This window comes from Podarcis filfolensis (genome assembly GCF_964270895.1).
Source record: "Podarcis filfolensis genome assembly, chromosome: 10".
Lineage (NCBI taxonomy): Eukaryota > Metazoa > Chordata > Lepidosauria > Squamata > Lacertidae > Podarcis > Podarcis filfolensis.
This window is the reverse complement of record NC_139612.1, coordinates 29,460,932-29,675,154: the sequence shown is the minus strand read 5'-3', so window position 1 is coordinate 29,675,154 and position 214,223 is coordinate 29,460,932. Positions and strand designations below refer to the sequence as shown.

General features: G+C 42.2%; 2 protein-coding genes and 4 long non-coding RNA genes across 7 annotated transcripts; 4 read left to right on the top strand and 2 right to left on the bottom strand.

Moving 5' to 3' along the window:
* The first annotated feature begins 29,787 nt into the window (after positions 1-29,787).
* AVPR1A (arginine vasopressin receptor 1A) lies at positions 29,788-46,843 on the top strand. Its single transcript, XM_083574645.1, has 2 exons — positions 29,788-35,940; positions 42,106-46,843. Exons 1-2 carry the CDS (start codon positions 34,947-34,949, stop codon positions 42,390-42,392), a joined length of 1,281 nt encoding a protein of 426 aa, XP_083430771.1. The 5' UTR covers positions 29,788-34,946; the 3' UTR covers positions 42,393-46,843.
* Positions 46,844-48,896: 2,053 nt separating this feature from the next.
* LOC310744031 lies at positions 48,897-105,173 on the top strand. The gene is made up of 3 exons (XR_014539363.1): positions 48,897-48,973; positions 53,635-53,728; positions 104,209-105,173. It is a non-coding gene; the product is annotated as an uncharacterized lncRNA (long non-coding RNA).
* A 2,516-nt stretch (positions 105,174-107,689) lies between these two features.
* On the top strand, positions 107,690-200,112 carry PPM1H (protein phosphatase, Mg2+/Mn2+ dependent 1H). Of its 2 annotated transcripts, none has more exons than XM_083574555.1 (10): positions 107,690-108,623; positions 145,540-145,708; positions 150,023-150,367; positions 158,210-158,322; positions 169,026-169,110; positions 174,263-174,381; positions 184,873-184,936; positions 186,997-187,104; positions 192,594-192,745; positions 195,299-200,112. In XM_083574555.1, the coding sequence occupies exons 1-10, from the start codon at positions 108,349-108,351 to the stop codon at positions 195,444-195,446; spliced, it is 1,578 nt and encodes a 525-aa protein (XP_083430681.1). In that variant the 5' UTR covers positions 107,690-108,348; the 3' UTR covers positions 195,447-200,112. The 2 variants fall into 2 exon arrangements, with proteins under 2 accessions (XP_083430681.1, XP_083430682.1); XM_083574556.1 differs by lacking the exon at positions 107,690-108,623 and adding an exon at positions 144,856-144,971.
* Positions 151,898-157,618, top strand: LOC310744019. Its single transcript, XR_014539350.1, has 3 exons — positions 151,898-153,020; positions 153,374-154,257; positions 154,363-157,618. It is a non-coding gene; the product is annotated as an uncharacterized lncRNA (long non-coding RNA).
* Positions 188,850-192,587, bottom strand: LOC310744007. Its single transcript, XR_014539331.1, has 2 exons — positions 191,291-192,587; positions 188,850-189,295 (listed from the first exon to the last, which is right to left on the bottom strand). It is a non-coding gene; the product is annotated as an uncharacterized lncRNA (long non-coding RNA).
* Positions 194,464-210,879, bottom strand: LOC310743985. The gene is made up of 2 exons (XR_014539297.1): positions 210,798-210,879; positions 194,464-195,157 (listed from the first exon to the last, which is right to left on the bottom strand). It is a non-coding gene; the product is annotated as an uncharacterized lncRNA (long non-coding RNA).
* Between the last annotated feature and the right edge of the window lie 3,344 nt (positions 210,880-214,223).

Here is a 214,223-nt window from a genome sequence, read left to right as displayed (position 1 = left end):
GCTATTGGTGATAAAGCTGGAAATTAGTCTACAGAGAGAGTAAAGGACCAACACTATTACACACACAAAATCCCGCCAAATGTCTATGGAGTTCCCACAACTATTCCATTTGATGAGACCAGAGGGTTTGGAGCCCACAGCGCTTGCTCAAAAATCTAAACGTTCCTATGGGCCTAAAAAGGCTGGTGACTTGGGATAAGTCGATATGGTGTACAGTGGCACCTCGGGTTAAGTACTTAATTCGTTCCGGAGGTCCGTTCTTAACCTGAAACTGTTCTTAACCTGAAGCACCACTTTAGCTATTGGGGCCTCCTGCTGCTGCCGCGCCGCCGGAGCACAATTTCTGTTCTCATCCTGAAGCAAAGTTCTTAACCTGAGGTATTATTTCTGGGTTAGCGGAGTCTGTAACCTGAAGCTTATGTAACCTGAAGCGTATGTAACCCGAGGTACCACTGTATTGACAAAAGAAGCAAAATTAAAAATGTGATAACCTTAAATAAGCATCAATTAAAGTTCATTGCGTTGCCCAATGCATTTAATAAAATCACAACTATATTTGGTGAGGAAATCATTTTATGTATATGTTCTGGTGGTGAAGATTCCAGAAGATCCATGCCAATATTCCACTTATACAGATACATTTCTAATGATCTGAACAATCTGGTTTCATGCATGTAACACTTATATTGCATTAGTTTTTCATATACTGTATTCTGAGGTATGGAGACCACTTGCTGGAATAGTCCTGCGACTAGCAAATATATATGGATCAACCCTAAGATTCTCTCCCCATGCTTCTTGCTATGCAGATACAGTATCTATATATCACTTGACTTTGCCATGGTTCTGTTGGGAGCTGCCAGACTCTCTTTGTGGCCTTAACTTACCCCACGTTGTTACCTGAACTTAAGCCAGCTGAGCTTTCACTAACATGCGTAGAGGACTATAAACTACATCTTAGAAGCTATGAAATAGCTGCGTAACTATATACAGGACTTTAAAAGTTTAAGAGCCATTTGGCTGACAGCTGTGTTTGTTGCTGTTCAAATAGTGCAGTCTACTAAAGTAGTTTTTATGCCCCTTTCCCCTGTTAAGTGAGTGGGTGTGTTTAAAATTACCAACTTTAGTGTTTATCATTTGTTTTGGACTATTATTTTGAAAGCAACCTGGATATTTGTGTTGCCTACCACTTACCAAATGTGTGGGGTGTGTGAGACAGAGAGTAGACATTAAACAGAGAGCGTATTTTTCTAATACAAAACAAGGCAGGGTAAACATTATTCTTCCAGCTCTCTGTTCATGCAGAATTTCAAACTTGTGCAGCCATGCCAAAAGCAAATAAAACATTGAAAATGGAGATTAATTCTTGTTGGCTTAACATCTCAAGCAGAACAAACTTGTTTCAAGAAACCAGACCTGTCTGATAAAGAAATGAATGAATAAGGTAAATAACCTGGATGGTTAAGTCCAGTCAAAGGTGACTATGGGGTTGTGGCACTCATCTCGCTTTCAGGCCGAGGAAGACGGTGTTTGTCCACAGACAGCTTTCCGGGTCATGCGGCCAGCATGACTAAACTGCTTCTGGAGCAATGAAACACTGTGATGGAAACCAGAGCACACGGAAACGCCGTTTACCTTTCTGCCTCGGTGGTACCTATTTATCTACTTGCACTGGTATGCTTTTGAACTGCTAGATTGGCAGGAGCCAGAACAGAGCAATGGGAGTTCACCCCATCACGGGGATTCGAACTGCCGACCTTCCAATCGGCAAGCCTAAGAGGCTCAGTGGTTTAGAGCACAGCACCACCCACGTCCAATAGACACATCTAATACTACTTTACAGGTGTGTCTCTTTTCTTCTCTCTCTCTCTTGTGTTTCTTGTAAACTGCTTAGAGGTTTTACTACAATCAAGCAGAACAGAAATTTTGTAAAATAAATGAACATATATCCCATGTTTACTCCAAAGATCTTAAGTTGGCATACATTATTTCCACCCCTCCCCATTTTATCCTCAAAACTACCCTGTGAGGTAGGTTAGGCTGGGAAGAGAGTGGCAGCCCCCAAGTCAACCTAGTGAGCCTTATGGCAGAGTGGGGATTTGAACTCTGGTCTCCAAGGTCCCAACTGAACACTCTCACCCCTTCTCCACACTGGCTCTCCTATTCTGCTGCCCCTGTTCCAAATCTTCGTAGAACTTGGCTTGGCTGTAGCTATAGAGGTATTCATTGTCGGAACTCCGCTCAGCTAAGCCGATAAGGCCTCATCTTCCTCCGAGCCGAGCCTTTGAAATCGCCTCCAACATGTTTAATGACCTGAGCCTTTGATAAGGCCTCAAGCACATTCTATCCAGCAGGGTTCCCAGCACAGGGAAGAGATGAGAAGTTTGGCTACATTGTAAACTACGCAGAACAGAAAATACATCCTCTCTCTATGAAAGCAGAGAGCGACTGAACAAAGGAACAAAGGAAACCGGAAACCACTAACGTCACATCCCGTCTCCCTTCCCGTGAGACTTCCAAGAGTCTGGACTGTCTCTGGAATGTAAACAGAGTCCTGTGACTCGCAGCAGCTGCACAGTGAGAAACAGAAACTAACATTCATACACATTTCATTCTCCATTCTGCGAATATAGAATCATAGAATTGTAGAGTTGGAAGGGACCACAAGGGTCATCTAATTCAATGCATGAATTGTTTTCCCAGTGTGGTGCTCAAACACAAAACTCTGAGATTGAGAGTCTCATGCCCTGCCAACTGAGATGTCCCAGGGACAGTGTGACTGTGTCTGCTGGTTGTGTTTGTCACACACCATTGCACCTGCTAGGTACATCCCCTGGCAGTCGTGTCCTAGGTGTAAAGAGTTTTTCTCACTAACACCCAATGTGTGGCTGATAGGAGCATGGCAAGTGAGCATATTGGCATGGGCAGGAAGTGGCAAGGTTACCTATCACAAATTCAATGATAAGGTGATGGGGGTATCATATGAATGCCGTAGTGTCACGATAGAATAAAGCAAACTTCAAATCCTGGTAACCGGTGCTGCCCTGTTTGGTGTTACTCTTGTTATAAAGGTAAAGGGACCCCTGACCATTAGGTCCAGTCGTGGCCGACTCTGGGGTTGCGGCACTCATCTCGCTTTATTGGCCGAGGGAGCCGGCGTACAGCTTCCAGGTCATGTGGCCAGCATGACTAAGCCGCTTCTGGCGAACCAGAGCAGCGCACGGCAACTCCGTTTACCTTCCCGCCGGAGCGGTACCTATTTATCTACTTGCACTTTGACGTGCTTTCAAACTGCTAGGTTGGCAGGAGCAGGGACCAAGCAACAGGAGCTCACCCCGTTGCGGGGATTTGAACCGCCGACCTTCTGATCGGCAAGTCCTAGGCTCTGTGGTTTAACCCACAGCGCCACCCGCGTCCCTCTACTCTTAAAGTGGTGGTTTTTTCTGGCATCATGAGGTCAGTCTGCAATGTCAACCTGATGTCTCTTCTATTCTGTGCAATACTTTTGGATAGTTCTTTTCATACTGGTTTGACATGAACATCCCTTTCCTTTTCTATTCATAATTGTCTGACTGCAGCTTTTCAGCACCAGAACTGGAGAAGATAAGAAAGCGCTGACTATACACAAGTTTTGTGTTGTATTCTGGCAGAGTGAATTAATGTTCTTTTCAATACAAGCCAGCCTACAGACTCTCATTTCTCCTTCCTGCGGGACAGCATTATGGGTCAATTGTATAGAACCCTGCTAACAAATCTGTTTACTTATTACTACCTGCATGCAATCTGAATTTAATAGTTAAGGTTCAATGGGCACCCCCAAAATCTCTAGCAGTTAAGTGAAGTGCTAGATATTTTCATGAGTTCAAGCCACAGCCACTGGGTAGTGCTTATTTACTTGTATAAAATAAGTGTGTTTTGCTCATATTTAGAGCAGGATTGCCAGGTCAAAATCCTTGTCGGCTTCACAATTCCTTCATGACACTTTTGCTTTGGCTCTCAAACCTGTCTTTAAAGGTCTCTGCTCAGAACCTTCCTATTCAATAGGGTTCTCAGTTTCGCTTTTAGCCATAGTAGCAGGATTCCTACATGTTGCTCAGATTGGGCAGGCAAATGTATTCTGATCACAGCATCTAATATATCAGGGGGAAAGAGTTCAGCACTTTCAAGATGGATATGAAGGATACATCAATGCTCAACTTGTGCTCAACTTGAATATTTGATGGAACTCTTTTGTCAACATCAGAGACAAATGGACGGCCAGCTCTTAAACGCATTTGTGAAAACTGCTGTAATATTAGCTTTGATCACATTGTGTAATGTAACTTATAACACATTGCAAAATGGCTTTCTTGGTGCTGCAGTCTGTTAAGAATCCAAAGCTGTAAGGTTCAATCAATTCATTTACAATCACTATATTTCCCCGTTCTCAGCTGTCATGCTTCTAATTTGAAAAGCATTATTTCCAGTGATGAAAGCTGTTTTATTATCTAAAAGGTACAGAAGGGGGGGAATGAAGCCCCCAGAATATTAAATGAATCACTATATTGCTGGCCTCCTTTGTCAGAGAATGAATTCATGAAACCAATGACTATAGAACTGTAATCGTTAACATTCATCTTGAATAATACAGGGAAAAGTTAAAGATCCTATTTTCACTTCCTATTTCATGGAGAATCAAAATTCTTTTCATAAGCAATAACAGTGCGAAAGGAAAAAAAGAAGGATGTATAAATTTCTCAAGCAAGAAGTTATAGCTGAGCTGAGCTTATCCTTAATGCTATATGACATTTGGGAATCGCTGTAGCTCAGTGGTAATGGTAGAGTATCTGCTTTGAGGCAGAAGGTCCCAGGTTCTGTCCCTGGCATCTTCAGACAGGTCTGGGAGGGTCCCCCATCTGAAACCATGCCAGTCGGTGTAAACCAGGGTTTCCCAAACTTGGATGTCCAGCTGTGTTTTGGACTACAACTCCCATCAGCCCTAGCTAGCAAGACCAGTGGTTAGAGATGATGGGAACTGTAGTCCAAAAGCAGCTGGAGACCCAAGCTTGGGAAACACTGGTGTAGACAATAGTAAAGTAGAGGGATAGTTGGTCTAACTCTGCATAAATCAGCTTCCTATGCTCCTGCGGCATATTTTACAAAGCATGATTTGTGAGTGGGGGAGCAGCAGCTGAGGAGCATCAAGTGGAAGTCATGTGACAGTCATGTGACCATGAGATGGAAGGCAACTGAGAACTGGAATGAAGTTCAGGGTTTCTGCAGGAGACTCAGCTGTTGACCTGGGGTGTGGAAGAGCATGAGATTGTTATTTAATTAAATCTGCCATATTCTTCCAGGAGTGAAAAAGGCAAGCATATCTGGGGAAATGGAAGCAACCTTTTGTAAAACAGGTGTAAAAATCGGCTTGCCATATGTCAGGAAAATCCTGACCTGTCCCGGTTTTGGGTGTAAAAATGGCGTCAGGGAGGAATTTTGCCGAACCAGCAAAATGTCAGGAAAAACCTGGATGAAAAGGTGAAAGGAGGTCCAAAACCCAACTAGCTGCTTGTTCTTAGTCACAGGAGGTTGAGTGAAAGTAGAGCCAAGAAAAAGCTACCATCACTAACACAAAAAGTATGAGATCCTCAGGTTTCATTTCATTTCGTTTCACTTTTAATTTGCATACCGCCTTCTATATTAAACCTTCTATAAACACAAGGTGGTTTACAAGCCGAAGAAACAACAAAATAGACGGCAAAGATCACACACTAATAACAGTCTGATCCAATACAAAAAAGTCATAATAAAAACATAACTCTAAAATAAACAACTTCTTTCAAATAAAGCAATATTCAACAATCCATTAGAGTAATAGTAAATAGTGAAATTAAATATAAGCAAATAATAATTAGAGAGTTTACTCTTAACAATTACAATAAAGAATTACTAAACTATAAACAATAAAAACGGCAAGTCACAATGCATAAAATACCACAAAGCTTAAAAAACCATGTAAAAGGATCAAATTGAGAAACAAGGACACACAACTTTATAGATATAGATATAGATATAGATATAGATATAGATATAGATATAGATATAGATACAGATACAGATACAGATACAGATACAGATACAGATACAGATATAGATATAGATATAGATATAGATATAGATATAGATATAGATATAGATATAGATATACCTCCCTTAAGGTCCTCAGAACAAAAGCATTTTACTGATACTTCCCAATATTTTCTGTCTCTGAACATACACAGCTCTCCTATGATGAGTCAGACAATTTAGCCCAGAACTGGGCTGGATGGCCAGTTTTCAATCTACTCTGAGTGGCAGAGACATCTTCCCCATCCCAGCTACCTGAAGCCCTTTAACTAGAGATGCTGGGGACAGAAGGGCTTCTTGCACCTCCCACCTGCAACAGACTTATTACCCCTTTAACCTAATTGTACAAAGGACTACTGCAAAATCAAGCCATTGTTTTCACGATGTTTATGATGAAAATGAATGTTAACAGTACTTACAGACTGGGGGAGGAAATGTGACGACAACAGTAACTATCCCATAACTATGACAGTAAAGAGAAGGATTGCACAGAGAGTTATATGTTTGTTCCAAACTGTCAGAAAAATTCAGGGTATGAAATTATACTTTGATTCATTTTAGAAGCATGTGATATCATATTCATTGACACGGATGATTTAAAAATCTGTTCCTTTATTTAAAATCTCAGTATATAAAGCGAGTGTCCCAAACTTCACCTGTTTAGGTATCTTGGGTGAGTGTAGTAGATTTCAAAAAGTGTTTTATCCTTATCAAGAATAACATTCATCATTGTCAAGAATAATAATGACTCTGAGGAGCCTATTTTTTGGGTGCACAGAGGCCTGTTGCATGGATTCGGCTTACTCAGTGGGCAGATTATGTGATTACGTCTGTGCAGCTCTTAATCAATTCGAATGCTGACACATTAATTACAGCACAGGCCAAACAAAAATGAAGTGGTTGTTCTTTTTATTCCCATTAAAGAACACTTTCGGCATCAAATAAGCCAGGAGCAATGAAGTGAGTTGGAAGGAAGTTATTAATTAATAGCTGTTCGTTAGGTTGTGTTGCCAACCATTATTCCAAGACAAATAAAAATCAGCCCATGTGGTGTCATTAATTATAATTCAATACACCGCTCTTTGCTAATAGATTTGGCTACCTGTGCTTTGAAATGCTGTATGGTTTCCTTATATCATTATCTGTAACGACATTAACTCAACAAGTTGACCGTGTGCTTGTTTAGAGGGTAACATAAAACTGCCTTTCTCCAATGGCAGGAGCAGAGTGTCATGAGTCCCATGGAGATACCTTGGTAGAATTCATCAGATGAGGGGGAAGAGTGAGCTGGGAGAGTCCAAGGGAGGGCCCCAGCAGGCTGGGAGGCAGTGCTCAAGATCCACAGGAGGACTCTGACCACAGGGAGGGGCCCAGCAGGTTGAGAGTTGGACCTGGGGCAAAGCTGAGCTACTCATCAGAAGAATGGCCCTCTTCAGCTCCATCAGATACTCTCAAGTTCTGCCTTTCAGCTGACAGACACCATGCCTGCTCCACCTCCAGTGTTGCTCACTGTCTGCAAGAGCTTTCCTCGTCAGAGGAAGCCCTTAAGGAAAGATCTGGCAGTGAGCAGGCTCAATTGGCTCCACTCCTGTCTCTAAGTATGTGGAGCTGACAGCACTGGCATGAACAGATGCTACACCCTCGGCCTACTCGGAGGAGTGCTTACTTTCTTGCCAACCACATGAATGTGTCCGCCTCGCTCTTCGAAAGGAGAGCCCAGAGGACATGTCAATTGTTGGAACAACATGTTAGCTTATTCCTGGTGATATATTGCAGAGCTCTTGTGCCTTAGAACCTTGTAACCTGCCTTATGTTGGGATGCTGTGTTGGTTTCTGGGATAAAACCTTTAAACGTAACAACCAAGATGAGAGTTCAGAAAGTGGAAGCCAGGATACAGAGAGATGCCAAAACATTTCTGTTGTGAGTAACATGCCTGCTTGATTTGCCTCCTTGGATTATGAATAGTCTCTTCTTACAGTTTGAGTTGTACTGCAGTGGCACACAAACTACCAAGAGGAATTTGTGGCACACAAACTACCAAGAGGAATTTTATTGGACAAACAGGCCAAACCTTACGCCAAAGAATAAACGGACATAAATCGGACATCAAAAATCACAAGACAGAGAAACCAGTAGTAGAACACTTCAATCTCCCAGGACATTCTATACAAGATCTCAAAGTAGCTGTATTACTACAAAGGAATTTCAGAAATAGACTGGAAAGAGAAGCTGCTGAATTGCAACTCATTACCAAACTTAAAACCATGGAGAGACCTGGTCTGAACAAAGACATTGGATTCTTATCTCATTATACATGACAAAGCCATTTTTCACCTTCTCACCCCTTGCTTTTTCCTGTAAGACCTATTGCAGTCGTTAAGAGTCGTCAACAGGCTCATCACAGCTATCTGCCAATCACCCATTCCCACCACCCTTCTGAGTAATACCCCTCCCCACCTTCTCACTATATAGAAGGATCTGGCAACTTCTGTTTCAGTGTATCTGAAGAAGTGTGCATGCACACGAAAGCTCATACCAAGAACTAACTTAGTTGGTCTTTAAGGTGCTACTGGAAGGAAAAATTTTTTTTTGTTTTTACCAAGAGGAATGACACTTTGTTTTTATAGTAGTGTTGTGATGATAAATGGCATTATTGAAATTTTATTCTGTGGAAAAATAATAACAAATGGCATGCTGCCATTTTATCATGTCCATTAAAAGCCATCCCAGATAATAACAACAAAGTCTCACAAAACGTTTGGCGAATACTCAGGTTTGGCCTTTGAGGGGGCTTGCAGGAGTTGCAGGAGGAGCCATTGCTGAATTCAAGACCATGATGCCCAGTCTAGCAAAACTGAACTCTTATAGTATACACAGTATACACAGTTTTTGAACAGCGGTAATAGTGGGATCTTTACCCATGGTGCGAGCTTGGCTTTGTAGCTTATACGACATAATGTTCAAAATGGCAGACAAATGCTGGTTCTGCCATCAGACTTGTCCCGTACCTCAGACTTCAGGCAAGCTATCTGCTTTCAAGAAGAAAGAAAAGAAAGGTGCATATGTTTGTTTACTCATTATCCATTTCTCTCTCCTGTTAAATGTCTGTAGCTGAATAACATCTTTTATATAATGTGATCTTTTTGTAGTGATGGCCCAAGATATTTTGGTGCCTGAGACAAAGGGCCATCTACCCATCTTGTCAGCAACCAGAAGCCAACTAGGGACAGTTGAATCAGATGTCTGATCAGCATCCTGTACCATACCAGCAGGGGCCTGGGGTGCAAAAGGGACACAAGACAGAGTACAGTACAGGACATATAGCTCTGTCCTCAATCTCCCTCAGCATTACTTTCTTCCCCTCAATATCTGCCGCCTGAGGCAGTTTCCCCACTCTGCTTAATGGTAGGGCTAAAATAAGGAAACCTCCATATTTAAACAGCTGAGCACTAACTATTTGCTGAGTGACAATAATGTATCATGTACAAGAAACAGAAAAAAATATTCTGCGCACAACCTAATTTCGAAAAGAATATTACAATTTGATCAAGGCCCATGTATTTTCTTCCACTCCAAAGGCATGACTATTGCTTAACATTTTCAATTTAACAGGATTGCTAACAGTTGATAAGAGTCAGGTAGATTTGAGTTCTCAGAATATCAAAAGATTTACAAGGAGTAAGAAATCAGTTAAGAAAAAAAATAGATGTCATCAGATGTGCTCCAGATGGAGTGTATGTTTCTTTTTTACATATCTGAAGATTTAAAACAACGACACCTTCTTTTATATATACAAGCAGAACCAGATGTATTTATTGTTTTTAGTTTAACCTTTTTTAAACACCTTTAAAAAAATTTCTCAGTGGGAACTGGGAAGGCAATCTTGAACTATATATGGTTTTTATCTTACTATTTTCCAGATGATGTTCTCTAATCTCCCAGAAAGAACATAAAACAATCTGACTCTGATTCAGAGCACAAAGCCATCATCTAGGAATGAGCATCAGAGAGAATTCCTGTAAAAGATTGTGGAAGCCAGAAAAAAAAAACTTTTAGCAAAATGTTAAAATTCCTAACAGTGGCTTTCAGTGACAGAACTTTTCCTTCTAGAGTGATTTAATGAAGCTGTTGCGAGAGATAAAGCTAGAATAAATGTTTTACTAACCAATGTGTGTGCTGAGGAAAGCCAGCAGAACAACTGGAAGTTCTTCCTTTTGCATTCTGGGCTCCAGAAGATGCTACTTATATCTCTGCCTGGAGGCAAAGGAGAGTATTTATTTTCTATATAGTCCCATTAAGTTACCTCTGCACTTGAGCACTGACTGATGCTGAACCATTGCTTTTTCACTTCCTACAATTAGCTGCACACAAAATTTAAAATGGAGATGCCACATGGCATACAACAGCACTATATTATCCAGCAGTGTTTGTTCGAGAACTTTTTGCCATTCAGCAAAGTTCCTCTGTGGTGTTATTTCAAGTTGCAATCCAAGGGAGCAAGCCCTACTGAAGGCATTTGAACTTCTCTATAATTATGCATAGGGACGCAGGTGGCATTGTAGGTTAAACCACAGAGCCTAGGACTTGCTGATCAGAAGGTCGGCAGTTCGAATCCCCGCGACGGGGTGAGCTCCCGTTCCTCGGTCCCAGCTCCTGCCAACCTAGCAGTTCGAAAGCACATCAAAGTGCAAGTAGATAAATAGGTACCGCTCCAGCGGGAAGGTAAACGGCGTTTCCGTGCATTGCTCTGGTTCACCAGAAGTGGCTTAGTCACGCTGGCCACATGACCCGGAAGCTGTACGCCGGCTCCCTTGGCCAACAAAGCAAGATGAGCGCCACAACCCCAGAGTCGGCCACAACTGGACCTAATGGTCAGGGGTCCCTTTACCTTTACCTATAATTATGCATACGATGGTGCTGGAAGGCCTCAGTCCTACACACACATTCTTGGGCATCTCTCTCCACCATAGTGCCTACAAGAGAAAGAAAGGTAAAGGATCTTTTTGTTCCCTTCCTTCCACAATTGCCTCTCAAGGTGGGCCAGTCATGTCCAAGACTACACCTGCCCTTAGCACCCTCTATCTGCAGGAAGGAGTGGTTTTTGGGCATGCAAAGCAGATTATTAAAATGGAAGTCAAGATGGCATCCAACTCACTTATCCATCCCCAGCATGGTTGGTCTTTCTCTGGCCAGTACCACTCAACTTATGAGGGGAGCAGAGAGATTATCCAACCTACCTGTCTCTTGCCAGAGACTGGCAAAGCCATCTTTTTTCTGTCCAGCCCCACTTAGTCACACATGTAACATGAACCGAGTGATTAGGTGAGAGGAGGGTTGAAATTTCCTGAGAGTCCAGCACAAAACCGCAACAGCCAATTCTATTTAAAAGTTTATTAAGGATTTTGGAAAGAAGGAAGGGGACAAAGGGAAGAGTTAGAAGGTCGATTCAATAGACTCGAATAAGCTTTTAGTTCAAGTTCACTAATTCTTAGCTGCTTACAAACTTCTGGCTTCTGGTCTCCTCACATGTAAAGATGCATGAATGGTCAATTGGGCAATGTTGATGGACTTGGGAGCACTGTGAGGGACAAGGGGCCATTTTGCAGCAATCCACTTTTAAGGGGGACTCAGGTGGAAACTAATTGACAGCTGGCTGTTTCCTGCCATTCACAATTCACACCAGGTTCATCAGGTGGAGGTTTGACACATTTGGGGAGTTAGAAAGATGGCCATCATGGTGTGAATTGCCACCAGCTTTATCTTGTCTGTCCTACCCACAAACAAAGGAAGACCGTGTCTCAGAAACAGCAGCCTTTCTGGATCAATAAAACAAATTCACGCACAGGCGTCTTCACATGCAGACGACATCCCCAGCAAAGTACAGATTTGAAGTTCATTTTAAGGGCAAGATACTGACCACTCTGTTACCTGCCAGAGTAAAGATGTGTCCCTGTTTTATGAGCCTCCCATAAATCCCACTGTTGACTACATAAAGTGATGTAGTGATGGAGCCATGGCTCTTAAATAATAAGGATTTGTGGGGTGTTTTACTGATGGTTGTTTGTATATAGCATTAAGGAATTTGTTAGGAGATTGACACAGCTAACAGAAAGACATTATGCAATCTAGAAGGAGACATGAGGCAAGAAACGGGAAATGACGAAGTGTGGACAGATGGGATTAGAGGAGAATGATCTTTACAGCACACATCCCTCCGTTGCTTACATCTTCTACCGCTGACTTTTGCAGTGCTTTATGAGGAAGTCCAATCTCTTGTGCCAAGAGCTATTTTGGAAATATCAACTAAAATTTAGAAACCCATGTAACTAATGCCACCCACTGACCCAGTGGGGTTTTAATGCTTTCAAACAAACCTGTAACATGTCACTCTGCATGAAGGATGAAGGAATTCCTAAAATACTTTTGTTATTTAACAGGTCGAGGGGACCACAGCTGTTCAGATGCAAAAAGTTCCACTGGGTACATGCAGACTATTTGGGCATATCCTGGAGTGTGGCCACTGACAGTAAAAATTATTCACACTGATTTAGACGTACAGAAGAAGTTATTTTTCTGCTGTAGCCTTGTTTGTATTGCTTTGGTTGTTTAGCGGTATCTGGTCTGCAGGAACTTTGCAACGTTATCCTTTGACTGGGGAATACCAGCATCCAATCACTCATTCAGTCTCTCTGGAGTCCATTTTCAGTCTCTTGCAATCAATCAGCTGTAAGCTTGCACACAGGGATGTACCCAATGAGCAATCACCAGGGGCAGCCCAGCCTGTTTTGCTGCCTGAGGCAAAATGGGAAGGTACTGACTCCCCGGAAGCCTTGCTTACCTTCTGTACTGCTAACATTAGTTATGCAAAGGTAGAGATAAACATGATGAACAACCATCATTTTAATATCATGTTCATCCTTGCAATCCTTTTTTTTTGCAAGGTGGTTATCTTCATAACCACCATAAAAATTCCCAAAGGATCATCAAGTACTATTTCTCTTAAACTTGAGATCCCATGTATGCTTACTTGGGATTAAATTCCATTCAACCCATTGAGATATATTTCCAAGTAAACGTCTATTAGATTGAACTGTGTTAACTGGTGGAAAATTCTGTTTTTCCATCTTTGAAGTCCTGCACCCCAGAACAAAATGAGATTTGAAGTGGATGCTGAACACACAGATATCTTGTGTAAAATGAAGGATGGAACTGATTTTACCTCTGTTTGCCACAATGATTCATTTTGTCTTCTGGTTCCCAGGAAAAAATTATGTCTGAAAAACAAGGTTTTGCAGGAAAGAGCCAAAATAAATTAGAGAGGCTTAATGAGCTCAATCTGATCAATGAATGAAATAAAAGCAATTTGATTAAGTACCATCATATAAAAAGATAGCTGTAGGCACTAAAGGGCTTTTAAATATAGAATCTTTTTTCTTTCTTTTTTTTTTAAGTGCCTGGAAAACTTCCTGCTGAAAAATATGTACAAGTTCATCCAGAGTAATTTATCACTCAAAAGACCACCAATCCAGATTCCCTTATGGTACTTCCAGCTACTATACAAGAATGTGTATATTAGGCAAAATTACATACAAAAAATTTGTGTTAGGAGAAAATTGTCCTAAAATGCTGATACATTTATATGAGGACTTAAAAAAAATATTGCTAAGTGATGTGGCAATGCAAATAACTGAATTTAAGGCAGGAAAAATGAGAAACTGAGACGAACCAAAACTGACAGATTTCCCCTTCCCTAATTGCTCATTCCTAGGGGTTTGTTAAACTTTGAGTGAAAGCTTGTTTTTCTGAGCAATTTTTAAACATACTTTGATTTTTATTTTTGGTGGGGAGGTGGGAGCAGCAGTTGGTTGTACAATGCTTTGAGTTTTTGGAAAAGTGGAATTAAAGTATTTATTATTATTAATCAATTAATAGTTACCCACAAGCAACAAATCAGGGCAAATGCAGTGCCTTCACTAATGGCAGCTATAACAAAAGGATCTGAAGAACTCCCCTTGAAGTAGTCCTTTTGGCCCGAAAATGGCCTTGTGCACATCCACTTATGCTCTCTGAATCAGGAATTCCAGCTGTTCCTGCATAGCTATGACCATAGGATAAAAGCCAGTGGTCCAGTGGCTTAATGCCTAATAGCCCAAGCAAAAGCCGTTCTTGTTTGTTCACTTTTAAATAATTAGATTAAGATTTAAACTATTAATTTAAGCTTTTTAATTAAATGTTGGGTAAATTGCCCAATTTTCAGGGGTGGGAGAGAGTATGAGCAGAATAGGGAATAATACTGAGTCTTATCAATCATCATGCTCAAAAGGGAAATGTACTTTCAAGTCTTGCCAAAGCTTTTATGTCTAATTTGAAATTAAAAAAGGACACATAAATAATATTACCTGTCTCCCATTATCCAGTATGTTGGCACGAGCATGGACAATTAATTACTGGGGAACTTCACTAGCTCTGAAAGCCCCCGTTTAGCCACATATTGATTTCTTGCAGTTGCTCTCTCTAGATATGATCTCAAACCCCAGCACCTGTGGAAACAATAGTATTATTATGGATTTGCAGGGGGCAAGGATCCTCCAACATTCCTGGGTGCCAGGTTCTCCCTATACTTTCTGAAATTAGTAAATATGGGGATTTAGCAACGCCCCCAAAAGATAAGACAAACCAGCTCATTCAGTCGATTGGCTGAGAGAGGTGCCATTGAAAAACAAAACAGGTGATGTCAGTGTCATTATGCTGACAAAAGGTGGGATATTCACTGTCAGAAAAGAAGGGGGTTGGGTCTCTACCCCATCTGTGTGTTACTTAACAAAAAACAACAGCAGAGTTGGGAGGGGGCAGTTGCCAGGTTTACAGGGGCGTGATGTCACGACCGGGGGAGGGGGGAATGCCCTTTGTGCACAAGGCTTGGGTTGCGTTTTAACAAGGAGGTTGGGAAGAAGAAGAAGAAGAAGAAGAAGAAGAAGAAGAAGAAGAAGGAGGAGGAGGAGGAGGAGGAGGAGGAGGAGGAGGAGGAGGAGGAGGAGGAGGAGGAGGATGGGGGCAGATGCCATGTAGGCTGACGGATTGACAAGTTGTGTAGAGGAGACATCAAGATGGTGTTTTGACTGCTTTTGAATCCATTGCTGTGATGCTGTGGGGAGCAAGCTCCTCTTGGGATGTGATGCTCAGAACGCTCTCTCCATCCAGACTCAGGTGTAAATATGTGTAAATAATCCATATTTCATAAAAACACTGTGTCCCTACACAAACTCTGGTTAAGTGCCAAGACCACTGGAAATCTCACACTGCATGGCAGAGATTAACAATAGGTTACTTACAGTCACCAGAGTGCATGGAAATTACCCTTAAGAGAAGTGCACCTTGTCAGGAGCTTTGAGGGGAAAAAGTCAGTTTTAAAATAATATATGAAAATATATACAACAAGCAGTCCCTATAGACCCCCCCACCCCCCACCCCCAAGAAACATCCCACGCATATGCAATGTAAATAATACAGGTGTGCATAATAGTTTAGGGTTGATTGCATCAGTTAGGTGTCTTCTATTCTCCACCTTAACAGATGGTCCCGTGTTGTAATGGTAGATGATTTAATCTAGACTTGTTCAGGCTTATTCTGATTTGTGACCAAGTCACTTCAGTACCATAGAATCATAGAATAATAGAATCATAGAATCATAGAGTTGGAAGAGACCACAAGGGCCATCGAGTCCAACCCCCTGCCAAGCAGGAAACACCATCAGAGCACTCCTGACATATGGTTGTCAAGCCTCTGTTTAACGACCTCCAAAGAAGGAGACTCCACCACACTCCTTGGCAGCAAATTCCACTGTCGAACAGCTCTTACTGTCAGGAAGTTCTTCCTAATGTTTAGGTGGAATCTTCTTTCTTGTAGTTTGGATCCATTGCTCCGTGTCCGCTTCTCTGGAGCAGCAGAAAACAACCTTTCTCCCTCCTCTATGTGACATCCTTTTATATATTTGAACATGGCTATCATATCACCCCTTAACCTCCTCTTCTCCAAGCTAAACATGCCCAGCTCCCTTAGCCGTTCTTCATAAGGCATCGTTTCCAGGCCTTTGACCATTTTGGTTGCCCTCCTCTGGACACGTTCCAGTTTGTCAGTGTCCTTCTTGAACTGTGGTGCCCAGAACTGGACACAGTACTCCAGGTGAGGTCTGACCAGAGCAGAATACAGTGGCACTATTACTTCCCTTGATATAGATGCTATACTCCTACTGATGCAGCCCAGAATTGCATTGGCTTTTTTAGCTGCTGCGTCACACTGTTGGCTCATGTCAAGTTTGTGGTCAACCAAGATTCCTAGATCCTTTTCACATGTACTGCTCTCAAGCCAGGTGTCACCCATCTTGTATTTGTGCCTCTCATTTTTTTTGCCCAAGTGCAATACTTTGCATTTCTCCCTGTTAAAATTCATCTTGTTTGTTTTGGCCCAGTTCTCTAATCTGTCAAGGTCGTTTTGAAGTGTGATCCTGTCCTCTGGGGTGTTAGCCACCCCTCCCAGTTTGGTGTCATCTGCAAATTTGATCAGGATGCCCTTGAGTCCATCATCCAAGTCGTTGATAAAGATGTTGAATAAGACCGGGCCCAAGACAGAACCCTGTGGTACCCCACTAGTCACTCTTCTCCAGGATGAAGAGGAACCATTGATGAGCACCCTTTGGGTTCGGTCAGTCAGCCAGTTACAAATCCACTGAGTGGTAGCATAGTCAAGACCGCATTTTACCAGCTTCTTTACAAGAATATCATGGGGCACCTTGTCAAATGCCTTGCTGAAATCAAGGTAGGCTACATCCACTGCGTTCCCTTCATCTACCAGGCTTGTAATTCTGTCAAAAAACGAGATCAGGTTAGTCTGACATGACTTATTTTTCAGAAATCCATGCTGACTTTTGGTGATCACAGCATTCCTTTCTAGGTGCTCACAGACTGTTTGCTTAGTGATCTGCTCCAGAATCTTCCCTGGTATTGATGTCAGACTGACTGGGCGGTAATTATTTGGGTCCTCTCTTTTCCCCTTTTTGAAAATAGGGACAACATTTGCCCTCCTCCAGTCTGCCGGGACTTCGCCTGTTCTCCAGGAATTCTCAAAGATGACTGCCAGTGGTTCTGAAATCACATCTGCCAGTTATACCACTATTGGTATAATCATATTAGGGTTGTTAAGCCACCTTAATGGTGCTGTTTCAAAAGTGTGTTATTGAGTGAGCTTTGCTTAAAGGTGGCTGCTGTATGTTATGTACTCATAACATTCCATCTATGCATTTGCAATGAAAATAGATATGTGAGATTGAAGTCCTAATAGAACAGGCAGTGCCATTTTCCTGCTGCCCTTCAAAGGCACTTCCCTTCCCATACCTGTTCTACAAGTTTGGTGGGGGTGGGGGGTGAAGTCAAATGAAGTCTACTTATTGTTGAGCAATTCAGTAACTGGACAGATTATTGGAGCTGTCAGTTCCACTCATATCTGTATTCTCTGGATGGGAGATGGCCCAGCTATCTTGCAGAGTGGGTGTTTTTGCTATACCATGCAATACTAATGGAACTAGTTTTTTCTCATAATGGGAAAACTTGGGAGACTGAGATGAAACTCATCTTCTACAGATGATAAATACCAGTCCAAGTATTCAGTACAGTGGTACCTCGGGTTACAGACGCTTCAGGTTACAGATGCTGCAGGTTACAGACTCCACTAACCCAGAAATAGTACCTTGGGTTAAGAACTTTGCTTCAGGATGAGAACAGAAATCATGTGGCTGCGGCGCGGTGGCAGTGGGAGGCCCCATTAGCAAAAGTGGTACCTCAGGTTAAGAACAGTTTCAGGTTAAGAACGGACCTCCAGAACAAATTAAGTTCTTAACCCGAGGTACCATATATTCTGATAGCTACTCTACAAGTGAGACCTGATAATGCAGTGTGTGCCCCATTGTGAGGAGACTTGTACACCTATTCAGTTGAATGTGCCTGCAAGGCCCCTTCAGACCTTCCTGCTCAATGCAGACAGGGAAGGGGACACTGGAGATGGGGGCAGCATGTTTATACCCATGCCCCCTACACTCTTTATGTCTTCAGCTGCTATTTGAATGCCTTATTTGAAGCTTTAATGTTAATTGTCACAGTCTGTATGTTCATTTCCTTCTAACCTCCCTGTTTACATCTTCAGGTAGCTGCAGAAGAGGACCAGGCCATGTTATAGACTGAGGACCGGTCTATAGAGGACTGGACCCATAGAGGACCTGGTATTAGATGGGACAGCAAAACAAAACCCGTTAGGTTCAAAGATGGCATTGCCCTGATTACTGGTTACGATGAGACAAGCGATAGGGCAGAACTACTGACTCCATGCCTTGCTATGGGTTTCCGAGAAACATCCTGCTGGCTGCAGTTGGAAACAGGATACTGAGCCAGATGGAGCCTTGGTAGGATCCAGAAAGGCTGTTCTTCTGTTTACCACTCACCAGCCTTAAATGTCAGTGTCAATAGACTACTAGCAGGCACACAGGCTATAAAACTAGCCCAGGGAAGAAATGGAATGAAAGAGCAATGTGTAACATGCCAAACAATGCGCCTTGACACGCACGGCAGTGGCTCCAAAAACATTTGTCCAGCAGACTATTTGTTTTGATATTTTATTGTTTGAAATGGGGGTGGCTTTCATGCTTTAATTGTGACTTTGCGGGTTTTTATTATAAGCCACCTTAAAGACCCGCTTAAAGCCAGAATAATAGAATGTAAACTAGAACAGTCTTTTTTAAAAAATAAAATAAAATAAAAGGTGAAGGAACCAGAGCACTTGTAAGAGAGGATGGGTTTGAATCTAGGCTCCTGGTCCTGCCTACTAAACCTAGTACTATTATCGCAAACCAGTGCACAAATAATAATAATAATAATAATAATAATAATAAGAAGAAGAAGAAGAAGAAGAAGAAGAAGAAGAAGAAGAAGAATTTATACCCCACCCATCTGGCTGGGTTTCCCCAGCCACTCTGGGCGGCTTCCAACAGAACACTAAAATACAATAACCTATTAAACATTAAAAGCTTCCCTAAACAGGGCGGCCTTCAGATGTCTTCTAAAAGTTTGGTAGTTATTTTTCTCTTTGACATCTGGTGGGAGGGTGTTCCACAGGGCGGGTGCCACTACCGAGAAGGCCCTCTGCCCTGTAACTTGGCTCCTCGGCGCTGGACCTCAGTGTCTGGGCAGAACGATGGAGGTGGAGATGCTCCTTCAGGTATACTGGACCGAGGCCATTTAGGGCTTTAAAGGTCAGCACCAACACTTTGAATTGTGCTCGGAAATGTACTGGAGCCAATGTAGGTCTTTCCACACAGAAAGGGGCCTGTAAACATTATAGCACAGAAGTGGAGAAATTGTTGGGATACCACACTGAGCAAGAGTCATATGTTCATTAGCAATAGGATGAGCCATTAAGATGAACGAGAAAGGAGAGACAGGAAATCACAACCATCCACGCTTTGGTACCGTGAAACTGCCGCTAGTTCAAAATAAAGTTGCCTAGCTGTTGGCTAAGTCTGGTTCCCTGAGACCCTAGCTTGCCAGTTCTGAAAGAACACTGACCTCCTGTCCAGAGTTAGCACAATTTCAGCAGAGTGGGGTTGGTGAGGCAGCACTCTGTTCACTCAGAAACATGTGTATATTGGCAGAAAAGTGCGCTAAAATGTTGGTGCATTTTCATGCAGACTAAAAAAAAACCACCACTGGAGCTGATGTGGAATTGTGGAGAACTTCACTTAAGGAGGGGGAAATGGGAAATGGAGAAATACTGAAATCGACAGATTCCCAGGCGTGAGTCATAGGCTGGGCCAATGAATCAGGACATATTTATTATTCGTTTCCTTCTGGCCCTCACTCCTCATGTTCACAACGAGGCCTCCTATCACTCCTTGTTAGAAGGCACAGTGGAACCTGTACTGTCACTAAAAAGCAACACTGTGCCTCATTTTAAATAAAAAGGTCTTTAAAACGATCACTCTGGTGATGAGGTGCTATACTTAGCATCCTTGAAGAGCATTCTGGAAATACTTCTGAAGATAACCGTGTCCTGCCAGCAATAACGATAATTATACTAGGTAACATAGCATGTCCCCAATTTTCTGAGCTCCCTATTAGATGATCTTACCGAAAGGTCAGAATAAACAATTACTGTATAATCTCAACATGCTATAATGACTTACGCTGGTCTGACATCAACAGCTACAATTATTTTCGTAGCAGGAGAGGACTTCGCCTTCTGCGTTTGCCTTCTAGCCTCTCAGAATTATCATTTTAAATACCCATATGTATGTTTGTGGTTCTGAGTTTCCAGGGCAGAGAGCATGACCGAGCTCAAGATTTATCTGTTTGGGATTGTGTGTTGCACTGCTTACTCAGACATGAGCTTAGTGGGGCTTATTTTCTTCTAAGCCTGCCACTTAGGACTGAAGCCTTTCATGTTGCAAAATCTCAAATATTAAAAACCTAGGTCATTATTTGGATCTAAACTAAGCTAGGGAACTTGACTCCTATTTAAATCAATGGGACCAAGGAGCCACCCTGGTTTCAATGGGACCCAGGTTCAATTTTCAAATAGCATCTGGCTATTAAAATACCCAAGCGCTGGTTTTCATTTTGGTCAGAAGTTGCCTCCTTTGGTCAAAGCTGCAAATAGACCTATCTGAACTCTCCTCCACACTTTTCTATGCTTCCCAGTACATCATCTTATAAAACACTTAGGCTAGTAAATGCTGCATAACTTATAAAAACACAATGTAACTATCTTTAATGAAATAAGAACTAAGCCTGGGAGCGGGTTAAAACAGATTGTTTTGCAGCCGTGGTTTAATTTCCTTATCAGTACATTGTGGTACAGGAGACATGCAATATATTTGGGGAATCATCTGGAAATATTAATCTGGAAGTGGGAGTGAGAGGCTAATGTACAACTCCAATAAACCCAATGGCTCATCATTCATCAATTCTGTTATGTACTGAGTTGAACAGGATCCAAAATGCAGCAGTCTGATTGGTCCTAGAACAATAGGATCCAAAATGCAGCAGTCTGATTGGTCCTAGAAAAATAGGATTCAGAATGCAGCAGTCTGATTGGTCCTAGAACAATGCAGCAGTATGATTGGTCTGCAGGAGCCACCCAATCCAGCTACAGATGGAAGTGAATCCACAACCTGATTGGCCTACAGGAGAATTCTGGAATTAGCCAATCACGTGCAGCCCATTGTGTAAATAATGTATATATAGCAGATACTTTGGGGGAACTTTCATTCCTCCTCACCACTATGAGCTGAATAAAGAGCATGAAATCCACTCTCGACTCCGAGTATATTTCAAATTCTCTATGCAGATTGTCATCAAATACTCTAAAAGTAGCAAGTCGAGGGTTTGGGAAATCTGTGCATTGTGTGCTGCATATTGTTATAAGAAAAACTGTTCCCTTTTCCTTATGGGATATTCCAGAGTCCGTATAGAGTCCTTAAGTGGGTTCCCTATTGGTAGGAGAAAATAACAGAGGCCAACCAGAGTACACTGAGAAGCAAAGCGGCTAGTAAGCCTGATCTTTATTCAAGGAACTGTTGCAACAGGGTCCCCAATCACCACAGGCAGGAGGGAGGAGAACCCCGAACAATGGTGCACAAGCCCCTATATAGACTTTTGAAATTGCCCACCCTGTAGCCCAAGACCACATCCCCCCAAAAACATCATACATTCATCACAGAAGGAGGTGGTCTCCAGCAGAAATTCGAGTGTTGCTTCTCTCATGTCTGCCAGGATACCTAATAATGCCTTATTTGGTTGCTCAGCTTAACAGATACTTGCCAGACTGTATTTGAAAAGGGAGGTGTAAGCCCTTACAGTCAAAAGACAATTTGAAAGCTTTTCCCATTTCCTTCCTCCTTGCAGAGAAATATTTGCAGTCAATTTGGGAGAGTCAAAATGGCTTCAGGATTGCTCTCCTGTACTATTTCAGACACGCGGTTGTATGTGTTTGCCTTGTACATTTATTTTATATTTGAGACCTTAGAATTCTTATAACAATATAAAATATAAGCATTCTTGGTAGGGATTTATTCAAAATGCATGTTTATGCTTTTTTGAGTAACCTTCAGTTTAAATTCCTTTTCTGTTTCCTGATGCAGAAATGCAGACCTTACAGTATGACCTTCCATCTACTGTATTTGATCCTTGCCCTTCTTGGCTTATAGCACCTTGCTGAGGCGCCATGACTACCAGGAGGGAGCAAACGCCTCATTAAAAGAGGCCATGTCTTGAAAGGTGTGCGAAACTAAAGAAACCTCCCATAATGTATCATCTGGACACAAATACTTGCTTTTGGAGGAAGAGCTCTTCTTTTCTAAGCAGCTGGTGGTGCCTCATATCAGCATATTCCTGGGCGATAGGTTGTGGTGAAAAGTGAACGTAATTTTTTTTTAAAGGGTAAACTAATTTTACCAGCTGCCCTGGGCTCCTCTTGGAGGAAGGGTGAGATACAAATGGAAAGAATAACAATAAGAATCACAATGATTCCATTATCTTATTGTTGACTGAATATTATTTCCTTGTACAGTGGTACCTCGGGTTAAGTACTTAATTCGTTCCGGAGGTCCGTACTTAACCTGAAACTGTTCTTAACCTGAAGCACCACTTTAGCTAATGGGGCCTCCTGCTGCCGCCGCGCCGCCGGAGCACGATTTCTGTTCTTATCCTGAAGCAAAGTTCTTAACCTGAAGCACTATTTCTGGGTTAGCAGAGTCTGTAACCTGAAGCGTATGTAACCCGAAGCGTATGTAACCCAAGGTACCACTGTAGATAAATTTGTGTGACCCAATGTGACCCCCAAATCCCACGCCCTCTAGTACTATTAGTCACAAGGCTCTCCAATGTGGTGCCCGTGGGGGAACATGCGCTCTCAGATGTCTTTCCTGGCACCTTCAGGGCACCCTCGCCACCCAAACCCATTCACCACTGAAATTAGGCTTGAAAGCTGCAATAGAATAGGTTGTGGAGTATGCTTGGTTGCAGTGTGTGTGTGTGTGTGTGTGTGTGTGTGTGTGTATTTTGCCCATAACGGTTTCTCTGTTTTGCAAATGTGCCCATGGGCTTAAATCCTACTAATTCAAAGCTAAACTAGACAACTGTTAGATTTCCCCATGTCCTTTTCCTTTTCAAATAACTAGGCACAATCCTCCCAATTTGAATGTGGGACACAGCACAGGAATAGGAGACAGTAACAAAATAATGAGTGGAAGAATGATTGACAGTGGGGAATTCTGTCGTAATAGTAAGTGGAGTCAAGAGTGTAGGAAAGGTGGAAAGAGTTGGCTGAGAAGGAGGCTTAGAAGGTTAGATAATTGGAGAAAATTAGACTTTAATCTTAACTCCACTTGCCTGGAAGTTTACCGGATCACGCTGTCATGTCAGAGAGGAGACTTGAAAGGAAAGAACAAGAGGAATCAAAGAGAATGAGGATGGAAATAAGAAGCAGGGAATTAGGATAGCTATTAAAGAAGGGAGTTAGGTATGCTGAGGCTGGATGCCAAAATTATTATTTGTTTTTCTTTCCAAATGACTACTTGCTCTAGTTATTTTCCATTAACTATGCATGTGCACTGGTTTTTAAATCCAAAATTGTGTTCTGGTCCGAGGGGTTGTAGGTTAGCAGGATTCCTCCCCGTGTGCTGGCTTTGACTTGCACAGCAAAATAAATAAGATGAGGGTTCTACCGCTCTCTGTATATCAGTAAAGGTAAAGGGAACCCTGACCATTATGTTCAGTCGTGGCCGACTCTGGGGTTGTGGCGCTCATCTTGCTTTATTGGCCGAGGGAGCCGGCGTACAGCTTCCGGATCATGTGGCGAGCATGACTAAGCAGCTTCTGGCGAACCAGAGCAGCGCATGGAAACGCTGTTTACCTTCCCGCCAGAGTGGCACCTATTTATCTACTTGCACTTTGACGTGCTTTCGAACTGCTAGGTTGGCAGGAGCAGGGACTGAGCAACGGGAGCTCACCCTGTCGTGGGGATTCGAACCGCCGACCTTCTGATCAGCAAGTCCTAGGCTCTGTGGTTTAACCCACAGCACCACCTCTGTATATCAGTAGGTGGTGGCAACAAACAGCAGGTTATTTTATTGAATAGTAAAGACTCAGTGTTAGTGGATAAGCTGAATGACTTTCCAAATGACCTCTAGGGGCTAAGGCCTAGTAAGGAGACCTTGGGGACATCACAGGGCGGTTTTAACATTTTGCCACAATTCCCCAATGCAAATTGTATCCCTGAAGCTTCTCTTGGTATGGATGGGAGACCCAAGGGTGCTTGTGTTGTTTTCTTCCCCCAAGTTGTTTCTTTAACAGATGTGAAGCTATGGGGGAAGAAGGTGAAACCATGCCTTCTTCTTCTCTTCTCTTTCCAAGTCCTGGTGTGTGCAAGTACACCTTTCCGATGTGCTCTGGGGTAACTCAAGTGTCCTGTATTTTATAGTAGGTAGAAAGGGGGGGGGGGACAGAGAAGCCATGTGCTGCATCCTCTTTTTTGCATCTGAAAAGCTAATACAGAAACAGATGCAATCTCTGAGTTGGTGTCCTGGCAAACTCTATCCACATCTCTAATCAAGTAAAATTTATAACTTCTGGCAAAGTCCTAAGTTATACATCTCTGAAAAGTAAGCAGCCCTAGCAGGTTAAAATCAAAACCAAGAGTTGGAATAGCCAAAACAAATTTGAATCCTTCTTTTCCTTTTCTCTTCACAGCTGCTTTTTTATGTTAGCGGGGCTTCTGAAACGTGGACTGCTGTTAAATGCATCTTTTATCTTCTGACTTTTACATTTATTGGAACCATGCATTCACCTTTGATGATGTTTTGCCAGCTATTGGCTCCACTCTCCTAAGATTTTTCAAAAGTTTAATTAGTGCTTCAGTTATATGTTTTATTTGACTTTTCGTGTCAAGCTTCTGAAAAAATAAAAAAACAGCCATAGAGTGAATAAAAATACTCCTTCACAAATTCTTCCACCTATTAATGGAAGATGTTTTTAAACGTTTCATATAGCAAAATGTAAATACTAGCCATGCTTCATGGTCCTTTGTTTTCCTTTCTGTGGTTTAATCAGTTTGAACTGCAGTTCTATTAACCTGGAAGTAAATCCAACTAAATTTATGGAACTTACTTCTGAATAGACACGAATAGGATTACATTGTGAATTCGACTTGCCCACCCATCTGTATGGGCAACTAGCTGCCATTTAATCTATAATGGTTGAAAAAGAGCAGTCACTTTCCATATAATTCAGTCTGGTCATTTTGTGTACATACTGTTTTCCCCAGACTACAGTGGCAGTCAACATGAGCACCATGTGAAATATTGTCTCCTTGGTTCATTTTCGTCCACTGTTGGCGAATGGCGTCATGTTCCTTAGAGTGCATTAGTAAGCGCATAAGATTCTTCTTTGACATTGAAGGAATCCATTCTACCAGCCCTTGCCAATTTCCCATTTCTTCCTCTGCTAACCAGTACAGCAATTTATAATTTGCTTGTAAGTCATTCCTCTTGAACAACTGGGATGGAGTGGGAGTTAACTCTCAGTATACACACATTTGATTGGGTTGCAGATATTTGGGCGTCCTGTTTGTGACTTTTCTGTAATCTATTTTATTACAGGAATTACTAAGGCTCAACACTCCATTTAAAAGTATTTAAGGTAAATGAAACAGCACTCACAATTAAAAAGCATTCAAAATGTGTTTTAATGACCACCAAAATGAAAATGAGCACAGAGACAGCACTGAACAGATGTGTTCAAATAATTAACGTAATATTGAGATTGATGTGGTATCCTTAAGTCTTGTGTTAAAGTGTAACCTGCAATCCATGTGATGTGGGCAGATAATGAAGTAGTCCAATAGCCTTAGAAAATCTTACAAAACTCATTTGAAGAATGAATTCGTGATTGATTGGCTTCTGCGCTAGAAGTGGTGACCAGACTCAAAGTTATTCTTAAAGAAGTAAATGTACCCCCATTCATACTACCTCCTTTCATTCTAATAAGGGAAAAAGCTTTTCCAGGGTTACATTGTATCATAGGGTCCTTCATTATAAATTACTTTTCTTATTATACAGATTCCAACAAGGCATTATTCAAAAAAACCTTCAGAATGGATGAATAATGTGCATTGTGAAGATTTATACTGAACAACACGCGTGTTTCTGCACAATTCCTTACTGATACAAACTATTTCCATATATTATAGCTTTTATGTGGATTACACGACAGCAAATATTTATTTAGAGAATAGATCGTATTGTTTCAGTTCAATTATATTGAAACAATGCTTAATAAGTAATATTGACAGACTTCTGAAATCTAGCTAAGGCTAATCAGATTGCTGAAGTGTGGTATAAAATTTGAAGGGTGTTTTTTATTTTAAAAAGTTGTGTGTGCAATTAGTTCTCAAATAAATACATTTGGGGGGGCAGGGGTAGCCACATGCAAATTCTGTAACAGGCTCAGTGGTGTCTCTGGCCAGAAAGTAGATCACAAGTAACAAAACAACTAGCAAATAGTATATTATGATTTTGTACTGTGATATTACCCATTACATGGGGACTGGGCTGACTTGTTTCAAAGTGGTTTGTTTTTAAAAATACTATGCATACTATGAATGCTTCCCCCCCAAAAAAATGTTAACTTACAGCTACTTTCCCTTGAAAAATAAGAGAGGTCTATCAGGTTTGCAGTACAAGAAATGAAACATAAATAAAACTCCAGATCTCAGCGTGCAGAATCTCTTGGGTGGAACTCTGAACAGGTGTTTCCTAGGATAGAGGAGACACTGCAACAGATTGTTTCAGTTCCCATTTGTCTTAATCTACTTGCCATGGTGTTCATACCTAAACGAGTTGCTAGTGTGAAATTGATTTCCTCTTGTATAAAACTGTACATGAACCAATACAGGCAGATATTCAGGAAATGTCAGATCCTGGTGGGATTCTAACAGCAGGGTTACGAGAGAAACAGAATCTTGGTATTAACACAAGGCAGATATAGCCTGTTATCAGTGGGACTGGGTGCTGCAAAGGCAGCTGCGGAATGGATGTCTATCCTCTATTAATTCACTTCAGAAAATATTTCAGCTATGCCATTAAACTGTTGGAGTAAATTCAGCCGCATGATTTACCTGATTGTTTTCTTGTTTCTTTTAGCAAATATCCGTGGCAGTGTTGCTGTGATGCTGTAGCACAAAACACTACTGCCATTTTTGGTGATGACGACTGCTATGTTCTTTCCAAGACTTGGGTAAGCAATAATGTATTTATACTTAGATGAAGAAAATGGTATCGGGTGTCTGAAACACCACAGTTCCGTGATGGTAAACTCAAAGGATCAAAAGAAGAGGTCTTTAAAGGACAGGAGTTTTAAAAAAGAAAGGCTGGAGTAACAGAGTTGTGTTACACATACAGAAAAGGTAAACAAGTCTCTAATCTGATGATAAAGAACTACTTGGGAGTAAGTCTCCTTGAATTTAATGAGACTTCCTTCTGAGTACAGAGCTGAACTGTAACTGAGGGATCATTGGCCATTTTGAAATATTTCCTAAGTTGCAAAGCAGAATAAATCATTTTATAACATTTTTCCATGTAAGGAAGCAGAAGAAGCAGCAATGTGTTTGGAGGAGTGCAGAGGAGCGTAGATTTCAGTTAAAACACTAAGAAAGGTTTTAGCAAGGAAACAAGCTGCCAGTCTCATTCACTGGAAGGAAAAAAAGGCAAATTGGACAAGCATTTATTGGGAATGCTTCAGGAAAAATAATCTAGGTTTAGGATCAAAAGTGGGACTAGATTATTCCTTTAATAGCTGCAATACTGCAGTGCAGTAGTCAACTAATCATTTTCATAGGCTTTTATTTTATTGAGCTATGTGAATTGCCAAAATCTTTCTTTGTAATTCAGGTTGTATCCATGCATACAGTTTAGCCTGAAACTATATTTTGTTCCCCCAGTTTATATGATGAAGCTACGTAAATGACATAATTGTGAGCCCGTTACATTACATTGTTTTGTGTGTGGATATCTCTCTCTGACACTGCGAAGCACAAAAGGTTCCCTGGTTTTCCAGGGAACTCCAAGTTGCGTGTGGAGGTCCCCAAGCCACCCCTCAAAATAATTCACAAATCGCACGTAATTTTAGTTTAAGGTTTTTGGCACTATTTTGGCCACAACTTTATTAAAACACAAAATCTGTGAGTGGTTGCTTAGACATTGGTTATGACTATCTGTCCCCCCGCCTGGGACAGAAATGACTTTCCGAACTCCATCGGAAGCCAGTGAAGGGAAAACAATGTTGGGGATCAGTTGAGCTGAGCGTCAGTCCCTTACCGCTCACCCAACCAGCTCCCCAAGGCTTGCCGGCCCTGGTCCCATTTCAGGGATTGGACGAAATCGTGGCAAGCCCCAGGATTCCTTTAATGGAATTCCCTTCCAGCACCATTGGAGGGGCAGGCACAGCCTATCCTGACCCCTCCACCACCAGTTTTTATAACCAATGCCTAACCGCAACCTTACAAGTTGTGACGAATTGCTAAGTAGTAGGCAAAAACCAAGTGGCACCAGCCAATCAGCCAAATGGCAAAATTCCTACTAGGCCCCTGCCCCAAGGCAGACGACCCCATGACAGGCAAAGCAAGGTCAACCGGAACACAGGGCGGGCGATCCGATGCACTCTGCGACAGAGAAAGCAAAAGCAGTGTGCCCCAATAGTTAAAGCCTATGGTTCCACCCACCCAATTTGCTACATGCAATTTGCCCCAGCAACCCGGTCAGCCAATTGTTGCGCCAGGCAATAACTATTAACCTGCCTGCCAACAGAGGGCTGGCCTGGCAGCCCACACCGCAACACATGCTCTCATTTTAGGGAGAACACGCTCTATGAAGCAGGTTGCATGAAGGCTAGAGTATGAGTGGGGTGAGGCTTGATATGAAGTTCATAAGACATGATCTGCAGCACATAGACATGCCTGTTGTGTGGTGGTGAAGGCATCAAAATTCGTTGACTTTGCTGCCTCCATTACATCCTTGAGTAGCTGGCAAGCAGAGCTATCCCATGTGGTTGAGAGAAGTGTTGACACGTGTCTCAGTCTGGGACATAGTGCTGGAGACCTGCTGTAACAAGTTTGCCAGGCAATTTGAAGATAAAACAACTCATCTCCATGTTGAGTTGGATGCTTCTGTTACTACGGAGCCAGGTGAGGTTTCCGACACATCTTGCCCTAACTTGCTAGATTGGTTTCACTTGATGAGGCCTAAGGATGTGGATTAGATGCTTGCAGTGGTTCAGTCCACAGCATGCTCTCCTGACTTTTATAGCTTCTTCAAGCTAGCCAAGGGGGAGTGGCCGGATTGGGTCCAGGGAGTGGATAATGAATATTTATAGTTAAAGCTATGGTTTTCCCAGTATTGATGTATGAAAGTGAGAGCTGGACCATAAAGATGCCTGATCGCCGAAGAATTAATGCTTTTGAATTATGGTGCTGGAGGAGACTCTTGAGAGTCCCATGGACTGCATGAAAATCAAACCTATCCATTTTGAAGGAAATCAGCCCTGGAAGGTCAGATCCTGAAGTTGAGGCTCCAATACTTTGGCCACCTCTTGAGAAGAGAAGACTCGCTAGAAAAGACCCTGATGTTGGGAAAGATTAAGGGCACAAGGAGAAGGGGACGACAGAGGACGAGATGGTTGGACAGTGTTCTCAAAGCTACCAACATGAGTTTGACCAAACTGCGGGAAGCAGTGGAAGACAGGAGTGCCTGGTGTGCTATGGTCCAAGGGGTCACTAAGAGTTGGCCCTGACTAAATGACTAAACAACAAAGGGGTTCTTGGCACTCAGAAGGAAATGGTAGTTCAGCCATTCCTAAAAAAGTCCTTGGACCCTGAGGTACTTGACAGCTACTATCCGGTCACAAAAACCCCCCTCTGAAGGTAGCCCTGTTCAGGGAAGTTTTTAGTGTTTGGTGCTGTATTGTGGAAAATAACAGTTAGGGAAACACCAGTCAAATGGAATAAACTGTTGTGTGACTGCAGCCTGATCCATGCAAAGACAAACATGTAATAATAAATCTGCAGTAAAGCTATCCAACTTCTGCAAACAGCTTTGTTGAAAGTGCTCCAATTCTTATATATGTTCTCTGCTTGCTAATAAAAAAATTATTCTCTCTTACCAGGACAGGTCTCTGTTTGCAGTAGAGCACGCAGAGGACACTCTTGATAATCGATCAGATAGCCTCTCTCTTTAACTGGGATGAATTTGGTAGAGCAAGTGCAAGGCTGATCTTGATGTTCCAGTTCCAAAATTACCATTATCTTCATCTGAGAGAGAAGCACCTTCAACAAAATTATGTTGTTAAATTTCTTGATTGAATCTAGATCAAAACTTTCCAAAATCTCGAATCTTTAGGATTAATTCAAGTAAGCAAGCCAGGTTCAACCAGGGTCAATACATATGTCATTATCTCTGAAAAGATACTCATTAACGTTGATTTAGCTCACCAGAGGAAACTCAGCAAGCATCCATTGCAGAATGCTATAATACTTGAGGCTTGGAGCTTGAAGCATGAATTAAGGCTGTTAGCCTTTATGCCTCACAATGGGCAAAATCCATTTGCCCTGGAGAACAGTACCGATGCATGAAAGATGGTGATTGGATTCCATAGGGTTCTGGTTTTACAACCTTCTCTGCCCATGTGTGTCTATGGGCATATTGGCAGACCACAAAGCCAGATGCTAGGAGAAATGGGAGGTCAGCATGTATCAACGGATTGTGCCAAGAGAAATTAAAACATATTGATCTCTGCGTTCAAGGCAGTGATTGATGCTTTTAAGCTTCCATTGCATCATCAGAAAATCCTGGGGTTCATAGTTTTTTTTCTTCCTGGCTGGTTGTTGGTGTGGGGCTTTTGTGGGTGGGTGTATGCGCTTCAGAACTGTTATTTTTACCCCTATACAAATGTACAATGATTTAATCAATGAGGCTACAATCCTACATCAATTTATCTGAGTAACCTCCATAATGTATCCTACTTATTTCTGACTACACATGTATAGTATTACATTGTTAGCTAACCTACCGAAACAAAATTTTCTTTAATACAACCATACAAAATGTATTTTTTTCTCTAGAACCCCTTATTACTGTCATTATATTGTGATAGATATATGATAATGACTTTATGGTCTGGAAATTGACATATTTGTCTTATAATGGATTTTGCGTGTACTGCTAAATTCAACTGATTCTAATATGTAATCTCATCATTAGGCAACAGTCTAAATTGCTGTATTAATGAAAAGAGGTCACAAAAGCCAACAGACCAAAATATGTATCTCAGTTAGAATAATACACATTAGAAGTAATATGGATATTTATCAATTTTAAGGGGGGGGGATAAAGCTTCTAAAATGAGGACTTTGGGTCCAAGGTAATCCCAAAAAAACATAGATCCAACTCAAGATAGAATATTAAGACATTAAACAAAAAAGAATTGCTCATTCCTAGAATTAAATCTAGACTAGAAAGTATAGCCTTACACATGAAAGTATTAAAAACAGCATTAGCACATAGTTATATGAATTAATGTATGTAACAAAAAGACCTAGTATTTTTGTACACAGAGACATTGAGTACAAATGACATAAACTGAATCTCAAAGTCAAACTTTATGAGATTTTGGAGATCTCAGGTCATGTCTCCTGTCTCTTTAAGGCTGTAGTCGTATTACCTATTGAACCCAACAGGACTTACTTTTTAATAGTCAGGTATAGAACTGTGCTGTGTCAGTGTATGTGCGTGAATTGCATCAGGACCAGTGTGCTGGGAGAGTACCAAAGAGGCACTTAAAAATAAGGTGGGAAGAAAGGATGGAGAAAGGATTCAATCACCCTTGCACCACACTCTGTTTTTTATTATTAAATTTCCCTTTCATTTAATTTGGCCATCATGTCTGGTCAGCAGCAGCACCCCAAGAGAGTTTTTCCTGTGAGAAAGAAAGGTCTAATCTGTAACAGAGTAAAAGGATATGGTCTTTTTGCAGTCTATTGGAATGGAAAACATACAAATTCTTTACAATCCATAGTATTGTCCTGTCATTCATGTGCTCTGGTACGCATATGGAAAAAATCTGGATAGGCAAACTAGAGGAAACTTAAAATACACCTTTGCTGAAGCCATTTTTGTAGTAAATACAAAGTCCTAATAGCTTCCTAAATTAGGCATTGAATCTGAATTTTATTAGATGTTCTGCAGCGCATTTAAACAGCTTGCTTGCATTAAAAGCAGGCTCTATGGATTTTTGAAACTGAATATATTAACACCCAGAGGGATTCAAAAATGGGGATGCAACCTGTTTAAAATGAACAGGGCACTTAATTCACCATCTGTGGTTCTTGTTGTGCTCTATATTTATCTGTGACCAAATGTGGATATGTCTAAACCTGTACTGGATGGTGAATCCAGAGTGTTGGCATTTCCTAAATGCATTTTTTACACTGTGTATTTTGGCAGAAGCAAAATATTCCCCCTGACAACACATGTGTAATATTTACATCTCTGCAAAAAAAAAAAAAGATGCTTCATGAACTATGATTTTATATTGTTTTTGTTTTAATTTGTATGCAACTTTTGATGGGATCTGAAGGCAAAGGATGCAGTTAATCACTGTGCAAATATGTGCCAAATGTGGTTCTAGGGGATTCCAGCTTAAATGAAACAGACTATTTAATGCAATGTCGCAAAATATAGAAGTAGAAATGTTATAGTATAGAGCTCTCGTTAGTTTCTAATATCAGATTATTTAAAGTCTCACTACAATGCGCTTTCCACGATTTTAACAATTAATAAAATCCCACACCACAGAGTGGCCACATTACTGGTTTTCCTCAACCTTTCCATCTCTGTTTCTGTGTGATGAGCTGTTTCAAATTCATGTTGAGGAGGATGACTACAGAACTTGAGAATGGCAGTTATTATGTAAATTATTTGAGCCAGTAGGCGTTTGAGGATTTCCATCACGGCAGTAATAGGTCTGCACTGGTATAAAGGCAGATTCTGTGCAACAGATAAATGACCCCAGAAGGGAAATGAGAGTGTCATCGTCACTTACCTTTGATCTCCAAATGCTCATGGCCCCCAAAACCAAGGGGAACCCATCCTGCTTTCCTCTACCTTGTTTATTCTCTTCTTCCTTTCCATCCTTCCTTCAAGTATCAGCCACCATTTTCCTCTATCTCTACGGCCATGTACACACTCTCTTTTACACTGCAACCAGTTCTCTCCCACCGCTGGTTTGAGGAGCACGCAATGTGAGCCACACACCATCCATATCTATCGCGTTCTTAGGAAATTCTGTGTTTTTATGCATTTCCTCCTAAAACCAGCTTTGAATTGAATTGAGAAAAAGAATGGATCTAGCTATGTTTTAAACTGTGTATACAGCATATTCAGATATACATTCTCTCCCCCCCTCCCCCGCCGCCATTCAAAGCTTGACAAGAACCCTGCTATCACTTCTACGGAAACAGCTCTGTTCTAAAAACTATAAAAAGGCTGGTGGAAAGAGATGCACTAAATTGGGATCCAAGTGGAAGACAGGAGGGGGAGCATTAAGATTGCTAGCCATAGGAGCCAACTCCTAGGGGCTGAGGTCCCTTCAGGCCCCCAATAAAATATTTGTAAACCCCCCCCCCCAGTTGATGGACATTGCCATTCAAATGCTGTGTATGCACTGTGTCTTGTGATCAGTTATATAGGGTGGGGCTTACCTGGGTCCCTTCAGTATTTTATTCAAGTTAGCACTCCTGCTGCCAGCCTTCACTCACTGCCAGGGCTCCTACGTTTTTAATAGGTGCATGAAGTTCAACAGGTAAAGCAGTGGAGCTGAGTTCCTGCAGTTAGAAGATCTAGAAACCTTTCTACACAAAGCCAGTGGCCCTGCTTAGTGAGGAAAGAGAGGGTAGGGGGAGAAATCCCCCACATCCATTCTCAGCAGCGGGTGGTAGCAACATCAAGTAATAACTTGCGCATCAACTTTCACGTGTAGCGGGGCTTTTCAATGGAAGGGGCATTTCAACATTTGGAGCGATGAGCACACACAGCGAGGTTTTAAGATGGGGAGCTGCCTTTGTCAGAGCTCACAGCAGGGGTGCCAACTGGAAATATTGACGGGGGTGGGGGGCCGATAAGCCCCGCCCTGCCCCCCTCAAATGTTTTGGGGGCCCCGAAAAGACCGCACCCCCGAGGGGTGGGCTCCTATAATGGTATACCCACAAAGAAAAGGGTTAGAAAAGAAGCAAACACCCCGTGTGACGGCGTGAAACGGAACGAGTTCGTGGCTTGTGTCCGCAGAGCGAGGTCCAGAGGGGAGTCCCAGACAGCCGGGCTGGGCGCCAAAGCGACGGACGGGCTGCCTTCGACGGGAGAGCAAGGGGGCGCGCAGGGAGAGCGAGGGGGCGGGGCTATGGCTAATTCCAGAGGAGCGCGAAGGAAAAGCTTGGAGAGCGGCAAGCGGGGAAGCAGAAGCGCGCGGCGCGTCTGCAAGCGAGGCGTCCCGAGCGGGAACTCAGGGGAAAGGAGCGCGAGGACAGGCGAAAGAGGCTGGCAACTTGGCGCGCTTGACCGACGGCAACCGTGCTGGAGAAAGAGGCGCCACCCCTCTCGCAGCTCCTCTCTGACTGCCTCCAGAAGGAAAAAGTGAGCGGGAAAGGAGCGCGTCGGAAAGGCGGGAAAGCTGAGAGAGCGCGAGCGGGAAGCGTCGCCATGCACTTCGGAGAAGGTGCCGGCGGTTCCCCCGCCTGGGGAGCGCCGTCGTCCGCCTGGAACGCGAGTGAGGCGGAGGAACCGGGCGGCAGCGCAGAGCCTCCCCGGTCCGGCGGCGGCGGCGCCAACGGGAGCAGCAGCAACCGCTACGGGCGGGACGAGGAGCTGGCCAAGCTGGAGGTGGCCGTGCTGGCCTTGACGTTCGCCTTGGCGGTGCTGGGCAACTCCTTCGTGCTGCTGGCGCTGCACCGGACCCCTCGCCAGAAGGCGTCGCGCATGCACCTCTTCATCCGCCACCTGAGCCTGGCCGACCTGGCGGTGGCTTTCTTCCAGATCCTGCCGCAGCTGTGCTGGGACGTGACGCACCGCTTCCACGGGCCCGACGGGCTGTGCCGCGTGGTGAAGCACCTGCAGGTCTTCGGCATGTTCGCGTCCGCTTACATGCTGGTGGTGATGACGGCCGACCGCTACATCGCCGTGTGCCACCCGCTCAAGACGCTGCAGCAGCCCAGCAAGCGCTCCCGCTGCATGATCGCGGCCGCCTGGGCGCTCAGCTTCGTGCTCAGCCTGCCGCAGTACTTCATCTTCTCGCTGCGCGAGGTGGAGAGCGGCTCGCAGGTCTACGACTGCTGGGCGCAGTTCGTCATGCCCTGGGGGCCCCGCGCCTACATCACCTGGATCACGGGCAGCATCTTCGTGGCGCCCGTCGTCATCCTGGTCACCTGCTACGGCTTCATCTGCTACCACATCTGGAGCAACGTCCGCGACAAGACCCGACGGCGGCAGAGGCGGGAGGCGGCTCCTCCGCGAGGGGGCGCCCTGCGCAAGGGGCTGCTCCTCACGCCCTGTGTCAGCAGCATCAAGAACGTCTCCCGCGCCAAGATCCGCACGGTCAAAATGACCTTCGTGATCGTCTCGGCTTACATTGTCTGCTGGGCGCCTTTCTTCACCGTCCAGATGCGCTCCGTTTGGGAAGACCACTCCAACTGGCATGGTAGGTACTATCTGCTGCGCTGAGTCTCTCTCTCCCTCTCTCTCCCTTCCATCATTGCCCCGGGAGTCTTCCTCCTCTAGTAGGAATTCCAGAGTGACTCCGGATTTCCACTCTACTAGCGCTGCTGCTGGCTTCTTAGCACACAACCTGTTGCTTTCTCTAAGCGATCAGAGTTGAATTTTGCTTTGGCAGCAAGCTCTGAACCCGTTTCTCAACTTTGCACCCCAAGCCTAAGGCCACATATTTCAATTATTTGGAAGTAAGTGTGTCATGCATATGTTTCACTGGAGCTCACTCCAGAACAAGTGGGCAGTTTATTTCAGGCATACTTTCTTGGAAAACATGCAGTCTAAAGAGGCCTGCTTAAGACCGTCTGCTCTCTGAATGGAGTTTACTTCTTAAGGCAGTATGCTTAGAATTGCAACTTAATGTTTAGAACACAGTAATGTGCTCTGGTCCATGGGGTCATGAAGAGTCGGACACGACTAAACAACAATGTTAATCTCCCATGTTAGTTTCAGGCTTACTAAGGAGGAAATGGATTTAGGCTAAAGTTGGTCACAACTGGACCTAATGGTCAGGGGTCCCTTTACCTTTACCTATCAAATATTTAAAACTGAAAATTCACCATTGGACTGCGGTGGACAAGGGCACTGATGTTCTGCCAGAAATGTTCTTGCATGAACTGAGCTCCTCTGCCTTCTCCTTGCATTTGGGTTATAGATGCTGGTTTGAGTAAAATTCCTATCGGCAGTGCAACCCTGCACATGTTTGCTTCAGCCCAAGACACAACAATGCCTCCCTCCCTCCGTCCCTCACCTGAGCCTTGGTACAAATTTTCATTTGGAAGTGTTCGGTATTCTAGCAGCTGAAAGGAGAATAACGGGTTGTTGGAAGGAATATAAGCTTTCTGCATTTCAAAGTTAGGATTGCAGTCTATATTTCAGTATCAACAGGTTGAATTTAACTCGCTCACACGCAATCTCACCCTTTTATGGACAGCACAAGTTATATATTTCTACTCAGAAGTAAGTTAATTTGAGCAAACTCTCATGTAAATGGATGTACGATTCAGCCTCTATCTGTATGGATTTGGTAGCCCCTGGTGGTAGTATATACAAATAGGGGGCATATATACTGAAAGAGCAGCAAAAACACACATTCTCATACAGTAATTGTAAATAAAATTCATAGGTACCTATAATGGGTGTCATTTTAGTAAGCACCCTGAGTCTCTAGGCATGAAAACAAATACATTTATTCTAAAGGCATCTCCGAAGGTCCACCAAAGTAAATTATTACTATTTTTAAAAATCATTCTAAGGCGCTCACTGCAGGTTATGCCCCCCCTCCCCCAAGTCACCGTGAGGTAGTTTAGACTTACAGAGAACAATCAGTCTAGTGAGCTTAATGGCTGAGTGATGATTAATTAGATCGTATCATGTGATTATTGAGCTTATTCTATTGGTAAGACCTGACATAGCTATAACAATTCATTTACCTGTGTCAACTGTTCCACACAGGACCTCCTATCAATCATAGGCTTGAAGAGGTTATTTAAAACATTGGTTATGTGATTTGGTCTTCCCTGCCTTTATTTTCTTTCGTGCAGCTGTGAGGAGCTGATGACGGTTTGTCTGCTACATTACAAAAAAAAAATGTTTAAAAGAGTCTGAAGTAAACACAGATAACGTCCGGTTCTAGTGGAAAGTACAGAACGTAAAATATTTAGGGGGAAATCTTTCTTGCAATGTAATTTTAAAATCACATAATTATGTAAATAATAATTTGATACATTCATGATCTCTAAGCCCCGCAGCTTTCTCTATTTTTTTTTTAAGGCTCTGTGATAGCTAGAGTTGTTTGCAGTTAATTGGTCTGATGAACAACAGACAACACAAGCCAAACTTTGCACTTAACTTCACAAGGGACTCAAAATGTATCTGCAGAGTTTTGTTTCCTTTTGCAGAAGCTAAATATCAAAGTATAGCACCAGACAGTTATAATGGATGAATGTGTAATCATACCTCTAGAAGCTATCTGAAAGGTTCTCCTAAGCCATGTTTGCCATTGCATACATATTGAAAAGAATAATACATAAAATTTAAGCCTTATCCATTAGAACCACGATAAGGCAATTAACTTGTCAGATTGTGTGAGACACTCATGACCAAGAAGAGTTTTTTTTTAACAAGCTTGCAAAATGTTTATTTTGAAATGTAGAAAAATGAAAACTCAATAAAAATTTTTTTTTTAAAGAAGAGTATTTATTTTTTTTACCAACCTCCAATTTTGATATTCGTTTCAGGTTAACAATGCATGCAAACCTATACTTACATACACAAATAGCTGTTATGGGAACAATACTTTGCTTTCTGCTCATTGGACATTGCAGTGCCCCAGTGAGCCATATTAACCTAGGTTTGCCATATTCCAAAAAGTAAAAAACCAGGACACCCCAAAATTGTTGACCTTTTTTTTTGATTGACTTGCCTAAGATGCAGGACAAAGCGACGCCTTTTGGAAATTCCCCTGGAAATTCCACCTTTGAAATCCCAGTAATGGCAACCCTAGATTAACCAAAATGTCTATTGATTGGTAATGTGTAAGCAGTAGATAGAATATTTCAGCACAGGTAAGCACAGCATGTTTAAATCCAGTGACAGGTATGTGTGACAGATAGATAGATAGATGTGTGTGTGTGTTTATGACTGTTAAATCAGATCACTTGAAATTCAAAACATAAAAGAATACAGATTTCAGATTTCCTTTGGCAATTTTCTTTCCTCACTTCTTGGTTGAGAAGTACCAAGTAGAGCTTTTTAAAAACAACACCACCACCACCCATAATCTGAAGTCCTTTGATTCAGGCTGTTGCAAACAGTTCAATATGGCTTCTGCCATATGTAATATGGGATCCTGAACAGCCTCAGCTCCATAATTTTATTTTTGTGCAATATCAGGACAATGGGTGAGGGTGATGAGAGGCTGCTGGAGGCAGGGCTTGTCAGAAAACCACTGAAGATGATTTTCTGAGAGGTTTCCATTGCCTGTGCTAATAAAGGTTGATTTGAAATCACAGGAAGGTCAGGTATCCTACTTGACACCATTTCAACAGAATCAGAGGCAAATGAAATTTTAGTGGCTTCAGGGAGGGAAGAAGCAGCCTGATTATAACGAACAAACTTGCTTCCAGATTAAACGAAGGAAATGCACGCATGCATATCAAATAAGACCACTTGCTTAGTCCTGCTGGCTCCTAAAATAGATCGTTGCCCTTTTAAAACGGCAGTTGCTATGTCCGAACATACTTTATATAGCAAAGTACACCGCAAGGTTGATTTTAATTTTAAACTGTGTTGAGAATTTATACCTCATTTACCTGCAGTGACGCTTAAGGAAACATTTGCATAATCGCAATGTACCAAGACAATACAATAAACAAGAAAAATCCATCATAAAACCAGATCTTATGAAAACCAATAAATTATAAAAGAAAAGACTTGTCATAATATAAAATTAAAATTGCATCACAGATATGCCAAACCATATTAACATTAAGGAGATCAAGCACTAAAATAAGTTACATTTTTTAAATGTAATGCATCTAGGTGGGTTGTAATGAATCAAAGGGGTTGTATTATTTGCATATCTCAAGGCTAGCTAACAGAATGACCTGAAGTTGTAGGACTACAGCTCCTATTAGTTCCAGCCAGTATGTCCAAAGGTCAGGGATGATGGGATATATAGTCAGAGAACCTCTGCAGGGCATCTCATCAGCTACTCCAGGTGTAAATATTATACTGCTGAATTTCTCCTTAATTTGGGGATTTTTGAATTATTGGAATTTTTTAAATAGGAGCTGCACTGATTAAATGCTGGAGTGGGTCTACCAGATATATATTCTGAACTTCTGCTGGTGCATAAAGGCGAACCAAGTTTATAAAAATTTATAAGAAGAAAATGCACAGTGAGGAAAGGACGATTGCACATGCACAAAATCTGTTACCGGTATCATGAAATTATCTTTTATCTGAAGGCAATTCGGTTTGGGAAGATGCAATAGCTGATGGAGTCCTGTGTCTTTAATAGTTGGGTAGAAGAGGAATTTCAGTAGGTAATAGCTTGCAGGTAAACCACACCTGCTGAAATCCGCCCCCTTCTGCACAGCTATTAAAGGCAGGGGCAGAGGAAGGGGGGTGCGGCCGGCCTGGGCGTCACCACTGGGGGGAGTGACAAAATGCCAGGTAGCACTCACTGTGGGGCCTGCAGCATGCCCAAGTCACACGTCTCTCCTGGGAGAAACGCAGTGGCTTAGGGTCTTGCAGGCTGCACGCTGCCCAAACACTCTGTAGGGCGGCTGAGTGGGGGGAGGCAGGCAGACTCCAGAGGCCCCGTGGTGCACCCTGCCCCTATGGGTGGCTTGCCCCGCCCCTGGGTGCGCCATCCCAGGTGCTCGAATGGCTTCCTCCACCACTGATTAAAGGTGCAGGCGTCTGTTCTCTTTTACACCTGGCCTCTGTAGGGCAATTGGAGTGGGCTCCATGAAACTGGTAAAATAATAGCAGAGTGAGACTAGGAGGATATCCCTGTTCTTTTCAAAAATGTTGGGACCCACCAGTTAACTGACTCTGCGCCAAGTCCTTACCAAGTTTATATCTGTGTCACAGTGGCAGACACGCTCTTTTGGGGACAGGTGCATGATTAGTTATTTGTAGAAAAAGACAAAATACGTCCCTTGAACAAAATTTCTCTTAATGTCCACAGCCTAAGCCTAGAGATGGCATTACAAGGAATTAATGAGCTGTCTGTTCATTCCACTGAACAGTTGTGCAGAATGTTTGAGGTTGTTTGTACCAGAGTATAACTAAAGCAGAATTGAGTTTACAAGTAGCTGTCTGGATTAAGTAGAGACAGAGAATATACTGTACAAACAAGATTTTAAGAGGCATTTAACAAAGCACCAGAGCCTCTGTTCCAGCAAGTAAGTTTTCAGGCTGGTGTGTAATAATGGTTGTGTTAGTAAAAACATTGCCGACCTGAGAGACCGAAGTGGTGTTGAGGGTCAACTAGGAACACCTTACTGGTGAAACAGGCTGGGTTGCCTTATGCAACATCATGAGCAGCCAGCAGCGTTAGATGTAGTTAACCAGCATCTCATGTTTGCATGAGAGAGGGGGGGGTCATTATACTAATACTTTCCTGGCAGGAGAGATACCATGATCACACACTTTCCATTTTGAAGGGGTTGCATTCTAGATAATTTTACATTCCTTTATTTTAAGCATGTCTAATACTTTTTATTGTTATGCAGTGCCTAGTCTGCTTTAGCAAGCTAATCCTGGGACTCGGCTACATTAGTCAAAAAGCAGTGTTTTGAATGCATTATAAAAATGAACACCAGATGGTGCTGGAGAACAAAACAAATTTTATTTAGGATTTTCCATAGTGCTTTCCCCCCTTAAGTTATAACAATTTTATTTTTTACTTATTTATATCAGTTCCCCCCGCTGTGTGTAGATCCACACCTGGATTTAAATTGCATTGATGGCAAACTGCCTTGTACATTTTTAATTGTAGGGCTGTGTGTGTGTGTTTATATGTTCTATAATCAGGAAAAAAAATCCTTTTAACAAGAGGAGCTTGTGAAAGGTAACAACAAGAGCATTCTTGTTGTTTAATATTATTTATATAACTCCCTAAATTACACAAACTTCACAGTATCTCAAAAGAGCCTCAAGATAGGCATCATGCATGTCAAAAATTAATTATATTTGTAAGAATAATTATTACAATAAATCAGAGCAGCCTAATCCTATAGTATCTATGCCGGATATATATTATGAAACAAAATAAATGCATAAACAAGGAGCTACAGTTGAGGAACGTAATGTGGATTCATCTGCTATGGTGAGCATCTTCATATCCAGTCTTATTTAGTGATTTTCTCTGTTAATGAAATGGTTAACCACTGAATCAGCTAGTCTTGGTATGGTGTATGAAATATGAAATGGAAGTTTTCTGTTTCATTTGAAGGAATAAAAGAAGGCAATGCATTGGCCTTGTGTCATTATCTACATATAAAACTTTTTTAAAAAAAATCACAGAAGCAATGGGTTAATGGCACAGATATATGCTAAGTAATTCTCTGCTTTGTATTGACAGAGTCAGAAGACATTTTAATTACTGTCACTGCCCTTTTGGCCTGCTTGAACAGTTGCTGCAACCCATGGATCTACATGTTCTTTAGTGGGCACCTCCTGCACGACTTCATACGGAGCCTCCTGTGCTGCCAGAAAACTGGGCAGAGGCTGAATAAAGAAGATTCTGAGAGCATCAGCAGAAGACATACTACTTTCACCAACAACAGAAGCCCAACAAACAGTTTGGACATGTGCAGAAAATCTCCAGATTTAGCACAGTCCATTAGGTCCATCCCCATTACATCCTGAAGCGTATATTTAAAAACTGGCATCCCACTGAGTTCCAGAACAGCACTTTTAGCACTTTAGCCATTCGTTACCGTGTGACCCATGAACTAACAAGATGAGAGTAACTTTTTTGGAAAAAAACACAACCCAAATATGATGGTTTTGCATCAATGTAAATAAAGTTTGTAAATCAATCTATTAAAAAGTATAGGAATATATGTGTTCAATGAAAAAGAGGGGAAACAGTAATGCGTGTAAATATTTTTCTACAAAGCTGCAGTATTAACTTCACATTTGTTTGTTTGTTTGTTTGTTCTCAGACTCAATTAGTATAAATTAATGCAATGTAACTGTAAATGCAGTTGGTACTTCAAAACAGTCAAAATAATTGCCCAGCTCCTCAGCTGGAATGCAGTCCTGGGCACCGTTTACATGTAGCTCTCAGAGAAAAACAAGTGAGCCTGACATATGTAACCTGAGCACAGGACTGCAATGTTGGTGCATTAGGTATAGCTTCATGGTTGGCACCGTTGAATGGTAGCATTTGCAAAACAATGCAAGTGAAGTCTTGAACTGGAAATCTGTAGACAAAATTAATAGTTCTTGGTTGAGGAACATCCTGATACTATACCAATGTAGCCCCACAAAATTAAGGACATTTGACCAAGTGTAGACTAAATCTATGGCTGCCTTTTTACCCAAATCCTGTGGGAAACAATGAAATCTAAGCGAATTGGAATTTTCTAGATGATACAATCGGATGCACATGGAACCTCCAACTAATACACGCTTTCTCATTTAGTGAAGTGTCAGGGGAAACACTTTGTAGTAATGAGAGGGGGAAAGAGTGGTAATATAGGGTGTGTACTGGGAAAGGGTTGCATGTATTGTATCCACTGTGAGCATCAGAATTCCTTCTCTTTCAAGAAGCCTATAGGCTCTCTCTCTCTCTCTCTCTCTCTCTCTCTCTCTCTCTCTCTCGTGTGTGTGTGTGTGTGTGTGTGTGTGTGTGTGTAGGATTCAATCCTTGCTTATAATGGGCTTTGGAAATGTTCTTAAAGAACTCAAAATGGCAACAGGGTCCACAAAAAGTTTCAAGTCAACGTTGCTAATGCTGATTTGCTTCTTGCACCCCTGAACAGACTATACACAGATAGTCCATTCAGAGGGCCTGGTAAAAGGCAGGATCATGTGGTTGGCTTGAAGGCACTCATAAGATGGCGGTGCCCTCTGATCTCTTTTTTAGATTTTGGTGTGGAACACAGTTTTATTTATGAAAGCAGCTGAGGCCTGGATGATTGAATTAATATCAGGTGGGGCTGTTCAACTAAGTTTGACTCTGGGTAGACGTGTTGAAATCAATAGACAACTTAGTCACATTCATTCATTTCAGTGGCTCTGTTCTGGTTTAGTTGAATGCCCTCCTTGGATTTCATAATGATCCTGTAGAAAATGACCATAATCCACCCAGTGTACCATATGTCACAAGCCATCTTTATATCAAGTGATTTTTGTTAATTTGTTGTTTATTGGTTCTCGCCACATCTTCTGTTTGTAAGAGCAGAAAAGCAATATGCCCTGCCTTTGCGACAAAATCACTCTGCTGGCTTATATTTAGTTAGTGGATGACAAAACAAACCCCAGGCTTTTCTCAGCAATACCACTGCCTATGTAATTATCTCACTGTGCATTTCTTTTCATTTAATTTTATTATCTATGGTAGCACCATATGTTGTCTTCCCCAAAATTGCTTCTTGTTGGTTTCAAAACATAATATCTCAGCAATGACTTTGTACAAATTTCCAAGCATGCACCATTCTAAGAATGCTTGCTCTGCGGCACAAGGTTGAAAATAATTTACAGAAAGAAAAAAAATAAAATGAAGTTTTCAAGGAACGGTGCAGGATTAAAAGTCTCTGACTTTTGTGGTATTTTCTCACATTACTAAGCTGCTGTGGAATGTAGTCGAGCTGCGTCATTTTTCTAGTGATATACGTGAACACTCAAATGAAAAGGATGTTTTCATTTTATTTCCGTTTCCCTGTCCTGACTTGGAGCATATCAGATTATCACCCTAGCAGAGACTCTCCTACTATGAATTATAGACATATATGCAACAATCAGCAATGCTTTTTCTCTCTTCTAGCTTGATTGAGCTGTTAAAACTTTGTTTGGCCTTAATGTACAGCTTGTTAAACCTTGTTTGCCCTTAATGTACAGCTTGTGACATCCATGATTGTGTCTTGCTACTTCTGTTGTCCTTTTGCATTGCTTGTAATTTCTTTGAAATAACTAACCAGAGGGGGTTAGTGGTTGTTTTTTTTAAAGGTACCTCTGGGACATATATATTAAATTGCCTATGTCCCAGATATGGGTGTATTCCAGGATCTTCATTTAATTTGGTTTTTAGAGTATTCCTTCTATATTCAGAGGTTCCATCTATATCTAATCGTATCTATCATCTATCTTTCTATCATCATCATCATTATCTATCTATCTATCTATCTATCTATCTATCTATCATCTATCATCTATCATCTATCATCTATCTATCTAATCATCTATCTATTCATATATTGCTTCAAGGAATTACTACTATGACCTCAGCACTTGGATTTATAGGTTTTTTTTTCTGACTGAATGTCATATTGCCATGTAAAACAAATGGGAGTTAAAATGTAGGAACAAAGAGGGGAGTTTCCATTTTCAGAAGAGTCAGTAATACAATTCGATATCATTGTGGGCTGCAAGGATGTGATGCAACAGCAAGGAAAGGCTGTTTAAAGTAGCCATGAGTGGTATGCAGCAATATAGCTCCACTAGCACAGAGACTGCAGTGGGACTTCCGCTTCCTCTCCTCTCCCCATGTATCCCCATACACCGCCTAAATCTGTTCTGGGAATCCTTTCAGGATTTAAATCCTTCCAAGGCAACTTGCAAGTAACATTGAAATACATTAAGAAAATTACAGTACTATAAACAATATAAAAACAGAACAAGTTATCAGTTGGTGGTATATGGCCCTGTCAGTGTGCGCGTGTGTGTGTGTGCGCGTGAAAGCCCCAGCTGGAACGCGCTGAGGTATTTTCACAGGGTGGTTGTGGGAGAGGTTTCTGTTCTTTCTATCTTGTCTTTTCTTTAATTGTATGACAATCAGCTCTGCTACCTCAGCGAAGGAGCTGTCTTAGGCACCTGCTTTTCCCATCCTCTGAATCCATCATTCCAAAAGGTAGGAGGGACGCATTGCATTCTGGGACAAAAAGGGTGTCTGCCACAAACAATGGCATCCCCCTCCAAAATGCCCTGAAATTTGAACAGCATTCTGTAGGTGAAAAATGGCAACTCCTAGCTGTTGATCTCTTAAGAGTAGTTATGCCTTGTTCTATTGGCAGAAGGAAGGAGGAAAAGAAGGAAGATCCATTGTGCAATGCCCCCTAAAATTTTAGAATAATTTTGACCCTAGTTTCAGGGAGACCTGAATTTCACAACACACCTCACTATATTTGAACTGAAACTACTCATTATTTTTAGAAGAAAGGGTGTTCAGATTTATGGCAGCTATCGTCCTTTTCCCAGCAGTCGTCAACCTGCCAAACAACTGAGGAGACTGGCAATGTGAAAGCATCTGAGGATTCAAGAGGCACTTAGACAATCATCTTTGTTGTTGTGGACTGGCTTCACATGCACAGTTATGCACACTTTTTTAAAAAAGAAAGAAAGCCAGAGACTAATTATTTGTCTCTCAGAAGCTTTTTCTGGCTGGAGAGAGTGGTTTTTATTTTAAAAGGGGGGTTGTTCTTTGAATAAATGAATAAAACCCCTGAAAAGTATTGTGCTGGAGAGACTGTGCTTGAGGTGATTTGAGGTGATAAGTCTGTGGTGAAAGTTCTTTGTTGGCTGTTTTGCAAATACAACTCGTCACTTTAAAATGTCGCCACTGATTTCTGAACGTGATTTGCTGGTTTTACATTTTTTTATTTTATGCAGCTGGAAATGTGTATGCTGTGGCTTATATTATTCACTAAACAGATGAAATTTTGATTTACTGTATCGTCTTGGATTCAGAAGAGATAGCACATCATTTAGTCAGGCTAATCCTAAAGGAAGGCTTTAAGTCACATTTACGAAACACATCTCTTAGTACCTCTTTACTGAAAATAATCAAAACAATTCTGCAGCATTTTAACATATAATTTTATAGTGCTGCAATATATTTTTATGTGTATTCCTAATATTTCATCCCTGTCAGCATTTATGTCAATTCAATCCATTACTGCTTTTCCTATCTTCTACTGAAAATCTGTGTGAGGAGGGCTGAGGCTGGAGGCAGAGAGTTTTGCCTTTCTGTACAGAAAATAATGCTATGATTTTGGTGTCCTCCCTGGAAACCTGATGAGGCAGCAAGATCTGCTACAGATCTTCCATCTTACACTTAGGCTGTATATATGTGTAAATAAAACAGCATATCCTAAGACTCCTTTGACCTTTATCCCTGATTGGTGTGTGCTCATCAGTAATGTACAATATTTATCTTTTAAACACACGTAGTTCTCTTAGTCTTTCACAATATCGGCTGCCTTTAGAGCAATGTTTCTTATATTGGGAGAAAATATAGGATCCCAGGAAGGCAGAAGCTGTTTTTCAGTGGAGGTTCAGCACTAACCAAAGTGTGGGTTTCCCCTAGGCCTAGGATCACCAAAAAGAGGGGAGTTGTGTGACCCTGCTTGCTGCTGGTCCAATCACTTCATGAGGTAATAGGTCACCTTTTTCTAACCTGGTGTCCCTTCAGTATACAGTGGTACCTCAGGTTAAGTACTTAATTCGTTCCGGAGGTCCGTTCTTAACCTGAAACTGTTCTTTAACCTGAAGCACCACTTTAGCTAATGGGGCCTCCTGCTGCCACTGCGCCGCCGGAGCACGATTTCTGTTCTTATCCTGAAGCAAAGTTCTTAACCTGAAGCACTATTTCTGGGTTAGCGGAGTCTGTAACCTGAAGTGTATGTAACGTGAAGCATAGGTAACCTGAGGTACCACTGTATTTGGACCATCATCAGCTCCACAAATGTGCCACAGTTGTGGTCCCACACATCTGGAGGGCACCAGAGTGAGGAAGGCAGCAAACAGCTCGCGCTGGATTATTTGGCTAACTAAATGGCTTTGAATGCTCTTCCACTTAAAGTCCTCTCACAAAACGAAGAAGTAAAATGTGAAGATGGGGAAGGGGAGACCTAACTTTTCTTTACAACCCACAGCTGGTGCTTCTTTTCAGAAGCAGCAATTCTTATCTCAGCAATCCTGAGAATGACAAGTGACTTCAAAAAATGCCTCAGTGGAGACCTTGCAAATAAAACAAAGCCAGAACAACTTAACATAATTTCCGGCAGAGTATTTCTGGTATTTATCTACTGCTCTCTGTTCTTTATCTTTTTTTTATGTTCCTGTTCCTAATTTTTTTAAACATTTCAATGCTAGCATCATCATCATTTCAATGCTACCATCCTCAAGTGGAGAGGAAAACCTCATATTTGCTGAAATAAATAAATGTTGCTGACAGATTGCTTGTGTGCATATCATTTGCTGTTTCCTCAGGCAGGTACCGCCAGTCTTTGCCGCAGAGTGGTGCCTTGTTCAAATGCAATGCGCTAATAGCTCTGTATCCAGCATGTTATTTTTCTGCAGTGTTTCAACTTTCTCTTTCTGTGTTTCGATCCTGGCAAGCAGCAACTAGTCTGGTTCAGCAGCTAGCAAAACAAATGAGAGCTGCAAGCTGTGTATCTGCTCTTTCCTGCTTTAGGGTGAAGATGTCAGAATCTGACATGATGGAATTCTATAATTCTATCACATATGGCCCAGTGAGAAGATGGGAGAGCATCTTCTCATTGGGTAGGCTACATTTACAGCATTCCCCCGATCCACCAAGCCTGTAGCACTATTAGGAAAAGAAAGAAATGAGATTCATCTTGCATGACTTCTTTTTGAGAAACGCATGCTGGGTCTTAATAGTGCTTCGTTTCCAATGAATGTGCAGCCCATAACTTCCTGCTGAAATCCTAGACCTTTTCATACCACAAATGTTCAGGGATTTTTGTCCCACTTTTATGGCACTGTAGGCCCTCCAGGCAGCAATAATGTTGTAGCACTGGAGAAGCCTCACAGAACTAATAAAGCAGAATACATCCACCACTAATGCACTGTTATTGTGTCAAGAACATTTTGCAGAATACTTTCGCAATAAAACACCAGCCTGGAAGGGGCCCTGGTCAGCTCCTTCAGTGCCCCCTTCTGGAATGGAGGGGGGAGAGAGATAGAGCTCCCCTCTTATGGCTGCTTCAGTCGTTGGAGGGGAAAAAGTTTAATGCCACCCAACTCCTTCTCTTATGGCCCTGCCCTGCCCCTTCTGCTCACAGAGAAGGATATGGACTCATTTATATGTGTTGTATTTGCAATATAACACTGTGCCACCAGATGGCATTGTGGAGTCCCGTTTTTCCCTACCGGATTTCCCTGTTTACATTTACAACGCATTTAGCTGGGACACTTCTTTGATGTTTCTAGATCCAGCTTTGGAGCCATTTCATCCTTGGCAGTTCCTCAATACTGTGGTAAGCCTCTGGCTTTAAAAAAAAAAAGAGCTAAGAATTTGGCTGCATCCCTGGTGCCTCAGAACCCAGAGTGTGGCCTCCACTTGCTGCCACATCAACAGGTACACCACAAACCCCCCTCAGCCCTTTCAGCTGCTGCCTTGGTTTCTCTGCCCTGTTCGCCCACCAACAAAGACTGTGCCAATGTGTCTGCTCCCTGTGACCTGTGGGAGTAGGAGCCAGATGGCCATATATCGTGTTTGATGGTTCCTCACAGTGATACTCTAAATCATAAGTGATCACTTCATGGACCTTTTTAAAGTGTCTATAGTCTTTTGCACTCATTTGTCACAAACCCTTTGTGAGATATATTGCCTCTGCCAAAACTGGCTTTGATAATATGTGACGTCTCATTACGTGACATGGCATTTCACTTATCCACTACTTGACAGATGAGCTCTTTTCTAAACCTTTTACCACAGCAGAGCAATGGAATTAATCTCCATACTGCAGCTTTCTCCTCAGGGTTCCAGGGCATTTCACAACACCTCATGTTCAGAAGCAGCGGTTCTCACATCATAACATCAGCTCGCTCGTTTAATTGACTCTCATTATGGAAATATTTATGATTTAGTTAGTAGAAACATTTATATCCGGCCTTTCCACTCGAGTCAGATCCATAAGGTTGCTTTACAGCACTCTGAAAACAATACAATAAAGAAAATCATAAAACACTAGAGCATAAAGAAGAGCAGTAAAAATAAAAAAGCACAGCAAAGGCAGAAGGACAATAGAGACAACTAAACTACTGAAACTAATCACCCTCTGAAATAACAGGGTGCAACCCTTCGCTTGAGGTACGTTGGCTGAGTGGTCTTAGGAAGCTGTTTAAGTGCTATTCCAACTGTGGAAAAGAGAGTTACACCAGGTCTTGCGCAACAGACCCACTTCTTGAAAAGATCAGACCTTTTGTGATAAGAAAAGTGATGAGAAAATGCACCGGAAAATGTGTGGTAATACTTACCGTACTTTTCCGTGTATAAGACTAGGTTTTTCTCCTTAAAAATAATGTCAAAAATTAGGGAGCGTCTTATACTCTGGGCCATCTCCCCCCATTTTCTTAAATCTGAGCCTCCAAAAATAGGGGTCGTCTTATACATGGGGGCGTCTTACAGACGGAAAAATACGGCACTTTAATGCAACGTCATAGTCCATGCAGACAAATCATGATGAATGCTCATTAAATAGCCAGTGCTGTCTAACCTCCATGCAAACAAATTAGGATGAATGTTCAACAAAGAGGTTAGATGCACTCCTTCTCTCATGGGTGTGAAGCCATTTTGACATATAAGTGATATAGAAGAGGAAGAAGGGATTGTTCTTCCCAACTTCTATCTCTATCTACTAATGAAGCTCACTAGCCTTTAGATTCAAAGTAGTTGTCCCTTTTCCTGAAGGCGGTCTCAAAAATAATCTCAATACTTCACATTCTTTCCAGTTAACATGTAATAGGGATCATCTTCAGATCCCAGCACATATGTTACCTGATTTTAATTTTATATATAAAATGGCAAAAGTTTTCACTATGTACGTTCTCGCATAACCCAAAGGTACTTTGTGGTTCTCTATAGCCTAATCATCCAGAAATAGCTTACTAAAACTTATTTTTCTTGTTTGCAATGTCATCTGCAGTTGCAAGAAAAAGCGTCCCATATCAGTTAGGCAAAACTATAATGGGCTCTTGGAGTATAAGATGTTAGCTGAAAAGTTGAGAGGTTATGGATGAAGCATGAGACAAATCCTGTTTAATTAAATAAAGTAAAAAATACAGAGTACTGTACATAAGAGAGCATCTTGTATTTTTAGAACACACAGAATACCTCAAGATGTTTGCTATGGAGCCTTTTGAAAACCAGTGAAAGGCAACACCTTACCTGTATGGTATTTTGTATTTTTTTCTTTTATTTTTTAAAATGTTCTTTTCTTTCATTACAAATGTACTTATGACATACAACTTACATAAACATCTCTCCCTCCCCCCTTTTGGACTTCCCTCAACTTCCATTTCAGATTTATTAACCTCATTAGTATATTCTGCTGTTTTCTACTAATATCATATTTTCCCTTTTATTACAATATCTATTCCCTATCCAAAAAGTTGTGAGTGTTTATTTAAATCCTACCATCAGGTCAGTATTCTTTCTTTGTTTCTGCAAAAGGTTCCCACTCTTTCAAAATCCCTATTGCCCTTTTCCCGAAGTCTGTGTGTCAGCTTCGCCATCTCCGCATAGCTCATCAGTTTTTCTTTGGTATTTTGTATTTCTAACACACCTCTTAAGACTGCGCAGAGATGTTCCAAGATGATAACTTTAGTGTGGTGCAAATTTGCGTCATCTTAAGAACTTCATTAGAGATTCTAATCCTGATGTGGCCGCAAATTTTCTTTATCCACTGGTGTAAAAATGTGGATAGCAGAAAACTGGAAGAAAACTGGCCATACTGATTTTTGCGTATGGGAGGATATGGAACACTGCAAGCTTATCTGAATTAAATATATAAACAGTGTGTATGTGTGTGTGTGTGTGTGTGTGTGTGTGTGTGTGTGTGTGCGCGCGCACACACACACACACACACACACACTTACTTGCCAGCATATGGCTTTTAAGTGGTTACAGAAAGCTGATTAATTAACAACATATAATTGTGTTTGTTGTGTTTTATTTGCAGCATTTCAGAGCAGTAAATGGACAATATCTCTCTTTTTCTTTGCTTCTTTGCTTTAATGTTTTTTCTCCCCCTCCCTTTCCTTTTCCCTGTCTCCCCCTGCCACCCGGGATTTAGCAGTGCATTAGTTTCTTCTGCATTTGACTGTGTCTATGTAGGTGTTTCTATGAGTGTACATACCATGTAAACGATATTGTTGTTATTATTATTATTTTGGTGGATCAATGTCGGATGTTGTTTCTAAAAGAAGAAGAAGAAGAAAAAGAACCCAAACCGGTAAATAAACAAATAGCATGCTTGAATACACACCAGCCTGTCACTTTGTAAAAACAGTAGTTATTCTAATTACTGAAGTTCAACATAAAGTGCTTAATAAAACAAAAACAAAAACCAGAAGGTCTGCATGCTATGGATAATGAAGGTGGGAGTCGTAATCATCATACGTGAACCATCTCTGTTTACCACTAAAATCTCCACACGTTTGAAGACAAAAATCTGATTCAGTGGGCTTGCATGCCTATAAAATCTCAAGCAGAATTTTACTCACGGTGTTTGTGAAAAGTGGGGTTTTTAATGCCAGTAATAGCACTGCTTTGAGCCTCAGGCATGATAAAGCACAGATGTCCCAGGACAACTTTAAAAATCTCTTATTCCATAAACACCAATTTAAACAGTTGGATAAGGAAAGGTTTTTTTAAAAAAACTAGCAGGCATGGATCGTAAACAAATGTCTCCGTAATGAAAGTGTGTATGAATATCGAGCTCGTCCTATAAAAAGAAAGGGACGCAGTGTACATTTTCAAAACTTTCACAAGGGAGAAATCTTGCTAACAATACTCATGGGACGTGCCTGGACATGGGAAGTTTTATGCCACATTAAAAAGAGAGAAAGAGAGAGAGAATATAGTTAGAAACATATTTTATAAAGATTTTAAAACACACAGCTATCATCAAGCATCACCTTATATAAGCAAAACCATATTCATGATTTTAGAGAGTGGAAGGGAAGCATTTCTAGTCAACCACATTGATTTCAGCATGTCAGGAGTTAAATCCTGGCACTCTTCCTCAGCAACAGGATGAGAATCAATGTGATTCCCACAGGGGAAAAAGAAAGGAAATAAGGGGACAGAAGTATCTGAGTAGCATTTGACTCAGCTGAATTAGGGTTGCCATATTTCAAAAAGTAAAATTCCTAACACCAGCAAGGTTGAGCTTCTTTTTAGGAAACCCACCAAAATTGTTAAGCTTTTTTGTGGGAAACCTAACCCCAAAATTGTGGTTTTTAAGTTTTTGAGCTGTTTCCAGTGCTTTTTCCATTGTGTTGCCATGCACCCAGGTTTCCCTTGACATTTTGCCAACTCAGCAAAATCCCCCCCCCCCCCCGGACACCATTTTTACACCTGAAAAACAGGACATGTCAGGAATTTCCCTGACGTATGGCAAGCCTAAGCTGCCTGCACATTACAACACATGTAGACTGAACTTGCAATGATCCATGTGTCCTATACCCAACTCCCTCCAAATATGCCCAATTTGCCTTGGCCCACAGCTGAACCCAGTACTCAGTCCTAGATTTTACAATGCTTAAATTATTATGATCATTATCATTATCATTACTTTATTTATTGATGTGTTTGTCGCCCTCAGCTCTTTTGGGAGCAAGGGCAGGATACAAACTGAATGATTGTATGAATGTAGGGCCAAGCCCAGGTCACAGAAACTCCAACATAGTTTTACTCATGTCAAGTAATAAGGTCACTATTACTTGAAAATGTCAAAACTCAAAGTAGCTTCAGCCCCCATGGCTTGCATTTCTCTCTCATTTATGAGGTTAGCTGTTTACTGAACGCGAGACCTTCAATTTATCACTTGATCAGCTTTCCCTTCCTTAACTTTCTGCCTCGGTATATTCGTCGTAAAACAGCAACATTGCCTTATAGAGCCTCTTTTCGCAGGCATGCTCCAGAGATGCTGGACAATTTCAGCCTGGCTTTGTGCCCACCCTGCATTCACATGGGACACTAAACAAGATGAGCAGCTGGTGAAATGGTAAGTTTTGTTTGGACATCTATATTAATGATAATATGGTGCTATACTTTCTGCCATAAATTCTAAGGGTGTGGTTAAGTTTTGGGGGTGGAGCTTATCAAGCGGTGATGCTTTCCTGCACTTATTACTTGCTAAAATGGCCATCATCTGTAATCGTAGTCTGTGATGCATGGCTGCATACACACCATACATTTAAAGCCCAACCCCTCTACAAAATAATAATAATATGGGAACTGTTGTTTACTCCTCACAGAGCTATAATTCCCAGCACCCACTACAGTTCCCTGGATTATTTGGGAGAGTTGCTTTAAATTGATCAATGTGTACACAGCCAAGTGAGCAGAGAAGGCACTGCCTTGAGCAATAGAGTCTCATGGTTAGAGTTGCGTTTCTGAAACATGGGAAGCCACAGTATTTTCCACACTGATTGGTAGCTGGTAGCAAAAGCCTTTAGCCTGGGTACCAGCAGTAAGCCAGAATTCACACCTTGGAAATGTGTGCATAATTGTACACACATCGAAACATGTGTGGATAATTTATAACAACACATACTCTATGTGGCTTCAAGGGCTTAAAAGCAATGCAGTAGGGGATTTCAAATGTATAAAAGAAAGGCAAGGTTTTGGGGGTTTTTTTAAGCCAGAAATTTTCCTAAGGGAACAACTCCAAAAAGAAGGGTAAATGTTTTCATAACCTCTTGCAACAGCACCATTATAAGTACATATAATATTTAAAAAATGTGAGAGTGTAGTAACTATCTACTTCCCTAGATAAGGAATGCTTGAACCTGTCAATTTCATATTCTGTCAGTTTCTCATTTCCCCCCCAATAGTAGCATCAATTCTCCACATTTCTGCATAAGCTTGTGATTTATTTCTTTTTCAAATAAAAGTTCTCATGAAAATTCACTATCTTTTGGGTGCATTCTCCCTCCCCCCAATATACACATTGTTGTATGAAAACTTGCCTAATATACACATTACTGCAAATCGTATTGCCACCAACAGTTGTACCCCTTCTACTACAGAAGGCATTTTTTCAGGTTATTTTCACCAGTATTTGTGCACTTCATAAATGCACATGCCTTTTTGTACACATTATTTAGCTGGGGGAACTGCATTCCAAAATCTGTGGAAATGTGAATGCTAAAGGATGGCTGAGCTTTGGTTTGCATCAGAAAGTGCATCTACGGGAATCCAGATTGGGAGGGTTTGGAATAGGTAGGTTAATTTTTGTGGGGGTGATCATTTTGGTCATGGCTATTTTGTCTGAGAGAGCAAAGTTGGTATTGTTCTGTCTCTTAGGTCTTTGCTGATTTGTCACCACAAAGAGTTGTAGTTGTGGAGGTCTAATTTGTTGAGGAATAAATCTGGCTAAGCTGATCCAAAAATACACACTCACACCCCGCTCACAGACAAAAACAATTCTCACTACAGCCAACCAAAGGCAACCAACCACACCCTAAGCCACACCCAACCTCTCTCACTACTAAGGAAATACAAGTGAATAGTAAGAGAACCCATACAAGTAACGCTGACACAACCCCTCACACACACTAAGTACAGTGGTACCTCAGGTTAAGTACTTAATTCATTTTGGAGGTCCGTTCTTAACCTGAAACCGTTCTTAACCTGAAGCACCACTTTAGCTAATGGGGCCTCCCGCTGCCGCTGTGCCGCCAGTGCATGATTTCTGTTCTCATCCTGAGGCAAAGTTCTTAACATGAGGTACTATTTTTGGTTTAGCGGAGTCTGTAACCCAAAGTGTTTATAACCTGAGGTGTTTGTAACCCGAGGTACCACTGTAGAATAATAGAAGCATAACCACCCCACCCCACTTGCCACTCCCCCTCTTCCCTCCTCCTCCTCCTCCTCCTCCTCCTCCTCCTCCTCCTCCTTCTTCTTCTTCTTCTTCCAATTTGTTTAAACCAATTCATAAACCAATAATCTATATATTGATCACTAATAATGAAACATATGTTGTAGATATTTTTACACATTTATTATGCTATTTTTGTGATATACAAATGATGTGAGAAAACTTGGTATACTTATCCATATAACATTATTCCTGTTTATAAAACCCAATAGAAAAAGAAAAAGAACGTGCAGTTACGATAAATTCACCTTTAAATGCAAACTGAATCAGTCCCTAGGCATGAGTCAGGATCCATTGCCCCAGGGGTCAGATGCCGTGAATGTGCGAGTTCAATGCTTGCGCACCTTAATGTTAGTCACTATTTATTTCTTTCTTATTTTCCTTTGGTGAATGCAAGCAATTACAGTACCCAGAAAACAAAACACTAGCACCGCCTTGTGGATAATATTGTTATAGATGGTTTTTGGGGGGGTGGCCCTAAATCCTAGAAATTAATAAATTGTAGGATTTTGATTAATTGGGATAGGGATGAAAGTAAAAACTGCAGATCTGTGCCAGATACAGAATCCCTGGGCTGGTTTATGCAAACCAGCCTGGCTGACCTAGTGAAGAGCAGATCAGTTAACATGACAGGAATCCTTTGGCCTGGGATGACAGATGTTGCCAGCATAACTGGATGTGAGGTGACAGGGGATAAAGAACTTTTAGTCGGGTGTTCTGGGACGAAGAATAAGGAAGAGAGACTGGGATCCATCTTGAGCAGGCTGGCTGCACAGCTGTGGGGGACAAGCCCCTCTTGAAAAGACCATGTTGTAAGATCTGGAATCCCTCCATGCAGACTGAAGGTGTAAGTAGGTGAAGAAACCATATTTCTTAAAGCTACAACAGCCTCCTTTGTGTCTGTAGTCTCCAAAGGACCACAGACCCTGAATAAGTGCCTGGAGCGCCATAGACTCTTGCTCTTGTTTGGCAGGGAGAGGAGGAGGCACCTGACTTTTGAAACAATATTATTGTGAAACCCCCACCCCCAAAAACCCCCATCCACAACTGTTGAGGCTATTATTAGAAGTACCTTGATTTAGGAAATAAGTCAAATTACAGTCAGTGGGACCAACTCTATGAGAACATCTTTAATATGATATATATTTTTCAGCCAGACACTTTACGAAGAGACTTTGCTAATATTTCTTCACAAAACCAAGCTCTTCCTTTTTTATGACCAGGGTTGGATGAAACATTAAGCAAAATAAGCACTTAGTTAGGGCATCGGGGGAAGGGGGGCCACCACAGAAATTTTTGATTGCCGGATTTACCATGAACCATATGGTGCACCAGTAGTAGAATTTTCCCCCAAATATAAATAAAGTGAAAGTATACAAAAATAAACATTATTTTCCAGGTTTTGTTTCATTCTGAAAAATAAAATTTTATTTTATGGTTTATTATTGTTTATATTTTGAATTAGATATATAGATATAGATATATTTATGGGGGCACCAGAATCTTTTAAGTGCTTTGGACCTCTAAAAGGTCTTAATCTGGCCTTGTTTATGACATTCTGTTTGGTCCTAATGAAAGTATGTAATTGTCCTACTGTGCCTTTTTATATGTGGCTATCCAGGTAGACGTGGTGTCAGGGAACTGCCATCGGAGCCAGAGGCGGAGGGAAGGCTCCAGAGGGATGCCGGAGAGGGTCCCAGTAGGGAGAGAAGCAGCCCATCTGCTGGGGAAGGAAATCAGCGTAGCACCAGTGGAGAAGGGGGGCAGATGGGGGAATCGGCGAGGGGGCTCCAGGACTCCTCGCCGGAGACCAGCGGGGAGAGCACGGGTCCTCCGCTGCCCACACCCTCCCTGCGCAGAAGACTTCCGCGCAGGGAGGGTAGGAGGAGACTAGGCGTCAAAGAACTTCTTTGCTGGAAGAAGTTCAAGAAACGCCCACTGACGGATTCTGCCAGCGATTGAGACAGCCACGGCAGAGAGGCTGTCCAGACAGAAAGGGTTCACCCAGGTAACCTAGCCAGGAGTGGCGACAACTTACGCACGAGCCACCCCTAGAACCGTTACACGTGGCTATCCAGGGATGTGGGTGGCGCTGTGGGTTAAAGGTCGGCGGTTCGAATCCCTGTGACGGGGTGAGCTCCCATTGCTCGGTCCCTGCTCCTGCCAACCTAGCAGTTCGAAAGCACGTCAAAAGTGCAAGTAGATAAATAGGTACCGCTCCAGCGGGAAGGTAAATGGCGTTTCCGTGCGCTGCTTTGGTTCACCAGAAGCGACTTAGTCATGCTGGCCACATGACCTGGAAGCTGTACGCCGGCTCCCTCGGCCAATAAAGCGAGATGAGTGCCACAACCCCAGAGTCGGCCACGACTGGACCTAACGGTCAGGGATCCCTCTACCTTTACCTTTATCCAGGTAGATAAGCTGATCTAAACAGGACTGTGCTATATTCCTGAAGCAGCAAGCATGTCGTTTGGGCATACTCTTAGATCTAGCTTTCCCACTTGAGGCTTAAGTGCCATCAGTGGCTCAGAGTAACTTTGGCTGGTCTGCCAGTTATGGCTGTTCCTGGACAGGGTCTGCCTCCCCACTGGAATGCATGCTCTGGTAACTTCAAAATTAGATCTCTGTAAAGTGCTCTATATGGGGCTGTTGTAGAAGCTGACGCAATGGCTGTAACTAGGGCAGAACGTGGGAGATACGCTGCTCAGCGGAACAGCTTGCAGCAGCCATATAACACTGGTTTCAAAAGGAATCGCGCCGGCTGCCAATTTGTTGCTGATCCAGGTTTCAAGGGGCAAGTGATAACAAAAGCATCTCTCCTCTGTGTCTCCTTGCCTGATCTTTGTGATTTGCTGCAAGAATCTTCTCTGTCTCCTGTTAGAAGCTACATATTGGAGCAAGGGTGTGTGTGGCTCACCTGTGGCCCCCCAGATGTTGCTCAGTGACATCACCCTTAACCACTAACTATGTTCACGGGGGCTGATGGGAGTTGGAGTCCAGCAACATCTGGAGGGTCACAGGCTCCACATGGGTGCATTATGGGGAGATGTGGGAGAGGGCCTTGGCTATGGAAAAGCCTCCCCCTCTGCCTGCTATCAACTCTGGACTCATTTTAGTGACGGGTTAAGAGCTTGTTTTTCACTTAGCCATCTGCGTTCTGTTAAGCTGCTTGCCAAATATTGTGCTTTGCTTAGGTGGGTGTGCCTGTGTGTGTTTTTAAAAGTGCTGTTTGACATGATTAATTGCTTTAAATGAATTATGCACCCCACCTTGAGATCAAGCTAAATAAAGGGTTAAAAGTAAAGGGACCCCTGACCGTTAGGTCCAGTTGTGACCGACTCTGGGGTTGCGGCGCTCATCTCGCTTTATTGGCCGAGGGAGCCGGCGTACAGCTTCTGGGTCATGTGGCCAGCATGACTAAACCACTTCTGGCAAACCAGAGCAGTGCACAGAAACGCTGTTTACCTTCCCGCCGGAGTGGTACCTACCGGTATTTATCTACTTGCACTTTGACGTGCTTTCGAACTGCTAAGTTGGCAGAGCAGGGACCGAGCAACGGGAGCTCACCCTGTCGCAGGGATTCAAACGGCCGACCTTCTGATCTGCAAGTCCTAGGCTCTGTGGTTTAACCCACAGCGCCACCCGTGTCCCTAATAAAGGGTTATAGATACATTAATAAATAAATGAAGACGACATTGCAATAAAATAAATGGTAAAATATCACCCAGATGAGGAGTGGGGGGTGGTCAGAGGTTGGCAATTACCATGCATTCCCCTGTTAATAACTTGTTAGTTAATTACACTTACATTGTTTTGCTCAAAACGCAAAGAATACTTTCCGCAGCAGCAGATTTCTGTTGCCACTAGAGGTCAGTACAACCCAGATTGTTCTTCCTTTTGCCAAGTAGACTCCTCAAAAGCAGGGAAGGGCAAGTGGTGAATCCCGGGGGTGGGGACTTCTTATTTACTCGGTACTTCTTTTTTATTTGGTACTTACCCACCACTTTTCACAGCAAGAAAGTCTTCATGGAGCAGCTTACAATAACATAAATGCAATTTGAAACTATAACAATTCAGCATAGCAAACAATGGCATGAAAAACCCCGGCCATTTAAAAACCAGGACCCGGTAAATGCTGGAACCAAGAGGATTTCACGCCCTCTGGTGGTAAATCGGGGATAACAGCTATGTTGGCAACCTGTTGCTTCTGTATTTAGATGCTTTGTTAAGGTTGTTGTTGGCCTCTGTGCTTTTACTCTTGAGAGTCCCATGGACTGCAAGAAGATCAAACCTCTCCATTCTTAAGGAAATCAGCCCTGAGTGCTCACTGGAAGTACAGATCCTGAAGCTGAGGCTCCAGTACTTTGGCCACCTCATGAGAAGAGAAGACTCCCTGGAAAAGACCCTGATGTTGGGAAAGATGGAGAGCACAAGGGGACGACAGAGGACAAGATGGTTGGACAGTGTTCTCAAAGCTACCAACATGAGTTTGACCAAACTGCGGGAGGCAGTGGAAGACAGGGGTGCCTGGCGTGCTCTGGTCCATGGGGTCACGAAGAGTCGGACACGACTAAACGACTAAACAACAACAAATGTTTTTAGCAATGTGCTCTTCAAATTTCTTTTTTGCATCCCTTATTTTCTGCTTACATTTCTTTTGCCGCAGTTGGTGTTATTTCTTGTTCTCCTCATTGCCACAAGACTTCCCTTTTCTGAAGGAAGGCTTCTTGCTTCTAACCTCTTCCTTGACTCCATCATCATGTCTGCTAAACACTCCCTTCCACTTTTCATTTACTGCTCATATGTATGGTAGATCCTGGCTTTTTGCTGCTCTATATTTCATACTTAACAAGCATGTTTAGACATCCTTAGATCCTCCAGACCTCTGCAGCTGTGCTGCCAAGGACCCATTTAAAGATGACATCGGTTCATTTATTATTTTAGTACTTCTAGATAAGTCAGAGCACCACTTCATTTAGCCTTGTGCGTATGTTTTATGAAAAGTAACCCTCACAGTGGAGGATTCTGAAATGCCTGGATTTCATCTTTAAGATGAGCAATATTCTGTATCAGTGTTCACTCTGTTGCTTGGAGACTGAATGCTCAGTTTTATGCTAACATAAGGAGCTTAGAACATCTGATGAGCACATCTCACATCTGCTTGACAAGTATTGCTCATTTTCATTATACTACTTGCACAGCTAAAGCCTAGCTTCTTCAAGAAGGATGTGTGTACCTTTGGAGAAATAAACCAGTTTAAGGAGTTCCAAGAATAAGCAGTTCTCTTTTCATCTTCTAAGAAGCAAACAGTAACCAATACTGACTTTAACATTAAAAGCGACTGTATTATGCAGTAAAGACCGTATCTTGTATTCCAGTGATTCCCAATTGATGGTCCACAGACCCCAGGGGATCCGTATAACCCACCCAGAGGGTCCAGGGCACATACCTGTCAACTGTCCAGGAGACCCAATTTTGGGGGGCTGTGCTCTCGCACAGGTTATGTGAGTCGTGCGGGAGCCCAGAAGACACCAATTCCAGTTTTGTACTGGGATGTTGGAGGCTATAGTGACACCATTCACATAACAAAAACTATCACAGAGATATAAACATTTTCAAAAGTAGGGGGAGCGTGGCTTGGCTTTGGAAAAACTGCAGCACTTAGCTAACTAGGAACCACTGATCTATTCTATTTTAATGTGTTGTTGTTGTTTAGCCGTTTAGTCGTGTCCAACTCTTCGTGACCCCTTGGACCAGAGCACACCAGGCACTCCTGTCTTCCACTACCTCCCGCAGTTTGGTCAAACTCATGCTGGTAGCTTCGAGAACACTGTCCAACCATTTCATCCTCTGTCGTCCCCTTCTCCTTGTGCCCTCAATCTTTCCCAACATCAGGGTCTTTTCCAGGGTCTTTGAGGTGGCCACAGTATTGGAGCCTCAGCTTCAGGATCTGTCCTTCCAGTGAGCACTCAGGGCTGATTTCCTTCAGAATGGATAGGTTTGATCTTCTTGCAGTCCATGGGACTCTCAAGAGTCTCCTCCACCACCATAATTCAAAAGCATCAATTCTTCAGCGATCAGCCTTCTTTATGGTCCAGCTCACACTTCCATACAACACTACTGGGAAAACCATAACTTTTACTATATGGACCTTTGTTGGCAAGGTGATGTCTCTGCTTTTTAGGATGCTGTCTAGGTTTGTCATTGCCTATTTTAATGTATCTTCCATCAAAACACATAAAACACTGTATAAATCATCATATTTATTCTCCTGCGGAGTTTCAAGTGACTCAGTTATTAGAATCCCAATTGGTTGAAAACAGTGTATTGATTTTATAATGGAAAATAATAATAATATAATTATAATAATACTTTAAGGAGAGAATGAAAAATATGTCTTCTCTGTTGTATCACCCTTGCTTATGGAATGCTCTTCTCTCTGACCTGATTAACTTTTTGGCAAAGAGATACATTTACTTCAGGTGTGAAAAAGTAAGCCATACATCACAGAGAAGAGCCTTCCATACACAAGGGTGCCACAACCACAAAGGCCCTTGTCCACATCACCACATGATGTATCTTCCCCCCACTGCTGCATACTAACTGACATTTGTTCAATCTATCCCAGCTGGAGATGACGCTCGGAAAAGGTTTTTTCCTAGCCCAGCTATACGAGAACCTTTAAGGTGAATAGCATGGGTGTCTGCGACCTTCAACAAAATATAAGGGTTGGAACTATAAATACAAACAAACCAACCAATATTTTATTGTACATAAAACATTTGGAAAAGAAAATATTTAGAAAACAAAATATTCAAACTACTTCTTTCAACATAGTAAGATGAAATATTTGTTGCAAGACAAAGAGGGATATCGTAATTCAGGCAAGAAGGAATATAATAATCCATAATCAAGGCAAATAACAGTCTAAATTGCCACCTGTGTTTTGATCATTTGTGTCAGTGGTAACAGCAACTGGCTTTTAAAAATGGGGGGATCAATTTTATATTTAAATCTGTCTTGCATTCCCCTCTTATAAACATGCTGTGGGTAGGGCTGCATATGATGATATTTCATCCAGTTTTTAAAGCAATTGTTCCCTTTCGAAACTATCTCTCTGCTCCAGCTGTTGCTTCTATTATTAGCTCTTCTGGGTTTTAATATACCATTGAAATCCTGTGTTTTCTAGTCATCGAGCATTTAAGAAAGTGCTCGTGTATCTCATCAATACATAAAAATAGCAGCACTTAATTATAGTACCAACTCATTGCATTGTAATTATTATGCAAACAGTCTCACTCTCTGACATGTACTGATAAAGAAAAGCACTCTTTTCCCTTTGCTGATTTTGTTTCAAGGGGAAAGGAGGAAGTTCAGTTTGGTTTTTTAAATAAAAAATATTCCTAAAATAGTTTGAACCCATCTTTAAAATACATTATGGTTACATAGTACTTATTGGTCCTTTGATTACACACAGTTGGCGGAAGGAAATTTACGGTAAATGAAATTTCTAAAAATATGCCTTAGACCAGAGTGGGGGACCTGTGGCTCTCTGGCTACTAATGGGATACATCTGCCATCATCTCCTGCCACCATGGCCAGTCAGGAATGATGGAAATTATAGCCCATAAAGACACCACAGTCTCCGCTGTGCCTCATTTCCAAAGGAAACACAAACCATGGGTCAGCAGCTGGAACCCCTGGAATTTCGCACTGCTCAGAGAATGGTTGGAGTGTAACAATAGAAACCTTTCCATTTGTTCTGCTCAAGGATATGGGCAGTATTCTCAAAGAGGTGAGACCTGCCACATGCACTTATCCTTCTTGGCTTCTACATGCTGTCAGGCGTAGACTGCTTGCTGAGTGGATAATGGGAGTGGTGGATATTCTTTTCAAGGAATTTAATACAGTGGATTTTTAAAAACAAACAAACAAATTATGTTCCACTTTATGGAATGATTTCTAGGCAATCTCAGGAACTGCTGTTACATCACACCCAAGCAGGCCAGAAGGATACTGTGTTTGATAGGACTAAAAGCCTCTGAGAGATTAAGAAGAAACAGCAAGGGGTGGATCTAGACAAAGGGGGAAAACATGCTATAAGTAAGTAAGTTAGAGCAAAAGAAAAAAAATCTCTATGGAAAATTGCGTTTTAAATTTCCTGCTCTCTGGTGCCATCTGGTGTTGCATTTTTATAGTACATCCAAATCGCTGTTTCTTTACTAATGTAGCTGAGTCCAAGGACACACTCATTACTGTCTACTTCCCAGCCTTGGTCATTCACCAGTTTAAGGAAACAATCGTTGAACAACTTGAAATCCATTTGGTCCAGAGAAACCTAAATCTCAGAGGCCACCACGACCACACACTCAAGCACATTGTCCATGAGCATAATGTAACAGTGGTTCCATTCCTTCCTGAAAGGTTTGGTTGACTTTGTTTTCAGGTAGGAAAAAGAAGTGGAAAAGCTATGCTGTGGAAAAGTTAACAATATGACAGATGCATCTGTATATGAATAGCCATTAGATACCTCGATGCACATTGGTACCTTAGTAGCAGAAAGTGTCCAGAGCCTCAGAAATATCAAATCTTGATCCTTGAATTGGAATAATGTTTTTTATTACCTACACCATGCTAGCAAATATATCGTTTACTATATTTTATTTATTTCCAATCATTGGCATCCTGCTTTTCTGCTTCTACAACTAAGAAAGAGACATATTCACATCAGTAACATATAAAATCAATAAAATGCAGGGCAGGAACAGAAAACAATACTATAATCAACAGAACTCAGAAGACAAGCACATCATTATTGAAAGCAATATCTATGTTTATGGAAAGATGTCCACAAATTCCCTGGAGTATATGTTTTCAAGCATTTTAATATCCCACTGAAAAGTGAAGAAAGATAGAGAAAGAAAGATAAATTGCTCCATGATAAATCTGCTTTGTTTTAGAAATCAGCAATTGAGGGCACGCTCAGCAAATGTGTTTTCAGCTTCTGGGGCCTTAGGGTTTTTGTAGACTACTGTACCATGCTATATAAACCAGGCTTCGTTTGAGTGAGAGCTTGCCAGGTCCCCCCCCCCCCCCGAATCCATCTTCATTGTTAAGGCTTAAACTTAGCAGAAACCCATGCAGCTGAATATGTGTGTAGTGTTCTCCATAAGTAATCACAGACAGCTGCAACACACACGTCACTTCCTGAGAAGTATCACTTCAAATGCTTTTTATTTTTCATATTAAGCATTGCGTGAGAGTACACAGCACACTTGACTCTCTTTTAAAACATATGTGCACATTTGTAAAAATGAGATCAGCTCCATCGGTGTGAGGCTTATTCCGTGCCAAGGGAGTCACGATGAGGTACGAAAGAAAGGTTTCACCTCTTTCAGAGCTAGTAGAAAATGCAATAATAAGAAAGCGGACATAGTGTTCTTTTTTCAGGAATCAAAACGTTAAAGGGTGGGATTAAGAGTGTATTATCTTGACGGAGGATTACAGAAAAACCACTTAGACAGCTGCTGCCTTTTCTGCAACGAGGAGAGGCACGCGTCCATAGAGCAACAGTGCTGTTTTACGTATTCTGAGGTAAAATCTTTGAGTTTTCCCTTCCCCTTCAGACCCCTGTTACTTATAAAACTGGTCTAAGGCAGGGTTGAGAAGATGTATGGGACACCAGTTCCCATCAGCCCCCACTAGCATGGTCAGTCTTCCAAGGTGATGGGAGTTGTAGTTCAGTACTATTAGGCGGTCCACATATTCCTAACTCCTTGTCTAAGGCAGCCTGTCCACCTTCATCTACCGATGCCCCGTTCTCATGAGACCCCTGGGCCAAGTCAGTGCTGATATATCAGAGATGGTTTTAGGGTAGCGTGACTGGTTCTGCTGCACTGGGCGCCACACTGCACGGGGCACCACAACAATGCTGTAGAATGGAGCACAAGAGGCGGGGGGAGGACCAAATTTTAGCAGGCACCACTGAGTTTTGAGAGCCCAAGTCCAGCACTGGCTAGATGTTGCCGATTACAAGCACAATTTGAACCAAAGTGCCTGAGAGGTTATATACATATTTACTAACTAAAAAAGTATTGATAATATTTATTCTGTGCAGCACAAACTTATGCATGTTTATCCATTATGTGATGAGACCTATCCCTTGGTAAGTACAGCATGTTTAGGATTGCTGCCTGTTTACTTGGAGGAAACTCACATTATGTTCAATGGGGCTTACTCTCAGGTAAGCGTCCATGGGACTGCAGCTTTAGACTTTGATTTAAAACATACATATGTAAACGTTGAAATCTTCTGGAAACTTACCTGTGAGTACATTCTATTCAGGTCCATAGGATTTATTTCTAAGTAGACATGTGTAGGATTGTTCTGTAATGCTCTTCAGTACAATGCTGTTTAGTTTCCTTAAACACTCACAAAGATTATGCAACTCTAATAAGGATTACTTCCTGTTCACTGGATTTGCTGAAGGGCGCATGATATTGTAGCTTCTTTCTCATATACACTCTTATATTAATTTCAGTGCTTCATTTACTTGATTTAGGCCAGGGTTACTATTGGCTCTACAAACACTGAATAGAGTTAAGATGGAAGTTGACAGTTCAAAAAGGAGATCTGAGCCAAATCTCTGCAGGACCTGAGTTTAAATATTTGGAAGATAAGTGTCACTATAAAACTCTGTGCATTTGCGCCAGCCTGTACTAATGTATGAGGGCCGATTATTAACATTTTAGATTTTACCAGTTTTCAGGACCCACCATAAATAATTTCAGAGTCTAAGAACCCATGAAAATATATTTGGAATGCATGCAACATTTTTTCCTATAATATGCATTGAACCGTACATTTTGATTTTATGGCAGGCTAGATATAGGAATCACTCATTGGAGACATTACCAGACAGAAAGATTTACCATTTGATCTAGACTCTTTTCGAGGATGGAATACATAATAATATATACCCGTCATATATTTTGATAACATAGTGCCTGATAATTTAGAAATAAAATGAAGGAACCATTTGGTCAGGGTAATTGTATTTAATTTCCCCCACTGCTTTTTCTTCTTCTTCAAATGATGCTTCAGACCCTTTATAACCACTGAAATATAATATGTGTGGTCAATATCAATGACTTCCTTTTAGAGACAATATAATATGATAGAGTGGTACATATAATATGATAGAGTGGCATAATCCGTTCTGGAGGTCCGTTTGTAAACCAAAACAGGTTGTAACCCAAGGCGTGCTTTCGCCAATGGGGCCTCCAAAATTTTTTTGTTCGTAATCCAAAAAAAAAGGTTGTAATCCAGAAAAAGGTTGCAAACCAGGACACGCACTTCCATGTTTGACGTGTTTGTAATCCAAAATGTATGCAAACCAAGACGTATGCAAACCAAGGTGCCACTGTAAATGCTTATTGCTTGTAGCCGTAGGCCGTTGCAAACATAAATCATGAGAAAATATACTTCCTCTTTAAGATAAGAGCAAACTCTTGAAGCATTCTGGAGTTACACTTAACTTCAGCTTTCTCAAATTAATGAATTGCCTTTACAGTCTAATGCCATGTGATTCAAAGTACTCGTTCAGATTTTCTTGGCTGCATTTTCAAATAGCACCACTTGGTAAAGTATCTACCCATATTCATCAGATAACAACAACAATAAAAATTTGAAAATCACCAGTGCTATTTTTCTAGAAAGAGAGGTGCCGGAACTCACCATGAACGCCTCCCTTGTTCTCTTATAATGGCAATGGTACCCACCTGAGAGGTGCTGGAACAAAGTTCCGGCAAGTTCCAGCTGAAAAAAAGCCCTGAAAATCACTGCATTCTGTATGGACCACTCATTACACTAAAACGGTTTACTTACAAAACTCTTCAAATGTCATTCTTGTGCTTTTCCATACAGCAGTCAGAAAAAGTTGCATAGGTGGTAAAACATTGTTTGCTTACAGGAAGGTAAAAGTTCCTAAACTACTGGTACACAAAAACACTAGTTTCAGACTCCATTATTGTCTGAAATAAAAGAGGCTGGTTAAAGCCATGTGGCTGGAGGAAGCAGCTCAGACCTCCTCACATACCGAATTTACATGCGCTTAGTTGCTCATTTCCTCCCAAGATGAGGGCAAGTGATGTGAACTAAGCCAGACAGGACAGCTTACTCTATGGCATTAACCCCTGCATGCATTAACTAGACATGCATTGTGGCTATGTGAGGCTGGTTACCCTACATAAAACAATTAGGTGACACTAGAAGATATTTTTTAGCATGAGTCATTTACTTGAGGGAGCTGGGAAGACTGGGGTCCAGCTCCTCCTTTCCTGATATGGAGTACAGAAATATTGCATTTGGGCTGTGATCCCTTCCCAAACATGTGACTGGTGTTAACACTGACCATCTGTTTGTTAGGTTAGGGCCATGCCATCGCTGCATGTGTATCTCTGGTATCTTTGGGTTGGAACATTAGTTTTAGTACTGTCCATGTTATGTATTGAAGTTCTCACCCTGGCCACCAGGAATATTGTGTATATAGTTTTCACTCAGGTCCACGTCAGTTACTTTAGGCGGGAAACCCTGGGTTGTTGTTGCTACAATGTTGACAGCCGGCTGCCTATAAAAGCAGGCCGGCTGAGGTGTTTGCTGTTCAGTTCTGTTCCAGCTTACAAATAAAGAGCTGCTTTGGAGAAATCACTGCGTCGTCTGCTATGTCTACCCACTATTTAACAGTCCAAATGATAGGATGAGTTCAGAATCTATCCTTCTTATACAATCTTGATTTTCACCCATGTTGTGATGACTGTGTGAAGTTAAACCAATTTTCTTTTCCTGCATGATATATTTTTATGGGCAAGCCATGTTTGGGGATTAATGCTCCACAGTAAAGTTTTATTCCTTGGCATTAAGCGTGTAAGAGTTCCCGGAGTGTCTATATAATAATAAAGGCAATGGTGAAGAAAGCAGAGGAGAGACGCATCTGAACTTTTGTTCTTTGGCGTCATAATGGACCATGATTCAAGGCATTAGGAAGCAGATCACAGAGTTTATATTGCTTTCATAATCCCTACTGTAATGACAGTCGAAATGATAGCTGAGAAATACTTAATGCGACTATTGCTAAGATATGTCTATGTCACAGTACCTTCCTATCAAATTATTGTCCTTGTGTCAATAATAGCAGAACTCTAATGACTGCTTATATATTTAAGATGGGCTATCATTGCTCTAAAATGCATTTCCCCAAAGATATAGCTGTCATACTTAAAGCAGTTTCCTGTTCACAATTAATGCTCCCCCTCCCACGATCAGCGAGTTTTACTCTTTTTTATGAGCGTGTTTTGTAGCTGAAACTGATTTAATTGGGAAATGAGCTAATGAGTCACACCTCCAGGGGAGCAGTTTCGTATGCATATTCAATATCCTGCAGGTAAAAAAGCTTTTTGATTGCCACCGTTTGTAATATGACGTCTCAGATGTAAACTGTGTGATGTGCCTACCTGGATGCCTCTCTAAAACCGCCAGAGGAATTGTTTTTGAAGAAGAACAGCCCTAAGTGGAGCAGCTCTGAAAAGACTTTATTTACCATTACTACAGGTAGTTTGGCAGGTGGCACTGTGGGTTAAACCACAGAGCCTAGGACTTGCCGATCGGAAGGTTGGCGGTTCGAATCCCCGCGACGGGTTGAGCTCCCGTTGCTCGGTCCCTGCTCCTGCCAATCTAGCAGTTCGAAAGCACATCAAAGTGCAAGTAGATAAATAGGTACCGCTCCGGCAGGAAGGTAAACGGCGTTTCCGTGCGCTGCTCTGGTTCGCCAGAAGCGGCTTAGTCATGCTGGCCACATGACCTGGAAGCTGTATGCCGGCTCCCTCGGCCAGTAAAACAAGATGAGCGCCGCAACCCCAGAGTCATCCACGACTGGACCTAATGGTCCCTTTACCTTTACCTTAGTTTTGTGGTGTAGGTGCGGTTATCGGAAGGTATGTAGCTTAGTGCTAGGGTAAGGCTCAGCATCTCCAGGTACGACTGGGGATAAATCTGTGACTGAAAAACCTGGAGGCAGCTGCCAATCAGTTCAGACAATACTGAGCTGGATAGACAAGTGATTTGACTTGATGTGAGATAGCTTCCTGTGTAAATACTACCAGTGCTATTTTGCCTCTGAAACTAGGGCTCGGCACAAAGTTACCTAACAAAATTACATGATATTCTTGCAGAGAAACTGGTAACACACGGGCTGCATCACAAAATGCATGTAAGTGCAAGGTTTGATGGATGGCTGTAACTTGGTTTTCATATTGTTTTGGAAATTGCATTTGCCAATTTCCCCTTTAATTGAGACCTGAATCAAATTCCTCCCTAGCTACAGCAGATGCATATAGGAAGAAGACAATCGGGAGGTTTGAATGCGTATATATTCTGTACTATGTTTGATGTGTTGTTTCTCAAATCAGCTTCTAGCTGATTGGACTCCTTAAGCAATTCCTAATGCAACAAGTGAGGAGGAATTAAAGAACCTTTTAATGAGGGTGAAAGAGGAGACTGCATAATATGGTGTGAAGCTCAACATCAAAAAAACTAAGATCATGGCCACTGGTCCCATCACCTCCTGGCAAAAAGAAGGGGAAGAAATGGAGGCAGTGAGATATTTTACTTTCTTGGGTTTCATGATCACTGCAGATGGTGACAGCAGTCACGAAATTAAAAGACACCTGCTTCTTGAGAGAAAAGCAATGACAAACCTAGACAGCATCTTAAAAAGTAGAGACATCACCTTGCCAACAAAGGTCCGTATAGTTAAAGTTATGGTTTTCCCAGTAGTGATGTATGGAAGTGAGAGCTGGACCATAAAGAAGGCTGGTCGCCAAAGAAGTGATGCTTTTGAATTATGGTGCTGGAGGAGACTCTTGAGAGTCCCATGGACTGCAAGAAGATCAAATCTATCCATTCTTAAGGAAATCAGCCCTGAGTGCTCACTGGAAGGACAGATTGTGAAGCTGAGGCCAGTGGCGTAGCGTGGGGGGTGCAGGGGGGCCGGCCGCACCGGGCGCAACATCTGGGGGTTAGGGTTAGGGGGCGCAAATCCACGGGTTAGGGGGCGCAAATTACTTGCCTTGCCCCGGGTGCTGACAACCCACGCTACGCCACTGGCTGAGGCTCCAATACTTTGGCCACCTCATGACAAGAGAAGACTCCCTGGAAAAGACCCCGATGTTGGGGAAGATTGAGGGCACAAGGAGAAGGGGACGACAGAGGACGAGATGGTTGGACAGTGTTCTCGAAGCTACCAACATGAGTTTGACCAAACTGCAGGAGGCAGTGGAAGACAGGAGTGCCTGGCATGCTCTGGTCCATGGGGTCACGAAGAGTCGGACATGACTAAATGGCTAAACAACAACAAATGCAACTGTGCCCAAAAAGTGGTGTGGAGTAAAGACATCCCTGCCCTGTTCATGTCCTCTGGTGTGTACACAAGCAGAAACAAATTGAAATTATGCTGGTGTGAGCAACTGTGTGTAGTTTACTGAGTTTTTTGTATGCTGCTTTTGATTATATGGGGAAAGGCGGGATATAAATATTTTAAATAAATAAGTATGCCTCTTCTCCAGTCCCACTTCAAACTCTTGCCAAGATTGTGCTTCTCCATGAAAACTCTCAAATGCATGTCAGAGGTGAGAAGAAGAGGGAGTTAGTATTTGCATGCTTTCTAGTCCACATGCAGAAGCTTTTAAAAGCCAGAGCACATAAGAAGGATTTTGTCTGATGCCCAAAAGAAAGTAAACATTCAGCCCCTGACAGGCCTCTCTGGGAAAGGCATTCCATAACCAGGGCATTGTAGCAAAACTAAGAAACCAACAAACTACTTCAGTTCAGGCAGAGAAGGTGCATGAGGAAGGTCATCAGCAGATGACCTTAGGTCAGGAATGGGGAATATGTGGACTTCCAGATGTGGCTGGACTGCAGTTCTCACTCGCTAGGGCTGATGGGAGTTGGAGTCCAACAACATCTAGAAGGCCACAGGTGTCCCCTTCCCTCACTTTAGAGCCTTGGCAGGTGGACATTTAACTAATAGGCATTCTCCTAGGTGCTCCCGTACCACCAGTACTACGCAAATAGCAGTATATATGTGCTACCACTTAAAACATCTGTGGTATTCACTCTAGAGGCCCACCATCCCTACTGAACAGTTCTGCTCATGAAGTGAATGAGCTGTTAGGTATAGTTAAATTTTAATTGGCATCCAAGTGCTATGAGAGAGGAATGAGAGAGAGAGAGAGAGAGAGAGATTACAGCCTATTATCAAATTACTGTCAGTTTTGATATTTCCCTTTCCGAGATAATTACATAAATGTTCTTGATGACAATAGTTGCCAGAGTCGAGAGAGCTTCCGCACAGAGTTTTTGCAGTTTTAATGACAGCTTCACAAAGAACCATCAGGACTCTTGTAATGACTTGTGCAATTGAACACATCTCAGGCAGAGCAATCGGAGCACTTACCAGACCTTGGGATGCCCCCAAAAGAAGAATTACAGCATCTGTGTAAAGATGCAAATGGCGTGAAACAGAAAAATGAAAGGGAATTGAAGACCGAAAAAAATTGGCTCCCTTGAAGTGCCTTATGCTAGATGTAGATGTAGTATTAAACATGGAAGCCATAGAAAGCAAACTTGAGATGAGGGGGCACTGATTTGTGGCAACGGAAATATGAATGTGAAAGAAGGGAAATGGAAGAGTCTTCAGACAAGAGTTTACTTGGACTTGATTATATTGCCATAATGGGCTAAACTTTAGTTCAGAGACAGGCTTTTAAGATTCAGAATAAGATCCAAATGCATAAGAAAAATCAGGCCATGGCTATAATTTGCATAGTGCAGTGATACTGTAGTTACCAATATTTAGACAGTGAAGCAATGATGGCCTCCTACAAAGTCTACACTGCCATGTCAGATTGTTATCAAACCCAAATCAGCGTAATATATTAGGCTTGCTGCCAGGGAGCAGCCACCGAGAACAATTATTTAGATGCCTTCACCATTTGCATGCCCAGGCACAGACCCCTCGTCCCCAGGATCCAGGCCCAGATAAATAAGACACAAACATCATAATTATGGGATTAAAAGAGACCACAACTTGGTTAACTTCAGATGTAGGAAACCTTGGCTTAGGCATTGGGCATAGAGAGCCAGTGTCATGTAGTGGTTAAGAGGGGTGGACTCATAATCTGGTGCACTGGGTTCGATTCCCTGCTCCTCCACATGCAGCTGTTGGGTGACCTTGGGCTAGTCACACTTCTTTGAAGTCTCTCAGCCCCACTCACCTCCCAGAGTGTTTGTTGTGGGGGAGGAAGGGAAAGGAGAATGTTAGCCGCTTTAAGACTCCTTCGGGTAGTGATAAAGTGGGATATCAAATCCAAATTCTTCTTCTTCATCATCTATCCATCCCTCTCAGGCCCCAGCTGGGGTCTGAGGCTAAGCAGGGGCAGAGAGGAATTATGAGGGACACTGCAAAATGTGTGTTTACGCAACCTGCCCCCCACCCCTGCAGTTCTGGGAGTTTGACCATATACCGAGTGCTCATGGTCAGTGACTCCCCCCATAAACCCCTCTAACAGGGCCCTGCTAATGCCGCCGTGTGAGGGGTGCGTTACACGCTACCCCCCCATTCTGTTGATAGACTAAAGGATTCTGCCCAAGGACTGAATGGCCTGGGTTGCCGTAAACCTCCTTACCCGGCCCCTGCTCCACCCCCAGGCCACAGCTGATTGGCTGATTTGAATCAGGGCCAGGCGGGAGCCCTGCAGCCTCGGAAGCCAACCCAGGGGACAGAGCAATGGCCAGCTGGCTATGGCGTGTCTCCGGAGGCCTGGGAAGCCTGTGCCAGGTTGCAAACGCCACCCATCGTCGGGACTGGTGAGAGGTCATGGTACACACTTTGGGCACCTCCAGCCTGCCAATTCTCCTTTTGAACTCTGCCAGTAGACCTCCTGCAACACTGACCAGATGGAAACTCAGTGGGTTTTATAATGAATACAAAAGAATTTGTGCATCTGATATCTTCAAGGGACACAGGGAATGTGCCAGCCTCCATTTTAACCAATGGCAAAGTCCAGAAAGCAGACTGGAGAATGGGATTTGTGGCATAGTACAAAGCAGGAAATCTGACACAAACATCCCATACTAGCTTGTATCTCTCTCTCTTATGGTACTATCTCTTTCCTAGGGAACTTTCCTGCCTCGCTTCCTGTTCATTATTATATTTCAGTAATACAGGGCTACAGCAGCCATGGACAAACCTGAACAAGCCCGTAGCTTGCCTATGGTGAAATCGCTAGGGGATCTTGAATGTGCTGCACTTCAAATATTGGATGTCTTTAAATGAGTTCTGATGCCTAGTGAGAATGTTTGAGCTCCTGATGGGAAGCAGCTGTTGGTAATAATGAGCCCAGCAATGAGAAGTGTGTTTTAAAAGAAAAGTTGAAAATAAATTTGTTTGCTTTGTACTTGGTGCATTTTTGTTTTTTGCCCAATCTCAAAGTTGTTCAGCAATGCCCTGAGGCATTACCAGAAGAGAACAGCGTAACCACAAATGCCATGCAATTCCCTTTGCTCCAGTATCTGGCTGTTCAGTGGGAGTGCTACAGAAATCTGTTCTGCAAAATAATGTTTGCTATTCCCAGTGAATTAGAAGTATGAACATTTTTTTTCAGTGTGGTGGGCAGGGGAATTAAACTTGTCATTCACCCAAACAAAGAATTGTCTTTCCTGCCACTTGTAACCTACGGCGAATGCTCAGGTTTTTTCTTCACTCTGGGCTACGTGGGTTTTCTAACTGTTCTCTCAAGTTTCTCCAAGGATATGGGGTATAACACGGTACTGATAAGGTATAGCTTTTCCTGTAATTAAAAATAATACTACAGTAATATAAAGTTTCAGGTGAAAGTTCACTTGAAACACAGAACATTTTTCTGTCAGTCTTTTCACTTTCCCTTACATTTGCTTTCCATACTTCTAAGTCATTAAAACATCATCTTTATTCATATTTATCTAACTGCTAAGGCTGATTTTCATCTCTTTATAAACTATTTAGTATTCCGACTTCTAAAATAATGGTCTGGCAATTAATCTGTATCTGAATTCAGATACTGCACTGACACACTTTTTGTTTTGTTTTGTTTGATTTATATAGTGCCCTCAGTGTAGAATACAGAAAGCTTTCTTACACTGGTCCATCCAATGGTATTGTCTATCTGAACCGACAGCTCTTCTTCTTCTCTGGAAAGTTGTCTACACATTTAATTCCTTGATCATATAATACATATGTGTGGTTTGATTAACTTTCTGAAGGTATATGCTCCGGAGACACCATCTTCTCTAGTTGACTGAGGGGGTCCAACATAACGTCCTGACATCATGTGTGTGAGGTCACGAGGAATCAGGGGGCGGAGCCAAACTCCCTCTGAACATTGAGGGGGCGTGGCTAAAACCGCCTTGGCCTCTAGGAGCTGGCGTCTATGATCTGCTCATAGTCCAGATGGAGGGAGGGAGGGAGGAGAGAGAGAAAGAGACACATCCCGCATTCCAGTTTTGGCAGTTGTAGGGTGGGTTGTGTTTGGATACCATATGTGTATAGTAGTGACTAGTGGCAACGGACTTGTAGGCACATTCACCTTCCTCAACCTGGCACCCTCCAGATGTTTTGGTCTCCAATTCCCATCAGTCCCAGCCTCTAAGCCAGAGATGGTGTGAGTTGTAGTCCAACAACATCTGTTGAACATGGTTAGTCAAACATTTGAGCAACAGAAGCTGAAAATAACACACACAGGTTAGTTTGAAGTCTTTGGAGTAAACTCAGATTTGGCTTATGCTAATGCTAGAGCATCCCCACAATGAATGGGAATAAGTCATATATTACGATAAATAAACAGGTGATATTCCTACCTATGTCTTTAAGCAATGTATTATTCCTGAATTATACTTGGGAGAAAGTGGTCTTTTAGAATTACCCCTTTGCCCATTTTAGAGAGCTTCTAGAAGAGTTTTCGGTTTTATATTTAAATTTATAGTGCCTGGTTCCTTCTGATTACATTTTCTGCAGCTGTTTTCTTGACAGACCCAAACAACAGGAAGCATCTTAACATTATATTCAACTTTTCATTAAGGAGACACACAAAACTTCCTGTTTCTTATATTCAGCCAGCTTTGCAGCTGATAAATACCAAACACAACAGGGAGTTCTCAATAATAATGATTCTGCTTGCATTTAATAATGATGTGTTACATAGTGGAGATTATAGTGGGAGAAAATGATCCCATATTTCCGGGGCAGAGTAGTTTAAAATAAATTGAAGCCATTATTTTATGTCCAATGGCAGGTGAATTACACAGAATGTGCTCCTCAACAATTCCCCCCCCCCCCCGGGTTTGTTTTTACTTTAAAGAACGAAGTAATTTAAACGTATGACTGGGCAGGAATTATCAGACTTATTGGGCTATTTATAAACAAGGAATTTTACAGAGCTCTTATCTGTGGACTCTCCTCAGGCCATAGCATTAAGGCTGTCCCCCTATCATCTTTCGTCATTTTTTTAACCTCACACGTCATATTATCTGGAACAAAAAAGCACCTTTTATGTATGTGCATGCTTCTGTTCCTACATGATTCACCCATGAAAATGGCAGGAAATAACTGTATGCCGCAATACCATCCCAAATGTTGTCACCTGGCATTATCCATAAAAAATGGCGGGGGGGGGGAATTAAGGCACAAACTCCCACAATATTCAAAGTTAGAAGGGTTGCAAATATTGTTGTTGTTGTTTTCTGAAGTGGGTGCTAAACTTCTGGCAGAGTCTACAAGATTTCCAAAATTGGCCTTTATATCATGTGAATGGTCACATGAAACACAGAAATTATCAGTCAAGGAAATGTCGAGAAAATGGAAAAAAAATGCCGTCTGTTTTCTGAGAACATCAGTAGTGGGGAGGGGACTCAATTCATGGCTGCTGTATACCAAGGGCTGGGACAATAACTTGTGTAGGAGGCTCAAAATATGTTAAATAAATAAAAAATATTTTTTCTAAAGTGGAGGATTGGTTAGCTTGGTTGCTAAAAAAAGAACATCAGCCCTTCAACCCCATACTGTTGTTGTTGTTGTTGTTGTTGTTACTATTACTATTATTATTATTAATTTGTGAGTTTTCAAAGAGCATGGTTTATCATTACTGCCCAGCAATTAGAATCAAGCCATCTTAATTACGCAGTCTGACAAGGCTGTGACAAATGAAAAGTTTGTGCATTTACTGCATGAACCCATTGCTTGATGTTGGATTTCTACCAGATGTTGCTGACTCCATCGCCTTCCATCGACAGCCCCAATCTGTATGGTCAATAGCACCCTCCAACATTTCTCCGATGGAAATAGGGACGTCCCATTCCATAGTGATAATTCTACTATTTATACCCCACACATCTTACTGGGTTGCCCCAGCCACTCTGGGCAACTTCCAACATATATATAAACATAATAAAACATGAAACATTAGAAAAAACACTTCCCTATACAGGATTGCCTTCAGACGGCTTGGGGGTCGGATAACTCCATACCCTCCAACATTTCTCCAATAAAAGTAGGGATATCCTAAGCAAAGTGGGGCATTCCGAGATTAAATCAGAAACCGGAATGGCTTATCTAAATCAGGGATGTCCCTGGAAAATAGGGACACTTGCAATAGTCAGATTTGATGGGTGTTGGATTCCAATAACAGGTAGAGAGCCACAGGTCCCACCCAGCCAGCCTTCTATTACTGTTTCTAATATGTGAAATGCTGGTTGGCATTCTATATATGCATAAGTGGTGCCATCCCATCTAATCCCTTCCAAGTACACTTTTGTCATCCATTGGAATCCCTGGAATCTGCATCAAGCTTTTTTCATCACCTGAAATACAAAAATGCAGAACATATTACCGGAAGATATTAATGTGATGCACTCAGCTTGTCTAAGCCTTTTGGTAGCTAACAACAAGATGCTTTTTAATGGAAACAGGTCATATTAAATGCATTTTTTTAAGAAACAAAGAAAATAGATATTGTAAAGATATGAGACAAATATTATGACTGGCAGAACAGGTATTTGGACAGTGTATGCAATAGCAATGAAAAGCCAATCTAGACTAAAATACCAGCAGGGTCATTCTGCACTCTTTAATGCCCCTTTGCCTGCCTTTTCAAAATGTAATGCGACTGGGGAAAGGCTTTCTGAAATTCATTTCCTCAATATGCTCCCAAAGATAAGTTTGCTTTTTATAAAATTCACTGGGCAAGTTCTGTTTCCATAAATTGTCACCCTCCTACACAATAAGAAAAGGTCATGCTCGACTGACTGAACCGTCCATATGAGCAAAAAGGTGCAGTCAGGTTGGAAGGCAATTTCCAGCTGCCTCTTCATCTTGTGAGCAGGTTTATACACGACCGCATTGTGGAATGAACAAGAAGTGCAAATGCGAAGCGAAGCCTCTCTCCATCCAAAAAGATCAGGGCATTGACTCACTAATGCGAGCTGAGATTGCATATCCTCCAACATTCTCCAATGAAAACAGGGACCAAATCAGAAACCGGGATGGCTTTTGTAAATTCAGGATTGTTCCTGGAAAATAGAGACACTTGGAGGGTCTGAGAATGTCTTTAATGGTGGTTTGCACCATTTTGTGATTGATAGTTCTTGAGAGAGCATGTCACATTGTTGTTTAGTCGTTTAGTCGTGTCGGACTCTTCGTGACCCCCATGGACCAGAGCGCGCCAGGCACTCCTGTATTCCACTGCCTCCCGCAGTTTGGTCAAAATCATGCTGGTAGCTTCGACAACACTGTCCAGCCATCTCATCCTCTGCCGTCCCCTTCTCCTTGTGCCCTCTATCTTTCCCAACATCAGGGTCTTTTCCAGGGAGTCTTCTCTTCTTATGAGGTGGCCAAAGTATTGGAGCTTCATGATCTGTTCTTCCAGCGAGCACGTCACATAGAGGAGCACAAATATTTCTTGTATCTCAAACAACAAGGCCTAGTTCAATTGCACCAGCATACTTTCTCTGTTCATATTTGACAATGGGTGGGGTGTATTTTTTGCCAGTGGGCAATGAGGTCTGGTTAGTCATCGTGCGCAACGGCATTGGGCATTGGGTTGCCGATGTGACTGGTTTGGCGGTGAGTTGGCAGAGAGGGGCTGACTTGCATGGTGGGTAAAGCATTGGGTTGGATCCTTATTCTAGGTCTAGGTGGTGGTGAGTCAGGAGACCCATCACCGCCAATCTAAGGAATCAGGCGATCCTGTTAAAGGGATCCAGGGGAGAAGTGTTTCTGTCTGGACACTCAAATGAGGGCTGATGGGCCATAGCACACCCCCAAATGGTGATCTTGCCACAATACGATATACTGTATGTTACAGAGCAATGCTGTCCAACTGGTCTATCACAATCTACCAGTCGATCGTAGGACGTCCCTGGTCAATCCTGGTTTGCCCACAAAAAAAGGCTCAACAACTTTAGGTCTTCCTCCACCCCATAAAGCTGAACAACTGGTCAATGCTCTTCCAAAAAGGCTCAACAACTTTGGTCAATACAAGGGTAGATCACTGCCAAAAAAAATTTAGTGGGAGTAGATCGCAGTCTCTTGGAAGTTGGACATGTCTGTTATAGAGTGATCCTTAACCTTGGTTAACCCTGCCAAATAATCTACCAGCAGATGGGTTGGTTGGTTCAGGATACACACACAATGTCTGCACCAAATCCTGCTGACATCTGTAATCAATAAAGTTCTGGCTTGTTTAAATCCCAAGTGCTTGTCCTGTGTTTATGGCAGCTTCCCCACGTCACTGCCCATGACTTTACCATGCCTGGATGTGCAGTGGGAGATTACAAGCAGAATTAGCAGATCTACTCATGTCATGAGTAATCTCCCGATAAAATTGGCAATGTACATCTAGACATCAGTGCATAGGAATCATTGAAAATACGTGGCATAGGAATTAGCAAATGAGATGCTGTGAACAGCTAAAACCTAAACCTAAACCAATTCAAGTACAAATATTATTGTTTCGGGGAACATGGCTTTCAAGCTCCTCTTAATTATAAACATTGTAAAAAGTCAATCTTGGTACACATCCATACCAAGCAATTTATGTAATCTGAACTAAATGGTTTTGAGTTTTGAAAATTAGATTTTGAATGTTCTCCAGAAACTACTTATTATGGACTGCTGCATTAAAAAACACAAACATAAAAATTAGAAATAAATTCAATTAGCGTGCAGCCAGCTTGAAGCCACTCTGAAGAAAACAATAAAAAGAGAGTAAACACAACCTTTCAAATTATAACTGTTGTGAAGCACTATATATGTATCTGTTCAAGGAGCCAATAAATAAATAAATAACAATTGTCTTCATAAATTGGTTGCATGGAAACCAAAGCATATCACCAAATGTTGGCGTGCGTGCAAAATTACTTAAGGTATATGGAATATTTAATATACTTTGAGTTTTCTAATTTCCTGTGCGAGCAACTTTCTAGAAACATAAACACCAGGCTTAATTGGAACAGAGGTGTGCCACTACTGGGGATAATATGGATGGAGTATATATTCTTATTAGATATAAGTATATATTCTTATTAGACGCAGTAAATACTGTGATAAGGAGAGATTATTTTTTATTATATACTCCCACTTCTTATGACAACCTTTATAATATAAAGAGACCAACTCGTAGCTCTTCCTTTTAAAGAGCTGCATCCTTGGCTGATATAGATCAGCACTATTCCAGCTATTTCTGTGAAACTAGTTTCATTTCAGAGGATTAAGCTCTGTTCCAAAACATTGGGAAAGGTGCCTCTGTGTAATTTAGATGGTGGGAGGGACACCTAGGGATAAGTACAAAAGAGCTTCTAGATTTATACATTTCATCCTAGTCTTTCATGGCACATAAACGATACAATTTAATGAAAAGTGATGTTTTATTCCATAAGGTTGTTTGGATAGCAGCTGGGATGATAAAGATTATGTGCTGGAAACTTTCCCATCACCCAAGCTTTAATTTGTACAATATGGGAGCTAATCAGATGTTATTTTCAAAGGTTGATAGCACAAAGCAAAGCAATGATAGGAAGTGTTTCCTTTTACTGGCACATAGAGCATCTATATAAATATATGTTGGCAAGTCAAACAACCTATCATCTGCATTCATTTTTAGCCCATATTTGCTTACAAAATAATCCCTAATGGGCAGGTTATAGCGCTGTGTTGCCCTTTTGCAACAAATCATTTTAAAGGGCTTTTTGCTGATAGGAAAGTGACAGTGAAATACACTGGGAAGTGTGAGGAGGACAGTGTCGGGAAATTCAAGCCCTTCTCAGGAGAAGCTGGCAGCAGTCCCAGACACCCGGCTTGATTCCCTGTTGACCTCCCTGGCTGCATTCCCCAGCAAGCGCAGGCAAGGTCTCGATCGGCGATTCTTCTCAAACGTGAGAAGAACACATTCCTCTTTCCTACCCCCCCCCCCCCAGGCAGGGGAAAGAGATAGACAGAAACGTATTTACATGCCTTTATTTCTGTCTTTGCAGCGTTACAAAAAACATGACTGCTCTCTCCATACTCCAGCAGTGTTGTACACTTCCTGTACTTCCTGTACAGCTCCTATTACACTCTGAGGTAATTCCGGTGCTTCGCACTGTGAAATGACTGCCCCTCTGTTCCCACAGACAGTCCCAACATTCCCATCATGATTACTCTTCAAGCTAGGACTTTGCAGCAGCATTGCTTCATTATCGTAACAGACAGATGATTAACGGGAAGACATAGAAACACAGTGCAAATAAATCACAATGGATGCTCATTGTCATATAGCCTCCCTGTAAACAAATGAGAACGTCTACAGTCTTCAACATTCAATCTAACCTCTGCATCTAACCTATGCAAGCAAATCTCGACAAGTGCTCAATAAACAGGTCATCTATTTACTGAGCCCCTAGACTGGGAGAAGACTTTTGCTCCAGTATTGCTGCATGGGCAGAATGCTACTGCACTGCTGGAGCACAACTACTTTAAGGGTTCAAAAGCAGACAGAGACCAAGGAATGGAACTTATAAGGAATCTGTACTGTATGGAAGCACCATATAGGATCACCTCGCTCTGTCATCATTTCCATAGAGCCCACAACTGGTGATGTTAAGTTGTTGGGTGAACATATCAGACGACACAGTGATTCTTCAAACAGCTCTTGTTTATTCACAGGCCAGAACTGAACTGAACTGAAGGGTTCAGCCAGCCTGCTTATATAGAGCTCCACTACAACGCAACAGTAACAACTTTCTGTAACTATCCAATCACTGAATGTCACTTTCAATTCCTTATTTGCATATGTGGACCTGAGTGAAAACTATCTACAGTATCCCCCTGCTGGCCTAGGGTGAGAACTTCAGTACATAACAGGGGAAAGGACACTTTATGCAAACAAGAAACAGCTAAGGCTCACAACAAACTGGGTGAGACCCATTGCTAACACTTGTCATCTCAGTACCAGAGGTGGGGAGAGCCAGGGGAACCATAGCCCCAAGTGCATGATTTTCAGGGGGGTGCAAGTCAGGCACCCCCATGCAGGGATCCCTGCCCTGCCTGCTGCTGCGAGTCTCTGGGCCCCGGAGCCCGGCCTGGCCTTGCCGCCACACCCCTTGCCAGCTCACAGTAGAGAAGCAGCAGCAGAGGGGGAACGTGCACATTTTAAAAAAAGGAAAATGTTTTGCAGAAGTTAGCATTACCTAGGCTCTGATGAGTTCACAGCTGTGGGCAGTAGTTAATAAGCAATAGGATGCCAGTCATGTCCTCAGATATAAAATAAGTAAGTAAATAAAAGCCCTAGACCCTATTATTATTTTTTTTACAAAATCCTAGGAGTGCAGGAGAGAGATGCAAGGCAATGCAGTATGGCAATGCAGATCTGAATAATTGTAGGCATCATGCCATGGCCCTGTTCCCAGAAGAGCCTTTTTAAAAGCACCATTTGGAAAGGAGGGGGGAACCCTAAGATTGTCAGTGCAATTTAAAGGTATTTTATTTGGTTTGGTTTTGCTGGCTTTTCTACTTGTGGGATGGCTAATCCCATGTATGTGACACAAGAAGACTCTGAACTCAAAACGATTTTTAAAAATGTTTTCTGCATAGTTTCACAAACTAGACATATATAGGCAAACAGAGTAATTTGCATGGGCAATGCAAATGAAGGAGGACAACTTTAATTTTTAACCACTTCTTATCATGAGAAATAACTTCAAGCAACGCCTACCTTATATAAAATATCAATATCTGGGAATAAAGAACATAAGAAGTGTTGGTTTTTGTGTTTATTAAAAGAAAAACATTTATGGTATAATAAAAGAATTCTTTAGATACCTAGATTCAGGTTTGGGGGCAAGTATGCTTTGGTGAGAGAATCCCAGCAGAGATTTTAAAATCACAAACTATGCAGCAAAGTAAAGTGTGGAAATACAAGCAATTAGACCTTTAACCTATTCTTAGTTGCTTCCAAAGTTCCCCTTTTCCCTTAGCACAGAAAAAGACTACAGTTGGTAAATAAAAAAATGGTTGACTTACAAACTCTTCAAAGGTCAGATTCATGTGCTTTTCCCATACAGCATTCAGAATAACACATGCAGTGAAATGGTAAACGCTTCCACATTATTTGTATAGAAATACAGAGATGGCATTCAGGTTAGCCCTCCTTACTCATAAGGCTCATATGGTGGAATGAGAGAAGGGAAAGCTTGATAACCCTTCCCACTAAGGTGAGGGGGAGTGACCTAGCTAAGCTTGGCAGGACAGCTTAGTCTATGGTGTTAACTCCTTCATGCATCAATTAGAGTTGTGTTGGTTATATGAGGCTCTTTATTCTGCAAGAAGAGCCTGCTGGATCAGGCCAATGGCCCATATAGTTCAACATCCTGTCCTCACAGTGGCCAACTAGATGCCTGCAGGAAGTCCAAAAGCAGAACTTGAACACAAGAGCACTCTCCCTTCTTGCGTTTTCCAGCAACCAGTATGCATAAGCGTTACTGCCTCTACCCATGGAGGGAGAGCATAGCCATCATGCCTAGTAGTCACTGATAGCCTTCACCTCCATGAATTGTTACTTGGTGAAATGTAGTGTATTTGCTTAAGCCAGAAGACACAAACAGTCATGCTTTCAAATTTCACATTCCTTCTTGAATTCTAAATAAATGTTTGGAAATGCTAATTGAGGGTATATGTTTTCCCTCCCAACAGCTGTTTTCAATATGCTCTTTTTAGGGCTACAAATTTCACATAGGGTTTTCTATAAATATGCAAACTGCAGCAGACAAATAAAAGATTTAAAAGCATGGTGAGGCAATCAACAACTTTTGCTACTGTTAAGCATACAAGATGCAGTTAATAGCTTTCTTGGCAGCAAAACCGACTGTCTTAGACTTTCAGGGCTGTCTAATTTTATTTCAGTATAGTCATAATATGCTCATCCGAAGTTCAGTCGCCCTTGTATTCGAAAGACGGCTATCTGTTTAATATAATAAAATGTACTCAACGTCTCCCTTACTGTATCTGTTTTCATGGCTAACCAGCTCCTAATGCTCTTTCCAGATACTTGTTCATTTCCTTCCTGCTCTGCTGTCTTTTTGCAGATACATGGCTGGTAACAGACAGTCAATGTTGATAGGGTTCAATAGATCGTGTTTCATTTATGGCGGCATTTCTTGAGACAGATCTCCCATGTTCCTGTTTTCAGTTAACTCTTTTCTTCTTCTTTTTTCATATTCAATAAATTTTATTTCAAAACCAAAAAAGAAAAAATTACAGGCATCAAATTCAAAATCCATATTTGTTTTCTAACATGAGCCTATTACATAAAGGTAAACGTAAAGGGACCCCTGACCATTAGGTCCAGTTGTGACTGACTCTGGGGTTGTGGCACTCATCTCGCTTTATTGGCTGAGGGAGCCGGCGTACAGCTTCCGGGTCATGTGGCCAGCATGACTAAGCCGCTTCTGGCAAACCGGAGCAGCGCACGGAATCGCTGTTTACCTTCCCACCGGAGCGGTACCTGTTTATCTACTTGCACTTTGAGGTACTTTTGAACTGCTAGGTTGGCAGGAGCAGGGACCGAGCAATGGGAGCTCACGCCGTCACGGGGATTCGAACCGCCAACCTTTTGATCAGCAAGTCCTAGGCTCTGTGGCTTAACCCACAGCACCACCCGCGTCCCAAGCCTATTACATAGATTACCTAAATTAAAATATACATAATTACTCTAGGCTTCCCTTTGCTGTATGTAAATACAACGCAGTTAGGAAATTTATATTATAAATAATATTATAGATTCCCGCATGCCCCCCACTCCCCTTCACCCATGTGCGACCTCAATATTTTACTTCTTCCACCTTGTTGTGTTGTTATAATATAATAATTATTCAATTGATTCTATTGTTATTTTCTTGCTTACCCCTACATGTTTTTACGCATTATCTATTAATATTTCAGTTCCAGAACCATATTTTTCCATGTATTCCTTCACTCCATCCCACTCTTTGATTATTCTCTGATTTGAGTGGCCTCTAATAATTGCCTTCAATTTTGCCATTTCTACAAACTTGCAGTTTGTTTTGCCATTCTAATAATGATGGGCAGTTAACTCTTTTCTTCTCATGAATATGCTGGAGAATATTCCTTCCCTCACCTTAGATGGGTACCCCAGAATCCGGTCTAGTGTTGGGCATGTGGATATCTTATGAATGATCCCTGCTGTTCTCTATCCTTCACATGCTCTGCTCTCTTAATTTGTTATATGCTTCCCACTCCTGCAGCTGGTGAGAGGTAACATGACCAGTGCTATCCAGGTTTGGCTTCCTTTTAGAGGAGAGATCACTGGATACTTACTTAATAATATTTATTTACAAAGGGTTGTAGCCAGCCAAGTTGCCCCATTCAGTCAAGGACTCGTGCTTTCCTCTTCCATTTCCTTCTCCTCTTCCTGAGCATGCTGTGCCCCCCCCCAAAAAAAAATCTGCTCCAGAGGGTTTGTGGGGGGTAACCTAGAATAGATTGGGGGCTGCAGGGAAAGGAGAGCATAGGTAAAAGCAAACAGCAAGCTGCCCTCCTTGAATCCAGCAAACCTGCTATCCAACATCACATCAGATCTCCAGGGAGACACTTTTGCATTCTCAAGATAACTTTTTGCTGACAGCTTTCTATCTGTCTCTGCCTTTCTCTAGGTGCTTCGAGACAGTGATCTTACATCAGAAATGGGTCCTGAAGATTATGTTTTTCTGTGTGCATGTTAACTTCCAGACAATGATGGGAATGTATGCAAATCTTTCCAAAGGGCAGCATCCAGGATAGGCAAGTGGGTGGGTGTCTTGTACCTTAAGTTGGTGTCAATAATTTGTCAACAGTGGTAATCATGCATTTTAAATGAAGCAGAGGAAAGTTCTTGACTGAGTCCTAAAGTACCTGAAAATACAGGTGTGGGTTTAGTCTATAATATAGTCCCTGCATAGCTGTCTAGACTAGACCTGCTGATATGCTATAAATGGCTAATAGGTAGACTAATCCAGGGGAACAGAGTTCAGTCTACATATTGATTTATTATTTGTGTGAGTAGGCAAGCAGGTATTTCCACCTCCAGGGTGGCATTTTAAATCTTAGTGTAATAATAATAATAATAATAATAATAATAATAATAATAATTTATTATTTATACCCCGCCCATCTGGCTGGGCTTCCCCAGCCACTCTGGGCGGCTTCCAACAAAATATTAAAATACAGTAATGCATCAAACATTAAAAGCTTCCCTAAACAGGGCTGCCTTCAGATGTCTTCTAAAAGTCTGGTAGTTGTTGTTCTCTTTGACATCTGGTGGGAGGGCGTTCCACAGGGCGGGTGCCACTACCGAGAAGGCCCTCTGCCTGGTTCCCTGTAACTTGGCTTCTTGCAGTGAGGGAAGGTCCTCAGCTCTGGACCTCAGAGTCCGAGTAGAACGATGGGAGTGGAGACACTCCTTCAGATATACTGGACCGAGGCCGTTTCAATCAATGAGGCAGAGAAGTATCAATAATCACAATGAGCATCGGCTTATTTTATCCCCAAAAGCAGGTTGCAACCACCACACACCATGTTTTAGAGCACGGGTATCAAACACAAGGGCGGTGGGCCGAATCCGGCCCGCCAGACCTCGTCATGTGGCCCGTGTAGCCGCCGCCGGCCGCCAGCCTTCACCTTTTATTCTCGCTTTCTTTTTTTTTGACACAAGAAAGCCGCCTCTTCAGCGCATGCGCGGCAGCCTACAAGCCAGAGAACGTCTGCCCTCTAGCGGCGCCGGCCGTTCTACACAGGAAACCTCCACTTTACATGCATTCAGGAAACCTCCACTTGTTTTTATATTGAGCGCATGCCATCCTGTGATGTGACAGATCCAACGGCTGCCTGAACCCTTCTCTCCTGTACTGTAAGTCCTACAGATACAACCGGCCCTTTGAGGGTGACCAAACTGCTGATGTGGCCCCCGATGAATTTGAGTTTGACACCCCTGTTTTAGAGACTTTATATACATAGAATCATAGATTCCAACAATTGCAATGCAGGAATCTCAACTAAAGCATCCATGCCAGATGACCATCCAACCTCTGCTTAAAAACCTCCAATGAAGGAGAGTCTACCACCTTTTGAGGGAGTCGGTTCCACTGTCAAACAGCTCTTACCGCCAGAAAGTTATTGCTGCCATGCTCTTTACAAGCGCATCTGAATGTAACATAGGATACAATTTGCAAAATGGCAGCATATTACAGTAAGATAATGAAGGCTTTTACATGACTGGCATTTCTGAAAACTAATGGTTCATCACAAAACAACTATTCACAGTGTGCTGAATATAGACAAGCTGTCAGCTATAGAACAGCTTTTAAAATAATAATAATAATTGCCATTAATAATTACCATTAAGATGCATAAAATGCAAGCATCCTGAAATAATGTTTAAAATGAATCAAACTGTCAGGTTGGTGCACTGGAATTTAAACACATATCTTCTTTCGGCGCTGTTAAGAGTTAAGAAAATTTACAAAACCTCTCCTCCTTAAAGTAAGGCAAACTTTTATGTTGGATTTTTTAAAAGTAAAGATTGCACTTTTTTCTTAATGACTTTGTAACTTTGTACGGTTTGGCGGTTAGGCACTGGAGTAGTCAGTTGGCGGTGAGGGGAGGTAGTGGCCACTACCTACCCCTTCTAATTCAAGGGTATTCCGTTAAAGGAATCTGAGGGGTGTGGCCCCGCCCGAAGCCCAGGTGGGGGCTAGTGCCATGGCATGACCCCTAGCAGTGACCCTGGGGGAGTTCCTAGTTGATGTGCATCAACAGGACTCCCCCTACTGGTGGTTAACCCTTACGAGACTTCCTGCAGACAGGCAGGAGTCAGATATAGTCGGTTAATTTCCAATGCCTAAGGCCCTAAGCCAATACCACTCACATTCTGTAACCAATAAAGTTGTGGCCTTTTTAGCCCATTAACCTAAAATACTGGTCTCATGTGTCTTTATTCCTTAACATCTCGGGAGGGTTTGGGACCTCGCCACGCAAAACCTTTCATCCTTAAAGTAAGGCAAACTTTTATGTTGGATTTTTGAAAAGTAAAGATTGCACTTTTCTCTTGCTTAAGCATCATGTTGCCTTAATGATGAATGCAATTGAAATTTGTGTACATCACAAGGAACGTTATTCTGAATGAGTCTTTTCAACAGAACTACTGTCCACTCGGTATTGCAGATCTAAAGAATTAACAGCCACTTCATCAGCTTTAGCATGTTTGCCCGTTATGTTTACATTCCTTTTTACCACGAAGAAAGTCAGTGAAACAGACACTTGCTTGTGTGAAATCAGACCAGGGGCAGGAAATGCATGGAACTGCTCAAGAAACATATAGCAAGGGGTGGGTTTTAATGAAGTTAACCCTCTAAAAGTCTACATGTTTGAGGAGCCTGATGTGCAAGACTAATTTTTTAGTGCAGAATGTGTGCAGTTTGAAGATCGAGCCTGCTTTGTTTGGCCTAATAAACCAAATGCAACCTATTTATTGTTTGGTACAAGCAATAAATACCTTATCTGAAGAGCACAATTGGGGGGAGCGCTACCGAAAGGTAAAAGGGGAGAGGTGAAGTGGCAGCAAGATTGTTGTGGTGCAAAGGGATCACAGGCAAGGATCATAGATCTTGTCTGTGACCCGTGCTATTTTTCCTAGAAAAATAGGTGCTGGAACTCACCATGAACGCCTCCCTTGTTCTCTTAGAACAGCAATGGTACCCACCTGAGAGGTGCTGGAATTGAGTTCTGTTAAGTTCCGGCTGGAAAAAAAAGTCTAGTCTGTGCGTGTTATGTACTGAAGTTCTCACCCTGGGCCAGCAGGGGGATACTGTAGATAGTTATGCAAATAAGGGATCGAAAGTGACATTCAGTGATTGGATAGTTTTAGAAAATTGTTACAGTTACGTTGTACTGGAGCTCTATATAAGCAGGCTGACTGAACCCTTCACTTCAGTTCTCTTCTGTCCTGTGAATAATAAACAAGAGCTGTTTGAAGAATCGCTGTGTCGTCTGATATGTTCACCCACAACTTAACAGTGACAATAGGGATAAAGAAATTGATCCAGGTAATATTAAGTGAGGTTTCCCCCCACAATATATATATATTAAGCGCTGGTTTGTGGTGGGTAGAATTCTAAGAGAAAAACTATGACCTACTTCAGCTTATTTTAACTTCATTTTGTACTGTTGCAATTTGCCATTTGATATGCGGCTCCTGTCTTATGTTCTTCTAAGTACGGGCACTTATATCCTGCAATGAAGCATTTGTGCTGTCAGAGCACAGAAGTGAAAAAAGAAAAGAGAAAAGATGTTGAGGGTGTGTAGGGGATAGAAGAAACAATATTTTGGCACTGTAGATTAATAGTATCAAGTGCTTAAGTACAGCCTTTTGAATGTCGTATTTGGCCTGTGAGAGTTGCCATTTAAGCTTTCAATAGTTGCTCTGAAATATGAACAGGGAGCCTTTCACAAGTAGCTTTATGAAAAAGATGATTCAGTTCAATTCGTCTTCCAGTTTTCTTTTGTTGCCTGGCTCCCAATCCGTATGGTTAAGTTGCCTTTAAAAACTTTCTGCCCTGTGACGTCATTACTGATAACTGTGTGGGCCTTCCTTTCTATTGTGGAGCATGTGGGTATTTTTCCATATTACAGGAAGAATTCAAACTTTCCCCCTTGCCCTGGCTCGATCTTTTTCTCATCCCTAGCTAAATAGGGAGTTTTCTGGAATCCCCTGTGCATGTTTTTAAAGAAGTAAACCCCACTGTGGAAGGATAGCAGCTTCAGTTAATTTTGTTATTCCCTAAAGAAATTTTCCCCAATATAAAGTATTTCTGTACACTAATGTCACCAATAGATACACATTTTGCTGTACTGTATGCATTTTTTACATGTTTTTGTTTAGGCAAGTCTATCCAGACACATAGATGTAGTGGTGTTTTAATCTCTTTTACTGTTAATTTTAATCGTTTGATGTTTTGAAATGGTTTCTATTGATAATTTTAATGTTTCTTGTGAACTACTTAGAGGTTTTACTACACTCATGTGGTATATAAATTCCGTGAAATAAATTTATTCAGCTAGAGAACTGCATTGCAAAATTCGGAGTGGTAGGAATTTCAAAGGACTGATATGTTTCGGTTCTCATTTTGTTTTGAAAAGTGTGAATTAGGTAGATTCAGCTTTAAATACAAACTTACCTAATCAAGTCCCACCCACCCCCATCTGCACTATGAAGTGGTTTTAATATAGGGATAAAATTGTGATAGAGAACACAGAGTACATCAGAAGACTCATTGTCCAAGGCTGTGCACATGTTATGGCTTAAAATGCTGCTAGGACATTCTGTTTTCTCAATTTGAATCAAAACTGGTTTGTGAGAAAGTGACCAAAATGCAGTATAGTCTCTGAAATGACAGGATAGATATGGATCTTGGCTATTATCGTACGTACATCACTTCCCAAACCAGCAGTAGGAGCACACTGGATACAGAATAAACAGAAGTGTGTATACAACCTGAGTCAGAAACCTCTTGAGATCAAGGAAACAGTCAGATACACAGGCTTAGTAACAGAACTCTGATATGAAAGGTAAAATCTAATGCTTGACTATGCAATTGAATGCAACAACACACAGCTAAGAGGAAAGGTTCAGTACCTTGGTTTCTTACATTAATTACTGTGATGATATATAGTCTTGTCCAGTGATATCTAACAATTGTGTAATTAGCATTTTTAATGCCTGAAATACTCTGAAAATGGGGAAGGGAAGTGAGCAGGAACTGGAGAAAACACTACCAAAGGAGTAGAAGGAGAAAACCAGGTATTAAGGGTGGATCCTTCGATCAGCATGCGTTCATAGAATATGCTGCCTCACTAGGTACTTTGCGATATTCGGTGCTTGGAATGAACTGCATTAGTTCAAAAATCTCTGAAAGTAGTTCTCACAATTGCTGAGGAAATAAATAAATTAAGGTCTTATGTATATAATAAAGATTCATAAATGTACCAAGCAAACACGTACATAGATATATAGGCCACATGTCTGAAGCTGCACAGGACAGCAGCCATGGAGCCATTTTGACTCCCAGGCTGACCAGGTGTTTTCTCTGCAATGTCAAATGGAAGAACCTCCCCATTGTCTTTTCCTTAACAAATCCTGTCTTAAGGGTATGTCTGTGTATGAATAGGGTGAGCCTGTGACCTGGATCAGGAACTAAGTACTTATCATTACAAAAGACTGGCCAGGCTCCCCAGGGTATCAATCCAGTAAACATTAACAGGTAACTTGCCAGATATGAGGTAAACAACCCACTCAGATTTCTGCTTTAGCCCGCTCTTGCTGTGATGTAGGTATGATGTATCTAGGGTGGTGGTCTTGAGCTACACCCCTTCTGTGATGTAGGTATGATGTTTCTGGGAGTGGTCTTTGACTCCAAAGTGGACAATTTGAAATGTCTATATACGGGCAGACACACCTTGGTTCTGGGTCCTCCTCCTTTCCTGTGTGTGAGGGGAGCACCCTGTTGCAACAGTTCAATAAAGATCAGGCTTACAAGCTGCTTTGCTTCTCAATATTCTCTGGTTGGCCTCTGTTTTTTCCTCCGACCAATAGGGAACCTACAAAGGACTCTATGAGGGCTCTTGTGTCCCCCATAATGGAATAAGGGAAGATTTTCATTTATTACACCGAGAACGCTGAATGTGAATTAACTTTGTTTTGGGGTAGAATGTGTTGGCTGGGAAAAGAATGAAATAGATATGGTCAGGGCTTTTTTTCAGCTGGAACTCAATGGAACTCAGTTCTAGCACCCCTCAGGTGGGCACCATTGCCATTATAAAAAAACAAGGGAGGTGTTCATGGTGAGTTCTGGCACCTCTTTTTCTAGAAAAGTAGCACTGGATCTGGTAAATTTAAAAGGGGAAATCGCTGGATGCCTAGATCCAGGTTGGGGGCAAGTACTCTTTTGTGAGACAGCCCCAGCAGAGATTTAAAAATCACAAAATATGCAGCAAAGCGTGGAAATATATGAGCCTGAGTTCCAAGCTTGATCTCTAGATCAAACCCCTGCATATTCCAAGAACATATATATTATTAAGGTTGGAATATTAAATCATGAAATACTTCTGGGAAGTTTGGTTGGTAAATATTATTCTGCATAATTTACAGTTGCATAAACACAAGCAAGAGGAATTTAATTCAGCCTATCTCCTGTTTGCATAGCCAGTCTCCAAGCACTATGGCCATTAAAATGCAGTTATGGTTAGTTGATTGCCAGTGAAGTGGTACCAAATGCAAATTGGCAATGACAAGCTTTGATTGTTCTTGTTCTAAGAAGTTTGTAAATTTGTCCCAAACCCAAAGCAGTCAAATGCCAGCAGCTAGAAAATTCACAAAAGCTAATGAGTCCAGTGATGAAGTACAATGATCACTAAGTAAATGATCACAATTAACCATATTGTTTCCTAATATGCCCCTCAAAAGTTGGACTAAATGTTGTTAAAGGCTCTCACCTGTCTTTCTTTCTTTCTTTCTTTCTTTCTTTCTTTCAGACTACAGTGGTACCTTGGGTTACTGTCAGGGAACTGTCATCTGAGACGAAGGAGGTGAAAGGGCTCATGGAGGGTGAGAGAGACCACTCAGCGGAGGAGGGGACCAGCAGGGGGAGAAGTGGAGTTACAAGGGAAAGTGAGTCGGAGGGAGAGCTCAGAGATACTTCAAGCGGGAACAGTGGAGAGGTTTCAGGACCTCCCGTAGGCACACCCACTCCTCGGCGGAAACTGTCACGCCGAGAGTCCAGAAGACGCGTTTCCGTCAAGGAGCTTTTATGCTGGAAGAAGTTCCGTAAACGCCCACTGTCCGATTCAACGAGCGATTGATGGAGCCATGCTTAAGGAGCTCCATCACAGACAGAGGTTTGGGAACTTAGCCAAGCTCTGAGGGATCAGGATTTTACGCACAAGCAGCTCACCATCCCATCACAGCAATCGGACAGTCCCTGAAAGCAGCTTGTGCAGAGAGGCATCATGAGCAACCCAGCTGGAGCCGGAGGAGCAGCAGGAGCTGGAGAAGGTCCAACTCTGGAAGAAAGGTACAGAGTTTTGGAACTCCAGCTAGCAATGCAAACGGCGAGGCTAGAAGAAAGGAGGGCGCAGGATGCAGAAAAGGCAAAAGGCGCTACACTAGTAAGAAAGATGCCAGGAATGGTGCAGAAGTTTGGGGGGGACCCCAGGAACTACCAAGCCTTTAGGACAGAGATGCAGTATGCTCTTGAACTGCAGTTTAACGACTTTCCCGATGAGGCATCGCGAGTGGCGTTTGTGATTGGCCATCTCGAAGGGGGGGCGAGAGACTGGGTCCGGCCCCTGATGGCAGGGAATAGTGACATGCTGAAGGACGCGAGGAAGTTTTTTCGCGCCATGGATTTGATGTTTTCCAGCGAGATTGAACAGGGACTGGTGCGCAGACAATTGATGGCTTGCAAACAGGGGAGCCGATCGGTTCGTGAGTACTGGACTGAGTTTACAATGTTGATACATAAATTGGGGTGGGACCTATCGGCGGAACCCATTCAAATGCTCTTTGAAGAGGGGCTTTCTTCGGCGGTGAAAGACGAACTTTCCCGGGCGCCCAAGGCGGAGTCTATGGACCAGCTGACCAAATCAGCGCTGACCATTGGAGCGCGCCAGGAGGCAAGAGCCTTGGAGAAGCGGGAGGGGAAAGGAGAGCGTTGGAGGGATTTCCGCATTCCAGAGATTCCAGAACCCAGTTTCCCGCCCGGAGAGCCGATGGAAGTTGGAACAGCGCGTGCGCGCGCAGTTTCAAATCCCAGTGAAGGGAGGAAGAAGGAGGGAAAGAGCGCCAAGAAATGTTACCTCTGCCAGCAGCCAGGTCACTTTGCCAGAGTCTGCCCACAAAGAAAGGAATGGCAAGGGATGGCGGGAGCAGTTGGGGGGAAGGAGGAGGAAGTCCAGGAGCCAGTAAAAGCCAACGCCTGTCTGCCGCTGTCAGGGCACTGCAGACAGGCCAAGGAGCAGTAAAAGTGCCCACTCCGGAACCTCCAAGACCAGCTCTAGTAATAGAGGTGCTGCTAGAGCTGGCAAACGGATACCCACTAAAGACCAAGGCGCTGTTGGACTCAGGCAGCTCCTGTAATTTTATGAGCAAGGAGTTTGCAGCTGAACACCAGATACAGACACTCCCTTTAAGCAACCCCCTGCAGGTCACCACGATCGATGGGAGGGAGCTGTTGGGGGGAGAAGTTAGCCTACAGACCGTCCCAATGGTTATGAGGGTGGCAAGGCACACTGAAAGGATAGCGTTCAATGTAGCCACCCTGGGAGGGGCGCCAGTCATTTTGGGAATGAGCTGGCTAGCGTTGCATGACCCGCTAGTGGGCTGGCATCAGAGAGTGGTCTCCTTTGGGTCAGCACATTGCCTGGAACACTGCAAAGAGGGAAAGGTGCCAGAAGGGGCAAAAGCCTCCCTAGCAGGGATGGAAGTGGCGGACAAAGGGAAGGTGCCCAAACAATACGCTGACCTGAGCAAGGTCTTCAGCGAAAGGGAAGCAGATAAACTACCACCGCATAGAGACTTTGACTGCCAAATTAACCTGGTCCCTGGGGCCCAACTCCCCGTGGGCAAGCTGTACGCCATGTCAGACAGGGAAATGCAGGAGTTGAGGGAGTTTATTGACAAAAACCTGAAGAGAGGTTTCATCAGAGAGTCCAGAGCGGTGGGGGGCAGCCCAGTGTTTTTTGTGGACAAAAAAAACACGGATAAACTGAGATTGATCGTGGACTACCGGCGGCTAAATGCCGTGTCAGAACCAGTGACTTTCCCCATGCCCAGGATTGATGACATTTTGACCAGGGTGAGGAAGGGAAAGATATTCACGAAACTGGACCTGAGAGGAGCGTACAACCTGATACGAATAAAGAAGGGGGATGAATGGAAGACAACGATGTTCACCCCCCTAGGGGCTTTCGAATATCTCGTTATGCCCTTTGGATTACAAGCAGGCTCCGCCTGTTTTCAATCGTTCATGAACCATGTACTGGGACCTTTGCTCTACAAGAATTGCGTGGCCTTTCTCGATGACGTGCTGATATATTCAGAGAATGAGGAGCAGCATGTAAAGGATGTCAGGGAAGTGCTGAGCCAGCTGCAAGCAAACCAGTTGTGGGTGAAATTGGAGAAGTGTCAGTTCCACGCCAAGGAGGTGGAATTCCTGGGGTACCGCCTATCAGACAAGGGATTAGCCATGGATCCAGGCAAGGTACAGGCGGTGCTGGAATGGAAGACACCGAAAACGAAAAAAGATGTGCAAAGGTTCTTAGGGTTTGGGAACTTTTACCGTAAATTCATCAAGAACTTTGCCCACTTAACGGCTCCCATCACGGACTGTCTGAGCAGCAAGAAGAAATTCGTTTGGACGGCGGAGGCGGAGCACGCTTTTGAGGAATTGAAAAAGGCATTCGCTTCGGAAGAACAGCTCCTGCATGTGGATTTACAAAAACCCATGAGAGTGGAAACTGATGCCTCAGACCGCGCGGTGGGGGCGGTGCTGCTTCAGCCAGGGAGCAATAAGTCGGAATGGAGACCGTGTGCCTTCTTTTCGCGTAAGCTGAACAAATCCGAGAGGAACTACACGGTATATGACCGAGAACTACTCGCCATTCACGAAGCGTTCCGGAGATGGAGACACTTACTAATTGGTGCACAGCATAAGGTACAAGTATGTACGGACCACAAGAATTTGGAGTATTGGAGAACGGCACGAGTGCTCAACCAACGACAAGTGAGATGGGCCCAGGAGTTCTCCAAATTCCATTTTGAAATCTGCTATGTGCCAGGTCCAGAAAACATCAGAGCGGACGCTCTCTCTCGCAAACCTGAATATTTGGAGGGGGAGGGAGCGCCAGAAGAGAGACATATTATCCCAGAGGACCACTGGGTGTGTGGTGCGGCCTGGGTGGGGCAAAGAGAACTGGTAGAGGGAACGGTAAATGATGAGTACGCCCAGGATAAGCTCAGAGGTTTAAGGGGAGAGGGAGAAGACCCCGGAGGTTTTGAAGAAAGAAACGGGGCATTGTATTACAAAGGGGCGCTATATATACCCGAAGGGGAATTGAGGGGGAGAGTACTCAAACAGCTGCACGACAATCCCACAGCGGGGCATTTTGGGCAACACAAGACCATGTGGTTGGTGACCAGGGAGTTTTGGTGGCCCAAGGTGAGGGAGGATGTACGGGAGTATGTGAGAAGGTGTGACCAATGCCAGAGAGCCAAAGGAGAAAGGCGGGCACCAGCGGGGTATTTAGAACCGTTACCCACACCAGAACGACCGTGGGAGGCGGTGTCGATAGATTTTATGACTGATCTGCCCAAATCCCAGGGGAAAACCGCCATACTAGTCGTAGTAGACCAGTTAACTAAGATGGGTCACTTTGTAGCTTGCTCACATGCAGTCACGGCGGAAGAGACAGCAAAATTGTTTGTAGAACATATTTTTAGGCTGCATGGCGCCCCCTTGAGGCTGGTTTCCGACAGAGGGAAACAGTTCACGTCCAGATTCTGGAGGAAGCTTATGAGCTTGTTGCACGTAGAGGTCAACTTTTCGACTGCCAGGCACCCTGAGACCAATGGGCAGGCGGAGAGGGCAAACGGTATCCTTCAACAATACCTGAGGTGTTATGTCAATGACAGAGAAAACGATTGGGTCGAAAAGTTGGCACTAGCGGAATTTGCTTACAATAATGCAGAGAATGTGTCCACCGGGATGAGCCCCTTTTTGGCTAATTATGGGTGCCACCCCAGGGCGTTTCCAGGGGAAGGAGGAGAGAGATGGAGTGTTCCGGCCGCTGAACTTTTTGTAGAAGAAATGGAAGCGATCCATCGTCAACTCCAACACAACTTAGAAAGGGCCAAAGAAGAATATAAGAGGCAGGCAGACAAGAGCAGAAGGGAAGGTGAAACAATTAGGGTGGGGAGTCGGGTCTGGCTATCAACCCAAGGGTTGCCGTTCAAGGGTAGTTGCAAGAAATTGAGACCCAAAAGATTGGGACCATTTGAGGTCATCCAACAGGTCAACCCAGTGGCTTTCAGACTCCGGTTACCGAACCACATGAAACTGCACCCAGTATTCCACAGGTCATTACTGTCACCATACAGGGGGGAAGGTGAAGGGGTATCCACACGGGGGCCAGCCATAGAAGAAAGGGAAAGCCGCAACTATGTGGCGGAAATCATCGACTCCAGGTGGAAGGGTAATCAGGTGGAGTATTTGGTCGCGTGGGAAGGGGAACCGGAGTCGGAAAACACCTGGGTGAAGGCAGAGGAGGTCCATGACGAGGTCTTGATCGAAACGTTCCACCAAAGGTTCCCCAGGAAACCTCAACCAGTAGCGAGGTTCCGGAGGGAGTACTTTGGCACCACCGACGATGAGGAGGAACTGGAGGGATTCAGGGAATCGGAGTTGGAAGAGGGTACAGACTCCGAGGAGGAGGAGTACTTGGAAACCGGGAACAGCAAAAGGTGGAGGGAAGTGTTCGAAACTTCGGAAGATGAGGGAGGTTCCTTCAGGGGTTTTGCTCCCTCGCCTCCCGCAGAGGAGGGGAGGGAAGGGGGTGAAGGGGGCCCTAGAGGGGAGGTGGATGTCAGGGAACTGTCATCTGAGACGAAGGAGGTGAAAGGGCTCATGGAGGGTGAGAGAGACCACTCAGCGGAGGAGGGGACCAGCAGGGGGAGAAGTGGAGTTACAAGGGAAAGTGAGTCGGAGGGAGAGCTCAGAGATACTTCAAGCGGGAACAGTGGAGAGGTTTCAGGACCTCCCGTAGGCACACCCACTCCTCGGCGGAAACTGTCACGCCGAGAGTCCAGAAGACGCGTTTCCGTCAAGGAGCTTTTATGCTGGAAGAAGTTCCGTAAACGCCCACTGTCCGATTCAACGAGCGATTGATGGAGCCATGCTTAAGGAGCTCCATCACAGACAGAGGTTTGGGAACTTAGCCAAGCTCTGAGGGATCAGGATTTTACGCACAAGCAGCTCACCATCCCATCACAGTTACATACCCTTCAGGTTACATACGCTTCAGGTTACAGACTCCGCTAACCCAGAAATAGTGCTTCAGGTTAAGAACTTTGCTTCAGGATGAGAACAGAAATTGTGCTCTGGCGGTGCGGCGGCAGCGGGAGGCCCCATTACCTAAAGTGGTGCTTCAGGTTAAGAACAGTTTCAGGTTAAGTACGGACCTCCGGAACGAATTAAGTACTTAACCTGAGGTACCTCTGTAGTTGCTAGAAAAGCAAAGGAGAAGGCCTGTGCCCCCTTCTCCCAACCAGCTGGGTTTTTTGCATTGCAAATTCAGAAAAAGTGTGAATTTCCAAGGGTGTCTCTGTTTTGGTTTGCATATTGCTTCAGAAAGTGACAGTTAGAAAGCTGCCATTTAAATCAAATTTCTGTCCTGTCCGTATCAAGGGGCCACTCTGTCTGGGTGCCTCAACTTTTCTTCCTGGACAAGATTCAGCCTAGAATATGCAAGTGCATCACTAGCAGCCACTAGCTGGTAGAACTCTGTGGCATTTTAGGGGCAATGATGAAACTGCGGTACTGAATCACCACTGTGCCAGCTCCCAATCTCTGCCCATCCAACTCTCTTGAAGTCAGCACTCGTCTTCTTAATAGCTTGGCTAAAACAGTAACATGGGGGGAAAGGAAAGGTAAATTAGGTTCTCTTCTATCTATCTATCATCTCTATCATCTATCTATCTATCTATTAACAAAACATTTAGACCATTCTTCATTACCAAAGCATCACAGAGTGGTTTTAAAAATATTACATACTGGATTTTTTTTGGGGGGCGGTAGCGGCGTGTAGGCTGTATGTCTGAGTCACTTCTAATTTCTGCATCCAACAAGGATTCAATTGCTGGAATAGTCACGCAAGTTTCTTGGTAATGCCTCTCCTCAATGAATGGATTGTTAAAGTGTTAAATGAATGGATTGTTAAAGTAACAACAGAAGTGGCTTTGTGCCAGAGGGAAAATAGGTGGGCCTGTTAGAAAGACAAAAGCCAAAGTTGAGGTGTGTGAACTAGAAGCAGGCTGGGCAGCTGAGAGACAGAGGCATGCTTGGAATCCAAGACTGTGGTTATGGGAGAAGCAAGACATTATTATAGTGTTAATGCCCCTCCATCATAGGCTCAGGTTGTATGAATGTGTAAATAAACCATATATATTAAAGACACCACAGTCTCTGCTGTCCCTCACTGCTGGGAGATTGGGGTGGCGTGCAACAATATTATACATAAAAGTGTTTAACATGTGTCAAACAATTATATGCTAAACGAATACAGTAGATTTTTTTAAAAAAATAACTTCAATGGAAGGCTGGAGATCTTTTAATAATAATAATAATAAATTTTATTTCTATCCCGCCCTCCCCAGCCGAAGCCGGGCTCAGGGCAGCTAACAACAATCAAATAATCAAACAATCAAATAACCCAACATTCTAAAAACATTTCATTATAAAAATTAATTAAAATCAAATTGATGGGAACCGTTAAGCAAAATTCTGTGCAGGTTGCCAGAGGAGGGAGTCAGGCTGCGCCCTGACCAAAGGCCTGGTGGAACAACTCTTGTCTTGCAGGCCCTGCGGAAAGATGTCAGGTCCCGCAGGGCCCTAGTCTCTTGTGACAGAGTGTTCCACCAGATTGGAGCCGCAGCCGAGAAAGCCCTGGCTCTAGTTGAGGCCAGCCTAACCTCTCTGTGGCCTGGGACCTTCAGGATGTTTTTATTTGCAGACCGTAGGTTCCTCTTTGGGGCATACCAGGAGAGGCGGTCCCGTAGGTAAGATTATGTTCTGTATTTATAGGACACTTTCCTTTGAAATTGGCACATAGTGGCATGACCTACTTTAAGAGACAGGTTTAAAAAAGGCAAAGCAATATTTATTCTTGTTCTTTAGTAAAGAATACTGGGAGGTTTGGGCGAAACAAGGACCTGGAGCAGACTTAACAATTATCTATAATTCAATTTAGACTCTCTGTGACGGGTCTGAATGATATAGAAGAAAAGGCCATATAATAAATATTTTATATATTTTACATTACCAGCATTAATCCAACAGAAGATATTGAATTGAATAAAACTCAGTACTGACAGAGTCATGCAGAATAGCAAGCTTGCTGGAGAAGGAAAAGATTATGCAGCAACATTTATCACTGACAATTTCAGATCTAACTAAATATTGTCTTGCAGCCATTTTAACAATGTTGTAACCCTGTTCAAGCATTCACCTGATAACATGGTGGCTTATTCTGGGCTGGGGGCCGACATGTGTGCACCAGGAGTGCCAACCTGAATAAAATATTGTGGGGGCAGAGATAAGCCCTGCTCCACATAATCTAGGAATATATCCAGAATACTGCAGTCCTCAATAGCGTCTTGGAGGAGACAGGGAACATGTCCCATGTTGGCAGTGCCGTTTTCCCATAAAAATAGCTCAAAAATGGCATTCTTTGTGATTCCCCCCCCCCAAAAAAAACTAAACCTCAACAGCTTTGACAGAAAAATACCCAGATTCTTTTTTCACTGTTTGAAATATGGCAACCCTAGCATAATTGATCACATGACACAGTGCACACACACCATCTGAATGGGAATGCCCATCAATTTTGTGGGGGCCAAAGCCCCCACAGCCCCCATGAATTGGTTTCTATGGTGTGCATGCAGGTTCCTCTTCAGGTAATGGTAAAGGGACCCCTGACCATTAGGTCCAGTCGTGGCCAACTCTGGGGTTGCGGCGCTCATCTTGCTCTATTGGCCGAGGGAGCCGGCGTATAGTCATGTGGCCAGCATGACTAAGCCGCTTCTGGCGAACCAGAGCAGCGCACGGAAACGCCGTTTACCTTCCCGCTGGAGCGGTACCCTACTTGCACTTTGACGTGCTTTCAAACTGCTAGGTTGGCAGGAGCAGGGACCAAGCAACGGGAGCTCACTGCGTTGCGGGGATTCGAACCGCTGACCTTCTGATCGGCAAGTCCTAGGCTCTGTGGTTTAACCCACAGCGCCAGCCGCGTCCCTCTTCAGAGCTTTGCACAAAAGGGTTTCAAGGTGCATTCAGCTGAACGCATCTAGTCGTCTCCCTGCAATGGTGAGTCCTGCATGCAGCTGAATGCGAACAGAACCTCATTTCAGAACTCTGTAGAGAAATTTGTGAGTGTCAAGATATTTGGGTCAGGAGAACACTTGCGCTACTAGTAGAGAAGGGTGATCTGTCGGTTTGGTTTCTCATTCTTACATTCAGTTCTCTGCATTTTCATAGCAGTTGGCTATTTTCCCAAGCAACCTGACCTCAGGGATCCAAACTAAGAAGCAGGCAGTAGCAGACGATGTGCTAAGCTTGTGGCACGCACCTGACCTCCATCCCATTGCGCCCCTGCTACCAGGAGGTTGGGGGTGGGCGAGAGGCAAGGTGAAGTGGCAGCAAATTTGGCACAAATTTTATGCAAATCTATGTCCTCTTTAAATGGGACGCGTGTGGCGCTGTGGGTTAAACCACAGAGCCTAGGACTTGCTGATCAGAAGGTTGGCGGTTCAAATCCCCGCGACGGGGTGAGCTCCTGTTGCTCGGTCCCAGCTCCTGCCAACCTAGCAGTTCGAAAGCATGTCAAAGTGCAAGTAGATAAATAGGTACCGCTCCAGCGGGAAGGTAAACTACGTTTCCGTGTGCTGCTCTGGTTCGCCAGAAGCGGCTTAGTCTTGCTGGCCACATGATCCGGAAGCTGTATGCTGGCTCCCTCGGCCAATAAAGCGAGATGAGCGCCACAACCCTAGAGTCGGCCACGACTGGACCTAATGGTCAGGGGTCCCTTTACCTTTACCTTTTATGTTCTCTTTTGTTCTCCCTCCCCCAACGATGCACTCCCTCTCTTTTGGCGATTAAGAAACCAATTGTCCCTTCTCTTCTTTACACGCATGCAGCAATCCTTATAAGAAAGCCCACAACTGAAGACAGCAGAATGGTCTGGGATTTAAATTATATGAAAGGGAATTCATAAAATAACAAAATAAATAATAATAAAGCAAGAAAATGACGATGACGAGGATGAGGATAAAAATAATCATTGTTCCAGGACTCAAATGGAACGCCTAGCTTATTGTGATGCTATCATTCTGCTATTTTGGTTTCAATATGCAGCAGAGGAAAAAAAATAGCTGTGCATTTTCTCCCCCCAGAACAGGTTTCATGCTCTATTTGAGCTTTTAATCATAGCCAGCTATGATTTAAAACCAATGGCAGCCAAAGGGCCTTCACTATATTCATAAATCCACATTGATTTACAGCACAAATCTAACCATGCCTTCTCAGAAATGAGCCCTAGTGACTTCTATGGGGCGTACTCCCAGATAAGTGGGGTTAGGCTTGCAGCCTTATTTATTTCCTGGCATGGTAAGAGAACGGCTGTTTTTAGGAATTTTAAGATAGTTGGCTAGATATTAATTTTGCTTTGAGTTGCAGTTTTCATTTTTGTAAACCAATCAGTGCTTTAAACAAATGCTTTTCGTAAAAGCGTAAGAATGCTTTAGATAAATTAAGCAAGCCAGGAAGGAGACTCTGGCCGCAATCACATTTAAAGCACTATGATGCCACTTTAAACAGTGAGAACTTCCCCCAAAGAATTCTGGGAGCTGTAGTTTGATGAGAGTTCTGAGTGTTGTTAGGCAATCCCTGTTCCCCTAAGATCCCTCATTATTGGGAACTCTGAGAAATGTAGCATAGTGGGACTAGGGGCTCCTAACAACTCTCCGTCCCAGAATTCTTTGAGGGAAGCCATGACTGTTTAAAGGTGTATCAAAGTACTTTTAATATACAGTATGGTGTGGATGTGGCCAAGGATGGGGAAGGAGATGGAGCTGGAACAGAGAAGAGAGAAAAAGCGAACTACAGTGGTACCTCGGGTTAAGAACTTAATTCCTTCTGGAGGTCCATTCTTAATCTGAAACTGTTCTTAACCTGAGGTACCACTTTAGCTAATGGGGCCTCCCACTGCTGCCGCGCGATTTCTGTTCTCATCCTGAAGCAAAGTTCTTAACCCGAGGTACTATTTCTGGGTTAGCGGAGTCTCTAACCTGAAGTGTCTGTAACCTGAAGTGTCTGTAACCCGAGGTACCACTGTATCTTCTTCTGTCTGAATAACCTGGATGGATTGGGAGGTTCCTTTTTAGGCAATCTTAGGCAATGGGGTTTTGCCCTGAGTTGTCACAAACCTGGGTTTGTGCATGCGTCTTACCCACATTGAAGTAAGTCAAACATTGAGCAAGCGTCTGTTGTTGTTCTTTTTTTTAAAAAAAGGAAGATCCAAGAGCCAGAGACGGCTATTTGATTGCCTTGCTATGGCTCTAGAATTACACAGCAAAGACAGTTCAAAACAGACCAATTTTTTCTCTATCCCATAATTAGCAGATTTCCCCCCTCTCTCTTCCTGCATAGAAGAGCAAATGGAGAGGAAAGCTTTAAAAATAACACTGGGGAATCAATATGGTCTTGTTTACAGCACCAGAAAATATAGAACTGACCGTTCTACCAGTGCTCTTTTCTTACTGCAGTTTGTGGCATCTTTTTGATGACTAAAAATATTTGGCTTGGGCTTCTGGAATCAGAAATGAAAGGCTTAATATCAGAATTCCCTATATTCAACATGTTTCGTAATATGGTTAGTGTTAGCCCATATGTTTTTGGGGAACCCTTTCATACGCAATCTAATAATAATAATAATACGGCTTTGCAACAGTATTTATTCTGTGACCCAAAAAACCCCTCTCTTGTGACAGACCTAATGGAGAGGCTGCTTGTAAATTTTGCCATCTGATGAATATATGACTGCAAAATTCAGGCGTGGTAGATGAAAAATGTCCCTCAGCTTATTCACGGCCCTTTCTTTTTTGCAGAGTTGTTTGTATTTATAGAAGAGAACTGACAACATATCCTCAAGCTGCTGCATGCCAGATCTCATAAAACAATTCACAGCGATTCTGTCCTGGCTGCGCTTACAAGGGTAATGCAATACTATAATAAATACAACTCACTGTGCTGCTAGGGAGAATTGCGTCCTTGGAAATTCTTCCATCTTCAAAAATCATGCGCTCAGTGTGTCCCATGGCACTCATGGGTTAGAGGCACCCTAGAGGCAGACACTGAACAGAGGTGTTTGTAGGCCATCTGAGGTAAAGGCCTTTTTAAACAGATGCAGTACTACTTTTCTAAAAGCAAAGCATCCATGTCTGGCCCTGAGATTCAGAAAATATATAACAGGCATGTGCAACAGGTAGATCGTGATCTACCGATAGATCACTGGACATCTGTGGTAGATCACTGTTAGCTCACTGGGTCTCCCCAAAGAAGCTGAACAACTGTGGCCCCCCTAAAAAAAAGCTCAACGTTTTACCTCCTCCCTGAAAAAACTCAACAACTTTGACCCAAACTCTCCAAAAACGGGCCTTCCTTCTTCCTAAAGAAAGCGCAACAACTTTGACCTGAACCCCAAAAAAGGGGGTAGATCACTGCCAGTTTTTAACTCTGTGCTTAGATCGCAGTCTCTTGGGAGTTTGCCACCCCGATATATAACATGTGCATGCACCTCTATCATGATGAGTCTCCATGCTCCATGCCCAACCCTACCCCAGTTGCCTCCTAGTGTACAGCTTTCCAAACAGTTTGGTGGAGCAGAGGTCCTTACCTGACCTCCTGACAGGTGAGCAGCTGCTGCTTACTGGGAGGGGGAGGGAGATAGCTGCAGGAAGGATAAAAGGTAAAGGTAAAGGGACCCCTGACCATTAGGTCCAGTCGTGACCGACTCTGGGGTTGCGGTGCTCATCTCGCTTTATTGGCCAAGGGAGCCGGCGTACAGCTTCCGGGTCATGTGGCCAGCATGAATATTTTTTCCAGGGTTATAAATATCCTGTCATATTAATTATTTTTTTTAAAAAAATCATTTGCTTATCTTGCACATATATACATTCAAATCAAGATACACACACTTAAAAGAAAATAGAGAAATACAGAAGTATAATAAGATCTTTTTTTAAAAAAATAGGAAAAAATAAAGATAGAAGCACTGAAAGGGAAAAAAGAACAAAGAATATAAATATATACATTTCATTAATTCATTTAAACCTTAAAAAAGAAAAGAAAATAAGAAAACAAAAAGGAGAGGAAAGACACAAATACATATATAATTCATTCTTAAAAACTAACACATATCAAATGAAAAAAGAAACACCAATTGTGGACTTCCGCCAACTTCACTACAGTTCATTATTTTCTAATTAAAGTCTATCTATCTGTATTTTCAGTATATCCCTCATCTTGGTATCAGGGAGCTTTTTCCTTTGCAGGGTTATTCTAAACACAGCCAGATCTTGGCCGTTGAGCCACAAGCTGACTGGTTTTTCTGGTTAAAGGGTAGTAAAAAGCTTTGTAAATCAAGTAGTTTTTAAAAATTCCTTGTGAAAGAATATGTTTTGAATGTATTAACATTCCCGGCGGGAAGGTAAACGGCATTTCCGTGTGTTGCTCTGGTTCGCCAGAAGCAGCTTAGTCATGCTGGCCACATGAGCCAGAAGCTGTATGCCAGCTCCCTCGGCCAAGAAAGCGAGATGAGCGCCGCAACCCAAGTCGGTCACGACTGGACCTAATGGTCAGGGGTCCCTTTACCTTTACCTTACATTTGCAAAGCTAACCAGGGTCTGGTATGGTTTCAAGTTGGATGGGAGACCACGTGTTGAGATTCCTCCACTGTAGGGGGTTGGACTAGAGGACCATTAGGGTACCTTACAATTCTAGGATTATATAATATTAATGTTGGTGCCCAGTAAAATTCCCTGGAGAGAATTCAACAAAGGAGGTGCTGCCATTGAGATGACTCTGCCTTATTTTCTTACTTTGGATGGTGAATGACTTGGATAAGAGTCAACTACAATTCCCGGAGGTCCCTGTAAAGAGGGATTGGATGTTAAATCACTCTGTAAATTCTAGGTCTGTGAGGATAATAGAGGTCTCCGAACTACTTTCAGCACCCTTAACGAACTATAACTCTAATAATTATTCAGGGGAATTCCATGCTTATAATAATAATACATAATCTTACATAGTCATATTCCGTAACTATGATAATAATTATTCTATGACTGCTCAAAGTCTTATATTACTTTAGATGTATGGTGTGAATATGGCGAAAGCGAGAAAGCACATTGTGTTCTACATATGTTGTCTTTTTTGTATGGAAGAACAGCTTGTTGTAGGAAGCTTGAAACCTGTCCCATTTGTTATGAGCAAGTGCCTTATGAAACTCCTGTTTTGATATTTTTAAATATTTCCACCATGTTGCCTCTATGTTGTCTTTTTAGCATTCATATGTCTGCATGCAGCCTTCTGTCTTCTTTCATGGCGAGGTATGGTATGTTTGGGTGGGTGCACAACTGAGACATCAGATAGGTTAAAGCTATTAATATAAGGCACCTTTGCCCCTAATAAATACCTTCAGACTGCTCACCTCTATAGCCTGCAATCCCACCTGGGAGAAAGTCCAACTGAAATAGGTCTTACTTCTGAGTATACATGTACGTAGGCTTTGCTCTGCTAACTCTTGCCTATTCTATTGAGGTTGAGGGCTTGCCCTCCATCCCAAAGCAGGGATATAAAACTATAAAACCAATAAAGCATAAGCTTTAGGGCCCCTAATCTTGGAGGGACCTCAAAAGGGACTCTGGTCCACATTGCTTTAATTTTTTGCATCTAGTAGACCCAGTTTGACTCATGCACACAACTCAAATTGTCTATTTTTGTGCGTGGATATATTTCAGCAATCCCAAAGTTGGAGAGCCAGTAGTACAGGCACAGATGTTGTAAAGGCGTTTTGAGCTGCCGTGGAACAACCCCACTGAAGGAAATGACAGCAGTCACTCTGACCTCACTGATGCTTGCCATGGGGCCCCCATAACAGCTCCAGCTTCAGGGCCCCCCAAAATGTAGGTCTGCCACCAGGGGTGCCAATTTGACTAAAATATGGGGGGACAGGGCTCAGGCAAGCACTGCCCCACATAATCAATCACATGACACGGCACCCCCCCCCCTATTTGAATGGCAATGCCCATGATCAGACCCTCCACATTTCCCCAAGATTTCCTGTACTAAAATTGAGACAAACAAATGATGACCTTATGTGCCATCATATAAAGGGCCTTGCTTTACTCTTTACTATGTATGCCATTGCACCACCAAATTTGAAAGATGGGTATCTTTAATTTGAAAGACGTGGGGGGAGGGGAGCCGGCCCATTCAAATATTTTAATGGGGGGGAGGCTCCTATTTCCCCCCCCCCAAACTGTCCCGGAGCAACGTCCCTCGTGGTGTTGTCGTCTGCACACCAGGGCGGGAGACCTCCTCGCCTGCTCCTCTGGTTCCCCGCCCCTTTCTCTTCCAGCGCGTTTTCCCCCGCTACGCCAACCCGCGCACGGGAAGAGGGCGCGCGAGAGGCGTCTCTGTTGCCGCAGGATCTTCGGGGCCGAGTCCCCCGCCTGCCTCTGCGTCTGCAGCTCACGGAGCAGGAAGTTCCCGCGTCGTCGGAGGCCAGCTTTATTATCGTCACGTGACTCGGCGCGGGCAGCAGCCGCTTGGGTCGAGTTCGGCAATCCGCGCGGAGGGAAAGAAGAGGAGGAGGAGGAAGAGGGAGAAGCCGGGACCCGCTCGACGCCCCCGCCATGAGGAGCGCTCCCCGGCGACGGCGCGGCGTCCAGCTCGGGGCTCTGTGGCTGCGCGCTGGCCCCTGAACACTGTGCTGAACCCCCGCTTTGCTCCATGCAGCGGCTCCTCCATTGCGGAAGCAGCAGCGCCTCTCCTGCAGGGACGGCGCTGGCCGCGTCGGCGGGAGCAGCAGCAGCAGCAGCGGCGGCCGCCTCAGCCGCGTGATTCCCCCTCCGCCCCTCCGCCGCCGCTCCGCCGCCGCCCTGCGCGCCTGCCTGCCTGCCTCCCGGCGCGAGCTGGATGGTGCTTCCCCCGGCCCCGCCGGTGCGGCCGGCGGCAGGAGTACTATGCTGACTCGGGTGAAGTCTGCGGTGGCCAATTTCATGGGAGGCATCATGGCTGGCAGTTCGGATCACGGCAGCGGCGGTGGAGGAGGAGGAGGCGGCGGCGGCGGTAGTGGTGGAGGAGGCATGGACCTGCCGCTGCGCTTCCCTTACGGCAGACCCGAGTTCCTGGCTCTGTCTCCGGACGAGGTCGAGTGCTCCGCCGACCACATCGCCCGGCCTATCCTCATCCTCAACAAGGAGACCAAGCGCCTGCCCTGGACCACGGGATACGCCGAGTGAGTAGCCAGGCACAGACCCACCTTAAGCAGGAGGACGGCCGGCAGGGTCCCGTCCCCCCCTCGGCTGCCGGTGCGCCTTGGAGAGGAGGCGCGCCCACGTCCCCTCTCCAAGGGCGCTGCTGCAGCCGGGAAGGGGGGAGAGTCCGGGGTAGGATCACCTGCCTGAACCTCAGCGTCTGGAGCAAGCCCGCCACACTCGTTTTCCGAACCGGGGTTGGATGGATATAGCCTTAACTTCTCCCATCACCCTGGGAGAACCATACAAGCGTAGGGTTGGAAAGGGACCGCTTGGGTCATCTAGCTCAACCCCCTGCAATGCGGGGGTCTTTTCGCCCTACGTGTGGGGCTCGAACCCACGACCCTGAGGGTTAAGAGTCTCATGCTCTACGGGCTGAGCTGTCGCGATTGACTCAGCCCTGGAAATGGGGGGCGTGGAGGCGAGGGGAAAGAGCTATTTCAGGTTTTCTGTTGGGAGGGAATGGTCAGCCACCCTGTGGGTAGATCCTGTCGCAGGTGGACTCATGTAGTGTGGCTGTGTGTATGTCATCTTCCCTTGGAAGCCTCCCCCCTCATTCCTCAATTCAAAATTTACTACTTGTGGTTATGGGAATGTGCTCTGTGCATACCTCCAATGCCCTTGCTCTTCAGGTGTTTGGGTTGGAACCTTGAGAAATGCTGCTTCGGGTTAAGTCCTCTTACGTTATGCGCTGGGTTGGTTCCGTCAAATACTCTCCCACAAGTGATTTGGGGCAGCTTTCACTTCTGCATTGTCTGTTCTGAGTGGGTGCAAAAAGTTATGTTGCTTTTAATCCCTGTTTACTTCAACTTACCTTATATGAAATCCAATCCTCTTGAATCCAGTAGGTTTTACTCCCAAGTGGGTGTGCATAGAGGTACAGCCTGACTCTGTAAATATTTACTTGGAAATAAATTCGGTTGACTTTAATGAGACTTACTCCTGGGTGCAAGCGTACATAATGCTGTAGCCATAAAGTGCTTATCTTTGACCGGGTCATGTGCATCATGCACCATCTGGTTTTGCAACTCCATGTGTCTCTTTGAGATTTTCTCATCTAGGTCTAGTAATTTTGATGGGGTTATTAAAAGGGAAGGGAAATGAAAAGCGGAAAGTTTGCCCTTTGAGTCTTTCTCTCCTCTCCTCTCCCCCCCTCCCCCATGTGCAGATTTCACCCAAAGACTGTGTAGCATTTTTGTTCTGCCGTAGATCTGTGTTCTGCAAGTCTCTGGATTGTTTATTTCTACTGATGTGGAAGGGGTTTAGGAAGTGTTGTGAATGTATGGGGAGAGGTGGGGGCAGAGAGAAAGAGATCTTGCTGTTTTGGTAATGGGAGACTGGCATTTAGCGCACACCCCCTTTTCCAGGCCTGTGCTGCGAAGATGATGGCTGGAGTGTGTGTCATTGATCTGTTACATTCTCAAAATTTTCCATCCTCCCTGCACACGAATCACTCTCTTGCTGTGGAAGCAGGATTCAGGGAGGTGGAATGAAGGAGACTACAGTAGCTTTTCGTCCATATATCTTTCTCCAGATTCCAAACTTCTTCAGTTTTAAGTGTCACATTTTATTATTCTTGTGCTTATTGTGTGCTTTTAACATCTGAGTGGAAGGCTTATAATGAAGCAGTGATCTCCTAAAATAAAATGTGTGGATTTTGTTTGCAGGGGTGCATATTTTGATAAGATGGGAGGGAGCTGCAGCTTTTGAACTGGTAGCAGAAAGCTTCACCCTCCCCCAGGAGGTGTTTTTGGGATGGATTATGTTACTGCAGCCCTGGACACAAATAAAAGTGAGCATTTACCTGTGATGAAGTTTGTGCAGGCAGATTAGGATGATCTCTGATCCTGTCCCAACTCTTTATTAGGTCTAGGCTAGCTACGCTGCGTTGCATTCAGCAATAACCAAATTGAATCTTACTGCTGTGTTTTATTTGTTTCCATTCATAATGCTTATTTATAAATGGAAGGCTCTCTAATGGTTAAGCAAGGGAGCAAACTATAAAAAGATCTGTTGGCCAGTTCAGAAGAAACACATTGTCTAATGAAGTTAGTAGCCAATCTCTCAATATAATGCAGCAGGATTAATGGTTGAAGAACTTTCTGGTCAATTCAGTAGCTGCTTGTGGTTCATGACTTCACTTTGTCATGTCACTGTTGTTTCCTTGAAAAGGGCTTAGTGATGGCCAGCAGCCAAAAGAATCGTTTTTGGCATAATCCAGAGGTTAAGCAACCACTTAAGTCCTCATCTGAGTGGATACTTAAATATATGATTAAATTTCACTGGAATTTTACTTACAGTTTAACTTAGCATTGCAGGATTAAATACAATGAGAGCAGTGATTGCATATCTCCCCTCATTGAGAAGAAATAGATAAATTAGAACTCAGAATAAGTCCCGCTGAGTTCACTGGGACTCGTGTGTGTTGGGATATTGCTGCCAGAAATGATAAATCATATATTTGCTATGTTCACCGGTGAACAGTGTCACTTCATCCCAGTGAAGTTAGGGCTTTAGGTCTCACCTGCACAAATTCAGTGTAATGTGGGTGTCGTACGACTGTTTGTGTTGCTATCAAGAGCACAAGGAATCAGTCAATGTTTATATGTAGTCTGGATTAGGTTAATTTGGACTATGATGACTTTTTTCAGCAGAGCTGGGGAAGCTGTGAAACTCCAAATGTCCCCAACCACTGGCCATGCTGGTTGGGGCTGATGGGAGATGGACTCCTATCCTTTGGAGGGCTGCAGATTCCCCCTCTTTGTTTTACAGGTTAATGGGAATTATTCCAAGTACAGTGGTACCTCTGTTTAAGAACAGCCCTGTTTATGAACGATTCGATTTACGAACACCACAAAACTAGAAGTAGTGTTCCGGTTTGCGAACTTTACCTCGGTCTACGAACGGAAACCAAACGGTGGGTGGCCTCATTAGGGAAAGTGTGCCTCGGTTTAAGAACGGATTTGGTTTAAGAACGGACTTCAGGAACGGATTAAGTTCATAAACCGAGGTACCACTGTACTCTAAATATGTCATGTGATTATTTCTTTGCTTTTCACTGCAGGCTCTAGGATGGGGAATAAAGAGACTTATGCATGTTAACTCGAAAGATAACCACATCGCTTGCAATGAAACTTAGTCCTAAGAATTAGCCAGGTACCAGGTGTGTTTTGCAACTGGCACGAGTCCATTTGCGACCGCATGGAGATCTATGGTTGCCAGGTTGGCAACTGGGGAAAGCAAAATGTCACTTAAAGGAGGATCTGAAATATTTTCCTTGACGCTTGAATTTGTTTTATTCTGGATTGCTTCATTTGATGATTTAATGTGTTGTAAACTGCTTTGAGATTTCTTCTTTAAAATGCAAAGTGGTATAGGAATGAGATGATGAATAATACTACTACTAATAATAAGTTCCACTGCAAACAAAAAATGGCGCCTAGACATTCCATTGTGGTGGCTGCAACCTAGGCTTAAGGTGCTATTTGGTGATTAGATTATATATCTTGAGTTTCTAACACTGCGTCAAATGGATTGTTGTGTGTCTATATATGAAATGCCCTCCAATTTTTTGATACTATACTTTGTTGAACTGCTCTTCTGTGTACTTTGTTGGGACTTGTAGCTATTACCTTCCATATTCTGTTTGTGATTGAAGTCGGTTTTCCGTAGAAAACAAAATCTCAGCCCAGGGACTTTTAAAAGACTAGCTCAGAAACCCCTCTCTACCACTGTTGGTATGGGTTCTGCAGAAGAATCACAAATTCTTACTGTACATGCTACTTCATTATACTGAAGACTTCGCCTGGGAGACCAACTTCTCTTGTAGTTGCTTTATCAACCAGATGAATTGAGTTCTATTAAGCTTTGACAATCTGTCCGCCCCTTTCTGTATCGTAACAAGAGATGGTTATTCCTTGCTGCTAGGCATTTGGTTTTATTCCTCGGGTAACTTGTAATGATCATCCAGTTTTGTGCGGCAAAACAGAAAAGGCTTTGTTTCAAGTCTGTTCTGGGGGGCAAAAGTCGTTTTCAGTATATGTGAACATGTATTGTTGAAGTATTAGTAACTTTAAGAAGGGAATGTGACCCTGCAGAATTTTTACTAAGGGCTTCCTTGTAACCAGATAATAAATTGAGATGGTGTTTTCTTTTTCTTTTGTTCTTCTCCTTACTTTCTTTTATGTTAAGACTGAAAAAAAAATGTTTATATTTTTACTCTGAATCTTAAGATAAATTGTAATGCCCCTAATGAGTCCCCCGCCCCCTTTAAGACTGTTAGGCTCATCAGTGAATCCAATTAAAATTGGTGGAACTAACCTGAGAGACAGAATGCTTTTAAGATTATAATAGCTTTAGGACAGAGTATTGACCTTGCTGAAGTAAATGCAGTTTTTGCTATTTACTTCAGTATCCCAAATTTGCACTGTTACTCTTCTGTGAGCATGGTTTCTACATTATTTTTGGAAAGACAGAAAGCTGGTGCCTAGACAGTACTTCCCTATACCACAGGCCTGCTGTGTGGTGATCTCCAGCCTTTAATGGATGTAGGTGTAGCATTGCATAACTGTAAGCCTGTAAAACACAATGCAAGAATAATTTTGTGAAAATAGTGAGGAACCAGGAGACTTTTATCTTTTGTTAGGTGCTTTGTGAAGGCATGGCTTTTTGTGTTTGCTCATGTAGATGTTGTTGTTGAGTAAATATTACATAGTGTATTATTTATTTACAGAACATATTATTCATTACATAGCATATCATTATTTTTATTTATTAAATTTCTATGGCACCCTTCATCTGAGGATCACAGGGTGGTTTACAATATACAGCCACAAAAGTAAAATAAATAAATAAATCAAGAATCACTGGGGGGGGGTGTCAGTCATAATTGACAATTTTCCTGGAATAATTTCTACTGTCTTGTCCTTTTTTTGTTTGTACCCTTGGCATCTTGCATCATTACGCCATGCCTTCTTATGTGCTACATGGAATCTGGCTGGGTTGAATCACATAATCTCATATTCAGGACACAGAAAACTGCTTTCTACTGAGCCAGGCCATTGGTCAATCTAGCTCAGTACAGTGGTACCTCGGGTTAAGTACTTAATTCGTTCCGGAGGTCCGTACTTAACCTGAAATTGTTCTTAACCTGAAGCACCACTTTAGCTAATGAGGCCTCCTGCTGCTGCCGTGCCGCCGGAGCCCAATTTCTGTTCTTATCCTGAAGCAAAGTTCTTAACCTGAAGCACTATTTCTGGGTTAGCGGAGTGTGTAACCTGAAGCGTATGTAACCTGAAGCGTATGTAACCCGAGGTACCACTGTAGTGTTTACAATGACCGGCAGTGGCTCTCTAGGCTTTCAGATAGGGAGTCTCTGGCCCTGCCTGAAGATGCTGGGGATTGAACCGGGGACCTCCTGCATGCAAAGCAGATAACTCTACCACTGAGCCACAGCCCTTCCCTATTCATGCAAGATAATCTGACACCATGTGAACGAAAAGCATTGAATGCATGGAGTATGATGGGAAGCGCTGCAGAAGAATAGTGACAATGGGATTTCAAACAAAAGTACCCATTGCAAAGCAATATTGAGCTTCCTGCGCTTTCCAGATATTATCTCTGTATGCTGAAGAAAGCCTGCAAGTGCAGTTCAGAAAGTGGCACACCTGCTGGATGAAACAGTCACTAGTGTTTTCTTTTTGTTATAGTTTTCAATAAGGGAGACAAGTGGAAATTTACTAATACTTTACCCTTCCATCATTAAACTTTAAGCAGATCCATTTACACTTAGGACTCTAAAATCTGTACTTGTTCAACTGTGCCCCCCCCCATAATAAAGGTATTTACTCACATTTTAGTACACTAGTCGTTAACCATTTACCATTGATAGATCCTATATCTATCAAAGTTCAAAGTGGTTAATTGTGATCCTTCACATTATCTAGCCTAACAACTTCCAATCTTTTTAATTTAGTAAAGAGCTGTACATTTCCACTGACTGACTCATAAAGATGATTTTGGCATCAGATAGAAATAAGCAGGCTCAACCCTATATTTTATTTGCTTTGTCTAACTGACAGATTCTGCTCCAGAGCTCTGGATTCCATTTAGGATTTTGTGTTTTTGGTCTCAAAGTCATGTGGTGTAGAAACACCCAAGTTTTATAGTGCATTAGTAGAGTTAAATGTATTAGTAGTCATTTTGATGGTGCTATCAGCAACAGAAAAATAAAGCAAGGAATCTAATCTCTATTGTTTGTATCCAATGTTAGGGTTTTCTGTGGCGATGAAAGTAAAAAGTTGAATGAGAATCATACCTCTCCCTACATGCAAATAGAAGGACTTGTCCAGTGTTTACTTTCATTTTTGAAGAAACCGGGCTTAGCATTATGTTTGAACCAGATACTGTGGCTTTAAGCAAACTGGTTAGTTAAACAAGCTAGTATCATAACTCACAAGTTTTTGGTGTTTTAACAATGCCTTGTTTGGACTGGCCTTCTCTTTATAGAATTTTATCTTGTAGCTATGTGAAATACTTACCTTTGCGGATGTGTTAATCTAGGTAAAGGCAACTATTTGCTTTGTGGTCTTATTATTGTTTAATGTAATAAGATATTCAGATATGCCCCAGAGTGCAGCTTTCCTCTCTCTTTCCCCCCTATAAACACATAGTCGTTTCTATGAACAGACAGTCCAGCAATTCATTGAGGGGGACGAGGTACGTTGCCATCAACCCTGCTGAGTCACTTTCACACTTTGCACTGCAGTATGTGTTGCTCACACAAGGCTAGATCTTCCATCTGTCACATGGAGGAGGTTATGCAAGGGTGGTTGTTGAACTTGGTCCACTCAGAAAGGTCTTTAATTGAAAGTTGTTGTTTTTTTAAAAAATGCAGAGGATACCAATTTAATGCCACATCACTTAAGGATAGGACAAAAAGTAATCAATATGAATTGTGAGATGATAGCTTTAGCTTTCTTCAAAGTACTGTGTTTTAGGATTGGGCTATAAGAATGCTTAGCCACGTAATACAATATTTATATAAATTATCACTTTACAGGAGGCTGTAGCTTGCCAAGAACTTGTTTGCTAAAACATCATAATGCTTAGTAACGGTTCTCCCTGGTTTTGCCAACTAACTTGTTTTGGCTTTAAAGGACACGTAGCTTTTAAGCAGCAGAGGATTTGTAATATTATTTACAGTGCTCTCAATATTTGAATTTTCATTACCATGGAGAGGAATCAGTGATGTTCCGTGCCTGATGTTTTACACATAAAGCATCAGCTTTGTATTCCTAAGCTAATGTGTTTATTTACAGAATTTCTATGCCATTTTGCAACATAAGAGTTTTCTGGGTGGCTTCAATAAATAAGACAATTTAAATGTAAAATAAATCCTAAAACCAAGATCTACATAAATACAGCAATGGAAAACTCTCAGATGACTTTTGAACACTGGAAGGGCAAGATTTGTGCACACAGAAGCCTATATGGTTTCTGCATTCATAGGTGTTGTAAGTAGGGAGATGCAGAAAATAACAAAAGTGTGAAACTTTACCTCATCCATCTTTAGGAGTCCTCTGACAGTATTAGCAAGCTGTATAAACTGACATTGTTATATTATTGGCAAATTGTCAAAAGCTTTGTTGGAAATCCATACTTTCTCACCAAGAGCTCCTGTGTAAATTTAACATACCTTCTGTATCAGTTAAATGGCAGAAGAAAAGTCACACAATAAATTTTCTGTGGGAGACAAGGGAAGCAGCTGAGACTGAAGGATGGTACCAGTGCTATTAAACTTACTTTTTAAATGATTTGAAGTTGGAATGAGTAATGAAGTGGCCACATTATCAGATGGTCCCTGAATGGATTCAGAAGCAGATTGTCAAGAATGTTGGAATGGTATCTCCAAACCGAGTGAACGAAAGTGCACATTATATTTAATGCGAGTAAGTTCACTGGGACAGAAAGAAAAAAAATCTTCCCATGCTCTGAAGAGGTCTGAACTGGTTGTGAATATGAGAGACAGAGAGAGAGAGAGAGCGAGAGAGAGAGATTGTTAGCACAGCTGTACAGGTGCAGGCAAATAGGAATTGGCATCCAAAACAATCAACAGTGTTTTGAATGTTGGGATAATTCACTGAAAGTGTCTACCCAGTGTACAATAGGGGTTGTAAAAGAAAGAAAATGACAGGTTAGGGATAAGGAAAGAATCTGTATGGGAATGACTGCATTGGAGCACGAAAGGCTCAAATGTTTGGGGCATTTTGGTTTATGAATTGGCATGTTTTACCAAAATGTATGTGAACAAGTGGTAGATAGCTAAGTAGGAATGCATTGGTTTGAAAAATGGGAGAGCACACTCTTTGACTCTGTTGTCATGATTGGAGCACTTCCCAGTGAGATTTAGACATGCAGTCTGCCATGGGGTGGTCAGCTTATTTGGATAACCCACCCCATAGGCTGATGGATTCCCGAGAGCCTTGGAGAGTTTACAATCAAAGCCCTTATTCTGTGGGGAGAGGAGTTAGGCAGTTGACACAGCAGCTCCTAAATGCTCACTCCCACTGAACAGAGATTTTTTGCTTTGCCAGGGAGTTGTGGGCAATGAAACAGGGAGGCGCCTCCAAAGCGAATCTGACTCAACATGAGAGCTCACTTCAGAGCCCATTGTGATGGCAGCAGTGGAGAAACTCAAGTTCACCAATGATGTTCATGCATTATAGTTTATGCGTTGGCATTCATTTACATGAAGTAAATACTGTGCCACCCAGTAGTAAAACTTATTCATGACACCATATCTCTCCAGCTCACAGTAGTTCTTTGAAACTGGTAATATTATATTAACATATTTGAGTCACAGTCAGAATATTTCATATATTCAAAACTCTGGTATTTCTAAGGTAAAAAGGTAAAGGACCCCTGGATGGTTAAGTCCAGTCAAAGGCAACTATGGGGTTGCAGTGCTCATCTCACTTTCAGGGTCATGTGGCCATCATGACCAAACCGCTTCTGGCTCAGCATAACATCGCGATGGAAGCCAGGGCGCATGGAAATGCCATTTACCTTCCTGCCACAGTGGTACCTATTTATCTACTTGCACTGGTATTCTTTCAAACTGGCAGGAGCTGGGACAGAGCAACAGGAGCTCACTCTGTTGTGGGGATTCAAACCGCCAACTTTTTGATCAGCAAGCCCAAGAGGCTCAGTGGTTTAGACCACAGCGCAACCCACGTCCCACTTATATTTCTAAGACTGACTGAACTGGGACTCAAAACTGTCTCTTTGCACAGTGGTATGGGCTGAAAACTTCAAAATATTATGCACAGTTGTTTAAAAGATGGGGCCACATTTTACAAATGTGAAATAACCAGTGGAAGAACAATAAAATGTCTAGTTAAAATAATCACTTTATCATTGCAGACTGGAATATGTAAGTGATGGAAGTGGCTGATCTGTGTCATATTCCCTATGTGATATGTCTTATTTTTCATGATGGACTGACTGTGATTGATTCTCAGTTAAACAGATGACGACCTTGAGCTAGGTTCAGTATTTTAAGAACTTAAAGCAGAAAAGCCACTTTATGCAGGGACAGTCCCCATATCTATTGGCCTGTTCCTACCTCTTTTTCTTAGTGGTGACACAGACCATTCATAACGTAAGAATATTCTTTACAGCTATGAGCAGGGCAGTAGGGTGGGTGGGGTAAGTGAAGCTACAACAATTAGCTATAGTGTTGTTCATTGTTTCTGCTCAGGCTGCACAGAGAAAGCATTTTGGTTCCTGAAATTCATACTGACTGTGCAGATGACTGATAAAATTCTACAGGATGTGGTATTAGTGTGTGCAAACAGTCAAGATCCAATGATCCCCAGGCATGTACCTCCAGATGGTGGATATGCCATGTGCCGTCCTGACACCCAGGCATCTTCACTTGGTTGCGAGTGGCTGGTAGTTGAGTGCAAAATGCACTTGGCGCCTGACTAGGTACAGTATAGTTTCTCAGGTGAATAGCTATGTGCTAAGGAGTCGGGAAGAAGGGTGCCTCTGAGCACATGTTTAACCCAGTAACCTGTACTCACACTGGACCCAAGCTCACAAGTCCTTTCACTTGTTCTTCCTCCAAGTGTCTTTTTTCCAGCAGCTAATTTGGAAGGAGGAATGGACTTTTTGATTGTTGTTATTGTTGTTGTTACAGTTGAGAGTTAGAAACCCATGGCAATCCACTGCAAAATTATCCAGTAGATCCTGATCTGTCTTGCCTGATTCCCTGCTCTAGAGCAGGGGTGGCCAACTTCCAAGAGACTGCAATCTACTCACAGAGTTAAAAACTGGCAGTGATCTACCCCCTTTTGGGGGGTTCAGGTCAAAGTTGATGAGCATTTTTTAGGAAGGAGGAAGGCCCATTTTTTAGGGGTGCAGGGCAAAGTTATTGAGCTTTTTTTAGGGGAGCCAAAGTTGTTGATCATTGTTGAGGGGAGCCAGTGATCTGCCACAGACGTCCAGTGATCTACCGGTAGATCACGATCTACCTGTTGGATATGTCTCAACAATGCAGCCTTTTCTGCATGTCCCACCGTCCCCATTAGAACTACATCAAGAGACTTGCATCTGTTTGTGGGATTTTGGATTGCCTATGATAAAATGCTGTTTGGATGGGATTTATTTCGAAACTCATTGTCGTCTTCGACTTTGAGTCATTGAAAAGGAGCTTGTGAGCAAGTGGACTGAAACAATTTGGACCCCCTTTCACACGTTTGTAACATTATGTCACAGTGAACTTGATCTTAATCTTGACACTGCATTTTCAAAGGAGTTGCAGGTGTTTCATAGCAGTTTAATTCTTCAAGCCTTCTTGCAGGTGGAACAGGGGAGTGGCCTCCGTAAATGGCAGTATTAATGGGTGAGTTGTGCTGTGGAATCTGTTCCTGAGCGTGGAATGTTGCCTTCTGATGGTGTAACTCTTGATGCTGGATTTGGGCTGGCACCTTACACAAGACCTCGAGAAGGGTACAGTGGTGCCTCTGGTTAAGAACTTAATTCGTTCCGGAGGTCCGTACTTAACCTGAAATTGTTCTTAACCTGAGGTACCACTTTAGCTAATGGGGCCTCCCACTGCCACCGCGCCACCGCTGCGCGATTTCTGTTCTCATCCTGAAGTAAAGTTCTTAACCCGAGGTACTATTTCTGGGTTAGCGGAGTCTGTAACCTGAAGCATTTGTAACCCGGGGTACTACTGTACTTGTTTCCCAGCCTTCCTCAACTTGGCTGCCTTTAGGTCAGCCTTTCTCAACCTGTGGCTCCCCAGATGTTGTTGAACTACAACTCCCATCACACCTAGCTAGCAAGGCCAGAGTTCAGGAATGATGGGAGTTGTAGTCCAATAACATCTGGGGACCCACAGGTTGAGAACCGCTGCTCTAGGTATTGTTGCATTCCCTTTTTTAAAAAAAAGATATTTATTAAAGTTTTACAAAAAGAAGAAAGTTACAGAATAAAAAGAAAACAAAAAGAAAAAAATACAAAAAATACAAAAATACATAGAAAAGAAAAAGATACAAAATACAGAAAAAAATAAATAGAAAATAGTTAAAAACAAGTCAGTCTTTTCATATCTTAAATTTCGTTTGCTTATTTCCCCGACCTCCTCACACCTCCCTTTTTTGTATTCCCGTTCACATGGTTAATTCAGCAAATCCTTACCCTCTTTCTTTTATCTTAATTCTATATCTCAACATATTATAACTTTATATTTTCATCCGTTATCAATCCATTTTTACATATTCTTATTAACCTTGTTGCTAAGGCCGCTTGATTTCAACCCAACATCATTTTAACATTCATTAATTTTACAATGTTTCTGCAAATAGTCTTTGAATTTCTTCCAATCTTCTTCTACCGACTCTTCTCCCTGGTCCCGGATTCTGCCAGTCATTTCCGCCAGTTCCATATAGTCTATCACTTTCATCTGCCATTCTTCCAGGGTGGGTAAATCTTGTGTCTTCCAATACCTTGCGATGAGTATTCTTGCTGCTGTTGTAGTGTACATAAAGAAAGTTCTATCCTTCTTTGGCACCAATTGGCCGACCATGCCCAGGAGAAAGGCCTCTGGTTTCTTCAAGAAGGTATATTTAAATACCTTTTTCATTTCATTATATATCATCTCCCAGAAAGCCTTTATCCTTGGGCACGTCCACCAAAGGTGAAAGAATGTACCTTCATTTTCTTTACATTTCCAACATTTATTATCGGGCAAATGATAGATTTTTGCAAGCTTGACTGGTGTCATGTACCACCTGTATATCATTTTCATAATATTCTCTCTTAAGGCATTACATGCTGTAAATTTCATACCTGTGGTCCACAACTGTTCCCAGTCAGCAAACATAATGTTATGTCCAACATCTTGTGCCCATTTAATCATAGCAGATTTAACCGTTTCATCCTGAGTATTCCATTTCAACAGCAAGTTATACATTCTTGAAAGTATCTTAGTTTTGGGATCTAACAGTTCTGTTTCCAATTTTGATTTTTCCACCTGGAAGCCAATTTTTTTGTCCAAATTGTAAGCCTCCCTTATTTGATAATAGTGAAGCTAGTCTCGCACTTTATCTTTCAATTTGTCTCCTTCTTGTTCCAAAATCTCCCAATATTTCGGCCATTTGGCCTCTATACTGAGCTTTTTCTGAGCCTTCGCTTCCATCGGTGATAACCACCTTGGGGTTTTGTTTTCAAGTAAATCTTTATATCTTATCCAGACATTAAACAATGCTTTCCTGACAATATGATTTTTAAATGCTTTGTGTGCTTTAACCTTGTCATACCACAGATATGCATGCCACCCAAAAACGTTATTAAAACCTTCTAAATCCAAAATGTCTGTGTTCTCAAGAAGCAGCCATTCTTTCAGCCAGCAAAATGCTGCTGATTCATAATAGAGTTTAAGGTCTGGCAGGGCAAATCCACCTCTTTCCTTTACATCAGTTAGTATTTTAAATTTTATTCTGGGCTTCTTGCCCTGCCAGACAAATCTAGAAATGTCTCTCTGCCACTTCTTGAAACAGTCCATTTTGTCCAAAATTTGCAATGATTGAAACAAAAATAGCATTCTTGGCAATACATTCATCTTTATAACAGCAATTCGACCTAACAAGGAAAGCTTCAAATTTGACCATATTTCTAGATCCTTTTTCACTTCTGACCAACATTTCTCATAATTGTCTTTAAATAAGTTTAAGTTCTTAGCGGTCATATTAACCCCCAGGTATTTTACTTTCTTAACCAATGTTAAACCTGTCTCCTTCTGAAACCTCTCTTTCTCAATCGGTGTTAAGTTTTTCTCAAGAACCTTAGTTTTTAACTTGTTCAGCTTAAATCCTGCCACATGACCAAATTCTTGAATCAATTCTAATACTCTTTTAGTACTAGATTCTGGCTCCTGTAACATCAGTACTAAGTCATCTGCAAAAGCTTTCAATTTGTACTGTTTAGCTCCGACCTGTATACCTTTAATCAAACGGTCCCTTCTGATCATATTTAGCAAAACCTCCAGGACCGAAATAAAGAGCAATGGGGACATAGGTATTGTTGCATTCCCAACTCCCATAGTCAGTGGTAATTAATTATGGGAGTTGGGAGTCCAAAATATCTGGAAGGATCCAGATTGTAGAAGGCTTCTTTCAATGTGGGTTTGACCTTCAAGATTTTGAGAGTCACATTATCTTGACAGGCAGCCAGAGAGTGAATATTAGGAGAAAGCTTTTGTTTTGTATAATGAGTAGCTAGAAGAGTTGGCAACTCTCCCTCTCATCCTTCCTTTCTCTGTTGCTGTACTTGAAATTTCTTATTGTGTCTCCCTTGTAAGTAATATACTGCTTATGTGTCCCAGTTGTCATTACAGATTTATGACTGCTTCATATCAATTATTGCTACTTCATGTTATCTTCCTTGCTAAATGGCTGCCTTGTAATATTGTTTGTCAGGGCAAGCGAAATGAGACGTTATCCTCTGAGAATGGCAGCTCTGAAGAAAGAGAGTTTATAAAGTTGTTGTTAACACTTTGATTTGAAATGGCATGAGGAAGAAAGTTGGTTGCAGTCAGTAAGATGTCTGTGCCAGTAAACATAGTCGCAGTACTTCATTGATTATTGCTTTCCACATATCCATAGGATTGCTAGCTAGCAGCAAAATGTCAAAGATGGTACTGATGCAGGTGGATGTCTATATAAGCAGAAAGCCTGGTCTTCATGCAGCACTGCCAGCGGTACCTAGAATAGAGTGAGTGCCTGGAGGTGGTTGGAGGATGGATGGCGGCTAACAGATTGAGGTTGAATCCTGACAAGACAGAAGTACTGTTTTGCGGGGACGGGGTGGGTGGGTGTGGGGGACTCCCTGGTCCTGAATGGGGCAACTGTGCCCCTGAAGGAGCAGGTACGCAGTCATTTTGGACTCACAGCTGTCCATGGAGGCGCAGGTCAATACTGTGTCCAGGGCAGCTGTTTACCAGCTCCATCTGGTACGCAAGCGGAGACCCTACCTGCCCGCAGACTGTCTTGTCAGAGTGGTGCATGCTCCAGTTATCTCCCACTTGGACTACTGCAACACACTCTACATGGGACTACTTTTGAAGGTGACCCAGAAACTGCAACTAATCCAGAATGAGGCAGCTAGACTGGTGACTGGGAGTGGCAGCCGAGACCATATGAGACCCGTCCTGAAAGACCTACGTTGGCTCCCAGTACGTTTCCGAGCACAATTCAAAGTGTTGGTGCTGACCTTTAAAGTCTTAAACGGCCTCGGCCCAGTATACCTGAAGGAGCATCTCCACCCCCATCGTTCAGCCCAGTCACTGAGGTCCAGTGCCGAGGGCCTTCTGGCAGTTCCCTCCCTGTGAGAAGTGAGGTTACAGGGAACCAGGCAGAGGGCCTTCTTGGTAGTGGCACCAGCCCTGTGGAATGCCCTCCCATTAGATGTCAAGGAAATAAACAACTATCCGACTTTTGGAAGACATCTGAAGGCAGCCCTGTTTAGGGAAGTTTTTAATGTTTGAAGTTTTATTCTGTTTTTAGTGTTCTGTTGAAAGCTGCCCAAAGTGGTTGGGGAACCCAGCCAGATGGGTGGGGTAGAAATATATTATTATTATTATTATTATTATTATTATTATTATTATTATTATTATCATCATTATCATTATCATTATCATTATCATTATCATTATTATTATTATTTTGAAAATATGCTAGCTTTATTGCCTTACTGGTGGCTGTGAAGATTTTTTTTTTTTAATTACTCCAAATGGGGTTATGACTGAGACACTAATTGATTGAAACTAGTGAAGCTGCATAGAAGCTAGAGATGTCTTTTCCCAGAACAGCTCCAGTGACAGCAGGGTTTTTTTAATAAAAAGAACCACACACATCAAAACCCAGCTGACATTCCTTATCAAGGTGCCATTGTCACAGAGATTATTAGTGTGATGCTTAGAGTGCCTTCTCTGACTTGCAAAGTAGAATCTCTGCTGCTCAAGAGAGAAACATTGCACTCGCTTTTCAATCTTGACAGCTGGGGGGAAAATATCCCAAGGCATTTTTTTGCAGCTCAGAAATGAGTTACTATGGGTCTGAAGGATCAGTCTGCTCCCAGTGTCTACCTATCAGGTCTTCAGGATGTGATGTACCATAACTGTTTTCATGTAAACCAAAGTCATATTCATGCTTTGGCCTAGTTCGTACATCACAGTAAAACATGGTTAATGGTTTATCTTCAGTTTCTGGGTAGCTTTGCAACACACATACACACACCTGTGTAGGAAACCTTGGCTACAATTTGTGGCTTGTTTGGAGCAAAACAAACTTCAAACCCTAGTTTGGACATAGCAGTAAGTCAGGAATCGTGGTTTTTCTCTCTAGTGATGGGGCAGTTTAGAACACACACACTCTTTCTCTCTCTGTGGATGGATATATATATATATATATATATATATATATATATATATATATACACGACCAAAGTGCTGTCCATATTATACACACTTATATAAAAGGTAAAGGGACCCCTGACCATTAGGTCCAGTTGTGGCCGACCCTGGGGTTGCGGTGCTCATCTTGGTTTATTGGCTGAGGGAGCCAGCGTACAGCTTCTGGGTCATGTGGCCAGCATAACTAAGCCGCTTCTGGCGAACCAGAGCAACACACGGAAACGCCGTTTACCTTCCCGCCGGAGCGGTACCTATTTATCTACTTGCACTTTGACGTGCTTTCAAACTGCAAGGTTGGCAGGAGCAGGGACCAAGCAACGGGAGCTCACCCTGTTGCGGGGTTTCGAAAAATATTTTAAAAGTTATAAACAGTTTTAAATCTACAGTTCAAAATAATGAACACCTATATTACATATAATACAAAAGTTTAAAAACATAAGTTACCTTATCTTCTCGGGTGAAACTAAAGCATAATACACATTTAACAATAGTAGCTGTAGTATAAAAACATGTGGGTGGTGGCGGTGGTGGTAAACAAGGTACAAAATGCATATATGCTTTCTTCAGCAAAACTAGCTGCTAATCAGCAAAATGACAGACCCTCCATCCAGCTCTCACCTAGGTGCTTTCCTTTCCTTTCCTAGTTTCTCACCCTGGGACATCTCCGCTTTCTTACCTCACTGGTGTCCTTCTGCCATTTATTAGTGAATTCCAGTGGAGTGCCAGTCCCATCTTCAAATGGCCTCCTGGTGTGACCAAATGGGTGACAGACCTCCTTAGATCTTGACCTGTTGCAAGGTGCTTGGTTTTATCTCTCCCCATCTCAAAACTCACCCTCAGGGCAGTTGGAGTTCAGCTGGCCTATGTCTGCTGCTGCCAATATGTTTCTTCAACTATGGGAAGGAGTAAAGCAGGCAATACTGACTTGCGCATGTTACCACTGAATTATGAAGGCTCACCTTCTTTGACCAGCCATCTCTATAATACGCAGGTTATGACCCATTTTCACCTCAACACAATAGGAAGTTTCCCCTTCACTTGTCTCAGTTTTTGAGACATGTGTAACAAGTCACAGGGGGTCGGTGTGAGCTATTGAGGTGTGAAAAGAAGAGAAAAAGCGTTGACAGAACATCCGGGAATACTTCCAGATTAGAGGACAAATATATTTACTCCTTTTGCAGTATCTGTATTTTGCACATGCCTGCATATTATTATTATTATCATTTTAACATAAGAAACCACACATCTTGTTTAGAGAGCTTTCCCAGACATACAGCCATATGTTTAGCTGTTTTAGTGTTTGAATAAATATTTGAACTGTTTGCCTTTAGTAGCTGTTCGCCTCTCTCTTTTCTTTTTTTGCTCTTGCAAAAGCAAAGAAAAATAGGCTGCTTACTTTCGTACATGAAGGAAAGCTTCTGTATTCCATACTGTCCAATATTTATCCGACGAAAATAAGGATGTCTTTTTTTTTTAAATAATAATAATAATACTCCACCCATCCAACTGGGTTGCCCCAGCCACTCTGGGCAGATTCCAACATATATAAAAACGTAAACATTAAACATTAAAAAACCCTTCCCTATACAGGGCTGCCTTCAGATGTCTTCTAAAGGTTGTATAGTTACCGTATTGGCTGGAATAAAAGCCACACTTTTTCCCAAATTCTGACCGTGAAAAGTTAAAGTGTGGCTTAAATTTGCGACCTTACAAAAATGGGCTTTTATGTTATCGGTGCTGAAACAGACATATGGTAAAATGGAATGGGTGTGAGTGCTTGCGGAATTTTAAGGGAGTGGCTTATATTTTGGTATTGTCTTTTTTCCTCGCCCCTCCCCCCATGAATTTTAAAGGTGCAGCATATATTCGGGTGCGGCTTATATTTGGGCCAATACGGTATATCGGTGGTCGCATAACCTTACCCAACCCCTCCCTCTCTCCCTCATCAAGCACCACAGGACAAACTACCTTGGGCCCATCTTAGATTTGCAGTCTGGACCCCCTGAGCTCCATCACCCTCTTAATCAGAATCCCTCATTACCTTCATTCCTGTAGCTCAGCTACAGTTTTATAAGCGGGAAGACGAATGTTTGCTTTGACATCCTGTTTTATGGTTCTCTTGCTTTACAGGAATCAAATCTATACATAGCTCTTGAGGATGGATTTTGGCTGCCTTCCTGTTAAGGTTTATAATTTCTGAAATCTTCATCTAATCCCCCCAAAACTGATAAAAAGTGGAGGAATACAGATTTATATCTGTACACTGATGCAATCAGAGTTAGATCTGCTGGCGGAGGAAATTCTCTGCATTTGAGAGTTAGCAATCATTTCTGAAATCCAGATTAATATCCTTAAAAAAGAAAAAGGCAGCTGAATGTTTATTCGAGCTAGAATGTTGATGGCAGAGAGTCATCAAATGTGGTCAAAAGCCCTGATCTATAGCATCATGGAAATTACATTTGGTAAGAAATATATATATGCTGAATCCTATCTTGAAGTTCTACCAACTATGAATCCTTAATGCAGTCAAGGTGACTGGGTGGGTAAGACAATATATTTGTGGATTTTATTTGCATTTGCAGAATTCTACCGGTTTGCAGCAAGGCTTTAAAAAAATTAAATGAAGTACACATTTATCAACTGAAAGTGAATCTATTCCATCAGTCCACATAAAGCAATCACAATCTGATGAGCAGCATTCTTTTGGAAGCTCTATTACATGAGCTTTTAAAAAGAAAAAACCCCACCACCCATTTTTCTGCGGCATTTTTTTTAAATTGTAGGAAGGGAAGCATACTATTGAACGAGAAGGCACTGATCACACGTTAAAAATAAACACAGGCAAGCTTAATATTAGATGGAGCAAGCTGGTAGAGTTGGCAGTTCAGGGGAGATGTATGTTACTGTTGAAGTTCCTTCTGGAGTCAATTATTGCTGTTTGGCAATGTAATCCTTAATGCTGCTTGCAGCATGTTAAATAATAAATTAGAGCAACACTTTGTGGTAACATTTTAGGAACCGAATTGATCACACATTCCAACATGCTAAGAATACTTCCCTTGAAAACAGTACAGATTCAGTTGAGTCATGGGCTGCAACTGTATTAGGCTGATCGTATTGAACTTTGTTGTAAATAAAAATATGCCCTTTTCCCTTAGGGGGTATCCAAGAGCCCATATAGAGTCCTTACATAGTTCCCTATTGGTAGGAGAAAATAACAGAGGCCAACCAGAGAATATTGAGAAGCAAAGCAGCTAGTAAGCTTGATCTTTATTGATCTGTTGCAACAGGGTACTCCCCTCACACGCAGGAGAGGAAGAGGACCCCCAAAAATGCTGTTCAAGGGCTTATAAAGACTTTTGAAATTCCTATCCTCTAGATCAAGACCACCCCCAGAAACATTATGCATTCATCACAGAAGGGGTGTAACCTAAGACCACCCTTCAGATACGGCGGTCTAAAACAGAACATTTGCATGTTGTTTTCTCCTGTCGCTTTGTTTATTTCCTGTCTGGCAGGTTACTTGATTGGATTTCTTGGGGAGCCTGGGCAGTCTTTTGTAATGATAAGGCTCACACCCTTATTCAAACACAGATTAAGACAGGATTTGTGAAGGAAGAGACAATGGGGAGGCTTTTCTATTTTGACCATGCAGAGAAACATTTGCTCAGTTTAGGAATCAAAATGGTTCCAGGTTGGCTTTCCTGTGCTGATCTATGTACGTGTGGTTATGAACGTTGCCATATATCTAAGACCATAAAATTCCTATCACAACTTGAAGACAAAGGATTTGGGCAGCTGTGGGCAGAGTTGAGTGAGTAACCCTATATATGTTTACCCAGAAATCAATTCCTATTGAAGTAATTGTGGATGGAATTGCAATATGAAGACTGTGTTGTCCTTCCCTTCATTTATTCTCATTTTAAAGAAGATGGAATGAAGCTAAGAAACCTTGCCAAGGGCACACCCAAGATGGTGGCTTAGCCAAGAGCTGAAACACAACCTCATCTTCAGACTTGGCAAGGAATACCAGCCCTTCCAAGTGTCCCTATTTTCCAGGGTCAGTCCTAGATTTACAGAAGCCGTTCAGGTTTCTGATTTCATCCCGGAATGTCCTGCTTTTCCTTAGGATGTCCCTATTTTCTTTGGAGAAATGTTGGCGGGTATGCGGGTAGCAATCCCAGGAGCCTTTGCAACTGCACTCCAACAGCCGAGTGAATCTGACCCACAGCCAAGCACTTTGGGGTACCATTCTACCTCTGAATCACAGCCTGGTACTTTAGTGTACTGTCTACCCTTCTCATTGTTTCCAGTGATGAGAAAGAGTGAGAGCCACCATTGATGCCAATCTGGTAAGTGCTACTGGTTTTTCAAAGGTTTCAAGGGTTTCCAAAGGTTTAGAGGGTGTTTACAGGCTTTTTAGATGGTGTTCTCCACCATACATGATTCCATGTACAGTAGACCCTCGGGTTACGTTACCTCCGGGTAACATAATCTTCGGGTTGCGAACCTGGCAAACCCAGAAGTGGGTTTGCTGCTCACGCGTCCTCCGGTTACGAAATCTTCAGGATATGGCCGGGCCTCTAGAACGGATCCCGTTCGTAACCAGAGGTACCACTGTATATGCATGGTCCTGGGAACATAACCCCTGGGTAAGTGGGGAGACCCCTGTATTTGTTCCCAAGTTACCACTAAGTTCCTAAAGTGGAATGGAGATTGGATGGGCGGTTTCTGGGTTCCTTTGCCTTCTACTAACACTGCATCAGCTGGCTCATGAAACCAAAAGCCTTGGCTCTTCCCCCTTGCCTTTCTGGCAATTTATCAGAAGTGAAAAAACCACGCCGCATGACAATCCAAGCTGTTATCACTACAAGGGTTTTGAAATCCTGACTTGTTTGTTTTTAAGGTGCTGCTATAGTGTTTAAACTGTTGTCTTAGCTGTATAACTTACCTTTTAAAATACCTTACTGCAGTTTTTAGTGGATTAAATAGTGAGGCCACAGTATTTGTGATATTTAGGGCTGGCTGCATGAAGCAGAGTCTACTATTTACAGGGCCTTTCTCTTCCTTTTGGGAAATAAAAAGCTGGCCATGCTTGCAACCTTAAAGGGCATCTGAATGTGATTTCTTTAAGTCTCTCATTTTTAGATGCCTCAAAACAATTTTGCATCCTTATTTCACATGTTAATTTTTTTTTTTGAGCTGCTGATAATGATATTGCAGGCAGATTGGATTGGGTTGTTGCCCTTTCAAAATTTTGTTTGCCTCTCCTCTGCTGGAGATTGGCAGCTCTGGTTCCTGAAAGAGGATCTACTGCTCTGTAATGCAGGAGCAGTTTTTCTTGGTTTCCATCTGCTTTTATAGGCATCCAGATTTCTTTCCATCTGACGATGGGTGGCAAGCCAGTTCTTTGCATCTACAGAATCGGGAAGTCATTCTTCCCTCACCCTTCTCTGATGATAGCCATAGGATGTGTGTGGACACAGGCAGGGGGAGGTTTTTATATTATTATATATTTTTTAAAAACCCTAATGATTATGACTCAACTGAATTAACATAGGAAATGGGCCTGCAGAAGAGATTGTGCAGTAGGGCATTAGATTAACAAAGTAAAGTCTGAATATAAAGCTCAAATCCTCTGTTCTTATAAAGAATTTTCTTACCACGGCATATATCTTTTTCACAGTTCAGTAGTTGCTCATCCCGGTTTTTTTTATTATCCCACGGCTACTGATGGCAAACCGTTTCTCATAAAGCAAAACTGCTACTGGCAATTCACAGAGGAGACGGGAACGCAACTTCAAAGCATTTAGCGTAGAGCAGTAAAAATTAATTAATTACATGGAATTATGTAAATTGATTGCAGAAAGTAGCACATATGATTAGAGCTTAACTTCAGTTTTAATTTTTTTTTTTGCGTGTGTGCTGTAAATTCAAACGCATGGCTAGGTGTATAAAGGCAATCTTTACAACTGGGTTTTACACATTTTTATTATTATAAAAAAACTACTCGTTTATTTGGCAGTTTGAACTTGTTATCTCTGGTTGCAGAAGAACTGTTCTGTGCATGTAGATGTCGTTCTGAGCTCTCAGATTTTCCACCTTGACGAGGTCTAGGCAGTTGCCGTATCCATACTGCTTCTGTGGAGAGAACTGTATTGATGTGAGTTTCTTTAACCAAATTGGGAAGGGAGGCTGCCTGAGAACCAAAGGTACATTACCTTGGAGTTTTTGATAGCAGAAAGGTGGGATATAAATGTAAGAAAATAAAATAATAATATGTGCAAGCTCCAAACACAGTAGCTTAAAGCTGCTATCCTGTGCACATTAAGAACAAACACAATTTAAGTCCATGGAACTCACTTGTTTCCCATGCCTGGCCAAATCTAATTAGCTCCATGGCATTGGGAGGTCATTAATTTTTATTATTCTGTCCTTCATTGACTAGGACAGGGTTTCCTAAACTTGGGTCTCCAGCTGCTTTTGGACTACAATTCCCATCATCCCTGACCACAGGTCCTGCTATCTAGGAATGATGGGAGTTGTAGTTCAGAAACAGCTGGAGACCCAAGTCTGGGAAATCCTAGGCTAGAATCACTAGGGAAGAACAAAGCCCAGGGATGGTGGTAGTGTCGCAACAGTATTGGAGAGGGAAATAGCAGTGAAGAAATGCACCACTGTGTCTTTCTGGGAAATTTCCCCAAACATGTTAAAAGGGTAAGCATTTCACACAGTCCTGTTGTACATATAAGCAGTTATAGGGTCTAAGCCTTTGCAGGCTCATAGGCCTTTGCAGGGTTTCTAGTCATAAATAGCAATTTTCATTGTGGCTGGAAGGCCAAAGAACGTCATTGCACACTGAAGCTCTGACAATGTATTTCTAGTAGGCTATCTCTCAACACGCTCCTAATAGACACCAACTCAACCAATTATGTTAGTGTAGCCTTGGACCGTACCAAATTTAAATTCATCTAGGTTTTTACATTTCATTTTAAAAAGGTTGCAGTGTGAATCAGAAAAGCCTTAACCATTTCAGCCTTGCGCATAAAGATTGAAAGGATTAAAATAGAGTTGAGTAAAATGTTAGAAGTTTAAGATCCTTTTGAAAGGAGATAAGGAATATACCCTCTTGACATCATTAAAATACTTCCCTCCCCCCATTTTTCGTACAACTAACCCATTGCCCTCATTTTCAGGGCTCAGCTACCTTGCTGTTCGCACAGCTGGGAGCACACGCAAGCTTATATTTTCAGAACTGAAAAGAGCTACTGCTGTAGCAATCTGTCAACAACTGAAAAAAACTGTGTTAGCTTCAAAAGCACTTAGGTTCTACCGGGTGGATTAGATAATGAAGCATTAAGGTCATTTGCCACACCTGTTTTCTCTGCAGTGTGGCTTTGTGTATGGTATTCCTTTGACAGACTTGAAGTGAAGGAAGCAGCAAATACATGAATCTTTAAAATGCAAGTGTTTGAAGTGTATGTGTTTAAAAGGATAACCCTCTTCGGTTGCATCTGATGCAAGGTGGAGGTAAGAAAGGTGAGATATGTGGATTTGGGAGCCCCAAAGACACACATATGATGGTGATCTATCGTGGAAGCCATTGTTGCTTGCTTTCTATGTTACTTGCATTTGCTTGAACCCTGTGCATGATCAGGTGGCTCTGCAGACCTTGTTGTTGTTTAGTCGTTTAGTCGTGTCCGACTCTTCGTGACCCCATGGACCAGAGCACGCCAGGCACTCATGTCTTCCACTGCCTCCCACAGTTTGGTCAAACACATGCTGGTAGCTTCGAGAACACTATCCAACCATCTCGTCCTCAGTCGTCCCCTTCTCCTTCTCCATCTTTCCCAACAGCAGGGTCTTTTCCAGGGAGTCTTCTCTTCTCATGAGGTGGCCAAGGTATTGGAGCCTCAGCTTCAGGATCTGTCCTTCCAGTGAGCACTCAGGGCTGATTTCCTTCAGAATGGATAGGTTTGATCTTCTTGCAGTCCATGGGACTCTCGAGAGTCTCCTCCAGCACCATAATTCAAAAGCATCAATTCTTCGGCGATCAGCCTTCTTTATGGTCCAGCTAACCCCTCCCTAAACATGGGGAAAGTTTGGGACAAGGTGGGCGGGACTGTGCACTTTGGGACTTTGTGGGGTGGGACTTGAGCACATACCCCTCCATGCCCTTGTTCATGGCTACAGCATCTGTGTAATCTCCAGAAATCTCTGTGTACAGAGTCTCATTCAGGCCACAGTGCTTTGTTTTGGCCACAGTACACAGTAAAGGATGATGCAATGGCCAAAGAAGAAAGAAATCAGTAAGGGCCTGGAGTCTGCTCCCAACAATTCACTTTGGTGTGGTCAGGCAAACCATGGTTAAGGGAGGATGCTGGGACTACATGCAACACCAAGTCATATTTAAAACAATCCAAGGTTCGAAAGCCCACACCAAACCAAGGCTTCAGGTTGTAGTTCATTGACAGTAAATAAACCATAATGAAACTATTAGGCAGAGGTCACACTTGATAATAAGCCATAAATCAGTAAACCACCAGCTGCCCCTCTTTCAAACATCTAGAAGACAATTTGATTATCTGGTCTAGAATTTATTTGTCTTTGTTTATTTTTTTCCATTTATCCGCATTGGTGGAAGTACTGTTAGGTTTTTCTGAGGTCAGTCCCGCTTTTTCCTTACTGCTTTTGTGCATTTTGCAAAGTGGCAGAATTAACTGCCTTGCTGGAGAGGCTCCTCTTGAGTTGAGGATTCTCTCCCCCCCCCATCCCTTTTCTTTAGGGATATGCTGAATTCTGCAGTGAGAGAGAAGATGTAACTTGTCAGCTCTATTTCCTGCCAGAACGGCTTATGTTCACTTACCTTTCAAACTGATGCTAGAGGAGAAGAACCAGGCTTCTTCTAAAGTTCAGCTTCTCTTTTGTAGTAAGTCCAGAAGTTTTAATAATGCTGTGTAAAAATCAGGGCTCAAAATTGACAGTTGTTTTGTTGCTGGTGACAAGTTGAAATTGTGTGCAGGTGATCAAGCAAGGAAATGTTTGTGGACTGGGAAAGTTCCTGTGTTTTTCGACCCAGGCTATATCAGTATTACAAATGAATACAGTAGACATTTGAGCTAATAGCTTCTTGTGAACCTTTGTGCTAGACTAAAAGGTATTAGCCTTTCCTTTGCATTCATCTTGGACTCTTACTGCTTTTGAAGACAATTAACTAGGTGGAATGAAAAGTTGATTGCCTCTCAGTGCATGCATTTCTGGTGTCTTTCCTTAAAAAGGAACTGTTGGCAGGTGACATGGGAGAAGTAGAATGGAGCTTTGGTTTGCCGAATAATGATTCAATTTAGAAATCCCTGTTGTTTCGCAGAGGTTTTAGTTTACACGGTAATTTAAATATCTCTAGTCCGGCATTAACACCAAACAATTATACAAACAAGTCAAGAGCTTTGCAATAACTTTAATGTCTCAATTTTACTTCCAACAGTATGCTCGTTCCTTAGAGCAAACTATCCCATCAGTGCACCTGGTTTCTAATCTGAAATGTTCACTGAAAGAGAAAACATCCAGCTGAACTGTGTAGAACTTAATTTCCAAGTGAGCATCTTTAGGCCTATAGCCTTTCTATAGATAAGTACAGGAAGGGGGTTGGGGAAGTGATAGTTGAGTTTAGAGCATTCTAAACTTTGAGCAGGAGTCAAAACTTTTATTTAATGGGTACTTTATTAAAACTAATGAACCGTGTTGTTCATTACAAGCTTTTCTTGGGAAAATGTGTGCTTCTGAACGGTCCTGTCATCATGATTACTGTTGCCATCCTGTAAAACTCAGCAGGAAATTCTAGTCATGCTTATTTAACTATCAGGGCTTCTTAATTAGCTTTGAATATGTTTCTCTTTTTAGAAGGCCCAAGCTATTTCGTAATGCTGGAAATAACTGTTCCTTTTCCAGTGATAACTTCCTGTCAAAAAAACAGTGCCTGAAACACTTGATTAATTGGAAAGGTAAATGATCGCCATGGTCCCATGTCAGAAGTGCTTATGGTACAGAAAATACATTAGGTATGACTCGTACCACCATTCATCATAGAAAGAATTTCAGAATCGCAGTTGCATTGAGAAATATAGGGAGAAGTGCACCCTTCTCAATTTTCTGCAGGAGTGCATGCATATGTATTGAAACGAGCACCTTATGAACAAGCAAAGGCAGGTGCAAGAGCATACAGTCAAGTGAAACTATTTTTTTTTATTATTTGTGACCATCTCTGGCTCACATAGAAGATAAATCTCTTTGATCTGCACTCTTCTTTCCAAGTAGTGTAGGATCCAGTACATATTTTCATGTGCTGAATAGTTCAGTGTTCAAAACTCCCATTTTGCGACAGGGAATTTCATTAGTATGAGCAGTTTCTGAGCTCTGGGTGCAGCGCCTAAGATTTCAGATTAAAACTGCAGAGTGGAGGGAAAGGAGGTCCTTTTTCTGCCTCCCCACTTCCAGCTACTCTCTGAAGACAGGAGAAGAAACCCTCTTAAGAATATTAGGGGGGCAGGCAGGCAGGCAGGCAGAAGGACTAGACCATATGAAAAATGAAGCTGCAGCTCATTCATTTTCAACTTTGTATTCTTATGAAAAAGCATGCCTAGACATTTCATTGTTGCGCCCATAACCTAGGTTTAAGGTGCCATTTAGCTCCTAGAAACTAACACTGGAACATCTGTGCTACATCAACAAAGCCTTTTACTACGACCATATGCTGATTTCTAGATCAGGGTGAATATTTTTAAGATCACTGTCACATGTAGATGCAACAAGACACAGTTAAGAAAAAATAAGGTAAAAAAATAACGGGATATGAACCTGATAAATGAAGTAAGGTGAACGTATAACAATGTGCTCTTGGAAGCCCAGCTAATTTGCTGTCTCTCAACTGGGCAGCTACCCTGTTTTCTAGAGGTGCTTTTCCCCTTACAGGGGAACACACATTTTTCAACTTTGATAGCAAATTGTGAAACACACCCAAGCATGCAGAGTTAAAATTGACTTAGCAGTTTCTGAAAAATGTGAAGCAATCTGTTATGGTTATCAAATCAGGCCTTCAGTTCTGTCATCTTGAATCAAAGTGTGCATGTTCTGTAAAAGCTTTCAGAAAAGCACTTCAGGACCAGTTCTCCTTTAAAACATTGCAAAACAAATATCCATTACAGTTGCTGATTGTGCTTGCAATATACCGTATTTTTCGCTCTATAACACGCACCTGACCATAACACGCACGTAATTTTTAGAGGAGGAAAACAAGAAAAAAAATATTCTAAACGAAACAGTGAATGTATGATTTTTGTGGTTCATGCTGTGGCCACAGACACGTGATCTGACGGTGAGTTTGGGGTAGCCCAATGCAAAAATCCTGAGAATCCATGTGGATCCATGCTTTGTAACCATGTTTTTGCGCCATTGCGGCCCCATGAAACAGTGGGTGCGTGTGTGTTTTTTGGTGCTGGCTGCAGCCATGGACATGCTATGTGATCTGATGGTGAATTTGGGGTGACCCAGTGCAAAAATCCTGAGGATCCATGTGGATCCGTGCTTTGTAACCACGTTTTAAGTGGGGAGGGAAGGAAAAGCACTCAAGGGACAAGGAACACGCGTGGGGTGGGTGGAGAAGGAGCTTTTCGGCGAGCTAAGTGGGGAGGAGGGAGGGAAAGAGCACTGTTGCTTTAAAGGTATACATAAGGTATTTGCCCTGTGCCTGGGGTTTTTTTCCATTTAACAGTTTGCCGCCTCTTCCTTCCGCTCCTTGTTTTGAGGCAGAATAGATTTGAGCAAGTGAGGAGGACTTGGATTGCAGGGGATTCGCCATTAGCTGTGTAAAAGCGCTCCTGCTTGCAGCCTTCTACTTTGTTTGTACACGTGGCTACTGGTATCAGGTTCAGTTTGAGAGATAAGCAGCCACCAGCAGCAATAGAATGGAGCACAAAAAAGCGGTAAGGGCACTAGGACCCAGACAATGCTCAAATCTATCCTGCCTGAAAACAAGCTGCAGAAGTAAAAAAGCACACTCCAGCTCCCGTCCCCAGCGGATCAGCTGAGACAGCGGGGGATTTGCATAGTTTTCCCCTCTCCCTCATCCCTTGCCTTCCCCAGCCTTTTTTTTTTTACTTCCTGGTTTTCACTGCGCTCGTGGCTCAGAGCTCGAGGTTGGGTTTTTTTTTGCTGCTGGTTGCTTAATCTTTTCCCTTCCCAATCCAACCCCTCCTGTGCCCTGCCGTCCCTCTGCAGCCTCATTGCTCCGTTTAGAGCAAACGTTGCTCCGTTTAGAGAGAGACCTTTGCTAGCTGAGGCTGCAGCAGCTGTTGCTGACTACGCAACGCTTTTAAAAGCGCCTGCTGGCGTTTAACCGCCTGCCTCCTTCCGGCTGGCTATGGCTCCCGTCTGTCCCTCCTCCCGTGTAAGCGGCTGCTTCCCGCTTTGCTGCCATGGCTCTCCTTCACTCCCTCCTCCCCGGCTCCTCCGTAGGTTGCTTTAAAGCAAGCAAAGCGAGAGCCGCGCAAAGCGGGACAGACGCTTTGCTTGACTGACGGCAGCCAGGGCTCCAGTCCAGTGCATTCGCTCCATAACACGCACAGGCATTTCCCCTTACTTTCTAGGAGCAAAAAAGTGCGTGTTATAGAGCGAAAAATACGGTACTTTGTGAGCTTTTAGCAAAACTAAAATAGGAAAACAAATTTTGGAGCTGCTAGCCCTCCCCAGAGAGAAAAATGTTTGTGTACAACACTATTCTGTTTTGAAATTAGAAGCTTAAGTTATTGCTACTGTTCATTTGGAAAATTAACCAGTTAACAAACTGAATCAAGTACAAGGGAATAATCAGAATGCACAGCACTGTAACATGTTGATTTGGGTTGCCCGTTAGCAACACGTCATTCAAGAAAAACTGTAAGTATAAATGACTTTGGACGAATGTTTATCTTACCAGAACAACATGGAAGCTTTACTTGTTAAAAGGGTTTAGGTAACTGAGATCAGGGTGCTCTGGAATGGGAAGAAGCTACACCCATCTCATGGGTGATGTGCTTGCTGTAGTGGTGTAGGATCCATCCACAACAGAGACATTCCATTGCACTGCTAAGCGTAACATGGGAATTGGCTCCTAAATGGCACGCCCATGTTCCACTGCCCCCTATTGTAATTCTAAAGCCCTATATTGGGGTTTAAAATTGTGTTTTGATCCTACAAACTGATGTCTGCCTCTCCAGTACACCTAGGAGGTGTGCAGACTCAGGCTGGGAGATATCCGGTTTTCAGCATTGTGATACATCACCAACTAAACATTGCAGTATACTGATAAATCACAATGTCTGAAATAAGGATAGAGCTATGTAGAGGCATCGGCTGGCTTCATGGTTTTTCCTGCATCGTGATTTTTGCTGACGTCTACTCTTGTGATTTGCTGCTCCCTTCATGAGGCCAGGGAGAGCTGAGCTGAGCTGGCAGAGTTAATGGGCTGTAGGAATCGAGAGAAGCATTGACTGGCGTAACGGTTTCCCCCACGTTGTGATTTTTGCATAGTGCACACACACACACACACTGATTCACGATATATTGCCAGTTCAGAAATTAAGAAACTGATATCACATAATGGACTTCAAACCGGTTTTGGATTACCGTATTTTTTGCTCTATTGGACGCAGTTTTTCCCCTCCAAAAATTGAGGGGAAATGTGTGTGCGTCCTATGGAGCGAATGCAGGCTTCTGCCATAGCCGCGTGCAACCCCTCCGGCAGGGAGAGCTGCATGGGGCTATGGCTTCTTTAGCTCCACGCAGCCTCTCCCGGCAGGGAGAGATTGCGCGGGGCTAAAGAGGAAGCCAAAGCAGCGAGCGGGATCCATCCCGCTGGCTGCCTTGGCTTGTGACATAGCCGGGCACAACCCCTCCGGCAGGGAGAGGCTGCATGGGGCTATGCGCAGCCTCTCCTGGCAGGGAGAGGTTGTGTGGGGCTAAAGAGGAAGCCAAAGCAGCGAGCGGGATCCATCCTGCTTGCTGCCTTGGCTTGTGCCATAGCCGCGCGCAACCCCTCCGGCAGGGAGAGGTTGTGTGCAGCCTGTACGCTGCTCTTTGGGGCTGGGGGGGGAAAGATTTTTTTTATTGATTTCCCGTCTAAAAACTAGGTGCGCCCTATGGTGCGAAAAATACAGTATATATTGATATATCGCCCAGCCCTAGTGCAGACTGGGGCAATCAGTATATAACAGAGGGGGCAGACGCAGGAAGTGCAGACCTGCTCTTGCTCCTCATATGATTGTAATCAGGTAGTACATGCCAAATATGTATGTGCTGTTTCGATGGTTTTCTCAGTGGCAGGTGGAGGTGGCGAGAGAAGAGAAGAAGGGAAACTAGGATGCTGTTAGCAGTAAAGGTAAAGGGACCCCTGACTGTTAAGTCCAGTCGCGGACGACTCTGGGGTTGTGGTTCTCATCTCACTTTACTGGCCGAGGGAGCCGGTGTTTGTCCACAGACAGCTTCTGGGTCATGTGGCCAAGCATGACTAAGCTGCTTCTGGCAAACCAGAGCAGCGCAAGGAAACACCGTTTATCTTCCCGCTAGAGCGGTACCTATTTATCTACTTGCACTTTGACGTACTTTTGAACTGCTAGGTTGGCAGGAGCGGGGACTGAGCAATGGGAGCTCACCCCATCATGGGGATTCGAACCGTTGACCTTCTGATCGGCAAGCCCTAGGCTCTGTGGTTTAGACCACAGCGCCACCCGTGTCCCACTGTCAGCAGTAGCCTTTCCCAATTTAAGGACAAAGGAAAACTTTTGCTAACATTTACAGATACTCTCCAGATTAACAGTATGTGATTCATTGGAACATGGTTGAAAAAGAACACTATCTGATTGCTTCAGGTTTGATCCTATGGGCTGATATGGTCAAGATTGAGCCCAGGGCTGCCATTCCAGGACAGCACTGCATCATGTGGTTTTGCTTTGCTATCCTAGGTTATCCTAGGGCATAATGATCTTGTTCAAGATTGGCTCCCAAGGATGGCATCATTGGACATTTGCTAGTGCCCCAAGCCAGCCTGAGGGCTGGCTGTCATAACAAAAGTGACCATTCTTACTTTGTAGGGAGTGCCCAAGAAGATTAGATTCAGCATAGGAGAAGTCTTGGCTTCCATGTCCTGTTCCTTTCAGGATTAGGAGGTCCACAAGGTGGTGGCTTACGCAAATTATGTGTTGCTCATGTTGCAGGATGCATGGATTGCTTTTGTTCCAAATGGAAGGAGAGAGAAAAAGGAAAAAGGAAGGGGGAAAATCTCAAGATGTGGATTTGGTTTTATTTATAAACAAGCTTGCGTAAATTGACACATTCGGCTTGCTTATAAATAAAACCATATCCAGCATCTTGAGATTTTCCTCCTTCCCCCTTTTCTGATTTATTCTGGGTGCTGACTGTTTTCTTACTATTTATATAGATGGGGCTGACTGGCTTATGTGCCACAATGTGGATGTTGTCACTGTGACAGAGCCATTGCCTCTTGTAGCCACATGGTACAGGATTTCAACAACCAGCGAAGCAAGGAAATTTGCACTGTTTCTTTCTGTTACATACAGTTCATTATGGCTGTGCCATCGCATCTTGGCATAGCTATAATGCACTGTATTGTGATTGGGAAAGCCCGTTGAAAAAGTTTATGGATTTGTTAGCCGCTCTTAATGCACTTGGTTTTGTTTTGTTTTTAATTTGCCTCTAAATCAGTCTTCTGACAATATAACTAGGGCACGATGTATGCTACAGATCCATGAAGCATAAATATCTCAGGGATATAATTATCATGTTGTGGTGGTTTGAAAATGTTAATTGGAAGCTAACATTTGCCTTCCGAGCAGATTCCTTCTAAATATTTTATCATCCTCATGCTAGAACTTGTGGGGAGATTAGTGGCTAAATTGTAATAGCCGCTGTCTAGCATCTATAAATTGATGTAATAAGCATAGCGAAACCTAATTTGCCAAACTGTATGATATCATTATTAGTAAGTGTAGTTCATCTCATGCTTGTGGGCATATAAAGATGTATATCTGACTGGAGGAAAGGGAAAAGTTATTGAACCACAGTGACCTTAACAAAATATGCTTAGTCTCAATTCTCCAGTAGGGAGCTCTTGTGGGACCTGGGTGTTTGCCTGCATGCACATAAATGCCAGCAGTGCTTTAATAGGAACTGGTGGTGTATGTAATAGATAGTTTGCAAAGAATTAACTCTTCTTCATTCCATCAGATTAGTGACCTCTTGCTGGATTTATCCTGGATATTTTTGTCATGAAAGGAAAGTAAAACTGACAGTTCTTCTCCGGCTCAGATTTTTACCTGAGCCAGATAAGGATTTGGGGCCTTGTAAAGTTTGCCTTTCCTTTTGAGAGAAACTTCACTGAGTCTCTGAAGTTCACTTCATTTGGGATGATTTTGATCGCATCCTCTACACGTGCAAGAAGAGCAAGAATCACAGCGAAAAGACATAGGGGAGTTTTCTAGAGGATGACTCACAATGTGCTTAGGAGGAGTTATCTTGCTGAGTGAAAAGCCATGTTTTACTGTCTTTATTTTTTATTATGTCTTTTGTGTTTTGATTTATTGATATTATTATTATTATTATTATTATTATTATTATTATTATTAATTTTGTGCTTTGTATACTGTAATTTTCTGTTGTGAACCATCCTGAGACTTACGGGTATAGGGCAGTACAGTGATACCTCGGGTTACATACACTTCAGGTTACATATGCTTCAGGATACAGACTCCGCTAACCTAGAAATAGTACCTCGGGTTAAGAACTTTGCTTCAGGATGAGAACAGAAATCACACGGCGGCGGTGTGGCCGCAGCGGGAGGGCCCATTAGCTAAAGTGGTGCTTCAGGTTAAGAACAGTTTCAGGTTAAGAACGGACCTCCGGAACGAATTAAGTACGTAACCAGAGGTACCACCGCATGCAGAATTAATTAATTAATTAATTAATATTATTATTAATATTTTTTTTCCCCTTATTGAGTGTAATGCACATAAGAAGAATCCCGCTGCTGAGAGCACATGTCTGTCTTGTAATAAGACAAAAGCTGCCCAATCTTAATTGTAAAAGCAAAAAATAGTTTTCTTTTGCTAAAACTTCTCACCACAACTTCTCACCATTAGAATCAGGTTCCAAGCAAACATGCGTATGTAGGCGAGAACTTCACACAAAGTCTGATTTTGCCGCAGTAGTTTTCTGATAAACGGAAGACATTATTTTGTGCTATATATATGTTGCAGGGAGAAAGGAACAAATCCTCTGTGGGCATATGTGAACTGGTTCCAGTCACGTGAATAGCTGTGTGCTAATTTAAGTTGACAGCTGTATCAAAATGGATTAGTGCCACCACTGCCAAACTCTCAGAGTTTAAACTTTCCACACATATTAAACGTGAAGGAGAATTTGTAAAGCTTGAAATAATTTTATATAAGCCATTTATCTTGTTTTCCTTGAACCCTGGGAGACCCCAAGTCTGCAGATTGCCACATTGCTATTATTATTATTATTATTATTAATTATTATTAATCCCCCTCCACCAGCAGGTCCCAAGGTGAGTTATAGCAATTTAATATTCAGCATTCAAAACAGCTAAAACAAATTACAGTCACAGAAATAGGGGGCCCTGAAAGCACATGGCACAAATGTTCCAGGCCAGGGTAAAGATGTGTGCCTTCAGCGCGATGTTATATTATTTTGATTTTTAGGTTGTGGTTGTATATGAACTACTTTGGGAGTAAGTATCATGGAAGTCAATAGAAACTATCACCAATATAGTTTTTGAAAATTAATATTAAATAATATAAGTATGATAAGTCCCAGGGAGCCGGGGAGACGTGGGTCTCTGATTGTGTATTGTAGATTAAGATATAAGGTTGATAGAATATAACATTTTGTGTTTGTGTGGGTGTGTTTCTTTTTTTCTATTCCTCTCTCTTTTCCTTTTTATTATTTTTCTCTCTTTAGATAATAGCTTTGCTTGGTTTCTTTATGGTATTGTATCTTGAAAATGTGTAATAAAATTGATTCAGAATAGAAACTGTCTCCAAGGAGACCTACATTCGATTTTTCTGTAAATATGGGGGACAGTTTTAGAGAGGGGGGAGAATAAGGTAATAGGGCAGATTGAAGAATGTCTTATCATGTCTTCCTGGAGTAAAGGGGGAGCAGGAAACTGCCTTTCATCCATGTCCCATCTGAAAGGCCTTATTTGGAAAACGTAAAAGAGAAAATTAATGAAAAAGTTAATGGTTCCTCTCATTTGTCTACTTGCATGTTTGCTGCATGTGCAGCCCCACACTTAAATATTTTGTTTGTTTGTAGCATAACAGCCCAGTTTAGCTCGTCTCCACCCACTGGGTGTGAATTGGCACCTCCACATTCTACCTAGGCACAAAGGTGTCACAATTTGCATGATTTTGATAGCTTGGGAAGAAAGGGTTGACTATCTGAATGACCGAAGCTAAAAGCAAGCATTTGGATGCACCAGGTTTTCTTATGATTAAGGGAGGTAATAAAACAGAATGGTCAGCCTGCCTATCGCTGACTATTGAGACCCATTTGTCCCAAGGGCCTGCCCTGGGTGTCTGGACTGCATATAGTCTGGGGCCAGAATGCCTAAATCTCTCTTTCCCCTCCTGTGAACTTCACCTTGAGATCAGGTTGAGCAAGCTCCATGTCGTGTCCCACTGGTATCGGAGGTATGTTTGACATGTGGGAGAGAGCCTTTTTTGTAGCTACAGTCAGATGTGTAATGGTTTTTGGGTGCCTTTTTAAAAGACCTGTTTATTCTAGCTATAACTTCTTGAACTGATTTGAGTTTCTTTTGTGTTCTAGATGGGTAGTTGTTTTGGGCACCTTTGGGAGGAAAACCAGGGTATAGGTTGATGATGGATAAATTTTTAGTTTCTTGCTCCTGGCACCTCACCACTCTCAGATACAGTTTTCATGATGTATTGAGATGGATGGATTATCCCCAGTATATGAGTGTTCCTCTTGTCTCCCTCTGCTTTATTTTACTGTGCTGTTTCATAAGGCTTTCTCCCAGGTGTTTGCCGGTGGCATTTACAGCACTGCAGAAACCTTTGTTTAAAATCTTGTCGTCCAAAGCATCTCTGCACAGATAGAGTCCCACCAAGCCAAATGCAGGTTGCTGGTTGTCTACTGTGGTCTCCCTATTTCTGTTATCACAGGCAGGCAGCAAAAAACAAAAGAGTTCTTAGTCTCTAGTGGGGTGAAATGTGAGACAAAGGGGAGTATGTTCAGCTTGGCGGCTTATATGCTGTGTAGGCTTGAGCTGAAGAAGTCTTTAACAACTTGGTGCCCACAAGACGTTTCAGAAGACAACTCCCAGCATCCCTGACTATTGTGTCTGGGGCTGTTGGGGGTTGTAGTTGAAGGTTGGGGGAAGGCTGATTTTTCAACATACAGTGGTACCTCGGGTTAAGTACTTAATTTGTTCCGGAGGTCCGTTCTTAACCTGAAACTGTTCTTAACCTGAAGCACCACTTTAGCTAATGGGACCTCCTGCTGCCGCCGTGCCGCCGGAGCACGATTTCTGTTCTCATCCTGAAGCAAAGTTCTTAACCCGAGGTACTATTTCTGGGTTAGCGGAGTCTGTAACCTGAAGCGTATGTAACCTGAAGCGTATGTAACCTGAAGCGTATGTAACCCGAGGTACCACTGTAGTCAAGAAAAACCCATCTCATTCATAGAATGTCTGGAAATGTTGGTGCCACGAGGCCCGTTTCGCATGTTACATTATTGTAAAATAATTTAGCTGTTCTGAGATCTCAAAGTAACATCATCATGGCATTCAGAAACAGCATGACTATTTACTTTTCAGGCACCTCGGGAGATATAGATTGAAATAACTGCCATGGTGTCCAAAATATGAATTATGACAGCATGAATGATTGAGATTTTTCCTCTGGCCATATATACTTGGATAACACAATCGAGGACCCATCCCTAGAAAACTTTATAAAAGCTGCAGCAGGCAATGTCTTTATTGGGACCAACCAAAATGTCACAAACAATGAGCCCAGGAAGTTTCTGAGTTTGAAAGACTTCACCATGCCACCTTGGAGTTCCCTGACAAGCCTTGCCCCATTGTATTTTGTGATGCCATTGCATGTCACAATGTGGGCAAAATGTTGGGAACAAGCCTTTTCCATATTGAGTCACATTGGACACAGGAAGGGGATGGATAAGAAATAATCTTGTGCTGCAGTTGTAGCTGCCAGTAGCTGTTCTCATCACTGTTGATGGGTGTATGGCAGAAATCCCTGTAAATAAGTAGATTAGATGAATACATGAATAGGAATTTGGGGTTCTGCTAGCCATGGTAGCCAAAATACAGCCTCAGTTTTCTGAGATAAACAGTCCTTATCTACCATATGTTCAGGATTAAAAGCAGGGAATGGGTTCCACCATTGTGTCCTCATTTGAGCATCCATGAAACAGATGTGCGGCCGTTGTTGATGGGCAGACTTCTGTGGTAGATGAACCATTAATTTTATCCGACATGGATTTTGTGCTCTGAGCTTCCTGTTCCTTCAGAAGTGTCCCAACAGTGTGATTCCCTCCAAGTCAAGAAATGATTGTGGAGAATTACAGAATCGTAGACTGCATTTTCTGGCTTTATTCCCAGCAGCTGTTGCTCAGGCCAGAGTAGACACCTGGCTTATTCCAAGTGAATTGAATCTGAATGTTGTATTTTTAAAATTTTGTTTGTATTCTTTTTCTGTGTGTATATTATTGAAGGGTGGTGTACAAATTCGTCGAATAAACACAAGCACATGTTTTTTAAAAAACAACTTCTTACGCTGCTTATTTATATTTTGTTTATTTATTAGGGTGATCAATGCGGGTAAAAGTACACACAATGAAGACCAGGCCAGTTGTGAAGTACTTTCAGTCAAGAAGAAAGCAGGAGGAACTAATTCCACACCAAACAAAAACTCCTCTACTAAACGGAGGTCTTCGTTGCCAAATGGGGAAGGACTGCAGCTGAAAGAGAATTCAGTAAGTTGCCGCTTCCTTCTTTAATCTGTCCACAGTGAGATGGTTGCTTCACTTGCAGAATCCTTGTGCAAGTAGTCTACGCTGCAATGTTCTCTCAGTAAAACACATGTGTGTAAGCATGGCAGCTGTGGATAGAATGGGCAACAGTTCCCATACTTTCCAGCTTCTGGTGCTGTCTTTGATCACCTCATCTTGTTTTGTACCCCTAAGAACAATTGTGTTGAAAATGTGGTTTGACTTACAAGCTCTGGGTTCAGCCCCTGAAATGCTTCCAATGATTGCTTCAGCTCACGATGGCCACCAACTTGGACGGCTTTAAAAGAGGATCAGACAAATCCAGGGAGGAGAAGACTATCGGCGGGACTTGCCATTGCACTCGTTCCTATCTCCGAAGTCCACATCAGCCTCTGGTTCACCCCTCTGAGAACGGGATGTGGGGCTCAGATGAGCCTTTGGCAGAGCTCTTCTTATGTGCCAACCAGGCAACCTTGTCCTGTACTTACAGCTGCTCCAGAGCTATGTTTTGAAACTTAGTATGAAAAATAACAGGTGATTACAGCTGGTCATGGTGGCTGCTGTTTTCTTTGCAGAGGGTGAAGCTCTGCTTAGGATGCCCAGGTTGTAAGGCTCATTAGCTGGGAGCAGAAGCTGCTGTTTGCCTCCATGTAGCATGTATGGAGCAGTGACATTCAAAATTATGTATGGTATCCAACTAAGTTAGACCCATTTAGTTTAATGGACATGCTCATTTAGGTCCATTGGTTTTAGAGCATCTACTCTTCAGGGTGAGCAAGTTGGCTACAGCTCTGCAGCTTCTGCTCCTGGTATATGACTTGAGGTTCATCAAATACCGTATTTTTCGCTCTATAAGATGCACCAGACCACAAGACGCACCTAGTTTTTGGAGGAGGAAAACAAGAAAAAAAATATTCTGAATCTCAGAAGCCAGAACAGCAAGAGGGATCGCTGCGCAGCGAAAGCAGCAATCCCTCTTGCTGTTCTGGCTTCTGTGATATCTGCGCAGCCTGCACTCGCTCCATAAGACGCACACACATTTCCCCTTACTTTTTAGGAGGGAAAAAGTGAGTCTTATAGAGCAAAAAATACGGTAACAGGTGCAGCCAGAGACAGACGCAGCTTCTCCCTTTCCCCAAAAGATGCCAGTTGACCTGGGGCCAACAAGAGGGAGGAGACTCTGAGCTTGTCCCCCCCCCCCCAAAAAAAAAAAACTTTAGAGAAATGAAAGCCTCTAGCCCTTGTAGAATTAGAGATAATAAAGCAAAATGTGTGAAATGAACCCGGTCCAGCCTTTCAGTGCTTTTTAGAAAATGAGAGTAAAGTCACAGCTGTGATTGCTGAGTGCTGTAGAGAAATTCTAGAATCGCAGGTGTGCCAGGAAAGATGAAAAAAATGGCCTTAACCAGGAAGTCCCTTCTCTAAACAACAAGGACTTGCTGATTCATTTTGAAGCTGATCTTTGTTTTGCTTTGGTAAAGATGTGGCTGTTGCCCAGAGAAAGGAATTCAAGATTTTAGTTTAGGTGTACCCACCTAAAACCACAAGTTAGCTGCAGACACAGGAGTTTGTGTACTCTTCCTAACTGATTTAATTTCATTCAGAAATGTGATTTCCCCCTCTTTTGAGTATGCAAACAGAAAAAGAATTACCACACACGTCCAGCCCATCCATATATCAGGGGGACATTGCAGCAGAGAGAGAGAATGGGCTATGTCACCCCTCCAAAATAGCCCAATTTTGTTATACAGTGGCAGGTGGATTGAGGGTGGGAGGACTGAGAGAGGAGTGTACGACAACCCTGAAGTGTAGTCTGGTGTTGCTATACTCTAGTCTCTTGGCTCTTTTTTTTTTAAAGGAAAATGCAGTAAAAAACAACAACTGGCTTTGCATGGTTTAGGGGTAGCACTGGTGCAGAGCCGGTCTCTTGTGCCTGAAAGTTCTTTGACAGGCAGTGATTCAATAGGTTAAGTCATTTCTCGTATAGAAATACAGTTACAGAAAAGTTTTAATTTGCTGACCTCACTGTCAGACATCTTAGTACTTTTGTGTAGCCTCATTTTTTTTAGTCCCTTTACCTCACTCGCTAATGAGAACACAATTTTGCCTAGAATATAAATCATATGCAAATCTGTGCCCTCTTCTGCTTTAAACCCAGAAAATCTTGCTCACGCACCTGTTTCTATGCATTGTGGATTTTTTGAAGGAACGTCTTGTCCTCAAATAAGATTCAATAGTCTAACTTAGGTAACTACCTTACAAATGTTATCTGTACCTTTGCTGTTCCATGGTTCATTTCCCAGTTCTCTGGGTGCCTCATTTTAAAACCGGTTAAGAATTTAATATATGTATAGATGATAACATGCTTTGAAATACATAGCCTGAGTTTATTGAGCTTCAGTGTTTCAGAAGAGATTAGCTTTAAAATATGATTGCTGCGAAACGCTTGCTGCTAGAGGGCAGTCTTGTTCCAGAAGCTAGCCCATTTCACTGGGCTGCCTTTTTAAAAGAATCTGAAGCCGGCCTTCTTTGTGTGCCACATTAATGTGTAGTAGCACAGGAGTGAGACATTTCATTCTGCGTTTCTTGCTGAGATATTGTTGCATCTCTCAAAACTTATTAAAGCAAATGGATAAAACCTGAGGGTTGCAAGCACTTAGGAGAAGTCTCCCAGCGTGACATCAACTAGCAGACAGCCTCGCAAAGATTTTTTTTGGGGGGAAATCTAGTAGCTTGGAAATGTACTGGTTTACTCCTTAAAGCAATTTTAAGTACTGTGGCATGCTTTTTTCTTAATTATGACACCCCCACACACTCCCTGTATTGTTAATTCTCTTCGTTCAGCCAAACTTCAAATTTTGGATTTTACTGTTTTTTTGTTGCTGCTAGTAATCTAATGTTTATGCATCGTTATCAAATATCTTATCTTGTTTTGTCTTGGGTTACTCCAATCTTGTTTCATAAAATGAGGCTTGTGTTTTTATTTTTGGTCATAACCTGCTTTGAGGATCTTGGGTGGAAAAGCAGCATACGAATCTACCGGTAATTGTAAATGTAAAATAAAATTGTGCAATGAATTGTCACAGGCCAGGGGGTACTTGGTCAGATGCACGCAGTGAGTGTTTATCAATATATATTGAACTAGGCTCAGAAAATCAAACCCTGCATGCAGGGTGTGAGTCTTGTTGACCCTGCATGCACTGGGAGTGAGTCTCGTTGACCTCACTGGGGTTTAGTTCTGAGTAGACCTGCCAGTTAGCAGGGATGCGGGGGGCGCTGTGGTCTAAACCACTGAGTCTCTTGGGCTTGCCGATCAGAAGGTTGGCGGTTTGAATCCGCACAACGGGGTGAGCTCCTGTTGCTCTGTCCCAGCTCCTGTCAGCCTAGCAGTTTGAAAGCACACCAGTGCAAGTAGATAAATAGATACCACTGTGGTGGGAAGGTAAACTGCATTTCCGTGCGGTCTGGCTTCCGTCACGGTATTCCGTTGCGCCAGAAGCAGCTTAGTCATGCTTGCCACATGACCCAGAAAGCAGTCTGTGAACAAATGCTGGCTCCCTCGGCCTGAAAGCGAGTTGAACACTGCAACCCCATAGTCGCCTTTGACTGGATTTAACCGTCCAGGGGTCCTTTACCTTTTACCTTTTAGTAGCTGTGAAAGTGTATAAAATACTTTTATAAATAAAAAAACACAAAGGTGTCACTTAATTATTTTTAAAAAACTACCTGGTAGCAGATTTACAGGTTTTCCAGCGGCAGAACCACAGCGAAACTGGTTAGTATTGCTGGGTGCCTATCTCAGGGGTGACATACAAAGTGAACTAAAAGACTATAAATGACCAGCACTTAAAACAGGACATGCTTTTCTGCTAACATACATGATTACGTATGTTAAAATATACATGATTATATATGTTAAAATATTATGTATGTTAAAATATAGCTGAAGATTGGGCTTTATTTTCCCTTTCACAATAGGGTATTTACAGGCAACCTGGTGGTAATGAAAACGAGGCCAGCGGTTGCTAGTTATTTTCAACGAATTAAGGCTGAGTATCTAAAACCTGACCCTTTGGTGTGCTTTACGTAGTTGGCAGGTGGAGACATCGCAATACCTCTCTTTCTCTCTCTGAAAATTTCACGATTTGAAATTGGGAAATGCATCTGTTTATCTATGATCGAGACATCCTTGGAATTGGGAATTGACATTGGGAAATGCATTTGTTCATGACTGGAGCCACTCTTGAAACCCCATTAATTTATGGTTTGTTTTTGTTTTTTTAAATAATACTTACGCAGGAATCGGACGGTGTATCTTTCCACTACTGGTCGTTATTTGATGGGCACGCTGGATCTGGGGCGGCTGTTGTAGCATCAAAGCTGCTTCAGCATCATATTGCAGAGCAGCTGCAGGAGATTGTGGACATCCTGAAGAACTCGGCCGTCCCTCCCCCGACCTGCCTGGGGGAGGAGCCAGAAAGCATGGCTGCTAACACCCGAACTCTAACCAGAGCAGCCTCCTTACGGGGGAGTGTTGGCGCCCCGGGATCACCCGGCACCCCTCCAACTCGCTTCTTTACGGAGAAGAAGATATCTCACGAGTGCCTCATTATGGGGGCTATTGAGACAGCTTTCAGGGAAATGGTAAGTGTCTCTTCTGCTGTGCTTAGTAGTCTAATGGTAGGATCCTTCTCTGTTGTTTTGGGTACAGCTGGGGGGGAGGGGGAATTGACATGCTGATGTCAGCACATTTAATAAGTTTGTCTGCTAAACATAAATAAATGCTAGTCTTCTTAATGGTATTATTGGGCTTTTACTGGCAAAATGAATCTCCACTAGAAACCTGCGTAATGGTCCTAATATGAGTAATTGTGGGCACACAGTTTGTGCCGTAAGTGTCACCAGTGAGAACTTCCAAGTTGCAGTCTAAAAGAGGGCACAGAACACTGGTTTAGAGTTAGGCGACCGTCATGATCCATGTGGCAACTATTGCAGTGGTGCACCCAAGAATCTGTGGCCTGACTCAGTTAACCTAGATCTGTTTTTCTTTGCTGGGCCTATAGTAGACTTCACTGGAAGAGCCCTAAGTTGATGACAGGATATAACCAGAGTTTATAGCCAGTATCTGATGCATTGCATCATCTTCCCCAGTGCAGATGTAACGCTGACTTCATCAAATCATGATTTGTACTCCAAAACTAGTTTTGTGAACTACTGTTCCTGTGCCCTATCTCTCCTTTATAGAGCACTTCCCCCCCCCTTCCTATGTTAACCATGTTACATTGTGTACCATTGCAAACCATGGTTTCTCCATAAACCATGGTTTGGAGTAGATTTGCAACCCTGTTCCTTCTTTCCCTCTTGCTCTCTCCCTCTCTCTGTCTCTGTTTTGTCTTGGAATGTATTTGTGTGAGAAGCTGGAAATTTTATTTTACACATAGAAGCTATGACAAAATGTTGCCATGTTCCCGTCAGCCAACCATTCCCCTCTCTAGGACACTTCATTCTGTGCCATCTGATTTGTTGTTTCTCCCTCCTCTGGCCCTAACAGTCAGTTGGCATTCTGTAGCCACTGAGGATTCTCAGTCCTCATAAGACTGTTTTTGGGTGTCTTTCCAATAGGGTGGTTTTTTAGTTTATTTTTAAATTTTTATTTCTGAAAACCTTCAGGTTTCCCCAAACCTGCTGTTAAATTCACAGTCACCCCTGAACTTTGGAAATATAGGGAATGAATTGAGTTCTGATTAAATGTGTTAACATTAATTTAAGAAGAAGTATGGAGACTAATCAGATTCTGAGATTACATTTGCAAGTCGTATTGATCACATGTGTTATGGTGGAGAAGAAAACAGCCCTTTCTTTGTACTTACAGACTTTGCAGAATTTTTCCTCCTTTGTGTCCACTGGCTGCTAATAATTAAATTGTTCTCAGTAACTAAATCATTAAATTGCTTGATAATTACTGTTCTGATCATCTCCATAGGTTACATCTTTTGTGGTTTTCCCTTCTTTGATACTGCTTCAGAGGCCTTAGAGAGACCCTGTTGTTTAAAAATAATTGGGGTTGAAAAATAATTGAGGGCAGAAGCATGAATTAGTGAGATAAAATTAAAAGTTGTTTAAAACATTCGTATTGATTGACAATTAAGCATGAAAACCAGAATATTACTGAACTATGTAAAAAAAAAAAGATATTGGTTTCACCAGATGAATATAAAAAATAAGTTAATACTTGGAAGCCCCTTGGTAAAAATGCTAGTTTTACATTTTAGGTTTTCTTGCATTCACGCCTACAGGCATTTGCAAAGGAGGTGCAAAATCTTGAGGATGCCCTTTTAAAAATGGGCAGTTTTTAGTCCATACAGTTGGATGTGTTTGAGAAATCCACAGGTTTGATCGAGAGATGGCTTGCTAGAGTAGTTTGGCGTTCATTTCACGGACTATTGACCTGTACACCACTACATTATTCTTCCGCTGCCACCAATTTTGTGGGGGGAAACCCAGGGCTCCCCAGTGAAGTACTGTGTCTCAATCAGGTAGAGTTAACAATGAAGATTGAAGCTTATTTCAAACAAAAACAAGTTTTAAAATATATTCGAAACGCTGTCACTCTATTCCCTCTCAGTCTTGGCTCGGTCTCTAACTCACTCTGACTCCTCTAACCCCCCCCCCCCCAAAAGAACCAACCGAACTAACTGTCAAAACCTCTGGGCTGAGCCTCAAAATCAGGTAGGCTCCGCCCACATGCTTTCTTATTGGTCAACCTATTAACCCTTTCTCTCCCCCAATACAAATGTATCCCCAAAGAATGGGCAAACGCCACAAGTAGAAAGGGACATTCCAACCCATGCAAGTTGGCCCCATGATTGACATTGCCTTCTTCTGCACACATTGATGTGTGCGGTCTTCCGTCACTCTCCTTGCACTCCATGCTCAGAACTGGCATCTTGGAGGTCCCCAAGGGCTGCAGTTGAAGAGGAGGGATGTGGGAAAGTTTGTCTTAAGAGCAGAGTTCTACCTGTGTTTTTTTGGGTCCACCCTGCCCTGACACAACTAAGGCGATTCTCTTGGGAAAGCCAGGATCACACGTGTGTGAATTGGGCTGACACGCATCTCTTCCTTGCTGGATTGTTGCCGGTAGTTCTAATCTCAGTCTGAAGCATTTGGTCTCATCGCTTTCCATTGGATATGTGGTCCTGTGTGCATTTGGATATGTGCTCTCATCCATTGTTTTTTAGGCAGTTTGTCTTATGATCACATTTTGTTTATGCACAGATAGAGCTGGATTGGGATGCGGGTGGCGCTGTGGGTTAAACCAAAGAGCCTAGGACTTGCCTATCGGTAGGTCGGTGGTTTGAATCCCCGTGATGGGGTGAGCTCCCGTTGCTCGGTCCCTGCTCCTGCCAACCTAGCAGTTCGAAAGCACATCAAAGTGCAAGTATATAAATAGGTACCACTCCAGCGGGAAGGTAAACGGTGTTTCCATGTGCTGCTCTGGTTCGCCAGAAGCGGCTTAGTCATGCTGGCCACATGACCGGAAGCTGTACGCTGGCTCCCTCGGCCTGTAAAGCGAGATGAGCACGGCAACCCCAGAGTAGGTCATGATTGGACCTAATGGTCAGGGGTCCTTTAGAGCTGGATTAGGGCCAGTAAATGTAAAAAGCTCCATTATTTAGGGAGCTTCCTGACAACCCACCACTCTGCCACTGCGGCACTAATCTCCTACCTCCCGTCCATTACACTGCCCCTCAAAGGGTAAACAAAACTTCACTTGGTTTTCTGAGTTCAGAATAAAGCTTGCAGGATTTATAGGAACACAGGATGCTGCCTTTATATACTGCCGGGCCATTGCCCATCTAACTCAGTATTGTCTACCCAGACAGGCAGCAGCTCCCCAGGGCTCTCACTCCCAGCCTTCTTGGAGATGTGTGGGGGGGGTTGAACCCGGGACTGCCTGCATCCAGAGCAAATGCTCTTACTGAGCTATGGTCCTTGCTTCGCAAATGGATGCTGTGTGCTGATTTTAATCAGATTCGGATATAGGAAGCTGCCTCTTTGTGAATAAGCATTGCCTACACCGACTGGAAGCAGCTCTCTAGGGTTTCAGACAGGGGTCTTTCGTGGCCCTACTTTGTAGGAGAAGTCAAGGATTGGAACTGTCACCTCTTAGCATGCGACTGCACTGCCACGTTGAATTTCTTGATTTATTTTGCATATCAATATGCAGGGGATTTGATCTTCACTAGAACCACCTCTTTATAGAAGTGCAGCAAATCCTATTTGCATCTTATTGTAACACTGGTGAGTTTTGAAGCGATTGGATGTAAATGCACATACAACTAGAAAAATAATAATTATACTCAGTTTGTGTATTGCCATTTATCAGAGTTAACAACCTTTGATGACTTTAAGCATGCACAGGAACAAAACCGCATGCAGCAGTATTTCCTTGCGGGTCATGTTCAAATGTGTGTGCTTTTATTTATTTATTTTAAAAAGTGTTAAAAATAAATTCGGCTAATAATAATAAACCAGTTACAGATAGGTAGCCGTGTTGGTCTGCCATAGTCAAAACAAAAAAAAATTTTTTAGTTGGTCTTTAAGGTGCTACTGGAAGGAAAAAAAAAATAATAAACCAGTTGACTCACCTCCAGAATGCTTCTCCACGCTGAATTTAACAAAATGTACAATAAAAATATTAAAGCGGTGGGGAGATAAACTTGGTGCCTTTGTGATATGAACAACTCCACTAGCTTATGAGGGCTTTGTGCTTTTATACCTCTGTGTTCATCAAACACTATGAATACTGAATAAATAGGTTGTCTGGAGGAGCCTGAAGTGCAGTTCACACTTGAGCCAGTAGGTGGCCTCATTGGGCAGTTTTCATCTTGCTCCAGCTTGTTCCTGTCACAAAACCATCACAGAAATTCGTAGAGCAAATGGGATTGAGCCCTCAGTGCTGAACTGCACAGAATCTTATTTGTGACAGATGCTATTAGCATCACAATCCATATACCCTGCTTCAGCCCACTTGGGGAGTGCTTGCTGCCAAGTCCTGCCAAGCAGTCCTCTTAACTTTCTCACGTGCAAAATAACTTTCCTATTGCTCTACTTAACCTGGTGCCTACTGGATCTGAAAGCATGATTGTGGGGCTTGGTTGTCAATACGAATTGTGTGTCTTATCGCTAGTTGTCATGGCTACTGTTTGTTACGGTGCGTTGCCCTCAATACGTTTATTTTCCATAAGGGGAGTGGGGATGCCCTTCTGGGGCAAGACATGACCTGAAAGGGGAATATGTAGCTAAGGGCCAGGGGACAAACCACTAGCCAGCCTTTCCTCCTGTGAGAAGACTAGTCTTATAATTAATAACGTTAAATGGCAGGTGACTAATGGCAATTGCTAAGCAAATTGGCTGTTTTTAATATGTGGAAAGCAAAGCTGTTGGTTGGTTTGTGCGCATTTTGATCCAGTCTTGTGAATACTCCAGGGATGTAGTCCACGTTATAATGACAAACGGCCTGCTTCAGGCCCTCCCACCCCAGGGAATGGAAAAACGAAATGAATAGATTCTACTGTATTTTTTTGGGGGGGGCTTGCAAAAAAGACTGCAAGTATGATCTTCTTTGTGAGGAAATGTATTTGTCTTCCGTTTGGCAATGTGTTATGTGTACACAACTCGGCTCTTTTGGCAGCCGTTCAGTATTGACACTCCTGCTAATGTTATGCATTCTGTTCCCTCAGCTATCTTAACAAGATTTTTGTAAAAAAAAAAGAAAATAAGCAAAAAGGCTGGATATGCACATTTGGCACATGTACAGTATTTTTCCGTGTATAACATGCTCCTGTGTATAAGACTCTGTATATTTTGGGGGACTCAAAATTAAGAAAATACACTCAGCACTACCCATGTATAAGATGACCCCAATTTTTAAACATTCTTTTCAGGTAAAAAAACCTAGTCTTTTACACGGAAAAGTACGGTACATTATACAAGTTTGTTAATGGGCAACATAGGTTCACAACCTGGTGCCCTTCAGATACGGACTGTAATTCCTGTTATCTCTCACTGTTGGTCATTCTGACAGGAGACAATGGATATTATAACTTAAGTTGCCTTGAGAACACCATGTTGGATGCTCCTTCTCGGAAGTAGCTCAGAGCTGGTATTGACTTTTTAGCAAAACGAGAGGATAAAATTCAGAAGTGATTCCCTGCATGTGGCAGATACAATTTTAAAATGCCCCCTCACAGTTAAAAAAAAACCAAGCAACTCCCTTCAGCGGTGGGGGTGGGAGTGGAGAATCAAGTATAAAAGGGACAAAGTTTTCAAACTCCTTCTGAAGTCTGGCTAGTCAGCTTTCCAGGAGGTTTTTTTTTTTTTGCATAAGTAACATTTTAAAAAGTGAACCTCCGCCTGCAGCCTAAAATGGTACAGTCCATTTTGCCACTTCATTCCCAACCCTTTCTGCAGTGTGTGTAATGGTTGAAAACGTTTAAACGCACCTCTGGTCATGAAAGCTTAAGTTATGCTTTCCAGTTGTATTATGTGTGGCCATTTGTTGGTCAGCATTTGACCAATTGAGTTTGAAATTTTGTGTTTCAGGTGGTTTTTTTTAAACTGTCTGTGTGTGTGTGTGTGTGTGTGTGTGTGTGTGTATGTGTGTATTCTGAGCTGCCCAGAGGGCTCCTCCTGTTATGGTGGAGCTATCTATATAAACAGAGAGAATAAGATAATAACAGCAAATCGTTGCTCTTGTGGTGAGGTGTGCCTTTCAGAAGTCCACCCATTGTGCAGTTAAATTTTTATTTCATACTTCATGGGGAATTATCATCGTTTCTAAACTCAGGGTAGGAATGACTGGCTTTGGGGGCCAAACTAGATAGAAGGTGAATTTCAACTGTGTTGAAATACAGTTTTTATTATATAAACAGCAAGGTACTGTGGATAATTTGTCTGAAATGTAAAGAACAGCTGCTGAGAGATTCTTTTGGTTGGCAACATGGCAGGGTGAGAGGGTGCTCAGGCTCCCAACCAATGCCTTTTGTTATGTAAGCATTAATTGCGTTGCCTCCAGGCTGCCTCTTAATTGTGGATGACCCAACATCCACAGAGTACTTCATGCTCTAAAGACAATACCGTGAAAGTGGTTGGTATGTTGTGCAGAGATCTGAATATTCTAGTGACTTTCTTGAAGCAGTTGCTGGCTTAAATGTGGCGATGGTGGGAACTGTAGTCCAAAAACAGCCAGAGACCCAAGTTTAGGAAACCCTGTTCTAGAGTGTGAGAACGTGACTTGGCTTGAATGTGTGTGTTTCTTTCTCTTTCCTTTAGTATACCTTCCTATGTATAAGGTTGCAATCCTAAACTCACTTATCCGGGTGTAAGCCCCATTGAATTTATAGGACTTACTCCTGAGTTGGCATGCTTAGGCTTGCCGCTTTACCAAGTTTCAAAATGGTTCTTCTTGCTATTGGTTTTCCTGCTGTGGTTTCTTACTTGCCTAAAACAAGTGTGTGTGGTTATACACATGGCTCCAGAATGAGGTAGTAGAATGGACCATACCACTTCCGTCTACAGGAAGAGGGAATTGCATTCTTAGATGTTTCCTAGTGTAGAAGTTGTAATAACAGAGCTGGGCTGTGTCCATGAGGCAAACTGAGGCAGCCGCCTCAGGCGGTGAAATCTAAGGGTTGCCTCTTTGTGTGCCCCCTCCATGCTGCCGTTGGAGGAGAAGTGAGGAGAAGCAGCCGCTTCCAGTGAGATCTCACAGGGTTCTTTCAAGATCTTGCCAGAACCCAGAAGTCCTGTGACCCCAATAAGTGAGACTTCAACAGGGGCAGCGCGGGTAGGCAGATGGCACATGTGGGCGGCCATCTTCCATTTTGCCTCAGGTGGCAAAACTGGACGGGCAGTCTCTAATAGTAGTAGTAGTAGTAGTAGTAGTAGTAGTAATAATAATAATAATAATAATAATAATAATAATAATAATAAAAAATAATCGTCCTCACTAGCGGAAGTCTATTACATCAAGGAGTGGGTTGGGAACCTAGGGTACTGATCTGCTATCTTTTTCCTTGCAAGGAATTATTTTTAACATGCCACTGAAAAATGACATCCCTGACCTGCATTCTGAATTAATGCAGCCCACTCCCCTGCTTCCATTCTGCTACACATGCAGACTGGGCTTTCCTTTTGTTCTGTCCATGAGGTAATTGCTGCTTAGCTCTGTATCTTTCTTGTACTCCTCCGCCTTTTCCCTGTCAGCTTCTCACTGCCTTCCTCAGTCTCTGGTCTCCTCTGCTATGTATCAAACATTTGCCATAACTTCTTTGATTTTTCTGAAGCGCCTGAAATAGAAAACCCAGCATTGTCTGCTTTTCAGTATAGCTATGCTTCAGACGGCGTTACCGCTCACTGGGAAAAGAAAGACAGTATGTGGTTCTATGTGTTAAATTCTGACTGGTTCTCTCTTTTATTCCTCAGGACTTGCAGATAGAGCGAGAAAGGGCTGTGTACAATATATCTGGCGGCTGTACGGCCCTCATTGTGGTGTGTTTGCTAGGAAAGCTCTATGTGGCAAACGCTGGCGATAGCAGGTAGGCACCATTCTTCACGTTTCTTGGTAAGTTAAGAACATGTAAGAAAAGAACGACAGGCCTATCTAGCCTGGCATCCTGTTCTCACAGTGGTCAACCAGATACCTGTGGGAACACAGCAAGCAGCTCCTGAGCAGAACTGAGCTCTTCTCTCAGTAAGCAGCAGCTACCAACCTGCTGGAAGCTAGCATTATGACTCAGTCCTGTCTGGTGAATGTTAAAATATCTAACCCATCATCTGTCAAGTGCATTGGTGTCCAAACTATCAAAGTGCATTGGTGTCAGGAGTCCTGGAATACAGCAAATCTAGATGAGATTTTTCCTGCTGCAAGGGTGGAGAACAGGAAAGTTTTTCTCAAATGGAAAGCAAGTGTCCTGTTGTACAATCCAGGATACATTCCAAAAAACAAGGTGGCTTCTTTTGAACCTAATGAAGAGCTAATATGACCCTTTTTTATTCACACATTAGATGGTCATAGCTCATTCTTGGCTTTTGACATATAAAGGCAACTGGTTTATACGGTCACAATCTATACCTGAATCTTATCCAAAGTGTCTTACTGTGTCTTCTTGGCAAACGTCTCCTTTCCTGAGATGGGTGGAGGAGAGTACTTTCCAGTGTGTTCTTTTTCAAAGGGGTTGATATCAAGGTCAAAGCATGGATTTTCTGTCATTCGGAAATTGCATAAAGAAATGCAGGCACCAACCTCAGGAATGTTCTCTCAGCCTTTCTTCCCCTACTGCAGCATTGCTGTTTACTGTTCTGTTAATGTTTCAGCAGTGCCTTACAGTGCTAGGTACAATGCACTGTACAGTGGTACCTCTGTTAAGAACTTAATTCGTTCCGGAGGTCCGTTCTTAACCTGAAAGTGTTCTTAACCTGAGGTACCACTTTAGCTAATGGGGCCTCCTGCTGCCGCTGCGCCACCGCTGCACGATTTCTGTTCTCATCCTGAGGTAAAGTTCTTAACCCGAGGTACTACTTCTCATCCTGAGGTAAAGTTCTTAACCTGAGGTACTACTTCTGGGTTAGCGGAGTCTGTAACCTGAAGCGTCTGTAACCCGAGGTACCACTGTAATGCATGTGCATTATAAGCTCTAGACTAAACTCTTGCTGTTACAGTAAAGAATTTACAGCTCTGCTGTAATAGCCGTTACGCATCTGTAGCCAGAAATTTGTCATTTTGGATCAATACACAATTCTGCCCTTCTCACCTTTTTCTAATTAGCCACTTCTCCTTTGAATATTTTACTTGTCTGCCTCCTTGCACCATTATTTCCTCTTGCCGCAGCCTCGCATATTGGCCCAGTATGTGGATCTTTTCCTTCAATAGGCAGAATGTTTTTTGAGAATTCTGTGATGTCACAGCAGCTCACACGGTGATTGGAGAGGGGGCTTTCAGATCCACAGAACAATGGAGCAGGATCATGGAGGAATGCAGCTCTAGTACTTTTCACACAGCAGGAGCTATGATATGGTATCACTGCTTTTGCTTGGGCACTCTGTGTAACTTCCAAAACAAGGATGCTTGCTTGGTGAATGGATGTGTTTTAAGTGCCAGGGAAGATAACCAGTTTCAGGTGGCATCCGGGAATTTAGATGACACACAGCAAATGTCATCACTACTTTACCTCCCACCATTGAAATGTATTCTAGGAGAATTCTGTTTGTAGAGTAAGCATAAAGGATCCCTTCACATCCCTAGACAACTGGGTAGCTGATTTGCAAGCTGCTCATGCTTGAATTCAGAACAAATTGATTTTCAGCATTGCTTACATTGCTTGACAAGTATGTCCTAGCCCAGCAAACTGTTTGCTGGCTTGCATACTCATTTGCTTATCTGGGCTTGTCTCTGTCCACTGCATCTTTTGAGGTATTGAAAGTGGGGGGAAAATAAAAATAACTGGAGGCTACTATGATTAGACACTGGCTTCATTCCATCCCTCCTACCAATTCTGCCCTTGCTTTGCACCTGCCAACACTAAACTGTCCACTCTTCTGGTTTAGCACTCCAGTGAAGAAACAAAAGAATAATAATCTCCCATGAAGGTTTTCCCTAACAAACACACGAAACAAAAAAGTTTTCCTTACTTATGACTGGTTCATACAAATAAATTCTGTTTATTTCAATATATGGTTATGCTATTGGATATGTAAATAAGCAGAGAAGCTCTCTCTCTCTGTGTGTGTGTGTGTGTGTGTGTGTGTGTGTGTGTGTGTGTGTATGTAGAGGAATTGGCCCCATCTATGGGGACTCCTATATCCGTTTTTCATGTGTGCACCTGCTCTGTCTCCAAGTTACCACAATTTAAGGAGATGCCTTCCATCATTCCCCTATGTGGTCATTTGGGTTCATGTGAGATCTTCTCCACGCAGCTGTGTGGTGCCGCCACACCTGGGGGCTGCCTGCTTGGACTTGACCCATGAGAGGGCCTTTTCATGGAAGGTTGTGGAATGCCCTCTCTGGCGATGTGTATCTGTCTCTCTTCTTATTGATGAGGGAATTAAAAAATGGCTGAAAGTGCTGGTTGAAAGAATGTCTGTCTGTCTGTCTATCTGTCTACCTATCTATCTATCTATTTATCTACTATTATAGATGTGTTTGCCATCCTGGCGTCCTTGAGAATTAAGGATAGGCTATAAATAGAATTATTATTATTATTATAATTAATAATAATAATAATAATAATAATAATAATAATGTAATCCAAGTGGAGAAAATAAACACAGATTCTTTGTTTGAACGGTGCCTCAGCCTCCATACTACTACATATCACAAGTAAGTAAGCCAGTGGTTTTTAAACCATTACTAGAAAACAGCAATGTAATTGTTTGTTTGTTTAAGGCAGTGGTTTTCAACCAGTGTGCCATGGCGGGCAGCACTGGCCTCTGTCCCTCTTTCCTTCCCTCCCTCCTCGGATGTCCTCTTGCGTCTCTGCCTCCCCAAGGCTTGCACAGCTGTTTATTACAGCAGCCCTGGCTATAAGCGCCACAGGCGAAGGGTGGCTCTGGGAGGCAGCTCTCTTTGGGGGCGGGGGCGGGGGGCAGCTCAGAGACCAGGGGTGGCAGCAGCTGCTGCCCAGACGACTCCCAAGGAATAGGAGAGAGAAGGCTGAGGGAACACTCCACAATGGAGGGTGTTTGAAAAAAGGTGAGAGGCTGGTGGCTCTGCAGGCAAGTTGTAACTGGGTTCCTGAGCCCCGCACAGGTGCCGCAGAAAGAATGTAGTTGGTTAAAGGAGCTGTGGGCTCAAAAAGGTTGAAAACCTCTGGTTTAAGAGATTTTATAAACATCTAAGTAAAATGATTATCGCCAATACACAGATAAAACCAGCAGACTTTTAAATAGCCAAATTATATGCCTGGATACGCTTGCTAAAATAAAATAAAAGTTTTTAGCTTATTTTCAGCTACTCCTTTATATTCAGTCAGTAGATGTAGTCCAGGCATGATTCTGTGTGCATGTTTAGCTGCCATTGTAAGCAAATGGCTGGGGGAGAGGGAATTTTTCTTTTAGCCTTCAGTTTCCTCCGACTGCTTTGGTTGCTTTCTGACCCATATAATCAAAGTCTACTTATATCGACATAATGCCTTATTCTGTCCATCTGCTCAGTCGCCCACTTTCTTCTTCTTCTTTTGCAATTGACACATATTGGATTCCTCTTCAGAGATGCCAGGTGCTTCTGGCTCACCTGCATGTTCAACTGCCTGTTGACAAAATGAGCACAACCTCCCTGTGGCTCGGAATTCATAACACACTGTCAAACAGAGTTTTCCAAATGGTTTCTCTTTGTCACTTCTTGCCAGATTTTAGTATACCTTATAAAAATGTGCAGTTCAGTCTTCTGTTTCAGATCGTTTCTGGCTGAAAAGGTGTGCAATAGAATCAGGGCACGCTGTGAATACTCTTTTAACAGGGGGAGGAAAATTTCCTGTTGTTTTGATCATAAGAATACCAATAGGCCTAACTTTTGTCTTCCTTAAATTCATCAGTTCAGCCCAGTAGTCTTTTTTCTTTTTAAAGTTGTGAACCATAGCAAAAACAACAAAAAGGTGGTGGTGGGGGGAACCATGGTTAGCACCAGTGTTATATTAGAGATGTGAGGATCCCATTAAGACTCAAATAATAAATGGATCAGCGATTATGAGCCAAATTTGTGAGCCTCCCCACTGCAAAGAAGATTTAAATTTCAAAAAGTATACTGTTTGTTCCAGGATTTGAAACATATGAGGGTATATGGCTTGGCGGAACAATGGTTAGTCAGTGCAGATGCGATGGTTTAAACTAAGAGGTAAGGCTGACAAAGAAATGAAAGGGAAAGTGCACGTTTCTGAGACCGGCCCCTGATTTGCAGAGAGCTCTGGACCACATCCAAGTCAGCAATTTGAACATGGGTGGGACAGTCATAAGGTTTGAAATGCTGGAATTTATTTGGAATTTATTACTTGTATCCTGGTTTCTCATCCATTAACATTTTATTGCCATCATATCCCTATGATTGTCTCCACAAGCACAAAGTGGTATAAAAGCTCTTTTAAAAACAGCAACTGGAACTCGGGGCCGTCGTTCCCTGGGGGTGCAAGCGGTGTGGGGCACCTGGGCACCAAATTCTGGGGGGCGCCAGGTGCCCGTCGCTGAAGCCGCTTAAGTTCTTAACCTGTTACGAAATAATAAATAATTTTGATCAAGCTAGAAAAACAAAATACATATATACCTAGGTATTACCAAAATGTATGCCTACTGTTTCACTAAAGGACTTTCGACTTTGTGCACTCATTTACCAAAGACGTGCCGTGCCAGTGGCGGTGCCTGTCATTCACAACGGCGGCGCTTGTCAGACTTGGGGTCGCTGGGCGGATCTTTGCACTCCGTCAGCGCATATGCTAAAGACTCCCCTGCTGGAACTTGTACTTTCAGGTTTCCCTGCAGTAACTTTCTTGATGGGACTTGAGTATGAATCACACATCTTGTTTTCTTCTTAATGTAGACCAAGGATGTACCATATCACTCTATTTAATTGTTTGAAACAACATGTGTCTTTTTGTAATGTGCTAAAAATACTAACAAGACATTTAATCTGAAAGATGTATCTTTGGGCTGAAAGATGTTTTGTTCAAGATGGAGCACCTTATGTAGGGATATTTAATCACTGAGAGCCCTTTGGTTAATGCTGATGTTCTCATCTCACCAACATAAGTCAGCCTGCCTCATCTAGCAGTGGTACTACAGAATCTGCATATTTGTAAAATACATGAATGTCAATACAGAGTATGACAGATTTGAGTCGCCTTGGCTATTAGAATCCAGTAGTTTTCATATCTAGATATTTCCTTCAAAAACATATTTAAGGGTTTTGAAGTGCACAGTTCTGTCAGTTCAATCCTGCCTTGAAAAGAAATGATCAAATTTCTGCATTAATTTAGGACATAACGCTTCTATTGGCCAGTTTGGTTGATTTAATCATTCTGCCAGACTCTAAATATATAAATGTTAATGAGCGAAGAATGTTTTTGCAAATGCATTACCAGGTCTGGATCCCACCTCTGAAGGCCACAGAAAATTTATGAAGCCGGGTAGTGTTTCTTTAACGCTCTTAACTGCCCAATCTCTCAGTAGATTGTACTTTTCATTGAGTGCATTTTAAAGTAATTGTCAAAGTGCCTCTAAAGTGTGTTTGTGTGTGTGTTGAATTGATAGTCCATGAATCAAAAAACATTTCTACAGAAAGGGTTTGTCGTCGTCAGCAGTAGAAGTGCTGCTGGCAGAGTCTGGATGAGACTGGACAGGCATCTGCTGAGACTGATTAGAGGCCAATTCAAATGTCATAACAACGACATAGCAGCTGCTGAATAGCACATAGCCACATGAGTCTGCCACATGGCCCACGCAGAGCCTTTAACAGGGTCTGTCCAGTGATCAAAGCTCTTAGTTGATGGTTATCTCCTCCTAATTCTAAATTTATTTAAGGCTTATTGAATTTCAGGTTTAACAGTTGCAGTAACAGCAACAAACTCCAGTCATCCCTCCTTCCCCTGCCCACAACCAAACATCAGCTTAACCCATGACGTTCAGTTTACTTGGAACTGCCAGGCAAAGAACCTCAAGTGTAACTGGTACACATGCAGTGATAGCCATAAACGTGGGAACAAAGGTGAAAGGCTTCTGGGACAACCTGTTGACCCAAGTTTGTGGAGTCCTGTCTTCAGGAGAACCAGAAGCATGCCCTTCAGCTTCAGCCTGAGAGATCAATACTTTATATCCAAATAATATGCTCTTTGAAGCCAGCATTCAACCTGACTCTGAATCCACACATGTACATTATCTGCCTACCAACCAACTGCATCATTCAAATCCCGCAAGCATTATGCATGAAACCACTCCTAAAAGTCCTACTTTACTTAATTTTCTCTTTCCTTTTGTCTGTTTGTCCATCCTGTGGTCACTTCATGCCATTTTCACTTGACTGATACAGCTAGGATTTGCTCTTGTCTGCCTACGCACAGTATCAAAACTCTTACTATTTCTATCATAGACTCATGCAACATCCTCCTTGTTGCTCTCCCTGTCACTAAGCTTTCCATCTCCAGTGTTGCTGGCCATCATACATTTGGCATTTTCCCTACTTATCTCCTCCCCTCGGTGTGTGTGTATGATGTATAAAATATAATTTAAAAACAATTCAACATTACCTTTTTTATATGGCTGACTTCACTGGCTTCCTTGTCCTTCCTATTCAGCTTCACTTTAAGCTTACCATATTTTTAAAATGTCTACAGAACTTCTTTATCTCTTGCTCTCTCTTTTCCCTTCTTTTTCTACGTTATGTTCCCTTCCCATTAAGAAATCCTCCTTGCGTTCCTCCTTGCTTGCTTCTCCCTACTGCAGAAATGCCCTTAGACTTGACATCTCACTCTCTTGGTCCATTAGTACATTTCAAGTGCCTCTTCAAAACACCTTATTTCCACTTTTCAACCAGCATTTTCTGGGTGATGTTCTTTTGCCTTCCTCCATCATGCCTTTGATCAGATTGTAAGCCTGAGGACATAGTCCATTTCACTTTTCATTTTTGTACTATGCCTAATGGTCTTAGGTGTTGCTGTTGTCGTGCTTGATAAAACAAATAGTTGTATTTCTGAGTATGGCTATTTTAAAAAATCTATATATTCCATTTTCTAAAATTCTATCTTCAGTTTTACTCTGGGCACAATCAATCAACCAGTTACACCCTTTGGATAATTCCTGTTTGTCTTACTGGGAGCCATTTAGAAGAAAGTCTTGATGGATATTCCTATGGTTAGCTTACAATTTCAAGTTGGGTGGCATTTTCTGAAGCTTCATCACTGGGCTACCTTGTCCAAACAGGCCGCTCTCACTTCTTGGAACCGGCTTGTTCACAGGCAGTAATTGCATTCAGATAGATGGGCACAACAGCAACATATTTAACCACAAGTTATACCTATGTTTTCCAGGAAAGAACCAAGAAAGATCTGGAGCTATAATATTTTTATTACAGAGCAAGAAGGATTCATGGTGAATGGAAGGAGGTGATGGAAATGTAGTAGGGTAGTTCATGTATTTTGCTTAATGAGAGTGCCTGAGTTATAATAAATGGTTTAAATTAAACAAAAACACACAACACACATTTTTGCGTGTGATTATACAGCCTTCTCGAACCCTAGCGCCCACCATATATTTTGGATTACAGCTCCCATCAACATTGGCTGGTGCTGATGGAACTTATAGTCCAAAACACCTGCTAAGCACTAGGTTGGTGATGTGCAATCCAATATAATAATTAATTTCATTGAAAATTTAGGATCATTTTTAAAAATCCAGTATCTATAAAATATAAAATGTAGGCTGAGAAAAAATTAGGTTGACTCTCAAGGTATGGCAGGCATATCTACTCTCTTGACCTTACACTCTTTGGTTCTTTTTTTTCTTTCTAAAATGATAAAACAGCTTTTCCCTCCAGGCTTTTAAAAAGAAAAATACCCTCGCCTGGATCCAAAGAACTGTGCAGTTTGTTCAGTGTGACTAGGAGGTATTTGAACATATGTTTTTCAAAACACCATGCCCACCCCAAATTCTGTATGGCAAACATCTGCTGAAATTAAGGGGCATTTTAGTTTGAAGGCATGGCAAGGGGCGGAGGTGGTCTGCCATTGAAAGTAGAAAGTAAAAGCAAACAATCCTGTTGGGTATTAAAGCGCTCATTGGATTCCAGCCACTAAGTGTCATTTTCAGAGATTTTGTTTGCCCTTCTTGACAGTGAAATACAGCTTTAGGTGCATTATGATTTCGTACAGGTCTTGCACATTTTAAATATTTGTGGAACATTTGAATCCAAGTGAAATACATTAGTACTCTACCTTTGCTTTAAACCATTATTTCAATGATTGTGCTTGCAGAGAAAAATTGAAAGTATTGAAAAGGGTGCATTGGACTTTTGTTGTGTTACTCAGTGTAATATCACTCCTCCTGCTCCTCTGGTCATCTTGAGTCCATTTCGAAATAGATTTTATGGGTCCAAGAAGTAAAAACAAACAAACTGAAACAACCTTTGGGTATCCAGTCACACCTTTGTAAATAGAACCATTTCCCACTCACTCTTGAGAATAAACCTTTCTTTGGTCATTCCAGGTTACTTCCACAGTATTAACTTCTCCCAGATCCCAGCGCCCTACTTCTGTTTTGTTGTACTTTGTGTGATCATTTTCTTATGCATGAGAACTGCATAAGCATTTCTAGGCTCCTTATAGATAAAAGGTCTTCACTCAAGAGTAGACACACGGAAATTAATGACCATGACCCACTTAGGTCATTACTTACTTAGGACTCGTTATTGATTTCGATGGGTCTCTTCCCGTGTGTGTGTGTGTGTGTGTGTGTGTGTGTTAGTCAGTTGCTCTAGATTCTAGAGAACAAGAGACGAAACAGTCCTGTATAAATTGCTGGTGAGACGATTCCTCTGCTTCGCATACAACCATAATGCAATATTTCAAATGAATGAAAGACTTGATCTTACATCTGATCCACCTATTGTTGAATCAGATTGTTAGTTCAGACATAATGAGAACAAACCTAGGCAAGCCTTAAGTTTGTCCTCTCTCACCCTCCACCAGTGGGGCTGCGAATAGGAGATAAAATGCTCTTATTATAGATTAACTGCAGCTTGTTGTATCAGCTGAACCTAGATAAGCTGCTGTTCATCTTAACTATCATTAGTGGGGGGGAAACTTAACATCAAACCATAATTAATTACACTTGCTTGTTTTCCTTATCTACTTAAAATCAACCACAGTTTAGTCACAGTTTAGCATGTTATCAAACTCTAAACTAAAACAGAAACAGAATCAACTGATAGGGGTTATATAGTAGGGTTGCTGTAGTTCAGAAAGTGAAAATCTGGTCACAAAAGTTGTCGCCCTACGCCCAGTTTTCCCCAGACATTTTGGCAGATTTTCAGAAATTCTGCCTGGATGCTATTTGCAAAAAAGACGAATCCTGGTTATGTCTGGGAAATTCCGGACGTATGGCAGCCCTAGGTTATAATCCAAAACTTGCTGAGAAAGGCAATGCTAAAGGTAAAGGGACCCCTGACCGTTAGGTCCAGTCGCAGACGACTCTGGGGTTGTTGCGCTCATCTTACTTTACTGGCCAAGGGAGCTGGCATTTGTCCGCAGACAGCTTCTGGGTCATGTGGCCAGCATGACTAAGCCTCTTCTGGCGAACCAGAGCAGCACACGGAAACGGTGTTTACCTTCCCGCCGGAGCGGTACCTATTTATCTACTTGCACTTTGACGTGCTTTCAAACTGCTCAGTTGGCAGGAGCAGGGACCGAGCAACGGGAGCTCACCCTGTTGCGGGGGTTCGAACCGCCAACCTTCTGATCGGCAAGCCCAAGAGGCTCAGTGGTTTAGACCACAGCGCCACCCACGTCCTCCTCTCCTTCATAGCCCCTCCCTTTTCTTGCCATTTTCTGCTTTCCCTTTCTCTGAGCAAATATAGCAATGAGGCCAGACTACCCAAAGAGGTAAAACTTGTAAACATAAAGAAGAATGAACTTCCAACTATTAGGATTCAACAAACATCCTGACTGCACTATTGGGGCAGTTACCTTTCAAGGTCATATAAGATCAAATTATAGCTTTTTGTCTGATGTCTCCTTCATAAGGTTTTAGAGTGACAGTTATATCATGGAAATAACAGGAAAATGCCCATTGCTGGAGAGGATTTTCTTTTCCCATTGGTGTTTGCAGGTAGGCTTTTCTGAGATGAGAGGGAGAGAGACAGTTCAGTTATCAATCATCCCATTTCCTGTCTCCCTTGGCAGGTACCTAGTTAAATTTTTGTTTAGACAGGATTTCCTATGCCATCTCCATTTGCTGCTAGAATGGTTATGTTCTGACATGACATACAACTGGAAAGCAACTTATATGAGTCATCTGAAGCCAGACGGTTTACAGACACCACAGAGACCACAGCATACAGTGGTTTGTCCTCTAATCTGTGCTATAAGGTCCCCTAGGCAAATAGGCTTTTCTTAATGTTTGGATTAAATACAATGGAAAAGTAGTGTGTCTGGTAATTTTAGTAATACACTGTTGGGTCTAGGCTTTTTATAATACGGACCCAAAGGGACTGCTCTCCTTCACTCCCTCACTGTGTGTGTTTTGTTTTTTTATATATATATTGCAGGGCAATAATAATCAGAAATGGAGAAGTCATTCCAATGTCTTCAGAATTCACTCCAGAAACAGAACGTCAACGTCTTCAGTATCTGGTAAGGGGCTAAAGATTTGGATTAGTGGGTGGTGGTGTACATTGAGCTATCACCTTCTCAGCCCTTATCTGAAATGAAACTCGTATTGCCCTTCTGGAACTATATTGTTATCCCACATTTCAGCCAAAAAAGGCTGAAGAAATGTGGGTGAAAATACCCTGCTGCCAGGCTTACAGGCTTACATCCAAAAGGAAAAGGAATTGGGATGGAGGAGGAAGGAAAAGCAAACTCGGTCACGATTTCTTAGTCACAGAGTTCTTGTAATGAGTAGCCGTAATGGAAAGATTTTCAAGAAGAGGAGGAACTAAAAGTTACTGGTCTTTTAGCAAAGCTGATGGAGAGATGTGCTGCCCCATTCCCATCAGGCTGTAGGAAAGGGGATCTGCACTACATTTTGAGTTCGCAAGTAGGTATTAGGGCTGGTTGATAACTGATTTTCAATATTGCAATATATCACCAGCTGAACATTGTGATACATCGATATATCATGATACCTGAAATAAGGAAGGAACTACGCAGAGGCAAGCAGGACAATGTCCTGGCAATTGCTACTGCTTAAGGGTCTAAAACTGATAAATGATGGTCACTTTCAACAGCAGGCAAGCCAAAATGCATCCGAATGAGACTTCTGGTTTTGGGCTTGGCTTCCAAATGCTGGTATTCAGGACAATCCAAAGTACGGTGATGAGTCATAGTGAATACAAATAATCTGAGACTGCCAGCAGGTCTGCTAGGAGGCAGATGCAGCAGTGGCAGAAACAGTTTGCCATGACCATGGTACGTTTCAGCAGTAGCGGTGACAACCTGCAAGGCCTTGTGGTGGTGATAGAGAGTGACGGCAGTAGCAGCAGTGGCCTGTGAGGACTCACGGCAGTCTGGCAGTCCCAGATAATTTGTATTTGACTCATCACCATACTTTGCATTGTCCTGATTACCACTATTTGGTAGCCAAGCCCCAAACCAAAAGTCCTGTTGTGATGCATTTTGGCTTGCCTGCTGGTGAAACCGAGTGTGTGATTGTTGATAATGTTGTCATTTATCCGTTTTAGTTCCCTAAATACTAGCAGTTGCCAGGACATTGTCCTGTTTGCCTCTGTATAGTTCACATTCTTATTTCTGACATTGTGGTAGATTGCATTGTTTAGCTGGTGATATTGTTAGGTTTACCTGGTGACAACGTTGCAATGTTTAGCTGGTGAGTTATTGTGATGTTGGAAACCAGATACCGCCTAGCCCGTACACATATTGTCATTGGTGATATATTGCCAGCTCAAATATTATGAAACAATTATCACAATGTGAACTTCTAACCCATTTTGTATGATATATTGATATATCGCCCAGCCCTACTTGGTATCAGTAATAGTGATACATTTAGGCTTGCTCTGAGAAAGTGTACTTTGGATCTTTCAGAACTGACAGCTCTCCAGAATTGGCAGATATTGGAAGGGTAACACGGCAATGGTCATCCTTGCCCTTTCAGCGGCTGTTGTGGGTATAAGAAAACACACACCCTAAAATCCCTTTTGTCAGGCTGTGGCGTCTGGCCTGTGCCTTAAATTCCACCAGTGCAACTGGCACTTCAGCCAGATGCTCCAAACCAGCCTGTTTCTCCCCATCTCTGAAACTTGACTTTAAAACCAGCGTGTCGTCATTAGTGTCCTCTCCCACTGTGACCAGAAGCTGATGGGGACAAGCTTGTATAGGCCAGATGGCCTTTCCTTTCTCAGAAATGCTCTCTCTGAGTAGAACAATGCTTCGCTGGCTATAAATGCCGAAAGAAATGTGTGTGGTTGTAGTGATTGCGGGGAGGCGACTATATTCTTCTGTGCCCAGATTTTATTGCTGTTTACATTGCCAGAGTCTGAAACATTTCAGAGGGAAGAGCTACTTTTGGAGTCTCGTTTTTCACAGTGATGAATACAAAGCATCTGCAATAAATATTTATGCTGCCTGCATTTGCAAAAAAAAACCCCAACGTGTTTGTCTTTTAAATTAGCAGGGATCTGTAGCATCTTGAGAGTGGGGTTTCATTTGAAGAAAGCAGAGATAAAACATTGCCTGAGAGGGTCTTTCCCCCCTTCAGCCTCTTTTGATGTTCATTCTGGTTAGATCTGAAAATAGCAGCTGCCTTGAAAAATATTTATGCTACTTCCCCTAACTCTTTTCTTTACCTTTGTTTGTTTACTGCATCTCCATATGTAGCAAATGTGCTTGGGTTATGGCTATCGCGTTCAAAGGAAGTAGGTGGGAGATACCAGAAGTGTGAAACCACATTAGAGAGATCCTTTCAAATGCAGTGGAAGTAACGTAGAAGATAATTTTAGGACCATTGGTATTTCTGACCAGTTCTCACCTACTGCTGTTAGGTTTATGACTACTCTTGGTTTGTGGTCAGGGGTCTCAAGTACTCCTGCATTCGATGATTTCAAAAACAAATGTCAATACTTCTCCCAAGAGTATTCTGTACCACTTTTTAGATTTAGCATTTTTCACTCACGCACTTCTCCTTGCGGTTGTCTAAAATTGTTACAGCTTAATATTGACAGAACATTCTGCAAGGAAGAAATACATTTCAGAAGTCCTGTCCTTAGATTTGATTCTCTCCTCTCTCTATCCCTTCCCTTCCCTTCATATTTAATCTGATTTTGTGTTTTATAAGGAATTATTTGGGGTAAAAATCCGCTGCCCGAAATAAACAGAACTGCTTCTTTTTTTGGTATCCTATTAAAGCAAGGTGCATGTGACTTGTTTCATAATTTAATATTTCTTGCTAATCACCTTGAGGAAAGGCAGAGTATAAATATTTTAATAAATAAAAGTGATTTTGTGCCTATCAGTTTTTTTTAAAAAACATTGCTACAGGGAAGTGCCTGAGTATGTTCCCTTCTCCTCTTCCATTTAGCAGTTCCTGAAGAAAGCACATAAGATGTTATTTGCAAATTATATATAAAAGCACTAAGCCTGCCCACAAATTGAAATAACTGTTTAGTTATTACAAGAAAAAGAGAATATTGTATTACTTAGGCTCTTGTCAACAAGCAATAGGAATCTCAAATAAGGCATTGAACCTATATGACTTGCATAAAAAATTTAGACCATAAATTTCTAGTATTATACCAATCCCAGTTTTAGAAGTTGCTTTCTGTGTTCTAAGCTCTGAGCCATCTATGACTTTTTTCCTACAGTTCTTCCATCATGGATTTGCATATTGACTCTTGTTTCAAGGAGGTCTTGTGGTTTTTCCTCTTCCTTTTTTAAAAATTAAATTTGTTTCCCTGTTGGAAACCTTACCTAGCTTCCTCCAAATTTATTACGAGCTCCTATTGCAAACACTTGATAAATTAGCAAATGTTGTTTTTTTTTAAAAAAAAATTGATTTGATTCAAGTATCAAAACAAATGAAAGTTAACTGTCTCCATCCCCCCCACATATACCTACACACACAAACGTTTTTCCCAATAGTTGAGGGGTTTCAGCAGGATTGATTTTAAAAGAATACAGTTATACCTTTGTTCTCAAATGGAATCAGGTCCGTTTGACTTCTGAAAACAAAGGCACAGCTTCCGATTGGCTGTCGGACATTCAGTTTCCAAAGAAAGTTTGCAAACCGGAACACTCATTTCCAGGTTTGTGGCGTTCGGGAGCCAAAACGTTCGAGTCAGAAGGCGGTCGAAAACCAAGGTACAACTGTACTACAAAATAGCTCTTTAGGTTTGCTTTAAGCACAGCTTAAGCACAGTTTTTAAAGATCAGGAATTTTTTTAACTGCCTTGGTTGGCTTAGATGAACTAGAACCATTCATGGAAAGCTGAGGGTATCAAAACTCCTGATGACAACGCTGAACTAAGCAGGGTAATTTTGTTCTCTTTGCTTCATGCAAGCATGTACTGTCCATTATTTTAGCGAATGTACTGATACCCTGACGAGTATGCAAATAGCTGGCATGCTTCCTTTAATTTGCTCATTTGTTTCTGCCGATGACACTCAGGTTAAGCCAAGCTCAAACATCATGTGCGTGTTCTTCTGTATTTAGCGATACAGCAGTAAACCAGATGTTAATACCCACGTTTTATTCTGAATGGCACCACATCTCAGAATCCCCATGTAAAGCAGGTACTACGTAAACAGGTGGGGTATACAGGAAAGTTTATATAAAAAACCACCTCAGTATCCAGAAGCCTGAGCTGTACATGCTGTGTTCCAGCCTAAACAGACCCATGTGCAGAACTGATGGCTGACCCCGTTTAATTTGATGAACTTTGATTGGACTGAATCCAGACATCCTTGTTCTCCTCCCTCCCAACAGTTGGTCAGTAGGACCTAGAAAAGCCAACGGTGCTGACAGTACAAAAGGCTAGAGCATTGTGCATGGTAGTAGCAGTGATTTATTATACGGTTAAAAAACAGCATGCTGTATTAAATACAACAAACAAAGCAAATACCAATAGGGATGAAACAAAGTAAAATAGAATGGTAGGCAAGCAAAACTGAAGACGTAGCATTAAAAGAGAAACAGGAAGTCTGTGTAGACCCAGTAGGCGAGAACAACTGGCGTATCTTGTAGGCTGCTGCGCAAAATCTTGCAACTGGACAATTCCAAGTTAGAACCTCTGGGCATTCCTTCAAATAACAGGGCAATTACCTTTATATCTTGGTAGCAGGGGCAGTGTAGAGAACATGGCCTATGATCTCTACCTCTCCATCAATACAGGGGCAGAGCCTTTTGTCTAAAGAGATTTTTCTGTAGCGCCCATCTAAAATGGCAGTAGTGCATGCAGAATTTGAGGGCCAAAATTCGTGCCAAAGATGATGGAAGAGCCACATTGCAATGCCTACCCTCAACCAAGTACAGTACCAGGTTTTATAGGCAAGTTGTCCTGAACTGCAAATAATTGGCAGAAGCACAAGTGGTGTAAGTTGAGGACAGAAGAGGTGACAAAATGTTTTTGCAGTAGTTCAAAGGTTTGAGGGTAGGGAGGGGGAGACTTATTATCCAGTGGAAGTTATTTAAGACTTTATAATAGTGGGCTTTTGAGATTTTGTTCATCATTTGTTTACAGTTACCACCTCTCCTTGAAAACAGAGAATAACAATGCAAGAGCTCCAATAATGATTGTCCTCTTTCATCTCCCCCTTTTTAATCTTGTAGGCATATATGCAGCCACACTTGCTGGGAAACGAGTTTACACACTTTGAGTTTCCAAGGAGGGTCCAGAGGAAGGAAGTTGGGAAAAGAATGCTCTACAGAGACTTCAATATGACTGGCTGGTAAGAACGCCTCCTGTTTTTTAGAGGGCAGCATCCACACAGCAGTTTGTTTCATTTCCCCTGCATTTCCCTAACACAGGCATAGGCAAACTCGGCCCTCCAGATGTTTTGGGACTGCAACCCCCATGATCCCTAGCTAACAGGACCAGTGGGCAGGGATGATGGGAATTGTAGTGTTAAAACATCTGGAGGGCCGAGTTTGCCTATGCCTAGTTAATTTCTGCATTATATTTGGGCTTTCATGCAGAAAGCCACTTCTGGAAAACTAATGGAACATAGTGCATGCTCAGCACTCATTTCCATGTTATTTGATTCCAGAAATAATCTGTTTGCAACCATCTTAACTTGGAAAAATGTGTGAGTAAAAGTGATGGAATTTGGAGCAGTGTAATGGTGTATAGTTCTTTGCTGCTGTTTTCCTGGGGGAATTGTGGAAGAACCGAAGCGCACACATATTCGGAAGGGGTGGGCAGGTAGCGACATTGTCCAATGGCATTTGTTGCTGTGTCACAGCACGTTCCATGATTTGAATGAAATTTAGTGTGACATGTTAGCAATATTGTTCAAAAAGCTGCAGTTCCCTAATGCTGCATGCCATGAGAAAATTTCAGGGGGGAAAAGACAAAACTGGAAAACTATTTTCCATATTGTACAATTTCAAATGTATGCTAGATGGGACCGATTTGAGGTGATGTTGGTTTCTTTGTAAACTTTCTCTTCTCCTGGCCTCTGGAACTTTTTCAGAGCAGTTGGCTGGCAAGCCTGTATAGGTTTGCTGAAGGTGGTACTTAATGCCCAGGACTTGTATCATCCATTTAGTCATTGGGTTGGTTCAAGGCTGCTACTCTTAACTCTCTTCAAGCATCCCCTATCACTGTAGCTGGTGACTTTGTCAGGAATTAAACTTACTAGAGTACATAAATGGGAGATTAATGCTTATTATCCTCGGTGTCTACTAACTTGTGACACCTACCATGGCTGGCATTGTAGTTACGGAACACAGTTTCTTGCAGGACAAGAACCTGAGGTACCTCAGACTGAAATTTGCCATCTGGTCATATTTAATTACATTTTAAAGTCCAAGTATAATTTATGTCCTTGGGATTGAAAGCGGAAATAGGATATTCAGACAAAAGCCTGAATTACAGTTCTCGTGTGACTGTATTAAGTACTTTGAATGTTTCCCATGCCTTTTTTCTGTGGGCCAGCTTAAACCTTTTCAACCAGCAACATAGGAGCAGCCCGAAATGTTGAGGAGTAGACTCCAATCCTCAAAAGACTGTGCCACTTCAGAATGAAGATTCTCTCCCACATCAAATATTACTTGAACGTGGAAAGCTATAGATGGTTCTCCCCGAAGTTCTAGCTTTTTATGTTGAAGTGTAGTCCAAGCATACAATTCTCACAAGTAGAACGTACTTTTGTGCTCTTTCTGAACCTTTTGGTCATGTTAATGTGTTGTTTTTTTTAAAGGAAACCAGACTTGTTTACAGGTTGCCCCATGAATATTTCCTTTTATATACTCAGTCATTTTCACATGGAACAGCAATAGGCTGCTACCAGTTGCGGCTGATGAAGCAGCTGCCACCGCCGCCGCTGGAGGATGATTAGAGAAGGAGAAAGTACTTTGAGCAACTTCTGTGGCTTGTGCACAGCTTTCATTTTCTGTACTCAGAAAATATTTTGTTGTGATACATACAGTCAAACCTTGGATCCCGAGCGCCTCTGTTTTGGAGTGTTTCAGCCCTCGAATGCTGAAAACCTGGAAATGAACGCTCCGGTTTCCAAACGTTTTTCAGAAGCCAAACGTCTGACGCAGCTTCAACTTGAGTGCAGGAAACTCCTGCAACTAATTGGAAGCCCGCCTCAGTTGTGAAACATTTCGGAAGCCAAACAGGCTTCCGTAACGGATTACGTCCGACAACCAAGGTTTGACTGTACTTGTTTTGTCTCAACTAGCCACCTGACTGCTCTTTAGGCCTTATAATATGGCTTATAAGTCTTGCCCTCTTTTTTTTTTTTTTACTGAAATAAAATAAATGCCATGATTCCTAAGGGATCATCTTTGGAATGCAGAAATCTTCTCTGTCGTGTTCAGCTGCAGGCAAAGGGTTAATAGCCAAAGCCATGATACAGGTTGCCATATGTCCTCTTTTTCCAGGACACATCCTCTTTTTAATGGGTATGTAAAATGAGAGTCGTCATAGTGATCTATAGTTAAAAGTAGAAGTCTATAGTTAAAAGTAGAAGTCCTCTTCTTTTGCTCTCCAGAATATGGCGACCCTAAGTTGATAGGAGTCAGGTGGATCAGCCTATGCCATTCATTTGTCCCCAGTGGCTTTGCTGCTTTGTTTCTGTAAGCTTTCCTTGCAGTTAGCGGGCAATGTCCATTGGGTATCTATTTATTTTGGTGTATATCTCCCCCTTTCCTCCCTTGCATGCGTGCGTGCGTGCGCACACACACTCATTCTGAGGCTGGAGTCCTAAGGGCAGGGGACCCTGCAATGTTTTCTGCTTTCATGGAATGATGCCTGTCAAATTGGCATTGTCCTTCCTGATAGAGCAGGTATTCAGGTCTCTTGAGTATTTGATTTTAACAAGCAGCTGCATTCTAATCTTGCTTCTTGTTTCTTTCTTTCTTTTATGCGCGTTTTCTAATTTCGTCTGGGGTTGACCTTTTTTGCTTTTCTCTTGCAACTAGCACCAAAGCTAGTCTGTTTTAATTCCAGTTGGCAAACAAAAAAACAAACAAACAAAAAACATGGTCCCAGAGGAAGCCCACTAAACACAGCAGCTCATGTGTGCTTTGCGTTGTGTAACTTGCATGTTGCGTTCAGCAAATGTTGTAGCTGTGGGCGCTTCTCTTCTTCTTTATTGCTCTGTTCTGTGGCACTTGACAGCCCAGCCAGGCAGTCTGGCAGAGCAGGGGATAAGTAGATTGAGAAATGCCACAGAATAGTTTATGAAGCCAACACCAGATCTGCACTGCCTCCTCCCCTCCTCTTTAATATAAATTGATTTATTGAATCAAGTGCAGAAGCCCTGGTTCCAAAACCTTAGGCGTTATCCTCCAGAGAGCCGCCTAATAAAAGAGGCCCAACTGACAGTCCTCATTAGCTTTGCCACAGATCCCAAGGCAGTATTTAAAGTGGCAATGTCCCTTTCCCAGACCTGGATTTATCTGCCAGCCAGTGCCGACGGGCCTAATTAGCTTGCTCTTATTAGTCTTATTCAGATAAGTGGTCTTCTCTAACAGTCTGACTCCAGGGTACAAAGAGCAATCCGCAGCCTGCCTGCCTTATGCTTCCACCTGCTCAGTTACACCTTGCTTTCTAATTCGTATAATTCTCATGAGCTCCCATGGAAAATGGTGTCTGTGTGTTTAGCTGGATTTTTTGTTTTGCTTTGTTTTTCCTAGTGAAACATTTCAACTTCCAGCAGTGATCATGATTTTGAGAAAGGGAACATATCTCAAGTGCGCAATTAAACAAGCCCTTTCCCCCCTCTAGTATGTGATATATATTTCATCCAAGTAGCTTTTGTGGGTTTTTTTTATAAAATATAATGGTTATGGAGACAGCAGTCCTGTTTTAGGGAGCGGGGTGGTTAAAGAAAGATGACTGCTGTGTTAATCTGCAGCTACTGACAACAGAAGGAGACAGAAGATAGAAGCGGAATTAGATTTAGCAAAAGCCCTTTGCAAGGGTACTTTTGGGTTCCTGGCGTCATGCGCCCCAGAGAAACATAGCTCCCTGTATTCTGTTTGTAACACGTTTCTGGAATGATAAATGGCTGTTCACAACATGCATGTTCTGCATCTTTTCAAGATTTGCAGCTCTGGCTGCAGGAACAGCAGGGGAGAAGATCTGACCTGCTGTGTACAGCACATCTCCTGGCAATGACAAATGACTCTTCTTTCCCTAAGTGCACACATGCCAGAGGAACAGAGCCAGTGCTGTTGGAGCAGGGCCAGCTGGAGACAACAAACAAACCAGAGAAGCCCCATAGTCACCCCCTAACTGTGAGGGAAAGAATAGCAGAGCAAGATGTGTTTGGGTAGTCTGCTTCTTGTGATTTTTTGCACTGCCTTATCAGTTTTGTTGTAATCTCCCAAGATATGTTTAGTGTGTCATTTCCCTCCACATTAACACAGGACGACCTTGGAAATAAGTACTTTTAATTGGTGCCTGAATATTCCTAATTGATATTTATTTAATCTCGCAGCAATCTGGAGGCCAGTGTGGTGTCATTACTAGAACATGCAAAAGGCAACCAAAATGATAAAGCAACTCCTGGTTAGCCATTGTGAGAATAGGATGCTGGACTAGATGTTTCACTGCCCGAATCTAGCAGGCTCTTCTTATGTTCTTCTCTCTGTGTGCTTGCTTGAGAAAGTCAGGTCCATATTCCCATTCAGCTATGAAGCCAGCTGGGTGGTCTCGACCACTTTCAGCTTAACCTATCTCATTAAAGTAATGCATGATCTTGTGCAACTTATGCAATTTTCTATTTTCCTCTTCCTATAAATTGTTGTCACCCCTCCTCTTTCGTTACTGGAACCTTGCAAACATTTTAATGTTGCACCTATCTATCTACCTACACAAGTAATACAAACAGAAGCTAAAGTTTTGATCTCACAGTTGAGGTCTGCAGAATTCTGGTTGATCTTTTTATTTGTGAAACTGAACAAGTGTGTTTTTTTGTGTGTGTGTGTGTGTGTGTGAGAGAGAGAGAGAGAGAGAGAGCGCACGCAAGTGAAAGAGAGAGAGCACACTTAGCTGCAGTTGCACAAATCCAGGCTTAAACAAGAAACCCAAAATCAACCCACAATCCTCCAATAAGGAAGTGCATGTGCAAATAATATTTGGTCCAGGACAATGACTAATAAAACTGAAATGGAAGTGTCACACAAGAATTTCAGCCCGGGTTCACTCTAGATTCCATTTCTTATGCTCTAACTAATATATATAATAATGCCTCTGTGTGAAATTCTTTTATCTGGAAGTTGTGTCTTTTGTTCAGAGCTAGCCCATGCGATCGCATCACATGGACTTGAGAGGTGTGTTCTGGCCATCATTCTCTGTGACATTGCTAAGGATTTTGCACAATACACTCAGCTGTGTTGGCACATGGTAATAATAGACTAACCCTTGGATAGTTTGCATCGTTGGAACACTGCTGCCTTGGCCTGCTTGTTAAGTGTTACTGTCTTTGACAGCAACACAGCTGAAGCAAGAGTAAAGAAAATAGCTATTCCCAAATTGTGCATGTTGCTTAATGGGCTTGTCCTTAGCTTTGATTTCTCTTACTCTGCATAAACAGCTAAATGAAGAATCCTGCCTAGCCAGGCTTTGAAATTCCAGAACTGAAGCCCCCCTTTTAACATAGAAAGTGTGTGTGTGTTTTATTGAATTTCAGTAAATACTATTATAAAATTACCCCCCCCCCCCAACAAACAGTAACAAATTACCCTCCTCTTGAATTCTTATGAACTGGGATTAAGTCTCACAGTTCAAGAAAAGGGCACCAATGACATATCTGTGCAGCAAAATAAAAAAGAGATTGTTCCTGAAAGGATGTCTTGCTTCACATTTCCTGGAAAAGTGGCACACTCCAGCCTTAATCTTCTGATGCTAAATGAACCCCGTTTTAAAAGCATTTGCAAGGATGTAAAATACTGACAATACTGATTTGCGCCGTCTTCCTGTAGGGATTTCTTTCTTTCTTTTTGGTACTGGATACTTCTAGTACCTGCAGTTTTACTTCATACTGTGTTCAGACTTCACTTGTTTTCTTATCACCACCTTCTTAGAATGCATTGCATTGTACGAAAGCAAGCAGAGTTCCTTCACGTTCACTCTTACCAAGCTCCAGTTGGATTTAGCTCCTTCATCCTTGTGGGTCTGTTCCTGGCCTTTCCACAAGATGCTTTGCAGCTTCCATGGCCTCGTTTCCCTCCTGTGGTTTCTTTATTTCTTCAAGGGAAGAAATTGCATTTGGAATCTGAAGCAGTGCATAAGCAAGAGACTTGTGCTGCTTAGGGACTTTGGAGGAGAGCAAGGTGTGAGAGCAGACCTTTTAGAATGCATCACTGTTTGCAGCCCTGAGAAAAAGTTAAGAGGCAAGTCTCTACTTATTCCCCACTGCCATTTACTAAAAAGGGGTGGTTCACGCCTCCTGCAGCTGCCTACTAGAACTTCCCCTCTTGCTTATGTTTGCATAAATATAGATTACCCATGGGCATTGAGTTACTAGCACACCCTTCTGAATATGTATGAATCAACACATAGCAAACTTGAATGAACTTCAAGAACTTTTGTTTCCGTATAACATAGTCCCCTAGGCAACCTACAGTAGTTCAGGTAAAAGTGCCACACTGATCCTGCAGACTGCTCGGGTTGCCTTGGCACTCCAGGTATCTGTGTGTGATGAAGCAGGAAGTACAGCGGCTGGAGGGCAGGTGGCAGAAATTCCAACCTGAACCTGAATGAGCACAGGTGAGAGAGCATTATTGCCACCTATCAAGTGCTGGTGTTGACATTGCACCTGCATTTAGCTGTCTGGCAGAGGTCTTATGGGTGGTGAATGGCCAGGAGAGCAGTGCTCTGATTCTGTCAGCAACCTGATGGGACAATTTTGCTAGAACAATAATAATAATTTTATTATTTGTACCCGACCCATTTGGCTGGGTTGTCCCAGCCACTCTGGGCAGCTTCAAACAAATATAAAAGCGTAATAAAACATCAAGCATGAAAAGCTTCCCTATACAGGGCTGCCTTCAGATGTCTTCTAAAAGTTGTATAGTTATTTAACTCCTTGACATCTGATGGGAGGGCGTCCACAGGGTGGGTGCCACTACCGAGAAGGCCCTTCAGATAAATCCTTGAGATTTAGACAGAATTCTGTGTCACAGATGAAGCAGATGGTAGTTGTGGTAGAAGGGTCAGCGGCCTGGGAAGAGGGCTTTCTCTGTGGTAGCTCCAAAATTGTGGAACTCCCTCCCCATAGAAGTGCATCAGGCATTATCGTTACTCAACTTTTGGCACGTGCTAAAGACATCACCTGGTCTTGTGACAACTGAAAAGTATTTTTATATGACCTTCCTGAAGTTGCATCTTATTTCAGTGGTTGTTTGGTATTGATGTTTGGTTTTGTTTCAGTTTGTATTGTTTTTGATATAGTAGCCTGCCTGGGAAAGTCATGGTGGGCAAGAAATCTAACAAATTAAGTAAACCCATTGAAATTAACTTTATCATACAGTGATTACATTGAATGTACTCAGTGTATGACCTTGTCAAATATCATCTATAATCCTGTAAGACTTGATGGGACCTAGCTTGTAAGAATGTTAGGCAAGTTCATAGAGAATTGGGACTTTCAATGGGCTGTTGGTCATTAGGCAAACAATAAAAGGAAGAATTTATTCTCAGGAAGAGGAGATGGATGTCTCCTTTGTGACCTGCTTGTCAGGATTACCAGCTTCCCAATGATACCCAGCTGAGCACTATTGGAAGCGGACTATTGTGCTAGCTCGTCCCCTTCAGCCTGGTCTAGCAAGGCAGTTCTAATTTGGGACAGTAAATCATTATGCTACATCCTACTCCCTACCTGATGCTGTTTGCCATGTCCTAAGCAGGATTGTCTGGAAATCCCTGTATTTCCTGTGTATCCATAATAGAGGTAAAATCCTGACACTGGCCTTTAAGCTATACATTTGGAACAGGCCCCAGCAATTCCAGCCATGCCCTTTTTGAGTATGTTCACACTATGTCGTTGTTTAGTTTTGTTGTTTGTTGTCCTTAAAAGGCAGCTTTAAATTGATAACAAGATATGAAGAAAATAGGATTCCCAGTCAATGGCACATTCAGGCATTTAAAAGAAGGTGTGTGTGGCTTAAACTGGGGCGTAGGAACATGCACCTGCAAGCTCACCCCCACCTGCGTTCTCGTATGTTCCAGGTATGTCCGCCCCACCCCAGGCCATCCTAAAAGGCCTGAAAAGAGCTTGGAAATTGATTTGGCTGAACCTTACGACAGCGTTCCCAATTTCAGGGAAGCTTGCAAAGCTGTTAAACTGAATGTACCCACATGCCTTCTTCAGACCCTCCTTCTCAGTGCAGAAAGTTGGAGGTGGATCGGACATTTCTGCACCTTGGTTTAAGCCAGTGTGCATTTTTAGAACACCAGAATAGGGCAAAAGATACATACCTGTTTAGTGTAACAATTGAGTGACATCCGTGTTGTTCTTCCTCCAGGTTAAGAGATGGTGTCTGTGTGAAAGCCTGGGTGTAAAAAAAGAAGTGTGGGGAGGTAAATGCCCATCACTGAATTAAAAACCTTGTAGGGACAGTTTGTCAAAAGGGGAGAAAAACTACAACATAGTCTGTGTTCGGTTTCTGTGGAGTTAGAATGGGACAAGGCCAATCGGTGGTGCTACTGGGCCACTCCCAGGTGTTTTTTTGTGTGGAGGGGGTATCAAGCTACTGCTATGTGTGTTGTTGTTTTTCTGGCCTTCCTTTTGTAAATGTTGAATGCTATTTTCGTTTTCAATTTGTATCCAACTGCCAGCCTGCACACACGCTTACCCTTTAATGAGCGCTCCTGTCGAGTGCAAGAGGCCTTCACAAATGCCATGCGGGTGGCGAGATGGAAGGAAGCAGCAGCAACTTTCGAAAGTACAGCCTTTAGAATATACGATCCTGCATTTGCTTTTAAAAGCCATTCTGACGTGATCTGGTGCCGGGAGAATGTTAGGCTCAAGGCCATATTGCAACCTCACCTTTACTACAGTTTCCGTCATGCTTTGACAGCCGTTGATTTCTCTCAAAGGCAGTGGAGCTGCTGCTTAGCTGCGATTTTATTGTTTGGTGCTGTTGGATTAAACGGATCTCTCCAGAGTTGTCATGCTGGCATGCTTTGAAAAGGAGCTTCCTCTATTCTCTCTTTCTCTCTGTCTGGGTTTGTGGGATGACAGCAGTGGCACAGCATATTTAACACACTGTGCTCTGCCTATAAGTGACATGGACAGCATAAACATAGTTTTATTGCTTTGCTGTCAAGCAAAATTGCCCAGATAGGTGTGCACTGTAAAATAAGAATGGGGCGTATGGTGTGGTGGGGGAGGGAGACTGGGCAGGTGTATCAAACAATTTTTCACAGCTTATTTTTGAGTCCCTTTCAACAATTGCTAGCCTGTCAACTAGAAAAAGAGCTGCTTCCTCTTCTTTGACAGGTCCAGTTTTATCCATGTCCCAGAACAATATACCATTAGCCAAGGTTAAAAAGCAGGACCCCTCCCCAAGTTTAATATTCAATGGCCAGGTCCATGAAAATCCTGTTTTTCAGAATCTTCATGCTCAAATCTATTTGCAATGGCACATAATCTTAGTCATTAGCTGTAGACTTCTGTGCTTTCCTGTCTCTCACTAACAGAACCCTCAATGCTCATCCCTCAGTGACCAGAGAAACAATAGTGGTTGTGGGACTCCCTAAGGAGATAGTGGACTCTCCTTCCTTGGAGGTTTTTAAGCAGAGGTTGGATGGCCATCTGTCATGGATGCTTTCGCTGAGATTCCTGCATTGCAGGCGGTTGGACCAGATGATCCTCAGGGTCCTTTCCAACTCTACAATTCTGTGATTCTATGAAATACAAGCAGAGCAGACCTGCCTATTTCATTTCTCTCAGGGTGGCTTCTTACCACCCTGGGTAAGGACACTCCCCATGTGGAAAGTAATTGTGCACAAAACAACAGTATGCAGTAAACTTTCCCTGTATATAGTGGACCCTTGGGTCATTTACAGCTTCTCAGGGCACATGCAGCAGGTATAAGCACCCGTATACGCCAATCAGCCTACAAGTGTCTGGTGTGCTAATTCCAACAATGAGCTTCATTCCATATTGACTCACCAGTAATTATTTGGAAGGTGTAGGGGATCCTGGCACCGAGAATTTCTGGCAAGTTTGAATGTCATAGTCAAGGTCAGATGAGCATTAAATAACCTGATGAAAGGTATATCAAACTTCAAGCTTTCCTTTATGTATTTAGCTTCTGATGGATTTTTTTTTAAAGAGCTGGTTTATGCCATCCTTTATCTACAAACCCTGCTGTTTCTCACAGCTCCCAATTAACAATGAGATTCCATTCTTAAATGGATTTGTGTTGTTGTTCGGTGGACACTGCGGCCCACACTTCTAGTAATTGGGATGTTTTCCCAACTTACTTTCTCATCCGTTATTAAAATGAAAAGGTAGGGATTGTTGATAAAATTACATTATGTTCTTTGCTTAACTTTTTCTTTTGCAAAAAATGGTACCATCCAGTAGGTGTAGTATGAAGAGAGAAAGAGAGAGAAATCAGGAATGCATTGTAAAGTTGGAGCCTAGACAAACTTGTGGAGAAAAAGCAAAAACAAGCAAACAGTCACCTAGTGTCAGGGCATTGGGTCAATAATTGAGTGCAATCTTTATAAAATGCTGTTTATCTTCCCACAGGGCATACAAAACTATTGAAGAGGATGACTTGAAGTTTCCTCTTATATACGGAGAAGGCAAGAAGGTAGGAATCAGTGTTTTGCCATTTCAAAGGAATATGGTGCCTTATAACTGTTTACCACTCAATTTAGCCTCAAGCAGTCCAACGTTTTCCACTTGCTATCTCTTTATTTTATCGTTCTGACAGCTTGAAAGAATATTGTGCCTGCCGTAAATCAGTTCCTGCTGTCTGTAAGGGGGAAAATGCAGTCTATGGGGTGTGTGTGAAAGCAGTTTAATAACATTTATGGATGAATTTTCTTTTTTCCCCCACTTAATTATTTTGTTTTCTTTCAAGCAATCGGGACTGAGAGAGGCTTTTTGAAAATAAAATATTTATTTATTTGATTTGCAGACAGCTCACTGCAGCTTGACTACTACATTAAATGTGATCCAATAAAAGCTGGGAAAAGACAAAAGACGTAATGTTTGTTTAGTTAGTTTTGAGTACAATCTTAGTGTATTGGGATCAAGCAAGACTGAACTCTTATTGGTGCATGAATTTGTTTTGTGTATGTGTTCTTAGCTGCATTCAGTGCTCGGTTCAAACTTAGGAATAAAATTCTCTTTCAGGAGAGGGGTGTGTGTGGAAATACTGAGAATGCTCTTGAAAGAGATGCATAATTAAAAACAGCAAGGTTATTTGCACTGATCCCAGCATGCCTGAGAGATACAACTCTAGGATCAATAAAAGGGCACTGAAGTCTTAGATTATTGGCATTGGTGTGCTCACACTGTTTCTAAGCAACTCTTTCCCAATGGCTTTATTGCTTATTTGATTTTTGTTTTAATAGCCTATCTTCAGAATTAATCTAGCTATGCAGGACTCAAATCTGTACGATTTGATGGGCTGGTTTGTTTCCAGAAGTATTTGTACACCTGCTACTTCTAAATTTATTTTTCTCCCTATTTTTGTGTTTGGGCTTAGTGGGTTTACTTTGCAGTGTATTTTAGAGCCAGAATTGAGTGTGTCCAGTATTGCAGTAAACCAGTACCATCAGTAAAATGAGGTATCTGCACCATAAGCTGTCTCAAGAATCCTACTCTTTTGCTAAGGGATCTTGAAAATACCCCAGGGCCGATGCAAAGGTGTCAGGAAGGAGGGAGGTTGGTAGAGGACATTTGATTGTTCTGTGGTGGCCTTCCCCAACCTTCTGCCCTCTAGACTACAACTCCCATTAGCCCCATCCAACACGTCTAGTGGTCCGCGATGGTTATAGTTGTAGTCAACTTCTGGGAGCAGCAGGCTGTCCCAAGAGTTTTCTTGCTAGGTATTTGTTGTTGTGTTCATTGTTTTGTAAAGAACTGTTGCCTCTATTTTAGGCCAAAAACCTCCCCAGTCTTTGCCAAAAATTTTTGTATAATGAAAGAAGGGTACAGGTTATGCCCTGTAGGTGTTTATATGATTTGCCATTTACTTGAATGTGTGCAATTACTGTAGGTCTCAGATGACCAGTCTTGGGCAACATTCCCTCAACTTGCTTGGTAATATAGGCTTTGACTCATGACAGGATATGGGCTCTTGATATGTAACCACATATTTCAGGGTCTGGAATGCAGACTGTCTTGGATGGGGTTGCCCTCACCTTGAAGACACTGGCTTGCAGCTTGAGGCCACTCCTTGATCCAGCATTGCTTCTGTATGATTGGATGGCAGTGGTGACTAGCACACCTTTGTACTGGTGGCTGTGGTGATGAGAACAGCTTTCTACCTGCTTTGGCTCACATGCCAGCTGCCTTTTTGTGGTGGGCATACTCCCCAGCCAACACAAGATTAGACTCAAGGGGGTTGTCTTCCTTGGGTGTAGGCTTTCCAACATGGGACAGGAACCCTGAATATGCCATGTATGTGTACGATAGCAACCCCCCACCCAACAAATGCTGAACGTGTTTGTTGGGGAGGATATCCAATCTAGGTGGGGTGTGACTTCTTCATATGTTCCTACTTGCCCCTTCATGCTTTCAAGCAAACATGTGAAGTGAGCTTTTGAGTAGGATTTATTGGTGCAGTTGCTGGTAACAGCTTTCACATAGACACCTGACTCCCAGAACAGCCCTGTAACTGGTTTCTTTCTCCGTTTCCAGGCTCGTGTCATGGCAACTATTGGGGTTACGAGAGGACTTGGAGACCATGACTTGAAGGTGCATGACTCAAACATCTACATCAAACCTTTTTTGTCCTCGTCGCCAGAGGTAAAACATTCACACCTTTTTTATGGGAACAGGACAAGGGACCTAAACTATGGCTTTAAAAATCTTTGCAACGCGTTTTGACCTGCTTGTGAAATATTTAGGTGTCCACATGAAAAATGGCTGCAATGAACACCTTAAATAGGGAACATGGTCGTGGCTTAAGGAAAAGATGGTCAAAACTCATTCCATGTCTAAGTGTACCATTCTGTGCATGTTTACTCAAAAGTAAGTCCCTTTGTTCAGTGGGGCTCACTCCCAAGTAAGCGAGTTTAGGATTGCAGCCAAATATGGCTAGAGGATGTAAGTTAAATTTATAGCTGTCTAGAGGGATTTAGAAAGCCCATAAAACACATTTGACAAACATTAGTATAAAAGTTATAGAACCATAAAGTGGACATTTGGCGCTCTGTACTGGAAATTGACTACAGGGCAGGAAACATAGAGGAGCTGTTTGGTGGGTGTCTTATTTTTTAAAAGCGAACCCTAAAGGGGGGAGGGGGTTAATTGGCGAGTACAGCAGATAATAAACCTGAGTACCAGACTTTAAAAGTTACATATAAATCATTTGGATTGTATTTCTATGTTTGTCAGTGAGTTAGATGAGAAGGAAAAATGCAATTAAGAGAGGATTTATTTTATTTAAGTAGCTCTGTTGATCAGTTGTAAAGTAGCCGAGGATTGCTTATGTCGACTGTTTCTCTTGAATTCCATAGTGAAAAATGGGTCATATCAGGAGTGTTGCATGTTGTGCTTTGAACTTGGTAAAGCTTTCAAAACACATTTTGTGTCATTTAGGACATCTTCACATAAAACTCTTAAGCCCAGAATAACTCCCAAGGTAACTGTTTTCCCTGCTTCAGGCCATCACTTTCATAAAATATATGACCATTTCTTAGGGAAGAAGACCCAGAAGAACGACAAGGATTTCAAGGATGAGAATGAGAACATTTTGTGGCTAGTTGAGTCTGAAGTGATAGAAACATTTTCTACCTGGGTGTAGATTAAAGGAGTGTGTATCAAGATGGTGCTGCTCTTGTTCCTAGCTGGGTGCTGTACCATAAAGCAAAAAATGAAGAGAGTGCTCAAGACAGGTAGCTATCTTGAATCACCCTCACATACACTATAGGAAAATAGTGATGGAACACATAGTGCAGTGGTTGGGAACAACCTAATTTGGCCCGAGGCCATTCCCCCCACCCCCGATTCCCCACATGCTCCACAACTGACATGTGTGGGGGGGGTAGGTATTCTTGATTCTTCCTTGGTAGCCAGGGCTCAGCTGATTGACAAGGACAAGCCCCTTTGAAGTTGTCCATTTGTGGGAGTAGCTTGGACTCAGGTACCAATCTGCAGTGAAAAGAAAATGTCCATTTTTGCAGGTGTAATGAATCCCTTTGCAGGCATGCTCTCAGATCCAATCAGCTGACAGTGTGACTTCAGAGGGCTTACATTCAGCATCGGTCAGCTGATGGGCACAGAGAGCAAACTTTGTTTCTCAAATGTGCCACATTTATTCCATCATTAGCTGTCTTAGCTCTCCATCCAGCCCACCCAACCCACACATATTTAATTAGGAAGAAATGACTTGGTTGGATATTGGCACTGTGACTGGCACTTCTGAAAAGCAGTGGGATTACAATCACTAAATATGGAAGCTGGCTCTGCCATTCTGGGGTTGGGGAATGTTTATCTGGTTCTTGCCTTTCAACTTGCTGTTTAATTGTTGGCTTTTTTTCCTCTGAAAATTAATAAATACATATTTAAATCAAGCAAACAAGAAAAGGTTAAGTGTTGACATACAGCCTCTGTGTAATTTTGTGTTCATTGTATAGATTTAACCATAGTTTTAAAGGCTACATTGCTATAAACAAGGAGAAGCCACTATATATTCTGTTGTTTGTTCTGATACTTTAATAGGAAGGAGGTCTAGACCTTTGTTGTATGAAAGAGATGCATTGCATTTATCTTCTTGCTTTTAGCTAATGAGAAGTGGTGGAATGAGCATGGATACTTTGTGCTGCCTTACAGGTCTGTGGTGGTGTAACACTTCGTTGGTGTCTAGAGGGTATGAGTTATGTTCCTCTCCAGTGGACTTGACAACTTTTGGGTTTTATTTTTGACACTTTGTATGAGGAATGAGCAATTGTATGTATAGCTCATCAGCTTCTAATTCCTTAATTGTACCTTCCACCTTTGTTGTTGTTGTTGTTTAGTCGTTTAGTCGTGTCCGACTCTTCGTGACCCCATGGACCAGAGCACACCAGGCACTTCTGTCTTCCACTGCCTCCCGCAGTTTAGTCAGACTCATGTTTGTAGCTTCGAAGACACTATCCAACCATCTCGTCCTCTGTCTTCCCCTTCTTCTTGTGCCCTCAATCTTTCCCAACATCAGGGTCTTTTCCAGGGAGTCTTCTCTTCTCATGAGGTGGCCAAAGTATTGGAGCCTCAGCTTCACGATCTGTCCTTCCAGTGAGCACTCAGGGCTGATTTCCTTAAGAATGGATAGGTTTGATCTTCTTGCAGTCCATGGGACTCTTAAGAGTCTCCTCCAGCACCATAATTCAAAAGCATCAATTCTTCGACGATCAGCCTTCTTTATGGTCCAGCTCTCACTTCCATACATCACTACTGGGAAAACCATAGCTTTTACTATACGGACCTTTGTTGGCAAGGTGATGTCTCTACTTTTTAAGATGCTGTCTAGGTTGGTCATTGCTTTCCTCCCAAGAAGCAGACGTCTCTTAATTTCGTGGCTGCTGTCACCATCTGCAGTGATCATGGAGCCCAAGAAAGTAAAATCTCTCACTGCCTCCATTTCTTCTCCTTCTATTTGCCAGGAGGTGATGGGACCAGTGGCCATGATCTTCGTTTTTTTGATGTTGAGCTTCAGACCATATTTTGCGCTCTCCTCTTTTACCCTCAATAAAAGGTTCTTTAATTCCTCCTCACTTTCTGCCATCAAGGTTGTGTCATCTGCATATCTGAGGTTGTTGATATTTCTTCCAGCAATCTTAATTCCGGCTAGGGATTCATCCAGCCCAGCCTTTCGCATGATGAATTCTGCATATAAGTTAAATAACCAGGGAGACAATATACAGCCTTGTTGTACTCCTTTCCCAATTTTGAACCAATCAGTTGTTCCATATCCAGTTCTAACTGTAGCTTCTTGTCCCACATAGAGATTTCTCAGGAGACAGATGAGGTGATCAGGCACTCCCATTTCTTTAAGAACTTGCCATAGTTTGCTGTGGTCGACACAGTCAAAGGCTTTTGCATAGTCAATGAAGCAGAAGTAGATGTCTTTCTGGAACTCTCTGGCTTTCTCCATAATCCAGCGCATGTTTGCAATTTGGTCTCTGGTTCCTCTGCCTCTTCTAAATCCAGCTTGCACTTCTGGGAGTTCTCGGTCCACATACTGCTTGAGCCTTCCTTGTAGAATTTTAAGCATAACCTTGCTAGCGTGTGAAATGAGTGCAATTGTGCGGTAGTTGGAGCATTCTTTAGCACTGCCCTTCTTTGGGATTGGGATGTAGACTGATCTTCTCCAATCCTCTGGCCACTGCTGAGTTTTCCAAACTTGCTGGCATATTGAGTGTAGCACCTTAACAGCATCATCTTTTAAAATTTTAAATAGTTCAGCTGGAATACCATCACTTCCACTGGCCTTGTTATTTGCAGTGCTTTCTAAGGCCCATTTGACTTCACTCTCCAGGATGTCTGGCTCAAGGTCAGCAACCCCACTACCTGGGGTGTACGAGGCATCCATTTCTTTCTGGTATAATTCCTCTGTGTATTCTTGCCACCTCTTCTTGATGTCTTCTGCTTCTGTTAGGTCCTTACCACTTTTGTCCTTTATTATGGCAATCTTTGAACGAAATGTTCCTTTCATATCTCCAATTTTCTTGAACAGATCTCTGGTTCTTCCCATTCTGTTGTTTTCCTCTATTTCTTTGCATTGCTCGTTTAAGAAGGCCTTCTTATCTCTCCTTGCTATTTTTTGGAAATCTGCATTCAATTTCCTGTATCTTTCTCTATCTCCCTCGCATTTTGCTTGCCTTCTCTCCCCCGCTATTTGTAAGGCCTCATTGGACAGCCACTTTGCTTTCTTGCATTTCCTTTTCATTGGGATGGTTTTCGTTGCTGCCTCCTGTATAATGTTGCGAGCCTCCATCCATAGTTCTTCCACCTTAGTAAATTATATATCTCATTTTTTAAAATCCAAGTTTCTCCATTAGTTAAAGGGAATATTGAATGTTTGCACTGGGATCTAACTGCATTAAGAAGTCTAAGTACTCCATATACATTTCCTAATCCTGGATTTCAAAGATTTCAACACAAAGAGAGGATAAATGATTCTCTTCCAGCAATGCCAAGTGTGTTTCCCAACACAACCATAGAGCACTGACCCTGCCAGCCGTAAGGATAAATCAGCATTCCCAGCCAGGTGTGCTGTTTCCAAATCCTAGTCCAGATAATAACTTCCTTTTGTCAGTTGTCACAAGGTCACTTCACTTCTCTGAAAATACAGCTACTGCTGGAGTAATTAAAGTGCTCTGTTAGTAATTCAGAAGGACTCCTGAAGGTTTTGTTTTCGGACTTCAAGGAGCCAGGTGGTTTGACAATGGGGAGTATGAAGCAGGCAGCTAGAAGACCTGTATCTCTCACAGAAGACACACTTGGAAATACATAACATGACCTTTATCCTTATGCTGGTTCAATAAAATCTGTCAGTGCAGCCAAGGAATATATTTTGGATGCCATACTCAACAGGCTGTAAGTGAACATTTATTTTGTAAAGTTTTTTAATCAGCATGTAGGACTATGAGAAATACTCAGGTATGTGAGTTTTCTGTTAGTTCCATTTCTGTCAAAACATTTGAGAATATCCTGCACGTCACATACATAGATCAGCTTCAGGTTGGTTTGTCAGACTAGGGCATGTCACCTTCTCTCGATTGTCATGCAGCTGAACTGTACATGTTTCCCCAGTTTTTTGCCTTTATAGAGGTGGGAGCTTCGTGAAAAGCTGCTGCTGCAGACTAAAATGGACTGGAATTGTCTGTAATGGTATTCCTGCCTGACATGTTTGCAGGCTGAATGCTGCATTAGCAGATCCTGCCTTGAACCTTCTAAAGCTTCCAGATCAGCTAGGTCTGTTTTAAAATAAATAAGATGCCGAGTGATTTCCTGTACTACTTGATGAGGCTCAAAGTATTGACTTAGAGGTGACTGTAAAACGAGAGAAAGCAGCACTCAGGCATAATGCTGATGCAACTCACCGGAGTCCCCCTTCAGAAAGTGGTCTGTTCTAAGTAGGTAAAAATCTCCACTTAAATGTGTAGGACTGTACATGTGGCCACATTTGATCTTAAGTGTTAGGGAAACAAGTAGATTTTTTGGGTAGCAGAAACATACATTCATTAGAAAGACGCCCACAAAAACAAACCCTTGTTTCTCCTTCACCTAATGGGCTTGTTTTTGTTTTTCAGGTGAGGGTATATGATCTTCTCCAGTATGAGCATGGACCTGATGATGTGTTGATCTTGGCAACAGATGGACTCTGGGATGTACTATTAAATGAAGAAGTGGCAGAAGCGGTCACTAATTTTCTGCCAAACTGTGACCCTGATGACCCCCACAGGTTTGTAATCTCTCCCTTTTATATTTCCTTAGCAAGGTGCTTTTCAGATTCAGACTGCTTGCCAGGAATGTGTTTTGTTGCATTTGCAGTGCTTCCACTGATCAATATTAGAAGCTTCAGCAGGAACAAATGCACGTTCTGAAAAGCTTTATTCCAATTAGGTCCTAAGGAGAATGAGTTGCTTGAAAACTACTTCAGCAGTTTTGTAAAGTTGCCTTGACAGTTGCATTCCAAATTTGCTACATTAGTGAATAAAGCATCCAGTAATGCACTGCTAGAGATATTAATCTCCAAGTTCCTGAAATGCTGTCTCATTTATCTGTTACTAAGAAGGGGCAGCCTCCCTCTTTTATTCCAGTTACGTATAGTGCATTTTCCTGTTGCGACTGCTTGCTTTCCTTATGTTTAGCATTGATTTTCCTGAATTAATGCTTATTTGGCAGTTAGACTGGTGAGTGGGAGTGGCTGCTGGGACAATATAACACCAGTTCTAAAGGATCTACATTGGCTCCCAGTATGTTTCTGAGCACAATTCAGAGTGTTGGTACTGACCTTTAATGACCTAAACGGTCATGGCTCTATATACCTGAAGCAGCATCTTCACCCACATCATTCAGGCCTAGCATGGTGATCCAGCTCCGAGGGCCTTCTGGTGATTCCCTCACTGCAATAAGTGAAGTTACAAGGAACCAGGCAAGAGGGCCTTCTCAGTGGTGTCTGCCTTGTAGAACGCCCTCCCATCAGGTATCAAACAGATAAACAACTTTATGGCTTTTTAGAAGACATCTGAAGGCAGCCCTGTATAGGGAAGTTTTTAATGTTTGATGTTTTTTATTTACTGCTGGAAGCCAGCCAGAGTGTCTGGGGCAAACCAGTCAGATGGGAGACGCATAAATAATAGTAATAGTAGTATAAAGGTAAAGGTAAAGGTACCCCTGCCTGTACGGGCCAGTCTTGCCAGACTCTAGGGTTGTGCGCTCATCTCACTCTATAGGCCGGGAGCCAGCGCTGTCCGCAGACACTTCCGGGTCACGTGGCCAGCGTGACAAGCTGCATCTGGCGAGCCAGTGCAGCACACGGAACGCTGTTTACCTTCCCGCTGGTAAGCGGTCCCTATTTATCTACTTGCACCCGGGGGTGCTTTCGAACTGCTAGGTTGGCAGGTGCTGGGACCGAGCGATGGGAGCGCACCCCGCCGTGGGGATTCAAACCGCTGACCATGTGATCGGCAAGTCCTAGGCGCTGAGGTTTTACCCACAGCGCCACCCGCGTCCCAATAGTAATATAATTCAGTTCAATTCCACCCCCTATCTTTTTTTAAAAAAGTATTTTAAAGAACATGAATATGCTTTTACCTTGAAATACAGCAGTTCTACCTTAAGTCTTTACAAATTGTGGATCTTAGTGTCTGATATATATGTATCTGTTTTAATTGCTTTGTCCAGTATTGATGATACCTAGGGTCTTCTGCTATTGACTGCAAATTTCTACAGGATTTCTCTCTGTTCCTTACTGAAAAGGAGAGAATATCCAGCAGACAATAAGAATGGTACAAAAGTATAACCAATCCTGCCCATAAATAGAGTAATGTCAGACATCTTTCTATTAAGACCCATGGCACAAAGAGAAAGGTCTCAGAGACGAGATCCTGCTGCAATTTGGCTTTCTCCATGGCTGATTGCATGTGTTAGAGAAAGAGATCAATATCTGATCATGGGTCTCATTCATCTATTAATCATTTTATTTGTATCCCACCTTTCTATGGTTAAAACCATGCTCAAGGCAGCTTACAACATGAAAAAAATGTGTAATTACAAACAACAAAAGTAGTCATAAACAATAAATAAAACTCATCAAAAAGTAACAAATTGAACATTTTCCACATACATTTAAAAAGATATAAAAATAAAGATACTAAAAATATCAACCACAACTCCTTTCCCAACTTATTTCTTAAGAACTTAGAAAACCACCTTCCATCACCATCAGGCCACTGGTTCCTTTTGCTCACTGTTGTATACACTGGCAGCAGTTTTCCAGGGAGGCTTTGTATATCCACCCTGGACATGTTTACCTCAAGAACCTAGGACCATCTGCACATGTAAAGGATGCACTCTACTACTGAGCTATGCCCCTTCCTCAAACGTTCTTACAAAAATTCTAAAGCTTGATAAAATAGTTAATGATCTCTGATATGGATAGGAGTTTGGAAGAAGGAATAGTTAAGCGTCTGTATTGCAGCGTTCCCCAACTTAGTGCCCTCCACATGTTCTGGAATATAACTCCTCCTTGAACATTAGCCATGCTGGTTGAGGCTGATGATGTGCTCTTCCAGGTGTTCTGGACGACTGGGTTGGAAAAAGACAGCCATACAAGCAGAGGGGCTGGGCAGGCTTTTCAGTTTTGACTGGTCTGTAAAATAAAAACACAAATCCTGCACTTCAAATCTTAATACTTTTTGAGAGGATATATGGAATGCTTTCCTTGCCCAGCAAGTAATAAACCTTTACTTATACAACATCTGTAATCTGTGACTGTTTCTTCTTCATGCAGGTACACATTAGCAGCTCAGGATTTGGTAATGCGAGCCAGAGGAGTGCTGAAAGACAGAGGCTGGAGGATATCCAATGACAGACTGGGCTCAGGAGATGACATTTCTGTCTTCGTCATTCCTTTGATACATGGAAACAGAATCTTGTAAAACAAACACGAATGCTGGTAATAGGAAAGGTGTTGTTTTTTTTTTTACAGTAAGAACCTCTGGAAAAGGCAGGCTATCAAGAAAAGAGATCAAGTTTAACTTAAAAATTATGTTCTAAGCTTGGTTAGACTGGGATATTTCTACATGAAACATAGAGGCTGAATTGCAATGATTTAAAGGCATCTCCTAGAAACTGCAGCTTCCCTGTGGGGTTTTGTTTTTTGTGTGTGTGCATATCAGGACCAGGACTTTAATGCTGCTAGTATATTAGTGATTTATTTTTAATGTCCCTCCTGGTGAGGACCCTAGTGTAACCTGATAGAATATTTTTCTTTCCCAGTTTAATGTAGCCAGAATTAACACGTGAGATGCAAATTGGGAAAGCTATTAAAATTGGTAATGTAGCCTATTTCCCCCATTATTAATTGACTGGCTAACTTTGCTTTTGAGCAAATTTAAGCTATAAGTTACTAAGGTGAACAAAACCTAACACAGCAGTTAATTATTTTTTTGTTCAAATCTTGCTAATGTTTCAGTGGATATTTTCAAAAAGATGAGTTTTATTTATGTCAATAAATCAAGCTTTTCCTCTTGTACACCATCATAAACATTTTGGAACCTTACAGTATGTTTAGATGGTGAAGCCAACCTTTTCTCTCAACAAGGTCTAATCTACACCTCCTGTTAGCACACTTGCTTAAGAGAATAGGGAAAGCTGTTTGGCTGGAAAATGTGTTCCTTATTGTCAAGATTTTTGTATTTATAACTATGATGTAGCAGACTGGGAGAATTCTTGATTTAGAAAGATTTCCCCAGAAATCACCATTTCTTTGGCACCACACGTTTTCATTCATTGAATGCTTCTGTCTCCTCTAATTTATATCCTGTTGAAAGGATCGTTATATACGTACTGTTTAATTTATTGTACTTGGTAATTTGTCTTCTGATTTCTCTCTTATTAACTATGTAAGGCTGGTACGTTTCAGAAGGCTCCTCCAGAACAGTAGCTTTTCATCTTTTTTCCTGCTATGCCCTTTCAGCATCAATTTCGTTCATTGCTTCTTGGATATTGCAAGGGCCAGTACACATTGCTAGTAGACATTGTTAATCCGAAAGGTGGAGGGAGGAGCCATTGCAGAGTGATAAGACTCATCAGCTTGTTTGACATTCTGTACCTAGGCTTTCGAATATTAACATAGCAACAGAATAGAAACTTAAGGATTTACATTTACCTGTACAACCACACATTTTATGTATTCTAGGATGAGAATGAGTCATCCCAATTATCATTCGTATTGTTACAGGTGACTCAAAATTTAGTTCTCAGGTATTATCTCCCTGGCCAAGAACTAAAGAAACATATCCTTGTGGTTTTTTAAAAAACCAGTTTTAGGTAGCTGAGAACAAATGAGTGGACAGTGATTGTGGGCAGTTGATGAGCCATCTCAGAAATGTTAGGGGTTTTTTTTGAAGAGAAGCTACCAACATAGCAAGAGTATGGTACCACATGTTCCCATAAGTCTTTTCTGTGTTTATATCCCCCCCCCACAAAAACACTCTTAATAGAATTAGCCTGGACATAATTATTTGCTTAAACAATATATTGTACATATCTGTTGGAGTAGGCATTTTATTAATGCTACTATAGTCAACTCTACATTCCACCCTTGCACCAGATGTTAAGTTGTTTCAATATGCTGCTGCAGCAGCAAATAAGTTTCAACCTGCAACTGAATAGTTCAGAAAAGTGTTAATTCTGACATGAAGTAAATCTTGCAATAATGTTTTTCTGATACCATAAAATCTAAAATTTCATGAAAAGTAGATTTTCATAATGCGGTGTGTTTTCACAAATCAGCAATACTTCTCAAATTTATTCTCAATAAAGTACCTCGTTTTTCCAATCATATATGTTCAGATTAGCAGGTCACATTTTGCCTAAAAAACTGATAGTGTAGCCCTTCCACACAGCCTCCTTGTTTTTTCAGTTCAGGCAATATCATTTTTCTGGGTCATCAGGTCATCATTTGCTTTCAATCTCATGATGACAGACATTCTTTGGCAGCAAACATTTCATTTGTGGAATATTACTATTAATGTAACAACACTTTCTAACACAATATATACACCCTGGGTAAGATTTACAGGTATTACTGTCTTCATTCTGTTTGTATACTTTTGCACAGAACTTGAGCACATTTCCCATTTCCAGTGCCATAAGTGAAAAGAACATATTTAGTGGCAAACAATCCCATTGGACCAACCAAAATAAAAGGACTTTTGCCAGTGCAGGAAAACTTTAAACTGGATTTTCATTTTGACTCATAAGAACACACTACATATGATAGTAACCTAGGTTGCAGCTCCAGAAAACATCTGTATATCAAACTGGTTCAGAATGACCAGTAGTTCTGAGTGCATCCAATTCTTCCTAGAATAGTATCTAGACTGCTACATTTTATCATGTCATGAAAAAATATTTTTGAAACATTTAAATGAAACATTAATTTTCAGTGTTGCACTCTACGATACTTCATCCAGATTTGGTGATACAATTTCAAATGCTGCACTTTGTTTTTCAAAGAGGCAGCAGTGAAACACTTAAAGTAGCAACAAAAACAAACTCTTGCTATTGTTCAGACGTACTTTTAGGACTGAATCAATAACCCAAATTGCACCATCCCTTTCAATTCCCAGAGAGACCAAAGCTAAACTCTGGATTGTTAAATAAAATTTGTGTTTAATTCAAACTAAACAAACTCTTTTGAATTCATTTAGAAATTAAGCCAACTTAATCTGAACTTTTACTTGCCCCCATCTCTATGATACTCAGTAATGGTTTTCACCAACTTAGAGCTGTATAGAACATTTAGATTGTTTTATTTAATCTTTCAAAATAGCAATGCACTATCTAGATGAATATATTTTATGAGAGCCAGTAGACAGGATTCAGACAGAAGTGAGTGGCAACCCCTACCCCCCTTAAAAGCCTCCTCCCACTACTGGAAACCCTCCAGACTGACATCCTGTAAACTTTAAGGCTACTTTTGGAACTGTTGCTTTGCTCCTGTGGGTAAGCAAAAGTGTTTTCTGCTCATGCATTCAGTGAGGGATGGATCTTGCCCCATGCGCTTTATTATTGGGCTGCAGCATAGAACATTTGCCAAGCCTAGCTGAGAGCTATGCAAACTGGACAGCAAAATTCCATTCACACTTCAGTAACTGATTTCCAGGTGTGTAGTAATACTGTTTTTTGTTTTTAAAAAGAAATTGCAATATGGAATTCAGTATTGTCTAGAATTAATTCACTTTGCTGCTGCTGCATCAACAGTTTTATAACCCAAGACAAGGTTGAAAATTGTGCTTAAAAGTAAACCAGTTACATATATCTTAAAGGTGAAAGGTTACTGGAAATGAAGGTTATAGCTTGGGAAAGTGAAGGGTTGGAAAATTGTCACTGGGCCACCATCTATTTCAACAGTGTTGGTAACAGTGTCGGAAATTATTAGAATAACTTGCCTAAAGAAAATGGGGGAAACTCAGACTTTCATACCAACTATCTCACCTAGGCCAGAACTGGAAGAGCTTTTAGGCAAATAAAAATTGAGATAAGAGAGGAAATTCACTTGTCTTATGGAGCTGCTACAGCCACATGATCAATGTTTGCTATCCGATTGTAAATATTCAATGATAACATTGTCCAAATTTGCAAATATTTTATTAGATCGCTTAGCTTATCTACTCTTTCCTTCTCTCCTGATTTTAAAACATTCTAGAACAACCTCCTGATTCTGTCTGCCCTTTCCAGTTCATACAGTACAAGGGAAATTCCCCTTTACAGTAAATATCTGACAGCTGTAACTCAAAATGTCTAACTTCTTCCTAATCAGAATTTACCAAAATTATTCTATTTTTATCAAATAATCAAAGAGTTGTTTTTCAGTACTTGCCCAATGTCCATAAAGAGAGTTGCATTGTCAGTTTTAAAACTAGCAGTCCGGGATACCTGTTCTATAAGAACGTTCTTCAAGGTACTTCGCTAAGTGACATGTTGAAATAAAATATTTTGTAGGTTGTTGCTTGAACTTTACAGGTACTTGTCTTTCATACAGCACAATCCTAAATTTATTTTAGTCCTTTGCCCTTTGCTTAATGCACTCTTGCAGTTTTGTTTCTTATGTTGTGAGTTATGTGAAAATTGCACACTTGTAATTTTTCTTTCCTGTCATATGAAGATGACATAGACAGTGGCCAAATACCTCTTCAATCATTCTGCCAAATTCTACCTACATTATACTTGAAGGAGGCTTCTCCCTGTCAACCTCCACTTTACTTTGATGTTCCATTGTATTTCAGTTTAATTTTGCCATTTTCTTCCTTTATTGGCACAGTGACTGTAAGCAAGGAATGTACTATATTCTGGGCTCAGCATTCCAAACAATGAAGAGAGTCTTCTGGATAAAAATTGTTTGGATCAATGTACTTAAGCGTGGTGACTGTGAAATGTCAAAACTTTTTTGTAACCTGAGAACAAAAATGTTTAGTAAAGGGATATATTTTATGTGTTTTGAAACTTTTAAGTGCAATGAAATACGGAAGCTGGAAAATGTATGCACAACAAAGTTTTAAAATGATATTGTAAAAAATAAATAAATATAAAAACTTATTTTGGGTAGTATTGCTGTGAGTTTCTTTTCTGGGGCATATAGCTGGTGAATGCTGTCAGTGAAAATATGATATAGTCTACAATTCCCCATCCTTCAGCTTTCTTTTGAGCTGTCTCAGCCAAACTATAGTTGCATAGGTACAAACTGCACCTTCTTTTTAAATTTTTCCATTTGTTAAGTTCTTTTGCAGTGCATGTTCAAGCACTCAGCTATCAATTCTGTTTGCTGAAGAACAAAATGGGAATAAGCAGAGAAGAAAACTGATGTAAGTAAAATCACCTAACTGAATTCCAGAGCAAATGCCCAGTTGGTTATTATAGATTTTTGTATGGTTTGGGTCAGTGGAGTGCTGCTTGTAAAATTCCAAAGAAGCACATAATAAGTGAACAGCTGTTGTTTCTACATATGGACAAAATTACTTTAAAAAAGTTTGTACTCTGTTACTGTCAAGTAATATGTCAACTAGCACTTTATAGTTTTTATAGTGTTTTAATTGCTTTTCAGTAATTAGACAGAAGTTAGAAGATAAATGCTTGCTTAATAATAAAACTTGGAGAAAGCTGTAATGCATGTTTCTTAAGTTTGGCTGGTGACTGAAACTCCATAATGCACAGCTAGCTACGAATTCTGTTCTGCAAGTGTATTATAAATACTGGCATATATCAGGGAGAGCTTTAAAGGGATTCTGTGTTTCTAAATAATTGAAACGATATTAAAAATGGTTTAGACACATCAAACAATACCAAGAAGCTTAAAAACTTTAGTTTTGTATAATGCTGAGACAACGAAGGGAAGTGGGAATATTTTAGCTCCATGTGCAAGGCTTAAAGCTGATGAGGAAGGGGTGGCTTAGCTACAAGGGAGAGGGGTGAGAGAAAAAGATAACAGCAAAGGGTTAGTCAGTGCTCTCCTTTCCAGTGTGTATAGTAGCAGGGGCTTCAGCAGGGCCCTCTTATAACTTTCACTCAGATAAACAGTGATTTGCCTGTGCAGTGAAGTGAGCAGATGGATTGTATAATAAAGGGAAAGCTCTGCTAAGCTTGGTTGATAGTCATCCCCCCCCCCCTCCAGCTTGGACCAACTATAGCCCATGGAAGACTCAAGGTGATATGTATAATGTATGATGGAGGTTCTCCGTATCAGAGGCTTTGCTGGGGCCAGATAGAAATTTCCAAAGGTTAGATTTACCCTTGCTACCTATTCAAACATTCTGTTTCAGAAGAATCCACCATTGATTACAGAATCACATTGCAGGTTGTCTGAGTTTATTTTAAAAGCAGTTTCTTGAGCAAGGCAACCATAGTGCTTTCTCTTTCTTTTAAAAATAATATTATAACCCACAGAGCCGTTTCCTATGAAGGCATTGGTTGAATATATAGGATAAATATTTCTCTTTCATATTGTTGTTCATACTTGCAAATATCCATGTAAGTTGGCAAATATTTCATAATAGGCACTACTGTTTGTTTTGAGAATTAGTTCCTAATATGTGGCACAGTTCTTTGAATTCAACATATACATATATTTTGAGAGGGCATTGTTGATGCTGGCATATGTTTAGTATAGATTTATGAGGTACCCAGACTGAGAATGGACTAGAATGTTTCCCCATTGTTTTAATTTTACAGGATCAAAATTATTTAACATTGCTCTGGAAAACAAGCTGAAAATTAACATTTGCTGAAGAAGTAAATTCCTAAAGTGTATGCGACAATAAAAAATATGGTATGTAAAATGCATTACTCCCCAGCCTTTCCTAGCAATTGTGCTATCAGCATAAGCATTTCAGCTTGCCAGACAAAATGACACCCCGCCCTGCAGTCTTCCCCTGGGGTGTTGTTCTCTTGACCCCTGCCCCCACCCAACTTAGAGGAGGGAAAGCCCAGTTGTTCTATCATAAAGGTAAAGGACCCCTGGATGGTTAAGTCCAGTCAAAGGCGACTATGGGATTGCAGTGCTCATCTTGCTTTCAGGCCAAGGGAGCCAGCGTTTGTCCACAGACAGCTTTCCAGGTCATGTGGCCAGCATGACTAAACCGCTTCTGGCGCAATGGAACACCGTGACGGAAACCAGAGCACATGAAAATGCTGTTTACCTTCCTGCCGCAGCGGTACCTATTTATCTACTTGCATTGGGTACACTTTCGAACTGCTAAGTTGGCAGGAGCTGGGTCAGAGCAATGGGAGCTCACGCTGTTGTGGGAATTCGAGCTGCCAACCTTCTGAGCAGCTATCTTAAGTTGTAAAGGCTTCTGCTAGCAGGACTTGTTACTTGATTCCAGACCTAAGGCCTTAATGAGATAGACCTATGGTTTGTAGTTAACACTGCACAGCAGAATTCCATTTGTGCACCAGGGTCTCCCCTTCCTCTCTTCCCATGTGCCCCAAAATCTGCTCCAGAGGACCCTTCAACCCTCTGGTGCAGATGTTGAGGATGCATGGGGAACCATATGGAGAAGGGGAAAGTCAATTCATGCAAGTGGAAAGTCTCTTGCTTGAGCAGAACAGCAGAGTTGTATACAACCCATTGCTTCTCAACTGTTTCAAATGGGAGCCATTTATAAACTTAGCCTTCCAGGGACCACCTATAAACTAACTTCACTTTTCAAGTTCTACTTTCACCCTCCATAACAAAGTATAAGAATATTATACCAGTAGTCAGCACCAAGCAAGTATACACTTCATTTTAACCTCAATATAGGAACATATAGGCAGAATACATTTGAATAGAATTGAAGTATGACAAAGGAAGAAACAAGTTAGCCTATCTCATAAAAAGGCCCCAGGACCTTAATGGTTTGTTGTTGGCCTGGAGAAAGGCAGCTTGGGAGGGGGGGGCAGTCACTGCTACCCTTCCAGGAAAAATTGGCATTGCAGTTTATGGAACAGAGGTCTATTGTTCTCATTTTCTCTGCTCACTTCCTCAAAACATCCAAGTAAAAATGAAATTGTCCAACCTTTTTCAGTTATCAGGTGGGGCCATGGCAGCACATAACATGATTCTATCCCATCATATGTTGTGCTGGTTTAGATGCTATGAGGAAGAGACACATGGAATGGCAGCAGCTATTTGGCTCTAGCTAAATCCTAATATGGTTACTCTTCCAGACCTTTTCAATATATTTCTAATTTTACTGTGTGACCAGAAAATGAAGAGCCACAACTTTCCTTTCTAAAGCATAATACTGCTTTTTATACTTGGTCCATGAATTTCTTAGTAACTATCACCATTTAAAAGACATTTTAAGGATGTTCCTTGTGCATTACCTTTGTTGTTCACATGAAGTTTGAAATAGAAACCTGCGTGTGCATTTTCCTATTGCAAAATAGGCAGCAATTTAAAGCGAGAAAAATGGCATGAGTGGCACCACCATTCTATTTCAAAATAATTTCTAATAATAATTAAGGGTAATTACATATTAGCAAAGCAATGACTTGTTTCAAAATCAGTGGCACAGTTGATTTTTTTTGGAAGAGCTCAATTGCCCAGGCCTGCCTTATCCCTTTGTCCCCCACTATCTTGTTCAATAATCATTCTTCTTCATGCAAATGTAGATGGAGTGAACAGGGAAAGGTTAAAATGGAAGCAGGCTATCTTTCATCAACATTGTAATTTTACTGCTTGGCTTGGTGCCAAATACTCGCTGCAGTCACTAGCTGCCATTCCAACGTGAGTGAAAGGATCTTTAATAGGAGTGTAAATAAAAGCCAGGCTGAGAAATGAGTTTTCCATCCCAGCAATCACTGGCCTAACCTCTGCCGTAAATAGTCTTTCAGAGCAGCACAGATGGAATACCTGCACCTGGGGATCAAGGCAATCTCTGAGCAGTGCAATTTAAGCAGCTGGGTACAATCGAAACATGAATTAGCTGGGATAGGCTGAAGAATTCCATTTTATATATATTATGTAGAAACAAATAGTTCACTATAAATTTCCCTTTCACAATGGAGTTGCTTTTTAAAAGCCATTTCTCTCTTGGAAGGGGCAGATGACCACAGCTGTTGAATTAATTAAGCCATGAGAATTTCTCATAAGATGGTATAACAATAGGTATTTAATTTATGATTATTGATTCAATAGTGTGAAAGTGATTTATCTGATCACAGCAGAGGTAGCAACGGCACCACAAGAACGATAGGTCATTCTAGGTTTATGTGTCTGAGTGGCTTTATTGATTCTGAACTACTGAGTCAGATGTACTTGGCAACTGAATCCTCAATACTTTTAAAAAGCCCTTTATACCACCATTGGTAACAATTTATTGTACTGATCAAGTGTTGCTCTGTAGTGGAGTGACAGCAAACGTATGTCAGAGCTAGTAACGTTTTGTTGTTGTTGCTCAGTAGATCAGTCTTTTAAAAAACAAAATCATGTGCTATTAAAGCCCCATGATATTTTACTGCTTGTTAAAAGGAGACAGCATTACACAATCTGTGCTAGGATCTATATTATATTGGAATATAGCTAAAGATATAGCTGAAACGTTTTGGCACATGACAAAATCTCAAGCTGCATGACTTGGTACCAATGTGAACAGTGGGCATTATGCCAAGTGATTTAATGAGTATTAAAGTGGCATGCCTACATATAAGAGTGATAGCAATAAATAGGCATACAAAGATGACCATATGGACCAGCACAACAACCACGTTCATTGTACCAGTTTAAAAATGGCAAGTTACATTACATTTTTAATGTAAATGATATCTCTTTCAATTAAGTTGCTATTTAGTAGTGGTGCATCACTGCACAATCACATTCTCTTCCTTAATCATCTTAGATTTTAGTCTAGTCTAAAGAATGGTTTACTTTTATTTGTATACAGGCTTTTTATTTTTATGCACATGCAAAACATTTAAGACTATTAATACAGGAACAAATGAATGACACTGCATCCTTTCCTATGGCCTCTATGCATACAGAGGAAGAATGAGTGTAACAGCATATGAAATCGTCACATTCCATTCTTTTATCTTCTATACACGGCACAACTCATGGAATAACCTTCCATAAACACCAATGTGTTACAGACTATAGTTCATAAACTAATATTTGCCTCCTATCGAATTGCAGCCAAATGGCATTGCAATCTGCTTCTACTTGGATGAAGATGTGTTCTACAAAAGGCAAACAATGACTGCACCAATCTCTTAGAAGAGGAGTTGGATAATAAATATATCTTCCCTTCGCATCTGCACCCACATAAGCAACTTGAGCAGAAGGGTGTTTCTGCCAAGGAGCCAAATCTAGTTAGGATACCAAGAATGAGCACTTGTAAGAGTTTCTTAAGTGGCACAAGTGTCATGCCTCCATGGCAGAGGTTTTCAATCTTTTTGAGTCCATGGCTTTCTTGACCAACTACATTATTTCTACAGCACCCTTGTGCGAATCAGGAGTCCAATTATGTCACCCCTTGCCTGCAGAGCTGGTAGCCTCTCACCATTTTTCAAACACCCTCCCCTCAGCCTCATCTCCTCTCCCCTCTCCTTAGGAGTCGTCTGGGCAGCCACAGGCCATTCTCTGAACTGCCCCACCCCCACCCGAGAGGTGCCTCCTCACACTGCCCACAGGGGCCTGGGAAGCACCCCCTGGCCAGCCCCAGAGGCACCATTCGCCTGGACAGCTTGTAGCCAGGGCTGCTGCAACAAACAGCCGTGCAAGCCTTTAGGAGGCAGATACGTACGGGGGGAAAAGAGGGAGTGAAGGAAAGAGGGAGAGGCCAGTGTGTGCGTGTGGCATGGTGAGGGTGCTGTTTACATGCATGTCCCTAACCCCATCCACTTTTGAGCATTCACATATTCAGGCATTAAGATTTTACAACTCCCAACAGTAAATTAAGGAAACCCTACAAATTAACCCACATTGTCTCAGGAGCTATTAATACAGAAATGGGAAACTTGTAGTACGCCTGTTGTTGGGCTCAAATTTACACCAGGCCCAGCTAGCATGAACAAGTCAGGGATGATGGGAATTATAGTCTATCATCTGGAGGGCCTTAGATAATTCATATTTGCATCAATGTATCATAGTATCTAGGGAACTCCTCCTAGTCACCCTAGCTTGAGATTAGATGGGCGACCAGGGGGAGGACCTTTCCTGTTCTGGCACTCCCTCTCCAGGTATTTGGCAATTCCACACCATATAGTCAACACATATGCAATACACGACTTTCCCCAAAAAATCCTGGAAGCTAGTTTAAGGGTGCTGAGAATTTTTAGCTCTGTGAGGGGTGAACTACAGGTCCCGGATTCTTTGGGGGAAATCATACACTTCAAATGTATGGCATGATCCCGCCCATTATTTGCCTGCCATAACCACAGCTAGCCTTCATGGACTTGGCCAAGACTAGCTCTTTCTACCAGGTATTGGAAAAGTAGATTTACTTCACTGTTCTCTGTGGTTGTGGTTATTTTAAATCTTGTATTATATATAATTTATTATTATAGTTTTATTTTGTAGTAAGCACTTTCTTAACAAGTTACAGGAAGGTGAAGTATACAAAATCAAATAATTGCATCCAACTTTTTAGCCCCGCTGACAATTTTGAAGAAATGTCAACAAAACACCTGAAAGAGACACCCCAGAACACTGATTAATATTCAAATATTCAAGCATTATTTCCCCGTTCATGAGATGGAATAATGTGATGAATGTATTATGCAGCATTTCTGAATGGTTTGGCTTCATGGTAAACTCTGTGATGAAAGGCAGGCAGGATATTATATACTTTAATAAATGGGTAGACTCACTATACTAGTTAAATCTATGTCTACAACTCAGTATTTTCCCCAAGTACTAAAAACTTTGCTCTCAAGCCATGCAGATTTCATAAATTGTAAGTTACTAAAACCACCTGGAATAATGTAGGGAAATGTAACATTTAACAGCACCTTCAGCACCAATTATGTCCTTAACTACACCTACGTGTAAAAGCTGCTCACTTTAAACCAGTCCTGTGCAAGAGTTCTACTAGCCCATCCCACTTTCCTAAAATGCCCTCTAAAATAATAAGCCTGAAGGGAATGGAAGGCAATTTTAGTACAACAGCTTGAATATAGGTTTAGTTAGTAGAAAACTATTTTGTTCATGGAAGTGGTTCCCAGCTTAGTAGTGAGAAAAGTGAACCCAAGTCCTGTAGGGCTGTTTTTAAAGTCAGTCTGTGTCTTCCTTTTTCAAAATATTTCTCATACCCTGAACAGAGTGGCACGGAAAGAAGTAGCTTCTGCAAGAGTTCACAGAACAGGACTAATACATTATCTCATCCTTCTCAGTTCTTTGGATTTAAGCCCTTATTTCTGCTTCAAGAAGATCAATGTAATACTGAATTCAGCCCCAGGCATTAATGCCTTATCTACTGATACCAATGAAATACAACTGCAAATACCCGAAAAGGTTATTTATAGGCAAAACTCACGAGAAAGAAAAGCTCCCATTCAATTCATTTAATGAATTTTAAATTGTGTCTAGTTCCATGCAGTTATGTTGCTTTTGTGCATATACCTTTAAAAAGCAGCGGCAGCTGTATAACTGCTAGGATTATAGAACTGTGCTGTCTTGCTAGTGGTAGGGGTCATATTGGAATGATGGGCACTAGTCTGAAAAACAGAAGAGCAACTGATGACTTAGCTATGGGAAAGATATCTACTTAAGAGCAAAACATAAATTGCTCCAATTGTTCAATGCTTTGTAAATTGCAGAATTATATTCTTTCCAGCCCTGGAACTAGGGAGGGGAAGAGAATTGTACTCAATATATATCTACCTATGTATGCACACATACAGAGAAGAGTTACTTGCAACCCACAAACTGCTTTTACAGTGAATTCTACCCTATTTTTTGTATACTACACTAATGGAATAATTCTTGTTGAGAAGCGCTGAGCATTTTGCCAAATTCACTAGCAGCTGAAATGAAAACATCACTCCTAAAGCTATGTAAAGTTCATGAAGGGTTGCACTCAGAGCAATTAATGGACACAACCAACTTAGGTCAGAAATTCCAGTGGGTCTGCTCTGAGTAGAACTTAGTTGGATACAACCAAAGTTCTCTCTTACTTGGTGTAGGAGTCTGCAGTAAAGACCCACATCCAATTATGTGCTTCAAACTGCATTACAAAGACAGTTTGAACTTGGATGAGTAAATGTTCATCATAGTTCCCTGTTGTGTGCAAAAATCTGATTGGTTTCCTCACGTTATGATTTACAAGGAATTTTTTGCACATTTTCAAAAATCCTATATTCACTCCCCATTCTTATGAGATACTGATTCCAACAATACTACTGAGAGGATGAATATAGTCAGAATTTATTTCCTGGGGTTTCATAAAATTATTCAATGTAGAAATGTTTGTGTTCGATGAATCTTTAAAAAAAATTAATCATAAAGTTTCCTTGTGTATCCTGAAAGTACTTTTTTAAGTGTTCTAGATCCAAGTTTAAGCTACATCTTTTAGATAAAGTGAAAAATAACACATTTGCCACAAAGACTACATTTTCCCATTACTGCTCTAACTTGTGTCCTCAATTTATTTTTTCATCATATCTTCTTTAAACAGGCCACCCTACCTTACAGCTTTCTAAGTTTCAGGTGTTTTTTTAAACAAAGAAACTCACTGGAGCTCAGCATACAGCACCAAAGATATTAAATAAAGATAAATGTGTTTTATTATATAAGCTTTTCAAATTAACGTATTCCTATCTTTTCATGATTTAGCCATACAAAGTTTGAAAAAAGTAAGAAATCCAACACCTAACTAATAAAGCATACAACACAGAGAGGATGTTGCTCACAATACTAAGTACTGAACAACGAACCTATACAAGTAAAGAACCTATTGTTTTCCAATCTATAGCTCAGTATATTCATTTCAGCAAGGGCAAACACTAGTTTAATTAAGGAGCTTTTATATAGTGATCATACTAGTTTGTGTTTCATACTAGTATTAAAAAGCCTTCAAGATATTTTACCCACAGTTCTTTTGCCAATTATTTTTAATTTTGTCATCTAATAATAGTGGAATTTGGATAAATTGAGTTATATCCAACATGAATCATACTCAAAAGTAGGTCCTCCTAAATCAATGGGCTGAAGTCCATTGATTTTAATGAATCTACTCTGCGCAGGACTAATGCTGGATGTCACTATTTCACTTTACTTTTTATCCTAAGGTTTTAAAACATGGAGATATTAGAATTCATGAAATATTAGGTGCTTCTAAACTTAATTAAATATTAGTTAAATGGTACACTGGAGGGAAAACAAACTAGTTAGACAGCTATGCACTTACCTGGTAATGTCCCATTATAAATGGGACTCTTGAGTAGACATGTGTAGATTTGCACTGTTAATTCTAAAGCTGAAGACTATAGCATCTGTCATTAGGAAGGCATGTGACGTTATGTATTATTCTTACAAAATATTAGGTATTGATATCATTGTCTTATTTAATGTAACTACTGTTTTTTAGTATTTTTATATGCAGTGCAGAATAAATGCACAGTCGTTAAAATTTATGAAAACCTCATAAATGGTGTTTTATTGATGTCATTTCCATAACCAGAATTCAAACAGTAATTGCCACTCATTATATCCCAAACTCATCAGCCCAGCAACACAATCTAAACATATGTCCTTGCTGGTGTAATACAAGTATCAAAATTTCACTATAAATATGTAAGTGCCCATCTAAAGATTTAAAGAGATTTGTCGTATGAGATGCTGTCTATTCAGCACATGCAAGATGTACAATAAATTTTAGCTTTCCACGGATATGTAATAAATAACAACAAACAGGCATTTTCTTTAACCAAACTAATAATCTGAATAGAACAGTATCTGTCAGGACGTCACTAAGGAATACAACATGCAAAACTGACGTAAATACTGTGCATTTCAAAATTCAGACATTTCCTGAGGAAATAAAAAACTGGAAAATGCAACATTTCAGTTGTGCGAAGCCAAGCTCTGCAAAGCCATATACTGAGAGGCATTAAACACACACAGAGAAACGGCAAAGGCAAGCTTGGTTCTGTTGCCACCCCTCCTTCCGTATGCAAGTAATCCCTGGGAAAACAAAGGGGATTCCCATTGTCATTGTCTTCATCTGCAGCTGATCATCACCAGCACTAGCAAGGCAGTAGCTTGCGCAGTTATCTCCACAGCGGGCAATGTCACAACCCGACCAACAGCACAAACTACTACCTCAGCCAGGGCCATGGTGCTCCCGACCCCATCCTGGAAGGAGAGAAGAAAGGCGGGCATGTTCCACCCACAATAAAATGAAGAGCCCAGAGAGAGAGGAAGGAAGGAGCCATGGCAAAAGGGTCCGGGCTCTTTCTGACGGTCCTCTTGTCTCCTTTATCTGCAGCAGACATCAGCCAGACTCCCTTCTTTGCGAAGGGCAGGAGGAAACCCCGCCCAGAGCGCGCATTACAACGCCGCCGCCACCCCCCACCTACCCCGCCGCCGCCGCCACCCGCTCTGCCCTTTTCCTTGCATGACCTGAAACTGACGCGAGGGAGTCTAGTTTATTAGGTACATTACAGGCCACAGCTGGTGCAGTCCCCAGGAGCTTAATTGTCAATCGGCGCGAGAAGGAAAAGCGAAGGCGCGGGAGGGGAGGAGGAACAAGGGGGAACAAAACTGAGGAGAAAATTCGCGCTCCCATATTCCCTGACACTCGTACTCGCCTTCGCCTCAGCTTTAGGGCATCGTTCCGCGGCGGAGAGAGAAGCAGGGACCGGTGCCCTCCCCCTCCCCTCTCCAAATTCGAACAGGACCGTTGCAAGCTCTCTCTCTCTCCCCCCCCCTCCCCACCAACCGCCCGAGCGCGCGCGCCGGCCCCCCGAGGGAATAAAAGGCGGTGAGGCGCTTGACGAGGCGCCATTCCTGGCGGCTGAGGGCACACGATGGCGCTTGCCGCCTCGCGCGGATAGGCGAAGGCAGGAGAGAAGAAAGGAAGAACACGGTTTTTTCGGTCCATTCCTTTAAGGGCAGCAGTTAAATTCTGCTCCTCTGACGGCGGCGAAAGCATCTTCCTCTCCGCGCCGCCTTCCCCACCCCCCGCGCTGTATCGCAGTGAAAGACGCCGCCGCCGCGCTCCCGCCCTTTCCGAGGCTCCGCCGATTTCCCTTTCTCCGGAAGGATGAGAAAAGCCCCCCCACTTCCCTCCGCCTATTGCTCGCCTCCCTCTTGGCGCGCCCGGCCACCCAAACCATAGAGATGGGGAAAAGGGGGGGGGGGAGCCCGAGTACTCACGCTCTGTCCACGTGACTCGTAGGCCTGGCCCGTCACAGAGCCTTCCAGCGCCATCTTGAACAAGAACAGACCGGCAACGGAGCGGGGTTGCGGGGGGTGGGCTGGGAGGTCGGTGCTCTCGACCTTCTCTGCTGCAGCCCCCGAGGAAAAGACGGCGCCGGTCAATTAATCCCCTCGGGCAAACAGGAACTCGCTTTAAAGCCCTTGCCTCAAGGAATGCTGGGAAATGGGATGTATTTTCCCCCTCCCGTTTCTTCGCGTGAGGAGGAAGAGCAAATCTCGGCGCGAAAATATAGAGGGGTGTGGGCACCTGACGACCAGTCTCGCGCTCCGAGCGAAGACTGCTGGGAAATGTAGTCCAGGACAAGCTAGGCCTAGCCGCGGAATCGAGTAAAATTTGCGTTCGCCAGGCGTTAAGTTGCCTATCGAGCAACTTAAGGGGCACAACAGATAAAAGGCGAAAAATACTGTTTCATACGGCTGAAATCCTAAAAATAAGGCACGCTAACCATAACGGGACTTTGAATAATCATGCAGCACCATACCGTAATTTAACCCACTGTAATATATACAATCTGTTAATCACCTGCAGTGTCATGGACAAATGCATTTAAACTCGTGTTTTGCTGTAAATAATTTCTAGGCGTTCTAAGCAGGCGACATGCAAAACGATAAGAAGTTAAAATGTATCACCCATATTCAAATGGTATGTGGAAAGATTTTAAAGGGAAACTAGTGTCTACATGTCTACTCAGGGGTAAGCCTCATTGAACTGACTAGGATTTATAACGTAAGATAAGCATTGGCTCACAGCCTATATCACAAAAAAGTTGTAGGTGATCTTACCACCTCATTACTACCACCATTAATACAGATAGGTAAAGGTAAAGGGACCCCTGACCATTAGGTCCAGTCGTGGCCGACTCTGGGGTTGCGGTGCTCATCTCACTTTATTGGCCGAGGCAGCTGGCGTACATGTGGCCAGTATGACTAAGCCGCTTCAGGCGAACCAGAGCAACGCACGGAAACGCCGTTTACCTTCCCGCCGGAGCGGTACCTATTTATCTATGTGCACTTTGACGTGCTTTCGAACTGCTAGGTTGGCAGGAGCAGGGACCAAGCAATGGGAGCTCACCCCGTCGTGGGGATTCGAACTGCCGACCTTCTGATCGGCAAGTCCTAGGCTCCGTGGTTTAACCCACAGCGCCACCCTTGTCCCATTAATACAGATAGAGGCCAATTAATCAAAACTTAAGCACTGCACATGATATGCAAAAAAAAAAAAACAAACCAAAAGAAATGAAATAAAACTTAAAAACTAAATTATTTATCTGGCTAGGCTTGCTGAAATAAAGTTTTTAGCAGGCACCTACAACAATATAGTGGGAACAACAATGCTTGGTGCTGTAACCGAAAGCCTCCCCAGAAGAGCTTAACACTAGCCCACGTGGCACAATGTGTTTCCACCAAAAGCTGAAGTAAGGCTTTAAAGCTAAAAACTTGAACACATTAGCAGCTAGCACCAAGATCCAAAAGTTGTTTTACTATATTTTGTGCTGTCCATGCATGCTTCAGTAGCTGTCTTTAAAGTTACAGGCAGAAAAGTGAACTTATACTCAAAGCGCATAAATGACAAAGATCTATACAAGGAGTATGCAGATTATATACAAGGTTTACTGATATGGTAAGAGGTTGTGGATCGACAGAATCCCAAGCTTTCCTGTTTTGAACAGGAAGTAGAGCTGGGGGGAAACTCCCAATGGGAGGGGGAAATTATTACAAAAGCAGCCTTAAGTGGCTAAATTAAAAAGCAGGAAATTCATTCCTCCAAGGATGCATGAACTGACACTTCCTCTACCTCGGTTTCTCCCTCTCACATCTGACAGACTGCTCTGCTAAACATTCTAAAGGCCAACATATAATGTACCTTTTCACACATTTAGATTAAACATCATAAATTCAGGGCAGATTGTGTGGTAAACTGAAATCAATCTGAAACATATCTATACACTATATGGGGGACTTACCCATGTAAGTGAGTTAGCCTTCCATTACTATGAGAAAATGATAAGAGAAAATACCAATTGTAATAACCAATTCAAAGCAAATTTTCTATTTATGCCTGACATTTTCTAAACAAAAGAACATACAGACTGGTTGAAAACTATAAAAAAGTTAAATTACCACTAAATCAAGATATCATTAATTCAAATCATTGGCTCATATTGCTTCCTGGAGCAGGTAAGTATCAGAAAGACTTGTTCTATAACACAGAAAGAAAATGTCAAGCTATCTGGCTGGCAAATAAGTGTCATAAGTTGAGAGCACATTGCAGAGTTTATGGTATGAGCTCACTGGGCGATTCTGGTGAAATACAAGATGGCATGTCCTGGAGGTAGTAGGAATAGTGTCTCTTCCCCAATCTTTGTATCAAGCTTGCAACATATACAGCACATGATCCACTGTAACAGTCAAGATGACTTCAAAAGGAAACAGAGCTTGGCATATCTTCCTTCTCAGAGGGTAGCAACCTTTAACTCAATGGCTGCAATCCTGGGCACACATAATTGAAAGTAAGCACTAATGGTGGATAGGATAGGATTCAGCTAAATATGTTTTGGCTTGTAAGTGCAGACTTTACCATGTTCATTTGTACTACATTCAGAACACTTAAGATATATATTTAAAACAATTTAATGCAACCTTACTGAAATAAAAACTGAAACTTTTAAAATCCATACAAGTATGCTTTTTGGCTGTTCCATGACAAAAGGTGCAAGTCTACAAAGCACCACAGAACAGTAACCATGGAGGCTTCTGAGGTAAGAGCACAGAAAGGGCTCCATTATAGTAG

Bases quoted from the DNA above. Each gene is read 5' to 3' on its own strand.
- PPM1H (XM_083574555.1), top strand. From the start codon at position 108,349: ATGCTGACTCGGGTGAAGTCTGCGGTGGCCAATTTCATGGGAGGCATC. The intron at 169,111-174,262 runs GTAAGGGGCTAA...TTAATCTTGTAG, and splicing joins GTCAACGTCTTCAGTATCTG to GCATATATGCAGCCACACTT. The intron at 174,382-184,872 runs GTAAGAACGCCT...ATCTTCCCACAG, and splicing joins GACTTCAATATGACTGGCTG to GGCATACAAAACTATTGAAG.
- AVPR1A (XM_083574645.1), top strand. From the start codon at position 34,947: ATGCACTTCGGAGAAGGTGCCGGCGGTTCCCCCGCCTGGGGAGCGCCG. The intron at 35,941-42,105 runs GTAGGTACTATC...TTGTATTGACAG, and splicing joins AGACCACTCCAACTGGCATG to AGTCAGAAGACATTTTAATT.